The sequence below is a fragment of the Paramisgurnus dabryanus genome, chromosome 6 (genome assembly GCF_030506205.2).
Source record: "Paramisgurnus dabryanus chromosome 6, PD_genome_1.1, whole genome shotgun sequence".
Taxonomy (NCBI): Eukaryota; Metazoa; Chordata; class Actinopteri; order Cypriniformes; family Cobitidae; genus Paramisgurnus; species Paramisgurnus dabryanus.
Window position 1 is genome coordinate 19868474 of NC_133342.1, and position 249845 is coordinate 20118318.

At 38.1% G+C, this 249845-nt stretch overlaps 18 protein-coding genes, 2 long non-coding RNA genes and 1 other non-coding gene across 41 annotated transcripts in view; 10 read left to right on the plus strand and 11 right to left on the minus strand.

Moving 5' to 3' along the window:
• The window catches only part of dlg1b (discs large MAGUK scaffold protein 1b), a 90340-nt gene extending 80498 nt beyond the window's left edge, over positions 1-9842 (minus strand). For 6 of the 14 annotated variants that reach the window (XM_065275874.2, XM_065275870.2, XM_065275869.2 and 3 more), the window contains exons 1-2: positions 9191-9838; positions 8739-8870 (exon numbers count right to left, since the gene is read on the minus strand). In XM_065275874.2, the coding sequence (XP_065131946.1) occupies positions 8739-8870; positions 9191-9209 (151 nt within the window). In that variant the 5' untranslated portion in view covers positions 9210-9838. Of the gene's footprint in view, positions 1-3063; positions 3236-8738; positions 8871-9190 lie in introns of those variants that run through there. The other 8 variants (XM_073814952.1, XM_073814951.1, XM_073814950.1 and 5 more) reach the window with 4 other exon arrangements.
• An 18644-nt stretch (positions 9843-28486) lies between these two features.
• Positions 28487-30900, plus strand: LOC135765906 (uncharacterized). The gene is made up of 2 exons (XR_010541162.2): positions 28487-28780; positions 29623-30900. It is a non-coding gene; the product is annotated as an uncharacterized lncRNA (long non-coding RNA).
• Positions 30587-33811, minus strand: ptmab (prothymosin alpha b). Its single transcript, XM_065275880.2, has 5 exons — positions 33653-33811; positions 31659-31721; positions 31483-31564; positions 31311-31399; positions 30587-31208 (listed from the first exon to the last, which is right to left on the minus strand). Exons 1-5 carry the CDS (start codon positions 33695-33697, stop codon positions 31164-31166), a joined length of 324 nt encoding a protein of 107 aa, XP_065131952.1. The 5' UTR covers positions 33698-33811; the 3' UTR covers positions 30587-31163.
• A 16318-nt stretch (positions 33812-50129) lies between these two features.
• On the minus strand, positions 50130-59243 carry phb2a (prohibitin 2a). Its single transcript, XM_065275882.1, has 10 exons — positions 59100-59243; positions 58266-58401; positions 58030-58114; positions 57874-57953; positions 57593-57777; positions 55809-55938; positions 52341-52444; positions 51663-51740; positions 51045-51121; positions 50130-50605 (listed from the first exon to the last, which is right to left on the minus strand). Exons 1-10 carry the CDS (start codon positions 59118-59120, stop codon positions 50584-50586), a joined length of 918 nt encoding a protein of 305 aa, XP_065131954.1. The 5' UTR covers positions 59121-59243; the 3' UTR covers positions 50130-50583.
• A 6231-nt stretch (positions 59244-65474) lies between these two features.
• On the plus strand, positions 65475-107877 carry pex5lb (peroxisomal biogenesis factor 5-like b). Of its 2 annotated transcripts, XM_065275884.2 has the most exons (14): positions 65475-65747; positions 76263-76355; positions 80288-80399; positions 80773-80985; positions 83012-83141; positions 84707-84797; positions 86129-86215; positions 91257-91376; positions 93689-93832; positions 98172-98242; positions 98555-98773; positions 101936-102101; positions 104947-105104; positions 105738-107877. In XM_065275884.2, exons 1-14 carry the CDS (start codon positions 65727-65729, stop codon positions 105925-105927), a joined length of 1815 nt encoding a protein of 604 aa, XP_065131956.1. In that variant the 5' UTR covers positions 65475-65726; the 3' UTR covers positions 105928-107877. The 2 variants fall into 2 exon arrangements, with proteins under 2 accessions (XP_065131956.1, XP_065131957.1); XM_065275885.2 differs by lacking the exon at positions 76263-76355.
• Positions 107878-111458: 3581 nt separating this feature from the next.
• gnb4a (guanine nucleotide binding protein (G protein), beta polypeptide 4a) lies at positions 111459-125168 on the plus strand. 3 transcript variants are annotated; one of them, XM_065275887.2, is made up of 10 exons: positions 111459-111595; positions 114228-114333; positions 114788-114826; positions 115223-115329; positions 115816-115879; positions 116355-116517; positions 120339-120405; positions 120717-120918; positions 121196-121412; positions 121496-125168. In XM_065275887.2, the coding sequence occupies exons 2-10, from the start codon at positions 114277-114279 to the stop codon at positions 121600-121602; spliced, it is 1023 nt and encodes a 340-aa protein (XP_065131959.1). In that variant the 5' UTR covers positions 111459-111595; positions 114228-114276; the 3' UTR covers positions 121603-125168. The 3 variants fall into 3 exon arrangements, with proteins under 3 accessions (XP_065131959.1, XP_065131958.1, XP_065131960.1); XM_065275886.2 differs by lacking the exon at positions 111459-111595 and adding an exon at positions 112650-112831; XM_065275888.2 differs by lacking the exon at positions 111459-111595 and adding an exon at positions 113521-113568.
• Positions 125169-125867: 699 nt separating this feature from the next.
• On the minus strand, positions 125868-139908 carry mfn1a (mitofusin 1a). Its single transcript, XM_065275890.2, has 17 exons — positions 138953-139908; positions 138436-138571; positions 137789-137951; positions 134526-134650; positions 134032-134140; positions 133839-133946; positions 132301-132454; positions 131921-131988; positions 131215-131336; positions 130933-131059; positions 130682-130786; positions 128824-128926; positions 128475-128695; positions 127477-127596; positions 127198-127394; positions 126404-126538; positions 125868-126176 (listed from the first exon to the last, which is right to left on the minus strand). The coding sequence occupies exons 1-17, from the start codon at positions 139065-139067 to the stop codon at positions 126107-126109; spliced, it is 2178 nt and encodes a 725-aa protein (XP_065131962.1). The 5' UTR covers positions 139068-139908; the 3' UTR covers positions 125868-126106.
• A 1637-nt stretch (positions 139909-141545) lies between these two features.
• LOC135765995 (erythroferrone) lies at positions 141546-151166 on the plus strand. Its single transcript, XM_065275889.2, has 8 exons — positions 141546-142875; positions 143086-143202; positions 145636-145750; positions 146777-146904; positions 147259-147370; positions 150217-150307; positions 150423-150501; positions 150691-151166. Exons 1-8 carry the CDS (start codon positions 142738-142740, stop codon positions 150787-150789), a joined length of 879 nt encoding a protein of 292 aa, XP_065131961.1. The 5' UTR covers positions 141546-142737; the 3' UTR covers positions 150790-151166.
• A 1576-nt stretch (positions 151167-152742) lies between these two features.
• LOC135763986 (dual specificity protein phosphatase 18) lies at positions 152743-155673 on the minus strand. The gene is made up of 2 exons (XM_065275369.1): positions 155529-155673; positions 152743-154975 (listed from the first exon to the last, which is right to left on the minus strand). Exon 2 carries the CDS (start codon positions 154969-154971, stop codon positions 154390-154392), a length of 582 nt encoding a protein of 193 aa, XP_065131441.1. The 5' UTR covers positions 154972-154975; positions 155529-155673; the 3' UTR covers positions 152743-154389.
• A 994-nt stretch (positions 155674-156667) lies between these two features.
• On the plus strand, positions 156668-158370 carry sft2d3 (SFT2 domain containing 3). Its single transcript, XM_065275897.2, has one exon. It carries the CDS (start codon positions 156777-156779, stop codon positions 157446-157448), a length of 672 nt encoding a protein of 223 aa, XP_065131969.1. The 5' UTR covers positions 156668-156776; the 3' UTR covers positions 157449-158370.
• On the minus strand, positions 158086-172539 carry wdr33 (WD repeat domain 33). Of its 2 annotated transcripts, XM_065275891.1 has the most exons (23): positions 172353-172539; positions 168328-168550; positions 168169-168237; positions 167977-168081; positions 167714-167809; positions 167464-167615; positions 165927-166024; positions 163596-163722; positions 163188-163342; positions 163029-163107; positions 162813-162923; positions 162605-162699; positions 162430-162516; positions 162211-162350; positions 161914-162066; positions 161056-161805; positions 160923-160980; positions 160583-160808; positions 160419-160493; positions 160051-160196; positions 159854-159955; positions 159234-159431; positions 158086-159147 (listed from the first exon to the last, which is right to left on the minus strand). In XM_065275891.1, exons 2-23 carry the CDS (start codon positions 168529-168531, stop codon positions 159017-159019), a joined length of 3357 nt encoding a protein of 1118 aa, XP_065131963.1. In that variant the 5' UTR covers positions 168532-168550; positions 172353-172539; the 3' UTR covers positions 158086-159016. The 2 variants fall into 2 exon arrangements, with proteins under 2 accessions (XP_065131963.1, XP_065131966.1); XM_065275894.2 differs by lacking the exon at positions 159854-159955 and having other exon boundaries at positions 172353-172538.
• A 69-nt stretch (positions 172540-172608) lies between these two features.
• dusp28 (dual specificity phosphatase 28) lies at positions 172609-178222 on the plus strand. The gene is made up of 4 exons (XM_065275901.2): positions 172609-173050; positions 173418-174017; positions 174127-174215; positions 177967-178222. Exons 2-4 carry the CDS (start codon positions 173673-173675, stop codon positions 178061-178063), a joined length of 531 nt encoding a protein of 176 aa, XP_065131973.1. The 5' UTR covers positions 172609-173050; positions 173418-173672; the 3' UTR covers positions 178064-178222.
• Positions 178223-178363: 141 nt separating this feature from the next.
• Positions 178364-185872, minus strand: proca (protein C (inactivator of coagulation factors Va and VIIIa), a). The gene is made up of 10 exons (XM_065275896.2): positions 185789-185872; positions 185437-185499; positions 183289-183372; positions 183008-183165; positions 182907-182931; positions 182717-182827; positions 182236-182376; positions 181966-182087; positions 181751-181868; positions 178364-179280 (listed from the first exon to the last, which is right to left on the minus strand). The coding sequence occupies exons 3-10, from the start codon at positions 183359-183361 to the stop codon at positions 178676-178678; spliced, it is 1353 nt and encodes a 450-aa protein (XP_065131968.1). The 5' UTR covers positions 183362-183372; positions 185437-185499; positions 185789-185872; the 3' UTR covers positions 178364-178675.
• Positions 185873-194653: 8781 nt separating this feature from the next.
• Positions 194654-201633, minus strand: saga (S-antigen; retina and pineal gland (arrestin) a). Of its 3 annotated transcripts, XM_065275903.2 has the most exons (15): positions 201575-201633; positions 201360-201420; positions 201216-201260; positions 199633-199832; positions 199252-199311; positions 198819-198886; positions 198464-198599; positions 198205-198289; positions 196820-196892; positions 196593-196730; positions 196357-196434; positions 196213-196227; positions 195753-195805; positions 195632-195641; positions 194654-195302 (listed from the first exon to the last, which is right to left on the minus strand). In XM_065275903.2, exons 1-15 carry the CDS (start codon positions 201620-201622, stop codon positions 195200-195202), a joined length of 1173 nt encoding a protein of 390 aa, XP_065131975.1. In that variant the 5' UTR covers positions 201623-201633; the 3' UTR covers positions 194654-195199. The 3 variants fall into 3 exon arrangements, with proteins under 3 accessions (XP_065131975.1, XP_065131974.1, XP_073671056.1); XM_065275902.2 differs by having other exon boundaries at positions 195195-195641; XM_073814955.1 differs by having other exon boundaries at positions 195195-195641; positions 201216-201420.
• On the plus strand, positions 199558-204272 carry LOC135766146 (uncharacterized). The gene is made up of 3 exons (XR_010541385.2): positions 199558-199647; positions 199723-199855; positions 202398-204272. It is a non-coding gene; the product is annotated as an uncharacterized lncRNA (long non-coding RNA).
• Positions 204273-204447: 175 nt separating this feature from the next.
• Positions 204448-206424, minus strand: cldn15la (claudin 15-like a). Its single transcript, XM_065275370.2, has 5 exons — positions 206017-206424; positions 205424-205588; positions 205155-205236; positions 204944-205057; positions 204448-204852 (listed from the first exon to the last, which is right to left on the minus strand). The coding sequence occupies exons 1-5, from the start codon at positions 206231-206233 to the stop codon at positions 204774-204776; spliced, it is 657 nt and encodes a 218-aa protein (XP_065131442.1). The 5' UTR covers positions 206234-206424; the 3' UTR covers positions 204448-204773.
• A 6527-nt stretch (positions 206425-212951) lies between these two features.
• Positions 212952-229689, minus strand: parla (presenilin associated, rhomboid-like a). Its single transcript, XM_065275914.2, has 4 exons — positions 228485-229689; positions 228307-228404; positions 228005-228114; positions 212952-213223 (listed from the first exon to the last, which is right to left on the minus strand). The coding sequence occupies exons 1-3, from the start codon at positions 228572-228574 to the stop codon at positions 228006-228008; spliced, it is 297 nt and encodes a 98-aa protein (XP_065131986.1). The 5' UTR covers positions 228575-229689; the 3' UTR covers positions 212952-213223; position 228005.
• On the plus strand, positions 216753-221367 carry crfb16 (cytokine receptor family member B16). The gene is made up of 7 exons (XM_065275905.2): positions 216753-217024; positions 217599-217716; positions 218183-218370; positions 218461-218585; positions 218851-218995; positions 220558-220706; positions 220798-221367. The coding sequence occupies exons 1-7, from the start codon at positions 216976-216978 to the stop codon at positions 220882-220884; spliced, it is 861 nt and encodes a 286-aa protein (XP_065131977.1). The 5' UTR covers positions 216753-216975; the 3' UTR covers positions 220885-221367.
• A 557-nt stretch (positions 229690-230246) lies between the features above and the next one.
• Positions 230247-231897, minus strand: LOC135766189 (uncharacterized). Of its 2 annotated transcripts, none has more exons than XR_012336833.1 (3): positions 231587-231897; positions 231019-231385; positions 230247-230950 (listed from the first exon to the last, which is right to left on the minus strand). It is a non-coding gene; the product is annotated as an uncharacterized protein (transcript). The 2 variants fall into 2 exon arrangements; XR_012336834.1 differs by having other exon boundaries at positions 230247-230690; positions 230821-231385.
• Positions 231898-232111: 214 nt separating this feature from the next.
• On the plus strand, positions 232112-234644 carry LOC135766173 (uncharacterized). The gene is made up of 4 exons (XM_065275906.2): positions 232112-232307; positions 232494-232606; positions 233134-233298; positions 233392-234644. The coding sequence occupies exons 1-4, from the start codon at positions 232192-232194 to the stop codon at positions 234435-234437; spliced, it is 1440 nt and encodes a 479-aa protein (XP_065131978.1). The 5' UTR covers positions 232112-232191; the 3' UTR covers positions 234438-234644.
• A 519-nt stretch (positions 234645-235163) lies between these two features.
• mb21d2 (Mab-21 domain containing 2) lies at positions 235164-248309 on the plus strand. The gene is made up of 2 exons (XM_065275371.1): positions 235164-235615; positions 246126-248309. The coding sequence occupies exons 1-2, from the start codon at positions 235360-235362 to the stop codon at positions 247394-247396; spliced, it is 1527 nt and encodes a 508-aa protein (XP_065131443.1). The 5' UTR covers positions 235164-235359; the 3' UTR covers positions 247397-248309.
• Positions 248310-249845: the final 1536 nt, after the last annotated feature.

The window sequence follows — 249845 nt, forward strand, 5'->3', positions numbered from 1 at the left end:
TTGTAAGATGAATACAACCTACTCAAAAAAAATTTAAAAATAGCTTTTGAAACTAACTTGGGACATGTATTGATGATTTTTGAAACTCTGAATCATCATGACTCACACAAATTAAAAACGCATTATGTAAGAGTGGTCATTTAATACATTTTCGTATTAACCACACTAGCTGAGTTAAATTTAATATTCAGGTATGTTTCAAAACTTCATTTGTAAATCTAAAAGCAGTATAAGCAGACAGAGTATTTGCCAGCAAATCATTTATGTAATGTTAAAGGAAAACACCACCATTTTCAATATTTTACTATATTCTTACATCAACTTATTAAAATTAATACATAACTTTTTTTTAATGCGTGAACTTAATCTTTGTACAGCTGGTCGTGAATGTGTTAGCATTTATCCTAGCCCCATTTATTCCTTACGCCGCATTTCCACCGACTGCGGAGCGGCTGCAGATCTGCTCCGCTGCGTTACGGCTCCGCACTCGGCCGTCCGTCAATACCCACCAGTTCCGTATAGGTTGCAGAGCGGCTGCGTGCTGAAGTGACGAGGACCCATGAGGTCTCGCAAATTCACGTGATGATCGCGCGATACCTAGTTCTGTCTCCGCCAATTATGACTTGAATTATGACGTTTTAACAAACCAGCCCAGATCACAACACGAGATCTCGCGTAGACAGAGCAGTACATCAAATCCATCCAAATTCAAAAATTAAGAAAGCTGCTAAAACCATTTATTTATGCTCTATCTTTAATGTATTTATTATACCATATACTTTATCATTTAACTACCCCTAGCTCTGTTCTTGTCTATTATTTGTTTTTTCTATATTAATGACTTTGTAATGTTTGTATTGCAAAGATTTAACAACGGACAAAAACACCAGATCTCGCGAATTCAGGTATGATCACGCGATAAAGTCATGGCTCCGCCCTGTGGAGCTGTCCGGCATCCGTCAAAAATAGAAGCTCTGCGTATTTGTGCCGGAGGGCTGCGGATGGCCGGAGCTGTGACGGATTCGGAGCGCAGTCAGTGGAAATACACACATTGACTTGAATGGAAACCGATTGACTCCGCCGCCGTTCCGCAACGGATCCGCAGCCGTTCCGCAGTCGGTGGAAATCCGGGGTTAGGATCCAAACAGGGATGAATTTAGAAGCCACCAAACACTTCCATGTTTTCCCTATTTAAAGACTATTACATGAGTAGTTACATAAGTAAGTATGGTGGCACAAAATAAAACGTGACGATTTAAAAAAAAATATTACTGATTCAGTAATACTGATGGAAGTTTGAGCGATAGGGGGAGTAGTCAGGAGTGATGATGTTACTGCTCACCGAGGTTTTGCTTTAAGCTGAACAAGTTTTATAATAAAACAAAGCTTATTGATCAAATTGAGTTTGTGAAATATTTAACAATGTAACATTGTGCACTGTCTTAATTAGTATAAAACCAAGTCCTCTGAAGAAGCAGGACAGGACTTTTGATGCAAAAGCAAAAATTTGAACAAGAACATAAATGTAAAAAGTAAAGTATCAATCAACATGCATTTTTCCATGTTAATTTAATACATTGGCCAGACAGAAGTTTTTTTTTACATCAGCAAACTTATTTCTAGAAGATTTGAACAGCATGGCATGCAGCATGGCTGCTCTTAAGCTTTTGGTCAGTCAGGGAAAAAATGCATGTGATGAAGGACAATAATAATAAGCAATACATCTTTGTGATTTCAATTTTTAATCCAATCTCTGAAGCAAATCAGAATGACATTAGAGGTTATAATTTAAACTAATAAAAATAAACACACGTAAAGTTGTGGCCTCTGAGTGGATAGAGAGCATTTTAATCATTATTTGAGAATCATTTTTAAGAGGTTAATACTCATTCAATTCGTTTGGCTCTAGTATAATATCAATGTCATTATGAAGCTTTCTATTTATTTAAATCTGTGGTCTGGGTTTCAGTACACAATGTGCATGATAAAAATGGAGCTCAAACACTTTTAATCTCTTGCTATTTTAGTAAGACCGCTGTTATAACAAATGGTCTTGCTGGCATCACCACACAAAAGTCTTTATATCAGACATAAGGTGTCCAATATACAGTCTAAATAGGTGCAGTATTTAAATGCATGAATGCAAGCTGCATCATATGCTGCTGACAATACGCAGAAACAAAATGGGGCAGTTTCCCGGACAGGGTTTAGATTAAACCAGGACTAGACCTTGGTTATATTAAGACATTTAAGTAGTTTTTACGAACATACTGTACCTTACAAAAAAAAAAAAAACAATACTGGTGTGCATCTTAAGACAAAACAATTGCACTGATATATATTAAGGTATGTCGGTGGTAGATGTTTTTCAATTAAGGCAGCTCAAACATGCATTTCATGATATAGTCACGTATTTTTTATATTCTTTTTTTAGTGATATTATCACGAATTCCGTGTTTTCCGTGATCGTATAAAAAATTCCTCTTTTCGTGTGATTATCACGTATTGGTTACTCAACTGATTTTTTCCAATTTTTAAACCATTGTCGTTTCGGTTTAGGGTTAGATTAGGTGCTTACATTAGAATGTCATTTTATATCCGATTCAGATTCAGATTCATTCTTTATTGTCCTCGTTAGAGGAAATTTGTTTCCACAGCTTGTACCCATCACATTCAACACATAATACACACATATTACACCGTTCATTTAACTATGTACAAACTGTTGCCAGTAAATAAGATGAATGTAAAATCTGCAGTAAGTTACTGGCAACCAGCTGCCAGTAACACTTTAATTTCTACAGAAATTTGGTACACTGTATGTGTACTTGACAGGTTAAAAAAAATTTAATAAGATGCAAACCCAATGATTACAATGAAAATTAAGCAATAAAATAAAGACAAATAATCCTTTTAATAGGTTTAATAAATCAATTATTAACTAATGTTCTTACAAAAAACATCTTGCACACTGAGTACATAAAGATAACATTTCCCAACATCAAATGGATATACATAAAATGAAAGTGAATTTAAAAAAATTAAAAGGTAATATTTAAAGACCTGCAACTGGACTTAATCTCCATAAATCTGATATTCCACAGCACCAGAGACAAACCCTCCCCACTGAGCCAGTCAAAACAGAGCTGTAACTATCAGCCGATTCCCAGGTTTCTCAGAGTCCCATTCCCTCTTCTCCCTTAGGAATGAGGTCTGTGGTGAAGCAGTCTTTAAACAGAGTGCTGTATTGATGTCTGATTAACAGACCTCTATAGCCACAGGATTAAATTTCCACACTTCACAATGCCTGCCAGTTCTTTTCACCTTAAAAAACATGTATTCACTATCCGATGGCTCACTTACAGACTTTGGAATGCTAATGCTTTTTTGTAAACAACCAATATGTGATCACTGATCATCAACTTGAGAGATTTCATTCATTTACATGACCACAATCAGCCAAATGAGGAAGATATCATTTAAAAAAGATTACAGCTCGTTTTAACTTTTTGTTCGGCCGGCCTGCCCCTCACCCAGGCTGGGTGAGTGACTACAGTGAGATTTAGGGGAAGCTTCGTATCTACTTGGAGAAGTGGTTTCTATCCATTACATATTCTGTTCCAAGAAGAACTGCAGAAAAATGATTAGGAAAAGATACTGGCCTGCCTGTGTGATATCAAATTCACCACTCCACTCTTCGTGAAGCACTAAGAGCTTTTTAAGGGTCTTTACGTGTGTGAACAGAGACCTTGTTATTATCTACTTTCGATAATGTGATTTTAACTTAACCCTGCTCAGGGTCTTATTTCCACCTAGAAACCCATGAAGCTGAGGGTCTGTCAAGAGGTCTATCTTATGAGCCACATTTTACATGCAGAAGACTTACCCTGCTCTGGGAGGAATCTTAAGGCTCTAATCATTGAGAGACACGCAGCGGGTCCTGCAGTTACTGCTCTCTGAGAGTAACCACTGTAAATCATCAGCCAACAGATTAGAACTGGAGTAATCATGTCAACAGACAGATTACATTTTGTTTGTCCTTTAGAATACATATCTGAGGAAAAGTCAAATTGGAAGCTGTCATTGCAATGCATTTTTTTCATTAGCAGCACTCCAAAGAAGAACATGTGTCCGTGCATAACCCATGAGTAGAAGGATTTCTATGCGCATGTGTGTGTGCAGGTGAAGGGCTGCACCCATGAGGGACTCTAATGCCCCTTTTCCACCAAAGCAGTTTGAGTGCCAGTTCACAACCAGAACCTAATTTCAAATCACTTCTTTTCGGACACCAAAGCACCAGCTCTGAACCAGGAAAAGTGGTTCTTAACTAGCACCAAACCCAATTGCGTCTGGGACAGGGGTTACTGTGACACGATACTAGGAGTGTTGCTGCATGCTAAGGCTAACATTGTTCTGTGTAAATGATAAAATATGTTATGTACTTACTGTTGCCACCTCTGTTTATATAAATTACGTCAAGCTGCACGTACACATTGGATTCGGCATGTTTGGGTTTTAATGTAGGTACGCAAAACACTGAAAATGTATAATAATGCAACATTTGACAATGTTGACGATGTGTTTGGCGCTGCTGCGCTAACATTGCTGGGAAAGATGAGACATATAACGTGATGTAAGAACTGGCTTTGTTGTGGCTCTCTAGCGCATGGAAAGCCAATTACTAATATAAAAAACTAATGTATGCAATTTTTGCATAGCTTCTCTGTGAACTACGGCTAGTAAATGTAGTAAATGCCGCTGATGGTGATTTACTACTAATCAAGGAACCGGCTTTACTGATAAAACACCAGGGCTGTGTCGATTAATCGTGCAAATGCGCGTTTTCTCAATGAATGAATTTGAATGAATTACTGTGAAATGCCACCACATTCAAAAGCCAGAGGGCGCTCTCGTGTAGAAACGGCATTTGTGCCACAGAAGAAGTATCATAACAAACGCTATTCCAGGAAATGTCTTGGAGATATTTATATCGCTATTCTTCAGATTGTTTCAGGTATTTTCATGATAATAAAGAATGTTTTGAATGATTGTGTTTGACGAGTGTTGCTTTTTTAAATCCACATTATAAACAACTCAAACTCATAGTGATTTTAGATGATAAGGACTTCCTACTGATCACAGAGCTGTAGTACATGCACAAGCTGTGCATGAAACAGAATCGAAGCCTTGCGATTCAGAATCAATTTCAGGCAGGTCTTTTAATGGGGAACGCAATGTATCGTCACAGCCCTATGAAACACGCATGAGAATTGCAGGCGATTTTTTTTTGCACAGCCCTACTTCACACACAGAAATGTTTAGGACACCAATTCATCACAGTAGCTTAGAGTAAGATGGCTTTCTGAGATATAGAACAGTAAGAACAAACTGCTGAGACAGATGCTAATACTCTAGCTTCAGCCTGGACAACAACACCAAATACAGCTTGTGGTCTTGTGATGACTATTAAAAATGTTTGTAATGTTTTTCCCTGACAGGCAAGAATTAGCAAAAAGGATTAGCAAAGGGCGTCATAAGTGTCTGGGGCGTAACTTTAAAGACTTGTAGTTTAAGAGTTTTAAGACTATGTTCACACACTGTTAGTTAAAATCAGATTTTTGTACATATCCAATTTGAATGACTGACTGTCCACACTGTGTATAACAACTGTTAAGGTCCGATTTTGTCTGTCCTGTTACATTTTTTTAATTTCCAGGATATCTGCATCGATTTCTATTAGGGCTGGACCAGAATATTCGAATATTCGTTCCGTATGTTGACATTCGATTTTCAGTTTTGAAATTCGAATATATATATATATATATATATATTTTTTTTTTTTTTTACAGCGTTAATGCAGAACTTTTGCCAAGAAGGAAGTGCGCTTCACGCTCCCGCTCTATAGGTGGCGCAGAGAGACCAACATCCATAGCCAACAGCCACCAAACGCCACCAGTAGAAGAGATCGCCTCGAACGTAAAGCGCGCTTCCTGCTTTGGCATTCACGCTAATAGTGTTGTAAATAACCTTCAGTTTCTTGCAAAAACTGATTGATTTGCTTCACAAGCTCAAAAAATGGTATTCGGAACATCCCTAATTTCTATAGCAATACGTTGCATGGACGTGTGCTTAAGATCACGCGGCGCTGTGCGTACGGATTGGTGTGAAAGCAAAATACTGCGAGAGTGAATCACTCTCACGGTACTTTGATGTCATATGACTCTCTGTCTGCACAGTACCACATTTATTCGAACACTTAAATGTTGCCCTATTCGGACGGGACTCGTTTTACGGGGGAAGATGGCGTAATGTAATTTTACCTCAGGACGTCTGTAAAATTGATGGTCAGTTCGCACGGGATTAGAAATCTCAGTAAAACATTCAGAAGTGGGAGGGGTAACTCGATTGGACAGCGCGTCACCTCCCACGTCGTCACGTGCACAATACCTTGCTTCCTGATATCACATGTGCAAACATGACACAGACGAGAAAACTCGAAACACTGTTTAATTTCAGTCTGTGGAGAATGTCAGTTTCAGAAACAGTTCCGTGCCTTTGAGAAGTGATTTTGAAATTTTTTTTTTTAAGTCTGTGTCATGGTACTCAGGAACTGACTTGCCACTGACTTGTTTTTCCACCTACAACGAAAGTAAAAGCGCTTTTATATTTAAAAGAAACCCACAAAATAACAAGAAATGACCAAATGTACATGTATGTTTACATCTGGTCTTTTCGCACTGGATTAGTATTACCTTTGGTAATTTCTCCAGACCTTTTTACAGAAGGTAAAAGTTGGCGTAATCTTTACTGACATTGTCCATAATGATTACTGACATGGAGCATTCGGACGAGACTAAAATCACTGAGAAGCTCTGATAAAAATGGCTTTACCTTACCCCACCTCCCTATGTAAAACTAATCCCGTCCGAATAGTACTTTACAATATGACAATGTGTAGTCGCGGTTTTGGACTACTGCGTCTAATGAAACTGCGGAAAAACATAGGAAGCTGACATACATGGTTTTATTCCTTTCTGCCGTCTCCACTCGCACATTGAAAATAACACAACAAACATGCTTCTGATTAGGGCTGGGCAAAAAATCTATTTTGCGATTAATCGTTTTTTAAAACGTGGTCGATTAAAAATCGATTCTCAAAGAGCAGAATCGATTTTTTTTTCATATTTATTTCCACAAACATTGAACGGAGGAATGGAAGCATTTTAGATTTCGCAAGCAAGACGTGTTGTGGCTTTTAATTTCTTTTTATTAATTACCCACTTGTAAACTGCTGTTCACTGTTCTTTTTTATTAATATAGTATTTGTATTAAATCTATATTCATTGAGTTGAATCGAGAATCGAGTATAAAAACCTACCTGAGAACCGGAATCAAAAATTTAATCGAGAATCGGAATCGAATCGATTTGATAGCTTGTGAATCGAAATTGAATCGATCTGGAACATCTGAATCAATACCCAGCCCTACTTCTGATGCAACAATGTCTGACATGCTTACATTTTACGTGGCGCGAGAATGTCTAATAATTAAAAAGCTATGCCAAATCCGATCAGAACTAAAACGAATTTCCAGAAATGCAATCTGAATAGAGTTTTAAAGCACAGATGAACGTTGCTGGAAATGGAAAAATCATATTTTATTTGGTTTTTTGCAATTCACACGTGCTAAATATGATTGGATTACAATCGGATTGTAGAAAAATCAGATTTGGACTGACATTGAAGGTCTGAGTGATGCAAGACAAATAACCATCTCGCTGCAGAATCTGCAAACTGTTTTACATTTACATGGGGGGAATATGTAGAAGTTTACATTAAGTTTACATTTAACTTACAAGGGCGTGTTGAATTTTACATAAAGATTTAGTGTGAGTATGCTAATGAATGAAACACCTTCTCAAAAAAAAACTGTTTCTTTAACTTTAGTAAGTAAACGTAAACGTAGCCAAGAATGCCTCGATCAGTGCTGCCTCCCTGCCTGCCATTCAAGCATCAAGAGATATCTCACATGTTTTTTCTATACGAACGGGAAGTTAGGGATAAAGCTATTACAGGAAGCCTCTACACCTTGAGGGTCAAACACAAGGAGTCACTGGCACACAGCCAATCAAACCCCAGAGAAACTCAAACAGGCTGTTCAACATTCCTTCTGGTTTCCTAGTTTGTTAATGACATGCCTAAAAAAAACAAGAAACATTGCAAATCCCCACATTAATCTGCTAGTGTGTACATTGACAGTATGAATCTAAATGTACGAGAAACAAAGTTAAATGCCATGGTGGATGGTCTGTCAGTAAGGTCTCACTCCTCTGTAAACTGTGCCAGTGCTCATTAAATGACAGGAAGGTTTAAGTAACACATGGCTCCGATTGGATTTTACTACTCAACACCTCAGTGCTGTGCAATGATGTGCTAACAACATACTTTTGGAGGGAAAATGCTGTTTTTTAATTAAATGCAAGTCCTATATGGATGTGAAAGCATCAATAGTTCCTACAGGGCTCACAACAAAGTTTAGATGTTTGATTCAACTAATCACAATGGTATCATAATAAGAAACAACTTGATCAGTGAGATAAACCATCAATAATGCAAACACAAAGTCAGAAAGAGATAGATAGGTACAGCAAAGTAAAGAGTCGTGTTGATCACATACTGTAACCCTTACAGCATAACACAAAACTTTAATTTAGTAGTGGAAGACATTGGATTTTGTACCTATGAGCGCCTGGAAGAGGTTACTCTGGAAGATGTCAATGACTCTCTGGATGGAGCATCTCAGTTGTCTGTCTTCAGTGTTACTGAGTTTGGACCGGTACTCCTCCAGCAGTAACAGAGCCCGCTGTGCGTCTATACACAACACATATCAAAGCTCAAATTAATTACATAATTATAGCACATTGAAACAGCAAGCATAGCGTAAAATAGTTCAAAACTAGTTCAAAATGTATGACAGCACACATATCCATCAGGTTTAAATCCAGTCACTTTGTAAAGCAGGAAGGTGAATAACAAATATGAGTTTCACTCTTGTTTTCCGATCTGGAAAGCTCAAAGAAGTGTCTCGAAAACAAGAATGTCAGAGTATATAAACTATATCCACATTTAAAACAAGTATAGTTTTAAATATACTATAATAGAGTTGTGCAGAGCTACTCGGAAAATCTTACCTTTTCTCCTGACTGGCATGTTTCGGTTGGGCTCGTGCACGATCCACCGCAGCTCGCGTTAAAATTCCCAACACACGCGATAATAGAGCACTCCTTTCCCCTCACGACTCCGTCCAAAGTGTGAAAAAGGGGGAACCGCAGTTGGCATGAAACTCCACTATTTATCCGGTAAACATAATGACGGTTCAGTGCGATACGATAAAAAGCCGTTGAATTTTTGAGTCGAGCGCGAGCTGGTGCTGCACTCCTTCAAGCTGACAGTCGCGCGACACAACAGTATTGAGCTGTACTCCACTGACAGCACTGCACTTCCATTCAACAACACACAGACGCTGAGATTCAGCCTCCGCCGCCAATCTGCTCCGCGGCTGCGGGACAGAAACTGGGCATATGTCGCCGCCAGTTGCAAGAGGGCTTCCAAAAAAAACTCCCCAAACTGCAAATATACACCTCGCTTGCAATCGCGTGCTGGGGTTCCTCGTGAACACGATTCAAATCCACGCGTCCGCAGTTGAGTTCATTTTTCTTCCCCTTCGGAGCAATAGTGATTGTTTTCCTGAACGTCAAACTTCTTTCGTTATCTCCTCCTCTTTTTTTCTTCCTATGTGTCAGACATTCCAAACTTTCCTCCAAAATGGCGTCCCTGGGTTGGAAGAATGTCACGTGATTCTAGACCCTACCCTTGACCGCCCAATCATGGGACCGAGCTACCTTTCAGCTCAGGGTTGGGAAGGTGAGACTTGACACTTTCTTAAAGGAGACTCACTTCAAGTCGACATATGTGGCGAAAACAAGTGCATTTGTTGTTTTGGGACAATGTAAATGAAACCAAAGGTATTGCTACATTCCAGAGGCTTATAAGTAAGCTTAGACTGTATTTTCAGTCTGAATGAAAGATTTACAGGTCTGTGGCATAGGCCTACCCCAGCTCTGATTACCAATCCTCTGCCAAAAAGTTGTAGGCCTAGCTTTCCACCTATAAGCTGAGCTGAGGGGGCATTATGTAAAGCCAAACAGAAACTGATTTTGAGTTGCTGGACAAAGTTATATGTGTTAATCCAGAGGTTTAATGCTTGACCTTGTAGGTTATTTCTATTTTAGATCTTACAGTCTCGTGGTATTGCAGTACAGATTGTTGATCCTGTGTCCTTTATGCTAGTGGTGTGTTGGGCGTGCATTCATTCAAATGATGTTTGTTTTTGATTGCTGGACCAAATGCACATGCAAAGAGAAAAAAAATGGTATGAATGCTATAAATTATGTAAGTAAAAATTGACAACAGGCCGTTGAATTATTAAAAATATTGCACACCCAAGGTGGTAATGTTGACACAAAGCTGAGTGTGCATTATTTTCATATAATTCAATAGACCGCAGTCAATTATTCCACTTATACCACAGCTACCGCAAAGATTGCTCTATTGGTTATTTTAGGACATTTGAAAGGTAAGGTTTAACAAAAAATAATCAACACCTGTGGAACATTTCTTAACTAATCAGAATAAAGCATTCAACAGCCATGTGATATGAATTTTAATCATATTGTTAGAAAGAGATACTGTTAATTATGAACTTCTTGTGGCTTTTTCAAAATGTTGCTAAGCATTAAACAATTAGACTATAAAAATAATCTGAATCATTTAAAAGGCCATTACACCGAATCAGTGCCATTTGCATGTTGTAATTCATCAAAATTTAAGTTCATTTTTTACTCTGAATCTAGTAAGACACATTTTACTTTTCAAAATAATTAATGGTAAATCTCAGGTAAGTAGTTTATTTTTTACTTGGTTTCTTTATGGAGGATAGAGGCATTTTTGTAACAGGATTGAAAATAACAGGACTGAGTTTTTAGCATAAATGTAGCAAATATTTGAAATATAGCTGCACTGAATATCTAATAGCATGAAGACACGACATGAAGACATGAACCAATAACATCAATAATATAGGCTAGGTAACACGGCACAAGATTGTCATTCACAGTCATAGCATTAATATCATAAAATATATAGAATAGAAAATGAGAAAAGTAACTTCTGATCTTCCCATGGCCTTCAGAAGATCCAGATGATGTAACTTCCTGTTGACAGTGTGACTTGTGGAATATTCCTAGATTTTCAGAGGGGGAATGTGTTGGAGTAACAGGACTGAGTGAAATCCAGGGGAAATTACTAAAATGTGCATTTAATCTAAAATATTATGACTTTTTTAATGGTAGAAAATATTTAAAGAAAAGATGGGATATGGATTCACACAAAAATGCAAAAAAATAAAAGATATCTAAAGGTTAAATAGATTGTGAGTGGGGACAGATAACAAATGCTGTTTTTGTATTTTTTTATTTGTTTTAAATTATATAGTTCAAAGAGCAACTATGGTCCGGAAGTAAGTGATGACGTGAGTTATCGTTTCCACCTCTTTAAACCACGACTTGTAGGCAACAGTTGACTTCCTGGGATTGGTGATGTAGACAAGACCGACATTATCATAATTCTTCTCGCTTTAACTCACAGCCTGAATGTTAACTCTTTTCAGCATTGCATTGTGAGCGAATCTTTCAAACATGGTAAGGAGCGTCACATTTCCGGCTGATGTCAAAGGTATTCAGGCCAATCACAACATACAGATAAGCTGGCCAATCAGGGACACAGGGCTTTTCAAATCGATGAGTTTTGTACAAAATCAAAGCGTTTGAGGAAGACAGGGATTTCTGGAGCTACAGAAATATACAGTATATGTTAAAAATAATGTGTTTTTAACCATAAACCATGCAAACACATAGTATTTAACCAAATACACAAAATAACGTTTTTTTAGCAATGAAATGTGTGAACTTTAAACTTGGTGTTATAACATGCAGGAAACTTTGGGTAAAATAAAATGTATTTTAGTTGGTTTTCTTGCATCTTTATACATATAATGTCCTGGGGACCCAAATGGCACTGATTCGTTGAAATGGCCCTTAAAATAAAACATCCTATGTTTATTTGTCCATATTAAGGTCTTTTAGTCTCAGAAAGTAGGTTGTCTAACACTAGAATTGGTCAATTAATTATTTGTATGCACAACAAATAAAAAAAAGAATCTTTGTGCCTTTCAAAGACAACATATTGACACAAACAACCGAAGTGGTGGGTCAGATTAGAAAGTAGTCATAGTAAAAGAGGATTTTATTTTTAGATGATCATGTTTTATAAATGACCCTCTCTGATCTTGAAGAGGCTTCCTCTTTGGCACAAGCAGTTAGGTTTGCATTGTGTCGTTAAATGGATGAGTCTGTATTTATGTTTTGATTTTAATCCTTTTTATTAATCTTGGTGAAGGACATAAACATTTTGCGGTTAGGGTTAGAAAGTTTAAAATGAGGCTTAAGTTTCTTTTTTTATATTTTCATCATACCTTTTGTGTTTAATATAAATAAACTGTAGATGTAATCAACATGTCTAAGCATTTATAACTGGGCACACTATCAATGACAGAATGTGGATCTGTAAGCAATATTACACTGGCTCTGCTCAGCACATGTCTATCCCGTCTGGCTCTGTCATACTGCACAGTGATTATAGCAGCTGTTTTTGCTTTCCTCTCTGGACAAATTGCTCACAATTAATCTTGTCATAAATCAGGATTTTGGCAGCAGTGTTGTGAGGACATGACATTTTGTCAACAACAAGGGGAATAAAATTAAAATGAGCAGTGGCACTGTTATTAGAAATAAAATTTTAGTGGGGAACAGCATTCATCTGTGCACACAAAGCATTGTTTTGTTGAGCTGTGTATGCTTTATAATAATGATAATTTTTGACATTGTATGTGAAATCCAGGTTAAAGTCTGATAATCTAGGAGCATCAAAGTTTGATTTCACATTGATTTTAATCTTATTCGGTCAAGATTAAAGATATCAAGGTTATATTTTCACAGAATGTTCTTTACATTACGTAGGATGATTTAAAAAATGACTTTAGCTAGGTTTTCACAGGCAGGGTCACATTTGAGGCTATTGCAGATGCTGTATGGAAATCATTATTGCCAATATTGCCCATGGTATTAGCATCAATCCTTTTTGCATTATAGTAATCATACAGCAGCGTGGCATGTAATTTGAGTTTATTCTCCTAATGTGATGATGGCCTATTAAACAAATCCCAGCCTGTGAACACAATAATTCTCTTGCATGAATTAAGTAACTTGTCAGGATGCCAGAACATGATCAATCCTGAGTAACAGCTTGTTTTCCATTCATGCAGCATCTCAATACATCAGAGGTCTCTCTAATTTGAGAAACTGTAGCTGTGTCTTGTTTCAGAAGGCTGTGTCCTTTGCCCTCCTCCAGAGGTTGCATCCTCTGAAGGATGCGGTATACGGAGGGTCCTGAACCTGGATGCAAACGACGTACTTCGTATGACATATTCTGTCTGAAAATGAACAGTGAGTATCATGTTCGCAACATTTACAGCATTGTGGCGCTCTCAAACCAGTTAAAATAAGGAAAATTGTTTAATTTGTGCAGTAAACACACTTGATTTACTTCATTAGTATTTGTTTTTCCTACTATGGGAGTCAATGGGTGCCGTCAGCCATGTGGTTACCAAGAAATACCTTATTTTGTGTTCATCAAAATAAAATAAAAAACTCATACATGTTTAGAATAACGCGAGGGTGAGTAAATGAGGATAGCATTTTCATTTTTGGGTGAACTAGCCCTTTAATACACAATGAACTAACCTAAATAATTGTATAATTGAAATAACTAATATTACCAAAATTAATCAATGCTGATAAACTATATTGATCATTGTTGATGCATTTATATTGTTAACAAATACAACCTTGTTATAGTTCATAATAAGTGTTACCTGGTTACCAAGAATTTTCAAGGCATGCCGTGCTATTTTCTGCTTTTATTTGGATAGCTATAGTTGGACTTCATGATGTGCAAAGAGAGATTTCCTTATAATCTATTCAAGCCCCTTGATCATGTTTATGATTAGATGATAGGGGAAGGGGCTTAGAGTGTTTGTGAATGGACAGATGGCACCCTGCAAATCCCACCTTACATCATAAAATAAGTCTGTTAATGTAATCTCTCACAGTAGTATTAATACACAAGACAGAAAATCTTATCTACATCCCAGCAGCCCCAATAGAGCACCAAGGAGACAGCAATGCACACTGTTCAATAATATGTGCCAAGTTAAAACACAATGGTCAAAGTAAAGGGATTGTTGTGCCAGGCAACACCATTCTGCACTGTGACCCTACAGTGCACAAGCAGTGGTAATGATTTACTGACTTGAAAACTGCTTTGAAAAGCCTGAAATAAGATTCATCTTATGTGCACAATGTTGAATATGAAGATTCCAAGGAAAATCCCAGGATTATATTCTCAGTTCTGAATTTTACAGATAATGTCAAGTGCAAAGAGATAAAATATAATGTGGAAAAGCATAAGCACATATAAAAACAATATTAAGGCTTGACTTAAAGGGATATATCATGACTTAAAGGGAAAATCTGACTTTTTCCATGTTTAAGTGCTATGATTGGGTCCCAAGTGCTTCTATCAATCTAGAAAATGTGAAAATGAACAACCAAGCAACTTAGTTTTGATAAACCATTCTCTGCAAGCTTGTAAAATATAGGTAATTGAAATTTTGCTCCTCTTGTGATGTCAGAAGGGGATAATCTGCACTATCCAACCATGACACTGCCATTTGGTGCAGAGATCAGCTCATTTGCATTTAAAAGGACACACCCAAAAATGACAATTTTTTCGCACACCTACAAAGTGGCAATTTTTACATGCTATAGTAAATGATCTATATGGTATTTTGAGCTAGAACTTCACACGTACTTTGGGGACACCAAAGATTTATTTGAAATCTTAAAACAGTCTTGTGAAATGTCAAGCAAGAGGAGGCATATTAAAAATATTTGGTCAAAAGAGAGCATCCAAAAATGTCCAACACATAATTTTCTTGTCAAAATTTTCAACCAATTTCCAAATGTAAACCAATATCCTTGAAACCATAAATCACTTGTAACAGATAATTTGACAATATCTGTTGTGTGGCATAATAAAACATTGATCACATGACACAGACGTCTCAAAATAAATTGTCATGTTTGTTACACAAGCTTTCATTGCACAGCAAAGGCCCATCAGATGTCACACACTGCATGGCATGATACAAAAAAATGGTAAGTTGCTATTGAAAAGCATATATTTTTAAATAAAATGATTGTACATTACTGTACTGGTTTGAATCTATGACCTTTTGCGCTGCTAACGCTATGCTTCACCACTGAGCTATACAGGACCGCAGGAGCTATATAGTTCAACTAAAGGGTGTGACTCAAACCAATGAACAGACACAGTCATCCATTTATTGCTGATTGTTTGGTTATGAAATTGTCCTATGTTTGTCCAAACGGAAAATCATTTATTATTGAGGGACAGATCTGCCTATATTCTGGTATTGTATGGCACGCTTAATTCCACTCTTGATTTGGACAAATCCCAGCAGCGGTCAGATAATGGTTTGAATTAGCTTCTTTGACCGCAGAGATTAGTCCCAGAATTACAGAGGACACATCAACAGGAAGGATATGTGTGTGAAAAATGAAGATAACTAATGCCATAAAACAGATTACAAATTGTTGGATTAAATATTTATTGAGCTCTACAGACGTGTTACCATGAAAGTGTCCACCAAGCACACGTTTTTTTGATTATTAGCAATCGTCTTGCAACTGAGACTGCTCTAGCCAAATAAACGACAAGAGTTTATTACACAGAGGGACTACATTAAAAAGCCATTGTAAAAGATTAGATCTATTCCTAGCACATTAAATCTCTCTCTGTCTCTTTCTGTCTCTCTCTATGTTTCTCATTTTATTTTTTCGAACTCAACCTTCGATGCCTTTTGAGTGCAGGGTGCAATCAAAATGGGATATTTCCCCCTCAGAAGGGCACTTCAGAAAGGGACATCAAATAAACAGTCGCTCCATATAAAGACAAAATTATGTTGTTTATCTCACGGAAAGTCTTGTTATAGTCACAAAAAATTTGATTAATTTATTTGTGTCCATGGCCCGAAATTCAGCTTTTTGTGCTTTTTTTGTCGCACAAATTTCTATTAATAGTTTTTCGTGTCCGTGGCACGACTTTCTTGTCATTTTATGAATTGTTTTCTCATAGTTTTTTTCTTATTTTCTTACCATTGTCGCTTGGGTTGGGGTTACAATCACTTTGTTACATTTTTAGACATCCTAACCCAAACACTGAAAAAAAATGATTCATTTAATTTACTTAATTTTTTAAGGTAAGTGATTGCCATCAATTTATTTAAGCTACATTTGTTGCACAAATTTCTATTAATATAGTAGTCAACATTTGAAGTGGATCAAAAACATTCATCAAACTTGTCCTAAGACAAGAACGGGTACTGGGTATTGGTTTTAAGACAACTTTTAGGAAAGGTTTTGATCCACTTCAAATGTTGACTAGTGTAGTTTTTCATGTCCTTGCCACGACTTTCTTTTTCGTGTCATTTTATGTATTGTTTTCTCATAGTTTTTACCTATTTTCTTACCATTGTCGCTTGGGGTTGGGGTAAGAATCACTTTGTGTTACATTTTTAGACATCCTAACACAAACACTGAAAAGAAATGATTCATTTAATTTACTACATTTTTTAAGGAAAGTGGTCACAATTAAATTATTTAAGCTAAATTTGAACACATTATCTTACGAAAATTCATGTTATGGGCACAAAAACTGTGATTAAATCATTTGTGTCCATGGCTCGAAATTCAGCTTTTTTGTGCTTTTTTTGTCACACAAATTTCTATTAACAGTTTTTGTGTCCATGGCACGACTTTTTTTCATGTCATTTTATGTATTGTTTTCTCATAGTTTTTTTCCTATTTTCTTACCATTGTCGCTTGGGGTTGGGGTTAGAATCACATTCTGTTACATTTTTAGACATCCAAACACTAAAAAAAAATATTAATTAAATTTACTCAATTTTTTAAGATAAGTGGTCGCAATCAATTTATTTAAGATACATTTAAACAAACTATCTCATGAAAATTCATGTTAGTCACAAAAAAGGTGAATAATTTATTTGTGTCTATGGCTCGAAATTCAGCTTGTTTGTGCCTTTTTTTGTTGCACAAATTTCTATTAATAGTTTTTCGTGTTCGTGGTACGACTTTCTTTTTTGTGTCATTTTATGAATTGTTTTCTCATTTTTTCCTATTTTCTTACCATTGTCGCTTGGGGTTGGGGTTAGAATAACTTTCTGTTAAATTTTCAGACATCCTAACCCAAACACTGAAAAAAAGATTCATTTAATTTACTTAATTTTTTAAGGTAAGTGGTCGCAATCAATTTATTTAAGCTACATTTTATTTATTAGAAATACAAAACAAAAAAAAATTGCTTAAATGTTGCTTAAATAAATTGATTGCGACCACTTACCTTAAAAAAAATGTAGTTAAGTAAATTAATCTTTTTTTCAGTGAACCCCAACTCTAACCCAAATTCCAAGTGAGAATAGTTTTAAAATAACTGTAGAAACCAATACATAAATGTACATAACACCAAGCGTCGATTTAAAAATACATGAATAAATGTATCAAATTTTCAACACAAAGGGTCACGTCATCACCAGATTTTTATTACAAGCATGGCCTCCATATTCTTATGACCTTTATGTTCAGATGTCTGTTTGGTACATATGTCACTGGCCCACACACTTGCATTTATGCATTTGACAGACACACATTCTATCATTTTGTGAGTTCCCTGGGAATCCAAAAACAAGATATCCTGTAAAATTATAGTGTCTGGACTGTAACACTCAAAATAAAGACATTATTGATTTAAATGTAAATTGTTGGATAGGATAGAGTATGCCACATTCATGTGGTAAGTCTGCACTGACTTTCCACTTCAATATATAGCAGTCTAGCCACAACTCACTAATCCAACCAAAAAAGCAGAGCAAATCCTAGCATGAGCCTCCGTTCCTCAGATTTGCTTGTACGTGTGGTGTAAGTGTGTGTGTTTTGGGCGTTGACCAAGCCTGTGCTTCTATGACCACATCCCACATAAGGAAAATAGGGCCTTTTTTCCAATCATTGCAATGAATGAGCTCCGGTCACAAGGCGGTTTCTCCTAATGGAGGACACAAAGGGCCCTGGTTGCTGTTGAAAAAGAGTGAATGAAAGAGCAAAAGAAAAGAGAGCGAAACTGTGAAACCTCCTTGGCAGTCTGAGCTCGGTCAGCACGTACCAGGCTGTACAAAAGCTTCTTCTGTTCAGTAGAATGAGCTGAGAGGGACGTGCCCATTGTATGAATGTCAGTGTGCGTTATAGTGCCAGAGGTTGTGTTGTACTGCACACATATTTGTTTAAGCATGCGCACTGACACCCAAACACAATACGTACCAACACACCCTTTAGTGGCTTATAAATCCCTATAGCTCACCTGTTAAGTACGTTTTTAGAGTACAAACAAATTATAAATCAGCCTATATCTTGCATACACCAATTACAATTCAACTTAGAAATAAAAAAGTCCTTCAGTTCAATATATGTTGCAACCAGGCACCAATGTTAAGATAGCAAATAGTAAAACCCTCATTTTGCTCTCATCTGCCCTGCATGTTTGAGTTAAACCAGCTGTTTGATGTAGCATTTGGTTATGCTAATCACAAATTGCCTGCTTTTCTTCTGCAGTGGAAATGAGCCATTCATTGTATGTTCTCTACAAGCACTTCTGCTTCATCCTATTGAAGTGTGCTTTTGAAGTCCTCCAACTGATGATGGCAAAGTAATCCAGAACAGAAACATAATCCACTTCGCATTGATTTCCTCTTTAAGAAGAGCACACCAAACGTGTGTTGTTTCCAATGATTCATCATTTTTAACCTTTCAAATCCATTCTATAAAGTTTTTCATAGTGAACGGAGATGATGACATAACGAATCAGCAAGGTTTATGCTGGAGAAATAAATAAAGCTACTGTATATACAGGATATATAGAATGTATAATAGCTTTATATTGTACAAATATATTCATCTTGTTCTGCTTTCCCCAGCTGAAAAAGTACACACTCATAATGTTTTAAAGTGCTCTAATCTTGCACACTAATTTAATATACGAAAAAGTCTTCTTTAGTACTTCTTCTTTAGTAAGATAATCTTAAGAACATCTAATAAAGTGTACTTATCTGTGCTTTGAGGCATCATGATTATGAACTAAAATTTGCTTTTAACATCTGTATTAAAAAAATGTATTTACCTGTAGTACACTTGAACCCATCTTTTGTATAGATGGTTTTAAATGGTACCTAAAAAATTTTTTAGCACATTTAAATAATGTTTATAGCGTCTCAAAATAGCACAGAAAAGTACACTTAGATGGTCTTAAGATTATCTTAAGAAGTACTAAAGAAGAATTTTAAGTTATGTTATGTTATATAAAAATTTTATATTATGGAAGTGTACTTTTTTACCTGGGGTTCACATCAGTGGGGGCCGGTGACATTTTTTTCATGGGCCCTCGATGCGTAATTCGTCACAACATGTACAGTCTTGTTCAAAATAATAGCAGTACAATGTGACTAACCAGAATAATCAAGGTTTTTAGTATATTTTTTATTACTACGTGGCAAACAAGTTACCAGTAGGTTCAGTAGATTCTCAGAAAACAAACAAGACCCAGCATTCATGATATGCACGCTCTTAAGGCTGTGCAATTGGGCAATTAGTTGAAAGGGGTGTGTTCAAAATAATAGCAGTGTCTACCTTTGACTGTACAAACTCAAAACTATTTTGTACAAACATTTTTTTTTCTGGGATTTAGCAATCCTGTGAATCACTAAACTAATATTTAGTTGTATGACCACAGTTTTTTGAAACTGCTTGACATCTGTGTGGCATGGAGTCAACCAACTTGTGGCACCTCTCAGCTGTTATTCCACTCCATGATTCTTTAACAACATTCCACAATTCATTCACATTTCTTGGTTTTGCTTCAGAAACAGCATTTTTGATATCACCCCACAAGTTCTCAATTGGATTAAGGTCTGGAGATTGGGCTGGCCACTCCATAACATTAATTTTGTTGGTTTGGAACCAAGACTTTGCCCGTTTACTAGTGTGTTTTGGGTCATTGTCTTGTTGAAACAACCATTTCAAGGGCATGTCCTCTTCAGCATAGGGCAACATGACCTCTTCAAGTATTTTAACATATGCAAACTGATCCATGATCCCTGGTATGCGATAAATAGGCCCAACACCATAGTAGGAGAAACATGCCCATATCATGATGCTTGCACCTCCATGCTTCACTGTCTTCACTGTGTACTGTGGCTTGAATTCAGAGTTTGGGGGTCGTCTCACAAACTGCCTGTGGCCCTTGGACCCAAAAAGAACAATTTTACTCTCATCAGTCCACAAAATGTTCATTCATTTCTCTTTAGGCCAGTTGATGTGTTCTTTGGCAAATTGTAACCTCTTCTGCACATGCCTTTTTTTTAACAGAGGGACTTTGCGGGGGATTCTTGAAAATAGATTAGCTTCACACAGACGTCTTCTAACTGTCACAGTACTTACAGGTAACTCCAGACTGTCTTTGATCATCCTGGAGGTGATCATTGGCTGAGCCTTTGCCATTCTGGTTATTCTTCTATCCATTTTGATGGTTGTCTTCCGTTTTCTTCCACGTCTCTCTGGTTTTGCTCTCCATTTTAAGGCATTGGAGATCATTTTAGCTGAACAGCCTATCATTTTTTGCACCTCTTTATAGGTTTTCCCCTCTCCAATCAACTTTTTAATCAAAGTACGCTGTTCTTCTGAACAATGTCTTGAACGACCCATTTTCCTCAGCTTTCAAATGCATGTTCAACAAGTGTTGGCTTCATCCTTAAATAGGGGCCACCTGATTCACACCTGTTTCTTCACAAAATTGATGACCTCAGTGATTGAATGCCACACTGCTATTTTTTTGAACACACCCCTTTCAACTAATTCAACTAATTGCCCAATTGCACAGCCTTAAGAGCGTGCATATCATGAATGCTGGGTCTCATTTGTTTTCTGAGAATCTACTGAACCTACTGGTAACTTGTTTGCCACGTAGCAATAAAAAATATACTAAAAACCTTGATTATTCTGGTTAGTCACATTGTACTGCTATTATTTTGAACAAGACTGTATGTAACCCGTCATGTGTGTGGTTCGTAATTTCAAAATATGTGTTCAGCGCGTCGAGAGATCCTATGTGCATCACGTGTCTTGTCAAAATAAGTGCTTGCTGCAGATGCGTTTAAAGGGTTTATGATAAAAGAGACGCTCGTGTTTGCCAGACACTCACATAATCTAATGCTTAATCACAGTTTACTGTTAAGGGAGTGTCTTGCGTGTATTTTGTGAACGTGAGCATTTCTTTTATCATAAACAGTTTTGCACGTGTGCAGGAGGCACTTATTTTGACAAAACATGTGATGCACATGGTTCACATGACGCAACAAACACATACTTTAAAAACACAAGCAACACACGACACTCCGAACACTTATTTTTAATTTGCGCCCCTCGGATGAGCAGTCACGAGCCGCCACTGGTTCCCATTCAAGTGTACCCTAGCAACCACAGAGGGGTGTAGTAACTAAATGACTTTTTAGTGTCATCCCACAGATTTTCAAAAAGCTGTGAGTTACTATACCATGGTACTTACTTTTACATTAAGCAAACACTTTTATCCAAAGTGACTTACAAAGATAAGGAAACAATCACAAAAAGATTTGTCATAGGAATGCAATAATTCGAGAAGTGCTTATACCAAGTAACAGGTTTTCACATTTCCGGCTCAGAAAGAAAGGGAAAGTAAAAAAAAACTCTAAGAAAGTATTTTTTATCTTTAGAAGATATGAAGAAAATATAGAAAATATGAGTTTTTAGTTGTTTTTTGAATGTAGCAAAGGATGTGGCTGATCGAACTCCTAGTCATTCCACCAGCAGGGAGTAGTGAAGGAAAATGAGCGGGAACGTGATTTAGTGCCCTTATGTGAAGGTAAGATAAGGTCCCGCTCCTTTACTGAATGTAAGGTTCTGGATGGGGTGTAGGAAGGAATGCAGGAAAGTGTGAAAGTATGACGGTGCAGTGCCAGTAAAAGTTCTGTAAGTGATCAGTAGTGACTGATACCTGACACGCGCTTCAATTGGTAGCCAGTGGACAGAGATTAAGAGCGGCGTTACATGAGCCCTTTTGGGCTCTTGGAAGATGAGCCGAATTGCTGTGTTCTGAACCAGTTGGAGTGATCTGTGCAAGGAGAGCATTGAAGTAGTCCAGCCTAGATATTACCAGGGCCTGGATCAGGAGTTGTGCAGCATGCTCCATAAGGAATAGGCGTGTCTTCCTGATCTTGTGCAAATCGACATGATCGCGCTGACTTTGCAATGTAATCAGTGAAGGACAGTTGGTTATCAAAGATTACGCCAGTTTTGGAAGTTATATACTGCCATGTTCCATGACAAGGCATTATTCTTTGAATGGCTGAGTAGATTGTAACATATAGGGGAAGTTTCCCAGACAGGGCTTAGGGCGCACTCACATTATCCAAACCAAACCAAACCAAGCCCCAGCGCGATTGTCACCCCTCCCTACTCCCCCAGATGCACGCACTCACACTGTACTTGTATCGATCCGAGTCCGGGCGCGCTTTCGTCCGGGCGCGCCCTTATTCTAGTCCCAGACTAAAATGCATGTTTGAGCTGCCTTAATTGAAAAACATCTTCCGCCAACATATCTTAAGATATATCAGTGCAATTGTTTTGTCTCAAGATGCACACCAGTATTTGTTTTTGTAAGGTATGTTTGTAAAAATGACTTAAATGTCCTAACATGATAAAAGGCCTAGTCCTGGAATAATCTAAACCCTGTCCAGGAAATTGCCCCATAATACTTTGAACCAAGAACCAATATTATGTCATGGCCCAAATCAGGAGGGAACTTGACAAAATACCAGACCCAAAACATTACTATGGTTTTATTTTTACTATTACTGTATATACGCTTTTACTGTTTGTACACAATGATGACGTGGCAACATCTGTGCGCGCAGTTTGGCAAAGGAAGTATGGCAAGAATCAGCAGTGAAGCAACACAAAGTTATTTTAAAAAGTTGACTTATCAACTTTTTCAACATAGCTACCAGATCCGTATATATAGTGGAGTGGATAGAAGACGTTAGCAGATGACTGAATATAAAGTGGCAAGATACATATATACGTATATTAGTATATTATATTAGTGTGACCAAATGCAATAACCAGACATGTTGATGCTGGGAAACGTTTTAATAAACTTTCTGAGTTGCTTACACGTTAAAACCAATGTGGAATAACAGCACTTCCGTTGCTGAAATGGGCGCAGGCTATTTGATCACGTGGGCTGTAAAAGGGTCTATAAAGCATGACAACATTGTCTGTACACCCTGCACAGCTGAACTACTAAAACTACTGAATATAATACTAATGTGAGATACTAATGATGGTCTGACACTGCAAAGATGATTCCTAAACTACTTTGGTTCAGTACATTTCAGGTGGTCTTCTGTCTCTGGGACCGAAGAGGCAAAGCTGCTTAGGTTGCCAAAGACTATCACTAGGCTTAAGATAAGCTGTTTTCACTCGATATTAGACTCAATGGATAAGAAAATTGCATTTGTGTTGATTTGTGTTCTACAGGAGCCTTGATGAGATTTAAAGGAACACTGAAAGGTGTTACTTTCCCTTATGCTGTTCTAATCCTTTATGTTGTTTGTATGGAAGGGAGCTGTGTCAAGTGCAGTCAAAATTATTATCTTCAGTATCATGTAAAACATGATTATCAAATAAATAAATAAACTCAGGCTGGACATTCCCTTTTAAGAAACACACCACACCTGTTTAGCCACCTTACACTCTCATGAAATGGTACATGGAGGTACAAAAGTTGTCACTGAGGTGATACATTTTCAAAAAGTACACTTTTGTACCTAAAAGGTACATATTGGTACCTCTAAGGTACGTGTTTGAACTTCAGGGGTACATACTGGTACCTCAAAGGTACATATCTGTACCTTAATGGTACATATTAGGACCATTTTAAAAGGTACTGTCCCAGTGACAAAAAGTTACAACTTTTGTACCTTTTTCTGAGAGTGTTGAAAAATTATTAGTCGTATAAAGTTGATAGCTAAAATATTGTGGGCTTGGTTGGAATGACTTATAAAAAATATAACTCAGCCTTTAACTAGAAGGCATTACTGAAAAGCATCTTAATTAGAGAGCTTTGTAAAACCCAGTCTTTAAGTCTAAGCACACAGTAGTAAAAGTATTATTAAAGCATATACCACACAACCACATTTTACCCATTACGCAGCTTTCAGTTCTCACTGGCTGTCTTTCTGAATGGGTGTGGCAACCACACTTCTACAATGACATGACATATAAGATCAATGGCATGCATGCCTGAGGGTGCAATGAGTTCTGCTGACCCCCTGCCCTAATTTGAATAAAGCTAATATCAGTAGGGTTAGTATTATGCCATAGTATATGTGATAGATAGATAGATAGATAGATAGATAGATAGATAGATAGATAGATAGATAGATAGATAGATAGATAGATAGATAGATAGATAGATAGATAGATAGATAGATAGATAGATAGATAGATAGATAGATAGATAGATAGATAGATAGGCTTGGTAAAGTGCCTGTGGAGATTCAGATGGCACACACTGCTGAAAACTCTGCCTACTCAACTGGAACTTGGCTTTTCTATCATACACACACAGCATGCTGGATCAACAATATCCTCACACTACAGGTACTGCCCTTGAAAACATTACACATATCTTACACACTATCCGACACAGCATGAGATACACGCAGCATAAAATACATCATTTAATGTTACTAAAAAACTGGCGCGATTCATTTACTATTGACTTAACCTTGGCATTGTATTTAGAGAGTCACTTCATCTGATCTATTCATTTCAGTAATTGACTCAGATTGGGATCTGATCTTTAATCTCAGATCATCATATGTGTGGAGGAATCTGATAACTCAGTTTAAGTGAGCAGCGATGAGTCTCCTTTCGGGAATGACTGGGGAAATATCTGTCTGCCCTTCACAAAGTGAATCATTGAATTTCCCAGGCTGTTTTATTGACCTGCATTAAGGAGATAAAGGACATTTGTTAGCGAACACTGAATTTCAGTCGAGTTCACATCAGGAACCTTTTTTTTATATATATAAAATATTGTTATCCTGTTAAAGGGTTAGTTCACCTAAAAAATGAAAATTCTGTCATAATTTACTCGCTCTTGTGTTGTTACAAACCTGTATAATTTTTTTTCCCATTCACTTCTGTAGTATTCTTTTTTCCTACTATGGAAGGGAATGGGGCTCACAAACAGTTTGGTTACAAACATTCCTCAAAATATTTTACTTCGTGTTCATCAGAACAAAGAAATTTACTGGGTTTGTAACAACATGAGAATGAATAAATGATAAAAGAATTTTCATTTTTGGGTGAACTATTCCTTTACATCTTTTGACTTGCAAGCTTTTACATTTACCCTGTTTTTTGTTGTGCTTTCCACTATTTTTCTTCATGCTTTATTTTTCGTAACTTGTTCCCTACTGTTTATACTTTTAACATGACTTACAAGTGCAACTACTCTGACCACTCTATATATGTATAAATGTGTGTGGTAATATACATGGTCCTCCTTATGATATGATATTTAAAAGCCTGCTGAATAAGTGGCATAGTCTTGATTGTTACTCTCTTTCACTAACAATGTCCCAGTTCATACGATTCGTATAGCATTTTTAATAATTTATGCATGATAACAGCTTCTATGACAGAGAATGGTCCTGGGTAAAGGTTAGTTTCTTCCTGCAGTAGATTATTCAGCCTGATCTGTGATCTGACAGTGAGATATGACAAAAGCAGGAGGGAGAGAAAGACTGACACAAGTATTCAGTAAGCCGATTAACAGCCAAGCTAGGAATAGGATCAGACGGCACAGACACTGCTCTCTCACACACATAGGCTCACACACTCTGGAATCCTAACAAAATCTAATTTTAGAATGCAAGAGTCTCCCCCTTTGGTCGAGAGGTAGGGGAATGACGTCATCCCCTAGGATACTCCTGTCGTTGACGTACGCGCAAGTCTAATAAATGAGCAGCTGAATTGTGGAGCGTCCCTAGAATTTTTAATTTAACTTCTTCTTTGGGGGTTTACGGTAGCTGGCATCCAATTTGTTGAATTACTGCCACCTTCTGTTCCAAATTTGATCTTTGATGTTACATTCGTTGTGCTCGACCATAGACTGTTAAAAAAAAGAGCTCGACTTGAGCGATTCGCTCTCGCGGTACCTCACGTCATACGCGGATCAGTCTGCGCAGCGCTGCATGACGTCGATCAAGCCTGTGGCGCTGCGTCAACCGATTGCTGTGCAAGTCTGCCACGCAGTGGACAACGGTATAAAGTGACGGGGCACAATCGCCATAAAAACCCTAACGACGATTTTAGGAGCATAAAAGACATGCAGGTCACTTGACTTACATTATTATATACTTTGTAATAAACTCATACTTATTTTAAGTTGATCACATAAAAACCCTTAAACTTGGAATCAGATAAAAGTAGAAAAACTTGATACTACACCTGCTTTGCAACAATGCAAAATTGTGAAAAGCGCCATAGAAATCAATTTGAATTGATCCTAATAAATTCAAATTTAAATGAAACTGAACTTTCACAACCGCACACAGTACAATATGTAGTAAAATGCTTGATATGAATATATGCGTACAGTACAACAAAATTATAGGAATAAAGATAATAAACAAACTAAAGATTTAACATTGAGATTTATAAAATTACATATCCTAAATCTGAATATTTACAACACAACAATAGAATAATATAACATATTTCACCTTAAAGTTAATATAGGGTGAACTTTCACATCTCACATTTATTTCAAACCTATTGTGTTTCGCAAGGATACTTAACAGTTAATCCCATTGGATTGGACAAGCAGGCACAGCTTTGCCTTTATGGGCAATTAACAGCATCCCCTGCTATTTGCTCTCAGTGCCACTTGCCATAACCACTACTTGTTGTCCCTTGCCTATTTGTTACTAAGCAAAGGGCTGTTTTGGTTTAAAAAAAAAAAAGAAAAAGGTAGGTTAACAAAAGGCGAGTTGATGTGCCTGTTTGATGGGGGTGGAGGCAACATAGGAGACGGTGGGGGAGGAATGGTTCAACTACCCCCCACCCCCAAAGTTTTTTCTCCCTTGAGCTTCTTTTTAGGCAAGCAAAACAGTTGAATGCCCCAGTGGGTACAGCTGGTCATGTCTGTGTTTTTAAAAGGCAACTGGCCACCTGCATTTGTATGGGGCTGAGACAAAGGCTTTGGAACTGACTGTGAATGTAAAGTTTAACTTTGATATAAAGTAATTGGTTTGAGGAAGTTGAAGAAGGGGGATACTGTAACACTAGTGTTATTGGCATGCACCATTGTAATAGTTTTATATTCTTTAAAGTAGATTATAGTATTATTTATTTTATAATTATGCAGTTGAATAATCCATTGAAAATGACCATGGCATCATACTATCATTTCCTTTTCGTGAGATAAGTGATGCATGGGCTTTTTGGGGAAAATGACATGGACTGCATATAGCTTAACAATCGTATTTGGTTTTAAAAGTGAAGTGACTAAAACACTGAGATCCAATTTAAATATTGTTTTCAAACTTTTTTTAAATGATTGTTTATTTAAAAGGCTGGTATTCCTCTAGATAATTATTCTTAACACATTTTAATTTCTGTTTACTTTGTAAGTGTGTGTTTTAGAAACAGGTTCCTCCCAAAGAAATAGTTCAACTCTACAGTATCATACAGACCAGTGCATCTCAACCTTTTTGATCTCAGTCCTCCTCCTTTGTACCCCCCACTCACAATTTCTACCCAATAAAATAATGATTGGAGTAACTAGTAAGATGTAGGCTATAATTGTTTTTAATGGTCTTTTTGTCATATTGCAAATCATTTTAAGCCATCTTGAGGCTTCCCTTAAGAACTTTGTATGCTTGAGAAACACTATCTGTGGCGTATGTGATGTGCAATACCTGTGGCCACCAGTAGGAGGAGGAAAAGGACGAGAGAAAGTCAAATGAGTCAAACCTCATTGCGTTTGTCCACTAACCGTCCAAATCCTCCGTGAATCTATTTGAATAGGTTGAGCTTCACATTCTGCTGTCAGATTTACTGAGAATTCATGCAGACTGCGCTAGAAATGTTACGAAACAGACCTGTTACTATTGTACATGAACCTCGACGTAAGGTGGACCGTGTTTGACCAGTGATTTTTTTGGGAACATTTAAACGAAATACATATCTGCATAGTTTATATTTTTTACAACTGTACAATTATTAGTTAAAGGGAGAGATTTTTAAAGGGGGATATCCATCGATTCGGAGTGTTTTTCTTCGTCTTTGGTAAGATGAAATATTATTTATCTTACATGTTATTTCATCATTAAGATTAAGACAAATTATCTTTCTAACTTTAAGTTTGCTGGAGAGAAATTATAAATACATTTCCTTTCACTAAATATACCAATTAACTCTAAACTTGCAGATGTTATTTAATGCATGTTTGTAAAAATACTTTCTTCCTCATTTTCACTTCCTCCTTAAATGAACTGAAGCTACTGACAAGACTCGTGTAGTTGGCTAGTAGTATTATACAATTTTGCATGCCTAAGATACCTGACTGTTAAGGCAGTTTGTCAAATCAGGCATATCAAGTCACTATCAGGAGGCAAAATGATGACATGCATTAACATGTTTGATAGATTAGCGTCATTCTCTTGTCACATACCAATAAGTCTCGCACACTCAAGCTGGTGCTTGCGTATTGAGATACACACTTGAAGCTGGTCGACAGCTGCCATCTGTCTAGACTGAACAGTTTTACCAAAGCACAAGCTTACACACTAAAAACTGCGAAATGTGTGTGTAAGAGAGACATTTTTAGGAAAAGTGTAATGAGGCACTTGATGTCAGATGATGTTTGTGTTAAAATGAAATATGATGTTCGACATGGTTCATGAGGAATATTTGCTAGTTTCTGTTAGAGTGTAATTAATACTGTACACACCTTCAATGTGAATTTCTTCCCATACTTACATTTTACACACACACAAAAAAAACTTACCTTGTACACTAAGATCTACTAAAGTCATTCTACTCACCTTAATAGCACGCCTGGTAAAACCACTCTATTATAAAGTAATGCGGCTGCTTAGTTTACTGACCTTCTCACTTTCACTTTACAGTAGACCACGACATAAGGGCCTCCACTACAAGCCTGACCCTGACATATAAGCCTGAACTAGACGTCTACTTAGACATGACATCTGTCACTAATTCATTCAGACAGCACATATTACGGTAATGTGAGGATGTAAACTGTGTGTCTATATACTGAAAGTTCCCAGTGAGGACTGAGTCTGACTATCAGTCTAACCATTTGGATTTAGCACACCTGATGGGAAAACCACCTTGTTTAAGACCTTAGGCATCTGTTGGCAGACATACAGAGATGGCTCTTTAATCAAATTTTTTAATATGTTTTAATAAGATTTTTTTCATTGCCCAGAAAGCAGCTAATAAATCACTCTTTTGCCATAATATTATTTTTATAACGCAAACCTGGGCTGCTCAAGGGTTTACAAAGTTGCTTACACTAACACAGCAAGCAATGGTTGTCATGTCACGGTCTAGACCCAAAATAGTCTGGCTAAGAGTAACCCACTTCTAGCCAAAATAAACTTGAATTTGGTTACATGTCGTTTTTGCCAAAATAACTTTGGAGATGTATGAGATCCTATTATGCAAGGAAGGCCATGTGTGGTGTTAGATTTCATAAAATTTATTTTTGGGCTATGGTAAAACATCCATTTAAATTTCCATGACAGACCAAATTTTGCCTTGTTTTAGCCTAGACGACTGGATGGTGTTTGTATTTCCATTAGATGCATTTTAAATGCAATATTGCTTGCTGGGAAGCCACAACTATTAGAAATTCTTTAATGGTTTAGGAAAGAACACTGGAGGATGAAGGCTTATCAATGCATCATATAAAGGAAGATGAATGTAGTTTTTATGAACTGACTTAATGGATGCAACTCATCAGATGTTGATCGGGTCTATGAATTATACAATAGTTTAAATAAATAATCACTTAAACAAGGATTTACTATCTAACAAATGGAATTCTGAAACAAAAACTGGGATCACTCACAAAATAAAAGTTAAGTTTATTGTTGAACAACAAACTTCACACATACAACAAACAGGCCAGGGTAAAACAAATAATGTAGACAAAATAACAAGAAACCAAAACTCCTTTTCTTTGGCCTAGCCCACCCATACAAAAACTAGTTTATGGTACAACTAAAGTTCATACATAAAATTTACTGGAATGCTCAAGAGTTCAATGGCTGTTGATTTTATACATGTTGTCTTATGTTGAAATATCGAGACATGGTCAAACAAGTAAAATTTCATATAGAAGCACCGTTTTGGTCACAGGAGATCATGATAAAGTGACTGATCTCTTCACAATATGTACAAAAATATAAAATGTAAATAAAAATACAAACAAATCCTTGTCTTGTGTATTTCATTGCAAATGTTGGAAATCTGGGTTGCGGTCGGTCCTCTAGAAAATTTTGAATTGGGGTCAGATGCTGGACATGAGTGACAAACTTGAAAATGACCATGTTTTATGTATTTGAGTCCTTTTTGCCACTGGCTTAACCAGTTGTGTTAAAGCAGAGGCATCTACACCTGCTCAGCAGTACGAAACACTCCCTTAATCATCATCATCCGTTTTCTGCTTCTTGGGGTCGACGTCATCCTAAACAGAACAAGTGTGTCATTTAATATAGGCTAGTGCTATTTAAAATACCTTGCTTAAATAAGAATGCGATTTAGCTTTACTGTCTATTCTTTATCATACCTCATCATCTTCATCATCATCATCAGCAGCTCGTTTTGTTCCTCCACCCAGCTCATCATCATCTTCATCCTCATCTTCATCCTCATCACCTGCACAGACAGATCATTAGTCATGAAAGTCAAATGATTTCCCAAAACCATCTGCATTTTTGTTTATGTGAATTTGTACAAACCCTCTCCTTCCTCTTCTTCTTCCTCATCTACTTCATCTTCTTCCTCATCATCAATTTCTGGTTCTCCATTCTCTTCATTCTCCTGATCACACGTTTTTGTAAAAAAAAAAAAGGGGGTCAATATAATGGCATGAATGAGTTTAGTATTTAAAAACATTTGGCAGGCATTTACTTACCTTTCCATTAGTTGTCTCTTTTCCGTTTTCCTTCTCCTCGATAAGCTTCTTCTCCTTCAGGTCCTATAAAATATAAATATCTTGCTTAACAAACAATAATTGATAAACAGGATGAAACGTTTCACTTTGTCAGATTGGAGCCATCTGCGGCCAATAGGCAGAGTCAGTGCAGATTACGATTGACGTGAGCAAAACGCCCCCTATGCGCACAAATTTAAATTGCACCCCTAATGACGCCCTATGACATTGACACCTCATTGGCTGTATGCAAAGCTCTTTGCTGTCCATCAACGAATCCTGTTCCCGCCTCTATCAGAGTAGCCTCGTTTGTAATCTGACACTTTAGTGCTATTGCTATACAGATCATGTGGGTATTGAAGATTGTTAATTCTATAAACCACTACTCTTCGATATTTACGCATTATTATTAAATTGTAGCTCCTGGATAGGTTTATGATATCAAACAAGTAACTAAAACTACGAAATTATTGGTCAGTGAACTGAAGCCGAACTCTGATAAAGGACAAAGGACGCGCACGCATGGTTTTCACCACTCGTCCATCTCAATCCAATAAACGACCGAGTTCGGTGCGCTCGCCGTCACAGCCGTCAAGTTAACCTGGATTTAGGTCGCGCAGTCGCAGAAGACAAGAAACTGAAGACCAAAAAACTATCCGACCCGTGATAAATGCCAGACTATCATGTACTCGATGCTATTGTATTACGCCTTCAATTTCTTTTAAAGCTTCACACGGTAAGTGAATCTTACCGTTTAAAATATTTTCATTCATTCGTTTACATAATCTTTAGCCTTTAAGCCGTTTATCAACCACATCAAAAAGGACCGCCCCCATATATTTTCACCGACGTCTGTCTTCAAACTAGTAAACCAACAACCCCACGTTACATTCATACAGAAAATTCAAGTCGTCGAAAACAAACTGCGCTGACATAACGTGACTGATTATTGTTATGGTTGTATGCCTGCTAACTGCCCTGACTAGTTTAAAGAGCATTTGAGTACAGTACGGCACCACTACAATTATGTCTATACATCGTAGGTCAAAATTTATTTCACCATTGGCTGGTCAAAATTATCCCGCAACCAAAAAAATTACCAATTGGACTCGAAATCTGATGCACTGCGGCGACATTGTAAGTTCCGCGTATCGGCTGCATCAGAATTACCCATAACCTGACATGGATGTAATTAAACAGACAAATATTTACTTAAAATTATCCTTTAGCTACTTGATATGGTTCGTACATTCCCTCAGAAGTGCATTCAGGTATTTTTCTAAATCGATTACATGACTATCAGTAGACTACGAGATACGGAGAGAACCCAGCAAACTTTCAGTCCCGAAACCATCGAACGATGAACGGATTCACAATCCCGCGGAAATTATGGTTAGCAACACTAAACGGCAATGAATGAACGGACTTACGATGAACAGGAACCCGAAGCATTTTGTGAAGTTATAGAAAACGTTGCAAGGAAATGATAATCATAAATAACGAGTAAAATTGTTTATCCGTTAATGTGCGGAAGACCCGTTAAACGTAACGCAAAATAATTATACGCTTAACCAACCTGGAGGATTTATTACAGTGAAGCAGTTACCGTCTCCGGCTCATATCGCCGCTGTTCAAAGGGGAACCGACAAGCTTGTATAAACAAAGAACCCGCGCGCGTAGACTGTTACATTCCGGACAATGAGAAACTGCGCTTGAATTCCGTACGCGCTATTTTAAGTCGTTACAATGTATCAACTAAATCCCTCGCTACAGTGTACACATTTAAATCGCGTATTTGTTGAACAGTTATCGCTATACACGCTCCGTACTCGTCGTAGTTCAGAAGCGATTCTTTCCGGCAAAACTACAGCCATAATTAGCCCACGCGTTCGCATTAAATCTGAACTAGGAGACAAATGAAACGAAAAATAAAATGTTTTCAATAAGATTCGTTTATCTAAAGACATCCTTCTTACCTTTGCGGAGATCTCTGTCGCGGAATCAACCTTCGTATCTGCCATAGTTTATGTTGTGTGGCAATAAAATCAAGAACGGAGAAAACGCAAAAATAATCCGCCTGTATCCTCCGACAATCACTATTGTAATGAATCTTTCTTATGCCGACGGCATGTGATGATGGAGGCTTTAATATAGATTTGTGGGCGGAGTTTAGGAGGCGGTCATCTCTATTTCATTGGTTAGCAGACTCATAGGAGGCGTGGCTGTAGGCATTAGAGTGGAACAATGGAAAGTATTTCTAAACGTAAAAGGACACACCCCCAGCCGGTATTTCAACAGAGCCGACAGAGAAGACACACCTCCAACCTCCGCTTTTCTCGCAATGGACATATCTGTACAACGTTTGTCCACATTTCCTCAACAAATGCGACATGCCAGCTTTTTCATTTGATGTCGTGCCACTGTTTGAAGTCCGTGAAAAAATTGGTTAGCAGAAAGCATAACACATTTCATCTGTCAATGATCTGCTTAGACTTATCGATCCCCAAGTTGCCCTTCAACACTAAGCACATTTCTGATTAGGAGTCTACACGTCAAAGAGTGCAAGACACTGACACACAAACGATTTTAAAAGCACATATACGGGGATAGGGCGGTATTTGGGAAACAGTGTTTTCATGCCAGATGCAGCCCCTCCCCTTTCCGTGAATTTCGCGCTAAACTTAGCACTGCGAGTAAACGCAAAAACAGCTCTTTTCATCGATTTTTTTTCTTTCCTCTGACAAACGAAATTGAAAAACATACTCAAACCAAAATGACTCATTTAGGCATTTTGCTTTAAATTGCGTAAACACTTTCAGTATAATAATTAGCTGTTAGCCTCATTTTATTATATAAAACTAACCACACGTTGCAAGCAAAGAGATCACAGCCGTTTCAAATCAAATATGATTTCCACTTACTAAGTTGGGCTCTGTAAAAACATATTTAGAAGTTATATTTTACAATCGTTTACAACACATCTGCGTCTCTTAATTATTTGGGATGAGCAGAATTTAAACAAAGCAGAAGCCATAACCTCGCCAGAGAACATAGAGGGGAGGGGAATTTCGGATACTTCATCATAACCTACATTCAAATTCTACTTTGATGACGAGGCTTCTTGCGGTTGAGCGCATCTGATTGGCTGCTCAAACGGTCACAACCCACCTTTGACGCTATGCGCTACACGATTGAATGCAAGAGACGTCAATCAACCGAATGACCCACGGTTTGTGACAAAGCACGGAAAACGGAATTGAGAAGATCTTGGAATGGATGGTGTTGTATGAGCAGATTATATCATGTGGATATTATAACTTGGTTAAGTATTTAAGTAAAACTGAAATAACAAAGAATACGTATATATATTTATATTACCCAACACTGGATGTTTAAGTTTAATTCTAAGTTTTGTTGTGCTGCTGTGATGTTTAAGAATCTGAACACCTGTAATACTACACCTTAATTGTCTCACTCCTATCTACAGCACCCTTGCATGGCAGAGCAGCCCAGTTCACGTGTGCATTAGGCCACATTTCCTGCTGCTCCTGCAAATCTCCCCTAAGGCAAAGTATATATTATTGTGCAGAGTAGGAGACACAGAGAAACACTTCCTCATGAGTAGGCAGTGAAAAGAGTGCATGTGTGGACCTGTCAGGGAGATGTGGAAGAGGGAAGCACCGTTGTGAAAGAAGCAACTCAAATAAACGCTTCTCACTCTCTTTAAGGTGGTGTAGTCTTCTGGAAAGGGCAAATAATTGCTTGTGCAAGACATACAGACAAGAATGTAAGCATGTGTCTTAGATCCAGTTTTGTCTGATCTTAGAAACACAACACTATCAATGTGGATTCCAAAGCCATACGTTTTTTCATAATCCTCATCAATTATGATTATTTTCTACCATCTTTGTATTATTTTATCCCTACCTCATATATAAAAGTATCTTACGCGGATACTTGCTCCCTCTAGTGGGAACTACATACTATAGCCGCTATTGATATCTCATTTTCTTACAGAAAGAGGTAGCTGTGGAGATGACATATTTGAAAGCAGTTTTATATTTGTTTTTCTGCAAGAGGAGAGACTGGCTGATCAGTATTAAACTTCCTCTGCAGGAATGTTTCTCAACAGAAATGGTATTTCCGCAAGGAGAAAATGCTCATTTGAAAGCAATAACACTGGCCTGGTGTATTTTAAGATTAATATGAGCAAGAGAGGAAGCACAATCTGGTAATCCCTAGCAGACAATTACATATACAGTAATCGTTTTCTTAGAGGCTCACAATACTTCCTAAAAGAGGATATAAAAAACTATTCTAGACACAGTAATGTACTAATATGATACATATTTAAAGTCACAAATGTTTTGAATGTTAAGGTAAAAAGCCTTTACAAATAAAGATTTTTTAAAGAAAACTTGTGGGATTTGGATTTACAGGTTTGATTATACCTTTGTGACTGCACAAGTGATCACTGTCTAAGTTGTCTGAACTGGCACATGCATCATTAGATGAATAAAAACAAATGTACCTATCAAAATTGTACACATCCAAAGAGATTTTAGAATTGAATGCCTCACACTGAACAAGGTGAAACTCAATTCTTCCCGTCCTCCCCACATGAGTGTGAAGTCATAAATAAGGCATGATGCCCTTGGTAAAATGATCGATATCAAAATGAGAGTAAGAGGAGAGATGGGAGAGCTCTACAGAACATGGCAGTTTTATATAAAATAATGTAGGTTAATTGATGTGTCTTTACTGTCAACAGGCCATGAAAATACTAAGATCTCACAACAACATCACTCTTTACTAATAACATTGAGTTCAACTGGCAAATGGAAGTGAGCCACATATTACCTCACCTCAAAATGTTTAAATGACTGTTAGTGTTCACTGTCCTTATGTACTTAATGCAAACTTTGTATGATTCTTCAATTTTAATTAATTGTTTGATAAGAGGAAGGGTTATTATCACATTAATACAATACGCTTGCAATTCATGGAGCTGTTTGTAATTACAAGCATTAATTATAACCGTAATTTAAACATTCAAGAAAGCAGGCCCATAGACCTTGGAGTTACTAAAAAACACAAAATGTATATCTTGAATGCACTGTGAGTCACTTTGGATAAAAGCATCTGACAAACGCATACATGTAAATGACCAAGATTTGACTATTACAGTCATTATGCTCCAAAGATTTCTCATGACGGTTTCAGTTTTTAGTCAGGGAAACAAGGAAGTAAGAATTCACACACAATAGTTCCTAAAAAACACTTGAAAAATTAACTTGAAAGTGCTTTTATGGAAATGATGTAATAGCCCTGATATTAATATGTCTCAAATTTAGAGCTTTAGGCAAACCTTTTTGTACTGTAAAGGCAATTCAATGCATTTGAGCCCCACATTGTTTCATATGTATTCGTGTGACACATCTACATTTTTCACTGTTATAATTCTCTATTCTTTCCAAGTATCATATAAGTGATCATGTATGTGAAATCCCATCTAAAGTCATCCTATATAATGTATAAAGAAAATTCAGTGAACAATATAACCTTGGTATCTTTAATATTGATTTATATTAAATGTCAAGAATGAAAATAAAAGTCAAAAAACTTTAATGCTCCAAATTTCATGATTAGATTACGAGACTTTAGCCTGGATTTCACATAGGACCACATATAAGGCCCACGTCTACTGAAATAAGATCCAAATGCATTGTATATATTAACCATACGTGCTTTAACTTGTGAAACATCACACCTATTAAAAGGTGGTGAACGTATCAGTAAGCTAAAATTGTGAAGAATGTAAATGTATGTCTATGATTTAGAAAAATTACTAAGTAAAAATGTCTGCTTCCATTATGTAGCAGTCCTACTTGTAAGTGGTTAAGCTCAAATCACTATGTCATAAGTACTTATGGGGCGGTTTCCCGGACAGGGATTAGATTAGTCCTAGACTAAAATAAATGTAAGAGCTGTCCAAACTGAAAACAACTTGCACTGACATATCTTTGAATACATCAGTGACCTTTGTTTTGCCTCAAAATGCACACAAGGGGTGGTTTCTCGGACAGGGATTAGCTTAAGCCAGGACTAGACCTTAGTTTAATTAGGAAATATAACTAGTTTTAACAAACATGCCTTATTAAACACATTACTTGTGTGCATTTTGATGCAAAGCAAAGGGCACTGATGTATTTTAAGATATGTCAGTGCAAGTTGTTTTCAATTTGGACAGCTCGTACATTTATTTTAGCCTAGGACTAGTCTAATGTAATGTTTTAGGCATGTTTGTTTAAACTAGTTATATTTCATAATTAAACTGAGCCCTAGTCCTGGTTTAAGCTAAATCTCTGTCTGGGAAACCACCCCAATATGTTTTAAAGCATAGACCAGTAAAGAGTACTTTATCATAAGAGCACCCTTAGGCCTGAATATAAATATTAGAGTACGCAGCAGAAAGTGCCTGAAGCTATAAGAAGTTTTTACATAGCTTCAGTGCAGAACCTGTCTATATTGTATATGAATTATGATAGAGATAGCACAACATTTTTATTAACAACATTTTCTAGAATCAAAGTAAATGGATCAAATTTTAGTGCATGGTAAATTGACCTAATCAATATTGAACAGTTGCTGAAATCAGAGGTATCTTATTTCTCTTCACCTAAATAGCTGACTATGAAATAAGGTTTATTATAAAAAGCATGAACTTTTGAATGACCCTGACTTTTCCTATATGGTAACTGTGGCCCATTTATTCAAACATTTGCTAAACAATTAACTATCTCTCGGATCCCCTGCAGACAACAACTTACTTTTCCCCCTAAATTGATTTGTACCAACCCCCTAATTTACCTACAGCACTTGTAAATACTTTTCTCATTTGTTCACCCCTTACATTTTCCCTGATAAAGTCAAATTAAAAACAGAACAATAAAGACCTTAAATGGTTAGGCTGAATTAATCTAAGCTGTGAATAGCATCTAACCAATACACAACAAACAGTATCTAATATAAAACATTTCCCTCTGATGGACAAGTTTCATTGACATGATCCTAAAAAAGGCCTGTCCTCAGCTGCAACACACATTGTGCAATAATCTATAGGAATGTCTCAGGCATAATGGCTGCATTGTGAATTTTTTATCAACTGTTATAAGAAGCATTCACAGTCACACAAAAAAACAAAAAATAATAGTAAGAAACAGTGATGAAGAGAAGAACTGGGCCTATTGTATACAGGTCTTAAGAGTAGAGAGTACCATTGTGGCCCCATATCTTGGAGTTTGTCTACAAAACACAGAGAGGAAACTAAAGTGTCACTAAAGCTAAACCAGCTAAGTCAAAAACTGTTTCTGCCCTTTTTAACTTATTAGAAGCCTAATCGTGGATTAGTATTATTATTATGAATATTAAGGTGCGAAGGAAAACTCAGTTTTACTAAAAAAGTATAAGAGCATTTTAGTAGAATATTAAATGCATGGGATCAAAGGTATTTCTTGAGTTAATATTATTCTAACATGCACACGGACACAATTTTCATCCACAAAATAACTGAGGAATAGAAACAGAGATCTTTTCCACGTACTTTCAGATTAAAAATTAATAATATCTCAGCTTGGGTAGAAATGTCGTGTTTTTCTCTAAAGACAAATTAAAAACTAAACTTTTTAAAGAAATGTGGCCTACAGCTACTTGTCAGGTCTTATTTTTGCATGCTTTGTAAAGACTAATCCACAATGATCCAACAAACACAGACAAATGCATTCATTCTAAATTACACTGTTTATTGGTGTTTGTCAGATCAGTGTGAATTAGCTTTAACATATTTAAAAAACAGATCAAACTGGAGCCATCAGACCATGTATGAAAGTGAGCAGGAGCTGGACTTTGATCTCAGTAGTTTATTCACAGTCTTTATATGAACACTAGGTCACCACTTTAGCCTGAAAGTTAGTACATCTTTTTTCGGGAATACTCAATTAATTCTTTAAAATAAAGTTTTGGATTTATTCACATTTGTACAGAGAAAAAAATTAGCAATGGGTAGAAAATTGTAAAAAAATTCCTCTCTAATCTCACACACTTAAATTGAGCAGCATAAAACAAGCTGCCACAGGAAAAGTTACCACATTTAAAAAAAAACTGTGCCTATGATCTTTATACTCTAGCCTCCTCTTGTGGATAAAAGCAGTAACACATACAAGAGTAACCCAAACGTCTCCCTTGTACTCTGAACTTAAACTGACAGTGATAGAACCACATAAAAAAACAAATAACATGACTTGATAAACCAGGGGGGGGGGGGGGGGGGGGGGTTACTCCAGAATGTCTTTTTAACTTTGGCTTATAAAGATATAGGTAATATGTCAAGGGGCCTACATTTAATATTTATTAATAGCTATTCCTTATTGTTACTTAATATTTTTCATAAATGACACTATTATGCAATGTTAGACTATACTGTAAAAATTCCTTGTTGCACTTAGATTTATAAGTTTAATCAACTTGAATTTACAATTTATTTCAACTTTCTTGAGTAGTGACAAGTTGCTATAAATTATAGAAATAAAGTTGAAAAGTTATTTCAACTTTTTTTATAAATTATAGCAACTTGTCACTACTTGAGAAAGTTTAAATAAATTGTAAATTAAAGTTGATTAAACTTATAAATCTAAGTGCAACAAGGAATTTTTATATGTGCTATTGATATGATTGTTTAATCTTTCAAAGAATTTCAAGGTAAGCACAGCCAAATAATATATTTTCAGAATAAGTCAATGCCAAAGTTAATTCCTGAATAACAAGTACGAATAGTTCCAAGAGATAATATAACAATTTATATCTAATGGTCAAATCATTTGCATTTTTTATAGTAAATATGAAACGCTGGAATTAGTGAACATATAGCTGTCTCTTGAGCACAAAATAAAATACATCCATACCAGCGAGTCCTCTGTAGCCTAAAAGTGTTTTTTACTAATTTACTACCATCTAGCGTAATTCATGTGACATTACACGAAAAAAAACATTAAATATTCCAGTCTATTCATTTTTCATGACAGATGCAATAAACTGATGTAAGAATGAATAAATAAGTAAAGCTGGGAGTAGGATCACTTGCACATAAAGCATTCTAACAGCATGCATATTATCGATTAATGAGTATATATCTACATATCACAAACCAAATTGAAATATTATAAAGAAAATAAAACATTCAAACGAGCCAATAAATAAAGACTTTATAATGACTAATGAATAATAATCTGTGGATAAGGAGAAGAACAGAAGAATCACAAATTTTGTGCAAAAATGCTCAGAAGTTTTCTGAATGTTCATTGTAATCTCTGAACTTTTCACAAAAGCCAAGACCACTAAAGCAATTACCTCAGAATGTGGTCTGTCTGTATAGCATCCATTTAAATACAGCTATGTGTAATGCTAAATACAAGTAGGCTATAAAGACGAGCCGTTCCTTGCTATTGTAATGTATTAGGGTTAGGTCCTGAAGGCACAATACAAGCTTTAACAACTTGAATAAATGATTGCTGCCCCCCCCAATGCCAATGAAAATGTTCCTGAAATAAAGAACTTTAATAACGAAAAAGATCCGTTTAAACGTAGCCTATATTTAGGCTATTAAATGAGTCCAATATAGGCCTAATACAAAAAAAAGTATTTAAATGTTAAAATATTCATATTTACACACCTTAAAATATTTATTCAGTAACTGTGAAAGAGTAAATAAAAACAATTAAAGCTCTCAGTAAATAACCTGTTTTTTTGTTGTTGTTGTTTTTATTTTTTGATAGTGCTTACTAATTGAATAAATAAATAAATAAATTGAGTAAATCACTGCGTTATAAAATAAATTTTGCGCAGTCCGTGTCCCGCAGGCCTACTGTAGGCGTATTATCCTTAAACAGAATGATCCATTTGTAAAACTTATATTTCTAACATTTATATTTATTTGTGTGCGGCGTGTATCGTGTTGGTGTTTTTCTTTGTGTTCATCATTTCGCGGGACACCTTTCTTGAATGTTTTCCACGCGTCACAGCTGCACTGAAACAAAGACGCTTTATTGTTCTTCCATGACGCGACTTGCGATGAGCCCAGCAGAACAGCGCGAAATGGCGGACAGCATCGAGCTCGAGGACACTGAAATCCCACCTAACAATCGCAGGCAAGCGCGAAAACACGGTAAGGCGATCCACGTGGATCTGGATCCGCTAAATCTCTATGCAGTAGAGTTCAATATTGCATTACTATATTTGGCAGACGTGTTTTTTATCCCTGAGCGACTTTAGCTTCGCAAAGGTCATAGGTTCCGTTCCCAAGGAACACACACAGGCTACTGACAAGATTGAATACTTGTCTGCAAAGCCACAGAAAAAGGAGCAGTGAATGTAGGCTATCAGCTAGTCATCTTTACATCATTTGCATATTATACAATATATTTAAAAAGTTTATACATTGACTTTATTCGGAATCATTTTTTAGATGTATCAATGTCTGACACTTTAAAATAACAATTAAATGAGCTTTACACCGCCCATTGAAATCATCAGTTCACCTGTGGAGTGAAAGGAATGTTACAGGTGCAGTTGTCATGTTGTTACATGCTTCTTCTTGTAAAACCCTATGCAGTTTAACTGTTACAATACATAGGCTACATATTTCTGTCCTGTGTGTTTGAATGACTGTTTCTTTTTTGACAAAGGTAATATTCTTCATCTAGTCTCTTCCCCTGTTGCTTAGACCTCGTACTGGATGAGTTTCAAACTCCAAGGATGTTTGCTAATTCGATTTTTACACATATAAATGCATCAGGAAGTAACTTTATCATTCTCATCATAAATCATCTCAAAATGTATAAATATTCATCTTTTATTGCCAAGAAAACTCATCAGAAAGCACATTTTATTTTATGCAAGTAGCAGAGGTGGAAGTAACGAATTACAACTACTCACGTTACTGTAATTAAGTAGTTTTTTCGTGTACTTGTACTTTTATGAGTACATTTTTAAGTCTGTAATTTCCCTTGTACTTAAGTACAAATTAAGGTCAGTAATGTACTTCGCTACTTTGAAAATCACATTCGTTACTAAGTACTTGTAGAATTTGAATCAAATTAATATTCAAATCTTTGACAGCATTTGGATATCCAATAGAAATAATTGATCGTGGGCGGGCCAATAAAAACCCTTGTATTTGAACCGGAAAAAAGCCCGGTCTCTGGAGAGCTATTCAATCGATCCTCGTGCGTCCTTCACTGTGACGTTGTATTTAGTGTTTTAATGTCAAAGAACTTTGGCGTTATGGACGCTGAATTAATTAAAAATTCAGAAGAAATACCGGATGATGAGTGCCCATGGCCGCACCTGGGAGTTGTTTACAAACAGAGGAAGGAAAGGAGACAGCGTGTAAATGTAATGCAAACTTTGTTTGCCATCTGCAGTGATTTCGGCTTACAATACTTCAGCCTCTAATCTCAAAAAGCACATTATGGTAAGAAGACTTATAACCATATTTATTTGATCGTTTTCATTTTTAATGTTGGGTAGACCTCACGATAATTTGCCTGAAAACATCACTTGAAACATGTAGGTATGTGACAAAATGACGTAATACGCACGAGCGCTTTGTTCCCACGGCTGTGTTCCTAGCAGGTATTCAGCGCCAGACGCGTTGTTGACTTAGGAAATCTGTCATATCTTTGCTTTGTGAATACCTCTAAAGCCCATATACTAGTGACATAAATTACTTCCTCACGTTGATTCTCACGTTCGAATTTCCAAGATTGCTGTTGTAAGAAGAAAGTTATAAGCGAAGCAAAATTTCTCTCGTGTTTGGCATTGAAATCCTCTATGAAGGCGAGTATTTTTTTGTTTCAAACCAAATTCTTTTGATAGAATATACATTTAACTTGAATTAGGTGAAGTTTGGGATTGATTGTAACATTCGCATGTGCTTTTTTAAGATCCGCAAGTGACGTTGTTGTCAAAAGCAGAATCGCCCATTCAATCATTTTGGCTTCCAAAAATTCTCCGTTTTCATCAATCCGTGCATTATTTTTTAAAGTAATCATACAGAACGAAGGATTAGAATCTCTAGATTACATTATTGGCATAATTTTGTCAAACATATAAATAAATACATGCATGCAACATGCATGCATTTATTGATTATTATTAATGATAAATAACATAATCATCAATTAATGTATTAATAATATCTGACCATTTAAATTGCTCGCCAGCATTATTATTCAATTAAGAAATATTAAAGAAACAATGAAATGTTTCTTTAATATATAAAAATACAGCTTTTATTTGAGAGGGCTTTGATTTCATATGGAAAGATATGCGTGGATTGATGCTCTCGGTTTCATTAATTAGTGGTTAATCAAAAATAATAACATTTATATATATATCTTTTAAAAAGATGTCATCTTAATCTTGGGCTTTTAATTACATACAATGTGGTGTTTGAATTATGCAAATAGACCAAGAAATGAGAAAGTTATGATATTTTAAAGTGTTTGGTCAAGCGGAAGTTTTTCATAGTTTTATAGTTTTAATTGGGTACAAAAATGCCCCCTAATTTTCGAGTTAAAAAATTCCATATCTTTCTTAATAATTATCCGATTTTAATAATTTAAAAACCATTTTAAAGTTCTTTTTATTATCTATCATATGGTTATAATTATATATGTATTTATATTTTTTGTCACATACCTAAAACATGAGCTTCAGTTACCTAGGTGACGAGCACGTAGACCGTAAAAAAAGATTTAACATTGTAAAATGGCGCTCAAAGTTAAATTTCATGTCATTGTCAACATTGTATTATTCATATTGAATCAGTGTTTTAAGCTTATAATAATAAACAGTCTAATAAGGACTCTTTTATCAAATTAGTCTGTTGCCGCGTCCCACTGGCGTAGCAGTGTAACTGCACTGACAGCCTGTCTAAATTACACATATGTCACTGCTAAATCATAAATGCTGATAACTTTTGAAATATTGTAGTGTACTTTTGGAAAGCTTTCTTGTCCAATAATATTTTTAACTCTTTTCCCCGCCATTGACGAGTTATCTTGTCAATTAAGAAAAAAAACATTTGCATAAAACGTGTTTCTGAAGAATTTATGTTAATGTGCAATACCGCGATTGTCCACTAGATAGCGGACTTACCCAATTTATGGATAAACTGAAGCCAAAACGTTATTTACTAATTTTATGTTTTATATTCGTTCTGAATCTGATCTCTAACTAAATTCCTTCACAAAAATGCAATTGTTTCAGCTTTTTGCTAAAAAAAAATGTGTATTTGTAAAGAATAACACCAATATTTAAGAGTTTATAAGCAGGGAAAAAAATAGGATGGAACGGTTTTTCACTTTTTTTAATGTTTGTTTGAAAGTAGAGGGTCTGTTCTTTCATTTGATATATATATTTTTAGAAAAAATTTTCCTGGAAGGCATTTTGTAAAACTTTTGTGAAAATCATAAAAAATGCTGGCGGGCAACTTTTCGAAAAATGGCTGGCGGGGAATGAGTTAATGTAAAAAAATCTGTTTTTAAATAAAATAACCCAACAAGCTTATTTATATTGTATCATAATTCATTAATAATAATAACATTAGACCATTTTTATAACTTGATAAAAATTATATGAAGAAACAATATGAAATAATATAGCTGCTGTTAAAATCATTTAACATTCTTTAAACAGACAAAATTCCTGTACTATGTGTTTATTCGTATAAAACACAGATTGCCTGTTTTTAATCCATTCATATCTCTGATTTCATTCAATGGATTTAATATTTATTCAATAAATATCACCGGCTAAAAAGTAATTTGTACTTGAGTAGTTTTTAAGAGGGGTACTTTGTACTTTTACTTAAGTACATTTTTAACACCAGTACTTTTACTTGTAATTGAGTATTTTTTTAGCAACTACTTGTACTTGTACTTGAGTACAAATTTTCAGTACTCTTTCCACCTCTGGCAAGTAGTAAAAAGTGGTATGATCCTTCACAAATATGTCAGAATATAAAAAATGAGGTAAACAATGAAGCAAACTAGAAAAAAGGAGGGAAAACTTGCTTAAAAATGTCCACCTTTTTTATACGGCCCCTCCCCACTCCTTGTTGTAACTGGAAACCCTTGGGGGCCAGCAACAGAAGCATGGGAGTGTCCTGCTGATCTGCACATTAAATATTCATCTTTATTGAAAGTTAAGGTGAATTTCACCTTCATTATCACAGCACGGCTAAAATAATGATGATATCTGAATAATGTGTTGCGTTAATAACCGTCATCAAGTTTATGTAGCAACCGAGAGCTGATTTTTGAGACTAAATGTCGCTTAGACAAATATAATTTTATGAACATTCATCTCTAGGTGAGATCTCTATATCTGCATTACAAAAATTTCAAGATTGGTGTACTTTGGTTAACCCGATCAGTACAATGGGTTAGTACAATGACAACCCGGTTTAATTTTAAATTAAGTTGTCATAAGGCAAAGTCCTCCATATTGGCTTTAGGCCATGTAATCTCACAGGGGAAGAGCCCAGAGAGACCCAGTTAATCTATCCAGAGTGTGTCAAAGCCTGGAGACCCTCAGTGCTCACCATCTGTGCCAGACACAAAGTCATTAGGGGGAGTGAACCTGAGTAAACACACAGGGGTATATTTAACCCACAACATAAGGGAGGTAAGATGCCAGAGACCCCAGCAGATCTTATGACATGCAATTGTGTCCTTTACCATCCTACTAAAAGGCAGATAAAACTGACATCTTTTCAAATTCAAAAGCAGAAAAGTATAGAAAGTCAGCACACAAAGCTCCAAAAAATACAAATAACAAATTAGTTTAAATAAACATACTGAAAGCGCAGACTCTTTAACAGATAAAATATGATATTAAAATGTAATGTTAAAAACAGTTCTCGAAAACCGTCTCTTTTAAATAGACAGAAGCTGTAGTTCTTTGGAAATTATGACTGGAAGCAGCTACCCAAAGGCATTGCCAATATGGCTGTTGAGTTAACCTACTCGATCTAATTGGAAGTTTTTATTTGACACGTTTTAGATGGAAAATAAGACTCAGACTAGCACAAATAGCATTTGGTGTCAAGACTTAAACCTAACCTACAAAAAATGATTATGCCAACCACAGTTAAAACTGAATAGCAGCTTCAATCAGTCTTCGACACAGAGGCCAGTCATGTGAGACTGATGTGCAGACGCTGCACCTGTGGGAACTGACATGAAGGGACCAAGTTTCCTGACACACAATGAAAGAGGAAGCTGCTGCAACTGCTTTGGATGAAGACGATAAAACCCACAAGCTCTTTTTGCAAAATACAGGTTGAACAGACTAGGAGACAATTCAACTGAACATGAAATATTACAGAAATCCTTATTAATGCTATTCAGTAGTTGAGCCCATGGATAGCTGTTGTCCAAATCAGTCCAAAATGGATTAAGTTACTTTAATTTTTCTATATGCTATTAATGTGCATGAACTGCATAGCCATACGCCATTGCATAACACCTCTATGTAGTGAGAAAATAATAGCTGTGCATACAAAGAGCTCCAGTTCAAATTTCGTACCTACTTGTGAACCAAAAGCTAACACACTTTCAGTATTCCTTAGCGTTCTTGTAGCGAGAAACAGAGACATACGTGTTTCCCAGGTAGCAGGTGGAAAAAAACAAAATGCATTTTTTGATAAAAACACAATCCCTCCTTGGAGAACAAAGTTTTTGTGTTTTTATGTCCTATATAATAAGGATAATTCACCCTCAAAAATGACAAATATGCCATCACTCGCCCTACTACACAACCGGAGACGGTATCATACATGACATACAGATTTGGAACATCATATATAATGACGAAATTTAAACGATGGGCTGTTTATAGAAATGGTGTCCAAAGAACCGAGTGTAAAAAACCAATGCCAGGCTAAATTTCTGTATAAGTGAGTCTACAGTGTAACTTGAACTATGGTAATCTGAGGCAAAAATTAAGATGTATAAAGAGCAATATTAACCAAACTAGGCCAAGCTTTCCAAATCCCTTTTGACATCATAATGAGGGTGCCATATAAAAAACGGGTTAATTAAATCCATGCAGTAAATTACTGTAGAGGCCTATGCTCAATACAGACGGCACAAATTTATCAATTCATCTCCAGGGGAGCAAATTCAACCTGAAAACAAGGGACCGTTATCTCTCCTTTATAACAAAGTAATGCTTTGCATTACCTCACAATCCTAATTTACATTATAGGATTAACTCTGTTCGACTCTGGTAGTTATAGATTATAAAGAGGATATCTTGTTTATAGACGAAAGTCGGAAACAATGCAATTTTGTTATTTTGTTTTGCACGGCTACTTTGATCTTATCTTTGACATCCTACTATACAGAATTTGATTTTAATTGTATGAGATGTTCATGGATGCATGCTGCAGGCCGAGACATGCAGCAGTATTGGCTTTCATTGTATGACATACGCGTATTATGAATCATAAGAATTATAACACAAAATGTAATGTTCACAGCGCAAATGACTAAGCAAACTTTAATGTGCATTTTTGAAAATCTGTGGAGAGACAAGAACACCACAGACATGCGCTAACTGCATAGCATCATGACTTTGAAGTGGGATGTAGGTCACACATCTAGCGTGAACGCAGTTAGCAAGTGCTAAAACGGTTTGTGAGCAGCCGTAGCTCTGGTGGTGGCAAATGCTTAACAGATATCTGCAGTGCCTTGTGCAATGGTGGGGAAAACGGCACACCGTGAGGATGTTGTGCTATTGACCTCCAGAAATAGCTGCAAAGCTGCTATTAAGTGCATTGTGCTAAAGGTAAGGGAGATCAAGTCTACTGTCCTGACGAATCGCCATGGTGACTGGCCCAGATCTCTCGTCCCAGCATGAGGTCAGCGTTTCCATGGAGACGGACCAGCTGAGTGGTAATCTGCTCTTGTTTATGCATTGCCTTGGAGGGGAGGGGCAAGAGAGTATAGAGGAAAGGGGAGGGGTGGGACGTGACGGTCTTCTCGTCTGCGTACATTTGCATATTAAAGCCCAGCACACTGGGCAGATCAAACATGAACCAGTTTAGGATTACCCCTGCATCTTAAATGAGGTCAGAGGCACTAGATAGTTATAAAAAGCTATACAATAATACAGACATTATAGTGAACTTATAAGACCACATTTACATTTGTTGATTTAGCATTGACTTAAGGAACATGCATTATAAGCTGCAACCCACATCATTACATTCAAAAAAGTCACTCAACGTTATTGGCCCTTGAGGTAAAGAAAGGGGAGTGACCTTGTGGATCACTCCACTGGCCCTGCCTCTTTTCAACCTCCTCCATATCATGAATATTACTATTGTGAAACGTTTTGGTTCCTTTCATACCCAGCCCCTCCCAAAGCGAAGTGTCCCAGGAGACCCAGTTTCAAAAGATCGTGTGGAAACATGCCCTTGAGACTTCAGCAAATCTGTGGGTCGGAGCTCCGTACAACGATGACAAATGAACTAACATAAAAGTCCTCTAGCACTCCCTTACCAATATAAATGTTTATTTTTACTACAAATAAAACCATTAAACATGGTTAATACACTTGTACGATAGTAAAACAATTGTTAATTTTCGTAAGGGCCGCTGGGACTCTAGACTTACCATCAGCTGAATGAAGAATGCTCCTGAATGAGGACTATGACATCGAAGTACCGCGAGAGTGTAGCTTTCGACTCGTTATCGCGTTACTTTGATGTCACATGCCGATAGCTCTGCACAGGAAATTAGCCGTCTCTCAATCCGAAGGCTGCAGTCTCCGGAGATCGCATATCTAGTCTGCATACGTCATAGGGTCATCAACACGGTCTTATATCAAAATATAAAAAATTATAAAGTTGACTATTATTCTTATTTAATCGTAAAGTGTTGTTATATGCTTATGACTTTCGAATGTAATGCTAACTTAACTAAATAAACCAGGCTTGATGACGTATGCATCCTGCATATGCGACCTCCGCAGGCTGCAGTCTTTGATTGACATGGAAAACTGGCGTTGTTTTGGCGCCATCTACTGACCAAACATCCTCTTTTAAGCTGGTGTTTGTTCCTCAACACTACATTAATTAATAATTATCTCGACTCGAGCGTATTAAACACTAATAATTACGAAAATGACAAAAGACCAAGCTAAATTTAATGTGTTAATCATAAAATAGCATTTGAAAAGGTTATAAAATAAAAACAGAAATATTAGAATATTGCCCATATTACCTCATTTACACAAAGGGCCAGATTTCCTTGCTTTCAATGAAAAAACAAAACATGTTATGGACAATTATGCATACATACATACAAAATTAAACACAAACGTCAATTAATCAATCAAGTTTCTACTTTAATGTACTTCAATGTTTGTTACAAATTATATAGACTGGAAACAAATGTTGGGAGGTAAAACTAAAAAAAGAGCATGTTCTGTAAACAACAACCAGCAACTATTTACTTTAAAGTTATTGTACTTGGGCGTCTTCACATATGGTTTCAAATGTTACAAAAACTTGTGTTTCACTGCACCAATTGATAATACAGTGTCAATTCTTAAGCATCATCACACAAAAGACCTGCCAAACCACAAAACACTGTGTACAATGGGTATTCACTCACATACACGTAAGTGTGTAATGTTGTCTAACCCAAATCTGAGTAAAAAATGTAATCAGCGACATCTCTTTGGGGACACAGTGTTGTTTCTATTAAAAGGAATAAATACTGTGGTTCAGCAAAGTGCTAACATATAGAATGAATGTGTTGTCCATGATTGATGCTTCTCACTTCGCAAATGACGGCAAGCTGCAACAGAAGAAGACAAATGTACACATTACCATCGAGGCAACCATGTAAACATACAAGTATTAATAAAAAAACAAAGTTATACTTTTACACAGTATATACTATACATATTTAACTTATATTTTATGTATTTTTGGGCCAACTGGCACATATTTTTAGTTTGTTCAGTAATCAACGCTAATTGAAAAAAATAATGCATGTGAGACTAGTAATGGATAAGTGGCAGAGAATCAAAGCAGCTAGAATAAGCAAAACCAGCAGATTGGGGCAAGTTGCCCTGCATTTTTCTCAGAACAGTGAATGACACACGTTATGACTGAGGTCATTTGCTGTGTGCAAAGAAGCAAGGACTGGGATCCAATTATTTCTGAAAATGATGGCTGATTGGAGTAGAAAAAGCAGCATGAGGTAGAAAAGCAGCTTGTGGTTGGGATCTTACTTGTTAAAGGAATCATTCTGGAGGTTCAAGACCAAGTTGTCTGCACTCAGGTACACCTTATTCTGAGATGTTGACACCTGGTGACAAGTATATACATTATAGTAGTTAATATCACAGTCTATGAAACAGGCTATGTTTGAAACAGCAAACTAGCATACTATTTATAGTACGACGGTAAATAGTGTTTTGTATTTGTGTTTCTGAATAATTACATCTGACTAAATGTGCATTAAACAAAACGCAGCACAGTATCTATACTATAATATCTTTTGTAACCCACAACGCCATGAACTTACTTTTCGATAATTTGCCATAATACCATGAATTCTGTATTCTATAATATAGTGGATTTTTTATGTTTTTTATTAATTGTTTGTTGGTTCCATGAACAGCTGCTTTGCAACAATGGAAAACTGTGAAAACCGTTATAGAAATAAACTTAAATTGGGTGCATATATGTGATAACAGTTTCACGCAGGCAGTATGCAGCCACAGTACACAGTAGCCAGTATTCTAGTAAGTCATTTGTACTATTAAACTTTAATTCTATAAAGCTAACACTATAATTTCAAATCAATGGAAAACACTATAAAATAAAAAATAAAAAATACGTCATACCGTTTTGGCAATATTCTGTGCCGCTCTGATGCGTCTGAGTTTTAGATAACCAGGGTTCTTCATCACAGCCTGACCTAACTGGAAAGCACAAACACACATTTAAAACAAAGCAAATGACCCTTGCTTAAGACTTTGTTCACCGTCAGCAGACAGCCAATGGCCTGCGACTCATTTTACAAACACAGTTGCATCATATCAGCAGAAAAAAGCCCATCTGCAAAGTCATTTCTGAAGACAAAGGGTGTGGAAACCTTAAACAAAACAAACAAACAACTTCAAGCTTCTGGAAAGTAGAACAATTAGGAGTAGTGCCCTTAATGGACCAAGAGTGAAGAAAACAAATGCATTTAAATGTGATGTGTTTGTTGACAGGCAATTGAGACTGAGGAGGCAACACTTGAAAATAGCAGATATATGACTCCAACAATTTACTGTGGTGTTCATTAATTATATCTGATAATTGCACTCATCTGCCACTCACAGACAACATGTGAGTAATAACCATGACTAACAGTTCTATGAAATGAGGTGCTTCTACATGCAAATTGTACGATCAGGGCATTTGAGAGTAAGCACAAAAAAACCTTATGTTTCTGTCAATTAAGCACACTGTTTGTCATTGAGACATTTTAATGCTTTGAGGTTTGCATTTAAATGGAAAGGAGTGAAACAGCAAACCATTTTAGCGGCTTCGGCTTCCCCCTCAGCCTGGATAATCTTGTGTCTCTGGTCCTGTTTGGCTTTCTCCACGTAGAACTGAGCCCTCTGGGCCTCTTGCTGGGCTGCACATCAACAACAGACAGGTTATTTAAAGAGAAAAATAATACAGCACAACCACAGACATTCTACTATTCAATGCCGAACTGCGTATTACGATGTTCATTTTAAGTGATGTAAATAAAACATGACATTTCAGTGCTTTCACACAGAATACAATTTTGAGAGAAGCAAGAGAACAAAATCATGAAATGACTTGAGCGCCTCCTAGTGGATATTATTAGGATAAGCAAACAATATTTAATATTAAAGGTCACGTTTTTACTGCGTTTTTTACACACAAAACATAAACACCTTATATTGGGCACCGTAAACACAAGCAAGGCTTCGAAAACACAGGGAAACGGGACCTATAAATAGTTTAAATACCATATATTGAAAATTATAAAAAATTTGGCTCTGCTAATAATTTTTATTATGGAATAGAGCTGGGGAATATATTAAATCATCAAGATATTTATGTTGTCACCCAAATAATACATTACTGTATTCAAAGTGTACCTTATAAAGAAAATGCTGTCATTTGAAAATACATAAGTCAAAGGGGACCAGTTTACTTCCTCACATTCTTTAACTTTTCATGAGACATACAGTACCATACATTGACTGCAGTCCATCTGAATTTAATAACAATTAGCCTAGGCTGCCCAGCTGACAAAATCACATGGCATTTTTTATATATAAAAATTAACAGTAGAAGTAGTGATAGACAATATATTGCAAAGGCTGATATACTGGCTGATATTTGGATTGTATTCAATTAAATATAAATCTTTTCAATTAGCCAGTAAATGTCTCTATTATTTAAATTTGTTGTTTGTAATGAAAAGACAAAGTCTGCCAGACAATAAATTATTATTCACTTTTTAACATGACGTTTTGTTGTGTCACCCACAACAACACAGCGGTTCAACACACTTATTCAAACAGTACCGTGAGATGTCACATACACAGTAATTATGTTTTATTATGTAAATAATTAATTATGTAAATGTGCTTCAAGTACTTTAAAAGGTTATATTTATAAATCTTTTTCTGTTTATCTCTTAGGGGCTGTTTACACTTGGTATTAAGATGTGTTTTCATTGATCGGATCGCAAGTGGACGAGAGTGACACATTACGTCTACACCTGGTTTTAAATCCGTCTCTTTTGTCCACTTTCGAACGCTTCTGTCCTGAATACTGTGAGGGGATGGTCCGTGAGACGGTGGGCGAGTCTCTCTGCTGTCATTAAAACGCGAGCGGGTGTAATTTGGAGTTTATATGGACGCAAACTAATAATATGTCGGAGTCCGCTGCTTGTTTAGCAAGTATACATGCTGCACAGTGTTTTTTACGTTTATATGTTGGAGCTTTCTCTGAATTTTCAGCGCAATTGATGAAATAGGATCGCGCAACTTTCACAAGCTTTCAAAACGAAACTACGGAGATCAGCCACTTTAGTTGTATTAATGAAAGGCTTAAAATAGCGCTGTTCACCGTATGTTCACGCCAGAAGTAAAAAAAGACGTAAAACTTGTGTTTAATACCTCAGGTTAGATAAATGGGCGAGAGAAGGCGGTCGCGTGTGGCTGTTAGAACACATTCAACCACATTTGCGTTCCTCAACTCCAAAGCGATTCGATTGAAAGTGGTTTCGACTACCTCTGGATGTGGTTGAAAGTGGTCGAAAGTGGACGCGTTCAAAACGTTTTGAACACCGTTTACACCTGGCATTAATGTCATCCACTTGTGATCCGATCGACGAAAACGCATGTTAACGCAAACACTTGGCATTAACATGCGTTTTCGTCGATCGGATCACAAGTGGACGACGTTAATGCCAGGTGGCACTTTCGACCACTTTCAACCACATCCAGAGGTAGTCGAAACCACTTTCGGTCGGATCGCTTTGGAGTTGCGGAACGCATATGTGTTTGAATGTGTTCGAACAGCCACACGTGACCGCCTTCTCTCCGCCCATTTATCTAATCTGAGGTATTAAACACAAGTTTTACGTCTTTTTTTGACTTCTGGCGTGAACATACGGTAAACAGCGCTACTTTTAGCCTTTCATTGATAAACTCAAGCAGCTGATCTCCGTAGTTTCGTTTTGCAAGCGTGTGAAAGTTGCGCTATCTTATTTTATCAATTGCGCTGAGAAATCTCTAACATACACACGTACAAAACTCTGTGCAGCATGTTTACTTGCTAAACAAGCAGTGGACTCCGACATAATATTAGTTTGCGTCCATATAAACTCATAATTACTCCCGCCCAGGTTTGAATGACAGCACAGAGACTCGCCCACCGTCTCAAAGACCACCCCCTCACAGTATTCAGGACAGAAGTGTTCGAAAGTGGACAAAAGAGACGGATTTAAATACCAGGTGTGAACGTAATGTGTCTCTCTCGTCCACTTGTGATCCGATCGATGAAAACACATTTTAATACCAAGTGTAAACAGCCCCTTATTTACTGTAATAACATTTGTGTTATAGCAGCCATACTGCTTTCTTATTATCGGTATCGGCCATAAAAAAACATATCGGTCGACCACTAAGTAGAAATCTGCCTTACTGTAAACGACTATAGTTGATCAGGTTGCTTTAGTCCAGATGAACTTGTTTACGTGTATTTGCCACCACCTATCGCATTTTTGTATGATAGACATGTAATGGTCTAAAGCAAGAAGACGACATTGTTGAGAGGCATTTCATGAGAACAAAAAGTAATCTTATATTCGGGACAATAAGGAACTACATTTACAATTTTTTTTGTCATATTAGACATTTAAAGTCCTCGAACTTAAGCCCCCCAGTTCCCTCTGAGCATTACACTACATCTAAAAACAACTTGACCAAAAATATTAGTTTATAGAAGGTTTTATCGGGCGGGCACACACACATTGTCGCGGTTACGTGTCTGGATGGAACTTTAACTTCCGGTTTCTGTTTGTTTAGTGGTCTGGCTAGTGGCTAAACTGAACTCTGGGACAAATACCATTGAAAATTACAAATGTTTTGGTTTCCTAAAGATGAGAGGAGACCTGGATCATGAATCACCGCTATGTGAAGAGACATTTGGTAGGCGATCTGTAGTAAACATTGTATTCATTAATTTCTGAAACTGTCTATAGGCTGACTGGTTTACCCAATGTCCAAATAGTTTAAAACCCATTAGAAAAAATATGAAAGAGCAATGTCATGATTTGTGGGAAACATTTGTGAAATTAGACAGGTTGATAAAAGGCTATTGTGTCAAACTTACTTTCAGTTATAAATAGGCTCTTGGATGTAAAGCTGCGTTTTGTTTGAATAGAGAATGTAAATATATACAACAATAATTCACAAGTTTAGAGTGTTAATGGTTAAATTGGCACTACTTACCGACTTGTTTAGACTCCACAGCAGCCGTGTATTCTTTGCTAAAGCTGAGCTCTGTGATGGACACGTCGTCCAGGATGATGTTGAAGTCTTTAGCTCTTTCAATCAGCTCTCTCCTTATGAGCAATGAAACCTGAAAACACAACAATTAAAAACACTTTAATAACTGCTTAGCATTTCACTGAATGAGTGATTTGATTAACTTCTTTTTTTACCAGCAGCAAGCATGCTAAAAAGATACAATGAGGTACAAAAAGTACAAGACTAGTAAAAGTAGTTATGTTTTGCAGTTTTCGGATTTAATACAAAGTTTTCCATAACAATAATATTTTTTGGATGCTGTTTTTCTATCTGGCTATCACTTTAGGTATTAAAAAAACAGAGATGTCCTGACCAACAATTCTAAAACTTATGTATAGACAATCATTAAATAATAAATCCAAAGATTTAAATTTTGTCTTTATTTAGGTATCCACATGTCATTCAAAGCTTGTTTGATAATGATAAGGGTTGAGCAAATAATTATTTGAATTTTTTGTGTTATTTTGGATGAATTATAGGGGTGGGCAAAAAAATCGATTCTTAGATGAATCGCGATTCGGACGTGGGCCGATTCTGAATCGATTCACAAATGTCAAGAATCGATTCTTAAATGTTAGTTTACAAAATAACGCCACGTTATCAGAACCAAAAGGCGGAACTCAAAGCGGTGATGCACACGGACAACTTAAGAGAGCGCGCCCTGCAAGAGCGCATAGCGGAGCTTACAAGAGCAGAAGAGAAAGAACACTTTAAATGCTTGTAGGACTATACTGCATATATCTCTACATTGAATTTAGGGCTGTCACCATTACTCTATTCTTTTTGAGGAGTTTTAAAAAAAAATCCTTGAGTACACGTCGAGTACTCCTTAAAATAGCGGAGATGCGGTTTAGTGAAACAAACAGAAGCATACAAATCAGCGCTACGCTGCCTCTCTCTCTCCCTCTCGTTTGCTCGCTCACACACACCGTGCGTGTGAATCAGCAAGTGTGTGAGGCAAGAATGCGCATCCATGTGAATTTTGGAAGTTAAAGACGACTGAGCTGCAGTGGCATGGCAAAACACATTTGAGAAGAAAGGCGCAGCAACTCAAAAAGACCTGCATGTTTCACAATTACTCCAAAAGACCATAATGACAATTTTGCGCGTGGAGCAGCAGTTGTGCGATCTACCGGCATTGCCTTTGCGATCGACGTATTGGACACCCCTGCCCTAAACCATCCGCAGACTGTTTAGATATAACATGAATATACTTCTGAAAAAATATGCACATAGTTTGTTATTCAGTCGCTGGGTGCGCTGCATTATATAAATACAGTAATACTGCCAATCACTGTGTATAATGATGATGATTAGACGCTTAACGTTCGTGGAAGTTAATGCGGGTAATATAAAGAATTAATATGTCACTCTAATTTAATATTTTTACTGGTTTTAATGTCTTACAACAGAAACAGGACATGTATGTATATAAGAATGACATTATTTATCCCTAGTTGCATTAAAGTACAGTATATGACAGTTCAGAGACTAGCAAAAGCGCAAACATTAACCTGGCTTTGAAAGCAAATGCGACGTAATGACGTCACATATATGCAAATTAGTACGTCAAGAATCGATTCTGAATCGAATCGGGACCCTAAGAATCGATTCTGAATCGATTCATGAGGGTCCAAGCGATTCCCACCCCTAATGAATTATCCCCTAAAGATCTCTCTCATGTGTCCTTGGCCTTCAAGCCATACCTGTGCTCGCTGTGTGATCAGTTGGGACGCATTAAATTTGGCCACCACGCTCTTGAGCACCTCATTGACAATGGAAGGCAGCACACGCTCATCATAGTCCGTTCCCAGTTGCTGGTACATAGTCGGCAAGTTAGCAGCAAAGGGCCGGGACAGCACACGAAGACCTATGCTGACCATCTGGAGATCTATGATGAACAGTCACAGGATTTAGTAAATGTTGCAATCCTGCAACATTTAAGTCATCTTTTAAACTTAAGATAAAACATCTGTTGCAGGGTCACCTTTGCTTCCAGTGAGGGATGAAATCTTCCTGGGTTTGGCTCGGATATCATAGATGATAGGATACTGGAACCATGGTATCCTAGATTTAGGAATAGATCTGTGAATCACTGCCTAATGAATTAAAAACATGGTTGTATTTTGCTGTAAAAATGTACCTGAAGTGCAATCCTTCTGAAAGCACAGTGTCCATCTGCATTCCCCCAATTCTGTTAAAGATGACAGCTCTCTGCCCACCCTCCACTGCACACACAAAACAAATCTTAGTCAATGTACACAAAACTGGTCAAAACTTTGTCTGTGCATGTGGACAAAGCTAATCAAAATTACTGTATGTGTAAGTGCATGTACAATAAAGACCAAACAAAAGCTAAATATTCATCACATTATCTACCTGTGTATGTGGCTTCTTTGACACCGTAAGCAAGGGCTCCGGCTCCAACGATTAGTTTTACACCCAGTCCGACTCCTCGAGGGCCAGGCCCGGACCCCATTCTACCAGCGATCTGCCTAAGCAGCTGCAAAAAGCCCTGAGACAAATGCACATTTGGATTAGATTATTAAAAAATTGGGTTAAATTTGCATTAAAAATTTATTTTTTTGCTGCCGTTTTATTAATTTCTCAATAATAGGATGATAATGTGATCCGTTGTTCGTCAGCATGTGCAAAGTATGCACAAACATTAGGTTTAAGCATTAAACGTGGGGTCATGATACAGGAGGGGGAACTGTGCACAATGTGTTTCTAGAATACAGAGTTAACTTTGTATAAAATATTGAGCATTACATTTTAAGCATTTTGAATAAATAAACACATAAAAAGTGACTTTTGAACAGCAGAATCTTGAGCGCTATTTTCTGTGAAAGGTAACTTTGACCTTGTCCTTAGGACAGACGACATGCAACAAAGATGCTGTTGCGCAGTTACAAAAAAATAACTTACACATAATTATTTATTCACCACATCACTGACACAAATAGTGAGTGTAGAGTGATTTACACCGTATTAACATTTCAACTAAGTTCACATTCATAGATTTCATACAGTTACATGCAGAGTTGTACAGTTTCATCACACACTACATAACTGACCCCTGAATGAAGCTAGCAGACTAACGTTACTTGCGTAGCTTTCTTTAATACAAACTTCAAAATATTACGCAACCATTATAAACAAAATGTCTGGATATTTCCGTTTCGGTAGACTTTACAACATAAAATAACTTACCCCGGGATCATTACTCGCCATGCTGTAATGCTCTGCTCTCGCTTGTACGTCACGGTGATCTTCTAAAACGTGATATTCCACTTCCTGTGTTGCACTGTTAGTTTACCGTACTGCAGCGCACCTGCGCATGCAACCTAAATAAACTGCTAAGATATTTTTAAATTATCCGCTTATTATTTTACATATTTATAAATCAGCTTATATTATTATTAGAGCTTTTTGGATTAAGCTGATATATTTTACGACTGGGTTTGTTTGTGACGAGAGTTCTTGGTTTTGTCAGAAGGTGGCAGTATAAAACGCTTGTTTACAAATGGACATTATGGCATGACTTTAAAAGCATTAATAGACGTAGATATAATCTTTTCAGATTTTTCAACAGTAAGTTTTTGTTAGTTCTCAAGTAACAGTTGTACAGCTGTAATATTAATGCTGTACAAATAGTTACATTTATTTATGTGAAAAATTGTGGTATTAAAATCACATTATGCACTGCAAAAAATGACTTTCTTACTTTGTATTTTTTACTAGTTTTCGGTAAAAATATTTAAAAATTCGTAAATTAATATGCTTTATCTTGATGAGCAAAACGACCTAAGAAAATAAGTAAAGTTTATAAACTATAAATATACAATTTAAGTGAATTTGTGCTTAAAACAAGCAAAAATATCTTCCAATGGGGTGAGAAAATAAATATTAAAATAAGTTATTTTCTATAAACACTTAATTCAAGCTAAGTTTCTCACCCCATTGGAGATATTTTTGCTTGTTTTAAGCACAAATGTACTTAAATTGTATATTTTTAGTTTTTAAAGACTAGACTTATTTTCTTAGGTCATTTTCCTCATCAAGAACAAACACCATGATTTTAGTATAAAATACTAAGTGAGAATGTCATTTTTTGCAGTGTGATTACACAGAAAAGACATTTAGCTCAAATCACTGTTTTGCATGAATTAGTTTATTTATATTTTTCAATTCTGTTGAACAAACTATGGGTTTGATAGCTGAAAGAGACTGTAGGTGGTTGTCTGCTTCCAAACCTCTTTATTATTTTTTGTTTTTGGGCAAATGGTATTGTTCTTATGTTGCTCTTTAAAGCTCAGACTTATTGAGGATCTTAGTTATTCAGTTCATGCATTGACACAGATACTTAATAAAAAATGAAAGCATACTATACAATACCAAATTTTAGTAAAGCTAGCTTAGTAAAAAATAAATGTATCTATGATAAGTAAAATAATTTTGTTCATTTTTGGTTTGAGCTCATAGAAATTTGTGATTTTGATCAGTCAAAGCAGTTTATAACAGGGTTGAGATCACTTCTAAAACTCTAAAGTAGATGTGAGTTTTGTGAGGCCTTTTTACAGGGTATTTTGCAAAGTATAAGATAAACGTTTCAGTTTTCTCTCCATTGTCTTGGACAAACTATCAAAATATTAACCAGACTCCTTTTTAATTTTGCCAGAGAAGAGATGCTAAGACAATCAGGTATTGGATGTTACAGCAAACCACTCAAAAATACTTTGAAAATGTCTCTTTAACTTGATCTTATGTATACAAATAAGTAATCCTGACTAAATTTGGATACCTGTGTCTGACATACACAGTGATTTTCTTTCTTTTTGTCAGAGATACCTGACATGATTGACTGTGCAACTCCAAAACCTTGAGCTGAACCTGTCACTGAATAAATTGTTTTTACTCCTCTCAGTGGCAGATGGCAGATGTGTGAATTTAGCACTGTGACAATGACATTCTCAACACCCATGTGATGCTCACTGAGCTGTCATTGTGTGACCTTTGACTAGTTTGACATCAGCCCATCTGGCACCTCCTTTGCTAAAGCATTTTATCATTGGCATGCACTTCAGTGCATCTTGGGTGTAGTTCACCAATGTTTGTCTGAGCTCTCACAGGTCAAATAGGTCAGCACTAAACAGACAGTTAATAAAGTGACAGGTTTTCTCTATTCTCCATTTAAAATAGTTAATCTAAACGGCAAACACAAATATGACTTTCCTATATTTAATAAAGTGGTAGTAATGCCAAGGTCATAAGTTTGAGATCCAAGTAAACTTGAATGTGCTGTAACCCACTTTGGATAAAAGCATATGCCAAATGCATAACAAAGGAAAAATAAATGTCATGTGGCAACATATAAAAAATTAATCAAGCTGATTAAGAAGTTTTTTTAAAGTTTAAAATGAACTGTGCAAATGAACTGATATTTATTATAATTTTAAATTCTATTAGTGGTATTATAAGTTATATTATATAACACTTTATTTTGACATTTACTCTCATTCAGTCTTATGCAAATGATGGGACCTGTAAATCTTGCAATGTTACTGTAGATCAACATAAATCATTCATAACCCCCTTACTTGATAGATGTAGAAGTAGTTAATTTTTAATCATGATTTATTCTCATTATCTTATATTTTAAGTTGTGATATATTGACCAATGCTATAATAAAGCTATTTTAACCAAACTCTTTTAAGTAAATTGACAAAATAGATTTTTTTAAAAATTAAAGTTAAGAAATTTCTTACACATATAAGTTGTTTCATTTTTTTCAGTGTTGACATTATGCACACAAAAGAACACTGAGACATATGTTCCAAAAGGGAACTGAGAGATAAAACTGACTTTAGAGAGTATATATGACCTATGAAATAAGTGGATACTATGAGAATATAATATAGCTTAAGAAGTATCATGAAAGGAATTAAAATGAGGCTCATGAATTAAACAGTAAGTCACATGTTCAAACAAGGCTCTGAATAACGCCAGAAATGTATTAAGGAAAATGATTATCTTCGGGATATTGTCACATACTGTATTACATCTCTTTTCATGCCGTATAAAAAATCCATTAAATAAAACAAATAAGCACATACAAAATGTTTACTATATTTACAGCATACAAATATTTGTGTGACCTTTACAATCCACGACTCTAGATGAGGTCAAATCAATAGTCAACCAAAATTGAGAAGGAATAACCTAAATCAATCAGTCAGTGAATTGGGGCCAGTGCGAATGAATATTGCATAATGACACTGAATTAATGTTATAAAAAGATTATTTTGTCATGCAGAAGCAATTTTGTGCCTGGATAGACATGTGCTCTTAATGCAAGACCAGAATGAGTGTATTAAAAATGAGAAATCTGTGCTCACTCATGAATGTTCCCTCACAAAAAAAGAGTTGTTTGGTTTGTAATCCCAAAATGAGTTTCTATGAGATTTTAAGGTCTGTTTAACATTAGTTTAAGAGGCTTTACTTTTTAGGTTTTGTTATACAACATAAATTACACAGTCTGTGTCCATTAAAACCTGTAAGACACTTGAAGCATTGAAGCATACCAACGTTTTAAAATATATATGTAAGGGTAAGACTGTGCTTGGTTTATTTTGTAGAACAAAATAGGAATGTTTTATATTGATAGTGATAAGTTATACTGAACACATCTTCATACATAATGTAAGTGTTTAACCTATTGTTCACTTGTCATCAAGGTTATTGAATGTATATGCTAAATGATTTGATTTTACTGTGATCTTATCTTACAAAACAGCAATACTTAGTAGCCAAATTTAGGTTTATTTATGGTTGAACTGTTCATAATTATTAAATGATAATATGTAAGAATTAGATTTTTGTTGCTAATCTCTATGATTGATAACATCTGTGTTTGCCATAACAAACATTTACTGACTGTAAAATGTAAAAGACCAAAGGTTAGTACCGTAGATAAGAAAGATTATTGCAGTGTTGACAGAGCAGAGAAAGGAAAAAATAGATAGGTAATACAGAAGATAAAGAACTACTTTGATTAATATGGCTATTGTTATGTTAGTCATTTCAAATGTGAGGCAGTGATTTCAAATAGATCTATTCTGGTAATAAATTATTACTCTTTATAGAGTAAGGTAATAAATAATCTAAATTGTATGTGTGCTTAAATGTAAAGGGGAGTGTGGACATTCTGCCTGTGTTGCCTATAGGTTTCTTCCATGTATTCTGGTCTCCCCCTCAGGCCACTGACATGCCAATCATATTTATTATTAGAGACTTTATATTACCCATAGGTGTGAATGTTTTAGTCTGTGATGGACTTCCTGGTGCTTCCCTTCATGCATCTGGTTAGGCACCTGCATATTCTGTGATTCTGCATAGGCAGTATAGAGAATAGTGTCATAGGGATGATGTATCTTTTAAGGCAAAACCCGGAAGCGAGTTAGCATTATAGCACTTCTGGTTCAATTGTCCCAAAGTCAATGTTTTTTTTAATGGGGTTATTGTTAAGCTCCTTAAATAAGATCTTAGGTTAACATAAACCCAATATATTATCAAGTTTTTTTTTTCTACGACATAAAACACACCAGTAAATTAATACCCCTATAATCATGACTTTTTAAAGCTTTAAAGTGTCTTTAAAAGGGCAGTTGTTAACAAGTTGCTAAATGAGATTAACGACTTTATAAGGGACTTAGTCTGTAAAGGAAAACAACACAACATGTGCACAATTCCCAACAAAGATATGAGTATTTCAGGAGTAAGTGTCATAAACTTTTGTTAAAACAGAGCTTATTTTTTTGTGATAATCCAAAAGTCTATGGGAAAAATAAATTGATCCTGCTTTTAGACAGACTAGACAGTCCAGAGGTATTACAGTGAAAAAATACTTTTGAATATAAACATTCATTATTATTTTGTAAACTGGTTTTGTTTGGCTCCTTTTGTCACATGCTTACTAAAAATCTGTTTTCTTTCATAATAATAAAAAAATGACAGACTGGAAATGTGCCATTTTTGGGGATTTCTATGGATCGACCTAATTAGCTTTTCAGGCCTCAAGGAGGAGGAGAAATATTTTTAATTACATGTCAGCTCATTAATTTGAAGCTGACATACAACTCAGAGTGGATTGTGAATAGGCCATTAAGCTTGGACTGCTACACTGAACAGCAGACAATCAATCATAATAAATGCTTCCAGTGAGTCTGGGGAACAAGCTACTGCAAACACGGTCTATTTAATATGTCCAAACTAAATCTAAAAAAATAACCAAACTCTGAGTAGAAATGGGAACACAGCACACGCTCTGCAATACATCAAAGCAGTGGTCCATTATAATGAATAATTGTGAATTCTTAACAAAAAAAACTTGAACTGTGCAGTTTCAGGACAGGGTAGGGTGGATTGTCATGTTTCATATGTGGCAATATTACTAAATATGATATAATCTACTAATTACAATATTAATACAATGTATACAATAGCCAATTTTTTATATTTGTGCTCAGTAATTACTGTTTTGTTAGTCTTTTGTTTATGTTTGTTGCCTGATTACTGGTACTTTTTATGTTATATGCTTGTATCTCTGTACTTTTTGTGTTGTAAAGTGTCCTTGGTATAAATTAAACATATGTGACCCTGTCTGTGAAATCCAGGCTGAAGTCTCATAATCTAATTATGAGATTAGGAGCATCAAAGTTTAATTTCAATCTTTGATTTCATGTTGACCTCACCCAGTCAAATATACACTCTAAAAAAACAAACGGTGCTATATAGCACCAAAACAATTGCTTTGGATCGTAACGATAGAAGAACCATTTTAGTGCCATATAGCACCGGTGAAGAACCAGTGAAGCACCAGTGAAGCACCAGTGAAGCACCAGTGAAGCACCAGTGTAGAACCATATAGGGGCCATATAGCACCACATATGGTTCTACATAGCACTATATGGTTCTACACAGGTGCTTCACTGGTGCTTCACTGGTGCTTCACTGGTTCTTCACCGGTGCTATATGGCACTAAAAATGGTTCTTCTATCGTTACGATCCAAAGCAACTGTTTTGGTGCTATATAGCACCGTTTGTTTTTTAGAGTGTATATTAAGGTTATACGTTCACACAATTTTTTACATTATCACAAAAAAATGACTTTAGCTTGGTTTTCAGAGACTGCCTTACATACTATTTATATTATTTCTGCACCTGTAGCAATGCATATTGTCACATAAAGTCAGTGTGTACTTGTATGTTAGATTATATTCCCTTAATCATCCAGGCAAAAATGTGACCCATTTACTATTACAACTAGTTACATTTAAATATAAGTGTGGTTGCTGTACTCTAAAGGCTTCCTTATCACTATTCACTATAACTTACATGTCCACTAAGAAATTCATAACACATTATAAAGTAAATAGGCTATATACAAACAAAGTCTACAGCAGTTGTGTACTACTGTATGACGCCCTCCAGCAGTAGCAGCAGCAACAGCAGCGCATCTTGATGTTATTCATGGGAGGTGGCATACCGATCAATGAGGCGTTTCCGCCACGAAGTGGGCTGGGACACGATCAATTGCAGAGTGAAATAACCCAAAGAAAAAAGAGGAGCGCCACACTGCTCTGTCTCAAAGCCCACAGCGTGATGTGAACGTAAGAAACTCGGATGCGCGGTCTCGTGAAAGGTCCTGTATGAGGAATCCTCACGTGCGCGCAGCTGGAGCATGAAAACATTTCAGTTGCAGAGACTCAGGGATCGCTTTGGTGTTTTAACATCCTCGTTCACTATTTACAGTTGTGTCTTCAGCATTTGGACGAAATATGTATCAGGGACATTCACAGGTAAGCTCGCGTGTCTTTATGTATTATTTTTTTCCACAGCGCGTGAAGCATCTCTTTCACCGGTCTCGCCGGGCACGTGTGTATGTGGAAACTACATTATTCCCAGATTGAGGAGCTCAAGTTGTTTTTGTGTAAATCGATAAATTATATTGCATGTGACCAAGTCGTACGATTTTCTTTAAAGGTATAAGCAATAACGCCAAAAAGAGGATGCTTGCCAAGCATATTTGTATGATATTTTTGTCTGTCTGAAGACTTTCCAGTTTTTTGACGATTTTGTTTTGGTTTTGCTTTTTATTTGTCGATTAATTCCATCAGTCATATAAAAAACCTGACCACAGAGAGGCATGGAAAATGATTAGGCTATTGATCTGAAAATACAGTAAGTTTTATTGAATAGTAATTTTGCTATTTTGGTAAACATAAGCTATGGGACTCATCAGTGTAGTGTGATAAAATATACTTTTTTTAAATATACTCAATATCTAACAATAATTTTCAGTGCATGAATACCAGCTGTGTATGAAAAACTGCACAATTATGAAATCAGCAGTCACATTTGCATTCACTAATAAACAGCATGCATATGTCATCCAGGCCTAATATTGTTGTGATTTTTGTAACAATAAAATAGCAAATACAGATTTGCTAATATGAAAAGAACATTACTGAACTGAACACAAATATATGACTGCAGGCTTCACATCTGCTTTATGCACTTGGAAGCAATTTGACCTTCATAGAGTCCCGTGAACTTCGATGTTGTCTGCCGCTGTTCACATGACTGATGATGCTGTGCTTGCACTTTAGGGAACTGCCATCAAGTGTGGTTTGCTTCTAAGTCCTCAAGATAAATACGGCTTGTGTCTCACCAAGATGTAAACCTGAGAAGTCTGATAATCATTCACAGTTCTGTCTTACATCTTGCAGCATTGGACAAAGAGTGTGTGTGAATAGAGGCCTTTCAAGTAAAACACTGTCCTCCTTTTAAGTCTTTGCTAGCAATGTACTGCATACCGTTTCCCTACTTTTTCTTTCATGTCTGATAGACCTATTCTTTATGCACAGCAGAAGCCACAGTGATGTTGAAAAACATGTTTTAAGTGTAAAATTGTGTTTAGAGGCTTGAATGTTGGTGGTTTATGGATGTTACAGAAGCTCCCTGCTGTTTACTGCTATTTATTGCACTGGATGCATTGAATCTGCAGATATGCTTGTGAATGAGATCAATGCTTAGCTGATTCTGTGCTTTTTAGCCTCATTATCCATATACTGTAGATTGACATAAAGAATAACTTTTTCTAGCTTCGTAAATTCTCGGATAAGAGAAAAGGTTTGTAAGGTTGCCTTTATGCCCACTTAAATACCCTTGATGATGGCTTTGCACATATTAGCTGAAGCTTCACTTTCTTGAGGGTACATTATTTTAGCATTGCGTGGGATTGTTGGAAACTGAAAAGACAAGTATAAAACCCCTTTGATGTTTGCTTCCCTTTTCTCAAAGCAAACCCACCTCCACTAAATCATCATGTTGGGAATATTGCATTTGCAATACTGGCTTTGTCTTATTTGTGTCAGAAGACTGGGGTGTGTGAAGAAGTCCTTTTGTTGTATTAAACAGTTTAGAGCATTTAAACAAGCATTGAGAAGGAAAGAAATTAAATAAGACACAATGAATCAAATTCACTAATGGTTTTTGCTTTCTCCACAAATTTGATCTCAGACATTTTAGCCACTGGAGACGTCAGGCCACTCAGATATACTGAAGTATTCTTGAAATACAATTATGTTTAGCTTATTGACAATTACTGTGAAAATGATTGATTTTAAACATTTGCCGTGTTGAACATCACAGGAAATTCAGAACTGTACGAACCTGTTCAAGGATTGATAGGTGCCGTGGTAAACGAAAGAACATAGGCTATTATATTTTTCATTCATTTGAGTCATTATACTTTAATATTATTCTTTGTAGATATCTAACAATGTGTGGCATTCAGACCGGGTAGTGTGTGTGATGGAAAAATTCAATTTCTTCAATTCAAACGCTAGAAATAACTTTTTGACTAAGCAATTTACAATAACAATGGCTGAACAAGCTCTGTACAAATTCAAGGATAAAAGGAAGACAATTTAGTTAAAAAAAAGCTTTTGCAGACGCTTTATTCCTTAAATGCTTTGTCTCTCCGTGGTTCTATCAAAAAAAAAAAAAAAAAAAAAAAAAAATGCTGTTTGTAAGTACGTCTTTGACCAGATACTGTAACATTTTCTCAACCAATAGAATGAGTTAAAGAGCCCCTATGATGTTGCTTAAAAACATGTTTGTTTTTTATTTGGTGTAATGGAATGTGTAGTGTAGTTCTGCAACGGATTAAGGTTGATCCGTGATCCGCATGGATCACGACCCACGGTTCGGCTCGCATGTGATTCGCGGATAAATACGCAAAATAAAATAGGTAAAGTTTATCATTTGAACGTGTTTCAAAGGTTTGATAAAGTTAACATTCAAGTGATTTTTAACAGTTTAACTGCAAAAAGGCACTAAAGTGAGCAGTTTACGTTACGCACAAACGCACGCGCGGTTCAATGTGTCCGGTGTAGCAGCCGATCCTGTTCCCCTCGGAATGTCTGTTCCACTTGTCTCTTTTTGTACACCCAGCTGTTTTTTCTTAAAGCTCTACTGTGTACTTTATTGAGTTAATTCTTAGCAAAAACCCATGTTTTCTTTCAAAAGTATGTGCTCATTCATGTGTAATTACTTCCCACCCACTAATCAAAGTATTCTCGTAAGTGTAGAATCTGCTATTTAAAATGCATACCGTCGAAGCGCTCTCTGGCTGAATCCATGTTGTGCCTCCATCTTTGAAATACATTCGCCGACGAGGGACATCCCTGAAATTCAAGCTCCGCCTTTCGCGCTTTCTCTCTACACTCACGCTAGCCGATAGCTGAAGCCTCCGGAGGTTGCATGTGTAGGCGGTATATGTCATCAAGACAGTCTTATTTCAGAATATTAACAATTATAAAGCTGACAATTATTCTTAGTTAATTGTAAATTGATGTAATATGCGTATGACTTGCGAATGTAATGCTCAGTTGATTTAAATAAACCAGGCTTGATGACGTATCCAGCCTGTGACCTGCGTAGCTGAATCCTTCGGCCGCGACAGCTGCAAACCGTGATGAACCTGCGATCTAATGCTTTGATTTGAAAGCCTGTTGAAGACATATTCTCGAGGACATTAAAACAAATCGCCAAGGAAGCGAAACAGGGATTTTAAACGACAACGTGACAGGAAAAACATCAAGACCAAAGTCACTATTGGAGTTAGTTTTCCAAGATGGGGCTCAAGGGACACTGAAGTTGCACTTTATATCTTCTCCACAGGTAATTCAGCATATTCGTTTACATCGATACAGTCCATGTTGTAAACTTGAAGTTTTATAGTTCCTTGGCTAACTTTAGCATGATTATGCATAACACTTGTTAGTGTAAACATGCATGTGGTTTAATGTGTTCGAACAGACACACGCCGTCTCTCCGCCCATTTATGTAATCTGAGGTACTGAGAAAAATGTTTTTCATCTTTTCTGACCTCTAGCACAAACACACGGTGACAGCCATATTTTTAGCCTTTCATTGATAAAAGCGTCTGATCTGCGCGTCTTTCGTTTCATTTTACAAGGGTGTGAAAGTTGCGCGATCTTTTTTCACCATTATGAGAGAAAGCTCTTACATATACACGGACATGTAACATGTTTACTTAAAACATAAGCATTGTACTCTGACATAATGTCTGACATAATACTCTGATAAAAGCGTGTGATCTGCGCGTCTTTCGTATCATTTTACAAGCGTGTGAAAGTTGCGCGATCTTTTTTCACCAATATGAGAGAAAGCTCTTACATATACACGGACATGTAACGTTTACTTAAAACATAAGCATTGTACTTTGACATAATATTAGTTCGCGTCCATTTAAACCCGTCATGGTTGCTTTTTGTATGTGATTTTAAGCGGACATATCATGACAATCAGACTTTTTTCATGTTAAACATAAATCTGTGTGCTTTGATGGATCACAGGCAAAGGACATTGCAAATTGTTCATTTTTTTCTCATTGCTTTTGCTTTGTAGCTACTGGAAGCCATGTTAACCTTGGCATGACACGGGCGGGCCACTGTACGAGTTAAAGCGCGTTCCGAATGGGGGGGGGGGCTAGAAAGTTATATTCAGTTGCTTGTCATATAGACTTTCACCGCTAGATGGGAGTAGATCCTACACAGTGGAGCTTTAATATTTATTTTATAGTTTTAATTGTTGTAAGCTGTATTAGTTTGTACAAACTTTGTAAATATGCAATACCATACAAAAAAATCAAATAAATAAAAAAACGCAAATATTCTTAGGCACCTGCACTGTCGGCAGAAATGCTTTGTCGACTGGAGGGGGAACAGAATTTCCGAGGGGAACAGGATCGGCTGCTACACCAGTCCAGCTCGAGTCAGACTTAATCATCCTTTAAAGATCAGAACCCTTGATGTGTAAACTTTAGAGAGTTGCGCTACTCTCGCTCTCATACTGTAGTGTTTTTAAAATACATTTGGCTAATGGAGCAATGAAAAACAACGTAACGTTTTTATGTGGGACGACTGTTTATGCTGCGCCGTTTATAATTCGCCTTCTTTCTGTGTGTGTGGGCGTGTTTAAAGGCACTCGGTAGTGCACACATGAAGAGATGCGTATCTAAAAGCAATCAAACATAAAATCTTTCTGTTCTTGACAGAGCACATATAAACAATTATCTCCACATTCTTTTTCTAATAAAAACATTTGTTTATGTCTAAAGTCTGAATGTATAGATTACAGTCAGAAACCAGTCCGTGCTTATTTGGTCTTAAAGAGACAGTAAACCTCAATTAACCTACTTAAGTCTGTGTCATTAATGTTAATCAAACCACCCAATACAAAGGAAAAATGCGCAAATGTGACGCTCCTTACCATATTTGGAAGATCAGCTCCCAAAGCAAAACTTACAGGTGATAATATCAAGTCGAATCTGATCCAGAAAAGTCAGATCAAGCTGATCAATCAACTTTGCCAGAGTGGCTTAAGCAGAACATAACAGATTGTTAAGGTAAGGATACTAAAACATAAAACCATGTCTGCATTTGTGATCGTAGAAACAACAAGCGCTACTCTACACTGCTCAAAACTTGCGTTTGAATCATGGTTTAGTCAGTAGTAAATTCTTTAAATATGAAAACATACTTACAGGCTTTTAGTCAGATTTGGGCAAAATTGTGATAACGTGCATCGAGTCAACGTCAGTATGCTGCGGATGTAAACTGTTGCCTATAATCCTTGCTTTCATTATAGTCCAAGAAAAGAGATTTATGTTGAATACGATTACTTGCATCATTGTAGATTTTGCAATTTGTAACTTTGCAGATCGTGAACATTTACTAATACACATTTACACACCAAAATAGGGGCACCAAAATAGGATGGGACTGTCTGTTTATTTAACTGATAAAAGAAAAATTGTTTAGAGAAATTACGATTCCTGTTTTTTGCATTTCTGATAGTGGTGCAGAACTTGTACAGCCTTATCTGGATTAGTATGGTCTACATTGGATAGCTGCTTTTGAAAGTCAATTAAAGTTGAACTGTAACATAAAGCACTTTTCAGTAGACAATGCTAAAAATGTTATCGAAATGGCGTGCCGTCCAGACGGACGCAACATTTTGGGAGCATAAATCAGCATAAATCCACTATTTTTTTTAAACCTGATCCCAGAGTGGATAAATCTGAAACGACACCCTTGCGTCTTTGTGTATACAGCCAATCCATATATTTTAGCCCTTTTCTCAGACAGATTACAGAAAATACACAGAAAAATGTGTATGTATGCTTATCATAAGCTATTTCTCCCAAAGGCTGAAAAATAACCTCACACGGCCTTAGTCCCTCAAACTGTGCTGAACTTGCCAGTTTCATTGTAAGTTAATAGGTTGGTCCCATTCATGAATTTAACACTGAATATTTAAATGTCATTAAGTCCTTGGATGGTTAAAGGCAGGGCTTAAGCCGAAAGTATACTCGGGACGTCCGCGTATGCGCGCCGTCCGCATGACGTCATTTTCGTCATCAGGAGGGTCCGCGGCCGGCCGCGCGGACCGTCCGCGTGCAGCCCAAAATTTGAGACCGCGCGGACAGTGCGCGTACAGTCCGCGTACGACAGCGCATGCGCATGAAAATATTTAGACAGGACACTCCACTATAAACAATTATACAAAGGAAATAGACAGCATTTGCACACACACTATCGTTTTTCTTCTTTAACTTTTACTTCTTCCAAGAACAGAAAGCTCTGGAGCATGTTTGTTTGATTCCTGTTCTTTGTTGTCTTCTTGTTTGTTCTAAACTGTGTTTGCAATGGTGGATCAGTTACTTTTCTTCACCTATCCTAATGTTATAATGTACTGTAAATGTCTCCAAATCAGTGCTGCCCTGACAGCCTGTTAGACTAATAATTTGAATAAGAAATCATATGTATTGCGTATAGTGTCGAACGCGGCCATCCGCGTGTAGCCGCGAGGACTATACCCGGAAAGCTGCGCGGACGCGTGCGCGCGCGAGCCGGACGCGGACGCGGAAAAAAAGTATACCCGGGCCTTTATACAGTCTGCCTGGAGATCATTCTCAACAAGACTTCAGAAAGTGGGTCAGATGCAAACCATGAGCCAGGTTGCTGTTGGTTGCAGCTTAAACTGCTAATCACTTAAAACATCTGGATTTTTCTAATGACAGCTCGGGCCACAGTCCCTGAACCGGATCACGGTCCACAGACCACAGACTGCCATCTGACACAACAGACACGGTGGATGGCACAGATATTCCCTGGTGAAAATAGGTGCAGAGCGCAGAGGATTATTGTAAATTGAAAAAAGCATGGTGCAAATAGCACAGGCTTTTTCTGTCTGAAGCGTAGTGCAGTGGCTTTCTATATTGAAACAACCGTCACATCCTGCCAGACTAACAAATAATGTTGTGTCATGGTTTGTGCAACAATGCGCTAGCTAGACAAACACGTTTAAACGTCTGACAGAATTATTGCATGGATATATATATATATATATATATATATATATATAAACATGGGGCATTTTAAATAACTTTGAATAAGTTGCTGATGGTAAGATTAATGTTAATAAGCCCCAGGTGGGTCTCGGCAGAGCCCACACTGACCTCCGATATGAGCAAAGATTGATGAAGCTGTAGAATTCCTTCTTCTCCAAGGTATTGCTTGGCAGGTGTTCAAGGTAACAGAATGTTTTTGTTCTTACCCGACGCTGCTCTTTGATCCTTGCTTGATATGTGCAAACTAGAATAATAGAAATGTTGAATTATCTTTTGCTTCTATTTGCAGATGAAGTAGTATGTAACATGTCTATTACATGTTTCATTGCATTTACATTTGCGGATATGATGGATGCTTTAACTAAAGCAACTTGAATTGCAATTCCAGCTATATGTTTTCATTAGTTTGTTCCAATTATTTCATTTCCCATTATTTCAAAATAATGTTTTTTAGCCATAAACCATGCAAACGCTTTGTATTAGACCAAATACACACAATAACGTTGTTTTTAGCTACGTAAAAGGTGCTCTTTAAAGGTGCAACCATTATCTTTTGAATAAAAAAAAACCTTTAGTAAATATAATTGTTAAATAGAAATTTGATGTAAATATATCATACCCATTCACAGTATGCAGCATTATTTTCCTCTATTTACCTCACTCAGCTATATCATTTCATAGTGTCAGTTGCGAGTCTTAGACGTAATACAATGTAGATAAATTAGTCATCTGTGCTAGTATCCAGCAGCTTTTGAGACTACATATCTTTCCTGTAGATGTTTAAATCATTTAGCGCTTGTGTTGGCATTCTCCACAATTCCTCTGCTTGCAGATCCTTTCTTTGGAGCATCCATTTTCACCCAGTCAACACATCCTGAGTCACCACCACGTGTGGAAATGTATCAAACTGATGGAGCTAGTTGTTTTTATGATGCCCCCATCTACAGAAATGTTTTTTAGTGTTGCAAATAAAATTACTAAATAAAAACAGACCTTACTAAACTTACTTTCTCAAAATGTCCTTGAAGTCATCAGGGTGAATTTTTTATTTAATTTTTTAAATTTTTAATAAGGCTCACTGTATTGTATAACAGTTCTGGGCACATACATGTCTGGCAGTCATAGTGTGATAACCTTCCATATTGTAATTCTGTACTCCATAATCCCTTTAATGGAGAACACTATAGGGAAAAAGCTGAAACCTGTAATTTCCTGTTTTATTAATAATTTAGTCCTTCGTGCTTGTTTCAAAGCAATCAAACCAACAGCAGCAGCACATGAGTAAATAATAACAGATACTTCACCACTGAGACCTTACTGTCATTGGGTGACCCCAAAAAAAACATTTACATAATCTTTGCCTGTTACGCTGTGCAAGTGTGCATAAACTGAATCATTTATCACACAAAATTTGGAGTCAGTGCTGCTAAATGTTGTATGGCTGCACCATTGTGGTCAGTTTACTGGAGTGGCACCTCTGGTCAGCCTGGGGGAGTTGGACTGAAATGTCACTTATTGTGCTGTTTGTGAAGTATTTTAAGGGGCATAGGGATGATCACACATCTGATAAAAACCACAAACCCAACACAGAGTACATAAATGTGACAGTTTTTCCCTAAATGAATAGTGTTTGTGCTTACATCACCTTCAAACAATTATTTAGATATTTGTCCTATCTATAGATATTTACAATAAAAAAACATGTTTTATAGACTTTACAGATTTCTGAATATATTAGAAGCAGAAGGTACATAAAAAAGATGCACACAGGTGCAGTGATGAGGGAGGGCATATATAGCTGCTGATGGACTTTGTTATGGTTTCTCAGAGACTATTACAGGGATTTTTTAAAGTTTGTTTCTGACTGAATGCTTTTCTTTGCTTCTTCACCTTTCTGTAACACATAGATATGATCAGATGTTATAAGTGGTGCCTGCCTATTAACCCCTAACAACTAGGGGTGTAACGGTTCTAATTACTTGCGGTTCGGTGCGTATAATGGACTTTTATGGTCACGGTTTCGGTACACTTTGATCACAACAGGGTTCTTTACCAAAATAAAAACCTAAGCTGTTTTTAACCTCTGCCATAATCAATATTTTATTATTATACTATATGTACAAACTTAACTGTGCACTTCACGGTGTTACTTTTTATATTTAATGCAAAGTTTTTTTGGAAGAAGATCAGTTTGTTTACATTTAAACACAGAAGGCAATGTGTGCTGTTTCTGTCTCATCACGTCCACGGCACACACACCAACATGTGAGAAGGAACTGTGACAGATTTGCATACTACGAGTTGATTGGACAGGTTCTCACTTATTTAGCTTATTCAGAACCAAACATTAGCATTTTTATGTGTTGTTTTTCAACAAACTGTATTAGAAATGCATGGTCGAATCAAACACGGTGCACCGGGGTGCACGTGCATCCCAAACAGTCAGAGGATAACAGGACGCTTCGATTCTTTACCAAGAACCTTTACACCCCTACTAACAACCCTAATATTTTACAGGTCACACACCATTCGTCCAGTTTTTTAAGAAGAAGAGTGCTCTTTTTCCAAGCAAGCATAAGATGTTTTTGCTCTAGCAAAAAAGTGATAAAAAATTCGATGATACACAAAAAAATATCTGTAGACCAGAATATCACAGATAATATGGGTTGGCTTTTTAGTTGTGCTGGGTTATAATGAAGTAAAACATAAAATTTCTTAAAATAAGCATTTGAATTTTTGTTACCTTACTCGCATTTCAGAAATATTTTTTATGGATCCAACAGTGTTGAATTGGCTCCTCACATCATTGATCTGTATATAAAACAACACAGCGATTATCTTGAATTTGTCAAACAGTATAATTATTGAACCCATCAAACTAGGGTGTAAATGTCAGTCTGCAGTGTTAAACATTGCCAGTAAATGGCTTTCATGTCCCAGTAGTGGCTTAAGTGCTTTGATCTGTCTGTCTGACTTGTATGCCTTGTGTTTTTGGACGGTCTGTAGTATCCATATCCCTGACCTGTAGTCCATCTGGTTTACTGCTTTAGCATGTCTTGAAGATGAGCTCTGCAAGTTGTTTTTGTTGTGGTGTGGTTTTGGCTATATGATCATTTTTCCTCTCATATCAAATAGATCTTATGTTGTGCCTGTTGTTAGATGGCAGCATGTCACTTATGCACATTGTTTTGTGTCAGTTGGATGAATTGCAGATTTTTCCCAACAAACAAAAATGTCTTCAAGAGTTGGTGTCTGTAAATCAATTTGAAATCATTTGAATTGGTAATGTGTTTTTTCTCAAAAACCACACAATCCCTGCAAGAATGGGAGCACAAACTGACACAATTCACTGTTGATTTCACTGTTATAGGGAAAAGACTCTAGGGCGGTTGCTATGGTGCTGATGGAGCTACCAAGTAAGGCATCCTCAGATGGAAAACCCCTGCTCACCGTCACAACCAAGGTGGGCTGAGCACATACACCCACCAACAGGGAGCACCAAGCATCTTATTAGTGAGAATTTGAAACAGTGATGTAGAGCTTGGTGCACCCTGTTTGAAGTACCCATTAATGAGCCATGTGTGTGTGTGGAAGTGCTGAGTTTTTTAAAAGCAAGCTGCTCTATGGGGTTCACACAGGAACCATGTCAATGGAAAGGTCTATCGGGACCACTGCACACTCGTAATATTACATGACAAAGCAGATTTGTGGCATTTGCTTTATGTGAGTGCTACTCTTTGTTTATCTTCACTCCCCATAAGCAGCTGTCGATGGTCCTGCTGTTTTCATTTTATTTCTGTTTTGCATTTATTGTGATGGCATGTATGTGGCCTGTTTTAAGCCAGACCTGCATGTTGATGTTACTTGCTGGCTGCTTGTTAGGAAATAATTTGACCGTAGGAGGAGGCAAATTAAAATGTGGATTTTGTGTATTTCTGCTGCAATGTGGGGTGCCGAATCTGCCGATGTGTTTCATGTTTATTGTTGTACCAGCCCTTTTGTGTTCTAAACGAAGATTGGACGCAATCTTCGGCTGACTGTGAATAGGTTTAGGCTGTTTGAGGATTATGTAATTTTTAAAGGCTTGTTTCTATTCCATTGGGAAACAGCAAAGAGCCATGGATTTCTCAGTACATAGTGATGAGCTGCTCAAAAGGGAATTTTACTGCCAGTTACTACCGAAAATGAGCTAATTAAGACTACATAGCTGTTCCTAAACAAAAAAGCAAGTGAAATTCTATAGTAATTGGTGAGATTGCAAAAAGAATTGTGGTCTTTAAAGTCTTTAAAGCTACAATGAGCATCTTTGAGTTTTAGGTAAAAGACAGTTGAGTAAAGTTAAAGGGGACAGAGAATGATAAACCATTTTTACCTTGTCTTTGTTGAATAATGGTAGTCTACTCACATTCACAAACATACAAAAAGTGCTAGACATACTAAACATCTCAGTCTCATAGAAATTCCTCTTTTAGAAATGTCAGCCAGAAAACGGCCCAATCTGAAAAACTGATGCTTATGACATCACAGGCATCTCTCTGCCCCTCCACTTTAAAATATTTGGCTACATTTTTTGAGTGGCAGCAAAGTCAGCCAATCAGTAATGAGATTGCAAGTTAAGCCAGTAGGGGGAGCCAAATAGGTGCAAACCCACTTGTTTAAAATCCCCCACCCTATTAGAGCAAACTGAGAGAGGTTTTTAGGAAGCTTCTAAGGCATTACAGACCCAAACAAAAAAATGTTTGTCTACATGTCACACCACAGAACAAGGATAAATACCCTGTTCAATCATTCTATGTCACCTTTAAGAAATTTTTATTTATACACAAAATGTAAAAACAAAATTGTACATGTATCATGGGTTCTGTATTCATAAAAAACAAGGCTTATACATGGATCTGTCCATGACTTGTATTTTACCATTGCATTATTTCTTATTGCCAGATCCAAAGAAATTTGCTTCATATCCAGCCACACCACAGAATATTTACATACATCTTGTCAATATAATATCTACAACAAGAGACCTTTCAATAGTCAAATTGTTGCCGCATTGTTTCACTTTTACCAAAAGATGCATTACAACTGGCAGTAAGCATGTGGTTTTTAAAGGGGACATTTCAAAATACTTTTTAAAAATGTAAAATAAATCTTTGGTGTCTCCAGAGTACATATGTGAAGTTCTAGTTAAAAAAACCTCATTGATAATTTATCATAGCATGTTAAAATGTCCGCTTTGTAGGTGTGAGCAAAAATCTGCCTTTTTGGGTGTGTCCTTTAAAATGCAAATGAGCTGATCTCTGCACTACATGCCATGGCAGTGCCGTGGTTGGATTGTGCCGATTAAGGGGCTTCTGACATCACAAGGAGAGCCAAATTTCAATTACCTATTTTTTACATTACCTATTTTTTACATGCAGAGAATGGTTTACCAAAACTAAGTTACTGGGTTGATCTTTTTCACATTTTCTAGGTTGATAGAAGAACAGGGGACCCAATTATAGCACTTAAACAAAGAAAAAGTCAGATTTTCATGATATGTCCCCTTTAAATTTGAATTTATCACAACTGTTTGACTTTCTGCACATTTATACAATGATGATTTTGTGTATCTTTCAGTAAATTAATATTGACCCTCTCAAAGCCTAAATCCATTTTAATAGAAACATCCACCAGTAATAGGACAACTTCTCACGTATTGTGTTGTTTACGATTGACATATAATCTAAAGTAGCTGTTTGGTTCTTACACCATATAATATAATTATGTATCATTTGTGAAAGTAATAAGTATAATTTTTTTATTGCATGCTGTAACCAAAAATCATGTCTAAACACGAGACATAGGCAAGGTCTTCGTCAATAAAAGTGATTTAAATAAATCCAAATCGCAAACAATAGTCCATGGCATGACTTGAACAAGGACATAAACATGTCAGCATGCAACACAATAACAATCAAGAAAATAGACCAATGAGAACATGACACATGAAGGAATGGAAGCATGTGATGCACACAATGTATTTAAAGTTGAACTCTGTCATTTTGCACCATCAAATATAATTAGTTTTTTAATAAATCGCTCTCCAGGATATTTTTCGTTCACCGTTCCTTGCTGGTGAAATGATCTCCTCGCATTCATCCAGCTGAAAACTCATCTCTTTTCGAGAGCACTTAATCTTATCTTAAAAAAGAAATGCTTTCTCTGCCTTTAATCCTTCCCTATTCTAACTTATGCTACTCTTAAGCAAGGTCGGAAACTTGTACACTCAAAAAAATAAAAAGTTGGATTTACTTAAAAAACCTTCGTCAAGTGGGTTCCACATAGCTTTGTTAAGTAATGGCAACAAATAAAATGTAAGTTGTATTTACTAAAAAAGTTTGTGTAAAATTGACAATTTAAATGTTACATGGACTAAAGAAATCCTAGTAAAGTCACTATTATGAAACATTTAATTGATGAAAAAAAATAATGATTTAATAACTCCATAACAACAAATCAGTCAATCAGAGTGCAGCTCAATACAACCTTTATTTAATTACAGTTTATCAAACATATCACAAACATATTTGAAATGCAATGTAACATTTCAAACCGTTTGTTGGTTTGTTTTGTTCTAAAATATATCAGAACAAGTTAATTAACTAATACTTGGCCACTTAAAGGCGGAGTCCACGATGTTTGAAAAACGGTTTGGAAAAGGAGACGGGCCGACTACCAAAACACACTTATAGCCAATCAAATCAAATCAAATGCCGGGTTGCGTATGTGTGGGGCGGGTCTATCAACAGACGGTCCAGATTCTATTGGGGTAGGGGCGTGTTTGTTTAGGTGATTTCAAATATCAACATTGGCTTTCAAACATCATGGACTCCGCCTTTAATACTCAGGTACCTATCTAATCGTGCTACACTTTTGCAAAAGGGTACAACAATTCTGCCAGAACAACAATTTACCCATAATACACTGCAGCATCATCAGCCAATGAGATGCAAGTCTGTATTGGTTTTATTAATCTGTTACTTTTACGCAACAATGTTTTATTGGCTGAACAAATAATTTTGAAGTAAAGCTGACAAGACACAGTCTTTTGTTGAAATTACTAAGTTAAATTAATCATATGCCGTTACTTGTGTTTGTTAAGTAAAGTGAACAAGAAATTATTTAGTAAAACTGACTCCAACCAAGTTCATTTTTTTGAGTGTATTGTGAACTTCTTGTGTCTATTATTTGCTTCTTCATGATGACTCGCTTATTGTATTCCTCACTTGTAAATCGCTTTGAACAAAATGAAAAAAATGTAAATGTAATAGGTTTTACAAAAGCTCCACAAACGTTACAATTAATATGGTGTGGGAAGAATAAAATAATTGTGTTTTTTGTTGTGTTGTCTCGCAGTTGTGTAGTGAGCAGCAGGAGAGCCGGCCGTTGCTGAGTCCCTCCATCGATGACTTCCAGACTGTAAGCAAGAGTGATGGAGCCACACGACCAATCACCTCCAACACAGCAGGTTCCTCTATAATTACTGCACTGTCATCTGTTCCTCCTGTTTGTCCCATTCATTTGTTCTGCTCTTTCTCTGTCCTATAGCTTTATTAAGGCATTGCATAGTTCAGCAGCCAATATTTCTGCCTCAGAATGCTGTGTTGCCTCATTTACATAATATAGTAAGCAGCCATCTAACAGCCACCGAAAATACCCTACAAACCCCAGCCTAGAATAACAACATGCAACAAACTACTTTGAATACCTTAGTTACTGCATAGCAACCCTGCCAGTCACCCAAAGCAGGACTTTGCATTGTGGCAGTAAGATTTGCATGGGTTTGGATCTTCAGAACATGTGCAGATGTGGTTTCTGATGCATTCCTCCATGTTTTTTAGTCTTGTCCACAGCATTAGATCTGGTGGACTTAAGTGAACCGTGTGAGAGGCGCTGGAGTTGGGACAGACGCAGTCCTCGCGGGTCTCGTAAGAACGGCTTCTCCAAAAGCAGCCTCCGCAGGAAGAAGACGGAAGAGACAGAGCTGATCCAGGTGGAGACTGAACCTTCATCTCCCAGTCCTTCCAACGCTGAAAGAGCCTCTTTAGATTCAGGTATATCTCTATAAAGATACTTTAATTCTATTTATTAAGTTTTTAATAATAGTATGTTGTAAAAGGTTGCCAGGGCTTCTCCCCCCACATATTTTTAATGGCAGAAACAAGAAATTCGTGAAGTAGATGCAAGTAGAAGAGCTTTAGAGGTGATGTGTGTAATTTTTCGAATGTTTACATTAACTTTGAAAAAGTGTTTAGTTCACACAACATTACTTGTTATTAATACACGGCATTACTTGGCAAAATGCTTGATTCTGATTGGCCAATTGTGACATTCCGAAGTATGATATTCCAAGATTAAAACCGCCTGAAACTAATAACACACAGCTGCAAATCCTTTTTAAAGGTACAGTGTAATATTACACAAAAAATAAATATAAATATGTCTTTTAATAACATATATGACATTATATTTACAAAATAGTGTGTTTGTGACATTTGAACATCTTGTCTTATTTTAAAACCGAAAGTTTTTCTCGCAGAAGGTCTGCATTCATAAAAAATTAGCTAATAAAATCAATATTTAATGTTCCTTACTTTACTAATTAAGTAAATAGCGGGATAATTTACATGCAGCCGGTTGTTATCACGAAATATTATAAGAAATAATAAGTTACAGCAGGGAAAATAAGTTTTTGACACATCAGCATGTTTATCCATAAGGGGATTTCTCAGTGGGCTATTGACACACAATTTCCACCAGATAGCCATCAAGCCAAATATTGAATTCATTCAAAGAAATCAGAACATTTATGTATACAGGTTGAGTCATAATTAATGAAGAGAAATGACACTTACTGATAAAAATGCTTATACTGATACTTATTTTCCCCGCTGTATTTCTGCTATAACAACCAGCTGCCTATACATTATCCCTTACATAAAGTACTGTGTGGTCCTAGTCTTCTAGTACTATCTGATGCTTTTTTTGGCAACAACGTCTTAGTATGTACAACAGTGGTCTCCAACATGGTGCCCTCGGGCACCAGGTTGCCCACATGGAGTCTTTGAGTTTCACGCCAAACACATTCTATTAATAGTCTCAACTGTAATATTTATTTATTTATTTATTACATATTTTTATATTAGCTTAGCTTCTTTAGTGTATTTTAACATTTCAAATAATGATCCAACATATTACCAAGTAAAACAAAAAATTTTGTGTAGCCCTCCAGATTTTATTAATTGTGGTAGCCCTTGTTCACAAAAAGGTTGGAGACCCCTGATGTACAAACTGGCACAAAGCAAAATCCTACAGGATTGGGCATTATATTTTACCACGGTTACCCTGACCTGGATTCACTACATAACTGCTGGATCTTCCCACCATGAACAAAACTGTTAATTAATGGAACGCATTAGAAAAGTTGTCCCTTATAATCTGCGAAAGAACAGAAATTTAATAGATTTCTTTTAATCAGTTTAAGATATGCTTATGATTGAACTTACAGTTGATTTAATCCAGGCTCTCAATGTAATTAGATTTTTGCTAGGTTTTTCCCTCTTCATCAGAAAACAGTTCATTTGGCATCAAACCCTTGGTTTAGCATATGATTAAATTTAATGTAGCAGAACTGAAGCGGTGGAAATTATGGAAAGTAGAAATGTATTCATTTTTATTTTTAACCATGTCGTTTGTCTGCAACTTACACTAGATGTGGTTTTAAATTAAACACTACACTGGTTTATCTTAATCCTCTGGAAAGCATTAAACAACTTGCAGTGTAAAGTTCATTTCCAGTAGATTACGCCTTAAGCTACTGTAAGCCAAGCATTGGCGTGTTTTTCCTGTTGTAATAAATTTATCATCCAGCAGGCCAACTGCTTTTATTCAATTGCGAGCCGCAGGCAACAATCTGGTTAAGAACGGCAAGCCTTGACCTATCAGATATATTCCTTACCTGGTGCTGGATAAGGCTAGCTTTGCGCTGATATATTGTTTCATTAAATAGCACGAAATTTATGACACCCTGTAATTTATGATTTCCTGTCTCACTGCACGCTAACTGTCCTTTCTCTTCAGTGAGCAGCTCGCCCCTGGAGAAATGGGAAGAGGTGAACCTTCACCCAGACAGTGCCTTGAATGGAGGAAGGAAGTGGAGGTATGAGAGGAAGAGATGCACATCCAACCATTCTTCCAGTGAGCTTCTATGGTATGGTCAGCTCTCATTACGTCTGTTTACACTAAATATGGGCTCTTTTATGGGTAAGGATGTGTGAGATCAGTTTGAAGGTCAGTTTGAAATCAAGGGGGAATGCAGCAAATTGGATTTCTGAAAGCATGAATGTTGCTACGAAAGTTGCATGATGGCCACACAGCCTCAGACAGTCAAAAGAAGCTAAACAGTTTAAACCGACCACTAGGGTGCCTGGTGCATATAAGGAGTCCAGATGCAAAACCCTCAAAGTGAAATTTTTTTCAGCCTCTTATGTTTTGGTTCAGCAAAAATCATGAAAATCTGACTTTTTCCATGTTTAAGTGCTACAATTGGTTCCCCAGTGCTTATATCAACCTAGAAAATGTGAAAAAGATCAACCCAGTAACTTAGTTTTGGTAAACCATTCTCTGCAAGCATGGGAAATTTGGCTCCCGTTGTGATGTCAGAAGGGGATAATACATCCCCTTAATCTGCACTATCCAACCACTACACTGCCATTTAGTGCAGAGATCAGCTCATTTGCATTTAAAAGGACACACCCAAAAACAGCACATATTTGCTCTCACCTACAAAGTGGCAGTTTTAACATGTTATAATAAATTATCTATATGGTATTTTGAGTTTGAACTTCACATATGTACTCTGGGGATACCAAAGATTTATTTCACATCTTAACAAAGTCTTGTGAAATGTCCCCTTTAATGGCAAATAGAAGGTTATTAGTCAGTAATTGAAATGGCTTATTTTGATGAATGCCACTTCAGTTATTTAATTGGTATTTAACCAATCTTTTGCTGCAAAACCCTCTAAGTGCATGCAAAGTTTTGTTTGGCAAAAACCTTTACTTATAAAAAAAATAATAGTAAACAGATTCAAAATCTCTAAGATGCAATTATAAAACATTGCACATTAGTGGGCGGTCTGATCCATGTGGTGGCCACATTCGGTTTGTATTCAGGTCAAAGTACTCACAAGGGACATAGTCTCACAAAGCCAGAGGTCTGGAAACCATGGCCACTTTGAATTGCCAAGGATCTGCTAGTTTTTTTCAGAAAAGTGTTTTGTATGTATCAGACTTTGAGTCAACGGTCCGTGACGTCTGAGGCTTACACTGCAAGGGACCCAAGGTTAAAAGTCGTTTCGCATGCTGTCATACATCAAATTCGTTTTCTGTGCAATTTGGATTCTGGCAACAAACCAGTATTTCTGAATGGCCTGAGGTGGGAATTTGATGAACTTGTAATACGTGCCGAGAGCATTCATGCAATATCATTATTTAATTCATGTAGTGGCTTTATAAAGGGATTACTGGGGTGCCCAGATACAATTTTATGTCATTTAATGTTAGCCTATCAGAAGTAAACATAGGGGCAGCAGGAGGTGAGGGCTTCTCCATTCACTTGTTATAAAAGACAAATCAGTACAGTAAATTTTTAAGAGCATCATCATTCATAATGGCTGCCAGATTTGGACAGTTAATACAGTTGTCTCTGTGCAGTATAGTCATTATTGCCAAAAAATAAGAACATTAATGATTTGTGGCATTTCTTTCTCTTCAGGTCTGCCGATTTCAAAACAGATTTCTCTAACAGACACAGCGCCCTGGAGCTCAGCATTAGCACCGAATCAGACCCTGGACCGGCACCTGAGGTATCATACTGTACGCACTAATGATAGTTTGATCTCATGAATCACAATGTAAAAGACTGCAGCAGTGTTTAGTATTGATCATCTTTCCATACGTTCTCAGAGAAAGGTTTTTCTGTCTGTCTAAAGTGAAACAAACCCTCCCTGCGGCCTTTGGGGGAACAAAATTGTTTTATTAGATAAAGAACCAAATACTTGTGGGGATTATACTCGAAATAGTAAGGTGAGGTAATGCTAGAGAAGCACAATTTATATACCCATACATCTTTGCACCTGACAGATACAGAATGTTACTATAAAAGGCCTTCCATGTTTTATAGCTCACTTGATGGAAGGGGACAAATTTGTTTGCTCAAGTGCAGAATGTACAGAACTGTGCACTTTTTCTGAGCATGAACCAAAAACAAGTTTTTCATCTGACAGATTTTATATATGTCAGAATGAATGATTATATTTTTTTTGAGACATACAGTAAGCTAAAAATAGTTATCGTCTTGAATGTTATTTACTATTAGACAAATATATATATAAAAATGAAGAGAGACCCCAAAAAGTATTTTAGTTTTTAAATTATTCTGTTATGAAATCTAGTCTAAAATCTCATAAGATTATAAACATTAAAGTTTGATTTCAGTCATTGATTTCAATTTTTGACAATTCTTGTTGTGTTTTTCTTCTAAAAATTTTGACAAATCTTTTTGTGTTTTTCTTCTAAAAATATATAAACATACAAATATATCAAATGAATAGACCCTCAGCTTTCAAACAAACAATATACAAACAAACAAAACGGGGAAAAAAAACGTTTTGTCCTATATATTTCTTTCTCTCCTTATAAACTCGTTATGGATTTTTTCTTTAAAAATATTTTAAAAAAATTAGTTTTTGTGAAGGAATTTAGTTACAAATCAGATTCAGAACGTTTATCAATACATACATAGAGTTTAAAAATTGTAAATAAAGTTTTAGCTTCAGTTTTTGCATAAATTGGGTAATCTAGTGGATATTTGCGGTATTGCAGATTAACATAAAAATTCTTCAGAATTTTTTTTATGCAAATGTTTTCTCTTAATTCACGAGATAGCTCGTCAATGGCTGGGAAATAGTTAAAAGTATCAAGGTTATATTTCCACAGAATGTTCTTTAAACTATATATTATCAAATGTTGTGAAGATTTTTAATTCTTATTATTTAGGGCCACTGTATACTAAAATGAACATTACCCTACCCATAACTTTAAAGTTTCCTATATAGCATGATCTGAATACAGTATTACTAAGCGACTGCTGTCTGACCTTGTCTGCATGTATGTCTATGGCCATCTGCGTTCACAGCGGCCGAAGCCCCAGCTGGGCAGAGCTTTACTGGGGAGACAACACTCATTAGAGGAGGAGTTTGTCCGAGCCAAGGCTGCTGTGGAGGTGAGACCCTACAACAAACACATACACTCACAAAAAAAGTTCTTTATTTATGAAAGTTTGGATAAAGTCTTCTTTGTTGACAGACAAATGTTACCTAAGGACTTGTTCACATTGTATCTAGTCAACTGGGAATTGCAGTTTCTTGCTTTTTTGTAAGGTCATTCTCACCCTGTGAGTTAAGACTGCATAATTGGTGTATTTTTAGCTCAAGAGTGCAACATCAACACAAACGACATCTCAGAGAGGCTGGTTTATGATGATGTCAGCTCTTACTTTTCTAGTCTCGCATACAGAGGTGCTTATTGGGCAGTAATATTCATGAGACATTTATTGTAAAATGATGCGGTTAATAAAGACAAATGACAAAAGCCAGAGCAGCTGTGTAGCTATATTTAACACTGACACTGAGATACAATCAATATCCTGATGGAGTCTTTTAAAGAGCACCAATGGTCTGATTCACGTTTTTACATTTGCTTTGGTGTGTAAGTGTGTATTAGTACATGTTAAGGATATGCAAACGGTACAAACCCCAAAGTAAAGATGACGCGAGTTATCGTCTCCAACGTAAATCTCTTTTCTTGGACTACAACAAACACATGAATTGTAGGCAACAGTTTACTTCCTGGGATTGGTGATGTAGTAAAGACCAACATTATCATAATTCCTCCCGCTTCGGACTCACAGCCTGTAAGTTAACTCCTGTTAGCATTGCATCATGCGCGAATCATTCAAACATGATAAGTAGCATCACATTTCCGCTGACGTCAGAGGAATTCAGGCCAATCACAACATACAGATTAACGGGCCAATCAGGGACACAGTGCTTTTTAAATAAGTGCTTTTCAGAAAGATCGAAAAATCTGAAGCTACAAAAATGTATGGTATGTGGAAAATAATGTGTGTTTTTTTTTAACCATAAACCATGCGAACACATTGTATTATACCAAATATAATACATATAATATTTATACAAAATAACATTGTTTTTAGCAATGAAATAGGTGCTCTTTAAGGTTCTTGTATAGGCCTACTTTCCCTACTGATTAAACCAGCGTAAACTGGTAAAATGTTATTAGCTGGTCTTCCAGCTTGGTATAACCTGGTTTTGCTGGTGTAGCAAGCTGGTCTAGTTGTGATTTGGTCACTTTTTAAAGGAACAGTATATAGGATTGTGGCCAAAACTAGTATTGCAATCACAAAACTTGTGGCTAAAACTGGTACTGCAATCACACAACTGGTGGCCAATACACAAAATGACAACATAAACAACATTTGAGGGCTCCAACTCCAATTTTTAAATGACAATATCCTGGTCAGACCACTGTTGTCAGTGATATAAGTATTTGAAATGAAAATTATTTCTTAATGTCTAGTGTATCAGGGCCATTTTATGATTAATTTATACAAATTTCTTACATACTGTTCCTTTAAGATAGTCTTGGTGGACTTAGCTTGTCAGGCTGGAAGACCAGCTGACCCCCCAGCTTTTCCAGGCTGGATGGACCAGCTTAAACCAGCTACTGCCACATTAAACCAGCTAAAACCATCCTACCAGCTTATGCTGGTCTTAGCTGGATTTTTCAGTAGGGTTTCCATAGAAAGCGTGACTCTGCCTGTTGTAACTTTTGTAGCACGTCATCTAATGCATCTGTTTCTCAAAAATAGCTAAGTTCAATATAAAATAATTTGTCCAGGTTTGATGGGAATGATGATGCAAGAAGAAGAATGAGTCAGGAGTTATATTCCTGGTATTCAAATAATGGTACTGTCATATATTATGATCTAATACTGACAGGAATATTACAATTAAAATACATTATTCTAAACCAATTAATTTGCATTAATAAGTATTAGTAAGCTGTTTAAACCACTTTTGTCTTTGTGGTGCTATCAAAACATTGTCTTTTTTTCTCATCCTACCAAAGCTATGCTGGCACAACTAATTGTTTGTGTTATTTTTGGAGTCACCTGTTCACAGAGCAATGGCGAACAGGGGAGTGTTCATTAAACTTGTTTGAAGACAGTATTTCAGTATATATAACGAATACTAAATGTAAATACTAAAGCTTTAATACTAAAAGCTTATACATGGTGCTTGTAAGAGGAACTCAAACATATTTAAAACAGTAAACAGTGGTTGAAACTGTGAAGCAGGTGTGCCTGTGCCAGCGGGCGATTATTTGGGCATAGATGAATGACTCTGAAGATCCCGCACGGTGTTGCATCTGCACAGCGCCTCTTCATCATGGCGACAAAAGTGCTTGAAGGAAATGCAATCTAGGACAAGATTGATCATCCGAATTCCATTGGAGTGACTATTTATTTAGATTTAATCTAGCCCAGCATATCAGTCATGCAAATGGAAAAGGATAAGTGTGTGTGACTGTCTGTACTAGTGAGTGTTTTTTGTGTGTGTAGTGGATTTTGTGTGATGAATTGGCTCATCTCGTGTGTGCCTTCATCACAGACACAGCACTCTTCCTCATTTCCTCTTAATGCAAATACTAAATAGAGAATCAACGGGGGGAGGATCGTTGAAGCTTAAGCGATTGTTTTTGTGTCACAAGATTAATTTCAGCTGTCAGGAAAATAAAAACACTCAAGATATTTTTGATGAGTCTGCTCTTAAGGGAGCCAGAAACAAAACAAAGAATGAATGGTAGATGAATGAATGAATGAATGACAGGTCTTTTGGATCATGTCACTGGAGTGAATGGGGTTCACAGGGTCAGCTGCTGTGTGAGCCTGATAAAAACGTGGCAGGTGGGAGATTTAAATGAAGAAGGCTGATTGCACCCGTTCATTGAAATGATGATGATTTTCAGCCTCGGATGTTCAGAGGAAATGTAGATGACAGTGAATATGTTTACACGCACAAGAATATTTTCATATTAATTATAGTGTAATTCAATTATGTGGATAGCAATGGATACAGGAATATTTAAACAGATTTGAAGCATGTAATCCTCCAGCTGTTAAGAGTGTACAGTATTTACATGCAGATGCTAAATGTAAGCACCAAATAATAGCATATACTATACTGTATGTACACAATTGTCACATTTTATGAATATTTTCATACCTTAATTTGTTAATGACAAAATAAAGTGATACTGAAATACACTCACCTAAAGGATTATTGGGAACACGTGTTTAATTTCTCATTAATGCAATTATCCAATCAACCAATCACATGGCAGTTGCTTTGATGTGTTTAGGGGTGTGGTCCTGGTCAAGACAATCTCCTGAACTCCAAACTGAATGTCAGATGGGAAAGAAAGGTGATTAAAGCAACTTTGAGCATGGCATGGTTGTTGGTGCCAGACGGGCTGGTCTGAGTATTTCACAATCTGCACAGTTACTGGGATTTTCACGCACAACCATTTCTAGGGTTTACAAAGAATGGTGTGAAAAGGGAAAAACATCCAGTATGCGGCAGTCATGTGGGCGAAAATGCCTTGTTGATGATAGAGGTCACAGGAGAATGGGCTGACTGATTCAAGCTGATAGAAAAGCAACTTTGACTGAAATAACCACTCGTTACAACCGAGGTATGCAGCAAAGCATTTATGAAGCCACAACACGCACAACCTTGAGGCGAATGGTCTACAACAGCAGAAGACCCCACCAGGTACCACTCATCTCCACTACAAATAGGAAAAAGAGGCTACAATTTGCACAAGCTCACCAAAATTGGACAGTTGAAGACTGGAAAAATGTTGCCTGGTCTGATGAGTCTCGATTTCAGATGGTAGAGTCCTAATTTGGCCTAAACAGAATGAGAACATGGATCTATCATGCCTTGTTACCACTGTGCAGCCAACATTTCTAAAGAATGCTTTCAAAACCTTGTTGAATCAATGCCACGCAGAATTAAGGCAGTTCTAAAGGCAAATGGGCGTCAAACACAGTATTAGTATGGTGTTCCTAATAATCCTTTAGGTGAGTATATGTGACTCTGTCTGTAAAACCTAGCTGAATTCATTTTTAATGATTTATAAAATCATCCTACATAATATAAAGAACATTATGTAAAAAATAACCTATTAATATTGACTGAGTAAGGTGTCAAAGATTAAAATCAATGAGTGAAATCAAACTTGATGCTCCCAATCTCAGGATTAGATTATAAGAATTTAGCCTGGATTTCACAGACAGGGTCACGTACATTTAAGAAACATACTTTTTCAGTTCAGTTTACTTAAATTGTTAAGCATATACATTTTGTCTGCAATAAAAAGTATTGTATTTTACAATAAGCACACATACAGACACATAAATGCACATGCCCACTTTCCCTTGAGGTTTAAAGTCAATGATGCACTTTAACTGGAATCTGCTCTATAAAAAGATCTGATCTGACATTATAAAGCTCAGTGAATAAATACTGTACGCACACGCATTGTAAACTACTTTTGCTGATCTCTCAGATTGATATAAACTAGATACTGTATGAAATCAGAGAGGTTTGTAATCCAGTTATTAATGTTCTTCCTGCAGATGATGGCAGATCTATAAAGATGAATATGGATCTTTTCTTTTGACCTTGCGGTTTCAAATAACAATTTATCAACATGTCACCCTCGTCTTTATGTTTATCATTAGAATATGTCCCAGCTGTGTGTCATTAAGCCTCCCATTATAAAAAACATCATTCTAGGAAATTAGAAACTGATCTCAAATCTACTTTTTATATGAAAAAGGTGGTATCACAGCTTGGAGAGAAATGGTATTTGTAAGGATTTTGACCATAGCGTACAAATCATAATACTGGAAATGCTCTCATCAGAGCTACAAATAAATAAAAAACAATTTGTCCTTATAAAACCAAAGCACACTTGTGTTGTGTTCCAATAAGAATCAGTAAGAATCAGAAAGCACACAGACTGGACAGTAAAATGGTGTAAAATATATATTAGTGTATGTAAGTAGCTACATTTTGACATCTCTCTGCATGGTCTCATGTGGCTGATCTTATTTTTGTGCGATATTCCGTTATTGACTGTCTTGTAAATATATCTGTATCTGTCTCCTGCAGTCAGACACTGAGTTCTGGGATAAAATGCAGGCTGAATGGGAGGAGCTGGCACGCAGGAACTGGCTGGAGGATGCTGACAGTGAAGGCCTGCTTCCACTCAACTTCTCACCCACTGAAAAGGTATCTCAGCCAATCAGAATGCTTTGCACTGTGATGTGGCCAATCTTAAGACTTATTTACTCTCATCAGCCGAACAGTTGACCCTGTTAAATAAACACACAAAAATCTGAAAGGTTATCATCAATAAACAAAAAGAAAGTGGTTTTATGCAACATTATTAAGTATTAAAGCACCTGGCAACCAAATGAACTATACCTTGCTGTCCAAAAGGATCGATTCATAATGATGCTTTCAGACATTATGAGCTCTATCTTACACCTGGCACGATGCAGCGCAATGAGCGACGCAAGAGTCTTTTGCAAGTTTTTCACCGTGCGCAATTATCATTTTCATGTTTAGCGCCACATTGTTTAAATAGAAAATGCATTTGCGCCCCCTTTTGCACCCATGGGCGTTCTGGTCTGAAAACGAGGTGTGGTCAGGCGCATTGCTATTTTGAGGCAACTAAAATAGACTACGCCATTGACCAACAAAAACCTGGTCTAAAGTCAATGAGACAATATGTTTTTTTGTTATTTAAATAAATGCTTTGCTTTAAACAAATGCATCTGTTTTTTAAAAAAAAAATTAATGCTACCTCACGGATTTATTGTATATGATGACTCTGTACCTGTGGATATGGTGGGATGAGAAACATTTTTAAGTAATGCTTAAAAAAATCTGACACTGTCCCAGTGTTGAAACGATGTGCGCAGAGACGTTTGTAAATTCTTTATCTCCTGTTTGTTACAAATAAAGTATTTTTAGACTACAAACCTCTTCTTACATACTTGTAAATAATTTTTTGATGATATTGGATAGCCATACAATTACAGCAATTAAAAGCCTGCTATTTTTACTTCCATGACTAAAAGACAACGGGTTTTAAAGGTTTTAATAAAAAAAATCAATTTCAATACAAGTGAAAAACAACACAATTATTTAACATTAATCTTAAACTGGGGATCTTCTTCCTTCCGCTTAGTTTTTCAGTTTACAATGTCCGTCATCTAAATAGGGATTAGACATAGTGCCAGCGCAACTGGCTTTTAAAGGGGTGAGAGCTGAGACTCTCATTGGTTTATTGCACGTTACGCCCAAAATACTCCCATTACTCATTAAAAAAAGGACCAACCCTTTTCAACCATGCGCTGGGCGCACAAACCATTTTTCCCGTTGTTAAATTAGCAAAAGTGGATTCGGACACGCCCATTTAGACGTTGCACTGTGCGCTTTAGACAAAGTGCTTAGATCATTCAAATAGGGCCCTAAGTGTATCACTTCAAAGATTACAGACTCCAGATGTCAGATAATTCTCGCTTTCATCTAAAATTCTCTCTCATGTTTTATCATTGTGTTTTCGAACAGCAAAAAATGTTAAGATTAAAACTATCATAGAGCCAATTATGCAGGCATATGAGATAAAAGGAGCAAGAAATCTTTATCACTTAGCACTGACTTTGAATTTTACTGTTTCAGTTTGCAATTTCAATTATATGATTTGAACTAAACTGAAGGACACTGAACATAAATGATGATGATCGAGAGGAGATTGGCTGTTTGTTAGTTTTCTAGGCTGTCCAGTCCAATGAAACAGTATGGTTGCTTGTTCTGGGTGGTTGCTAGGTAGTTGCTTACCTGCCAGGTTAAAAGTGACCAAGTCTGAGTTGTTCAGATCTTTCCCACATCTTGGCATCTGGATATCATTATGACTTTTGCTTTGTTGTCTGGCAAAGGAAAGTCATTTACAAAAGTAAATCCACATCTTTTCTTATCAATTCATATTTAGGGGCAGTTTCTCGGACAGGGTTTTCCTTGGTCCCAGACTAAAATGCATATTTGATCTGCCTTAATTTTAAAACCCCTTTCACTGACATGTCTTGACATATATTACTGACATTTTTTGTCTCAAGATGCACACCAGTTAAGTTTTGTGTGTAAAAACTACTTAAATGTCCTTATATAACCAATGCCTAGTCCTGGATTAATCCAAACCCTGTCCGGGAAACCGCCCCATGGTGTCCTGGATAGAGATATTAAATGTAGTATGAATGCATGTGTCTTTGATATAGATCATGTCATGTGTAGTTTGAGCTGATGTGGCATTTTTTTTCTCCGCACGCCTCTGATGAGGCCAGCTTCACGTTTCTATGCAATATTAAAGACATGAGCATGTTCCAATCCAATCAGTACTCCACCAGTTAACTCTCTACATACCACATCGTTCTCTCGAGTGCTCTCTTAAAATATACATGATTTTTACTCATGGTTATGTTTGTTTTCTCTAAGATGGGCTCACATCTATGCTTGCTCTCTGGTTCTTCTGCTCTCAGGGTTACTTCTTCCATACTAATAACCCATTCAAAGACTACGGCAATGCCTTTGTGCAGGGGCTGCAGAAGTGGAAAGAGGGCGATCTAAACAGCGCTGTACTGCTACTGGAAGCTGCTATCTTACAGGACCATCAGGACTCTGAGGTAAAATACTTAACCTGTAAAATTGCTTCTAATGTCTTGCCAGACTTTGTATTGAGCGTGCACCTGTCTTACACATCGGCACAGTGTCTAAAACTGAGGAGCTGCAGACCTAGACAGCATTTGAAGGCACAACATTGCTAAGGTTGTTTAAAAACAGGCTGTTGGTTTTTGCTTTCGGTCTGAATCAAAATCATTATCGCATGTAACCTTTAAGGATAAAACATTTCCAGAATGCATTGTGCAGAGGTCAACAAAATAGTTCAACGGTGACGCAAAGGAATTGTAGACTGTAAATGTATCAGTATTTCATTCAAAGTTAAAGTAGTGTAAACGGAAAGTCCTGTTTTGATTTTATGCTTTGCTGTGTTTCATTAGCAGTGAGGTGGGCGGGAATTTCCAGGACAGGGTTTAGATTAATCCAGGACTAGGTATTGGTTATATTAAGTCATTTAAAGGGGACATATCAAGAAAATCTGACTTTGTCCATGTTTAAGTGCTATAATTGGGTCCCCAGTGCTTCTATCAACCTAGAAAACATGAAAAAGATCAACCCAGTAACTTAGTTTTAGTAAAGCATTATCTACAACCATGTGAAAAAATAGGTCACTGAAATTTGGCTCCCCTGTGATGTCAGAAAGGGATAGAGACAGAGCGCCGATATGCAAATTTGAAAACCACGCCCACCGGGGGGGAAACAATCCAACCGTCTCCATTGACTTTGTATTGCGAGAGGCTGCCTCCTTGTCATTTCTGGCTTATAACAAAAAACAGAATAATGCCTAAAAGCTGCTGTGTGACAATATGTACAGCTAACAAGCCAAAGAACCCAGAAATAAGTTTTTATAAGCTGTCGAGCCGTAAAACCCAGCTTTTAAGGAGAATAAAGTGGATCGCCGACTACGTTTCCCCCTAGTGGACGCAGTTCTACTAATATGAGTACTATGAAAAGTTGCCTGTTTCCATTTTTGTGTTTTTAAACGCTCGTTTTTGGGGTCGACAGCTTATAAAAACTTATTTACAGATTAAAATTAAAAACAGAATAATACATAAAAGCTGCTGTGTGACAAGGTGTACAGCTAAAAAGCCAAAAAACCCAGAAATAAGTTTTTTTTAAGCTGTCGACCTCATAAAACGAGCGTTTAAAGAAACAAAAGTGGAAACAGGCAACTTTTCATAGTACTTCTATTAGTAGAACTGCGTCCACTAGGGGGAAACGTAGTCGGCGATCCACTTTATTCTCCTTAAAAGCTGGGTTTTACGGCTCGACAGCTTATAAAAACTTATTTCTGGGTTCTTTGGCTTGTTAGCTGTACATATTGTCACACAGCAGCTTTTAGGCATTATTCTGTTTTTTGTTATAAGCCAGAAATGACAAGGAGGCAGCCTCTCGCAATACAAAGTCAATGGAGACCGTTGGATTGTTTCCCCCCCGGTGGGCGTGGTTTTCAGGTTATGACGCGCGGCGCTCTGTCTCTATAATATCGCCCCTTAATTTGCACTATTCAACCATGGCACTGCCATTTAGGGCAGAGATCAACTAATTTGCATGTTAAATGACACACCCAAACGGCACATTTTTGCTTACAGCAACAAAGTGGCACTTTTAGCATGCTATAATAAAGTATCTATATGGTATTTTAAACTAGAACTCCACATATGTACTCTGGGGACACCAAAGATTTATTTCACATCTTAAATAATGTCCCCTTTAAGCAGTTTTTACAAACAAACCTTAATGGTGTGCATCTTGAGACAAAACAATGGCACTGATATATGTTAAGATATGTCAATGCAAGTTGTTTTTTAAATTAAGGCAGCTCAAACATACATTTTAATCTGGGACTAGGACAAACCCTGTCCGGAAACTCCCCCCAATGTATAAGATTAGGGACCAAATGCAAAAGTTAAGAGTATGTCATGGATCTGAATCCTGGGGAAATGCGTCCCTCTTAATAGTGCCGCAGGGATGAGGTATTTTTGTAGGCTAACCCCGGAAGTTAGCAAAACACATGGTTCCCCATAGATCAGTGTTTCTCAAACCTTTTCAGTCCAAGGACCACTTTATCTTCCAATTTTTTTCTGAGGACCACCTAAAAGAATCCCACTCTAACACCCCCCCAAAAAACAACAAAATGGGGGATAAGCTAAATTTAAGTTTAATATGCAACTGTTTCAAGTCAAAAACTAATTTTTTAAACACAAATGCAATGCTATGTTCAGAAATTATTATATTAATTTTATTTCATTTGAAAAAGTAAATGTTAAATGAGTTGCGACATAATATGAACAACAAACTGCACATGTGAAAAAAACTGCAATTAAACATACTATAACAGCCTAGGTCCCACTTAATGTCCTTCCAAAGAGCCATTAGATTAAAACTGAGGTGTTGGGTATATGAAGTCTATGGTTGTAACTATGGTAAATATTCCTCTTAATGTCCAAAATCACTGAAATTACAGGGATTTTACACATGAAACAAAAACTAGAACATTACAAAACTAATAGATCTGTGGATTTTAGCTGCTTTCAGTTGACGCTTGATCTTTTCTTTTGACCTTTGGTTTAGCCACCGATCCATTTTTACGTTATTAAAACAGAATGGCAAGAACTGATATCACAGTTTCACAAGTGCATTAAAAATCTACTTAAATGAGTGATAATTTTGTATAAACACTTGCTTAGCTTAGGTCATCTTTTGGCGGACCACTTGGGGGGGTTTGTCCGCGGACCACACTTTAAAAATTACTGCCATAGATATATACACTAGATGTCACCTTGGGGTTCTAAGCCTGCGTCAAAACCGCCATCCATCTTGGAACAGGGGTCTTGTCATAGGAAGTAGCTAGGTCATGTTGCTATCTGCGCCTGTTCTTCGAATTCATGGACAATGCTGGACTTTTGTGCTGCGTATGGATGTTAGGCTTACTAGCACTATGCGTTATGTTTTGAAAAAGTAGATTATCTTAATATCAAAACTTAAAATTTTCTCTGGACTCAATGATAAATACATGTCTGACCATTGGAACAAACAAAAAAACCCCCTAGAAAATCACATTCATGACGATTTTATTTCCGTTAGACCTTTGCCTACATTGACGCTGATGCATTAAAGAGGAGGGGCTCCCCTGTTCCAAGGTGGCGGCTCCATTGACGCATTCGTTCCAATTAACTGCCGAAGCCAAGGCAACATCTAGTGTATAAATCTATGGTGGTTCCTATAACGCCCATTTATTTTCCCCATAGACTTCTGGATTATCACAGAAAATAATCCCTTATATAATCACTTACATGTTTTGTCCAACAAGATAATCTTCACAAATAAACACAACGTTGATTAATTTTGAAGTCTACGTTTTTTATTTCTAATAAACGCATTTAGACTTCAAAAATCGTACAAATTGTATTTATGTGTGAAGATTAACTTGTTGGGCAAAATGTGTAAGTGTCATAAACTTTTGTTAAACACAAAGCTTATTTGTTGCGATAATCCAAAAGTATATGGAAAAAATGTGTTCGCTTTTTGGCGAGAGAACCAGTGTCCCACTAACTTCCAGGTTGGTCTACAAAAATACGGCATTCCTGTGGCAATCTAAATCTGTAGTGATTACAGCCATGGTTATAAGAGACACTTATTTAGTTTGTGAAATTTAGGGTAAAGTCTCATAATCTGATCATGAGATTAGGAGAATTAAAGTTTAATTTCAATCATTGAATTTAGTCTTTGACATGGATTACTCTGTCAGTATAAACATTTTTAATGTTATATTATATTATATATTTTGAAGGAGGATTTAATATAGAAACAGTATTTTACAAAAAAAATGTAGCTGTCTACTTTAGATATGCAAGTTTTGTAATAGGCCATCATGTCCTGTTCAAATCCTTTTACTCAGTTACTTATAAAAGGCGGATGATTACATAAGTGCTCGACTTATTGTTGTTATTGCCCAGAGCAAGCATATGTGATAGCCAATGGAAATTCATTTCCGTCCCTCCCTCATTATTGCCCAGTCAGCACTGTTGAGCATTTAATGAAATTTTCCATGTTTTATGAGCCAAGACGATGGCGGACAGATGGTGTAAACCTCTGGGAAGGCTTATAAATACAATCCTGTTTAATTCTAGTCAAAAACGTATTAAACTCCACTGTCAGCATCCTCTGAGTGACATCCCATTAAATGCTTTGGACAAGCGTATAACGCAGGGGTAGAATAGTGTTTTATAAAACTGGCAGCCCTGGTAATTGAACATTGTTTTTATGGTTCCCTTTGAGCTATTTATGTTCAATCTATTTATTTTTTTGCCATAATTATGTTTGTTTCAATGTTCCGCAAAGGCTTGGCAGGTTTTGGGGAACATACAGGCAGAGAATGAGAGCGAGCAGGCGGCTATTGTTTGCCTGCAGAGGTGAGTGAATATTCACTGGTGTATTGCAATTAATGCCTGACTTTGATGTTGCAGGAGGGGCATTAATACTAAGGGTGAATAATGTTATAAATCGCATTTTAATGGGGGATTACACACTTCCCAGACACTACAGATATATTTGAATCATCTTAAAGAAAGCAATGTGTTCAGGATTTTGTCCTTAATCCAGTAATCACTAAAACAACTGCTGGGTCAAAGTCTGCACCACTCGCTGTGTTTTATCAAAGCACATTCTATTAAAAGGGATATATATTGCATAAACCAATTGATTTTTGTGTCCTGGTTTAACAGATGTTTGGAGCTTCACCCAAATAACCTAAAGGCCCTAATGGCCCTCGCTGTGAGCCTGACCAACACAGGACAGCAGGAGGAAGCATGTGAGGCTCTCCACCGCTGGATCAGATACAGCCCCAGATACAGACATCTGCTACAGGATCGAAGCCCTCTGGATGGCTCACCACTGCCTCATCGAAGAGGATCATCCATCTCCTCCATCTCTGCTCTCGGATGGTATGGTGACAGTCTACTCTGTTTACATCAGTGTCTATAAAATGCTGCAACCTAAATAGTGTGCATGTAATATACATAAACATATAAATGTAGAGTCATATGTACAGAGTCATATTGAACATCTGTTTGTTTGGAAAGGAAAGCTGACCTAATGGTACCTTAAAGATTTTATTTCATTGCTAATAAAGTTTTGGCAACTTTTGTTTAAGATTTTAAATACAGCTTCAGATCATAGTTCACACATGCTAGAACATAAATCTATGTAAATCTACTTATTTTTCGAGGGCGCACAATGTGAAACCTGTCACACCATGTATGAAGCCTGTCATATGTGTGGCTCATCATTTCAAAATATGTGTTCGGCGTGTCATGTAAACTGATGTGCATCACGTGTGATGTCAAAGTAAGAGCCAAAAAAAAGAGGCGTTTGCCAGATACTCGCTGAATTTTATGTGTAAGTTTAGTTAATGTCTGCGACTATTTTGTGAACATGAGCGTCTCTTTTATCATGATTCCTTTTGACGTGTGTGCTGCAGGCTCGTATTTTGACAAGAGACATGATGCACATGGTTCACATGACGTAACAAACACATATTTTGAAATGACGAGCAACACACATGACACTCCGATCACATATTTTGAATTCGCAACCCTCGGAAGAGAAGTCACCGGCCGCCACTGCCTGCTTGTCTACTAAAGATTTTGCCAGTTAAGGGGATAATCCAGCCAAATATCAAAATTACCCCATGATTTACTCACCTTCAAGCAATCCAAGATACACATGTCCATCATCTTTCAAATGAGCACATTTGGAGTAAATGTACTTGCTCTTCCAAGCTTATAATGAGAGACAACAGGGATCAGGAAACAACTTCTGACTTTAAACCCCCCAAAAACGTGCATTCATCCTTTACAGAGGTAATCCACATGGCTCCAATTGTTTAATAAAGGTCTTCTGCTTATGTATAATTATAAACACATTCATATTTCAAACTTTATAAATTGTAATAAATAACTTCCGGTAACGGTGCCCTCTTGGACTCTTGATTCATGGAAGTTTTAGCCTAGTGAGCATTGGTTGCTGTAGATACATTGTGCAGTGACTCTCATAATTCAAGGGAGTAATAGATGGCGTTATTACCGGAAGCTAATTATTATAGTTTATATGGTTTAAAATCCGGATATTTTTCTTACAATATCGTATCAATTAGCCATGAAAAATCTTTATTAACCCCTTGGAGCTGCGTGGATTACATCTGTTGGGATGGATGCACTTTTGTGGGCTTCAAAGTCAGAAGTTGTTCCCTGATCCCTGATTTCTCTAATTATAAGGTTGGAAAAGCAAGGACATATACTAAAATAACATTCACTTCATCATCACTTCAGATGATTGAAATATGTATCCCGAACTGTTTGAGGGCATAGACTGTAAAAAAGATGGACGACGTCTGTTCGCTCTCTTCCATTGGTGAAAAGTGAAGCCGCCAGTGTCCCGAAATGGCGCTGACATCTTGGGTCTTGAGTCTGCGCAGTAGCGTTTTCGGGACCAGTCATGCGCAGTAGTGAGCAGGAAGTGAAGCCGCGAAATCAAGACCCCGCCCTCGCTCTCGCAGAATGCGCATATCACACGATATCACAGCTGTCAATCATGACGTGACACCACCATTTTTATATCATTAAATAACAAACTAAACACAAACCTATTTTAAAAACAAACATTTGAATGTACATCAGCGTGATAAAAACTACAGTAAATGACAGAAACCAACATTGGAAAAAAGATAATTGAAGTGTAATAAAAAATTTTTGGTGGTCTCAAGTCCCATTGAATAACATGGGGAGGCGGGGTTTATGACCTATACTGGGACCAGTCACTGGGGGGCGATCGAGACGTTTTGGCTTCACTTTTCAGAGCTTGTGCAGCACGCTTGGTTGAGGGTGAGTAAATCATGTAATTTTGACAGTGGCGGACACTACTTAAAGATGCAATTTGAATAATCCGCACCGCTAGAGGGCGCCAGATCAAATCAATAACAATGACGTAGATTAATGATGCTCTGAAGCAGCGTAGACTGATGGGATTTGTTGTCTTTAACTCAAACACTGATGGCCATCAATCAGACGGGAACGAGAAATCGTGTTACACATGAGGTAAAGAAAATCAAGTTTTATAAATGTTGTGTTTGATGACATCGTTTTTTTTCATTATGTAAGGTTTTATGTAATGTTCAAAACGCAATTGTTAGTCATAGATGTTACAATATTAGTCCAATACGATGGTTTGTTAACACAGCACAGAATTAAGTGTTCAGATGAACAAACTTACCATAAAAAAGCGATTGGCCCGACAGACGCTATTACTTCCGCATTTGTCCACGACACTGTTGTCATGTGGTTTTTACATCAGTAAAGGCGGTAACAAAGGGTAACGGAGATATTAACGTCATTTACAGGCGACTGCACTGCCCCGTGTCACTTTTTAGGGTGGCAATTTTCTCATAATTTACAAGTAGTTGAAAACATTATAGATATTGTTAGTAATCAGCTGGACAAAATATATAACACCGGACTAGTGGTTTTTGGATATTTTACTGCAAATATCTTACAAATTGTACCTTTAAGTATTTTTACTTTCTACATAAAAGTACATTTATAAGTATTCGTATTTTATCAGTGTTTTTCTTTGGAAAACATACCTTCCAAAGCATATTATCATAATTTTACTCCACTACATTTCATAATTTCAAGTTTTTGGGTTATATTTAATATTTAAGTACATTAAACATCTAGTTTTTTTTACTTAAGTAAAAATAACTTTTGTACTTTTACTCAAGAAAAGTAAAAGTACACAATTTTTATGTAAATAGGTATTAAATCAATTTGAATATGCAATATAAAAGAAATACACAGTATGATTCTATGCTTTAGAATGTGAAAATGTTTTAATAAAGTACATTTTTCCCAAGACAAACACTCTGATAAAGCACAGATGCTTGAAAAATTTACTTAATACTCAAGTAGTGTTCGCTTCTGAAATTTGATATTTGACTGAAGTATCGCTTTAAGCTAGTTCTAATATTTGGTTGGGACACCAGCCCACCAACATCCAAAATATATTTTGGTGGACAGGGTAAGGTTTACTTTCCTTGTGTGTGTATTTAGCTCTCAGCTGGTGGAAGTGTTGGAGCTCTATCAGGAAGCAGAGCAGCAAAATGCAGAGGGAGTGGACCCTGATCTTCAGACAGGTCTGGGTGTGCTCTTTAACCTCAGCTCAGAGTTTGACAAAGCTGTCGATGCCTTCAACGCTGCACTGTCTGTGCGACCCGAGGTAAGCTAAGCAGTCACATTCATTAAACATCTTTCGAATGCTGCAGATTGTGTAATCACCTATCCATAATGTGCATTAATGTCCTACCTCAAGAATTCAACACATCAAATACAATATATCATAAGAGCAAAAATACAAACTATCCTCAAAGCAGAAATGACATAAAGAGCCATTTAAGAATGTAAAAAATTTCAGTTGTGCCTTATACCATTTTTAAAAACAAGGGACATTTTCCAAACAGCATTTATGCACCCTTGAAGGGCCTTTGCGAAGTATAGGTTTCTAGTATGCCTAGTAAGACCTTAATTGGCTGCTTCAGGTGTGTTTAATTATGGTTGGAACTAACTCTGTAGTAATTGTAAAACCCAATATTGATCTGAGGTTAAAAGTAAAAGTGACATGCTTGTCAAGTACTCGAAATGTGACCTCTGCATTTAATCCATCCCAGTGAGTAGTGAACACACACACTGCAAGTCATAAACACAAACACACCTGGAGCAGTGAACAGCTATCCCAGCACCCTTGGAGCAATTAGGTTTAAAGGGATAGTTCACCTAAAATGAAAATTATGTCATCATTTACTCATCCATCTAAACCTGTAAGAATTTCTTTTTTCTGAAGAACACAAAAGAATATATTTTGAGAAATATGGTAAACAAACAGCAGATAGTGACCATTGACTTCCATAGTAGGAAAAAATATTTTGGAAGAATTGTGATAAATGATAAAGAAAATATTTTGATAAATGATGGTAAGCACGCAGTTACTTACTTACTTATTCATTTAGCTGACGCTTTTATCCATAGCGACTTACAATTGCTGTATATGTCAGAGGTCGCACACCTCTGGAGCAACTATGGGTTAAGTGTTTCGCTCAGGGACACAATGGTGTGTCACAGTGGATTCGAACCCGGGTCTCTCACACCAAAGGCGTGTGTCTTATCCACTGCACCATCACCACCCCTTACAATTGACTGCACCCATTAAATTCCATCATATTTTTTATAGAATAAAGTTAATTAGAATAAAGAAATTCATACAGGTTAAGACCAACATGAGGATGAGTAAATTATGACATCATTTTCATTTTAAGGTGAGGTGAACTATTCCTTTATTGTGCTCAAGGGCACCACAGTCGCAACCTGCCGGCTGTGAGACGCAAACCGGCAACTCTCAGGTTACAAGCACGACTCTAGACTACGACTTCCCCCAAAAGATGGTAAAGGCTAGTTTAGATTAGATTGTAGGAAAGTGTTTAATAGTAGCTGCTGTGTTTATTAACACGCTGTATCTACTTTAAACACCAAGCAGAGCGAAACAAATCAATTTGAAATAAGACAAAAATAAACAACATTTGACAAGAAATATTCAACAGAATAGTATGCAAATCCTCGCAAGTGCAACGTTGTCACTGTAACATTGGTCTATCAGTCACCTCGCCAAGAGATATCCAAAAGCATAAATGAGATCATAAATCCCCTACACCCTTAACAAGCTCACGTCAAGGGCTCTGCCCTTTGAAGTGAGTAAAAATATCCAATTTAAAAATGCAGAGTAATATCAACATATCAGCAAGACACAGTCATCTGATGCTGTTTTACCATTTTAAAAATCTCCCAAGGCAGAGCCAGCGCCAGACCATAACTAACAGGGGGGCACGCGACTTCCAACGGGGGGCACGCAATCAGCAACAATAAGTTGCAAAAACAAGGCATAAAAACAACAACTACAGTGAAAGCACACTTATTCATTGTCAGCGCATTTCCCGTATAGTGTCCAGAAGATCACAAACTAATCAGTATTACCATAATCACGTCACAATGCTGTTAACGGTCTATAGTCACACTTCACATTAAGCTTACGTAAATTAAAACAACGCATAACTTTACTTTAAAAAGCTGAAGGCGACATATGCGAACATTAAACTTCCTTAAACAGTGTCCTGTCCTATAGATTTGAAAATTCCGCCTCAACCTCTAATCTCCAAGTTTGAGCCAACCGGTGTTTGCATGAAGTCAGATGGAGCAGGCGGTGCTGGTTCGTTCGAAATGTTCTAATATCCATATTTTATACGATTCATAAAATGCAGCGAAAAAACACGTTGCTAGTATCAAGTCACATTAATATGCTAAAGACGTAATGACGCATGAGATGCTGCAATGCAAACAATCAGAGAAATGGGTCTATTTTAATTATATATATATATATATATATATATATATATATATATATATATATATATATATATATATATATATATATATATATAAACTGTGTAGGGGGCACAACAACCTCTTTGGGGGGGCACGGCCCACGAATGAATTAAATCTAAACATTACATTGTAAACATATATGTATACTATTTATAGTGTATATATATAAGAACAACATGTTTTTAATAATAAATGTGGTTTGTTTTTCATTGTACTTAACCCAAAACAAATTGTCACAATATATTTTGGCAAATATTTCCTTATTTAAGTTGTGTGTATTTTTCTTTAAAATCTGAGTTTATTACACCTTATAATCATTTAAAGAACCAATTTTAAAGTAATCAAAATGTATTGTTGCAAGAAAGCTGATTTTTCCATAATGAAGACTACCCAGCACCCCCTTGTGGCCTATGGTGGTCCTTGTACCCAAATTTGTAAACCGTTGCCCTGGTTGTGGCTAGAATGTATACAGCTACTGCCAAAATCTCTTGGAATCCACCTTATGAGCGCTGATTTCAACCTAATCCTAACCCTAAACCCAACATCTCGTGAGTTTTGGCCGTAGCTGTATCCCCTCTAGCCAGAACCCATTGCCCTGGACTGCTTTTGACTCATATTTATGTGTTTCACAGGACTATCTGCTGTGGAATCGTCTCGGAGCCACGCTAGCTAATGGAGACCGCAGTGAGGAGGCAGTGGAGGCCTACACCAGAGCTCTGGAGCTCCAGCCAGGCTTCATACGCTCCAGATACAACCTTGGCATTAGCTGCATAAACCTAGGGGCACATCGGTAATAAACCAAACTGCTAAACAGTGCTTGATTGATGGAAAAGGACTTCACTCTTAAAAATAAAAGTGCTACAAAAAGGTTCTTCACAGCGATGCTATAGAAGAACCATTGTTTCATCTGTGGTGTCATGTAGCCCCTACTCTTATTTTTTAAGAGTGTATATATCATGTTTCCTTTGTGTAAACGATAGTAAAGCAGAAGGTTGCCGTGAATAAAGCACATGCATGACCTGTCAACTAATGACATACCACATTAAAGGTGCTATATTTTAATTTCCGCTTCCTTGACCTAAATTAACCCCCATCTTCCTGCGCCCATAAGGGTAGAATCATAATTGTACCTCAGAAATTTAGTGTGTACTTGCGAAGGGGCGTGTCCCAAACAAGCAGGTAAACTGAGATGAATTGAGTTTTCTCCTGGAATAAAAGTGCCTACTTGTCCTTGGCATAGAGGTGCATAATGTTCTCTGGAAGTTTTATAGCAGGCCAATACCTCAGGGGGTTACACCAGAAACACCTTTTCAGGTGATCCATCATTTATGTGTCGTATTAAAAACTCACTTGCAGCACCTTTATGGCATACGTTCTCTCCTAAACCTAAATGCTTATGTATGTGGTTTCTTTTCTCCTACAGGGAGGCAGTAAGTAACTTTCTGACTGCTCTGCACCAGCAGCGGAAGAGCAGGAGTCATCAGGTGATGTCCGGCAACATTTGGGCTGCTTTGCGAATCGCCCTTTCCCTCATGGACCAGCCAGAGCTTTTCCAGGCAGCCAGCGTGGGAGATCTGGACCTTCTAATGAGGGCCTTTGACATGGATGTGTGATTAATATAGGACCTGTGAAATCTTTCATTCACTTTAAAAGTAGGCACAAAGATAGGCTGAGTAAGAACGTCAATATAACATGCCGAATGTGCACAGCTATTTTTGATGTATTTATGCGCTTTAAGAGGCAGCCTTGACCTTTGGGCTTCCACTGAGGAGGGCATTTATTCTATAGAGCACAAAATGAAGGGTTTCAAAACTAGAGGAATATATTAAATGAATATGAAATATATATACACAGCGAGGGAGAGAGACAGCAAAAGCACTTTTTCTTGATGTTAAATAATATTTTATTGTAATATTTTTAAGCTTATCTAAAAACTTTGTATACTTGAGAAAGTCAAACTTCATTGGGAATGTAGGAAGTATTTTGTTCAGTTTATGGATTAATTAATCGTATAAAATAATCTATTTATAATGTACATTTCGTTAGCATGCACCTCCTGTGACATACTACAATGTCTATTCCTTAACACTAAGTGGCGCTGTTGACCCACTGAAAAAGCACATCCATGATTTCAGTCCATCTTCTACCAAACCAAGTGACACTGTGTGCAGCATGATGAATGACATTATGAATGAATTTCACTTTAGGACACAACACCCTCTCAGGGCGATTTATGCCCAGGTGTGCGGGCAGGGTGTGTTCCCCAGGCCATCTGTCTTCCAGCAAACCTCTTTTATTGCTGTGTGCCGTGGGGCATTCTGGATCAGGCCTCGGTGGGAAGCAACTTCAAAGACTCTGCATGAAAGGTCACAGCAAAAGCAGTATCATGTTGAAAGTGGGCGAGCTGATGTAGAAGCATTAGCCCAAACGTTTGAAAGGAACTGAATACATTCACAAATATATTAGCTACTATATATATACATGTGTGCATAAGCTGCAGAAACATCTTGTTGTAGTTCAATAGTTGGGCCTGGTAAGTTTAAAGTGCATTTCCTGTGACTGAATACCCTTTATTCTTTAAAGATATAAATGAAGCCATTTGTAGACGAAAACTAGAACGGTTTATTTATTTAATCCCCTTTTTATAGGTTAAAGCCAAATATTTTGTTTAGACATAACTATGCAAACTGGAATTGCTAAATTTACCAAATATTTTAGTAGGGGTTTATAATCAAATTTGTCTTTGTAATTCACCACTATGCATTTTGGGTGAAGTCTTTATAACAGGTGAAATACAGCGGAGATTATTGAAAAGGCACTGAGTATTTACTGAAAAGTTAAAGATAGAAATCATTAGCAATTACAAATAAATAGCATTCAAACAACCAATGCATTGTTCTGTGTGAGAGACAGGACCTTAGATGCACCTGTTGCTTAAATATTAGATTAATTTATACATGTATAGAAATTTGGAAAAGTCATAAATGATTATTGCATGTGACAAAAACTTTGTTTTCCACATTATTGAATGTAACTACTATTAATGTGCATTTTTACAAACCGACATTGCAATATAATAAAATTAAACCACCAAAAATTATATATAAAAATATTTATTTGCATGTCTGGGCACATTATAGGGGCATTAATCACACTACGTTCTAAAAAATGCTCGGTTATTTTCAACCCAGCGTCGGGTCAAAAAGGCATGAGCCCAGCCCATTAAGTTGGGTTGTTTTAACCCATTGATGGGTCGATTATAAACATTATCTGCATTAATTTAATCCAACTGCTGAACTCGCCCCTTTTTGACCCAATGCTGGACTGAAAATAACCCAGCATTTTTAGAGTGTAGTTTTGCTATGATCAGAGCTGTTCCTATAATTATAATTAGAAATAACTGATTTAATATATTTTACTTTCTGATAATGTGGAATAGATTTATTTATGGAATGGACTTAAAAAATGTATGCATGTCTAGCTGTCAACTATCATGTTTCCATCCGACCTATGTTTAAAGGTTATCAACTCAAAATGTATTTATAATCTATTTATTAAAACTGTATTTTAGAAGAACTTACTGAAATTAAATACTGTCTCTTCTTTGTTTTTTCTTAAGATGAGAATGCATTTTGGTCCCTGACTGTCATGACTTATGCATTGCTACAACTGTACTACTTTTAAATGGAATTGTATATATATATATATAGCAGTGTTTCTCAAACTTTTTCTGCCATTCCCCACTTTGGAGGTAGGGAAGGGTTCCAATCCCCACCTTTCCCCAATCGCCCCAACAAAATGGTAATCAAGTAGGTTTTAAAGGAAAACACCACCGTTTTCAATGTTTTACTATGTTCTTACCTCAACTTCGACAAATTAATACATCCCTATCTTGTTTCAATGCATGCACTTAATCTTTGTACAGCACATCGTGAATGTGTTAGCATTTGGCCTAGCCCCATTCATTCCTTAGAACAGTGGTTTTCAAACTGGGGGCCACGAGATGGTGCCAGGGGGGCCCTAGTTTTATGACATTTTATGAAATACATTAATTTATCATGAATTCTGTGTAATTAAACCTAAAAAAATAAGGCTACTAACCAAAAGCACTACTTTTTGTATAATTTATTTATTTAATTTTTTTTAAATAAAATGTTGAGTTTTAGAACAGTTTTTTGTCACAAATTTTCTTTGGGGGGCCGCAAAGGAATGCACCGTACACAAGGGGGGGGGGCACACGCTGAAAAAGTTTGGGGACCACTGCCTTAGAATTTAAACAGGGATGAATTTAGAAACCACCAAACACTTCCATGTTTTCCCTATTTAAAGACTATTACATGAATAGTTACACAAGTAAGTCTGGTAGCACAAAATAAAACGCAGCAATTTTTTAAGGGGATAAAAAATGAGAACTATATTGCATACCTTGGCGCGTAGTAACATCATCACTCCTGACTACTCCGCCTCTTGCTCAAACTTCTGTCAATATTACTTCCCCCGAGGTTGAAGTTAAGAAAAATAATGCAGCTGTGTTTGCATTTTATCTCTGACAAAAGTCATCATACTTTCTTTTTGGCTGGCTTTTTGGTTGATTAGGTCCACTGTCTGTCTTGGTTTTCTCTGCTGGTGCCCAATCTCCAGTTTTCTTTCTATTCCATGTCACAAACTTATCCATTGTTAATTTTATACCCGCTACTGCTACTGCTATATCCCCTCTTCACATGAAAGTTTTTGTTCCGCTTCAATTAACATTCCGACGTTAATTTGTTGTAGGCTATGGTTCTGTCTGTGTGACATTTTCTTCACGGTCTGATGTTGTTTTAAGTAAGGCTTATATTTAAATGTGTCATTTTAAATATATGGTCAATAAATAAAGGAATTAATAGAGATGACAAAAATTATCAAATTTCCTTACGTTTATCACGCCTCACTTGTAATGTATACCTATTCCCCACCAGTGGGGCACACCCCACTTTGAGAAACACTGATATATAGTGCCCTTTTATAAGTATTTGGAAAATAAAGACAAAATTGCTCTGTTTGCTGTGAAGTGAAGAAATATCAAAATATTAAGGGGGAGTTTCCCAGACAGGGTTCAGATTAATTCAGGTCAGGCCCTAGTTATATTATAGGACATTTAAGTAGTTTTTACTGGTGTGCATCTTGGGACAAAACAATGGCACTGATATACTGTATAAGATGTCACAGCAACTTTTAATTTTTCTGTCGGTCTTAGTACACGTTGTAACTACAGAAGAGTTAAGTATTAAATAGGAAAAATATCAAAACTCTTTGGTTATTTTTTAGCGCAATGCTAATGGTCTAATCAGATTCAATGAATTGTGCTAAGCTAAGCTAAAAGTGTTAGAACCAGACCCGGAGATCGGCTGAATGGATTCCAAAACGGTAAAAATCAAATGTTTAACTCTATGGGGAGCTGGAAAATGAGCATATTTTAAAAAAGTGGTATTTCCCTAAATTAAAGAGCAACTATGGTCCGATTCACGATTTTACATTTCCTTTGGTATGTAAGTGTTTATTAGTAGGCCCAACATGTTAATGATATGCAAGAGGTACATACACCAAAGTAAACGCTGACGCGAACTATCATTTCCAACTTAAATCTCTAGTAGGCAACAGTTTACTTCCTGGGCCTGTTGATGTCTACAAGGCCATACCAAATATACAAAATAATTTAATTAGCAATGAAAAAGGTGCACTTTAAGGCAGCTTAAACATGAAATTTAGTTTGGGACTTGGAAGACCTGTCTGGGAAACTGTGCCAAAAAATATGAATATGAGATGAAAGTACAGAATGTCACATTTTATTTTTCACCTGTTCAATTTAGTTATATTTCATGTTATTAATAGAGTTTTTTAGAATTGTTAAAAAGTTCCAAAGCAGCTTTACATTAATAAAAGCCAGAGAAAACATAGAAAAATAAAAGTACAGTGGCTAAGTTTAAACCATATAAGTGAAGTAATGTAAGAAGAAGGTTCTAAGTTAAGCTAATGTCAGCTGACACCCTAGGGGTTAAAAAAACATACCAACTCAACGGAGCAACATGTTTGTATTTTAATTCTTCTATCTAAAGGCATTATATGAAGACAAATGTCTGACATGTGTTAGGTGATGAACTATGTTTTCTGATTCATTAATTGTTCGAAAAAGTGTAGTGTTACGTATTTGATCCATTGCGTCTGCAGTACAGATATAGGTCAGGATAAATGTATGTGTTGAAACATAATCAAATGTTAATAAAATGTAACATTCTGTACTTTTGCGTCATATTCATCTTACAAATATCTTGTCTCCACAGTAAACAGGGCAGTTTTGTCTTTACTGTCCCAATACTATGGATGGCACTGTAGATAAATATATAGCTAACCTCTTTCACAGCTTGAAATTTTAGACAGTGTCATCAACAAAGCTCTAAAAATAAAGCCGTGTGGTTGAGAAGGACAATGGCTTAAATTAGTTTATGGATTTCTTCAGGATTTTAGGGACCATTGAGGATGTGAGGTAGATGTCTCAGCAGGGTCCTGTTTCATGACTTATCGTATCATCCTCGTGACTCAAAATGCTTCCTTTGTAATAGGAATCTCTAGTGATGTCAGTATCTTTGGGCGGACATATGCAAGGAAAATCAAAGGCCTCAATTTGACTTTAAGTTGCTCTTGTGATATTTTAACTTGAAGTCCAATTTAAATGTGATCTTCATGAAGTGGGTGGCATGTTTTGATCAGCAAATTTAGCACATATTTGTCTGTGAATATGAACAATTAACAGCAAGCAAGTCCAATGAATCACTTAAAATAAAAGTGTTGACAGTGCATTACATGAAAAAGCTTTCCATTTTAATAAATTATTGACAGCCATTCGTTACGTGGTGATCTAACAATCAGAAACCGTTCATGCATTTTGTTCAAACATACAGATAATCTAAACAAAGGGTTAATTATTAAAGGCACAGAACAAAACTCATTTTTCTTAACATTTACTCGGTAGTGACATTGACAAATTGAACAGATGGTGACATCAATACTGTCTCTTTAAGACCTCATCTTTCCACTTTCAATACACAGCCTCCCCCATCCAACCCCACCTTGTCACCACTATGAGCAGCTCTCAGTGTAGATGCACTGGTGGTTTACTAAAGTGCCCACTGCTTATCCAAGTGACAGCACTCAGATCAGCACAAACCCGCACACTACAGAGGGAGCCGTGTGCTTCCACCGACCAGCCTTGCACTGAGATTGGTGACTTAACCTACACAATAGGTAAGCCTTGATGTCACTGAATAATGGTTTTGTTACTTTTTTATTTAAGTACTTTGAAATCAGCTTATAGATAAACAAGATAAATTTATTTCATCTAAACAACAAAAAAAAAATAATAAGTGTAGTAAGCATGGTTTTTATAGGTATATTGAATGGTTTTGATACACATATATGGTTACTGTTGCAAAATCATGGTTAATCTGTTGCTACCATGGTTAAACTATGGTAACCATTACTTTTTGATTTATTTGTAGTAAAACCATGGTTACATTTCATAAGGGGTGGAGTTTCTTAACCCATGGCGTGCCACATATTTAATTCTAATCATTAAAGTCTGAATATTCTTGCTTCTCTTTAAACATAATAATAAAAAAATTATTTTAACAGTAAATGTAAAATAACTTAAACAATCAAACTATTCATTTTTAACTAGTATTGACAAATTGCTACTGAAATTGACAGTTTATCTGACACATGGCAAATATGCACTTATATCATGTGGCTTTACATAGGTTACATAGGCTAAACTGTGAACTTATCATGTGAGAGGGTTCACTTCAAAATTAAATTAGTAAATGAAGCTTTGCTGAACAACTCACAGTGCAAGACCCCTTTAAACATTACGCAATTATGGACAATACTAGTAAATTGTAAACATATCTGGTTTATAATACAGTTTTTCTTTTAAAAGCGGTGGAGAACTCATATTCATTTTCCTCTTTATGCTCATGTAAAGTCATATATGCACTAATATATGTTACAAATCAAAGGCCTTTGACACTACACCCAAACGTATCAAACTACTTAAGTCATTTTGATAATTGAGGAAGCTGATAGCCAGAACCATTTTAAGCGCGGGGGTGACACTTTTGGATTGCCACCATTAATATCGCGCTCTGTAGTAGAAAAGGCAAATTATGTCATTATAATATATAATATCAAGCATTAAAACATTAATTTAAATAACTTTTTATCTATCTACATTAAATTACATTGGTTAAACACTACTTAAAGCTTTCGTTCTCCCCTTTACCCAAATGTTGCCATGCTCTCAATATCAGTATGGGTGTGGTAATCGTACTGTGAATTGCCTTGAATCTCGTAAATTTGGCGCCCGAGGCCCTGTTTTGGATGTAAATAAGACGAAATGAGCAAGTTAATATTTTGAAACGATTACTTAGCGCATAAGGACATCGTTACGTACGGCAGGAGGAATTAGTAGTGTTGTTACAGCAGGTAATGTGTCAGTGTTTGTGTTGTGCTCTGTAGTAACTGACATGATACATTCACAGCTCGCTAGCCTCTTTGCTAACCAAACCATATCATAACGTACCTCTCTAATTCGCTCAACCGATTACAAATATGCAGGATAAGGTCATTTTACACCGCTTGTCGTGCAAATGGTGTAGTAGATAGATGTTTCTGTGTAGTGCAACATGTGGTTTTAAATCTGTTATAGTTGACTAGCTTTGAAATGTAGCAATACTCTCGGCATTGAAACGATAATAGTATCATCAAAACAGCTGAATATTAAAATAATGAAAGCATTACTAAGTAAATAGTCGCTACCGTGTAAACGTTTTGTTTTATGTCGTGGCAGTATTTAAGTGGCATAAGCTTGAAGAAAGGAAATAAAAGATTAAGAAGTGTTTATCAGATATTATTAGTTGTATTTTATGTAGTCGGAGCAATATATGCTCGAATGGTTGACATTTTTATTATTTACTTAAATGGCGTGACTACTGAAATCGTTTAAAACCCACACATACAGCAGAAAAATCAAGTGAATCTTATGTTGTAAGGTTATTTGTTGTAAAATGACATTGGTCATTGCCTGCTTTTCCTGTATTTTGTCTTGGTAGGGTTGGGACCAGCGGTCTTCCTGTTTTTAGCAACGTTGCTTGTAGTCATGCCACTGTTGTTCCCTAAAAACCTTCATGCCGAAATGTACAAATTTCACATGCTTCGCAAAGGTCAGAGTTGTTTTTAGGGGTATTCCCATATTGTGTCAAGCCACAAATGACAAGTTTGTTAATTAATGTATTGCCTTGTGTGAGTATTGTAGTGTATTTAGTACTGTAATAACACCAGGAGCACAATAGCAGCTAGTTGTCATGCTGGAATAACTGTTGGAGTAACTATTTGCATATGGCCTTTGAATGCACCTCATCTTTTGCATCCTTGCTTTGGGAAGTCACCCACTGTGTGACGCTCAACAGTAAAGCTTTGAGTGTTGTAATAATCTGTTGATGGTTTATTTAAGTTGGTGTTGACTATATTTTTAGGGAAGTCGACCTTTAGGCAGTGCCAAGCAGTGCTGCCCCTCATTAAACAAAGGAGCACACCGTGCCCGGCTCTTCAGTTGGCACTGCTATAGCTGGAGTGTTTGGTTTCTTCACAGCCTAGTGCAAACACTTACAACACTTTCTGTGTATTCCCCACAAACTGTAACCAGAAGGACTTGTCTGAGTTTAATCTATTGGACATCTGATCTAAAGTGTCTTAATGTACGAAAATTGATCGTTTAATGTATCTGTACAGTATTAGTGTGATGAGTGGCTTTAATTTGTGGTCCACCACTAGTGCTTCTTGATACAAGACTTTTATGTGACGTTATGCTCATTTGTTGCAGGTCTTTGTCAGTGTTATTAAGCAGAAGGGAGTGAATTGCTCAGAAGATCATGAGTGAGCTGGAGCAGTTGCGGCAGGAGGCGGAGCAGCTGCGCAATCAGATCAGAGTAAGACCTTTTTTGCTCCACCACGCCATTTTTACGCATGTACATCTAACTAGAACTAGATTTATTGGCATGTATGCATCAGGACAGTTGTCCAACCCAATCTGAATAACTGGCAGATCTGTCTGCATTTTGAGATCAGTGCTGCGCCTGTCTGCGTGATCAGTCGAAGGGCAAGTTCTCCCTAGAAAATATTTGTGACCCTGTCTGTGAAATCCAGGCTGAAGAATATCAAAATTACATTTTATTCACAATAATTTCAATTTTTCACATGGTCTTACTCAGTCAATATTAAAGATATCAGATTTTTTCCAAGGAATGTTCTTTACATTATGTAGGATGACTTTGTGTTGTTTTCATTTTGGCTTAATGTTCTCATACACTTGCCATGCGTTACTTTCCTTGGCCGTAATCTGTAGAATGGCATACCCTTGACATGCTGCTGTTCCCATTGCAGGATGCCAGGAAAGCATGCAGCGACTCCAGCCTGTCCCAGGTAAGCAGCTGTGCCACCATCCCTGCTGTGTCCCATCTCTGGACTGGGAGGTTCCCACTTCTGTTTTCTGAGCTCATCACAGACATGCAAATCGGCCACTGACGTATACATGCTGAACACGCACTTAAGTGCACTAAAATATTAAACGCACTCCTACATGCCTAGGCCTCCATCAAAATTTAAACATCAGCCCACGCCCTGCTGATTGTGTGACTTGTTTAACTTGTTCGTTTTAGTATTTCAGTCATTTGCCTAAATTCTACATGGTCAATATCATTCCCAAACCTTTAAATCGGCTAGTAGAACATTAGAGCGAGCAACAGCATGACTTGTATTTATGAACCACGTCCCGCTTGCTTTATAATGTCATTCTAAGATACGACTTTTGTGTGTTAGATTACGGCTGGTCTGGATTCAGTGGGAAGGATCCAAATGAGAACGAGGCGGACACTTCGAGGCCATTTAGCGAAAATCTACGCCATGCACTGGGCTACTGATTCCAGGTCAGTTGATGGAGAAAGAAAGCAGGTGGGAGCTGGAGGATGGGTTCTCTCAGAGAAACCCTGCAGCTCTGTCAGTGTACACTCAATGAATAATACAGCAGGCCTCTCACAACTCAGGGGTGTTCTGGGATTATGCAGGCTGCCTCCTGCTCCAGTCTCTCTTTTCCTCCCTTCTTTTCTCCCTCTATCATTCACTCTTTTTCCATCTGTGCATCCCTTTTAGTGCTTAAGGGAGGAGACACGATTGTTAGATGGAGCAGGCTTATGCCCATAGCTCCTAGCAGTGTGCTTGTGTGAAGCTTTAGAAGCATTCTTACAATAATGTATATTAAACATTAAATTTCATAAAAAAATTGTTTGAGGTCGGAACAGAGACCATCATTTCACTCACTAGAAACTTACTGATGGTGGTTAAAGGAAAGCATTAAAGTGTTTGAATTGGGAACACTGTTTTACTCTAACCCGTTTTTGTTTTTAAACATCAAGGTTACTAGTTAGTGCCTCTCAAGATGGCAAACTCATCATTTGGGACAGCTACACCACAAACAAGGTACGTTCGCTCCAGCAAATGACTTTTTTTCAAGTTATGTGTGGGCCTCAAAAGCTGTTTGTTTATGTTGATGCCGCTAAAACATTACTTTTTGCATAATTTATGTGTGTGCACGGTGTGAATTATTTTTTTATATATATAAAAACACAAATTTTTACATTTCAACATAAACATGTACATTTATATATATTTTGATATATTTTATATTATAAATCAAAATATACCTAAATGACATTTTTCTTAAATTCATACATGTATGTGTGTATTTTGTATGTGATTTATCGCGATTAATCTTTTAAACAGCCCTACTTTTTTTTTTTAAAGAGAGGATGTACAATAAATGCATAAACATTACTATATTAGGGTTTTTAGACCTATACAGTCTGCAAAGTGAGCTCCCCCTCTGGCCACTTAAACATCTCATTGTACAGTCTATAAATTTACCTGAAGGAATTGTTTTTGCCGTTTATTTCAGATGCATGCCATTCCCTTACGATCATCATGGGTGATGACTTGTGCATACGCTCCTTCAGGGAACTACGTAGCCTGTGGAGGCCTGGACAACATCTGCTCCATCTACAGCCTTAAAACCCGTGAGGGCAACGTCAGAGTTACCAGAGAACTGCCCGGACATACAGGTAAACATACCACAGAAGGACTAGTCAGGTTTTACCCTGGATCCTTAATCTGTACAGGTTTTATGTAATGAGTCTAAAGCCCGGAATACTGTGGACCATTTTTGCCCGTCCCAGACGAAAGCTTGCCATCGTGAAACAATCGTCGTGATTTCTGTGATTGTGGCTCTTCATCTGTGGTCCTGTGTTGCACAGTGAGAGATGTTCAAAGACCGCTGTTTTCCCAGTCTTGCGTCCAAAGATCACCTATGACAGTTTTCTGACAGTGAGGAATTTAGCATGATCCCGCACATTGTGTTTGCTGCTACGACCTGCATACTGGCATTTGTTTACCACTAGTAGGGCTGGGTGGTATACCGGATTTAGGGGATATATCGATATGGGTTCCCGATGCGATGCGGAATTAGCCAATACCGTTCATGTAGATATGGTTTAATGCAACTCAAGCGCGCATGCACGCGCTCTGCGCGAGCCCGCCCGTCACAGTAAGTACGCGACATGGAGAAGCACGCAGAAACTCTGTGACGCTTGGATGCGCCTCATGAATGTGGACATTCAAAAACTGCGGCTGCATGCACTCGGAGGATTGTAATTATTGAGTTCAAGACTAAAATAAAATGTCTCCTCAGTCTGCTTTTACAGAGAGATCATTGGAATTAAGTTACGGCTGCATATGTGTGCTTTCATCCCAACAACATGTCTGACGTTCCATCACAACACCTATTTATCTAATACGCTATTGCAGTTATTTCTCATCACTACTATTTATCGTAAATAAAACAGAAATTCCGAAGGAGTTTTATTTTGTGGTGAACTTTTTCCTCAGATTCAAAGCATAACAGCCACAAACAAGTCTACGTTATTTAATTTTAAAACGTCATTTTAGAATTAGTAACAAATGATTGTGCTGCTTCAGTGAAGCTATTAGTGTGAATTAATGAGATTATTATTAAGAAATAATAAGGGAGGATGTGTGTGAATGAAACAAAGACACTTTAATTGTGCTGAATGTGTGCGCGTTATAGTTTCAGTTTGCACATAGCCAATCAGATTCCAGAATCACATCTGTTCTATAAACTTAATTATTTTGGATCATAATTATGTTTTTAAGTCTTGTCCAATTTTGTAACTGGAATACACTGTAAGGACAAAAGGACTGTGACACCCCCTTCTAATGAAGAGGTTTGACTACTTTAGTAAATTCTGTGAACGCAAATCTTAATGCTACAGACAGTTCAGTATATTAATGAGAATTGTGTGTTTCTAATTTTATGGATAATAATTTCAATAGTATGGGCAGGACACTTTTCTATAATTATAGATTAAAGATCATATTACATGATAATAATGCCCATGTGCACAAAACAAAGTAAAAAAAGAAATGATTAAGAACTTCACTGGTTTGTATATAAAGTTAACTAAACCCAGCTAAACAACTTTGGTATGACAAACATTTACCACCCATCAAGGACATGAGCATACAGTCATTTCGGGTAGGATAAATGCTCTAACAAAGATGATTTTTTTTATATGGTACTGCATGGTATATAATTTTTGTTTTGATTTGAAGTGGAATAGATAGTTTATTAGGGAGTGTTTACAACTTTATGGTACAACAACTTCAGCCACAAAGATTATAAAGGCTTTGACTTTCAAGTAACATTTTTATCCTTTTTGTAAGAAATACCGGATATATTTCGGATACCGGCATTCCTTAAAAAAAACCTGGGATATGAATTTTTGCTCAGCCCTAACCACTAGCACATACTGGTGATGTTGTGCTAACATGTGATGCAGCTGTTAGGGCTGTGAAAATTAATTGTGCAAATGCGCATTTTCTCAATGAATGAATTGTAATGAATTACGGTGAAATGCCGCCACATCCAAAAGCCAGAGGGCGCTCTCTTGCAGAAACGCCATTTGTGCCACAGAAGAAGTATCATTACAAACGCTATTCCAGGAAATATCTAGAGGGATATTTATATCTCTGTTCTTCAAATTGTTTCAGGTATTTTCGTAAGGGATAATGTAGAGGCAGCCGGTAGTTATTGGGAAATAAGCCCCGACAGTGTGATCAGGACCCGACGCGAAGCGGAGGGTCTTGTATCACACTGAAGGGGCTTATTTCCCAATAACTACCGGCTGCCTCTACATTATCCCGCTTATTACACGGCTACTTGCCACAGAAGAAAAAAACTGGACATGAATATGAATTTGAAACATTTTATTGGCATATTTGTTTTAAATTAACATTTTTATCCTTCCGCGAAACTTTGCACAGATGCATACAATGTAATACCTTATTAAGATCCTCTGCTTCATACTTGTCTGTCTCCATTTTTTTCTCTTTAACCAGTCGAAGTTTTAATGCCCATTCTGTATTTTTTTGTGTGTAGGCTTCGTAGCTGTCATGCTCTATTTCAGGGGTTCCCAAACTTTTTTTCCTGCGCACCCCCTTCTACGTCCCAACCGGGTTGGCGCACCCCCAATCCCCATTTTTAAAAAAATCCAAAAAAGCTTTATTTTCTCACCATAAATACTCATGTTTAATCATGCGCAAATAACCAAGGGCCGGTTGCACTAGCCGGACGTTAAGAAGTTGGGTGTAATAGTCCTACGTCGGGCTTAGCTACGTCCAACATTGTGAAAAATATTTACGCCTATTGCACCATCTGAAACTACGCTCAGCGTAGATGATGCGCGCCCCCGTGTATGCGTTTAACCACTGTGATATTTAGACGCCATTCGAGTTTACTATGGTAAAAAACGTACACTTACTGCCGTCAGCTAATAGATGACATATGAGAGGTTTCCTCATGTTTACCAGTGCGTCACGTTAAGCATATTTATAATATATATGGAATGAATGAAACGAGTTGGCACGCATATAGCGGCTGCAGTGCATAACAGAAGAGCAGTGCGTAGAAAAAGACAGCAGCTGTCTTCTACGTTTCTATCAAAAACTAATAAATTATAGTTTTTTATTTAAAATAAAAGCGATTACAAAGGAAATGTTTACTGTTCATTTTTTTATTTATTTATTGTATGGAAAAATCCCACTTAAAGAAACAGACCGCCATTACATTTTTCCTCTCGCGCACCCCCTGGTGGCAGCTCGCGTACCCCTGGGGGTGCGCGTACCACACTTTGGGAATCCCTGCTCTATTTTGTCAAGTTCAGTCTCAGTAAGCTCTCTGTGTCTTGTCGTGGTTGTCGAGTGTTTGTCACAAGATGGCGCCAAACAGACAGTAATCTTTATTGGCGCGGAGCGATTTTACTCGTGCAAGTAGTTCCGGCTATGCGTTATTATTTTGGAGCGGTTATTATTTGAAAAGAACGAACCTGCAAATGTCTCAACTGACCAATCAGAATCAAGCATTCCAGAGAGCCGTGTAATAAATGATAATAAAGAATATTTTGAATGATTGTGTTTGACAAGTGTTGCTGTTTTAAATGCACGTTATAAACGACTCAAACTCATAGTGATTTTATTTGATAAGGAGTTCATACTGATCACAGAGCCGTTGTACACGCACAAACTGTGCATGAAATGCAGAATTGGAGCATTGCGATTCAGACAGGTATTTTTAATAGAGAACGCGTTGCATTGATGCACAGCCCTGGCAGACATCGAAGGTTCTGTGTTATTATCGTACAGTGTACATGCAGCTTGTCGTTCCTAAGTTTAAACAATCCATGTCGCACAGTGTGATAAGGTAATTATCTAATAGAAGTGCAAAAATCCTGCAGTGTTTTCCGGGCTTAAGTGGAAAAAACAATAAAGTGCAGCTAACTTGGCCTCTGTTGTATTTGTTTCTTACCAGGTTATTTGTCCTGTTGCCGCTTTTTGGATGACAGCCAGATAGTTACCAGCTCTGGAGATACCACATGGTGAGGCATCTCATTTTACTGCAGTATTTAAGTACATTTACTTGCATATTACACGACTATATGATAAAAAGACCCCAAAGTCAATTTGAGTGAAAAACCAAGAATAGAAAAGTAGTTTAGTTGGAAATTAGTAGTTAAAGTAAAAAATAGTAGAAGCCACTGCCAATTGGTTGCATCAGAGGTCGAACATGTAGTCAGGAGACAGTAATTCAAATGTGATCTGTAGCCACTTATTGCTTTTTAGCAAACTACCAGACACACGTTATATAAGAGTGTTGTACTAAGTATGACCTGACTGTCCTCCTCTGCAGTGCGCTGTGGGACATTGAGACCGGTCAGCAGACTACCACGTTCACAGGGCACAGCGGAGATGTGATGAGCCTGTCCCTCAGCCCAGACTCCAAGACCTTTGTGTCGGGCGCCTGTGACGCGTCCTCTAAACTGTGGGACATACGAGACGGAATGTGCAGACAGTCTTTCACCGGACACGTGTCTGATATCAATGCAGTCTGTGTGAGTGTCAAAATAAAAAGTTATAATCCGTTTCTGATGTTGAATGGATTGGTAATGGAACTGTTTTACTTTATTACATGTTTTGGTAATGCATATAGGTTGAACTACGCACATAGGTTGAATGTTCATTTGTGAGTCACTATAGATTCTTGGTTAATGATAACAAACAAACCAGTACTTTTACAGCATTTTACAATGTATATACATTAAAATTAGTATGTGCAACATTAACATAAACCAGTGATTAAAGTGCTAAGGGGTTTTCTGGTTTTATCAGTTCTTCCCAAATGGTAATGCGTTCACCACGGGCTCTGATGACGCCACATGTCGGCTGTTTGACCTTCGTGCGGACCAGGAACTGATGATGTACTCTCATGACAACATCATCTGTGGCATCACCTCTGTGGCCTTCTCCAAGAGCGGCCGCCTGCTGTTGGCTGGCTACGATGACTTTAATTGCAATGTGTGGGACACGTTAAAGGGAGAGCGTGCAGGTCAGTACTTTGTACTAACAGTAACACGTGGGTGACCATATCAGCATTGAAACCATGTTTTCATGTAACTCTTCCATTTGTAGGCGTACTGGCTGGGCACGACAACAGGGTGAGCTGTTTGGGTGTGACCAGTGATGGCATGGCTGTGGCTACCGGTTCTTGGGACAGCTTCCTCAGGATATGGAACTGACCTCACTGGGCGGGACTCCGGGGAGACACTCTTTCCAATCACAGTCACTGTAGTGTACCGCTGCCACACAGGACCGCCCCCTTTACTTCTTCCTCCTACAGATGGCCTGGTTTTCTTCATCTTCTCTTTCTTAGACCACACTATCCTTCCATTCTGCAGTCAGTCAAAGAGATGAGGACCAGTACAGAAGACCCTCCATTGGTTTCCTCTCTCTGTGTGTCTCTAGGGCTTCATGTCAGACTCGAGAGGTGGGGTGGACAGCCTGTATTGTATATATCCGCTATTCTTTGTGCTTGTATGTATAACATATGCACTTCTGACAGTGTTTGGATGTTCTGGTGTGTGGATATTGGTTGTGGGTGTCTTGACTGTCCCCGTTTTCTTTTCCTGCTTAAAGATTTTCTCCCATTTTACCTTTTTGCCCCATTTGATCAGTTATATTTACCACGCATTAGTCAAATGTCATGAACAGAAGGACTAGTTGTGTAGTGACGAACATGAGGCTGACAAAGCATTGTGGGTCATTGGGTCATAGATTTTGCATCAGTGTTGACGTCTAAAGGGATAGTTCGCTCCAAAATGAAAATTGTTTACTCTGCCTCGTGTTGTTCCGAACACACTTGATTTTTTTTGTTTTTATAAACAAGTAAATTGTGTCGATCACCAACAACCTGCCTAACTTTTGTGTTCCACTGAAAAGATTTTTAGTTTTGGGTGAACTAGTTTGTGTCGGCATGACGTGTCTGCTGGTCTGTTCCACCGTCCATAAATGGTTGGTAGTGTGTAGTTATGAGAGAATGTGATATAACTAAGCTCATATTTGCCATCCTTTAAACCTGACACAAAGGTTTGGCTTGTTTCATGTACTAGATTATTACTGACTGTTGAAGAGAAATTAGCATCAACCCATATTTCTTCTCCTATGTCTATATTGTCACTAAGGCGCAAATGTGCTTCTTTCCACTGGATAGACACAATACCGAATTATGTTTAAGGATAGAAGTGAATGGTTTTGTTGTAAGCATGGCCTTGATGCTTTTGACACCTCTTTCCACTAAGAGTCAGCAGGCTGAAGGTGCAGCCTAATGCTTAACAAGAGACCTTGGCTAATGTCAGTCTGACTTTCAGCATTGTCGTCTGCCTTCCCATACACTATTTTTAACACCTGCCCGTTTCTAGCTAGGACTGTATGCTTTCGCAATTGAAGATTTAACACGTTAGACACCGATCCTGAATATTTTAAATGAATTAGTGCTTTGGCTTTTTGGCAAGTAGGCTGAAAACACATGGTTTTAGGACCCAAAGCTACACCGTGCGTATTTTTCACAAATGTGAGTACTGAAGATTTAGTGCCCTCTGCCTGTGCCAGAAAAAATGTTAATGAATGAGATGGCAAGCAAGCCTTAATGTCTTTCACTTGAACATTAAGTTATGTTAATTTTGTGCCAATATAGAGGAACTCAGTCAAGAAGGACTGGTTTTGTGAGTGTATTATAAACTGTTTTGATTATGCCGTTTTGCTTTTAATTCTACACACTGCATTTTGGGCATTTTCCAAATGAATTTCTGATGTATAAAGAATCCTTGCTTTGATTATCCATATAGGATTGCATTCACTGTGAATGGATTTATCCTGTTTCATGTCTTCATCTCCTGACATTACTGTTCATCAGATAAACTTTTGTTAAGCAGCCATTTTAATGTTTTATTAATCACACAGTCACAGTTGTGCCATGAAAGGACATCCAAACAAATAGTGATGTTCCTCAGGTGTTTACAATATTTAGATGCTTAAAAATGGTACATGAAGTTGAATTGGCATAATGTGAAGGTATAACGTTTTAAACTGAAATGATTCGACAACATTATGGTAACCAATTGGACCTAAAGAAATGTTCTGGGTTCAATACAGATAACAGACTTTATGATGGTTCCTAAGTGATTTCTGTTACAGTATTGTCATGCTAACAAGAAATTATATTTTTAATTGTACTAATTTCATGTGTTTGTGAAGGTATAAACATGTTGCCCATACAATCAGAATAACAGCTTTTGCTGAGATGTCCTTAAAGGGTATATCATAATGTTATTGAGAGTACCTGTTTTCTGTGGTAATGAACATAATGCCACCAAATGTATTGAACCTTGAACATCTTTTTAAAAGTTCAACCAGAAAAGTCCAAAACTGCAGTGAACATAGCCATAAGGAGCAAGCTCCAGACTATCCTATGGATATTTCAGCTAGCTAACTGAGCCTTATCCTATGGATAAGATCAAACACTGTGCTAGCGAGGCCACAGTGACTCTGAAGAAGAAATCAGCTTGCTGCCTTAATACTGTTTACAAAAACGGTTTCTCACTGCATATTGAAGTATGAAAAATCCGAATATTGCCCTTTATGAAGTAGTAAAAACGAACCTAAAACAAGGTTTCGACTGTGAAAATATTTTAAAATCTGAGGTGTTTGAACTATCATATTACAATGATGTGGCTTCTGTAATATCCAAAATTTTTTCAATCAGCATTTTTTATTTACAGTAGACACTCAGCAAGTAACCCGTGATGAACCCTGAATATTTATATTTGACTTCTTCAACATTTATTTTCCAGTGTTGGCCTCACTATTAGAGGAAGTGAGCGCCGCGAGAGCTTTAGTTTTCTCAATCGGAACTAGGCCGTGGTTGTTTTTGCTGAGGTGTTTGTGCTGTCAAACCTATCGAAATTACTGCATTGTTACCCAGAGGAAGATTTCCTCATCGCAGCAGTTCACATCAATCATGTGATCACAGTACTAAAAAGAGGTGCTCTGCCATAAGCTTTAAAAATGAAAGTATACCCGAGGTATCGCAGCCTACGTTTGTTGCGGCATGATCACAGATTCAGGGGTGTTTACGTTTCCTTGCACTTGGTGCAAAGTAGCACCTCAAACAGCAAAGTATTTGTTGTGTTAGTGTGTTTTCACTTGTTACATTTTGGGCACAGCCGGAATATTGGGGTTTATAAACACAGATGAACAGCACACAGAAAACCGAAGTGCATTCTTCCAACACCAACCAACCATCAACACCTGTGGAATTGTGGCTTACCAAAAAAGAAAGTTTGTGTAATTCATAGTGGTTTTGATGTATTTTATAGATTACAGCGATAGATATAGTCAAAATGTGGAAATTCAGTTTAATGTGCCTGTAAATTACAAAATTAATGATCCTTGCTGGCTTAATGGTGGGCAAACAGTATCCTACATATGCTGTAACTATGATTAAAGACCAAATAATTTTGTTTTTCCATTAACTTCTGCGGTTCTGTCCCACAAACGTATACTTATATCAGGGACAATAGCATAACTGCCTCTTGACTCTTAACACACATTCCTTTTAATTTAACTGCTTTGTTATTGAAAACAGATTTGTATTATGGCATTATGTTGGTTCAGAAAACAATGATCACTTGCTATGGGATCTTTTAAGTCTTTTTTAACACCCGGAAATTTATTTGTACTTGTAAAGTGGCAGTGACACCTGTTACTATTTGTTCTCATAACCAATAAAGGCTTTTCATCAAGGAGACTGTTTGTAATGGTACTCATTATTGAACATGATGCGGCTAGTGACATTATCTACATTGAATACTGAATTTAAATATTTAATGATGCTCATTTTTGTATATTTGGCATTTCACTTACCATAGAGACAGAGCGCAACGCGTCATAACCTGAAAGCACGCCCACCGGGGGAGGGAAACAATCCATCCGTCTCCATTGACTTTGTATTGCGAGAGGCAGCCTCCTTGTCATTTCTGGCTTATAACAAAAAAAGAGTAATGCCTGAAAGCTGCTGTGTGACAGATATGTTTTTATAAGCTGTTGACCCCAAAAAACGAACGTTTAAAGACAAAAAAGTGGAAACAGACAACTTTTCATAGTACTACTATTAGTAGAACTGCACCTAATAAGGGGAAACTTAGTCGCCGATCCACTTTTGATTTGATTTGATTACTTTATTAATCCCAAAGGGAAATTTAGAATGTCACAGCAGCAAGTCTCACACAACAGTAAAAATACATTAAAAAATAAAACATAATAATACATCATAGAAATAGCATTTTTTCTCCTTAAAGGCTGGGTTTTACAGCTCCACAGCTTATAAAAACTTATTTCTGTTTTTTTTTTGGCTTATTAGCTGTACACCTTGTCACACAGCGGCTTTTAGGCATTATCCTGTTTTTTGTTATAAGCCAGAAATGACAAGGAGGTGGCCTCTCGCAATAAAAAGTCAATGGAGAAGGTTGGATTGTTTCCCCCCGGTGGGCGTGGTTTTAAAATTAGCATAACTGCGCTCTGTCTCTATAAAATTGTATAATTACTTAGAGAAAGCTTGTATGACAACTAGCCTTGACTTTGCAATGCTGTTACAGAAAGATGTTGTTGCATCTCTCAACACTAGAGGACAATCTATTTCCAGCTCACCAGTGTGCTTTCAACAAACAGTCTCACTTTGATGTGTTGTTAATGTTGAATCTGTAGATACTCATCAGAGAAAAGCTCCAGTTGTGCTTCCAGATCAGTAGCTTTATGCCTGTGAAAAACAAGATCAATGTTATACATTTAAATTAAAAATTGAGTGGATTTCCAAAATTAAAACCCAACGTCAATTCAAAGATGGTATATGGTGCCCCACCTTCCCTTTACTTTTCTTAGAAACCAGACTTAACTATGGATTTGCTTTCAATTATGAGTAATTACCTCCAGTGTGTGCTGTCATTCATTAGCATTTCTCTCTCACGCATATCGTGACTATCATACCTGAGCGTTTTGGAGTGTCTCTGGACCCTCTCCAGACGCTGGATCCTGGCAGTGAGTCTGCGAATCTCCGATTCAAGCTCCATCTCGCTCTTGTCAACCTGTTGGCACATGCGGGCGAAGACGGCCACCATCTCCCTGCAAGAATTCACAAACGCATACCCTTCACAAATCGCCCGCTCGCCCTCATGCTCTGAGCATGTAAACCAATATTTCAAGTGTCTGAATATGTTCATCGGCTCTATGTTTGCTTGGAGATGAATCAAGTTCACTGTTGTCTTTGCTCTTCACTTGTCAACAGCTTATGGGTAAAGTATTCACTTTTGTGTATAGTGGATCTATAGTGTGATTATTAAATGTTTCACATTATTAACTGCCTTATAATTTACCATAACATGCTTTGACCTTTAGGTATCCAAGTGCAGAAACTTAATTACGAGTAGATGTCTGTAATTAGGTTAATTTAATTCAGAACACTTATTCACCTCTAAACCTGCTCAATTAAACTCAAACTCTTTTTATTTATAGAAACTGTTAAATATATAGACTCTTAAAAAGAAAGGGCTACAAAAGGTAGCCATAGAAGAACCATTTTGGTTCCTTAACCATTCATCATCCTAAAGGAACCATTTCGTTCTTACCTTTTGATAGTCTAAAGAACCTTTATACATAACCTTTTGTGAAATTTTTTCAAATGTCCACAAAATGGCCCAAAATGGTTCTTCTGTGGCATTATGTAGCACCTATATATTTTAGAAGTGTACCTGCACTGACTTTTTTTTACTTTTCACACTCACTGTTGCACCTGCTGTCCACAGTTGCTACTGATGATATGAATGATAGCCTGTAGTCTTTGAGTGACATAGTCCACGAACTGTTGCTTGAGGGCTCTCTCTTTCGAGCTGTTGGTCCAGGTCAGTCTTTCATACAGGTAGAGCAAACTGTAGAGACTCACAGAAAGAGCAACAAACCTCCACCCTGCAGAACGCCACACCTGTGCAAAAACCAAATGTATGTAGGTATACTCTTTTTGTGAACTTAACACATTTAGTAGAAAGAGTTTTTAATTTTCTTACCACTCCAGCAATGACCAACATGCTCACTGATGCTCTTGAAGTGAGAGAGCGCAGCCCCGTTGCCATGGAGACGGCCAGCTCCTCATGGGCCTGGGTTCCCATGAGAGCAGAGGAAGAGGCCTGTGCACAAATACACATCATGTCACTTTATTTAAGAGTTAAATTACTGCTGTTAACTCACAGCATTTGCCTTTATTAATATTCTAAACTTAATGGCAAACTTGGTCTCATAATCTTTTTTTTATTATTACACGGCGCTCTAAAATGCTTGATTCTGATTGGCCAGTCGCGTCATGACAAACAATAGGCTTGTTCGACTTCAAGCGGCGCCGCAAGAACCGACAGGCTAGATGACGTGAAAGTACCGCGAAAGCGAGACGAAAATAAACTCAGTATGATTTCTCTAATTGTTCTCGCGGTACTTTGACGTCATCCGGCTTTCGGTTCTTGCGGCGCCGCATGAAGTCGAACAATAATGTTTTGTTATTCCCGCCTGAAACGAATAACACACATGGTAACATGGAAGCTGCCAATCATTTTGACAGGTAAGTTACAGTTTAATATTACACAAACATTAAATATTTAACTATGTATTTTAATAACATATATGACATTAAATGATTAAACCAAATAGTGTGTTCGTGAACGGCTTGATTTATCTTTAAACCAAAAGTAAACAGGTTTTCCTCACGGAAGGTGTGAATTCGTTAAAAATGACCAAATACAATATTTCAGATCAATATTTAACGTTTCTTACTTTACTTATGAGGTAAATAGCCGTGTAATAAAGCGAAATAATGTACAGGCAGGAGGTTGTTGTCGGGAAATAAGCCCCTTCCGTGTGATACCCTCCACTTTGCGTTGGTGATCACATTGTCTGGGCTTATTTCTGCGATAACACCTGCTGCCCATACATTATCCCTTACTTAACAGTATCAAATGTAATTTAGCTACAAAAAAAAGCAATATTTTAACAATAAACAAAAGATTATAGGTACTTTTGCATTTTGGTCCAACAGGCTCAAAGCTTGTTTTGCTTTAGCAGGGCCCAGGAAACGGTTTACCAAAGATGTTATGCCGAGCGAGAACTGAAACTCGATGTCTTCCTCGAAATCTGCACATAGGCTGGCAAAATTCAGGCCGTAGGTCATATTTAGCTTTCTGTTAGGGAGGTGTAGTTGACCTCGGGCAGCAGGGGGCAGCAGAGGACGTATTGTGTCTGTGCATGAGAATTAAAATACGGCAGTCAATGCTTCAAATACCCTCAGCAATAATCTGGCCACAGTAAAGTTTGCTTATTTATCTCTTGCATGAGACGTGTGATTTTTGTGTGTAGTGGACATGTACCCATAATATCTCTCTGAGATGCCATAACACAGCCATTAATACAACTAGAACAACGGAGGTCCAAATTCTTTGCCATTCTCTCTTCTACATATGCCAGAAGTTTCTGCAAAATGGACAATTATTTCCAAAACATAACTAATACAATTGGGAATCACATCACTCTCACTGATATTTGCCAAGTAGGATATGTCTGGGTCTTTGTTAGTCATTGAACTACATTCCTATCAGCCCATCAGATTTTAGGATTAGGGCTGGAGCCAGCATTGGGATATGTCTTGAATAACATTCTTATCGACTATGATCAGCAATCATTAGCCTCTAATTTTAGGGGTAGTTAACGGTTAAAGATGGGGCCAGGATATGGTTGTTGGACAGGAATGTTTTTTGAGACCAGCCAAAGACATTGATAAAGGAATACAGCCTGTTTGGCAGTATTCTGGTCACCATAAAGTTGTTTTGTGTCCGTGGTTTAGAATATTAGTGTCACTACAATTCTTAAAGAAGGCTTTTAAACTAATAATAACATAAATTATTAATTTAAATATAAGAACGTGTGTCTGTAGGTTTCTTTGGTATATGGTAGGCTATACTAGAAAAATTTTTTATAACACTTTACTTGAAGGGGTGTTCATAAGACTGACACCTTTATAATCATGACATGACACGTGTCATGAACATGAAGTATATTGTATGCATGTTTATGCCATGGCAACTGTCATTAAGTGTCATTTGTTCAATTATGTCATTTTTAATGCAAAGATGACATTGACTGAGATGTCCTTGTTATGACATCTTGACATAAACCAATAAATCATAACTTGTCATAAATCTGTCATAAACATGACATAGCAGAATAAATAGCAAACCTAAGAAATGACCTAGCTTTATAACATTACATTAACTGTCATTAAGTGTTAATACTCTGTCAAATAGTTTTATATCCGCATCATGAATATTTTTCTTGACCTCAACTACAGTGGTACAAATCGAACTTGTCATTAAAATGTCAACACAGTCAGTGTTAATACTACGTCAAATACTTTGTACGTCAACCACTGTAGTTGAGGTCAAGAAAAATATCCATGATGCTGTTGTAAAACTTTTTGACGGAGTATTAACACTTAATGACATTTTCATGACAAATTAAATTTGTATCACTGGTAAAAAGTGGTCAGTTATGTTGTCTTGGTAATGTCAAGTTGTCGTGACAGGGCTCCAGACTAACTTTTTTTCACTAGGAGCACAGTGGCCCCCAACTGAAAATTTTAGGGGCGCAACCAGAAAATTTAGGGGCACACACTGTAAATCAACATGCTATCCAAATTCACATTTCTACTAATTTCCACTGTATTACTGATAAATATTTTAAGGATAGATTCAGAAAGTACAATGTGCTGTTTTCAAATTCAGTGTCACATCACAAAAAAAGGTCAAATTTACTGGTCGCACATGTGCAACTGGATGTAAAATTCAGTGGCACACTCTCAAATTTTGGTGGCAAAATGCCCCCATTTGGTGGCAGTCTGGAGCCCTGCGTGACAAGTTATAATGCATTGGTTAATGTCAAGTTGTCATAACAAAGACATCTCAAACAATGTCATCTTTGCATTAAAAATGACATAATTGAACAAATGCAACCTAATGACAGTTGTCATAAATGTACATAAAATCTCCTTCTTGTTCATGAAACATGTCATGTCATGATTATGACGGTGTCATGTCAGTCTAATAAACACCCCTTTGGGTAAAGTGTTACCAAATATTTTTGGATGTTTCTTACAATCTCATCTTTAAATAAACAAACATGTAATTTATTGTTATTATTTGATATTTGATAAGGGGCATTATCAAAACTCACAGTTTTGTACAGGGCTAAGGCAATAGGAGCAGGACTAAAATCAATGCAGAATTCATCTACCAAAGCAGACAGGCCACCAATCTCCTCTGCCAGTGCATTGGCCACCTAAAAAAGCAATGTTGAGAATGTTACTTCATCTGCAGAGAGAGACTATATTAGATTTGTAAAAAATACATTATATTATATTTAGTCAAAATGGATGGTTACCATAATAACAAAAAGGTAAGGATTAACGATGCAGGACAGGTTACCTTGACAGCCATTTCATCATTTACGGCCTTTATCTTGTCTTTGACATCCTCATTTAGAAAATTCAGCTGATTTCGTACAAACTCCAACCAGTCGATGAAAGCCTCACGCTCTTCCAATGAGAAGACTCTACAGATGAAAAGCACAGCTTTTATATACAATAAATGTTTTCATTTATAAAATGGTGGGTCAAACTAATGGTTTTGACGTTCTGTGATGTTTTATCTTAATAGTGTGACCAAAAAATTCCTTTGGAATATTGGAAAATATATTCTGCAACTCACTTCTTCACTGCTGAAGAAATATTTATGGCATCCATGATAGCCTTGACTGAGTCAGTAATCTGCCAGGCTCTGATTGTGTGCTGCTCAAACTTGGTCTTCACCGCAGACTGAGATATAAATTCCTGTGAAATTTATGAAGCATGTTCTTCAGCCATTATTGTGCAGTTATTAGGGATCATGCTGTGATAAAAAGCTAAATTAATCAAAAGAAGATTCCAGTGGTAAGATTTTATCTACACTCATCAACCTGAATGACATGTTTTGCTGCTCTCCGCTTTACCATAGTTGTTGAATGTTTTCTAGGTTGAACAGAGCGACCTATTATGCCATCATAGATACTGTGAATTTTCATCCCAGGATTCAAAGAATGTGAGGTACGCTCACCTACTCACAACCACTAACTTGGCTCAGAAAGGTGCCACTATGGCAACGTCTGTCTGGAATCTATGAAGAGGGCAAAGCATGCCGCATATCTAGGATCCAGACGCAGATGGCCTGGACTGACACAATGCAGCATTGCTTAAGGGGACAGTCATCACGTCACGTTTCTGGGTAATGCCATCATAAACTCATTTTTCTAAATAGTCTAAACAGCACATAGGACTAAGACTCTGGTGCATTTCCAAACACTCCTTGTTTTCAACCTCATCATTGTCAGGCAATGAAAATCTCAGAGCTTGCGATCGCAGTCTAAGTGTATCCTCACCTCAAATGTTCTCTCAAAACTCTGGAACTCTCTCAGTCGCTCCTGGAAACCTTCAGCCAAGGCGCCGCCTGTGAATATTAAAAGCACACGAGCCATTTTGCCCCCATGATACCAGCCAACAGCTTATAAAATATAGCAGTGAGGCATGTGCAATTGAGCATTATTTTTGTGTATTTTTCCACGCTTTATGGTAACATGTTAAGCATCATCGTATCGACTCAATGGGCAACTTTGATTTATTAACATCTGCCTCGGAGAGTTTTATGGCTGTTTTAGACTCATTTTTAACTTGGCTAGGCCTAGTTTTTCCTGGTCTCCCTCCAGAACAGTGTCAAAAACAGAAGGCTCGGCGCTGTGGGACACAAAGCAGTGGAGTCTACCAGTCTCTGGCATCCCCTGGGCACGGTGGATCCTGGCACTCAGGGCCTCCTTGGCAGAGACAAAGAAGACACGGTCAGGTGCTTTATTAAGGTCTACAACCTTCAACTCATCCACCAAGAAACTGATGCACCGATCCATGTGCTGCTTTTGTACCTGAAGGACAATAAAGGAAAAACAAACAAACCACTCGTGACACTCGCAAGAATAGTTTCTCGTTTTCGTGTCTTTTTAAGTAATGTTTTCTGGTTTTTCCCCCCATTTTTAAATCATTTGGCTTGGGGTTAGATTTGGGGTTTGGGTAAGGATGTACTTTTATGTATTGGTTTCTACATGTTTTTTTCTTCCGCTTTTAAAACTCCAACTCCATGCGACAAAGGTAAGAAAATAAGAAAAAAACAATGAGAAAACAATACATAAAATAAAACAAAAAAGAAAGTCGTGCAACGCACAAAAAACAACTATTTATAGAAATTTGTGCGAGTGTCACGAAAAGGACATTTGTGCTCAAGAGACGAACAAAAGCTGAATTTCGTGGCATGGACACAAGTAAATTAATCAAATTTTGCGTGACTATAACACGACTTTCCGTGAGATCAGTTTGCATAAACATATTTCAGTACTTGCCTTGCCTACAGGATAATAAAATGCAGAGTGTATGTTCAATTATGAGACATTTGGAAGATGTTTAAAGCAACTTACAGTGTATAAGAGTTATATTATTATGTTTTATACTACGGGCCTGTTTAATGCTTTTTTCTAATTGGCAAATTTTTTTTTCATGGGTGTTGATTATTTTATTATTTTCTTTTTCTGTAAACTCCGCTTCGCGTCGTGCCGCACTACGACCTTGGGTGTGCATTTTTTCTCATAATTCAATGGCCCGTCGTCAATTATTCCTTACGTATGTGCCCTTGCATGCAACCCATGACCTTTGAATTGCCAGCAGTTAAAAAACTCCAATGGACATTTATATTTTATATAAATATGCATTAAATCTCTTAAAGGCGGGGTGCATAATCTCTGAAAGCCAATGTTGACATTTGAAATCACCAAAACAAATATGCCCCTACCCCAATAGAATCTGGACCTTCTTTTAATAGACCCACCCCACACATACACAACCCAGGCAACGATGTCGGTTAGTAGACATGCCCCTTGCTGCTGATTAGCTACAAGGGTGTTTTGGTACTTGGCCCGACTCCCTTTTCCAAAGTGTTTTTCAAAAATCATGCACCCCACCTTTAAGCATTATAGAATTGAAGCTCAATTGGTAGAATGATGCATTAGCAGTGCAAAAGTTTGTAGGTTCGATTTATAGGGTACACACATACTGATAAAAATGTATACCTTGAATGCCCTATAAAGTCTTTTAAATGTGTAAATGTAAGTGTAAGCAAATTTGAATCCTTGAAGTTGAATCTATAAATATGAAATGAGGAAAAATGTGAATCATATACAAAGCTCACTTCGTGGAGTGGTTAATTATTACTGACTAATAAATACAGCATGAGACATCATAAAATGCCATAAAACTTACATCTTCCAGATACTCTGGCTCCAAGACAGATGCGTCCCAGCGATTGTTTAGGATAAAAATATTGGGCTTCGAAATGCGCTCATTCACTTTGTGGAAAAAGTGCTTTTCCTTTGAAGGGAAACACACACATGAACCAGAGCAGCATATATCATAAAAAATGGAATATAAGTCTGGTTTTGTTTTGTCTGCTTACAGTGTTCATGATGGTTGATTCAGAGTTGGCCACAAGAACAAAGACATCAGCATCTAAACAGAACTTGTCAATCCAGCTGTCCAGCTCTGATGTGACATCAATGCCCGGGCTGAGAGGTAAGAGGAGTATGGGTCATTCATTACTGTTTCTATAAACTACAAATCAAATTTATCAATAATCTGAGGTCAGGCGATTGTCAGGTGTCTGTTTGACTGTCAGGACACAGCAAATAGAAGTTAAAGATTGAGTTTAATAACATCAAGAATGCTTCTACCACTTATGATACATTTAGGCCGATAATGCCAAAATCCATCAGTGCTTTCACTTGCCCCCCCTTTTAAAACACGTCAAACCTTGTACAGCTCATAGTCCACATATCTGCCAAGGATGTTCTGAGTATGCCAGTGATTGTCTGTTGCTTGTGTGCCAATTCACCCTGCAGAACCTTAATCCAAACCTGACAACCCGAGCTCAGCGTCTAATGATGCTCTTACCTGTCCATCAGGACCAAATCATCTCTCAACAGGGCACACTTAGTTTTGGGCCAAAATACTCTGACTAGACAGCCTGAGTCAAGATTCTTGTCCATGTGAAAACCGTGGGCCAGCTGATTGACTGTCTGTAAAGAAAAAATAAACTTTGAACTTCAACAAGATAGAGAATGACACAAAGTATTCAAATCATTCCACTCTATTGGAAGACCTTTACACATATGTTATTTATCTTTATTTAGCATTAAGGGTTTTCATGTGAAGATTGCCTAACTCGGCATTATGCAAGTGATAATGAACAGCCACGAATCCCGACCAACACAAATCGATCTTGTATTACCCTAAAGGGATTAATTGTGATAACATTGGTTGGCTGTACATTATCGAGCTTATTGCAAGGCTACTTGCCACGAGAGTAAATTTATGTAAACAAAATTGTAATTTATATATGTTTATGAGCTTATCTCTTATAAGCAAATGCAAACCTTCCCCGAGGAAAAACTTTTCCTACCGGAAGCCAAGACATGTTCACACAAGGCAAGCATGCTCTTTGTTTACTCATTTGTAAATTAAATCTCATATTTGTTGTTTGAAAGTATAAACATTTCTTTGGAAGTATTAAACTTCACATGTCAGGATAAATTGCAGTACCGGGACGTCATATGGTGTCGCAAGAACCGGCAGGTGGATGACATCAAAGTACTGCAAGAGCAATTCCAGAAATCATACAGAGGAGCCTGCTTTCGCATCATTCTCACGGTACTGTGATGTCATCTGCCTCTCATTTGTTTCGGCACCGTATGAAGTCGATCAAGCCTAGAGTGCCGCAGGGATGATGTATTTTTGTAGGCAAAACCTGGAAGCAAGTTAGCATTTTAGTAGTCTCGCGTAGACAGACTACTGAAAGTTGGGGACCATGGCCACTTTGAATGGCCAAGGATCGCCCAAGAGGCCACATATAAAGCAACCAATCACATTTTGCTTTGTACCGCGTCATGTTTAGGGGTGAGGAAACGTCTTAACAACAGATCTGTGTGCAACCAGTAAATCATTCATTAACAAACATCTTTGAAGTTTATAACATCAATGGCAACAGTTAAAATATCTCTTTTTAGATTCTTTCAAGAAAAACCTTTGGACTTCATGCCGTGAATCTTGCATACTTTTCGGCTTTGTGTTGTTTTCAGGCGGACCCTTAAAAAACGCAACACACACGTCTCCCAAAAATTCTGTATAATTCAACCAATCAGATGATGACTTTCGAAGCTGCTGAAGTGTTTCCAATCAAATAAGTTTGTGTTAAAGAAATATTCAATTTTCTTAAAAGAAAAATCCAGATAATTTACTCACCACCATGTCATCCAAAATGTTGATGTCTTTCTTTGTTCAGTCGAGAAGAAATTATGTTTTTTGAGGAAAACATTGCAGGATTTTTCTCATTTTAATGGACTTTAATAGAGCCCAACATTTAATACTTAACTCAACACTTAACAGTTTTTTTCAACGGAGTTTCAAAGGTCTATAAACGATCCCAAACGAGGCATAAGGGTCTTATCTAGCGAAACGATTGTCATTTTTGATAAGAAAAATAAAAAATATCCACTACGTCATGATGTCAAGAGGTCACAGAAGACGAAGGCGAAACTCCGCCCCAGTGTTTACAAATGTGTTGAAAGAGGACCGTTCCTACGTTGTTGTATGTCAACTGATACTAATTAATGTCTTTGTGTCAGTTTATTGTTTACAATGGTCCACAAATTTGCGTTTTATATATGTAACACGTGACCTCCCTACGTCACTACGCATTTACGTTAGGTTGCGCTGGATCAGACCTAGACGAAAAGTTGTGGTTTAAAGGAGCATATTTTTTATTTTTCTTGTCAAAAATGACAATCGTGTCGCTAGATAAGACCCTAATGCCTCATTTGGGATCGTTTATAGACTTTTGAAACTCCGTTGAAAAAAACTGTTAAGTGTTGAGTTAAGTATTAAATGTTGGGCTCTATTAAAGTCCATTAAAATGAGAAAAATCCTGCAATGTTTTCCTCAAAAAACATAATTTCTTCTCGACTGAACAAAAAAAGACATCAACATTTTGGATGACATGGTGGTGAGTAAATTTTTACCTGGATTAGCCCAAGATATTTTCACATTTTATTCTACGACATAAAACACACCAGTAATACCCCCACTCATGATTTTTAAAGCTTTAATGTGTGTTTAAAAGGGTGGTTGCTAATAAGTTGCTACATGGGACTAGAGACTTTGTCTTGGACTTTAAACGTCATCACCCATGAAGATCTCTAAAACAATGCAACATGGGCATAATTTCCAACATGTTTTTGACTGTGTTTAATAAAGTTTGAAAGAGCTTTCTAAAGCATGGTGGTGATGACGTTGAGAGACATAAACCATAATCCAAGTCATCCCTGCGGCACTTATCTTGGAATGTCGCCACTGAACAGAATCGAGCATTCCAGAGCACCGTGTAAAAGATAACGCTGGTTATTAATATTATTAGATATATTATAAATAATGCTCTCAATTAAACGCCACTGTAGTTTATAAGCAGGGGTTAAATCGGGATTTGTTATTTGGCGGGTGGTTCGAGGGCTAACATGCTTAATACTGATGACAGCAAAGCGTCTGGTGTATTTCAGTGACATGATGGACCTCTGATACGATTTGATAATTTTGAGCTTTGAAGCTGTGCCAGAGGCTGACACAAAATATTTTAAAAAGAGAGTCTGAATTTTCTGACACCCTATATGCCGCACAAGTCATCAGGCACAATTGATCAAACTTTCAGAAAAGGAAGTTATTACAATCATATAACCTTATTGACCAATTATAGGCACAAGACTCAAGATACAAGAAAGTGTTTCTTGTTGAGAAAAGGTACAAGATATCAGCAACATATCTGGAGATTGCCTATGTTGATCTATATATATATATATATATATATATAAATGTTATTTATATATCAGTGTTATTCAGTTATTCATCTCTACAATGTATGATCCAATGCGTGAGATGCAGTAAGTTGTGTTTGACTAAGCGGATGGTGACAAAAAAGATTGACACGTCATGCAAATGGTTGTTGCGGTGGCCTTGCGCTCATGAGCGTGAAGCCTACCATGATCCATATGAATAAAATAAAACAAGTTATTGGCTTTGCACACTGGTGGGGAACAAAGTGAGACCCCGGCCCAATTTAAACCCTGCCTATAAGGTCTAGAGGGTACTGCATAATGTTTTCATCATACTTCGATGCTTCTTTTGTCTTCAGAGTCGTCGGTTGTAAGGTAGGCATGATCTCCATCTGTGCCCTCCACACTCAGGAAACAGTTGGTGGTGTGGCCCATTCCACTGGGCAGAACTCGCTCCCGGAGCATGCCATTTATTACTGTACTCTTTCCATTACTGGTCCTGAACAAAAACATAAAGGATCCAGAAACGTGTTATTCAGTTTCACTTAAGGGTAGCTAAGACAGAGAGTACTGTTTAGGTGCTAGAACACTATGAGCGTCCCTGTATGACGACACACATCTTTTACCTTGTATGTTACGTGGCGTTTATTGGATTTTGGGTAAAAAACCAGTATTGCTGAATGGCCCGAGGGCAGGATAAAGTGGATTTAATGCGAATATATTTGATGAAAGTATAATACGTCCCAACAGCATTAAGTCAATATCATCAAATTTTTTAGGTGGCGTTCAGCAGCTTTTGCATCTGAGCTTCTTACTATACAATATGCATAAAGTATATGTTATATTCTGCATGAACAATAATGTATACACGGTTTAATCTGGCTGAACTAAAAACATTAATGATCCATCTTATTCTATTTGCCCGTTGTCTTCATTTGGTTTACATACCAGTAGGCTTAGATCAGTCATCACTGTGGTTTTACCTGCCAAAGAAAGCCACCTTCATATGTCTGCGGGCTAACACATCTTTAATGACGGTAAGTTTCCTGGAGCAGGCCTGGATCTGCAGGGACTGCTCCTCTTCAGCTACATGCTCGAGATCCTCGCTCCTCCACGTCTCTGGGTACCACATATACACATAGCTGACGTTATATACCACCACAAAGTTGTTCTCCAAAGACTTAATGAAATAATAGCAACCTTTAAAAAAATTACTGTTGCATGGTACAACAAAACATTTCTCTGTTACTGTAGCTTCTCATCCAGTCTCATTGCAAAACTGTCTGAACCAATTACACAAGTTTGGGGCAGGACTGTTTGTTGTGTGACCAATGGCAGGCAGATAACTATTCTGAGATCAATATAGTTCTTTAAAATCCCATTTGGTGAAGCTATAGGGCAGAAATAATACCATTACACAAAAATAGTATATTGTACGTCTTACATTTGGTAATTCCATGGTACCTCTTTGTAATTTAAATAGAATAAGATCCATCTTACCTTCAACAAATTCTGATCCCTCTCTAACAAACTCCAGCAGCTGATCAAACACAGCACCGATTGTCCTTTTTGCCACCACAAAGTGTTGGAGTGGTGAAATATTGTCCTGCTCCATGCTGGGAAACTTAAAGCACAGTATGACTAAGTCTTTAGTACTCACTTTCTGCCAACAGAATTAAAGCAGCAAAAGATCAATGGTGCCATCAAAGATCTTCAATATAAGAACATTAATCATTTTCCAAAACATCTGTTCTGAGCCTGTTGGTGTATTTAAAAGTCTTGTAATCATTAGGGAGGTCTGTCCATGTACAGTATATTAAGACTGAGCACATTTGCCAATACTGAGCAAGTCCATGCAGAACAGCCCTAGTAATCTCAAATCCTCTTAACCAGGACTTAATTAAGCAGACTGCCTACTATCAACTTTATCTAACCACAAACTGTTATTTACAACATCAGTTAGACAGCTTCAGGATTGGCAGTCAGAAGTGAATTTCTTAATTACAACTGGGTGTATAATTCTACTTAAGTGAATGCAAGCAATGGGTTTGCAGACTTGGGTACTTTGAAAATGTATGATTTTGATTTGACCTTTATTAAAATGAAATACAACAAATTGGATTTCACGTGCACTTGGATTTTTCTTTTGAGAAAAGTCTCTCTTTCCTTATAAAGGGGGAATCTTTTCACACACATCATTCGCTGTTTTGTAGGTGAATCAATACGATAATGTACACAATAATAAAAAAATGATGGATGAATAAAAAAATAAATGATAATGCTGAAATTGAATTATAATTCATTATTGACAGTGGCGGCCGGTTACATCTTTTTTCGAGGGCGCTTGATGCGAAGTTCATCACAGCATGTATGTAGTAGCCTGTCGTGTGTGTGGTTCGTAATTTCAAAATATGTGTACGGTGCGTCGAGTTATCCTATGTGCATCACGTGTCTTGTCAAAATAAGTGCCTGCTGCAGACGCGTCTAGGGTTTATGATAAAAGAGACGCTCACGTTTGCCAGATACTTATGGCGCTTTTCCATTGCATAAAACCCCACAGTTTGGTTTAGTTTGGGTCGGGTCAGCTTACTTTTGGGAGCTTTTCCATTGGGTGCAGTACGTAGTACCCGATACTTTTTTCGTACCACCTCGGTTGGGGTTCCAAGCGACCCCGAGCTAATACCAAACGTGACGTGAAAACACAGTAGATCACTGATTGGTCAATCGTCACGCGTCATCGCTATAATGTAAAGATTAGCTTTACCTTTAGTGCTAGCTTGCGCTGTCTCGAGGAAAAATGTTGTCATCTGTGCTCTGCTATAAGTTCCCAAACTCCCTTTTAGCGATGAAAAACATTGAGAATCAGGGACACCATAACAGTTTTTTCAAACTTGCAGTTTGTGGCGGAACATTCGCAACGAGCACGTCAGAATTATATGCTTAAATACAACTTCAATAAGGCTCAGCGGAGTGCATCAACTACTGACGCCACGGGTGTTTAAACCAAAACTGTCAAGAGAGATAGAGGTAATCTTAGTAATAAACGTGATGTGCAAACATCTATTTGTGGTGGACAATTTTAATTTTGTGGTGGACTGATAAATAATAAATGTATGGGAATGTACAAGGACGCTCTCACTTTTATGATGCCACAGCAGTATGCAGCGCAAATATAACGACACGCCTATAATCCCTCCCACTGCGAAGTGATACCAAATTTGATGGAAAAGCTAACCACGCCAAAGTGAGGTGAGCTGACCCGACCCAAACTAAACTTAACCGTGGGGTACTATGTAATGGAAAAGCGCCACTATATAATCTCATGTGTAATCAGAGTTTACTGTTAAGGGAGTGTCTTGCGTGTATTTTGTAAACGTGAGGGTCTCTTTTATCATAAACGATTTTGAAGTGTGTGCAGCAGGCACTTATTTTGACAAAACATGTGATGCACATGGTTCACATGACGCAACAAACACCTATTTTGAATTTGCACCTCTCGGATAAGCAGTCACAAGCCGCCACTGATTATTGATCTGCTTTAATGTCAATGAAGAGGTACTTCACTGATGGAGACTGAGGTCATTTCTGGAAGACAAACAGTTGGGAAACACTGATTCAGTCTATTGTACTCTAATGTGTTTATTCGGGCTGAAACTAATATTGTTTTCCCATAGCATTTGCAGCTTGTCTGGCAACCGTTTCTCAGTTTTATTATTTTGATTGTTTCAGAAGAATGCTGCCAAGAGATTGCGCCAATGTTCTATTATATGAAGTTTGTAAACATCGACACTCGCCACATTTTGTCCAACATTTAAAAAGCTTCAGTAGCACAATAGAGATGAAGTGTAAAGACCACCACAGATGCAATTTTGTCAGCCAGGAAAAGCAAGAGCCAAAGACTGATAAAGAGAGAGGTGTGGTGGTTTACTACATGGAAGTGTGCAACTTTCCTCTCAACTGTCATCATTTTCATCAGTACAATTCAGCCTATCTGAAAGGCACATTTCTGCCCCACCCAAATGCTGCTTACTGCTATATTTTGGATATAGTCTGAGGCTACAAGCACTGGAACAGATCAAGTTTTAGGGCTGGAATGGGTTTTAAGGAATATAACCAAATCTAAAATGGTTTAAAAATAACCTTTTCTGGCATTAGTCCTTAAATATGTTCGAACTCACCTGGAAGGAACATCTATGAGCATGGTAAACCCCTGCAATTACACTAAATCCACCAGTGATCCTAAAAATAGGCACTAGGACCCTGGAGCTGATGATGACGGTGAGAGTAAGGGTTGGCAGAAACAGATGAATGAGCCAAACACAAGACAAATGAGAAAATGGGACTACATGAGAGAGAGGGAGAAAGAAGGTCTGATAAAAGAGAGAATGCTGAAGAGAGACACACAGTGACAGGTCAAGATTGAGCGAAAGATATCAAGAGGAGTGGACAAACTAAAGGGGGAGGAGGAGTCTGGTCTGGGAAGAAGCTAAAAGGAGTGCAGTGAGAGAAGTTGCCTTCAAAACAGTGAGACCCACTGAAACTGAAGGTGAGACACAGGGGTGTGGATAAGGAATAAACTACGGCCTGGCAAGAACTCAACTGCCAAAATGAATTATCATCACTGAAGGAATTACAGAAAACATAAACAGAGCGAACTGTGCGAAGGCACCGGGGGGATCAGAAAACAATTCAATGTAACAAGGTGAGATACCACCCACAGAGAGAGATTGTGTATACCACACACAGGGTTTATCACAGCCAAACGCATAACGACTGACAATAAATAAACATATTAAAAACCACACACAGAGTATTTATGGAATACACACCTTTACACATTGTGTGACTGCAACACATCAGGCTAGACATCCACAACTCAAGCTTAGAGAGTTTAGACTATAGTCAGGAAGCATTAAGAGGATTGGATGTCACAAAAGCTGACTGAACGGCAAGGCCTTGCGGACAACCCTCACATGACGGATGTGAACTGATTTAAACCAAATACGGATTCTCTTTCCCCCTTCCAAAAAAACTAAAACCTTGGATATCACTGAGGAAAATTTTCAAACTATAGACTCATCATCTTCAAGTCAGAAGCCTAGGAAGTATTGTCAGCAGGTCTGCCTAAATTCCTCACCTGTACTTCTGACCTCCACCCTTGGATCTTCTTCATCCTGTAAACCCAGAGGACGTCCGGTCACATTTTTCTAGTGGGATGGAAGCTGTGCATTGAGCTACCGAGCAGGGGTCAAGTGCGTTGGACATTCAGATACTGACACTGCAGCATGAAGCTCAGACATGGGGCAAAAGGGGCACTTATGGCCTTGCTGCTGAGTTTACTGATGACTACCTGCACCACACAGGACAGCGATGAGAATCTGGAGCTGCCGGAGGAGAATAATACAGTCAGTACAGAGAGCCCTGTAAGTACACACACCTGCTGTTCACCTGTCAGGGCCTAAAGGGAGTAACTGTGGGACACCTTGTAAATCAGAGTGAAATGTATTGCGATAATTCTTTGAATCTATTATTAGACATTTGTCTGCATATATTTGCTGTTGTGATAGCTTGATGACCCAGTTTTAAGAATGTGCTGTTATGTCAAGCCCTGAAATCCTTAGTAATTTTTACAGGAGACTGTTTCCTCTGATGAAACCTACGGGACCCCTTACAGGACTTGGTTAGCCTTTAGGGACAACTCCAACAAGGGTGGAAATAAGAAACCAAGAGTAAATAGAAGACCCTCCAAGGTAATCTAATAACACTGCTGAACATCAAAGAATGATACATAGAATGAGAACATTGAATTTTTATTGAAGGTTTATAACTCTTTCCCTGCTATTGATGATTTATCTCATCAATTAAGAGAAAACACATACGAGTTTTTATGGCAATCCATATTTCCGCTATTATCCACTAGGTGGCGCTCTTACCCAACTTATAAAACACTAACTTTTCTATAAATCATAAAAAAGCTGCCGCTGGCTGGTTGGTTGGTTTTTCAAAAATGCTGGCGGGAAAAGAGTTAAATTGTCATAACATATATTAGCATTAAAGGTCCAGTGTGGGTTTTTTAGCGCCATCCAATGGTGAGATTGGTAATTGCAATTGAGATTGGACAAATATGTCATCGTCTGTCACAACATAGGGATGAAACGTGCTCTGTAGACAGGGCCGTCAGACTGGAGGTAATACCAGTACTGATTACCAGGGCCCCAAAGGAAGAGAGTGCCCTTGAAAAGTCTGGAATATATTATGGGGGTGGGGCATGGGGGCCCCTCAGGACTGCCTATGCATAGGGCCAGAGATCTTGTGCAACTGCTCATTCAAAGACAATAAAAACAATACAGTTCATTATGTAAGGTCTATAAACAACATTGATAATCTAGTTATGTATATTATATTGCATTTCTGTTAAGAGATCCATCAAAAATTCCCAGATTGCACCTTTAATATTTACGACAAAACACACAGAGGAACCAAATGAGACCTAAACAACAACATATCAACTCCTAGCAGAAGTAATCAGTCCGTCGCCTTACTCTTTGCTTATTAATGTTATATTCATGAGCAAGGGCTATGCTCATTTATTGTATAGAATGTAGGATGAATTAGGGGAGTACGATAAAGGTATGGGATGTTAGGCAGCTTGGTCCGGGGTTCGATGTAGGAATCCAGATGAGACTGGAGTTGGGGCATCGTCTCGATTAAATGAAGGAGCCCCACAATGCAACCTGGAAGGAAGGAGAGTAGGGGGTTTGATCTGGTCTGGATGTACGGATGGGGGTTAAAGTTCAATTTATAGTCGTGCGTATGGTCTACGCCGTAGGTTATTCGTAGCCTCTGCGTAGCCTGACGTGCACATCGCCAAATTTTTAACAGCGCATCAGTTCTACGCGGACTGCAAGTGCTGCGATTTTGGTCCACTAGAACCCCTCCCGTCAAGTAAAAACTGTGTCATAGGTATTTCCGTTTGCGACTGTAAGAACAAAGATGGAACAAGTTGAGGAGTGCAACATTAGTCGCTGTTTATTTACTTCTATCACTGCTGGTCATCTCAAAACATACACAACAAGTTGCTGTTTCTTCTTCGCTTGTGGGTTAAACTTGCCAAGCTGCATCTTAATTGGCGGTCGCATTGCTACTGTGGTAACACGCGTGAATACTGCCTACCAGCGGACAACAACGCAAATGTATAAATGAAAACTGATGCGTAACCACTGATCTATATAAATGACTGGATTGCGCATGACGTCACACTTGTGAAGCCACCGCGCCGCCGTGTTGGTATACCCAAATGTTCTATTAAATCAATGGACGTTATCAGATTTTAATGATAAAACATCACTTTACTCGTCTTCGTTTTTATATGTGAAGTTACCCTGTACATTATTACAACACAAACGTCCAAAGCATGTAAATAGTTATTTACTGAAAGTTGTACATTTTGCGTTTTAATCAGTTATTATACATTCATCTTTATTACAGTATAAGATCAGCAGACAGATCGCAGCATATTTAGTATTAATGACAATAAACGTGCTCATTCTGAAATCTAAATAAATAATCATGCTTTGTACCGTATGTGCATGCAATAATTTGCTAGTTTTGTAATTATGTTATCTAAAACTTACAAGTTACCTAAACTTATTTAGAGAAATAACGCTGACCGTCACAGTGTAGCTGAATGTCAAACAAACTTTATTTATACCCGTGTCATTAACAAATGCAACAGACAAACTCACCTTAAAATTTTTTTATAAATCCATTATCCTGCCCGATTAAAAGATAAACATTGCAAATAACACCAGAATTAACAAATAATTAACGTACACATATCCTAAAAATTAACCTTGTGTAACTGATACGCTGTAAAGGGGGTAAATTTTCATCATGATTTTGAATGGAAGTCAATGACGCTCTCTGCCGGTTGGGTATACCAAGATGGCGGCTCGAACTCTGCGCTGGCTTCACCTCACGCAGTTACGTCAAGCGTTCTATACGCAATCCAGTCATTTATATAGATCAGTGTGGGTAACCTACGCCGTAGGACCTACGCACAACTATAACAAGCCCTTAAGAAGGGCAAAAGGATCAGCCTCCGGTGGGGGCTGAAAGTGATGAAAGAAAGTGGGGGGGGGCAAGTTAACTCCATGTCACTTGAAAACTTTTTATATTTCCAGCATGGCCTACCGGGTCCACCAGGCCCTCCGGGCCCCCAGGGGCCTCCAGGTCCTCCTGGCCCCCTTCTGCCTCATCATGCAGAACTGATACAGGACTTCCAGGTCAGATTGAAAGGTATGATGAGATTTATCAATTCACACACGTTACCAATCATACCCGACAGAAAAAGCAAACCACATGTCATGATACACTGCTTGTATGAATCTCAAGGATTTAACATTTACATATTGAGACCATTAAGCCATTTACAGTATAGTCTTAATGGCAAAGCCGAGACAGCTGTCACAATACCATTTGACTTACATCATGCCTGATCTAAACATTCAGAATACATGTGATAAGGCAACAATATTGTTATCAAAGTGATTGGTGGAGACAATCCACACACACACACAATAGATTCACATACAGTTTGATTAGTTTAATCGTATAGTATGCATTAAATGTTTAAAAATATTTAAATGTATGTATCTTAATGGTCTGACCACTGTGTGGTTCTGCGGTTGTATGTTTTTATTTTGGCTAGTTCACTTTCAGGGATTTGTGTTGTCATGCTCATTTGTTGGGGAGGCAGCTATTCTGGTTGTGGGCCGGGCTGATCTCTTAATAGGTGTAATTTTCCAGGACGTGGATTTGACTTGGCCTAGCCAAAGAATTCCATGGATTCCAGATTTTGTATGCGTGTGTATGTGTGTGTGGAATGAGTGTTGGAGCTTTGCCAGGAAAGCAGACACAGGTCTGTTTGTGCTCTGGTGCCGTGAGCTGCAGGCTGTTCTGACAGCAATATAAAACATAAAGGCTCTTATTCACGGAAAAGCGCAGTGGCGCCGTTCGCTCGTACGCTCTAGCGTTCTCATTGCCTCACGCTTCCATCCACTCCGTCTGCTCATACACATTCACACACTCCAAATATTTACATCTCCTATTCACTGTGAGATTGTTTAATGACTTTATATGCAGCCAAGTGTCAGTCAAAGACAATCCCAAACATTTTCCACTGGCTGTGTTTCAGAGTCTGAACGTCGGCGGCGATCTGCCCTCTCACATTTCAGCCAACGGAGTCACATGTATCTGGGTTGATAGATAGAAGAATTGAAAAATTCAACATTTACAATTAACTCATATCTTCTTTCTACTCAGAGATGGTAGGAACTCATTGTCTGCTATGTGATCAACCACCTCGTGTGGCCACGGCCTTCCGTTGCCGACTGCAGCACAACCTGATCATACCCCGTCGTAGCCTTCAGGAGCTCCAGCCCTTCAGCACTGTAAGTGGAGAAATAACAATCCCATCCAAACTAGAAACAGTCATTTAAAGTCATTAACCTGTAAACAAACAGTGAAATTAAATATTTCTGTTGCTCAGTCGTTGACACACAGCATTAGCTTGGCAAAAGTCATGGGTTCAAATCCCGGGGAACAAAGATGCTGATAAATCAATGTATAGCTTGTGTTGCTTTTGATAAAAGTGTCTGACAAATGCATGAGTTTAAGTTTAACCTTGAATGCTTTATCTGGATCTATTAAGTATATTGGTTTAGTAGCGAGGTTAGCTTTGGCTGATGCAGGAACAGCTGGCATGGGATTGGCATATTGAATAATTCAATGTGTGTTTTCCACAGCCTTCAAACACAGAGCAATTCCATCAGAGAGGACAGGCTTTTAACACCAGCAGTGGCCGATATACAGCTCCAGTATCTGGCTTCTACCAACTCACTGCTAGTCTCCTACTGGGTATGTGGTTCAGAAATGATTAGATACAGGGCTGTAAAGTTTTGATAGGGATGCATTCTTAACCTCCAATATTCAGATCTGTTCAGACTGTAAAGTTTCATTTTCTTATCAAAGTTTAATTTCAATCATTAATTTCACTTTAATCTCAAACTTTGACATGGCCTTGCTCAATAGTCAATATTAACTCTTTCTCGCAATTGACGAGTTATCTTGTCAATTAAGAGAAAACATTTGCATGAAAAAAGTGATTCTGGTGAGTTTTTATGGTAATGTGTAATACCGCGATTATCCACTAGATGGCTTACCTAATTTAAAAAAAAAAAACGAAGCAAAAAAATGTACATTCCGTGTATGTTTTGATAATTGGTCTGAATCTGATCTCTAACAAAATTCCTTCACTAAAATGCAATTATTTCAGCTTTTTGCTAAAAAAAAAATTATTTTTGAAGAAAAATACCCATATTTAAGAGTTTTTAAAAAAAGATGGGATGAAACGTTTTCCCCGTATTATTTGGTTGTTTGAAAGCAAAGGGTCTGTTCGTTCATTTGATATATTTGTTCATATATTTTTAGAAGAAAAATTTCCTGGAAGGCATTTTGTGAAACTTTTGAGAAAATCACAAAAAAAGCTGCAACTTTTCAAAAAAAGGCTGGCGGGGAATGAGTTAAAGGGGACATTTCACAAACTTTTGTTAAGATGTAAAATAAATCCTTGGTTTCCCCAGAGTATATATGTGAAGTTTTAGCTCAAAATACCACACAGATAATTTATTATAGCATGTTAAAATCAAGCGTGCCGCACAAGCCCTGAAAAGTGAAGCCAAAACGTCTCGATCGCCCCCCAGTGACTGGTCCCAGTATAGGTCATAAACCCCGCCTCCCCATGTTGTTCAATGGGACTTGAGACCAACAAAAAAAATTCATTACACTTCAATTTTCTTTTTTCCGAAGCTGGTTTCTGTCATTTACTGTAGTTTTTATCACGCTGATGTAAATTCAAATGTTTGTTTTTTAAAATAGGTTTGTGTTTAGTTAGTTATTTAATGATATAAAAACGGTGGTGTCACGTCATGATTGACAGCTGTGATATCGTGTGATATGCGCATTCTACGAGAGCGAGGGCGGGGTTTTGACTTCGCGGCTTCCTTTCCTGCTCACTACTGCGCATGACTGGTCCCGAAATCGCTATTGCGCAGACTCAAGACCCAAGATGTCAGCGCCATGTCGGGACACTGGCGGCTTCACTTTTCACCAATGGAAGAGAGTGAACAGGCGTCGTCCATATTTTTTACAGTCTATGGTTAAAATGGCCACTTTGTTGGTGTCCTTTTAAATGCAAATTAGCTGATAAAATGCAAACACTGATCACTATGATAGTGATTTGTTGAAATTGTGCTATCAATTATCTCTCTCTCTCTGTGCACTAAATGGCAGTGCTGTGGTTGGATATTTACTCTTTCCCTGCCAGCGTTTTCAAAGAATTTGCAGGCCATTTTTATGATTTTATGCCTTTCAGAACATTTTTGTCTTTAAATATAAAAAAACATTTAACATATCAAATAAAAGAACAGACCCTCTGCTTTAAAAAACTCCTGCTTTCATTTCTTCTCTTTTTATCACCTCTCAAATATGGGTAGGTTTCTTCAAAAATAAAAAATTTTGAGCAAAAGGCTGAGATAATTGCATTTTTGTGAAGGACTTTTGATAGAGATCAGATGTTTTGAGCGATGATCAAAACATACACAGAGTTTTGAATGTTTGACCTAAGGGGTTGCTCGTAGTGGATAATAATGAAATTATGCATTGTCGTAAAACCTCGTCATTGGCAGGGAAAAGGTTTCCTTTAATTGACGAGTTAACTCGTCAAAGGCGGGAAAAGAGTTAAGGGGTGGATATTATTATAATAAGATCCAATTTTAACATTACAAGTGGAGCCACATTTTAATGACCTATTTTTTCACATGGTTGCAGTGGAGACTTTTGGAGAATGGTTTATCAAAACTAAGTTATTGGATTGTTCTTTTTCACATTTTCTAGGTTGATGGAACGATATCAAGGTTTTATTTTCACAGAATTTTCATGTAAAAACGAGTAAATCACAAAAAAATACTTTGTGATCTTATGAATTTATGAAAAATGACTTAATTGATTCACAAACGTGTGGGATATGTTGTTAAGAACTGCATGTCTACACTATGTGGGATGTTTTAACCCATGGTTGCGTTAAATACAGACAAACTTAACTATTGGTTTACATTGCCCTAGAAAATGCATATAACTGACCCAACCATGGTTTGAAACAACCCAACATAAGTTAAAGTAAACCAAGGTTTGTTTTCCTACAACCCACCATGTTTAAAGTGCACTTTCTTTGTGATAAAACAGAAATAAGGATTCCCTATAAACTTATAGGTTTTGATTCGTCAGAGGAACATGTTCAATAATTTTGATGGGAAAATAAAGGAAAATTGCCTTACTGGCACGACTACTGCAGATTAGAGCACTTCCTAAAACAATATCTGTAGGCTCTAATGTCAACCAAAGTGATACAATTAATTTGCACTGACAGGAAATTCAGCTGATCTGTTAGACCACCATTTGAAACATGAGAGAAACGCAAGCTTTATTGCATCATGCTGCAAGCTGAAGCACATGCAATGCCCTATTCCTGATTGCATCATGTCGTTTTCTCAGAGTGTGTTTGTCAAAATTGACCTATCCAGCAGTCTGCCCTTCAGATAAAGCTCAGCAGAACTGGGGTGGGGTCCTTGCGCTAGATTCGGTCTCTGCCTGTCACTAAATCCTTGTAACTTTGCATTGTGTTTCTGCGTTGTGTGTTTCCCCAGACTCAAATGAGTCTCAGAAGAGACCTCAGGCCAGGCAGAGGGACAGCGTCAAAGCCTCCATATGCATAGAGTCTCTTTGCCAGAGTAATGTGTGGGTATTAATGATCCATCCCAGTAAAGTCTTAACTGTCTGTTATGATAAAACCACACAGTGAAGTCAAGTAGACAAGTCCAAAATCGTGATTAATGTGTTTATAATGACACAGGTCTTTGGAGACAGTGACTGGTGTGAGCGCTACAGGAGGACTATTCAGCATTCTGCTCACAGGAACGCTTTACCTACAGGTATGACGACCATAACACAAACACATAACAAACATTAATGCCAATCACGCTGACAGGAGTTGGGATAAACTTTATAATGGGGACCCTAGGGGCCTTTTCTGTGGGAATGAATGTGATTGCTCAACTTGCCTAATCCACATACAGATGTAAAAACCCTTCACAAATAGACATGGTTTTTATTTTGTCCAGGCTGGAGAGTACGTGTCTATTCTCATCGACAATGGTACAGGCTCAGCCCTCACAATTCTCAGAGACAGTTTGTTTTCTGGCATCCTCATCGGAGTATGAAGCGACGCAGACGTAAATCAGCAACAAACAAATTCCAGCGTCACTGCGCCCCCCAAAATACACATCTTTGTTTATGTAAAGCATTCGGGACACAGCAGAATCATTGCAGCGGGACGCTTTTAAAGCATCTGAAAGAGACTCTAAGCCGCTTCAGTAATTATCCTTAATGCTGTTGCTGGGGAAGCAGGATAGCACTGCTGTTTATTTCCAAAATAATGGCAACAACTAAACGCTGTGCATAGAGGTGTATGTAATTTTTCATGTGATATGTTTATATATTCCATTCTAGCAGGGTTGAAGTTTATTTATTTGCTTTTTGTAATGATTGCTGATATTTCTCGTACGTTTGTAATAAAACACTTCTATAGCTGCTGAAACATGCTCTGGGAAGAAATGTACAATGATTTATATAAACCCAAGAGTTGTTAACACCTCAGGACAGTGTTTCAACATGCATTTAAAGCTTCAGCCTACAGCTCCTGCTGTATGAGACGCTGTCATGTTTGGGTTTTTTTATGCACGTATAGGTGGAATGCAATTAAAAGTATAGGTACATTTGCTGTATATCTACCATTTTGCAGGGTCAACGGGGTGGACCTACATGAAAAGATTTGCAAGAATAAACAGCATCAGCATATGTTCTGTTTTTACAGCAGGGATCAAGCCAAATTTGAAAGTGCACTAGTTTGGGGCGATATAATGCAGCTACAGTCCTTCATTACACAATTAATAACAGTAAAATGTTAATGTTGGCTAGCGGTGCTGGTGAATTTTAATGTGCATAGATGAAGAGACAGAGTCTGTGAAATTATGATGAATTTGGACAATATGTTCGAGTGGATTGGGATGAGGTCATCACGCTGGAAGAGTGGCGCCTGGTGTTTGGCACCGTGCCACCCCAGCCCTCTCTCTTTCTTTCTTTCTTTCTTTCTCACACACATAAACCATCTAAATCAATGCTCTGCTATACCTTCCAGGGAACATCGAAACATAGCATTTGTGGTTGTTCTGCATAACCTTACAAGGATGGTTTAAATAATGTGGAGAAAGATAAATGAGTGCATGGTAATGACATGGTTATTTATCCCATGATGGACTTACTGAAAGCTGTCTCTCATTAAACACACAAACACGATACACACGTACACTTTACTTTATCCCCAGACGTAGTTCACAAACTTGTTTCATTAACTGCGCTAGATGGCATGCCTCTGGCCAAAAATAAATTCTATTTATTTTTCAGGATAAATAAGTGCTTTTCCATCCAAAACAGTTCGGCTCTCTTAACTGTCTCTGAGCTTTCAGCACATTCCCTCGCCCCATTGAGAGAAGCATGTCTAAAACCTTTCTCCGCTCACTCAGCACCAACAAAATATTGCCAAAAGCACTAAACACACATTACTAAAGAGCAATTGGGAGGAATCAAACTGTATTAGAAAGGTGAGGAGAGATAATCCCAGATTTTATTTACTTAGTGAAATGCTCACCTTGTGTCAATGAGCCAAAACTAATAGAGATCTTGTCACGCTTTTTATTTAAAAAATAAAGCAAATAATCAAACAAAAAATAAGTGAACAGATCAGGCAATTGTCAACAGATTAAAAGTTTTAGGGTGCTAATATACCCAGGAAGGACTCTGGCCCAATACAGTACAATACACACTGTCAGAATAAAAGGTACCTTTTCTGTCACTGTGGTGGTACCTTTTGTTGTACCTTTTGGGGTACATTACTGTACCTTAAGGATCTATCATGTTACTTTAAAGATAAAGTTAATTATTTTGTACCCCTAAATTTAACTGGGACAAAATTGTTCCTTAAAGGGACATTCCACTTTTTTTGAAAATCTGCTCATTTTCCAGCTCCCCTAGAGTTAAACATTATTTTACAGTTTTGGAATCCATTCAGTTGATCTCCGGGTCTGGCGCTAGCACTTTTAGCATAGCTTAGCATAATCCATTGAATCTGATTAGACCATTAGCATCGCGCTAACATGGCTGCACCAGGCGTAGTGATATTACGCACTGCCCGAAAATAGTCCTCTGCTATTGAAAGTTACTAAGGGGACTATTTTTGGACAGTGCATAATATCACTACGCCTGCTGCAGCCATGTTACGGCAGCAAAGTCATTGATTATTACGCCAGAATGAGAGTATAGTTCCTAGCCATATCTGCCTAGAAAATCGCAGCTTTTAATTTTTCCGTTGGTCTTAGTACACGATGTAACTACAGAAGAGTCAAGTTTTAAAGGGACTATAGGTAGGATTTTAAGTGTTTTATTAATCAATGTCTTTATTCATAAATATGTCATCCTTGGTGTCAAATGACCTCTGCCAGTGATCTGACTTTTCTTTGAACGGGTAAGTCCAAGGAGGCTTCCATGTCATTCCGCCGTATTGATAAACTATAATAGCAGAGAGGGACAAAAAGCACTAGCCTACCAACGCATTTCCACAACGCGTTTTCATTCAGAACACGTGAACCAGCTGAAACGGACAAGGAGATCAGTGATTACATAACGGCTACCGTAGTTGCAACACGCATTTGGAAAGGCGAGGCGCTAGAGAGCACTATTCATTTGAATGCAAAATACAATTTCACCACTAGATGGGGGTAAATCCTACTTATTGTCCCTTTATTTAGGAAAAATATTGATAATCTTTAGCGTGATGCTAATGGTCTAATCAAATTCAATGGATTGTGCTAAGCTATGCTAAAAGTGCTAGTGCCAGACCTGGAGATCAGCTGAATGGATTCCAAATCGGTAAGAATCAAATGTTAAAAAAGTGGAATTTCCCTTTAAAGGGGTAGTTAATCCAAAAATGAAAAATCTGTCATAATTTGCTCATCCTCATGTTGTTCTAAACCTGTACGAGTTTCTTTATTCTGTTGAACAAAAAATAAGATTTTTTGATAAATGATGGTAACGCCTATTGACTTCCATAGTGCTTTTCCTGCTATGAAAGTCAATACAATCTACTGTGTGTTACCATCATATATCAAAATATCTTCCATTTTTGGGTGACTTAAAAAGGCACACCATAGGTCCTTAGGGTATAATATTGTGCCACAAAAGATACAACATTTCAATGTGTTGTATACCCATAGTGGGAAAAATTAACCATTGAGGATGCCACCCCAGCGACAGAAAAGGTTCAGTTTGTATCTAACAGCATGCGGTACAAATTCAAGCAAATTTAGCCTTACATTGATCAATAAAAAATGCAAAGTTTCCATTATTAACTCAGTTTTCAGTACATGTCTGAGTCCTTTGTTTTATACATGATGTGAGGTTGATGGTCCAACAGTGTCCTCTGTTGGTTAAATACTAGGTGTACATACTAGGTTTCACATACTTATTTTTTTATTATAACCTGGAATTCCAGCCAGGCCACATGAAAAAACAACTTTTGAATAAACATGCATAGCATTTTGTTTTAAATTAGAACTAGGAGTAAACGGATAAAAAGTGACAAAACAATGGTGATAAAAACAGTTGGACCTGTTGATGTCTGGTTCTTTTCATAGTTTCTCTCTTTCTTGTGCCAAAGTGATGACGATGTAAACATTTTCAGTTCATTATTGACAAAAAGTACTTCCTCATTTTAAAAGCGCACTGAAGCTGTGTCTTCTAAGCTGGCCTAGCCGGCCAAGCCTTGGAGATGGAGGACTTTGTTTTATGTTATACCTGGAAGGTAGTTTTGGTGTTTTGGGCAGTGGAAGTGAATCCAGTGGTTCGGCCACCTTCACAGTATTCTTACCATAGAGTTTCTTCTCATATTCTAGAAGCTGGGCCCAGAACCCCGTATTTAGGCGGATGTAGGGTCGACTCTCTTTAACCCAGTTATGCGCCTGCCGCAGGGTCACTCCTTTGTACTTCATGAGGTAGGCCATAATCAGAGCGGGTGAGCGACTCATGCCCGCTGCACAGTGCACTAGGGTTCCACCAGCCCTGTTGTTGTGGATTCGAGCTGCTATGTGGTCAAAATGATCACGTAGACGGGCGTTCGGGAGATCGGAAACAGCAACACGTATGCACTCCACACCCGGGTAGAAAGGGTAGGGGTGGGACACGGTAACATTGACAATGAGCGTAATACCTTTCCGGATCACAAGTGCTTGATTCATTGGAGCATCAGCCCCGCTGAGAAATAGGGTTGGTGTTATCTGTGATAAAGACATTGGTCTGTATGGAAAGAGATTTGAAAAGTTTTGTGAGTTTTGAGTGAAGCTATGCTTACAGTATTTATTTGGGTCAATATATACTTTCAAATTATGTAAGAATTTACAAAAATTTGCTGTTCCCCTTGATGCAATCATATATGAAAAGTAATAATCCATGTACACAGGCCTGTTACAAAATGATGCAACCTTATAATACACATAAACAGCATAAGGGTTAAAGCCGACAAATAGGTCAAATGTTAACAATGATTAACATAATATTGTAAATAACGGATAAATTATACAGGATGGCAACAAAAACATTTGCCAGATGCACTACAACGGGAACATGCGAAAAGCTAAATAAAGACTACAGTTTTAAATTTCATATGAACTTTCCACTACATTGTGGTATGTTGCCCATTGTGTACAGTATATCACATGCAAGAAAGTTATAAATACACAATCAATACACTTTTGTAGTTTTCAATTTCAGTTTCTATTGTTTTTATACTATACAAGTATATCTACAATTTAACTAATCTTTGTTTTAAGGCATATTTTCTACAACTGACCTGGTCCCTTGGTGTGGTCTGTCTTATATTTGGGCTCTTCTTCACAGTGCAGTAGAGACCCCTGTTGGCATGTTCAAACCCTAAAAAGGCTTTGAAAACAACTGGCCAATGGAAAGAGAGATTTATTTTAAACTCACTCAGCAGCGCTGGAGAAGCCTGTAGGCCCCATAGCCTCTTCATGACAAATTAATGAACACAAATCTGGATGGTTTAATCCTTTATCTGTTGATGTATAAAAGGGACATTTCACAAGACATTTTAAGATGTCAAATAAATCTTTGGTGTCCCCAGAGTACATATGTGACGTTTTAGCTCAAAATACCATATAGATAATTTATTACAGCATAATATGTGAGCAAAAAATCAAATGTGCCACTTTGGGTGTGTCTTTTAAAATGCAAACTAGCTGATCTCTGAACTAAATGGCAGTGCCGTGGTTGGATAGTGCAGATTGAGGGGCGGGATTATCCCCTTCTGACATCACAAGGGGAGCCAAATTTTATTACTTATTTTTTTCACATGCTTGCAGAGAATGGTTTACCAAAACTAAATAACTGGGTTGAACTTTTCACATTTTAGAGGTTGATAAAAGCACTAGTGACACAGTTATATCATAAACATGGAAAAGGACAGATTTTCATGATGTCCCTATAATATAATTCATGTTCACAATTATTTATTTATCTAAATGCTAAATGTCCAGCCAGAGATGAGAATTATTACAAAATGTTTCAAATGATCCATGATACATGTACGTGAACATAAACTATTTAAATATGTTGCATGATATAACATAACATATAATATTTATAGATAGAAATACTATAGTATAAATAATACCGAGATGGAGCACTAGGCCCAGCTCTTATTTGATTTGCTAAGAGTTGGGAAAATAGAGGAGAAAGTTACACACTCGAGTTATATTTTGATGTCAGATGAGGTTCAGTGAAGACAGATTTAAAAAATAATCATTATAAACTTACCTATGGGAATCAGGGTACGATGAGACCATTTAATGTCATTTTTATCTACTCAGTGTATATATAGGGGAAACAGCATCTGAACTCCTCAAATAAAATGTAACAAATTTTAACAAATAAATCTATAAGAAATAAAACAGATCTAACAGTATTCTGTTAAAACACAAATGCACTTATATTCCTATCACTACTTCTATTTTGTACCGCAACGTCATTGTGGTGCGTCATCACACTTCCTGTTTGCGTTCCACATACACTCGCGAAAAAGATGGCTGAGTTAAACAGACAACTACAAGAATATTTGTCTCAGTCTAAAAGCGGCGCAAAGACAATATCACAGTCCAGCTCCAGCACTACTATAGACATCGAAGAGTCCGCTTCGCCAGCAGGCAGCTGGTTCGGTAGGTGGTCCAGTCCGTTCTCGAGCAGCAGTCGGGGAACTTCATCAGGCCAGGGATCGAGCAGCGGCTTCTCGTGGCCATGGTCATCAGAACCGGACCCGTGTTTGCCGGGTATGAGCCGATCCCAGCGACTGATCGCGTTCGGGACGTGTATTTTCTTCTCGGCTCTGTGCTTCGGACTGTCGGCGCTTTACGCTCCGTTGTTGTTGCTAAAGGCGCGTAAGTTCGCCCTGCTGTGGTCTCTCGGCTCCGTGTTCGCGCTCCTCGGTGCTGCCATTCTCCGCGGACCAAGCAAACTCATCGCGACTCCCACCCCAGGAGGCGCGGTGTATTTGTGCTCTTTGGTGGGCACCTTGTACGCGGCCCTGAGCCTTCACAGCACCCTGCTCACCGCTCTTGGAGCTTGCCTTCAAATCGGTGCTATCGTGGGATATATCGTGGCGTTGCTGCCCGGTGGGAGCGCTGGGATGAGGTTTGTGGGTGGCATGGCCGCGTCGGCTATTAAAAGAACAGTGACTGGTAAAACAATGCCGATATGAGCATTTTTAAGGACTACACAACACTACAACTGTTGAAGTTCTGTGAAAAACATTTACACTCTTTTTGAAGTGATGGTACTTCCAAGTTGGATTGGGATAACTGGATATTTATACAGGAAGGGTGTAAGAAGAAGTCGTATGGATGTGGATCAAAACTGTGTAATTTTAACTGTGACGGGTACCACACACTGAACTTATTGACTAATACATCAAACGCAACGTTAAACATTGCATTTTTTATTAACTTTATCTTGTAAATAAACAACATGAAGACCAGTGGACTCATCCTGATAAAATTCAGTTATGCATTTAAGATTTTGTGGGACCAAATGTAAAAGTTAAAGGGTGTCCGAGGTGATTGTAATGTGCCTGTAATGACAAGTCACATTTATTATATTTTGTACTTTGCTAACTACCTTGCAGTCACAGGCGATTTCTTGGACTGGTTTAATGACATGCCTTCTGTTTTTGGATCAATAAAGTTATTTTTGATTAATTTTAACATAACTGGATCTGAAAACCCAATGTACAGTAACGTTTTTAAATAATACCATTACAGAGCTAGTACGACTCTTCCTGATCATCTCAAATAAATGCATTAAACCAAAGAAATGACAAGAGCACACAACAATTTACATAAATTTTGCACAGATTCTATTTTGGTTTCATACAAAAAGGACAAAACAATACATTTATTGTGACAAACTGTACACATAGAAACAAAGTCTGCAGCCTCGTCGCGTAGAGTAGCCTGGTAATGTTACAGAAAGATCTCCATTATCTTACATATAAAATGAAATTAAATATATGGCGCTGAGCCACTCCGGAACAAAACATTCAAGAGTCCAGTTCTCTCCCATAACAGACTTAGTTGTCAAACATGATGCCAGTTTGCATTGGCCCTTACTTAAATTGACTTCCAGCTGTTGGATGACAAGATTTGACTCTTGATAATAGACAAGTTACTTGTGTTTTCTTTACATCAGAGTCATGGAAAAGACAAAAGGGTGTCAGATGCTGGTACAAATTCACTGAAGGTTGCCATTGTTCAAGTAAATCATAAAGCGGTTCAGTTGCTTAGTGCCGATGTGATATTTGGGAAGGGATGTTTCTTATAGTTCCTACATCGAGTTGTACCATGCATCACAAATAAGTTTCCTGGACCACATCACACCATGATGAGCCCCCTCTTGACATCAGTCTTTATCCTTATCACTAACTGTGTCCGTGGATTTGAGGTGAAAACAAGTTTCATGTACCTTAAATACATGAAAGTCCAAAATCAGATCAGCAGGTAGCAAGGGGCATTATGCACCGAAGGACATTGTTTTGTTCACCAGCGATGAAACCACCACCTTCTGTCCAACAAGTCAAAGTGAAAAACCAATGCCAACAATTATAGTTGGCATAAATGGTTAGCAAAGAGATCCACTTGTTGATGTGCCTGTGTCCAAGCCTGCATAAATGAGTACGCCTTCGAAGAAGCTGATATTATGGCCATGTGTGGTTCTTTTCGTCCTTGTGGTCATAGCAGTTGCTTTATTGTCCCATTGTGCGTGTGACCACTCCTACCGCCCGCGACCTCCCCTCATAACACCACGTGGAGGCCTGTTAGGGGGTCCACCACGGCCCCAACCACCTCGTCCTCCACGGGATGGGGGTGGCCCATATCCACCTTCCTCTCTTGGTGATGGTCGACCTAAGAGCAGTTAAATGATATTGGATGAAGGTAATTGTACCACATACTTTGTAGAAAATCATTTGCGAACTCTACTCTCGCATTACCTGCTCCTCTGTCCTCGGGTCCTGGGCCAGGAGATTCCATGTCACCTGTGCCTGGGCCATCATGCCACGGCCGTTTGCGTGGTGGTAGTGAAGCCATATCCATACCCTGTAGAGAAGAGGAACGCTCCCTACTGGCTGGGGAGGGACTGTCATGCATATTGTGATCTGGCCGCTGACCATCCCGATAGCCATCGTGACCTAAACACAAACGCAAGAATTCATTTTGTTACATGTGTAACATTACACTTTATCTGTTGGTGCAAAGACCAGCGTTTATGCCAAGTGTACATAAGACATTTGACATGATCGTGCCGTACTACTACTTTCAAGATGATCCACCTTTTTCATTTTGCGTCATATCAGTCATATTAACAAACCACGTGGTTTCCTCTCAGCCTAGCTTTCGTCATTACTAGTCACTTATGTAATTGTCATAACACTGCTGACACTGCAGGATCTACTCCTAGGATCTCAAAAATCTGCCTGTGACAGGACACTCTGGATTAAACTCATGGATTGTGGACTTTAACTTTTGTTAAATCCTTAACACCTGCTCAAGCATGTCTAACTGCACTGCAACTACAGGAACATTTCTATAAATCCCCTACATGTGCTTCTACCTGAATCTCGCCCTCCCTCCCAGCCCTCCTGGTTTCTTCCTCCTTCATAGTGAGAGGGATAATCATCAGGAGTTGGGAGAAGCCCCGTTCTTCCTACACCACCTAAGAAAGATGTCATGTTCAAACCTGACATCTCAGATTATATGGATGGAAGGTGTGTTGATGGACTGGTTTGTGAAACCAGCTGATGGTTTTACCTCCTCTTGGTGGCCCGCCACGTGGTCTCCCTCTTCCTCTCCAACCTTGGCCCATTTCTTCTTGGGAATCAAAGCTTTCATCTCCACCATATTCTTCTTGGAAGCCCCCCATTCCACCACGCCCGCTCATGCCACCCCTTCTGAATCTGCTCACATTCAGAAGCAGACAATACGCTATGTAATTTGACAGTTGATATTTTGCATACGAGACCAGTTTTTATGATCCAGTTCCTTATAATAAATCTAGTTTTAGATCAGTAAAAAATGCATTATACACTTTTAAACTAGAGTAATTTAGTGCCCTGGTTTCCCATTTCTTTTTGTTACTAAATAGCCAAGATGATTGCAGACTAATGCTCAACACTTACGTCTCATCTCCATGTGGGGGTGGCCGTCTCTGCCTTTGGTCAAATTCCTCACCAGAGTCTTCATACCCATCATACCTGAAAATTAAAAACAATTCAGCCACCCATGTTATTGAGATTTTACTTTCTAATCCATGACATGCTGACCATTAAAAAGTTCAATGTACCCTTCGTACTCTTCATCGTCCTGTTCCTCCCATTGGTTTCCAGGGCCTCCTCTGTGGCTCCTGGGGTCTCCTTGGTATTCCTGTCCAGGACCTCTTCTCCATCCTTCTTGGTAACCTCCCTCTTCACCCCAGTACTGACCCCCATCTGAGCCCTGACCTGGTCCTCCTGGGCCTTGTCGCTCTGGTGGGGGGCCCATATGATGGTTAGGTGGACCTCGAGGTCCATCTTCTCACACAAAAAGAAACGCAACATAACAGTGAGGACGCTATTTATTTGCACAATGAAAACTCACATACTTGAAAGTATTAACTGAAGTGTTTTAACAAGTGTTACATTTACCATTGGGGCCTTGCTGTCCCATTCCATGCATCATCGACTGAGGTCCAGAATTTTGCCCCTAGAAGACAAGTAGAACATGTAATATGTACTCAGTTTGATCTAAAACCAGGGTATTACAGATTTGATTCATTACCTGATTGAACTGTCCTCTGTTTCCTTCACCCATGTGTGGCGGTTTGCCTTGCATGTACGGTGGAGGGCCCTGCATATTGCCTTGCATGTTTCCTGGGGGACCTTGCATGTTGTTTGGTGGTCCATGCATGCCCACTGGAGGAGGCCCCATCCCATGCATATTTCCCATGCCCTGCATATTGCCATGAGTCCTGGGTGGAGGTCCCATCATACCACCTGGCATTGGACCCTGAGGGCCCTTCATGTGTCCATGAGGCCCAGGCCCCCTTATATCCTGATGCATCATACCTCCCTGTGGTGGCCCCTGTCCTCGTGGTGGTGGGCCCATCATGCCACCTGGGGGTCCACCAGAACCTGGAGGCATTCCCCCCGGAGGAGGACCCTGCATTCCTCTCGGGCCTGGTGGCATGCCAGGAGGACCTTGTGGTCCCATGTTCCTGTGAGGGCCAGGATGACGTGGAGGTCCATGCATGTCTGGGGGTCCCATCATGCCTTGTGGTGGGGGGCCCTGGTGCATAGGGGGTCCTGGTGGACCCATTTGGCCTGGAGGTATAAATGGACCAGGCATTCCACCTGGGCCTGCTGGAGGCATGTTGTGGGGCATTTGTTGGGGTGGCATCGACTGAGGGAAGCCCTGTGGAGGAGGGGGCATTGGACCACCCTGCCCCGGAAAGGGAGGCATCGGCCCTGACTGTCCAGGAGGAGGCATTCCCTGCTCCTGTAACTGTGCCATTCTTTCAATCTTTAGTTGCTATGAACCAAAATACAATTTCAAAAAAAATTAACTAGCATTCACATTCTGATTTTACTTGAAATACACAAGAGATGCAGAACTGCATGTGTCCGCATGTTTACTAACCTCCAGCAGCATAGGGTTTGTATACTGAAGGGCAGCCATTTCTTGCTCAATCTCTGCTTGAGTCTTTTTCTTGCCATCCAATTTTTTCTCATCCTTCCTCTCCTTTGGAACCTCTCCGGGAGCCATAGCTGGAACTTTATTTTCTGCCCAGGCCTAATAAATAATTAAAAAATGTGCAGTGGAATAGATCAGTTAAATGAGTATCAACAAAAATCAAGCAAAATTATACCTTATCCACAATATCAAAACCACTGTGTCTGACAGTGCTACCATATGATGCTATATGTTATGACTGACCTGCTGAAACTGAGCTGGAATAGGTTTTGCATAAGGAACTTTCTTGGTTGGGGCCTTTTTTAGGTCCTTCTGCATGACTTCGTCCATTCCCCAGTCCAGTCCTGGGATGCTCATTTCAGCTTCTGTTGCCATCTCTTTACCTTTGCACATTACATTTTTTTCAGGCTTTTTGTTTCTTGACATTTATTAACAGCTATAAATCACTGTATATTTGCTTACCCGTTTGTTCTTGTTCCATGGCAGCCTTCAGTTGTTCTGGGATTCCCATGCCAGGAATGGCTGCAATACTATTGGGCTCCAAGTCATCTAGAATTTACAAATAAAAAATTATTTAATATGCTTACTCTCTTTAAATCTCATGAATTGTAAGGTCATTGTAAAAGGTAATACTAACCATACTCCATCCCATCCTCTGACATCCCTGGCAACAAGTTCAGATTGTATCTATCACGCATCTTGTCACCCGGCCGATTCCTGGTCCAAAATTTGCTGAAGAACGAGTGACAAATGTGAAGATGTTATAGTAATGAGCTTAACTTTAAACTAAAGAATTTAAGTTTAAAGGGTCATAATTCAATTTGGCCTACTACATGCACACTCACCTAGTGTGGTCATTAGACCCCGAACACAAAATGTGGCCAAGTGGATGCCAGGCCAGACTCCAGATCATTCCTTCATGAGCCATCTCCATTCCTCCCACCTCTTTCTCGACACTACCAAAATAATTCGCCACATTACATTATTGTCTATGGTTACAGTTAATGACAATAGGTATATATGTGGTTATATACTACTAAGAAAATGTGACCAGTGCCTACCCTGTATGCCAGAATAGCAGTGATCCATCAGAGCCTCCACTGGCAAACAGACCTTCATGAACCGGGTGCCAGGCCACAGCTGCAACCAACAGTAGTGCACATCAGTATATAAACTACTTATAAAAACACAGTTTATCGTTTTTAAAACTAGGATTATACCTGTGGCTTCTTTCTTGTGTCCTCTAAAAACCTGCAGCTCCTCTTTGAGGTTGCGTATGTCAAACAGTTTGCATAAATGGTCACGTGATGCAGTCAACAACCAGTTGCCATTAAGGTTCCACTTTACCTCCATGACTGTGTTTTTGTGTGCGTGTCTAAAGGCAAAATTGAAATAAATTAATCTAGTACCCAGATTTTCCACTCTACTTAAAGTCTTTCATGCTTTGTCCCAATGAACTTTTACAAATGAATGACCGTAAGATAACATAAAAGTAACAGCTAATATTGTAACAAGATTCACAATGGGACAATAGTCACATCTGTTGTTTCACAGCGTGTCCATCTTTAAGCCATACAAAGAACAAAGAAACTTGCATCTTTTTTTATCAGAGCAATCTGTTAACTCACAGTGTTGCCAAACTCTGTCCTGTCTTAGGGTCCCAGAATTTTATGGGTTGTTGGCTGTCTTTGCTCCCAGACACCACTAAGCCCTTAGTGGGGTGCCAGTCAACACACTTGACATCTGCTCCATGACCTGAACACCAACACAAGCAGGTTTTCAATGTATGACATACAGAAAGGCATTTTCATCTATGTATTTGTATTTTTGCAGTCAAGTCTTATATTTCAAAGCAACATAATCTTATCCTTGTATATTATTTAATTTTACGATTACTTATAGTAATTTCATATCAAATTCCTTTACTAATTTTGAATAATTTGCTTTCATTTTGTCTGAGTTACAGACATTCTTGATAACCGTTTAGTTAAATAAAACGAACACCTGTGTGTGTACACAAATACAAAAAGGTAAAATATGAATGTGTTATGAAACAAATCAATTAGACTAATATTCAATTACCAGAGTAAAATATGATTAATTGGATTTAATTTAATGTTACAAATATGTGGGACAACTAAACACTAAATCTGGAAAATAATGTGTTTGAATTGTTGATGCCCACTCCACATTACTGTAACCATGACAATGCCATGGCTTAAGTTTAGAGGCATTCAAAAATAATCTAAGTGAAGGAAGAATTAACACAGAATTTAATTAGGAAAATGTTAATTTAGCAATTAGGAAACCTTCTTTAACTGTTCTGTTTAATTTCTTTAATTTAACATTAACAATTGTTTTTTTTGTAGCAAAGTTTAAAAAATGACAGTAGTATGCCATTCAAAACTGGAGTTTATTATTTGGCAAAATTTAACAGTAAATTCACCTACTCGTAAATGTTTCTAAGAGCTTGAAATAGCCTAAAATATGCACCCTGAGAGCTAAATATATAAGATATAGGTTCAGTATCAAAGACAAGGCTTAGCTACAGCCAGGATTAGGCCTCATTTAAATTAACAAGTTTAAGAATGTTTTATAAACATGCCTTGGAAAAACGTTACTGGTGTGTATCTTAACAAAAATCAATGGCACTGGCATATTTTAAGATCTGTACATGAAAGTTATTAACATGTGTTTTAGTCTAGGACTAGCCTTAAGCTTTATCTGTGAAACCAGGGGTAAGTATATTAATTAAGTATTAGGTTTAAGATTAAGTATATCAATCCTACAGTTTAACAAAGATTAAGAGAGTAACCACAAAACACAACATCAGCAATGTTTGTGTTAACAAAGTTTCTTATCAAAGTGCTCAAAATACCTACAAAATAACAAAAAACTAATTTTTAAGTGATTTATGTTACCACAAATCTGTTTGCAAATTCAGCCATTGTACATTTTTAAATTCTCTCTCTCTCTCACACACACACACACACAAACAACAAAGATTAGAAATAACTTAAAAAACTAATATCAAGTTGAATATTAAAATCACTTTTTCTCAATCTTATTAACTGCTCATGATTATTTTTTTAAGTTCTTGCACGTTTTCCCGTTTAAAACGTAATGTAAATATGAAAAGCTTATTTTAAGTAAGAGTAAATGTTTGTTTATGTTGATATTATTAACTAACTGAAGGAGTTGAAGACTTTAACCGCACTACATGGTAAGAATTTTAAATAATCACAGAAGATTTTAAACTAAAAAGAAACTAATCTGAGTGATAGTACATGTCACTGTGTGCTCCTGCATCAGTAACTAAAAAAAATAACTAGTTTGGGTGGATAGTTAAACTCAGAACAGTTATTTACACAAGCAAGAAACCTGAAATGATTATCTTCCAATTCATAAAAACAATTTTAATTAATGTGGTGCCTGAGGAAAAATTATTATTTTTTACCTTTGTAATGCTAAGTAAATTTCAAAACTATTTTACACAAAACATTATTATTTGGTGACCAGTATATATAGTGCAGGAAATTTATGATAGTGCAAAAACATTACGCAAAAAATACTCAAACGCAGGAAGCCAAATGATCTTTTTCTGAATTCATGTGGATATAAAATTACTTTCTTTTAATTATTATACAGAAAGACACAAAACACTCTTAACAAAGTAAACTATAACGTCTTTAGCATTAATGGTTATCATACAAAAAAAGTGCTTGGACCACTTGGACAGTCAATTACTAATAACATTCTCAAAACAAAACCAAGGAAGATTTATTTAATCAAATAACAGACCCCTGAAAACTGCCAGAGACAAAAATAGAAAACTTATATAGAAGCCCATGACAAAAAGTGCAGGTTTGTGTGAAAGTGAGTGTGAACCCAGATGACAGTGTGCTTTCAATGTTTAAAGGAATGCATTTTTGAAAATCTCCATATCTGACATAACTTACCTCTCAGAATTCTTTCCTCGTGACAGCGCAGAAAATCCCAGATGCGTACAGTTCCATCATCAGAGCAAGTGGCAAATTTATTATCCGTAGGAGAAAAACTGAAGACATAGCAGGAAGAAAATCAACAATGAAGGATGACATAGCAGCTCGGTGATGGATGGACACCTTACATACTGTGGGAGCCTTTTGAATTTATCTAGCAAGGACCCAACCATCTCCTTCACCAACTTTTAAACAGCTTTATCTACAGAGCACTATCATACAACTATCATATCCTATCATACAACATGCTTAATGCAAATCTAATTTTAATTGCATGTGACGCATGCTAAGACTCAAATATGGACTTGCACCAAAACAGCTCTTCTTTCCTTACAAGCAAGAAGTATAAAAATGTAAAATTGACCGCAACGTCCTCTCTGTATTCTAGGCACTGACGTGAAGAATTCGAAAATTAAAAGATGGTTCCATCTAACAGAAATATGAAATGCACTTAGTTTCAAGTACGATTTTGACTTATTACTCTTATTTCTCAGAGAACACATAAGGTGGTTAAGCATTTACCAAAACTGAGCCTGCCTCAGTTTACTATAAAATCATTACGCACAATCCTTAACTACAGTGCTCAGAGATGATCTTAAGCTACCGGTATGCTAATTTTTAAAATGGCATGTTAAAAAGAACCATATACATGAGCATGTGCATCTTAAATATACAATAATGCTGGTTTAAAATGTGCACTCCCTATTATGTTTTGGGGTTTTAAAGGTTCCTTTTATTGCTTCAGAAGGGACTTTTAGGTGCTCTGCATCGTGCTTTGGTACACAAAATGAATGAGAGTAAAGAAAAAAGATGTCACTGTGTATTTTGACTTAAAATTGTGATGCATCTGTACCCATGTGAGAGTTGTCTTGAGGTAAAAAGTTGTCTTTATTGCTTAAATCTTTATTTAACCGCAAAAAAGTTTTTATTAGAAGCTAGGGAAAAGTCATCTTGTGGGACTGACTGAAAGCATGGCACACACTCTGATGGCCAGCAGGGGCAGCACAGCTCTTGCCCCATTGTTATACCAATGTGAAATGAGACCTGGAGTAGTGTTGGTTTACTAAATAGTACACAATTGCATGGACAAGTGTCCACCCCTCCAAAACAGAGGATCCATAATACTTTCCAACAAACACTTTGAGGGGCTTTTTAACGGCCACTTTCATGTTTCTAGGCTGGACGTGTCATAGAATATAGATAATTGGGAATGCTTTATTTAAAAGTGTGAAAATACACCTTGTCTGTACAAGTAGAATAGTTACGTATATAAAAGATTAGGATACATATTTCATAAGCCATAGGTAACAAATATATGCAGTCTTGCAACAACGCACACATATCAATAATGCAGCACATAAACACTGAGCAACACAGAAAAGAGTATATCATAACTGACAGCACTGAGGAGAGCCCCCTACAGGCAGAGCCCTGCCATTGCAGGGGCGGTAACAGGCTTGGGTTAACTACAGAAAATGGTAGATTGTGTATAGACCTGGCCTCTCTAATCGCCTCCTTGTGAGCCTGGAACATCTTGACGTTATTCATGTTGGACTGCCAGTACTTCACGTAACCTCCATGGTCAGCAGTCAACATCCACATGTCATTGTGAGACCAGGTCATTGCCCTAACAGGGCTATCATGCGCCTGTGAGAGGGGAAAAGGCAAGATAAATAAATCACCCATTTAAATAAGGTGACAGATCACATATCCTCACAACAAGTATAAAGATGGACTATAGTTACCTGCAGAATTGTCTCAAAGTTAAAGGTGAGCCCATTCCACAAAGTAAACTCCCCACTGGAGGCACCCGTTACAAGTCGCCTGCCTTCAGGAGTCCACTGCAAAAAGGAGAGAAGGGTAGGGAAAAAATTAGAACAACCAGGAAAATGTGCAGATGACAAAGTACAGCACATTCATCTACATTTGGGTTAAACAATACAAGAAAATCACAGAATACACACATGGATTTTAGATACTTCACTCAAAACAAAAGCCTTAAACTTACCCGCACAACAAACACGGGGCACTTGACTTTGTTGGTGGAGGTTCTGACAAACTTTGTCGTAACGGCATTCATAGGGTTACTAACCATACCAATTGGAGGTACAAGCTGCAAGATAGTCAGTCATGTTATAAGTAATATATGAACTGAAAGACGACTAGTAAAACGAGCAGTACACCATTAAATTACACTTACATCATTGTAGCAGCCTGCATCTGGCTGAATAGCACGGAAATCTCTGTGATCTCGCTGCCACAATCGACTCTGAAATGAAGAAATGTACAAAATATTAGGATCACTGGGAGGGAGCGGGGGGGCACTCTCTTTCCGTTACATTTTTTGTTAGCCCTTTACCTCCAAATGTCTGATGACAGAAGGATTATAATCGATGGTCTTGCGGTTAACAGCTTTTCTCATGCGCTTGCCATCGAAAGTTAACTGCTGCATGGCCTGCTGCTGCGCAAAGTCTGGCCTCTTGTAGAAGAGCTGCCGAGGTGCCTGGTGTTGAAACCGAGGCATATGGAAGAACCGGGGAGGAGAGCCGATATCCGTTGCCATGGTGACAGTTTTTCAACACCTGAGGATGTGATAGGAAGGCCATTTACTAAAAGTTTGACAACACATGGCAAAGATAATAAACACATCAATGCCAAGCACACTTAATACAACGTCAAAAGACTTAAATATGATATTGGCACATTTATACATTAAATAAGACAGGAATTCATTTTTTAACCTTTTGTAGTTCAATAATAACTGATTCCCCACTGTTAACTTACAGGTGCAACAATGCTATTTTCTTAAAATCATTGTCCATACCTCTCAGATTAAAAGGCACAGATTTTAACATTGAGAAATAACATCTCAGAAAAACAGAATGAACACTTTGATTATTAAGGCTATCAGTATAAACATTTAAAACACCAAAATTAGACATTAACAGCTAAGAAAATGTGTGAAATGTGTGTGAAAATGCCATTTTGAAACAAACTGCAAATGCCTCCTATTTTATTCATTGGGAAGCAACAGCTATTGTACATGCTGAGCGATATAAAGAGTCACGTAAACGGCATAACTTCCCTCAAGTAGCAAATCCATATGATACTGTGATTAATAAAAGCCCTATAGGCTGGAAGAAGAGTATGAACAAAAAAGTAGTTAAGGTGTGAAAATGTATAACAGACTACAAAACAGGGTAAAATGAACAACAAACCTTTTTTTTTACGAAAAACCATCTTTAAAGTTAATTTCTATGTACTACATTTAACAGCTTTCACCCAGATTAATAAATCTCATTAAATGATCCAAATAAATCCTAAACATTTTTTGTTTATTGATATTTTGACACATCAAGCAATAACTCCTGTGCTTCTGTATAGCTCAGTGGTAGAGCATTGCGTAAGTACCGCAAGAGATCTTGGGTTTGAACCCAAGAAACACACTGACAGATAAAACATGTAAGCATTGTAATGTACTTTCAGATGCTTTGTCTGCCTAATGTGTAAATGTAACTAATGTTTGAAAATTGCCCCTTATTCTAAGGTGCCATTGAAACGTTTACTGTTACATTGCGTCAAAGGTTGACATAGAAAAATATTTTTAAATAGGCATTATGACTTATTTTAAAATAAGAAAATTTTGGCAAAAGACAAAAACAATTTCCAACAAACATTTCTCGTTTTGGATATGTGTTTGAATGAGGAAAAAAACTATCCCAGAGGTATTTATCTTAGAAAATCTAGATTAAAATAAAAAGATGCAAATATTGAGTATTAATAATATTATTAATTTAACCATGATTGACTCACTCAACTTTAGTTTTATGTTTTAAGTCACACTTCATGCAACACCGTTACAAATGTTTCTTAAGGTGGCAAACAAACACAGTTGTAGGTGATCTTACAATTAGTACAAAGGTCAGCATTTTTTTAACTTTTTAATATGTGCGACCTCTAGAGCAGTGGCTTTCAACATGGCTATGGGTTGCTGCCAAAAGACATTCTTTTTAATATTAATTTCATATTATTTATTAGCTTAGTTTTTTATGCATGTTAACAATTTAAACGATGATAAAACACATCAACAAAAATAAAAGAATTTAACAAGTAAAAAGAAAAAGTAGCGCTGCAGATTGTTTTATCAATTATGGTAGCCCTTGCTTACAAAAAAGTTGCTCTAGAGACTCTCTTCTTAAAGCATTTAAAAAAGTAGGTACAAACAAGTGGTCTGAATAGTAGCACTGCCATCCAAAAACTGCAGTCAACAGTGCACAACATCAAAACACTAACCACTCAGTCTCAATATAATATATTCGTCAGCATCATGATTTAAAAGGTACCAATAGCACCTGTAAAATGTCACAGAGAGAGAGAGAGAGTGAGAGTGAGAAAGAAAGAGAACGCTGAGTGAAAACGAATTGACTCAAAATTAAAAGATTAAGCCAAGCCTGATGCATTTAACTGTAATTGGCAAATGCAAACACTGTTTGTAAAGGTTTCAGTTGTAATTAATTTGTAACGCATAAAACAAGCATTGTAAAATATTGACGTAAAATAACTCAAATCATTACATCAACATATGCAATCATATATGTACAACATATGCCAGTTTTTCTAGATGCAACTTTTTTTATTAAAAAATCTTGGCAATTGATTTGATCTGTTGTTACAAATGCTATACCTGCCTAATGCTAAAAGGGTTCCCACACCTTAGTTTACTTCAAATTCAAGGACCTTTCAAGGACTTTCCAGGTCTAAAACCCTCAATATGTGGAGACACATTTCAAGTGAGAGCAAGGTTACACTTTGTTACCTTTAAAGATACATTGTTACAGTCCCTTTCGAGGGGAACTCGCTCTGCGTCACTGCGGTGACACTTTAGGGATGCCTCCAAGTGTAAGTGCTTCTGAATGTGTATATCAAATTCAACCAATAGTAAGGCTTAATAAAAAACAGGGTGACATGGGAGCCAGAAAGTATATTGCTATCTGAAAAATTGCCAAAGACGGCGTTGCAGGGATGCAGAAAGCATGGCAAATGAGACGCAGCGCCTCGTTCCCTTCTCAGGGAAAAACAGTTACATACGTAACCCGAGACGTTTTCATTTGTCAAACACAACTATGCAAAAAGCATTTTGGTATGAATCAACATTCGCATACAAAAGATAGAAGCATTTTAAGCGAACAGTTTAGCACGTGTGCTTAAAAAGTCTAGAATTTTTATGATATTATCCTACACTACACAGGGAATAATATGGATTTTTTTCCCCCCGAAAACTTTTAATGACCTATATCTATGTATGTATATTTTCAAAAATGTCCCAGGGCCTTGAATTTTTTCCCCCAGATTTACAAACTTTCAAGGACCCGTGGGAACCCTGTGCTAATGAAATAAAAGAGATACTAGAGTAATTAACACTGGAAATTTAACTAAAACAGAAAATGTATCAATATGAGTACAATGTTTGTCATGTGTCACACATAATATCAAAACTGTACCATGAGCAGCCCTTAGGGAAAAGTGTATTAGCCTAACCATCTCAAAGCTTTTTGTATTTTATTTACACACCACAATGTGCTGAAATCCTCAATGAAACATGTTCAGCAAAATAATTCACACACCATATAGATCTGCATAATAAACAAATGCAAACAAACAGATTGATTCTTCTGCACTCAAGTAAGTAGCCCAATCACATGTACTCTATTATCCTAGGGTGAAGGAATTTTAGTGTCTGATAAGTGGTTTTTAAAAAGAAATGATATTGGGGAAAATAACAGATACATCGTCCATACAATGCAGTTGGGCAAATAAATGAACGGTCTCTAGTTTAAAGCGATGGAGAAATAATCTAGGTACTTATAATCTAGGTAGGTTACATTGACGGGTTTGTGAAAGCCAAGGCAAAATTAAAAATGCGCTTGTTCCATGAGGTTTCTTTAGATGGCGAGTTGCATAGCATACTACAATAATACAAAGCAAAATAAAATAAAAAACAACCGTGGCTTAAATATTAAAGACGATTCTACATTTAAATTTACGCACTAAAGCAAAATTGGCGGCTGATGTATAATTTACTCTTGTAGTAAGTCTCCTAAATATCTGGTGTTCAGTTTGAGGTCTGTTAGCCGCTAGCCGGCTAACGTTAACACAATAACTGACGCTATCGCAGGCCCTTAGAAACAAGCCACATACACACCGTCTGAAGTAATGAAAAACAAAATATTCCCCATCAGTAAAAAATTAAAGTGTATTTAGTTTATTTGAAAACAGAATATGTCCACTGAAGGCTTTAAATGTGTGTTGTGAGAGTGGTTGATCATTCCCTGTCTACCGCACAGCGTGTTTAAATGGCGCCCGGTCAATACTTGAGAAACTCACCCAAAATATCCGGTGCTGACTGTCTATATATCTAAATTTAATACACGACTCTTCGTTGTGGAGACTGTTGTATTCTCTTTCTGAAAATGAAATGTCAACTGTCTCCAAATGATCTGAAAACTTGTTATTTTGCGTTAAATTACCCCCCTGCCTCCATCTCGAGGCTTCCTCTCATCTCGTTGCGTTGAACACCGGAAACGACGTCATAACGCCAGCGTAACGGCGGGAGAGCGGAGGACCTACTTGTGTTTTTTTAATACTACGACGTATTATTTTTTATTATTATTTATGAACTTATTATTATGCATTGCTCAGTGTTATATTGTAGATAAAAAGCATAGATCTATCTCCAAAACAGAGTGGCGCTATGCTTAGATTGTGAATTGCCACAAACATTATATTCTTATTATTATATTCTCCCACCACTATAGCGAACAGCAGCATGTCCTGTCCTGTTAAGACCCAGCAGATCATGCATAAAATCTAGACTTTGTCAGCTTGATGCCAATTTTAGGTTTCAAGTTACGGCTATTTACAGTCACAGAAGGGAAAAGACAGCAATGATTGACGGGTGTGTAGGCGTGGTCAGTCAGCTGCATGTGTCCACTTCACGTTTTCTTGCATCCCTTTCCGACTGCTCGTGCTGGGACGGTAGTGGCGAGGATGAAGAAACCCCGAGGATAATCTCAGCCAAAACTGTAGGTCATTATTTCTTTATTAATGTTTATGCTGTTTTGTGTATATATAGTAAAGACAGGAATAGATGGCATGTCATGTTAATAAAATGAAAGACTGCTAAAACCATCCTAAAGTTTTGGCTGGTTTTAGATGTTCTTCCCAGCGTGGCAAAGCGGGTCTTTTAGCCTAGCGAAGCTGGTGGCCAAATTGGTTTTACCTGGTCGGTCAGCCTGACTATCTAAAAAGTTTTCAAGACCCCTCTGTCAAGACTAGCCAACCAGTTTAGCATGCTTTGACCTTTTTCAACAGGGTAGGGTGAGGGTCTAAGGTTGTTTTACATGAATAATACATATACATGAATATAATGTTTTCTCTTTTCTAATTTAGATTATCCTTATGAGTAAGTGAGTGGCAAGATTACAGCTGACAAACATGTGGGCTTTGGGACCAGAGTAAAATCTTAAACCATTCTTCCAGCTCATGCTGGAGTGAGTGAATACTACCCTTAGTATCTGACCTACAGTATGTGTATCATGTGAATTAAATACATCATTAGTTAATATGTGATTATAATGGACGGTATTATCTTGAAGTTCCTTCAAGACACACTTCCAAGGATATAGGCACACATACAAGTGCAAAATGCTGCAGTTGTGCACAGTTACAGACGGTCTGTTGATCAGTAATGCACGGTCAGCCTGTAATGATGAATTAATCCAGAAGGAGGCGGTCACTCTCTGTATTAACGTGTCTAAGCAGCAACCCTTTCCCTCCATACGGGTCAGCACTTTGCGTGTACCGGTCTATGATGACCCTAATGAAGACCTGTATAAATATTTTGACCGCTGTGCTGATGCCATAGCAAGTGAGGCAGGGCGGGGTGGCCGGACCATTGTGTACTGCAAGAATGGACGCAGTCGTTCTGCTACTGTCTGTGTTGCATACTTAATGAAGCACCAGGGACTTACTCTAACGGATGCCTTTCAGGTATAAGTGCTTACTTAAAACATTCTGCTTACTTAGCATCTAGTTATCCTTTTTAGTTTATCTTGTGAAGTCATCTTGTGGGGTTTTTAATTCTCTTTTTTCTCTTCAGATTGTGAAAAGTGCCCGGCCAGTAGTGGAACCTAACCCGGGATTTTGGACTCAGCTGGAACAATATGAACAGGAGCTGAAGATCAGGAGGTCAGCCAGCTGAAGATCCAACTCGCTTTAAATTTGTATTAATACTAATGTTATTATTACTAATGTCCTCAAAATTATTATTCTATTCTAGTCAAAAATTTGAGGCCTTAAGGCAAAAGTATAGTCACATTGTTAAGCGTGCGTGAGGGTCCGTGTACAGTGCACAGTCGGATATGTACATTGTATGAATATTGGATATGCGCCTACAAAAGAATGTAGTATGTAGCCCTGGAGATATATTGCATTTTGTCGCAATGTGCATGCGTCAAATGTCTATGTACACGTACGAGTCATATAAACCATTGCAAGGCTGTGCATTCGTTCTGTGCACATACGTTTACTTACATGTAAAAACGGACTATACTCTGGGCTATAGACACTTCACTGTTTAAGCTTGCTGGAACTCATGTATCCCTTTAAATAAGCATGTGTGCCTTAAATTGTTATCGTCATAGAATAGAAAAGTAGCAAATACTGCTGTATGGATGACTGCCCTTATGGCCAACGGACTGATTCTGAAGAAATGATAGCTTTTAACAGTATGCTGTTAGTAAAGCTATGAACTCTCAACTTTAACTGTTGGACTAAATGCAATATTTTTTCTGACTTTGCTGCCATTAGACAGCTCACTTAATTTAAAAAAAAAAAATAGGCTAATTTTCCAGCTCCCCTAAAGTTAAACATTTGATTTTTACCATTTTGGAATCCATTCAGCTAATCTCCAGATCTAGCGGTAGCACTTTTAGCATAGCTTAGCCTTATCCATTGAATCTGATTAGACCATTAGCATCCCGCTCAAAAATAACCAAAGAGTTTCGATATTTTTCCTATTTAAAACTTGACTCTTCTGTAGTTACATAGTGTATTAAGACTGACGAAAAATTAAAAGTTGCGATTTTCTAGGCCGATATGGCTAGGAACTATACTTTCATTCTGGCGTAATAATCAAGGACTTTGCTGTCATAACATGGCTGCAGCAGGCGCAGTGATATTACGGAGCACCTGAAAATAGTCCCCTTGGTAACTTTCAATAGCAGGGGACTATTTTCGGGCACTGCGTAATATCATACATGGTACGGCAGCAAAGTACTTGATTATTACGCCATATGAGAGTATTGTTCCTAGCCATATCTGCCTAAAAAATTGCAACTTTTCTTTTTCCGTCGGTCTTAGTACACGATGCAATTACAGAAGAGGCCAGTCTTTACCCCTTAGGTGGTGCAAATACCTTTAGAGTGGGGGGTGAAATTGTGATATACATCTTCAAATTAATATAACTCTGGCATTTTTTGTCTAGAAGCCTAATCTTGGTCTTGTTTTAAAGAAGACACTTTGGGGGTTTTCACAGAGGTGAAAGCAGGTAAACATATTAAATAATTAAATTGTTATAGCAGTTTACATTTGTTTTAATAAATAAAAATAATTCCAAAACATATTATTTTTATAAATAAAATTATAAAAATGTAAATGTTTCACAAAAGTAATAATGCAAACATGAAGCCATAAGTCTCAAGTAGTTCTGATCCAAATTTCAAGTTAAAATCACAAAAAATGAGGTGTGTGTCACACTCAGTGTTGGGGCTAGTTACTCAAAAAAGTAATATATTACGTATTACATATTACTCTCAAAAATAGTAATGCCTTACTTTACTTTATTACTCCCTGGAGAAAGTAACTAGTTATATTACTAGTTATATTACTAGTTACATTTTTTTTCTGGACAAGAATGTTTATTTGGGCAAGCCACGGCCAAGAAAATGCTGGCTTCCTTACCCACTACCGGACGTGGGGCACAGCGTTCGGAGAAACATTAAAGAGTGTGCACTTCACCGTCAAGTTATTTTCCTTCCGTTGAACATAATAAAATATGACTGAATCTCCACCCGTCGAAACTAGCTTTCTGTTGCTGGGAACCTTCCTCTGAAAAAGAGCTTGCCCTTGTTGACGCTTCCATTTTCCCGATCTGTCTTTGAGTGTGCCGCTGCCGCTCTGTGCTGCTGGCTGCCGGGTGTCGACCAATCGGTGATGGTAAATGATACCTCGTGCCAAACTTAGACCAATCAGTGTTCCATTCACGCCCACCTCCCCTTCCCTTTTGTTCTCTGTGTTTTGTGCCTTGTGTGTTGAAGGTGCTACTGGCGAATGTAACTCAAGTAACTAGCTCAGGAAAACTGTAATAATATTACCATTTTCAGACGGGTAATGCCTTACACTACTAGTTACTGAAAAAAGTAATATTATTACAGTAACTAGTTACTTTGTAACTAGTTACACCCAACACTGGTCACACTTTTAGTGGTTTTGCCAACAACGGCCACTAGGTGTCAACAGTTTGCAGCATACACTTGTCACAAATTATTCAATTACTATCGCTGCATTATTATTACTGCAAAAATGTTTTGAAATATGAAAACTACATTCTTAGAGCTTTCCAACAATATATAGTTTGTCAAAATTATTGAAGATTTATAATAAGATATTAGAATTATGAATATATAAAATTAATATGCATTCCTAAGGGGGGTGGGGTCATGTAACTAAAAACTGTCACTACATTATTTCTATCATCAAATGACCTTGAAATAGGAAAACTACATTCTGAGAGCTTTCCAGTGATATATAGTTTGTCATGATTTTTTAGGTTTAGAGTAGGGTTTTAGTCTTATAAATACGTAAAAACAAATTAGGCCTACCTGTGGCCCCTTGACATTTTAGAAACTGACCCTCATTATGTCATAATTCTCCCAAAATGGCAATGAAATATGAAAACTACACACCTAGAGCTTTCCAACAATATATAGTTTGTCAAGATTGTTTAGGTTTAGAACAGGGTATTAGTGCTATACATATGCAAAAACAAATGGAGTCCAACTGTGGCAGTGTGACATTTTAGAAACTGACTCTCACTACATCATTATTTTCCAAAAATGGTGATGCAATATGAAAACTACACTCTTAGAGCTTTCCAGTGATATATAGTTTGTCATGATTGTTTAGGTTTGGAACGGGTATTAGTGTTACAAATATATAACAACAATGTGGGCCCACCTGTATATCCGTGGCATTTTAGAAAATAGCTCTCACTATGTCACTCCTTTACCAATATAGTGATAAAAAATGAAATCTACACTCTTAGAGCTTTATATATGATATATAGTTTGTCATGATTGGATAAGAATTAACATGCAAAACACTGAAGTAAATGTTGGTGTCCCGCTGGCGGAACAGTGACATTTATCAGGATATAAATGTTTTGGGGCGCACTCTCTTTAAAATTGAATCAATTACTCTCCCTACATAATTTATTTTATAAAACACTGTTGAAATATGTATTCTAGAGGCTTAGACCTTTCCAACAATATATAGTTTATTGTGATATACATAATATTTATATGGAAAATATTGACGTAAACGTAGGTGTCCTGTGAGCGGGACAGCGCCACTTAAGGAGTTTTTAAGTATGAAAAATATCGAAAGACATTTTTGAGTGCGATGCTAATGGTCTAATCAGATTCAATGGATTGTGCTAAGCTATGCTAAAAGTGGTACTGCCAGACCCAGAGATCGGCTGAATAGATTCCAAAATGGTAAAACTCAATTGCTTAACTCCAGGGGAACTGGAAAATTCAAGTGGAGTGTCCTTTTAAGTCATTTTCGAAAAGCCACAGTTTTATGTAATCATGCTAACTGTTATTCAATGGTAGAACAGAGGAACAATTAAATATCTAATATAATTTTATGTGCTTTTCAGACCTACACGTCCAAAAAACAAAAGTTCTTCAACCTCTCCCTACAAGGGCTCTTTTCACAGAGAGGACATTCAACATAGTGTTAATCTAAATGAATAGACGATGATTTATTGAACAATTATGATTGTTTATTTTATTTTTTTACAGGGTTTTTATGCAATACAATAATATGGGTTTTGTTTTGCTGTCTGTAATTGCGCATCCTCAGGAATATGTTCAGATGCTGAAATCTGGTTAAAAGCTAAAGAACATTTTAGCAAATGATTTCCCCTATCGTACTGTAATTATTCGTTACTTTTTTCCTATGTAATGAAATAATCACATAGTAACATTATTCATGTTGCAATATGCAAAAATGTGATTATGCAAATGTATGTTAAACTTAATTAAAACACAGAATGTGTTTACTGACTGTCAGTCAAATTTCCTTTATCATACAGACAATGAAGTAGCAGGAACATTGTGCTTTACACGTAAATCATTTTACTAAGGGTGCACATTGACCTCTTTGACGCATTTAATTTTAATGACAGGTAGAACAAGAAACATGTCAGAGACCTAAACTTTAGACCTTAACCCAGGGGTAGGCAAGTTCGGTCCTAGAGAGCCGCAGTCCTGCATATTTTAGCCTAAGCACTGATAATCTAACCTGATGTCTAAATCCTAAAGACATTGATTAGCTTGTTCAGGTGTGTTTGATTAGGGTTGGAACTAAACTATGCAGGACTGCGGCTCTGTAGGACCGAACTTGCCTACACCCGCCTTAACCTGCCCTTGACGAACACTATCTATCCAATCCAAATAGCTGGACACTTTAGTGTAGATGCCCAGTTTGTCTCTGCGTCCACAGCCTTCTCCCCAGGACACCAGACCTAACAGGAACCATGTATCATGAAACAGGGTCATCATCGGACCCCCACTGTCTCCTCCACAAGCATCTTTGACCTTGCCCAGCTCACCAGCACATAACATGTTTTGCGTCAGATTGTTCATCATATGCTTGGAACACTCTTTGACATCTACAAGTGGAATTTTAATGAAGTTTAAAAATTGACTGTATCGACGAGCTGTCTCATTTTTTTTGCCCCAGCCAGTGACTATCGTCAGAGTGCCGTTGCGATGCAGCACCTGCTCTGCCAAGTCACGGCTAGGAAGGCATGCTGGAAGGATGAATCTGGAAAATTTTGCTGGTCTACATAATTGCAAAAGAGCTATGTCATTGTGCAGTGTGATAGGATTGTATTGTGGGTGTGGGAAGTGCTGTTCGACGAGAAGGGTATCTTCTGATCCTTCCAGCTTAAACCGGTCATAGTCACCTGGAGAAAAAGAACATGGTTAAAAGTTGCCATTTAGTTCATACTGCTGGTATGTTGGTTTGTGGTAGAAATAACTCTTTGGTTTATTGTTCTGTATTTCATAACCTTTAAAGCAGTTTAGGAACTGCTAAAGCTTTTGCCAACTTCACCCCTCAAACACATCACCATGTCAACAAATAAATACAGCGTCAGTGTAACAAATGTAAAATTATTACAATAAAATTACAATTATCCAATAGATTTAGAATTCGAAGAAAGTTACAATGCCTATAAAATCCCAAATTCAGTATCTCAGAAAATTAGAATTTTACTGAAGAACAATACAAATAAAGGATTTTAAGAAATCTGGGCAAAGTGAAAGTATGAACATGAAAAGTATGAGCATGTACAGGACTCAATACTTAGTTGGGGCTCCTTTTGTCTGAATTACTACAGCAATACAGTGTGGCATGGAGTCGATCAGTCTGTGGCACTGCTCAGGTGTTATGAGAGCCCAGGTTGCTCTGATAGTGGCCTTCAGCTCTTCTTCATTGTTGTGTCCGGCATATCGCATCTTCCTCTATACAATACCCCATAGATTTTCTATGGGGTTAAGGTCAGGCGTGTTTGCTGGCCAATTAAGAATTGGGATACCATGGTCCTTTAACCAGGTACTGATAGCTTTGGCACTGTGTGCAGGTGCCAAGTCCTGTTGGAAAATCCATAAAGTTGGTCTGCAGCAGGAAGCATGAAGTGCTTTAAAACGTCCTGGTGGACAGCAGCATTGACCTTGGACCTTTACAAAACACAGTGGACCAACACCAGCAGATTACATGGCACCCCAAACCATCACTGAGTGTGGAAACTTTTACACTGGACCTCAAGCAACGTGGATTGTGTGCCTCTCCTCTCTTCCTCCAGACTCTGGGATCCTGATTTCCAAAGGAAATGCAAAATTTACTTTCATCAAAGAACATAACTTTGGACCACTGAGCAGCAGTCCAGAAGTGAGACGCTTCTGACGCTATCTGTTGTTTAAGAGTAGGGCTGGGTATCGATTCAGATTTTCCAGATCGATTCGATTTCGATTCACAAGCTACCAAATCGATTCGATTTCGATTCTGGTTCTCGAACCGGTTTTTATACTCTATTCAACTCAATGAATATAGATTTAATACAAATACTATATTAATAAAAAGAACAGTGAACAGCAGGCTACAAGTAGGTAATTTAATAAAATCGATGAAGCACCTGAAACCGCCATTTAAAGCACTGAATGAATGAATGATAGGCTTGCCTCTTGCTCCTTGGTAACATGCGCTAGACAAAAAAGAGGGTGACATCTAGTGAAGAAGACTAGTAATTCATTAATGTTAATCTTTTGTTCAATATTTGCAGAAATAAATATGAAAGAAAAAAAATCGATTCTGCTCTTTGAGAATCGATTCTGAATCGACCACGTTTTAAAAAACGATTAATCGAAAGATCGATTTTTTGCCCAGCCCTATTTAAGAGTGGCTTGACACAAGGAATGCGACAGCTGAAACTCAGGTCTCGCATACAACTGTGTGTAGTAGTTCCAGGTGCAGTCCATTCTTTGTGAATCTCCCCCAAATTTTTGAATGGGTTTTGTTTCACAGTCCTCTCCAAGGTGCGGTTATCCCTATTGCTTGTACACTTTTTTTTACCACATCTTTTCCTTCCCTTCGCCTCTCTATTAATGTGCTTGGACACAGAACTCTGTGAACAGCCAGCCTCTTTTGCAATGACCTTTTATGTCTTGCCCTCCTTGTGCAAGGTGTCAATGGCCGTCTTTTGGACAAATGTTAAGTCAGCAGTTTTCCCCATAATTGTGTAGCCTACAAAACTAGACTGAGGGGCCATTTAAAGGCCTTTGCAGGTGTCTAAGTTAATTAGCTGATTAGAGTGTGGCACCAGGTGTCTTCAATATTGATCATTTTCACAATATTCAAATTTTCTGAGATACTGATTTTGAGATTTTCCTTAGTTGTCAGTTATAATCATCAAAAGTAAAATAAATAAACATTTGAAATATATCAGTCTCTGTGTAATGAATGAATAAATTATACAAGTTTCATTTTTTTGAATGGAATTAGTGAAATAAATCAACTTTTTGATTATATTCTAATTATATGACCATGCAGCACCAGTATATACACAACCAAAATGCTGGGCTATTTTCAACCCGGTATTTGGTCAAAAAGAGATAAACCCAGCCTGTTGAGTTGTAGTTTAAGCTAAGCTGGGTTGTTTTAACCCATTGTTGGGTCAAATACATTATTGACATTTAATGGGTTAATTTAACCCGCAGGTTAAATTTGTCCCTTTTTGACCCAACAAAAAATTACCCAGCATTTTTTAAAGTGAAAGCATGGCTTTGGCACTGTAAGCATCATAAGCTTAATGTGAACTTAAGAGAGGACATAGAGGATAATACTGTCAAAGGATAGTGTTTCACAAAGATAAGTACCCAGTCTGACACCGAAACGTGAGCTTGACTCTAGGCAGTGAGCAGCAGTGAGAACCCAGTTTTCATCAATCAGAACTCCACCACAGTGAAACTCGCCCGCGTGATTTAATATAAGGACCTGTGAAAATGCATTATAAATTGCACAATTATCAAAACTATGTCTAGGTGAGTTGATAACTGTTTAAACTATGTTTAAAGAAAATGTAAGTAAATACCTGCCAGGGACTCTCCCCCTTTTTACCAATTTCACCTCCTACAACCCAAGGCTGTAACCCTATCACTTGCTGTTTAGAATAGGATGATTTTGTAATCAGAATCTGCCCACATGAAGCCTCATCTGTAAATGAAATAAATTCACGAAGACCATAAAAAATCTTTTGCAAATAAATGTGCTTACCATGTGTATACTGTAGGCTATGTATTTTGTTAAACTGCATTACATAAATTGTGTGTATGTGTTGACCATTAAAATGCAAAAAACGTACTTTGGGGGGCACAATTTCTAGAATTGTCTTGGAGTTGGTATCCTTTAATACAACTGCAAATGCGACCGAGACCATCTTCAGTCTTACGACAATCATGATCACAGTCCCCATTGTTCACAGAGCAGTTAGTGGCTGTGCTACCTGAGGACAAATAAACATAAAGCTGTAGCGAGATTTATACACCCTGACCTTTACGTCCCAAATCAGGCACACCATATTAAAAAAAGGGTCAAAATGTAATGTTTCACCAGTAATTTGTGGTTGACTACACTACAACTCAAATTACCTATATAGATTACATAAAATAATGCTCTGTATAGTTTACATTTACACATTTTGCACACACGAGTATGCATTTGTTTATATGTGTTCCCTGAAAATCAAGGCCACAACCTTTGCACAGCAAATGCATTGCTTCACCAATTAAGCTACTTGTACATGGAGCTACATGAAAGTTAAATAAAGAAACCAAATAGCTCACGCAGGTCACAGCGTCTCCCTTCAAACCCAGGATTGCAGATGCACGAGTAATCCTTAAACAGGTCCACACACTTCCCATTAACACATGGATGCGAGTCACACTGGTTTCCATCTAAGAGCGCACAACACATGTAAATGAGTGTTGGTTATGATGACTTACAAAGATGTTTTACAAACCAGATGAGACTAACCTTCATACACTGTCCAGAATTCCATCTGCGGGTGAAAAAGATCAATTAGAGAAAAATTATTTCTAAATTAAACTTTACGTTTAAATGGTGAAATGACCAACCAGTGCCTCTCTGTTATTAAAGATTTCCCTCGCCTCTTCGAAATCACAGACTTCCTCTTTACACTCACGTTCCAGTGATGGCGTTTTAAGCTCCTCCATGAAAGTGTTTGCTCTTCTTGAACGCAAAAGCATGTGTGCTTTAGGGCTGCTAGAAAACACTGGCCAAAACAGACCCACAGGATACATCAGATTGTTTTGAGGATTGAAGCAATTGTTTGGATTCATTAACTTTTAAAACAATTCATAATCTAAATAAGCTTACTCTAGAGGTGTGACCTCACCTGACTTGCAGAGTGCCCTGTCCGACCAAAATATAACAAGTAATGAAATATAAAGGAATAGGTCCCTCATCATGGCGATAGATCCTGTAAATACAACAAGATTTAAAATCTCCCATTTTAGTATGAATGTGTGCTAGAATGGTCTTTATGATCAGGGTCCCAAAAACCCCATAGATTTATGGGTAAATAATTAGTTATTTTTAAGCTTGGTTCAAAATGTTATTGTGTTAATTTAAGCAAAACCCATAGGTAAATATTATTGAGGCTTTAACCTTCTGTTGTATCACAAAGTAGACTAGAATTTAGAAATGTGGTAAAAACCTGGTAGTAATATTGATTTTGTTTGTTGTCAATTTAATATTTTCAAAAATACATTGTAGTAACAACAATAAAACAATAAAATAATTATAAGTACACTGTAAAAAATTACTCTGGAGGGTGTTAAATTTAACCCATGAAAATTAGTTATAATTTAATTAAGTATATAAGCTAGCAAGTAAAATAAAAAATAATGGGTATATTCTACCTTCACTATCCAATTTTTAACAGTAATAACTGCAATACTAAAAAAATAAGTAACATATACCCCAAAATATTGGCCTTAGCACCGCAAAGTGCGCATGAATCAACATCCAGGCGGGACTCGAGTCACCATTTTTTCATATCATATCGGCGGGAGAACTAAGGTTTGTTGACAGGTAAGTTTTTATTTAACTTGTTGATATCATCATGAATGGAAATGTTAAGTTGGTTAACTGTAAAATCTACCAGAAGTTTAGTCATTTGCGTGCTTCTCTGTCTCTGTTGTTGACAGATTGATAGGTTAGAATATGTCAGTCAGGTTAGCTTTGAATGAAACATCGCCCAGTTCTTGCACCTGTGAATACGAATAAATATCCATATTTATGATTAAAATATTAACTTCCATTATTATTATTTACATGTCTGAATCTCGTGAACAGCGGAGCTGCTCAATATGAGTGGTTGAACTTGAGCAAGCCACGTGACGAGAGAGAGCAGCGGACGGTTGATGTACGATACAGACGGGAGGGCGTCGAGCAGACAAACAAACAACGGTAAAGCTGTCGATGCTAGATAATTACTGTAAAAGTTTTCTTGCATTTATCTGTTAATATATTGAGTTTTGTTTTAGAAGGGATCCATTTATGAAGCCATTTTATTATTATTATTATTATTATTATTATCATTTACGGATATATACTTAACGTTGCCTTTCGCTTTTTAATGTCTGTTCAAAAAAGTATTTCGGAGTTCATATGTTATATATGAGACTTGTATATGAAGTTGAATCACTTAAAATTGAATGTAAGTACTTCTTGTTAGTGTTCAATGTTTTATGCACGTGTACTGTGAGTTATAGCATAATATGAAGTTGTATTTTTGCACTTAATAAGTTTTAAATGAAGTTGAAATGTTTGTTTGTATCGATATAGCATGCTAGTCTACTGAGGTAAATGAGATCAGTTTTTCCTCTCATATTATTGTCTTCTTTAATTTTCTAATGATAACGTGAAGAACAGTATTTAGGAATCTTGCTTTTAATGGTTTTTTAACATCTCATGAAGCCTTGGTTTATTTTGTTTTATGAAATAATATGTTCAAGAAGCTTTATGTAAAACTATGATATGTTGTATTTCACTTGAAATGTATTGGGGTTATTATACGTCCAATAATTAGTTTTAAATGTTTACAGAATGTTATTTGGTCAATAAAGCAAGCAATTTATGCAATCTTGTGCATGACTATTTTCTTATTCAACCCTCTCTGAATAAGTAATATGTAATGTTTCTTAATGGCTTATCATTATTAATAATAATTTAATAGATCTGTGCCTTAATACCAATAGGGTTAATGTTATTCATTTTTTTATAAGTAATTAGTTATGAAAAAATAGGTAGACCTTACCTAATTTTTTTTACTTTATCATAGTAATTAAATTTAGGTACTTTTTAATCAAATATATAGGATATAATTTACTCAAACAAAGTGAGTGCAAATTGTTACAACAATTTTTTTGAGTAAATTCTATAGGTTGTTTTTTACAGTGTAGTAATAATTAAGTAAGACCAAAAACAGTTAATCATTTACATTTAAACTCATAAACTATAACACAAAAATAATTCTTACCGTGTTCCAAACTGTTTAACAGGGGCAGCTAGGGGTCGGATTTGTCCTCAAATAATAACTTTACTGGAAAACACATGAATACAAAGCATTTAAAGGATTTTAACTTTAATCTGCCTCTGCTTTGTCAATAATCCAACTGGCCAGCACAGCATGAAGAGTCTATAAAGCAAGTTAACTGAACTCCAACAAACATTGCACTGTACAAATAGAAGTTACGATCAATCCGATTTGGAATTTCATTTGGGATTGCATTAATATCATCCAGATGTTTAGCAGAATCCATCAGTCAATCAATACTTCATGACTGCATGACTTAACTAAACTTCAATTATTATTATTATTATTTACTTACATTCGGAAAAATAAGAAACCGAAATGGAGGATGTTATGTTTAAAGTATGTTAATGACTAACTATATCTGTTTACAAAGAGTCCACAGTCTGAATGCTGCATTCTCATGCTCTCTCTGCAAACATACACGTACCCATGACAAGCTTATAGTTTATTCTCTTGTTACCTCACAAAGACTTCAATTTCACTTTTTCTCTGTCAATAATCTGTAATGAATGTTTATTTGACCTTAAGTCAAAAGATCAAACACATTCTTAATCTGCTGAAACTTGTATGAGAGACCAGCTTGGTAGACCACCTTAGTCTGGTTTAAGTGTTTTTTTCTTTTTTCTAAATCTCTTCAATAATTTTCTAATCTCTTAATAGAATAACAAATTAGTGTGTACAAACTGTCCTACATTGATCTTTATAACTCTCATGTCAACAAATCTATCCATCTATCTGAATTCAGATCATGTGTCAGTTACGTAATGGGTAACGCATTCTTGTTCTCTTTCCTAAGAATACTGCATTCAATATATAATACAGCTTATTTACAAAATGATTTTGAAAGAAAAGCTGTCAGCACACACCTCTTACTGAAAACATAAACAGCTTAACAAACACTTGGTAAAAAAACTGAAATGCATACACTGGTCTTATAAATAATTGTACAGTGGAACTGTCTGAAATGTCTTCATTTTAATTAATCTGATAAACACAAATTAAAAAAGTGTTGACAGGTTTTTGAAGCATCATTTCTTTTGCAGTGCAATGTGCCAACACATATTTCTAACACTAACACATAAAATGTTAATCTCCAGTTCATTCTACTTGAAAAAAAATGGTAAAAAATGGTTCCTGGCTCTCCTTGGGGTGTACCCCTTCAAAAAATACACCTTTGAACCTAAAGATTTCATAAAAAGAGATACGCATTGGTACCAAAAAGTGCATATCAAATGTATACATATCTGTACCTAAATGGTACAGATTAACTTTTTAAAGGGTGCGGCCTTAGTGACTGGGTACCATTTTTAGACCATTGCCTTTCTAGAAAAGACTGTTTAGTGATTATGAATAATGAATTAATAATAATAAGCTCTTGTTGAGTAACATGGTCAAATAATGCCATCTTAGGGCTTTGCGCTTAACCCTGTGTTATCTTTATTCTAAAACACCCATTTAACCCTGGGTTTCACACTTGTAATTTAGAAGTTGTTGGTGATTACAACTTCTAGACCCCTCTTGTATGGAGACTCCTGGTTATTCTGTGGACTCCTCGGACAAGGATCTTACGTGGAGCACCTGATCGTGGCTGGTTTATGGTGAAGTAATGCTCTTTCCTGTCATGACTGCTGGGTGATCGATGGCTGTGTGATCTGTGTGTGTGTGTTGTTTACCTGTGGTGCCGGTTCCTCGTGTGTTCACTAACTCCGCCCCCTTGTTTCAGTTGATTGTTCACCGGTGGTGTCTCGTTTACCTTTCCTTTTATATTGCACGTAGTCCTGTCCTTTGTTGCGCGCTCATTGTTTTATCACAGTCCTGCTGCCCTGCCTTGTCTTGTCAGTCGTTCTCTGTCTTCTCCTGTATTACCCCAGGTTTGGTTTCGGCGTTCGGGGACGCGTCTTCACCCGGACCGCTCGCTTGTAGGAGCTTGGATTATACTGACTTTGTTTGTCTCTCGATACAGCTGGTTCGCTTCGTTTCTAGGCGGTATACCAGCTGTCTCCCTCTCTCCGGTTTGCATCTTCACCCGTGAGTGGAGTTCACCCATTTTACCTTGTGGATTATATTGATTTAACGACTGTTGTTTCTCGGAACCGCTGGTTCGCTTTGTTTTTAGGCGGTGACCAGTGGTTTCCGGGTGGTCCTTCTACATCTGGATTACACTGTGGATTACCCGTCTGAGAACTTGGACTTCCATCTCCGCCTGTCATCCACCTTCAGGGCGGCGTTGTTTTATCCCTCTGTTGCGTGTGGTGACAGTGCTGGCGTTCTCGACGGAGCGCGTGGGTGGCTCTCTCTTCCTTTGGATCTGTACTAAATTATTGTGTAGCGCCGACTCACTCTCCCCTACTGTGGGAGTGATCGCCGTGTGTGGATCTACCAGTGACTTGCTCTCCTGTTTTCTATATTTTTCTAAATAAACTATTTAACTTGCACTTGACTCTGAGTCCGTTTTCCTGACAGATGAGCGCGCCAAAAATGGAGTCAGCAAGTTTTGAAAGTCTGGAGGTGCAGACCGCCCTTCACCAGCAGGGGGCGGCCATCGACCAACATTCGTCGTTGTTATCTGCTGCTGCCAGAGGTTTCAGCACCCTGTCTGAGCAACTGAAAGAGCTCAGCAATCGCTTGGACCAAGTGACTCCTCACCATGAAGCCCCAACCTCATCCGGAGATGCCGCTTCATTTGAACGGGAGCCACACACGGCTACACCCCCCACCTACAATGGCGATCCCAACACCTGCAGATCCTTTTTACAGCAGTGCTCTCTCGTCTTCGCGCTCCAGCCCCGTCGATTTTCTTCATCCACTTCCAAGGTGGCCTATGTCCTGACTTTACTCACTGGAGGGGCGAGAGACTGGGGTATGGCAGCCTGGGGGGCTAAAGCTCCTTTTACTTTTTCATTTGAGGCTCTCGAGGAGGAGATGTTAAAATTGTTTGACCGCTCTCTTAAGGGAGACATGGCAGCGGCTGAGTTGGTGAGATTACGGCAACGTAATGACTCTGTGACGGATTTTGCCATACAATTTAAGACGCTCGCTATTTGCTGCAACTGGAATGACGCGGCATTAAGAACACAGTTCCTCGAGGGTCTCACGCCAGGTATTCAAGACGAGATTGCACTGAGGGAGCCACCCACATCCCTGGAAGCTGCCATCGATCTGGCTCTGAGGGTCGAGTCTCGCCATCGGCAGAGAGATCTGCGTCGCTCATTTCGCCAGCTGATGTCGGAACCAGGGGAGATCGCTTCAGAGACGCCCCCCGAGGAGCCTATGCAGCTGGGCAAGTTCCGGATTTCTGCTGGAGAGAGAGATCGTCGGCTCTCTAATGGCCTCTGTTTGTATTGTGGCAAGCCGGGGCATCTGGCGGCCACATGTTCCGGTAAAAGCTCACGCCCGCCGATGAACCTGGGAGTCTCGGTGGGCGCATCGTCATTTAAATCTCCCGTAAGCAGCACCACACTACCTGTCATTATTAACTCTTTCTCGTCACAGGCGTTGCTGGATTCCGGTGCGGAGGCGTGTCTTTTGGATGCTGGGTTGGCCAAGTCCTGGGGTATTCCATTCATCCCTCTCTCCTCTCCTTTGTCTGCCTGGACATTGAAGGGCCAGCATATGGCTGTGATCACGCACCGCACACCCCCTGTGAGTTTGTTTGTTTCTGGCAATCATCGTGAGGAGATTGAATTTTACATCTTAGAGGATTCACAATCGCCAGTCATTTTAGGTCATGACTGGCTATCCAAACATAATCCTCACGTTGATTGGCAGAACAATGTTGTGTTATCGTGGAAGTCTTCGTGTTATGTTTCTTGTCTTGGTCCTGCTCCCTCTCTTGTCTCTTGTTCTGTCTCGCAGGTCCCGGCTATCGATCTCTCAGGGGTCCCGGCGGAGTACTCGGATCTGTATCAGGTTTTCAGTAAGTCCCGGGCTACTTCTCTGCCCCCTCATCGGTCGTATGATTGCGAGATCAAACTCTTTCCCAACACTTCTCCGCCTAAGGGTCGTATATTTTCCCTAGCTAAGCCAGAAAGAGAGGCTATGGATAAATACATTAATGACGCTCTTAAAGCCGGTCTCATTCGCCGCTCCTCGTCTCCAGCTGGTGCTGGATTTTTCTTTGTAAAAAAGAAAGACGGGTCTCTTCGTCCGTGCATTGATTATCGAGGGCTGAATGACATTACTGTTAAGAATAAGTACCCCTTGCCTTTAATGTCATCAGCATTCGAGTTATTACAGGGAGCGCGCGTATTTACCAAGTTAGATCTGCGCAACGCTTATCACTTGGTACGTATTAGAGAGGGCGATGAGTGGAAGACAGCCTTTAATACACCTTCTGGACACTGGGAATATTCCGTTCTGCCGTTCGGTCTTTGTAACGCTCCAGCTGTCTTCCAGACCATGGTCAATGAAGTGCTGGGTGACATGATTAACAGATTTGTCTTTGTGTATCTCGATGACATTCTCATCTTTTCTCCCTCCATGCAGATACACACTCAGCACGTTCGCATGGTTTTACAACGGCTATTAGAGAATCAGCTATTCGTTAAGGCGGAGAAGTGCGAGTTCCACAAGAAGTCGGTTTCGTTTCTGGGTTTTGTCATTGCCGAGGGAGAAATTCGTCCCGATCCCGCTAAGGTTAAGACGGTTGCCGATTGGCCAGTACCCGACACTCGGAAGGAGCTTCAGCGATTTCTGGGGTTCGCCAATTTTTATCGGCGTTTCATCAGAAATTTTGGTCAGATCGCTAAGCCTCTCACCGCTCTCACTTCACCTAATGTGTGTTTCCGTTGGAGTAGAGAGGCTCAGGAGGCCTTTGATGTGTTAAAGTCCCGGTTCATCTCTGCGCCTGTCCTCTCTATTCCCGATCCGGCTAAACAATTTATAGTGGAAGTGGATGCATCTGATGTCGGGGTAGGCGCCGTTTTATCACAGCGATCGTCTATTGATGGGAAAGTACATCCGTGTGCTTTTTTCTCTCACCGGTTAAACCCAGCAGAACGTAATTACGACATAGGGAATCGGGAGCTGTTGGCGGTTAGACTCGCTTTGGGTGAATGGCGTCACTGGTTGGAGGGAACCTCGGAGCCCTTTCTGGTCTGGACGGATCATAAGAATCTTGAATATATCCGTTCGGCCAGAAGACTAACATCTAGGCAGGCTCGTTGGGCACTTTTCTTTGATCGTTTCAACTTCACCCTCTCGTACCGGCCTGGCTCGAAAAATACCAAACCTGATGCTCTCTCCCGTCTGTTCGAAAAGTCCGATTCGGAGAGGACGGAGACCATTCTCCCGGAGGGGAGGGTGGTCGGCGCCCTCGTATGGGGAATCGAACAGCGGGTGAGAGAGGCCGGCCGGGAGGGGGAAGTTCCGGAGGGGTGTCCAGCGGGTCGCCTATGGGTTCCTGAGCGGTTACGTTCCGATGTCATCCGGTGGGGTCACGAGTCCAAATTTGTCGGCCATCCAGGTATTCGGAGAACGTTGGCTGCCGTCCGTCAGCGTTTTTGGTGGCCTTCTATGTCCACTGACGTCAGACAGTTTGTATTAGCCTGTTCGGTTTGTGCTCGTAATAAAGCATCTAATTTACCACCCGCTGGTCTGCTTAAATCTTTGCCCGTGCCCTCCCGCCCCTGGTCTCATATAGCTCTTGATTTTGTCACCGGCTTACCGGCATCTAATGGTAACACTGTTGTTCTAACTGTGGTGGATCGTTTTTCGAAGGCGGTTCATTTCATTCCCCTGCCCAAGCTACCTTCTGCAAAAGAGATGGCTCAGGTTTTGATTAATCACGTTTTTCGGTTACATGGTATTCCGACTGACGTAGTGTCAGATAGGGGTCCTCAGTTCATCTCTCGTTTTTGGCAGGAGTTTTGTAGACAAATTGGCGCCACGGCCAGCTTGTCTTCTGGTTATCACCCGCAGACCAATGGGCAATGCGAACGGGCTAATCAGGATCTCGGTAGAACGCTCCGCTGTCTGTCGTCACAATATCCGAATTCCTGGTGTGATCAGCTCCCGTGGGTTGAGTATTCTCATAATTCTCTTCCCGTTACGTCTACCAATTTGTCCCCGTTTGAACTTTCCATCGGTTATCAACCTCCCCTGTTTCCATCACAGGAGCCCGAGGCAGCGGTTCCGTCTGCGTTAGCTTTCGTACGCAGGTGCAGACGCACCTGGAGGAGAGCTAAGACACTATTATTATCTAATTCCAGACGAACCAAAGCTGCAGCTGATCGTCATCGGCGACCTCCACCCCGTTACGTTTGTGGTCAAAAGGTATGGCTTTCTACCAAGGATCTGTCTCTCCGTGAGCCTTCTCGTAAGCTGGCTCCGAGATTCATTGGGCCATACAGTATTTCTAAGGTCATTAATCCGGTGACGATTAAGCTTAAGTTACCCCTTTCTCTTGGTCGGGTTCACCCTGTTTTTCATGTATCCAAGGTTAAACCTGTGATGTTTGCTCGCTATAACCCCCCTGTCTCTGCCCCCAATCCCCCCGCCCCTCGTCTAGTGGATGGTGCCCCTGTCTACACTGTTAAGAGGTTACTAGACTCCCGCCGCAGGGGCAGAGGATTTCAGTATTTAGTGGATTGGGAAGGATACGGTCCTGATGAGAGGAGCTGGGTTCCGGGTCGGGATTTGCTGGATCCTGGGCTGATCGAGGACCTCCGTCGGCGACAGGGTGAGTCCCCCGGTCCGTCTGGTGCCGGTCGTGGAGGGGGGGCTACTGTCATGACTGCTGGGTGATCGATGGCTGTGTGATCTGTGTGTGTGTGTTGTTTACCTGTGGTGCCGGTTCCTCGTGTGTTCACTAACTCCGCCCCCTTGTTTCAGTTGATTGTTCACCGGTGGTGTCTCGTTTACCTTTCCTTTTATATTGCACGTAGTCCTGTCCTTTGTTGCGCGCTCATTGTTTTATCACAGTCCTGCTGCCCTGCCTTGTCTTGTCAGTCGTTCTCTGTCTTCTCCTGTATTACCCCAGGTTTGGTTTCGGCGTTCGGGGACGCGTCTTCACCCGGACCGCTCGCTTGTAGGAGCTTGGATTATACTGACTTTGTTTGTCTCTCGATACAGCTGGTTCGCTTCGTTTCTAGGCGGTATACCAGCTGTCTCCCTCTCTCCGGTTTGCATCTTCACCCGTGAGTGGAGTTCACCCATTTTACCTTGTGGATTATATTGATTTAACGACTGTTGTTTCTCGGAACCGCTGGTTCGCTTTGTTTTTAGGCGGTGACCAGTGGTTTCCGGGTGGTCCTTCTACATCTGGATTACACTGTGGATTACCCGTCTGAGAACTTGGACTTCCATCTCCGCCTGTCATCCACCTTCAGGGCGGCGTTGTTTTATCCCTCTGTTGCGTGTGGTGACAGTGCTGGCGTTCTCGACGGAGCGCGTGGGTGGCTCTCTCTTCCTTTGGATCTGTACTAAATTATTGTGTAGCGCCGACTCACTCTCCCCTACTGTGGGAGTGATCGCCGTGTGTGGATCTACCAGTGACTTGCTCTCCTGTTTTCTATATTTTTCTAAATAAACTATTTAACTTGCACTTGACTCTGAGTCCGTTTTCCTGACACTTTCCATTTTCGGATAATGGCCCCCACAGTGCTCACAGGAACATTCAGCATTCTGGAAATGCACCTATAACCATTCCCATCAAAATGCTTTTCAACGATAAGATTACGAAGATCTTGAGAGAGTTCTTTGCTTTTAACCATCATTAAGTCTTTCCTTTGTGCCTCCTGGGTAATGAGAAGCCTTTATAGGCCATCAATTAGGACTAAAGCAGCTGATATCAATTAGTACTGATAGGAGGCAGGGGCTGTGTCCGAAACCGCATACTGTATAGTAGGTACTGAATTAGTTGAAGTACCTACTTACTTGGCGTTAAAACAGTAGGTACTGTATAGTATGAATCCTGGTAGTATGAATGAGATTCGGACGTACTACATCCGCCATGTTGCTACATCACGTGACATACGTCGTCATCACGTCATGTCATTTCAGCGCAAAAACAGCCACTTGCCTCTTCTTCTTCGTTGGATTACTCCTCTCCCGAGGCATCATGGGATAGTGAAGCGTCCATCGTATGCACACTGCAAAATCTAACCGGAAGTAGGTCATCCGGGTACTTTTTGCATACTGTTTTTCGAATACTATCTATTCGGACATACTACTCGCCTCGCCTACTGCTTTTCGCGTACTATATAGTATGAAGTAGACTGTTTCGGACGCAGCAAGGGTTTCTCTCTCCATACTGACAGATTTCAGGTGATCTCATGGATTTCTATGCCATTTTGCACCTTCATGTGTTCAATACTTATTCCCTGTGTCATTTCAATTTATTTATTAGGACTCAACTTGTATACTTAAATGTTCTGATTTCTTTGTATGAATTCAATATTTGGCTTGATGGCTACATCTGGTGAAAATTTTGTGTCAGTAGCCCACTTAGAAATCCCCTTACTGACAAAAATGCGGATGTGTCAAATACTTATTTTCCCCGCTGTATATTTTATCAGTATGTGTGTTCCCTGAGATGGAACCCATGACCTTTTGCGCTGCTAAAGCGATTCCAGTTGAGCTTTTTCAGGTGAGTCGAAGTACTCCCAAAAGTGCTATTACGCCATATAGTTCCTCTTTTAAATCCGCTTAGAAAAGCGCTACGTTTTATTTTGTACCACCAAACTTGCTCGTATAACTACTCGTCTTAAATAGGAAAAACGTTGATGTGTTTGGTCACTTCTAACTTTATCTCTGAGTGGTACCACTGAATGAATGGGGCTAAGCTAAATGCTATCGAAGTGTCGCAGCGCGCTCCAGGGCTTACGTGCACGCACTAAGATGATAGAGGGATGTATCAACTCTTCTTAGTTAAGGTAATAATATATTTTAATATTGAAAATAAATGAGTAGACTATTCCTTTAATGTTACCATATGAAGTATCTTGTGATTGTGTGTGTGTGTAAAACATAACTTTTATATGATAATATTTCTGTGCTTGTACTTTATTGAATCTGTATTGCTGCAATTCATGTGTATACACTGTGTATAATATTGAACAAATTTCAGAGATTTGTCATTGTGTTATTATTATTTTAATAAAATATTAAATTGAAATAGTAAACTAATACATTCCAAACGTTTGTAATCTTGTCACTGATTTTCTGTAAAATGAAATCTTGCTCCTTTATTCTTTAAATTCATATCCAGACAGTAACTTATACTTTAATTCAACTATAATACTGATTTGCCTTTTAGCCATAAATTACAAAAAAAGTGTGCATAGAAATACAGCTTGGACATCTTTTATATTTTAATAATAATTTCTTTAATAAATTTTTCTTTTGTGAAACAGAAAGGTTAATCAGATGTTAAAGAGTGCTTTAAAGAATCATTTTGACAAAAAGGTTCTTCTATGGCTTTGTGAAGCACCTTTATTTTTAAAAGTGTAGCCACTGAACGCCAGCACAGCAGTTTCTTTATTTTCATAGATATGACACTAAAGTAAGCACACATCTACAGATCTCCCACCATATACTTAAAAGCAGCAATCAACTCATTCTGTTATGTGATATGTCCATCATCCTGATGGAGATTAAGCAGCAGAGGAATGCTCATTTCTGGAAAACTTCTAAATTGTTTTATAAACAATTATCTAAAATCTAAAACCTTAATGGCACTACTGCAAAGTGATGTTACATGCGCTCCTCAATGCTCGCCAGGTGACACGTTCCCCTCATCCTCATCCTCAATCATGCCCTTCAAGTAGGCACGTTTAAACTCTTCAAACACCATTTCATCCCCGAGTTCACTATTAAAAGCCATAGATCACATAAGCATGATAATATAAAACTTGATCTAAACCATACACTGTTTTTTCCGTGGAACTATTTTTCAGGAATCGAATCACAGCTCTTGATTTAACGATTTAAAGGACTTTCAAGCTTCAAAAGAAGAAAAAAACTCCATAATAGTATTCCATATACTATGTATTCTTGTGGTCCACAGAAAATGTAACAGCATACAGGTTAGAAAACACTTGAGCAAAATAAGCAAAGGCTTTTCCTTGGTTCAATTAATTCTTTGAATTTAAGGTACATAGTATAACCATTATGACAAGATGGGAAACTTTCTACTGACCTTTCTTTCACTTCCAGAGGCAACAAAGAAAATGACATTTTTAAGCAATTGCATCATTTGTATATTTGTGCATTAGAAGATTTTTATGTTAAAGGGAAGAACGCATGCTCGTATATTATACCTGTATCAGGCTTCGGGTGCATAAGTTGGAAAGGAAGCTCCACCCCCACCTCACTAAAATATAAAAACAACAAAGCAGCTGAAAAAGAAAACTAAATATACAGTAGGGTCCAAAAGATCTCTATATGTTTTTATTTTGCATTTTTTTAAATTCACTTAAAAATCCTTAATTATATTATGAGCAAAACAATTTGTGTTAAAGAAATTAAATTAAGAACTTCCGCATTTCTTTTTTAGTATAGGCTACCCATTTACACTATAATGACAGTAAAAGATGGCATGGACTCCTCAAGTGTCAAAAATGAAAAAAATCCCAACATTTATGTTTATTTCCAAGTGTTAAACCCAGATTGAATGTGGTCTGATGAAGATGTTTGGATCCCATTGTATGTGCAAACACACACTTTGTGACTATATTTATATATTGTAAATCCAAAATTTAATGACATTATAACGCTTACCTGGATCCTATGATCCTATTAAAGAGAAGAACAGGTTGAAAAGATTAGGACTTGATGGACCACAACACACAACAATCACTTTTTCCCACCCCAGCGACGGTTTTATTTTGACAGTAAACAATAGTTTTGTCGCAGGATACTTACCCTCCAACAATAAGCTTCACAACAATTCTGTAAGACACCAGGATACCCAGAACCTCCTTCAGCACACCTTCTTTAATGCTGCAAAGCAGAGCAGACACATCTGTGCAACCATATATTTTAATAAATTATGCTTCTATATATCTGAACTCCTAAATACACAGTTATCAAAATTAAACAAAGTTATTAAAAATCTATTCTGTTTATAATGCCCAAATTATGCATGGTGAGTGACTCACATGCTTGAAGATGCTAGATTGGTGTCTTCATGCTTTAGTTTTCCATCAAGTGCAATTCCTCGCCTTTCTCGGTTGTTGGCCAGTAGGGGGAGCAAAGTGTAGACTTTCTTCAATTGGGCACCAGATTCAACTGAGTCTCTGAACCAAAGGACAATATTTAATCACATATAGTAAGACTTTTATTCATTTTTAGAATTTCCATCCAAATGTCTGAATTAAAATATTACCCAGAATCCTCAATAGCCACTGCCTTCAAGTAACTGTCACTGGAGTACAGAACCACATTTGCAATTTGTTCCACTAAAAAATATGATCAAAACACAAGTGCATTATTTTGTATTTGAGACAGTCTGCTTCAAGCATGTCTAACTGTTTGTATATAGGTTGATATGAAATGATTTGGGGAATCTGCAGTATACTCCCTCTTTTAAAGGTAGGGTAACAGATTTGATCCTGAAACATTTTGTGTTATGCTGGTTAAAAGTCTCCTCACATCCTGATAGCAATCACTGTGTTAAGTTGTTTAAATGTATTTGTAGAAATTTATGTCATCTGTGAAAGGCGTAGGACCAAAACATGTTCAACAAATCATAGATTTCGGTCCGAACGGATGTTTCCATTTTTGTCCCTCATACGTAAGCGTAATTTGAATGCCCACCACGCAGCGAGTCCACGCAGACACCATTCGTCATCGGCGCGTTCACGTGCGCTCTGTCTGTAAACAGTGAGAACAGCAAACTTTTCTGCTGAATTGACAACCTACACAGGAGGCACACAATGAAAGACATCTTTTATAACAACAACAGCAAAAGCTGCCTGGATCAGCAAGAGCAAAAACCCAAATGAACATCGGTAACTTTACTGCTTTACCACGAGATGAAACAGCTGCAGGAGGAAAAGGGTCTGAAAGGGTCGTTGCACTGTTTATTTTGGTAAAGTAGGTACGCGATATGTTTGTACTGAGATGGATTCAGATATTCTACTTTGATGAAACATTGTGTTGCTTATGAAATTTGTGTTCGTTTACGGATTAGCGTAACGATATAGTTACTAAGTCTACACAACCGAACGTGTGCTTAAACTAATTCTGATGTAAACCAGTTGTTTGTTTATTTTGGAAGTGTTATTTGACTTTGTACTGCAAAGTTTTCTCACTGCTGAATGAGACATGATGACCGTCTGATCTGTGCGTGTTCATGTGTTTGGAAAGAGGCGTGACTTTGGATGGTGATTTGACTTGAGGGTGGGATCGGGATTTCATTGCTAGGAGGCTACCGTTAGCATTTTTCAAAATGTGTTACCCTACCTTTAATTTTTCCCCTGGTTGTTTAATAATTATAACAATCCAGATTTCTACACTTTTTGTTAATTAAAAAACCATATACATACATTTGAATTGTAATTTATTTGGCAGTACAACAAGATTATTTGAAATTAACTAGTGATGATAAATTTGTGTTACATATTTTAAAAATGGTAAAAAAAATTCCCTTAAACATTCATATGAATTTTAAATAGAATCTTGATTATGATAAAGTTTCTGGACACATTATGCATTAACCAGCCATGTACAAATCTCTATATTTTTCATATAATTTAATATATTTCTCACCTGTTATAATGATGTTTCTCACATTTTTGTTGGAGTCATTATTGATTTTTACCAGTACATTAATAGGTTCCCCATGATAGTATGTCTACAATAAAGAAATTTACAATTATGTTTCTTCCAATACATTTGCTATATTACTATTCTTATAAAATAAACTTTTTAATCAAAACAAATCTATATGCAAAACACTGCTAACAACACCAGTAAACCACATTCTGATGAACTGATGATCCAGTGAGGTTAAATAAAAATGAGTTACCTGCTTCTCTAAGCTTGCCTCCATATGAAGTGGCTTGTCAGACATTAGAAAGTCACGTGTGGTCTTGACACAAGGTGCTGGTCCTGGTTGCTCTGGAGCATATTGGACTTTGCGAATCATCAAACGCACTGTGCTCCTGAGAAAGGATGCGAGAGGAACGGGATAGAGGCTATGTGTTATTTCTTTGATTTATATCTTTGCTCACTATTCTAAATTGTTCTGTTTCTTGATCCAAATGATAATATGTAAATAGTCATTATTCAAATATATGACTGAATGCTGTTACAGTATATTCACACTATTTCAACCTGTCTGGAGGATAAGAAAAACTAAATGAGAGGTAAATCAGACTAACCTTTTGCGAACTTTGGCATCCTGGCTCTCAGCACAAAAGGCTTTTATCTCAAATTCAACAGCACAGTGCTGTAAAAAATTATGTATGGGCTTAATGATGTATAACACTTAAATTCAACATGCATATAAGTTAAACTGTCACTGTAAAACAAATACTATTAGTTACATTGAAGATAACACCAGTGTGAATGTTAATTTCAGTGCGGAATGTTCAACTTTACTTATAACCTGGGCAAATATACACATATGATATGTTCATTAATAAAAATTAAGTGGGTAGGTACAGAAGCCTGATTTTAAATTGCCATGTCCCCTTAAAAAACAATTACCAATATGTGTAGAGACTATAAGTCTTGAAATCTATGTGATCTTTTTAAGATCTATGTTCTGTAAAGTTTACTAGAATGATTTTAAAATGACTGATATAGGCTTACCTTTCCAACATCAGTCGGAGCTGGCTGCATTCCTACAGAGCAAGGCAAATTATCTGGAAACTTAAAAACACAACAGCGAAAAAAAACATGTCATTTTAGTTTCTTCTTCTTTAGGAGTTTTGTGTTGGTTGGCAAACCAGCTTAATGGTGCATTTACCGCCACATCATTTTAGGATCATCAACACAATAGGTTATTTTTTGTTTAATAGGCTAGGTGCGCTGTGCAGACCATTCTGCGTATGACATCAAAGTATCGCTGCATCTTGTGACATCTCGCGATACTTCGATTTTCATATGCTGATCAGTTATCAGTTAGCGCCGCATGAAATCGAACACACTTATTTCACTGCATGGTCAATGTTGGTTTAAACACTTACTCACTTCAAAGAAAAACGGGTAGGCATTGTCACCCAGTTTGCGCACTAGTTTGTCCTGCACTTTGGTGAGAATGCGCTGATCTTTGTCTTGCAGTGGTGGGTAAATCTGTCTGGTGCACAGGTAGATCTCTCGCCTGAACGACATGCCCAACACGTCCATGTCATCGGGTCCATATCGAAAAGCGCATGATAAGGTAACGTACGCTTGGGGGCGACAGAAACATAAGGTAAGATTTTACTCTCACTTACACTGCGCACTGAATTAAAGGGCACCTATTATGGCCTTTTTACAAGATGTTATATAAGTCTCAGGTGTGCCCAGTGAAGTTTCCGCTTAATATACCCCACAGATCATTTATTATAGCATGTCCAAAATGCCCCTATTTGGGTGGAAGCAAAAACGTGCTGTTTTTATGGCTGTACCTATAAATGCAAATGAGCTACAGCTCCTCACTTCCTTACAAACAGACAGTGAGTGCTTAATAGATCTGTTTAATACAGTAGTATCTAGACCATAGTATCTGTTGGACAGAGTACAACTTGCTGAGGGCGGAACCTATGGTAAGCAGGAATGTAAGTGGGCGGGGCTTTATCAATGTGACCTCACACTGATAAGACAATCAAAACGGCTTGTCTAATGAGACTGCTTTGGTTTAATGGGGATTACAAAACAAGAAGCGGTGGATTTTTTTCATCATAGGGTGGTTGTGTTCACACACTGCCAACACACATTATGTGCAAACACCTTGTAAAAGTGGATTTTGCATAATAGGTGCCCATTAAATTAAATCCATACTTCTTGACCGTTAAACTACGGAGCCACTAAGGGGACATGAAACAAAAATGAAATAAAGTTTAGTTTCACCTGCGCACATAAAACTATCGCGTGCGCACGTGAAACTAAACTTAAAAACAAATTCTGCACATGAAGGTTTCGCGTGACCACATGAAACAAAAACTTTAGATTTTTTTTACTCCAATGTCACCTTAGGGGCTCGGTATTGAGCAGTACGTTTGTGGATACAGTTTGTAATACATTTCAGACAAACATCATTCTCCATATTCATTGTCATGTGACCCGTATGTTAGATATATGACAACAACCGCGAAAATAATAGTGTTGTTAAAGTCACAATGAAATTGAAATGAAAAACTACATTTTTTGGGAATATTGTGTGTTTTTTTTTTTACAAAAGACTTATCAAGCTTCATTATTTTAAAAATAATGCCCAGGAAATGATTGCAGCGATAAGCAAATAGCCATTTGACCAACGATCCAAACAATTCTCGATGGAAGAATTCAATTCCCGCCCTACATTTTTCTCATTTCAGAAGTTGTGTCACTCGGATATATGTCCGATATGGAAAAAAAATAAAACATTTGCTACTTCCATCATTGTGACTTTAAATAGGCAAAGTACAATTTAAAAGAATGTAATTCTCTGTACCTATATCACCTACAATTAAAAAAGCTGCCCACTTAATTGTTTTACCAAATGTTAAAATGTATTAAATAAAAAATATATCAAAAATATATTTGGAAATTAACTCCTTAATAAAAAAAAATGTAATTAAAAATTAAGAAACCTTTCTTTCCCTTCAGCTGTTCAGGGTCAATTAAAAGGACGCCATCTGATGATGAAAAAAGTGAAAATGCAATTATAGTAGCAAACAATATAAAGTTTAAAGAAAGTTTGTTTTCATACCATGGAAGTTTATTTTCCCACGTACCTACTGGTTCCACAGAGTCAACACGGTCAACAAAGTCCCTCTTACCCATGTACACACCCACCTGATTCAAAAACACAACTCAACTATTACTATCTACTAAAAGATTACTTTGAAGGCAATGTTTTCTATTAATATTTAAAATATTTTATTTTATTATTTCCACTTGGACAGATACATAGATTAAAAATATTTAGTTTACAAATATCTTAACCTACCGACTTGTCTTTGGATATTTTCTTGAAGATGACATGTTTTGGACTCATTATTGCTAAGAGACCTGAACAGAGTAAGACAGTGAATTAGATCTAATGGTAACACTTTACAATAGGTTCATTAGTTAACTACATTAGTTAACATTAACTAATAATGAACTGCACAGCATTTCAACAATTAATTTCAACAATTACTAAAACTTTATTAAAATTTTGTTAACATTAGTTAATGCACTAACTATGTTTTCCTCATGGTTTGTTCATGTTACTTAATACATTAACTAATGTAAACTAATGAACCTTATTGTAAAGTGTTACCAATTTAATAATTAGTGCTGAGATAAATATCCAGCTGTAATGTAAAACATCATAATACATGTCACACCATTGGCCAATGACATTCAATGGTATTAAACAAAATGCAAAAGGTATTTAAATTTGCACTTAACAATAACATTCTTTTTACATTATTTGGTCAATGTATTATCTTAATTTAATATCACAAACACTTCCGATTAAACTGTTCGATTATACATGCATAAGAATGGTTATTGCTGTAGCCACTCTAGAAATCGTTATAAACTCAAACTACATTATTGTGTTAACCCATCAAATAAGTCCCTCTGAAATCTATTATGAGCTTACCTGCTGGTTATGATCTCACAAAATTAGTGAGGTATGAGATTTGAGACAGAGAGCGAGCAATGGGACGTGGGGGAACTGGTATTTGTACCAAGGATGACAGGAGGTATTGCCCAACTAATCAGGTTAACCAAGTTTAACTACAATCCCCTTCACTTATTCTCCATCTTTCCCAAATATACAGACACATACCGATCCTTCCTGCAGGGGGTTGTATCTACCTGAGAGGATTGGGTTGGTTCCTCTTGGTCAGCACTGGAGGAGATTACCTAACACAGTCAGGGCTCAAGGAGGGATGGTTTGCTCACATGCAGAGAACTGTGGTGTCTGCAATGGGCTTTGTATGTAAACAGCTCACACTGGATGAGGATTTATATGAGATCAGTCTGCGATAGACCCGGTAGACAGAAATTTTAAAAACATAGGAAAAATTTGGGCATGTTTCAAATGAAAGTATAACAATTACAGACCAGACATGTAAAGGTTGGATACTGAGATTATGAATATAAATACTTTATAGGGCGGTAATGCATGATTAAGAATAAATGTAGAAAAGCTAAACGTATGTGGTGGAAAACAAAACTTAAAGTATATTATAGCATCTATAAGACAGTCTTCGTGCCTTCAATGTAGAACTACGCACAGCTAGACAGACCTTTTTCTCAAACATTATAAACAACAACATAAAATCAAGTTCCTAGTGAAATGCTCTCTGACAACAAATGCAATGACTTTGCAACCTTTTTCTCCGAGAAGATCAGTAATATCAGAATGCCGATCAATAAAAAAGTAAGATTTTTTGGTTCTGGTCAGAATTCTGGCAGCAGCGTTCTGTATGAGCTGTAGCTGTCTAATGGTCTTTTTGGGGATCCCAGTAAGGAGTCCATAGCAGTAATCCACCCTGCTGACGGTTCACACGGCAGTAATTGCGAAAGAGTCTGTGAAAAGTGTAAACTGCAAGGGAAATCCCCAAAGGGCTCAGTGTGATGTGCCACACAGCAGTAATAGCGAAAGAGTCTGGGAAAAAGCGTAGTGAGCATCTGACATGGTGGATATGAGAAGTTAAATTTCCTTTCCAAATAAGGGGTGTTTAAGTGTTTAGGAATTACATGATGTGGGAATATGTATCTTTGTTTTAATTGTGATTTTATTTCTTGTATTTGTATTTTTTTTTCTTTATAGCCTGTTGTTTTCTCATTTCTATGTAAAGCACTTCGAATGACCTTTGTATATGAAATGTGCATTACAAAGAAACTTGCCTTGCCTAATCCCAGATAGTCAGTGTCAGCAATGTAAGACTCTATAGGAAGCTGATATGGGATTACCTTCATGAGTGGCGTAATCTAACTCTGTATTTCAGACAGCTAGTGAATAGTAATTGTTTCCATAAGCCAACCACAGATACACACAATTACCCAAATACAGACTTGAACCTTAAATCTGTTGGAGTGGTTGTCTCAGATTACCCAGTGAGATTTAGTTGTATATTTTATATTCCATTTTTACAGCATGATGGAAACAAGCAATGCAAATTATAAGCTCTATGTTAGACTCTATATATGAGGAGCCCACTATAGCCAAAATAAACTTGAATTTGTTGACATGTTTTTGCCAAAATAACTTGTGATATTCCATCATGAAAGCAAAGTTATTTAAATTGCATTTATTTATTTATTTTCTTTCAATAATTTAAACGTCGATTAAATTTTAATTGACAGCCCAAATTTCGCCTTGTTTTAGCCTAGATCACTGGTTTTCAAACTGGGGTCGCGAGATGGTGCCAGGGGGGCCCCAGTTTTATGACATTTTATGAAATACATTAAATTATAATGAATTCTGTTTAATTAAACCTAAAAAAATAAGGCTACTAACCAACAGCACTACTTTTTGTATAATTTATTGTATAAAAACATTGTATAATGTTTTTTTTTAATAAAATGTTGAGTTTTAGAACAGTTTTTTGTCACAAAGTTTCTTTGGGGGGCCGCGAAGGAATGCACCATACACAAGGGGGGTCACACGCTGAAAAAGTTTGGGAACCACTGGCCTAGATGGCTATTAGGCGACTTTTAAAATGTTTATAAAATGGCAATATTTTTAATAAATAAATTGATTTATAATGAAAATTATATTACTTTCAGTACATATGTTGTGTTGTAAAACAAAAAGTTTTTTTGTGTTGTTGAAAATGGTTATTCAAAAATAAGAACCTCTGGAAGTGTTTTAGTTATACATTTTATTCAAACTTTATTGACAAGCATCTTTACAAAATAGAAACATTATCTAGTTAATTGAATATTAAACGGTCTCTTCAGCACCTTCATACATTATAAAGCATACATTCAAAGTAGCTACATAACTAAATTATCAAAAAAATTAAGATTATATTAATGACAGAAGTTTTGATTCCAAAGTTTGACATTGATGATAATTGCATTTAAATGATTTTCACATTCATCATTTACACAATGTACCTCTAAAACAAAGATAAGAAGCAAAAACGTAAAGGAGTTATACAAACACAACGTAACAACAGTTCAGCCTTGCTAATGCGAGTGACTCAAACGAAGGCTTTTGCATGCTGTACTTCAGATGGAGCTGCTGTGTAGATTGTCTTTGGTTTAGCTGAATAATATGCACTGTTAAAAGATACAAGATACAAAACATCAGAGGCAGATACTGAGTTAAAAAAATTAAGACAAGAATAGCAAAATAGTTTACAAAGTTTACCCTTTGGGTTTTGCGTCACAGATTTTTTTAAAGGCAAAGCACAGGAATGATCCACCCAAAACAGACAGAGCTGCACCCGCCCAACCAATATAGAGACCAGCACCCAGCTCAAACCTGCAAACACAGTGAGTCAATTATGGGGGTCACAAACAAACATACACTTTTGTTACACGTGTTAACACTTGAAAAGTATGAAAGTGATTCTTCTCACTTGATGCCACCAGAGAGTGGGTTGTAAAAGTCAGAAATGACTCGTGAAGCATACCAAGATGTAGCCACTATAATGCAAAGACCTGAGGAGAATAAAACATATTTTATTTAATAAATTCAATATTCAATTTATACAATCATTATATCATTATTACGCAGGCACGCACGCACGCACGCACGCACGCACGCACGCACACACACACACACACACACACACACACACAGTATACAGTATACATATGTATACATACATACATACATAGTGCTTACCTGCAATAATGAAGATAATGCCACCACTGACTGCAATCTTGGCTTTAGATTCCTCATCTCTTTTCCCAATGTTAATGCACTTCAGTCCCATGGTTGATACAATGATAGAGATCAAACCCAAGATAAGGGCGATGATCATTAATGCGCGGCATGCCTGAATATGAACTGAAAATGAGACATAAAATCATAAAGATTGTGTTTACCTGCATACAATGACAGAAATTCTATTGCTATTTTGGGATGGACAGGTTTACATATAAAATAGCTTTTTTGTAAAAGGTTTTCTTACGAGTGCCACCTATTATATAAATGATTATGATTTTTATATAAGGATTTATCTTTGTTAATAAAGAACCAGTTTATTAAAATCAACAAAGGGAATCAAGAAAAAAAAATGGCGGCTGTAGATGTTCTCCATATTCTTATCTGACAGTTACAACACAAAATGGCTGCCAGAGATTGAGGTCATACGGAAAAAATTATATCAATCTTTTCAGAAATTTCAGATCCACAATTTATTTATACTAGATATAAATTAATAACTCAAACTGAATGAGATTCTACCGGTTAAGACTTAATAAGTTGTCGCCTACCTGGCAAGGCCAGTATAGATTGAAAGTCCCGGCACTCCGCTATCCCAGAGCTGTCCTCGGCACAGGTATGCCACAGATTCTCATACTGTCGGGTGGAAATGATCACACTACCAGAAACACTTGATATCTTCCAGTAGTCATTAGCCAGAGATACGCCAGTGACCAGCCAGCTGGCCACACACATGAAGAATCCAGTCACTTCTAATGCTGTCGACATTTTCACGCCTTAATTCCCACAAAAAGTGAGTGACAATCGCAACGTAAAGTACTCAAAAAGTACTCAATCTCTAAGGATGTTACACTAGAATACAAACCCAAAGAGTACGACAATGAAGCAACTGGTGCCGTTACTGCTCCTGTAACCCGAGTTTGAATCGTCTTTCGGTTAGGCAGCTGGACTTCAATCTTTTGCAGAGGGTCATAAAGCCATCGCCACACCTAAGAAACCATTCATCTTGTGATGACGATACCATGATGATGGGTGTGATAGCTTTTTAGATAGCTCACTATTTTTCCTGTTCTCATTATGGGGAAATTTTCAACACTTCCTATTTGAAGCAATAGGCCTATGCAGAAAGCCCTTTCGCATAGATCGCCATCCAAGGGAAACTTTCCATGTGTCATTTCATGAACTTTTTTCAGGTGTTTTTTCTTGTACATCATCATCTGCGGTCACTCGAAACGAGTATGACTGTCCTCTTCATTTTTGTCATCTATTTGTGGGAGGTTCATCATGTACACAACTTACATAATAATATTCTACTCTTTGGATTACCATTATACTAATGTTCAATACAAGTGACATCAGTTTTATCTGTATCTGTTCCTATATTTAGGAATTTCAATAGTTTACCTACAAAACAGTGTTAAATTGGTTCTGAATGTTCTTATTTATTTCAGTGTATAATTATTCTACTATTATTTTATTTTAAATGTCATTTTCACAATCACAACAAAGACTGTGTCATACTGTACTGTATGCACAGAACATCTACGCTAAACTGTGTAAAACAAAGATTTAGGATAACAAAGACATTTTCTTAAAACATTTATTGTTAGTTGACATTAATAAAAGTAATACATCTGCCCTGGATAGATAACAGTTTCACTGTAACCTGGTTTCGAGAGGCAGGACTGTGTTTTCAAAAGTTTATGGCTTTATGGCTTGCCAGTTAGTGGATGATTATCATCAGAGCTCAAAGTCCACAGTTTCTAAATAAGCAGAACCCTTTCTCTGTTTTCTCTCTCTCTCTCTCTCAATTGTAAACATAATGCCATTTTGTCCTAGTATATGAATGATGTCATTAAATAGCTTTTTTGTCTGTAGTACAACACATGTAAACACATGTAACCCATGTAAGCACACCGGTAATTTCCAGACACTTTCTGTTTATTGTGCTGATGTCTCCTTTATAAGACTACTTTATAAGTTGCTTTTAGGAGAATGTTTTAGCATTAAATACTCAAACTTGAGCTATTCACGCACAGCATCAATTTCTAGAAGACCAATCCCATTCAGCAGAAATCCAAATCGATAGTTTTACTCCTTACTGCATTATTATTTGGAGTATATTGATAAAATTATTGACTAAAGAGAAACTAAAACATTTATGTGCCAATGACTCATGACTCAGCGAGAGAACTTTATAGATTAGATAGCTGAGCTCATATTCTTCTTTTCCACGTTACTAAAAGACTAGTAATAATAAAAAAGGCTATGCTCACTCTATATTCTGCTGGGTTATTTTTATACCAATGCTGTGTAAATATTGGACATAGCACATTTTGGGTTAAAAATAATCAACCTGGCATTGCATTGAAACAACCCAGCATAGGTTTATTTACAGAGCTGGGTAGTAATGGATTACATGTAATCTGGATCACGTAATCAGATTCCAAAAATCAAGTACTTGTAAATGTATTGAACTACATTTTAAAATACTCTTAATCAGACTACTGTTACTTTTTTATGGATTACATGATTATATATTATTCACACTATGGCAGTGTGATGTTCACTATTTTGTAAATCTCTTTTTTTACATTTTCCGTAATAAATTTACCTACCACTTACGTTAGACAAGATGCAAAATGGAGCACACTCAGCTTTGATCACTTGATGCAAAGGCGTTGATTTGGGTAGGGACGCTAGGGACATTTCCATACCAATATCCAGGGAACACTGAATTGTCCCTAGCAATAATTTCGACCAAACAATGAATCTATATGTACATATAACCACTGATGTCTGTCTGTTTTTTTTTACGTATTTAATTTAAAATACAGCAGATCTGGAGGAAATATTTTGGTTTAGTTTTTAACTTGCCATGCCAGAATTTTTACTTGCTTCACAAAAAAGTTAAAATTAACCAAAAATAATAAATAAAATAAAATTATTGTGTATTTGTTGTTTTTGATTATGATAACAAAAATACTATTTTAACTATTGTTCAAGTAAACAGCAATAAACCTTTGTGACAATGCGGCTCTGAAGACAATGTTATTTATTCCCCCACCAATGTCAAAATCAAACTTACTGGATGTATAGACACCATTTCATTTTTAACGAAACTCGTGGTTTAAAGAAACACTTCAGTTTTATTTGTGAGGTGAAATTTGCAGTGAGCACTATTTGGGGTTTGGGTCAAAAAGGGATGAGCCAGCCGTTAAATGAACCCAGAAAATGTTTATATTTGACCCCATTAAAACCCAGCATTTTGGGGGGGAACAACCCAGCCCCAAAACATTTAAAAATGCAACAAAAGCTAAATTTGCCTTCAAACAACACAACTTGCTCACAAGTATATGAGCTCTTTCAGTCAATCATTACACAGTGGACAACAAAATACAGAACTCAGTGCGAAACAGTGCACAATTGCCTGTCCATGTAGCCTATTGCTAGTGCCATTTGTTGTCTTTCTATATAGGCTGTGTCAAATTTGCCATTTTGCAAAAAATGGATCCAAAATAAGAAATGCTTTGGTGCATTTTTTATAGATTCCATGACATATATTTTTGTCAAACCATATCTAAAAAAATTAAAAACTGTAAATATTACAGAGAATACATTTAATCCAAAACACAGTAAAATCTATTGGAGTATAAGACATAGCCATTGATACCCAGTCTCTTTTGTTTTGACGATGGGCCACAGGCCTCATCCAAATCACATTAAATAAAAATTATAATAATAATACATTTTATTTATAAAGCACTTTTCATAAAAGAATCTCAAAGTGCTACAGAGTACATATTAAGCTAAGTTAAAAAGAAAAACAGTAAAAACACATACATAAATCAAAACAAGTCCTAAGGACAATTTAAAAAAGCCTTTTTTTTTATAATGCCTGCAGACTGATTGCTATTCGAAGATTTAATAATAATAATAATAATAATAACTTTAATTTATATAGTGCCTTTCAAAAACCCAAGGACGCTTAACAAAACATGGGGAGGGTAAAAAGGGGGAGGGGGCGCTACAGGCCATAGGCCTCAGTGAAGAGATGAGTTTTTAGCTGCTTTTTGAAGGTTGTTAGAGAGGAGGCAGAGCGAATGGCATAAGGAAGCTTGTTCCAGAGTGATGGAGCACCCACACAGAAAGCTCTATCTCCAAACGTCTTTAGCCTGGTCTTAGGGACAGCGAGCAGGTCCTTGTCAGAGGACCGCAGGGATGGTGCTTGATTGTATGGTTGTAGTAGATCACTGAGGTACTGAGGTGCAAGTCCATGGAGAGATTTGTACGTCAGAAGAAGGATTTTATAAGTGATCCGGGACTTAACTGGCAACCAGTGAAGCTTCTTCAGCATTGGAGTAATATGAAGTCCAAGTTTTGTGTGTGTAAGCATCCTAGCTGCAGAGTTCTGTACATACTGGAGTCTGTCAGTAGCCTTACTAGGCAGACCTAAAAGGATGCCATTACAATAATCAAGTCGTGAGGTGATGAAAGAATGAATGAGGGTCTCAGCGACAGAGTTGGAGAGATACTGTCGGAGTCTTGAGATGTTCCTTAGATGGTAAAAGGCAATTTTGGTAATGTTTTTGATGTGTTGCTGAAAAGAGAGAGTAGAGTCCATAATGACGCCCAGGTTGCGTACTTGCGAAGATGCTGAGATTGAGCAGCCATCCACATCCAGTGTAAAGTCATCAACTTTTTTAAGAAGTGACGAGGGAGCAAACACCATGAGTTCTGTTTTGTCTTTATTGAGTTTGAGAAGGTTATTGACAAGCCAGTGCTTTATATCCTTCAAGCAATTGATAAGTGGCAAGGGTGGGAGAGAAGTGGAAGGCTTAGTACTGATGTAGAGCTGAGTATCATCAGCGTAGCAGTGAAAATGTAAGCCATGTTTCGGGATGATCATCCCTAGAGGTAACATGTAGATGTTGAATAATAATGGGCCAAGCATCGATCCCTGTGGCACGCCGTGTAAGACTGGCACTAGATCAGAGCAAATGCCTTTTAGGGTGGTGTATTGTTGCCTGTTGGTGAGATAGGATTCAAACCAGCAATACGCAGTACCAGTAAGGCCAATGAGTTCAGAGAGGCGAGTAAGAAGAATGGAATGAGAGACTGTATCAAAGGCAGCAGATAGGTCCAGAAGTATTAAAATGCTGACAAGCCCAGAGTCAGCTGCCATGAGAAGGTCATTTGTAATTTTGATTAAAGCAGTTTCAGTGCTATGCTGTATCCTGAAACCAGATTGAAATGGCTCATAGAGGTTGTGCTGTAGCATATGATGGTCAAGTTGGGAAGCTACAGCCCTTTCCAGTAACTTAGACAGGAAAGGTAGGTTGGAGATTGGGCGGTAGTGGTTTGGATCATCTTGGTTTAGGCCAGGTTTTTTAAGTGTTGGGATAACCGCAGCAGTTTTGAAGCTGGTGGGGACCACCCCAGAAGACAGGGAGGTGTTGATGATGTTGACCAGGGTGGGACCCAGAGTTGGAAGACATGCCTTAACCAAGGCAGTTGGCATAGGATCCTGTTTGCTGGTCGTAGACTTTGCCTTTGGTACTAGCTCACAAACTTGAGCTGTTTTGAGCAAGGAGAAAGAGGAGAGGCAGTCCTCCGGCATGAAGGCAGTTGGAGACTTTGTATCCAGCAGCGGTAGTGTGGTTGGGTGACAGGAGCTAGACAGCTGAAGTTGCTGGTGGATGGTTTCAACCTTTCTCTGGAAGAAATCCTGGAATCTGGAGCATAAGCCAGCAACGTCAGGAGGTTGAGAAGTGTCAAGTGGGCAGAGTAAGCGGTTGATAGTGGAAAAAAGCTGTTTAGGTTGATGTTGTTGGTTGCCAATAAGTTTGGAATAGTAGCTGTTTTTTGCCTTAAACAGAGCATCTTTGTAGCTTTTAACATGGTCAATGTAGGCCAGCTGATGGACAGTGAGGCCGGTTTTTTATAGTACCTCTCCAGCCTCCGCCCTGTGGCCTTCATGAGACGAAGTTCAGCAGTGAACCAGGGAGCAGGACAGGAGAAGGAAACACATCGTGTAATGAGGGGGGCAACAGAGTCCAGACTACATGACAAGGCTAGGTTATAGTGATTAACCAGGTCATCCACTGCACAGTTTTGGGGATAGCTGATAAGATGGTCAGTTAGAGTGTTTGATAATTTTTGTATGGAGACTTGTTTGATGTTTCGATATGCAATTATCCTTTTCTCACACTTCCTGTGTGAAGGAGTGTCAAACAGGTGCTTCAGTGATTTCATACTGATCAAGGTAGTTTTTAATAGTTAGGAATAGATGGTTTCTGTTTGTTTACCATAGCTAAAAAAATGGAGTTTGGACTGCTTGAATGACATCCGTGTTTACTGTTTTACAAAAGGGTGGGGAAAATGTGACAATCCAATGGGAAAGAGTTAACACATTTGCAAGAGGTGTCTTCTGCTTTGCTGAGATAGTAATGATGAAAATTGAGTGGATCCTAGTTTCTTTAACCAGGTCAAAGCAATAAAGAAAAAAACTGTAAATTACAACCAGCGGGGCTGGGCGTGTCACTTTTTTGCCCAATGTAGGATTGAAAATAGCCCAGCATTTTTTAGAGTATTAAATAAATTGGCTATTTGAGATTCCTTTAAAGGTGCCCTGATGTTGTTGGTAGTTTCCCTTAAGATTTAACAGCACAAATTACAGCCATTGAGTGTTTGTGCATCATTTCATTCTCATCAGTGTTTATTTTCTGCAAACAAATGTTCTGAAGAAACTCAATGCAAGACTCACTTCTGCCATCTTCAGGATAGACTTTCCATTACATGACAAACAATTGATATCATAGTCTAAAATAGTTCTAAAAGTATATTTCGTATGGTTTATAGTCTTGGATTTTATTAAATATTTAATACGTTCATGATATACAAATATCAGCTAATGTTGTATATACTTTGCTAATGTATTCTTTTAATGTACTCATTTAAATTTAGTGATTATCTTGATCATAACTCATATTCTTCTAAAATGTAAAGTGTGGACTTTGCATAACTAAACAAAAGTAACACAACATATCTCTATTTGAGTGCTAATAATTCCTAAATTTTTCAAGATGCAATTATTATTACAATGGATTTTATATATGTCATGTACTATATTTTGTTACAAGGTCAACCAAACAACATTTCAAATAATTCTCATTATATTATTACTAAAACGTTTATCCAGTTAAGAAAAGAGTCATTAACAAAATTAAAATTTTTGGTTGACTTATATGCAAGAGATCTGAAAACACAACTTTAAGTAAAATTAAATAATAAATTCTGGTCGATTGTGAGCAGTATGAGTAATTTATTTTCTGACATTATTTTTGTATTTCTATTCAGAGCAGATGCAACAGAGAAGATTATACATCTTTTACCCCTAGCACTGAAACATGCACATTTTATGCTCAGAAGACTTAATTCTTGCTTGTATAAAAAGGTAAATACATTCTTCTTCTTTTGTGTTTCAATGATGAGGATGAGGATGTTTTTCAGTGCTCAGAAGTACAGGTGAGCTGGTAGAGGAAGATGTTGATGATGGGATAGCTTTGGGTGTTGTGGGATTCAAGTTCATGCTCTTGTTCTCTTCCACTGGCTTATCTATGTCCATAGAAACTTGGTCATTAGGCGGGGACAGGTCCACCTCCATTAGTTCTTCTTTATCCCAGCCAGGTGTTTGTAAAGGAGCCAGGGAAAATGCACCAGTTTGTTGACTTGCGGCCTCATTTTTCTGCCTCATCTCTGCCATAGGAACAACACAGAGTTTTGTAAGGTTCAACGAAGCTCCTGTAAACTTACTTTTGAGCAGAAAAGCTATCAAGCTGACTGTTCGTATTGCAGCGATTACCGATTCCATAGAAGCAGCATTGTGATGTCATAAAGAACAGATTTTTGAAATCCTTTGGCTTGTTTTCTGTCACTAAAAACATTATTGAAAAAACTTAGAGTACATATTTTGTTAGTTTTTATAATTATATGTGAGGTAATGTAATGTGAGTGATAAAATGATTATCTCACTACTACTGAACTGAATGAGATGATATGATTAGTTTTACATGTGTATCAATATATTTCAAATTATTAGTAGTGACTTACAAACACATCCTCAAACACTAGACATATCTTAACATTTTAAAGCACAGGCTTTAATAGTATTATTATACAGTATTGTTCAAAATAATAGCAGTACAATGTGACTAACCAGAATAATCAAGGTTTTTAGTATATTTTTTATTGCTACGTGGCAAACAAGTTACCAGTAGGTTCAGTAGATTCTCAGAAAACAAACAAGACCCAGCATTCATGATATGCACGCTCTTAAGGCTGTGCAATTGGGCAATTAGTTGAAAGGGGTGTGTTCAAAAAAATAGCAGTGTCTACCTTTGACTGTACAAACTCAAAACTATTTTGTACAAAAAAATTTTTTTCTGGGATTTAGCAATCCTGTGAATCACTAAACTAATATTTAGTTGTATGACCACAGTTTTTTAAAACTGCTTGACATCTGTGTGGCATGGAGTCAACCAACTTGTGGCACCTCTCAGCTGTTATTCCACTCCATGGTTCTTTAACAACATTCCACAATTCATTCACATTTCTTGGTTTTGCTTCAGAAACAGCATTTTTGATATCACACAAGTTCTCAATTGGATTAAGGTCTGGAGATTGGGCTGGCCACTCCATAACATTAATTTTGTTGGTTTGGAACCAAGACTTTGCCCGTTTACTAGTGTGTTTTGGGTCATTCACTTGTTGAAACAACCATTTCAAGGGCATGTCCTCTTCAGCATAGGGCAACATGACCTCTTCAAGTATTTTAACATATGCAAACTGATCCATGATCCCTGGTATGCGATAAATAGGCCCAACACCATAGTAGGAGAAACATGCCCATATCATGATGCTTGCACCTCCATGCTTCACTGTGTACTGTGGCTTGAATTCAGAGTTTGGGGGTCGTCTCACAAACTGCCTGTGGCCCTTGGACCCAAAAAGAACAATTTTACTCTCATCAGTCCACAAAATGTTCCTCCATTTCTCTTTAGGCCAGTTGATGTTTTCTTTGGCAAATTGTAACCTCTTCTGCACATGCCTTTTTTTTAACAGAGGGACTTTGCGGGGGATTCTTGAAAATAGATTAGCTCCACACAGACGTCTTCTAACTGTCACAGTACTTACAGGTAACTCCAGACTGTCTTTGATCATCCTGGAGGTGATCATTGGCTGAGCCTTTGCCATTCTGGTTATTCTTCTATCCATTTTGATGGTTGTCTTCCGTTTTCTTCCACGTCTCTCTGGTTTTGCTCTCCATTTTAAGGCATTGGAGATCATTTTAGCTGAACAGCCTATCATTTTTTGCACCTCTTTATAGGTTTTCCCCTCTCCAATCAACTTTTTAATCAAAGTACGCTGTTCTTCTGAACAATGTCTTGAACAACCCATTTTCCTCAGCTTTCAAATGCATGTTCAACAAGTGTTGGCTTCATCCTTAAATAGGGGCCACCTGATTCACACCTGTTTCTTCACAAAATTGATGACCTCAGTGATTGAATGCCACACTGCTATTTTTTTGAACACACCCCTTTCAACTAATTGCCCAATTGCACAGCCTTAAGAGCGTGCATATCATGAATGCTGGGTCTCATTTGTTTTCTGAGAATCTACTGAACCTACTGGTAACTTGTTTGCCACGTAGCAATAAAAAAATATACTAAAAACCTTGATTATTCTGGTTAGTCACATTGTACTGCTATTATTTTGAACAAGACTGTATATGTAAACACTTGCAAACCTGGTTTATATGCAAATTAAACTTTAAACCTTTAAAAGCATTTTTGAAATAGTTCCCCCACTTATGTTGATCATCCTGGGCAGATTAACCGGTTCTTGTCCTAGCAATATATAGCCATAGATCGTGTTATACTGTAAATAAATAAATAGATATGATAAAATTAACTTTTTTAATTTTTTTTTTGAAAATGTCAAACTTTATTTATATTTATTGGTACATATATACATGATACAGTACACTTTAAAAAATGCTGGGTTATTTTCAACTCAACGTTGGTTCAAAAAGGGACGAGCCAATTGGGTTGTAATTTAACCTATGCTGGGTTGTTTCAACGCAAAATGCTGGGTTGTTTTAGCCCATTGTTTGGTCAAATGTAAATGTTCTGGATAAACTTAACCCAAACGGGCTGGGCTCTACCATTTCTGACCCAATGCTGGGTTGATAATAACCCAGCATTTTTAATGTAAACATATAAATTGATTAAACAAATCGCATAAGGATTTATTTCAACTTGTCTTAAAAAAACTTGTTGTATTGACACTTTGATGTTTGAATGGTTTTTTTTTATGTTTGAATAGTCTGGTGTGCACTAAAGTTCAATTTTGCTTAATATTGTTTGCTTTACTTTAAATCCAGTAACTATAGGTTGGTGCTAGACTTTTGTTGCATTCAGTGAGTAGTAATGCAAGCAGTGAATACAAAAACTCACATTGGGTAAAATCTCACCTCTGAATTTGGAGAAGTATTGGACTGAAGAATAGAGGATGTAAATGTCACATATTGACCTTTTGACTCTATAAAAATATACTGGCTTTACTGTTTTCTACATAGAAGAACATTCTGTGAAAATATAATCTTGATATATTTAACCTCCTAAGACCTGAATGTCAACATATGTGGACATCAATTTTTTTATGTTTGCACCATCATACTTAATTCTGTGTAACTGGAACCTGTTGTACACAAACATGGAAAATACACTGCTTCAAGTTCTTAGAAAAATATTTGGTTATTATACAGGTAAATTGGTTCTTCCTAACCCCAAAATAGCTGGTAGAAATCTGAAAAAAAAACATTCCCGGGTCTTAGGAGGTTAATACTTGCAAGGTCATGCCAATCGTTGTGAAATCAATAAGTCAAACTCTGATGCTCCTAATCTTAAATTAGATTATGCTACTTTAGCCTAGATTTCACAGACACGGTCACATATTTTCAGCATGATTAATTTACATTGATGACTCTAGATTACATTCCTAAATATACCACACCTCCATAACAAGTTATTGTACTTTTATAGAGAGTAGCAGTAGCTTGATTCTTATTAACACTAACAAAGAGTCACGCCTTCTAGTTGACGTTTAAAATTTCAATCATTTTACATTTCAAAACAGGTCTTGCAGCTTCAATTCTATTGGCGTGACGTATCTTGCCCGACGAGTCACTGTTCATCGCATCTCTTTCATTTCTTGGCCCCACGTTTAGTTTACAACATGTACAGGTACACATGAACTCAAGATACCTCATAACACAGACTGCTGGTATATCTCACACACTTTATCACATCAGCGTCGCTCCCGGAGATCTAATTACTCGACTGCAAAATGAAAACGGTAATGGTAAGCTCTTTAAGTTTGTGACCGATGGAAACTGGGCCAGGGTTTGACTAGGACTGGTCATTCCCAAAGAAAGAGGAAAAGAGGTTATGTTACAGAGCAGCAAGTTTCTTTTGCTCCTGATTTTCACCATTAACTGTGAGTAAGACCTGGTATTATTAACCACATTTATCAGTTTTCTAAAAGTAACATTCATGAATTCACACATTACCATAAAGAAATGTGATAGAAATAATCTCTTGATAGATATAAGGAGCAAGACCCAGTATACAAAACTGAGTATATTAATAAAATGTGTATTGTGCGATGTGTTAGCATATAAATATATTTTGTTATGTTTACTGTATATGCTTTAAAAAAAAAATGTGCTGATGCATTGTTGAGCCATTTTCGTGATACTTCATATGTTATTAAAGATAATAACATATTGTTAACTAAGTTAACAATGTATTTTTGTATAACAAATGTTTTTAATATAACAACACTTGCCTGTTGAAGAGCCCTGCACCGTGTACAGTAGTAAGAAAGAGATTATAGTTGATTTAAAGTAATTTGGTCCTAACGTATTAATTACTAAATAGTTTAAAGGTTTGTGATCATTTTAGGATTCAGGATCTCTAAGATGCAATTATATTTGTGTGCATGCTGTATTTCACAATGTTAACAGTTTGTATTTTTCTAATCTTTGCAAAATATTGGTCATTTATTTTAGATTCAAGTTCATTTTCCACACCCCTCAACATGTCAATGCACTCTGTAAATATGAAGCACATTTTGAAATGGACCCCTTTGTCCTGTTCCACTGTCAACTATACTATACAGTATCAAGGGTAAGCAGGTTTTAAAAATTAAGATTTGGGGGGCTGCTTCTAGAAGTACAGTTCATGTGCTAATGCAGTGCTCCCAGCTTTTAAAAATGTCTGCAATTTGTCAGTATATTTTTAGTTTTTTTATATTGTCCTGATACATTGCTTGTATTAAATGACAAACTGCAGTTTTTTTTAATAATATACTGAAAAAAGTTGTTTGAAGGTCATAAACATGCTTCATATAAAGTTACACTCACTCAGGTATTTCTAAGGCTTAAGGCATTTTCAACATTTGTACTTTGTTGACACCGCCTTATCTAGCAGAACAAGTTTTTTGACACGTTCAATCTCCACCAGTAACTAAAAACCAAAGTATTTTAAACCACTTATATAATTACAATTATTCCAAACACACTGTTTCCGCATCACATTTCAATTTTTCACAACTAAAAGTCGGTTTAAGATTAAACTTTGCTTTCCAATTCAGGGAGTTTGAGCTAATCAATCTAAACGGATCTTGGGTGAATGCACACGACTGTCAAGAGATCATTGAAAACAAATGTGACCTCACCTCTGACCTGGCCTTTAAATCTGACTACAGCATCCGCCTAATGACAAAATGTGACGGCGAGAAGTTTTGGACACAGCTACCAACTACCTTTAATAGAAGAGACAGTTGAGTATTGATGAAATAGTGATTTATAACGTTTTGTATTAATCAGAGACATGAGAAATGGCCTAAATGAATGCTTTTGTCTATAATAGCTATGCTGGTGGCTCCCAACATGACAGTGGCTATAGAGGGGGACATTATTCAGGTGGGATTTAGCCCAATCCTTCCTGATATGACCGTCCGACTTTTTGTCTCGATAAAAGGAGTCGAAAAAAATGTGAGACATCTTGACATATTTTACCATCCACCAATTTAACATTAATTGATATTAATGTTTAAAGGAGTTTATACCACGGGCTGTTGAATGCTTTATTCTAATTGGTTAAAAAAAATTCCACGAGTATGCACTTTTTTTCAAGCGTACAACTGACCATGTTGCAATTTCTTCAATGTTTATGGTAATCGTGGTATAAACAAAAATAATAATTACATGATGAATTTGCTGAGGAATGTTTATGTGACAATAATGGCTGTCTTCGCAGTACTCAACTCATGTTATCGGAATGTTTCCATATCATTTTTCGACTAACGTGACCCATGGAGGAGAAAAGATGTGCTTCAGGGCAGAAGTGTTCGTAGAGGACATAAATAAGAGCTGCTACATTGACACTCAGTGTGTCACAACTAGTAAGTTTTATTGTAGGGTGTGATCTTTTGATTAAAGAAATAGTTTCAGTATGCACCCATTCCATATGTGTCACAGCCTTTCTAATAATTCAATATGATTTCGGTATTGATTTCATTTTAATTTCTTTGACATGGCCTTATACTCAGTCAATATTAAAGATATCAAGGTCATATTTTCACACAATGTTCTTTACATTAGTGGTTCTCAAACTGGGGGCCATGAGATGGTGTCGGGGGGCCCTAGTTTTTTAAAGGGGAGTTTCAATGGTATTTCAAGCATTCTGATTTATTAACACAGTTCTAGAGTTGTTTCCTCATGCTAAACGTAGGCAAAGTGTCAAAAAAGCAGCTGGGCCTGTTACAGAGTATTTCTGTGCCGAATGCACTTCGCCAGGGTTCGTACAAGTTTTGGAAAGTTTTTTTCGATTACAGGTCCAGCTGACGTTTCAGGGGTTTTCTATACGTATCACTTCTTTATATGGGCACTTCCCCCGGAAAACCCCGCCCACCTGTCAATCAGCAGGAGACGCTAGAACTTTCAAACATCATATCACGCGAGATAGCTTTGTTTAATTTCAAAACTCGACATGGCACGAAAGAAGAAGTGTGTTTTTGGACGTAAGGAGAACAAAGTCAGCCTTATGGAAACAATGGATATAGTTTATTATCCGGGGTAGCAGCGGAGTTTTGCGTGTGTGTTTGATGAGCTGGATTTCCCCAACCGGGTCATGAGTTGCACGCGGTAAGTAAGACTTCTGTCTTATGTTGGAAATGGGCGCGTGCATATTATATAAATGACACGAACATGTAGTGAATCATAAATTATAAGTGTTGCATGACTCGTACTCGCTTCTCCCGCTGTATAACTCCTCCTTCTTCATTTTTTCGTACGTTATCGGAAAGATTCGGTAAAGCTAACCTTTCTTTTATAAATCTGATTAAACTAAAGACTCTTCGGAGATAAAACGGATGTAATACTACTCTATAGGTACTCCAGATTAACATCAGAAATGCAGAAACAGCGTGTGTTACGTGAGCTTTAACACATTTTATGAAAATATCATGAATTCTGTGTAATTAAACCTCAGAAAAACAAGGCTACAAACAAAGAAACAGCAGTACATTGTATGAATTAATATTTTTGTTTAATTAAAATGTTACGTTTTAGAATATTTTATAAAAAAAATTTTTTGGGGGGGCACGAAGGGATGCACAGTACACAAGGAAAAGCTGTACACAGCACACCAAAAAAGTTTGAGAACCACTGCTTAACATTATGTAGGATAATTTTATGTAAAAACAGTAAATTACTCATTAATGACTATAGATGGCTTTTTACAGGTATATATTTATAATAAGGCATTGGGAAGACAATTGTACTGATAAGCTATTAAGCAGGAATTATTTGTGTGAAGTTATTCAAAATTCTAAAATATAATATTTTGTTTCTCTTTCTGCATTGTATTTTGCTTGTTTTTATTTTTTAGCTTATTGAATTCTATTTGAATTGTTTGCTATTTTGCCTTCTGACAGATTTGTTCACATTGGCATTTTTTTTTTAGAGATCACACCTGAATTTGCAATACCAGTTATGGTGAGCATAGCTGTGGTGATAGTCATTGCCGTGGCCATTATTTTGGGATGTTCAGCAAAACGTTTTGGTCCGTACATCAAACAAAACTTTTGCCATAGAGAGCCACTTCCCAGTCCAGTGAGTGTTTTAACCTCATTACAACTACCTGTCCTGTCTTAAAAACCCTGTATTTCTCTTGTGTGCTACCATTTGCTGTTGTTTTTTCCAGCTCCTTGAATTGCCCCCCAACACTTTTGTCTCCTGTATGAATAATTCATCGGAGCAAACAGACCCACTTGTTGTGGCTCCGGCCTGAAGAGGGTCAGTGGACGGCTGTGGGTGAAATTGGCATGAATATGAAATTAAAGTTTAATATTCCATGCTTAGATGAACAGCTGTTACTGTTTCAGCACCTTTTTCAGAGCATTTCCGAATTTGGATGCACTGACTGGGACACATTGGGTTACGCTGCAAGAACTGCTACAGTAATTGTTCACTCACAGTATATAAGTATTATTTTGTTACTCTTTTCTCAGTTTTGAATGAACTTTGCATGTACTGTATATTTTATTGTATTTATATGTTATGGAGCCATAATGGATCAACTTTTTGTATTACATAGTTGTAAAATGTGCGGGTAGTTACTGCTCTCAGTACAAAAGTTTTCATTGGGAGGGTAAAAAAGGACTAATACGTATAACATTTTGGTAGAGATGTGTCGTTTCAGGCACCAGTATGTACCTCTAAAGTACTGAAGTTTATATTTGAAGTATCAATATGCAACTTTAAGGTACAAACATTTACTTTTTGAAAAGGTACCGCCCCAGTGACAGCTTTTGTACCTTCTTGTACCTTTTCTGAGAGTGTAATATTAGGGCTACAGAGAAGTGTAAGATTTTGTACATACAAATGTAAAGAGTGTAAAAAAGTTTTTAATAAAAAGTCTTTGACAACATCTTCTGAAAGCAAAACTATTTCATTGATTTCAATTCAAGAAAATTCTTATATTTAAAGAAAAAACCTCCTGAGGATAAATTAAGGATTGATCTTAAGAACATGTATGTACACTGTACAGTATTGTGCAAAAGTCTTACCAGTGTTACGGTGAAAAACACACAGAGAGAGATCCCAGAGCAGGTTAACAGAAGAGTTTATTTAAATGATAATAAGGGAAATGTCAGAAGCACGTCTGGGCGTAATGGCCACTCCGAGGCAGACGGCGAAACAGAAACCACACACTGGGCTTGAGAGGATGACCACACTCGTCCGGGCTACTGCCACACTCAGGCGAACGGTGGGAGAGAGAGAGGAACACACACGACACAGTGAGAGATGTCCACAGCTCACTAGGGCACAGAGCCAGCTCGGGAGGCGAGCGAGATGATCCTGAGGCGGGCAGAGAGAGAGAGAGCGTTAGTGGTGCTGAAATCTGACAGGGCAGGCTGGACAGCTCCCGAAGCGAGGGACCGCCCAATAGGAGAGCGGCAGAGCCGCGGCGAGAATCCTCAGCACGCTGATGAAAAAGCAGTCTTAATAGCAGCGTGAGAGAGCGGAGAACAGGAGATGAACTGGGCGAGTAGTCTCCAAAATCTACGGGTAGCAGAGAGCACAGACTGACGGGGGAAAATAAAACAGACTAGAGAAACAGGCAAAACTAGACAGGACAAGACTAGAATCTAGCAGCGCTAGAAACCGGCGAGCACATACAAAGACGGACTTGCAAAGAACACTAAAACACACAGGGATTAAATACAGAACCGAATGGCCATGAAATGAGCTGCAGGTGAGTGGCGCAGGTGAAACAAATAACACTAATTACACCAGTGACTGAGACGCGCACGTGTGAAACTATAAACACAAACACCAACACGGAGAACCCAAAATAAAGCAGTCAATAAACCAAAGTCATGACAGGACCCCCCCCCCCCCGACCGCCACCAGGCGGTCCAAGGGAGGGCTCACCTCGTCGCCGACGGAAGTCCACAATCAAATCAGGGTCCAGGATGTCCCGGGCCGGTACCCAACACCTCTCCTCCGGACCATAGCCCTCCCAATCCACTAAATACTGAAAACCCCTGCCCCGCCGATGCACATCTAAAAGGGTTTTAACAGTGAAAACTGGGGCACCATCCAAAAGCTGCGGGGTGGGAGGGGTGGGAACAGAAGGGACAGGGTCAACGTCTGCAACGTTGAACGAAGGCTAGCGCAGACGGGGCCGCCGCATCGGGTTCTTGAGCTGGGAAAAGAGGAGGCTGAAAACCCATGGAAGCCTCAAACGGGGACATTTTAAGGGATGAAACAGGAAGAGAGTTATGAGCATATTCTACCCAGGGTAACTGTTGGCACCAGGAGCTCGGATATTGAGATGTCAGACAGCGGAGCGCACGACCAAGATCCTGGTTAGCCCGTTCGCATTGCCCGTTGGTCTGTGGGTGATAACCTGAAGACAAGCTGGCTGTGGAGCCGATCTGTCTACAGAACTCTTGCCAAAAACGAGAAATAAACTGAGGACCCCTATCAGAAACCACGTCGGAAGGCAGACCATGTAAGCGAAAGACGTGTTCTATCATAATCTGAGCCGTTTCTTTGGCAGAGGGGAGTTTGGGCAGAGGGACAAAATGCGCTGCTTTAGAGAAGCGATCAACAATGGTCAAAATTACAGTGTTACCTCTAGAACTAGGTAAATTGGTAACAAAATCAATGGCTATGTGAGACCAAGGACGGGAAGGGACAGATAAGGGCTTAAGCAGACCAACTGGGGCTTGATGAGAAGCCTTATTGCGGGCACAAACCTGACAGGCTAACACAAACTGTCTGACATCGGAGCCCATAGAGGGCCACCAGAATCGCTGACGGACGGCAGCCAGCGATCTCCGAACTCCGGGATGACAAACTAACTTGGACTCGTGACCCCACCGGATGACCTCGGAACGGAGCGATTCCGGAACCCAAAGTCGACCCGCTGGGCACCCCTCTGGCACTTCCTCCTCCCGTCCGGCCTCCCTCACTCGCTGTTCGATGCCCCAGCGCAGAGCCCCCACCACCCGCCCCTCCGGGAGGATGGTTTCGTCTCTGTCAGAACTGGAAACCTCGAACAACCGAGAGAGGGCATCAGGTTTTGTGTTTTTAGAGCCAGGCCGGTACGAGAGGATGAAGTTAAATCTGTCAAAGAAGAGCGCCCAACGAGCCTGACGTGATGTTAACCTCCTGGCTGAACGGATATATTCTAAATTCTTGTGATCCGTCCAGACCAGGAAGGGTTCCGAGGTCCCCTCTAACCAGTGACGCCACTCACCCAAAGCCAATCTGACGGCCAGCAGCTCCCGATTCCCTATGTCGTAGTTTCGCTCTGCTGGGTTAAGCCGGTGTGAGAAGAAAGCGCAAGGATGCACCTTGCCATCCTTAGACGATCGCTGAGACAGAACGGCACCAACCCCGACATCCGAAGCATCCACCTCAACAATGAATTGGGAGGTAGGATCTGGAATAGAAAGAACAGGAGCAGTGATAAACCGGGACCTTAACTTATCAAAGGCCTCCTGAGCCTCCTTACCCCAGACAAACCTCTCCTTGGTGGAGGTGAGAGCCGTAAGGGGTTGAGCAATCTGACCAAAGTTTCTAATGAATCGCCGGTAAAAATTGGCGAACCCTAAGAAACGAAGTAATGCCTTACGGGAGTCGGGGACTGGCCATTCGGCCACCGTTCTGACCTTGGCTGGATCGGGACGTATCTCACCCTCGGCAATCACAAAACCCAGAAACGAAACCGACCTCTTGTGAAACTCGCACTTCTCCGCCTTCACATATAACTTGTTCTCAAGTAACCGACGTAAGACTCGGCGGACATGCTGAGTGTGTTCCTGCATGGAGGGAGAAAAGATGAGAATATCATCTATGTACACAAAGACAAACTTGTTAATCATGTCTCTCAGCACATCATTAACCAAAGTCTGGAAGACAGAGGGAGCGTTACAAAGCCCGAAAGGGAGAACGCAGTACTCAAAGTGTCCAGTAGGGGTGTTAAAAGCTGTCTTCCACTCATCGCCCTCTCTTATGCGTAGTAAATGATAGGCATTGCGCAAATCCAACTTGGTGAAGAACCGTGCTCCCTGCAAAAGCTCAAAAGCAGAAGACATTAAAGGAAGAGGGTACCTATTCTTAACAGTAATGTCATTCAAACCCCTATAATCAATACAGGGACGAAGGGAGCCGTCCTTCTTTTTAACAAAGAAAAACCCCGCCCCTGCGGGAGAGGTGGAGGGACGGATGAGACCGGCACGAAGGGCATCATTAATATAACGGTCCATAGCCTCTCTCTCAGGACCAGACAAAGAATAAAGTCTACCTTTGGGCGGAGAAGTGCCTGGGAGGATTTCGATAGAACAATCGTACAGCCGGTGAGGGGGAAGGGAGGTGGCCCAGGCTTTACTGAACACCTGACCGATATCGGCATATTCCGCCGGGACTCCAGTTAAATCAACCGCCGAAACCTGAGGGAGAGAAGAAACAGAACCCGAAGCAGCAGAACCAAGACAAGACACATGACAGGACTGAGACCAAGCTAAAATAACATCTTGTTGCCAATCAACATGGGGATTGTGTTGTGCCAACCATGCATGCCCTAAAATGATGGGAGATAGAGAGGCATGCAGAATGTACAACACAATCTCCTCACGATGATTGCCAGAAATAAAAAGACTTACAGGGGGCGTGCAATGAGTGATCTGTGCCATCTGCTGACCTCTGATGGACCATACATCCAGGGGAGCTTCGAGAGAGACAGCAGGGATGCCACAAGCACAATCCAGGTCCTCACTGATAAAATTGCCCTTGGCGCCTGAGTCGAGCAGAACCATAGTGGGATGATCGAAACCAGAGAAGGACAAGGTGACCGGAAGTCGGGTGCAGGACGATGGGGAGGATTTCTGTGACGTGGTGCCCACCAGGACCCCCTGATTCACCGGTGGGCAACCCCTTTTACCGGGCAGAGCTTGGCAAAATGTCCAGGTTTGCCACAATAGAGGCATAGAGAATTCTGAAGGCGACGCTCTCTCTCTCTCTGCGATAAACGCATCCTGCCCAGCTGCATGGGCTCACTCTCCACTGGCGACGAATTACCGGGCTGGCTGGACTGGGTGGGCTCGCTTAAAAAGACCCGGTGACGGAGAGTACGGCGCTGGTCGCGGAATAGCATCCGGGCTTCAACCCTAAGCGCAAGCTCGATGATGCCGTCAAGAGAGTGCGGCAGGTCGTGGGTCGCTATCTCATCTTGAATGTTGTCACTCAGACCCTCAAGGAACTGCGCCCGGAGGGCTGCCTCGTTCCAGCTGCATGCCGCTGCCAACGTCTTGAACTGGATGGAGTAATCCGTCACCGAGCCCGATCCCTGGGCGAGGCGAGCCAGCCGAGCCGCGGCGGCATCACCACGAACGGAGCGATCAAAGAGTTTTACAATCTCCTCCCGAAACTCCTCAAATGACCGGCAGCATGGATCCTGGGCGTCCCAAACGGCGGTGCCCCACTGGCGCGCTCTCCCTACCAGCAGGGTGATGACATAGGCGACTCGGGTGCGTTCAGTCGCGTAGCGGCGAGGCTGGAGAGCGAACACCAGCGAGCACTGGGACAGAAACGCCCGACAGGAGGAAGGATCGCCGTCGTAAGGCGGAGGGTTGGCAGCATGGGGCTCTGAATCGAGGGAATGACGAGTCCGGTCGAGGCGTGTGGTGAGCTCGTCAATGCGAGTGGTCAAATCCTCCACCTCCTGAGCTGTAGTGGAAAGCTGGGCAGAGTGTTGGCCCAGCCAAGCTCCCTGCTGCGCGAGCGCAGAACGGACAGAATCTGCATCTGCGGGATCCATGGTGGCAAGTCCGTTCAGTTACGGTGAAAAACACACAGAGAGAGATCCCAGAGCAGGTTAACAGAAGAGTTTATTTAAATGATAATAAGGGAAATGTCAGAAGCACGTCTGGGCGTAATGGCCACTCCGAGGCAGACGGCGAAACAGAAACCACACACTGGGCTTGAGAGGATGACCACACTCGTCCGGGCTACTGCCACACTCAGGCGAACGGTGGGAGAGAGAGAGGAACACACACGACACAGTGAGAGATGTCCACAGCTCACTAGGGCACAGAGCCAGCTCGGGAGGCGAGCGAGATGATCCTGAGGCGGGCAGAGAGAGAGAGAGCGTTAGTGGTGCTGAAATCTGACAGGGCAGGCTGGACAGCTCCCGAAGCGAGGGACCGCCCAATAGGAGAGCGGCAGAGCCGCGGCGAGAATCCTCAGCACGCTGATGAAAAAGCAGTCTTAATAGCAGCGTGAGAGAGCGGAGAACAGGAGATGAACTGGGCGAGTAGTCTCCAAAATCTACGGGTAGCAGAGAGCACAGACTGACGGGGGAAAATAAAACAGACTAGAGAAACAGGCAAAACTAGACAGGACAAGACTAGAATCTAGCAGCGCTAGAAACCGGCGAGCACATACAAAGACGGACTTGCAAAGAACACTAAAACACACAGGGATTAAATACAGAACCGAATGGCCATGAAATGAGCTGCAGGTGAGTGGCGCAGGTGAAACAAATAACACTAATTACACCAGTGACTGAGACGCGCACGTGTGAAACTATAAACACAAACACCAACACTGAGAACCCAAAATAAAGCAGTCAATAAACCAAAGTCATGACAACCAGCTTTGTTGTTTTAGAAAAGTTATAATGACAATTCATATGTATTTTTCACTCTCTTTATTAGGATACATATAGAATAGGGGACAGCGGGGCACAACCTAACGCTTTTTGGTTTTGGCTAAATCATTAAAAAAATATTTGAGAGTGATTAATTATATTTTTACACAAGCAACACACACATCTCTTCGACAAATGAACATTTGCAGTTTGTTTCTAGTACTTACCATTCTTGGACAATTACACCAAACGTGACCGAAGTGCAAATGTTACAACTTACCCCATAGGCGGGGTTAATTGTAACAGACAGGGGGTTAGTTGTAACACTTGCTAATTTATGAAATTAAGTTTGCAGGCAAATATTTCAATACTATTTTGTCTATATATTTGAAGTGGATATTGTTTATATATCTGTCTATAATAGACAGGTATCCACACTGTATTCATTCATCCAGCCCTTTTCTAACAATAGTTCAATTATAAATGGATACAAATGGCTAAATATGAGAAAAAGCAGACCAATTATGACAAAACATTTTTTATATATGTGACCCAGTCTGTAAAAACCATACAGCAGCTTCAGAAATCAAATTCTGAGTGTTATATGTAAGCAATGCACCACAGTTTTGATCATCTATTGAATCTATGTCAGTCATCACAGAGTATACTGAATGATGTTCCCATTTACTTTTCCAATCTGAGAGGGTTTGATCTAGAAGAAATAAACAATCCTAAACTTGACCCCCACCTCAACCCTGTCGGGATCTCCCAGGTGACCCATTCCTCAACTCATGCCAAAACTTCACCAGTGGCTCACGCCTCCTCCAGATCATATCATTACCATACAGGATGTACCACCTGAAAGAAATGATGAGAAAGGAGATGAGAAGAGAGGTGAGAGAGAAGCTAACAACATCTAAAATATTCATCCAATCCAGAGACCAGACAACATCTAAACAAAAATGTGAACATCGAAATTCTTCAGGGGTCACTGCTGTAACATGATAAAACTGGTAATATCTCTGGTGTGGAGAGCAATGAGGCACTCACACTCCAAATATAGCCCCCCCGAGATGGGCCACATGGTCAAACAACCTCCAGCCAAAAAGAAGACCAGCTGTATCCAAGGCAACAAGGGCTTTCAAAGCCTAAAGTACATCAAAAAGCATTATGATTATAGCCAAATATACAGAACAAGATACACACGAATACGCCTACCCACACTTAAATTTCCAGCACTTAAGCTGACCACAGGAAGTAAGATGATCCCCAGCTTAGCTTCTGGTATTTTTGTGCAGACAGCAGCCAATACAGTCATGACGGCACCTGACTGCAGGATAAAGATCAATACTCACATCTCAGCTTTAACTGTAAATTAAATTACACTTGTGCTTAAGAACATTGTCTTTAATATTCACTGTTATGACATCTTCATAATACTGTTTAAAACCTGCATCTGAGCTTTAAGTCAATAACTGAGGAAATTGATTTGAAAATAGATTTTTGTCAATAGGAAAAATTGTCAATTAGTATAAAATGGACTACACTTTTGCTTGCCCTCATATGCATGGCCTTTAAGCTTGATTTAAAACTTAAAAGGGATAGTTCATCCAAAAATTACAAATTTTGTCATCATTTTTTCACCCTCAAGTTGTTCAAAACTTATATACATTTCTTTGTTCTGCTGAACACAAATGAAGATATTTTGAAAAATGCTAATAAGCAAACACATCTGGGGCACTGTTTACCTCCATTTTATAACTTTTCCAGTGGTGCCCCAAGTCAAGTCTCAACACAAGGAGAGAAAAGGGCCCAAAATGCAGAGTGAAGGAGTCTTGTTTTACAAAGTCATTTTTGCGATAATTACACTGACTGTACACTCCTATTTGCAACACAACTATGTAAAAGCGCCGTTTTTATATTATTTATTTATTATTTTTATTTTATATTACAAAGCTCAAAGTTCAATGCCAAACGCCACAGGCCAATCACGGTTCAGAAACCGTAAATAGGCACGGGAGGTCTATCAAGCTTTCGAGCGAGGGAAACATGCCGAAGCGTTGTGCGTATGGATTGTTTAAATCTGATACCTGGTATCCTGAAAGTTTGAACGGGGTTGTGGAATTGTTTACCTTCCCGAAACCTAAAACCAATGGGGAGAAATGTTGGACATGGATCAAGCAGTGTGGAAGGCCTCATTCACAACTCAATGTCAACAGGATTAACAAAAACACATACGTTAATCTTAGCTAACTAGCTAACCCAGCACATCATTGCTTGGAAATAATGACAAATTTTTGTTTATAATACATATATTTCAATGTAAAATAAGATGATTAAAGGCAAAACGGAGGCTGACTGACATACTTTAAAAAATATTTTAGCATTTTGGTAATAGACGGCCTACCCTAAGTACCCCAATCCCATTGCGGCTCTCCCGAGTAGTTCTATACTGTAAGCAGGAGAATGTTATCATTGCAAAGTGGTTAGGCTAATGTCTAATGTTTATTCCACACGATCTATGCATAAGATGTTTGATTTATAATTATTAGATTATTTTCACAAATTTGATTTACCCTGCTAAGCATGAACAAAGCGGTTCCTCAATTTGTGTGTTTCACATTTATATGGTTAGTGTATGAGGTGGCTTTAGCTTTAATTTTGATTAAATTATTTTCTAATCGAATTGTTCCCCAAAAATGACTAATTATCTCCTTGGGAATGTCTGACACTGGTGCATACTGTAGTTAGTAGACTTGTCAGGAGCGAAAGCTTGACAGCCGTAGCAACAGTAACTAAAGAGGGCGGGGTTTAGCGAAGGGTTAAATACTGCGTTTTTTTTACACACAAAACATGAACATGTTATATTAGGCACTGTAAACACAATCAAAATTTTGAAAACGCAGAAAAAATGGGACCTTTTTATGTAAAAAGATCATGGAGTGACACAACAGACATTGGACAGATGATAGGACAGTGATCAATAGATATATACAGTTACACAATTATGATAACATTTTTAAAATCTATTAACAATTAATAGTACCTCCAGACAGATAAAGGGCCAGAAACGGCTCCTTCCCAAGCAGGGAGACAATGGTAGTGAAAAAAGACAATGGCACATACATGTTAACCATCACGTGAATGACAGAGTAGTGGCTGAAAGCAGACAGGACCATAGGAAAACACCTTGTCTCTATAACAAAAAGCAAAGAGGTGGAAGGAACTGATCCTACCCAAAATAATGGGGACATCCAAACCGAGTGGAATACACTCTTATCTTTTTGAACTGTAGACTATAGATATGTAACATATTTTGGTGTTTTACGCTCAATTACTGGAGGCAGGGTTACAGGTGAAGTACTTGACCATAAAGTGCTTCATTGATCGTATTCTCCAACAACACAATAACAAAGCGTTTAGAGCTATGATACCTTAAAAACAAGAGGACAATGGGATGTGACCTTAATTCAGACAAAACATCAGTTTTGACCTAGAAATAGTGGCTTATATTACAAGCCATGCTTTTTGTACTGTAAATCAATATGAGTGAGCACAACCAACCTGTGACTGTCTTCTGTCCTTCACTTAGCCCACTCCACAACTCATCAATGCCAGACATCAACATAATCACCTGCTTCTGGAAGTTTGACAGCTGATTCCACCATTTGTGCCAGCATGTTATGTCATGAACCTGCATAAAATGCAGATTACAGTACTCTTACTGTGTATTATTGACTTATTACTGTCTTAATTCGTTACCCCTTCAAGTTTTAGTTTTTTCTTATTGGCCTCCTCCATGGCCATCTGAACTCGTGACTTTGATTCATACTGCAAGATGGCAGCTGCACCAAACGAGCAGCCTGTAAACTAAAAAGGTGTTAGAGAAAAAGTTATCTTGTCTTCTCATCTCTGTAACAGGGTAGAACTACCACCACAGTGAAAACCAGGGGTCTGAAGAGTCGAGCTGGTTTCCTGAGTGGCAAAGGTGCATCTGGTTGGGGTGGCACGTGCATTCTTATGTCCTCCTGCCCAACCTGCATCTGCCTCCTTAGGAACACCCCTTTTTGTTTCGGATTGTTGCTGAGCATTCCAGAAGCCACATCTTTGCTGAGGATGGATGGTGTATCTATCAGGGAAAACATATCAAGGATTTGGTGTTATTTTGAGTATGTTGTACATTTTCCTATTCAGCTGGCTTATAGTTCATTATTGCAAATCACGTGTCCTACACATCCTTGTAAAAGTTTGCGATGTCTTTGCAGCACTCAATGTGGATGAACAGGTGTTAATGTCAATGCAATACCCAACAATACCCATCTGAACTTACGTGATATCTGGTGTTATTTGAAAACAGGAATAATGTATTCATCGAGTCTGTTTTGGTTCATTTATAACAAAAACTCCTCCATGCCATGTCCTTGTATATTACTATCCGTTGGGTCGAAACAGTGTTTTGTGACGCGTGGGTCACTGTTGTTTTTGTTTTGGCGACGTCAGGAGGCACGTGGTAAGAAAAGGAACCTCAGTCAACCGATACTGTACAGGCGTGTTTGACTTTATGCGGCGCTGCGCAGACCGCTCGGCTTATGACATCAAAGTACCGCGAAAGCAATCGCTCTCGCGGTACTTTAATGTCAATCCGTTCAGTCTGCGCAGCGCGGCTTGAAGTCGGCCTCTGGACTTGACGTAGGCAGCACCGTATGATAAAATAATTTTATTACTTCATATCTAAAGTGGACAACCTAACGTAGATCGTGACCATTGCAATCGGTTCAGAAATGTAAACGTTATGTGTTTTTATGCAGAAAATCGCTTCTCTTTCGCTCACTTGGGGAGCCTTGCCCTCCCCAATATGGCGGTGCCGTTGTACGTGAACTCGGCGCTGGGAATTACGTCACACCCGAGTTACGCTTCACAAGTCGGAAACCCAAGATGGATACGTCCAAGCAAAAATTTGTTGTTCTTGCTGTTGAGGAATACCAACAATTAAAGGACCAATATGAAGTCCACCTAAAAACTGTAATGGAAGAAGAAAGGAGACGCAGGAGGTAATTTGTTTTCTGTGTATTTAATTATGTGTTAAGCATTCAGTGCGTTTTATTCACTCATCTTGTAACCATATACTTACTCATGTTATCATTTTAATCTGCAAAATCGAAAATGTATAGCGAATGTTGTATTAAATTGCTTAAGAATTAAATGGTTAAGATTTCAATTGTTTTTCTTTGACTTAGCATACTTATATCCTCAATGCTGCGTTCAACACAGCGACTTAAAACTGGAATAGAGGGAGAAACCGAAGCAACTCCGACTTCAGAATCCAAAATGGCTTCTGAAGCAACCAACAGTAAGTGAGAAAGTAGTAATGTTGCATTCACGTGCTATCGCAAATTTGATAATTCCCACGTCCGAAGTCGTGATTACAAGCTTGTTGTGTTCAGGTGCATTGTTGTCAAAAATAATGGAGGACGCCAGGTAATATGTGCTATTTTAACATCACAACAAGGCAATGAATCATTTGCAAATAAAAAGTAATAAAGCATGCCTGTCACAGCAGAAATCCCTCTCCCATCTGCCATTTTTTTTAAGTTTGAGGGCTGTCCATCTCAGCAATTTGGGTCTCAAAATTATTTCTATACTTCCCAGAGGTAAACACGATATTAGAGGGCATTTATTTGCAAATTTTACCAGGGAAACTCGTATTTACGATAGCATGTGACGGCAGCATGATATCATACCTGTACTTATTGTACATTATGTTATTGTTATATTTTTTGTTATATTATGTTATACTGTTACATTTTCTGCCAAAACTCAGCTTTTTGAAAATGTGTTTTGATCTATTGATATGATCTATTGTTTGCTTTTTTCTAGTATATTTGGACACCAACATGAACATGTTCATGGATGCCCAGAGGAGCACTCCATTTCCTGGTCCCTTGTATCAGAAGGAAGCAGACCCCACCACATTCTACTTGAATGAGGACCTGACTTTCCAGATCAACGTGATTGAAGCTGAAGACTTGCAAACCATAACAGGTGAGATAACAATAATATAAATGATAATAATAATAAACACATAGTAATAATGTTATTAATGTTGTTAACCTGTTTCTTTTATGTGTGTTTTAGAGGCCTGCCAGGAGAACATTGATGCTGCATCCAATGCGTTACCATCACCTGTGCCAATGCCAGCAAATGATGGCTTCAGCAAAGAGCATTCTTTATTTTTGATCAACTTTATGCGGGAGCACATTGAAAGTAAAGGTGAAGGACACCCCAAAACTCTGAATGAGCTAAATGCACGGCTTAAATCTTCCAAGTGCAGTAAAAAACAGCTATGGAGAGATGCGGCAGAAAAGTTGACTGGCCATTTCATGCAGTCGTTCTGCCCTGACAAAGTGGCCAGGAAGTGGAGTACACTTGCAGAAGCCTACAAAAAAATTAATGATAACAAGAAAATTCAGAGAAAGAAGAAAATCCGCTTTCAGTTTTATTCAGAAATGGATGACCTTTTTAAAGGCCAGCATGATGTGGTCTTTCCTGCTGTTAGTACATCACACTCACCTGTGCCAATGCCAGCAAATGTTGCCTTCAACACAGACCAGACTTTGTTTTTGATCAACCTTTTGCGGCAACACATCGCAAGTAAAGGCGAAGGACTCCCCAAAACTCTGAACGAGTTGTTCGTTCGGCTAAAATCTCCTAAGGGCAGTAAAAAAGTGTTTTGGAAAGATGTTGCAGATAAGTTGTCCACCCATTTTAAGGAGTCTTTTAGCCTTGACAAAGTGACCAGGAAGTGGTATACACTTGTAGATGCCTATAAAAAAATTAAAGATAGCAATAAAACACCAGGGAAGGATAAAATCCGCTTTCAGTTTTATTCAGAAATGGAAGACCTTCTGGGAGGGCGGCATGATATGGTCTTCCCCGTTGTTGGTCGTGGCAGACCTCAAGCATTAGAAAGTTGCGACTGTGTGACTGCACCACCCCAAACTACACCACCAACGTCCACACCACCTCCTTGTAAGCGTCAAAAAATGGATAGTGAATTGATGCAATATTTGCTGGACTCGGAAGAAGCCAGTCAACGGCGTCATGAAGAGACTCTAGCGCAGCTAAAGTCTGCTCAGCAGGGTTTTGAAGCTCTCATGACAAAGTTGCTTGACAAACTGTAGCTGTTTGTCATTTGATGTTTGGTAATGTGCTTAAGGAATGTAAAAATGTTTTTTTTTTATTTGAGGATATTAAGACTTGTGTACTAAATGTATATTTTGATTTTGTTAAATGTACTATTTGGCAGATATTGTCTGTTTAGGTGTCAGAAGAGTCTTGCAGGTTTCATACGTTTGGCACACAAATAAAAAAGCATTTTTCAGCTTCTTTCTCTTGTCATGTCTATTATGTATGTCAATGGGTAATGGCTAACTGTGAGTTGTATTAACTCGTTTTTGCATTTGAATGAGTGCACCGGATGGTTTCGTACAATGAAATGGTTAAAATGGTCAAATAGTGTACAGCTTATACCTACCACCTCTACCTCCTACCCCTTTAAATAGCCTAGTTGTATTACCTCCAAATGAGTACATCAAGGTGTATACATAATATTTTATTTATTGAACAGTTGTATTATAAATAGCAGTTTTTATGTGCAGATTTTTTATTTATAATTTTTATTACATTTATTCATTAATAGATTGGTGACAGAAATATTAGCAGTGTTATTATTTATTGGTTATTTAATTAAATACTTTATAGGCTATTAAAAAATCTAAAAGTATTTGTCAGATTGATCAACCAATTGCATAAAAAAGTATGAATTTAAATAAGAATCGTTTGTTGCAGTTTTTCCAAGTAAAGGAAAGGCTTTCCTATTTTTCTCCCTAGCTCACAGCCTCACTCCATATTTTCACGTGGAAGACACGCGACAGCTTGATTTACAACTACATGGGCTATACAGTATTTGTTATTTTGTTGTTGTAAACTGCATATGGATTGCATGACATCACAAGCCCATTAAAAGACCACCTGATGTTTAAAGGAGGGGAACCCAGGACAGACAAAACGTTACATCCCCCAAGATTTCTCTAGTGTGTGAAGATGGCGGTCCCAGCTCAATCCAGCCGGACCGGGTCCGTTAGCAGTCTGGGAAACAGTCCAACGGCAACACCGGGCGGCTTAAACAACAACAACCACAAACCGTGGCGCTGTCATGAGCTTGATTTCAGGTCCGGAGTGAAGATTGAGGAGCTGAACCATCTTATACACGAATTCAGTAAACAAGACCAACGCGAGTACGATGACCAGAGGGCATTGGAAATACACACAGCCAAGGATTTCATCTTTTCCATGCTCGGTAACAGCATCTCCCATTTCAAACTGTTATTGATTTGATAAAGCACACGTTGTAATTGTACATAATACAAATCATTGTCGTTTTAGTCATTTATAAATTGATACAATATATTAACAGTATACAGAAATGAAATATGATGTATGCATGTACTAATAATGTCCATTCGCATATGTTATTTATTGCATGCGTAGTTTTATATATTTACGGTGTTGTAGTCCGATATTAAAATCTTTATACTGAATCCACGGTCTGTTAGTTACGCGGATTCACGTTTGACCCCCTTGCGAAAAATTAATACCACATACACAGCTTTAGTCGAGTGAATACCTAATCCGCCGTTCGACGGGATCAGATTATGTCCACATGTTGAATCTGTTGAAAGCTATTATGGAAAACTCAAGGAGGCAGACAAATCGCTTTACCTTGATAATGGTCAGTACCATGGACAGAGCAGACCACATATGTGCATAAATTGTTGAATATCATAGCCCTAGTTATATTAATGTTCATTTAAAACCTAAATTAAAATAGTTTCATAGTTATCTTTATGCCATTGGCACCACACCTAGACACAGTGGGAACTCCAGTAAGATGCATAAAATCCTCTTTTATTTAATGACACGCACTAAACACGCTTGCATGGCACCATGTGGTCTGAGACAGATTTAGTATTGTGGATATTTATGTGGATAGTATTGCCTGTCAAGTAGCCTACTGGGTTTTCATTACAAACTAGGCGGCAATGGGGGTAAACCAGCATTCCAACGATTGTGGGAACCTCATATGCACTGAGGCAGAAGTAATATACAGCCCTCTGTCTCATTCTGTTTTCACAGTTTTAGTCTCTTCCATTCATTCAGGCTCAATTCAGATAGCAGGAGGCTGATTGGCCAGCAGTGTCTGTGTATGCAAATGAGACAGATGGAACAAAAGTGACACTGGATGTCTGTGAGAGTTGGAATCACTGTGAGAAAAAATTTAAAGAAGGATAGGAAGGGGCGGAGGAGTGGGAAATAGTTCACAATAGTTCTTGTTAAACATAGAGGTGGGGTCATGTTAGAAGATTTGATAGGAAAATTAAAATGCTTACTGGCCTCCGTAATGTTATTGAATGGGGAGACATATGATCCCATAGACATATGATCTGTCACATGTATTATAAATTAGTTTTGTTTATTAACAGATGTTATAATTTTATCACCAAAACTTAATGAATGAAATGCAGTGCCATCTACAATTGATAATCCAGATTTACATGAATGGAGAGCTCCATTTGATCTCTTTACACTACTGTACTGCTGTATTACAGTGAACTTATCTCAATTTTTTTTTTATGGTAAATGGACTGCATTTATATAGCGCTTTCAACAGACCCATGGCCATCCAAAGCGCTTTACACCCATTCACTCACTCATTTATACACCGACAGCGGTGTCAGCCAGTCATCCAGCTCGTCTGGACACCTCGACACTTGGTCAGGTGGAGCCAGGATTGAACCACCAACCTTCCGGTTGAGCCATTGCCGCCCCATTTTAACCCACTTTGGGCCTTTTGAATGGAAGCAAATGCTGTGTATTCTAATATCTATAATTTAAATGTTATGTGTGTGTGTGTGTTCCTTATTAAAGAAACCAGATAAAACCATTTGATACCAGCCAACGTGAAGTTGTAGTTACAGTATCAACCACTAGAGGCAAACAGCCTCATGCAGCCTCATGCACTAGCCAAACCTTGACCTTTTGATTAATATTCTGACATTTATAGTTGTAAGGGATCCCAAAGAAAATGGATCCAAACTTTTCCATCCTGAGTTCATCTTGTTGCGGGACTCCCTGTTTAAGAAGGATTAGATATGCTTGAGAACATCAAACTGCTACCTGCATTCATAACTAGCGACAACTATGTGTGTATGCCTAAACATCTGCCTTTATACTCTTAAAGCCAGTACACACACTATAGGATGCAAATAACAACCATAAAGGACGTTGCATTCTCTATTGATCTGATGCTTTTTCCTAGTGCTGGTGTTGGCTTTCAGGTCTTCATATTGATCAACTGAAAATAGATGCCCGAGGAAAGTGCTCTGCCATCTGCAGAGAAGTAAAAGAGCTGTGGTCATGTGACAGGAAGTGTGCACTATCAAATTAGTTTGGTTGTACAGGAATGTGAATATATAATTTTATATACTTCTTATTTTGTTACAAAATAACATTAGGAAAATATAAAATACATCCAGTAAAGAGTTTTGCTTCAGTTTTTAGCACACAGTATCCACCTTATTTTCGAATGCAAAAGTAAGTGATGTGACGTATTTACCTTTATTGTACAAGACTTCCACAGAGGCATACCAGTACCTGTACAGTGGGAAAGTGTTTGTACATGAAATAGACCAAGAATTTGTGTTTTTCATGCATATATTTAAAATGTGAAAACTGTGGGTGAGGTTTTATAAATGGCAATTTTTCATCGACTTGTTTTTATGGCGTTCATGTAGCGCTTCCTCCTGACAGTAAGCAGCAGTGTCTTTGGGGGCGGCAGTGGCTAAGTGGTTCATGTAGGTTGTCTACAAACCGGAAGGTTGGTGGTTTAATCACTGGCTCCACCTGACCAAGACACCTAACCCCAGCTGCTCCCAGTGAGCTGGATGGCGCCTTGCATGGCTGACACCGCCGTCGGTGTATGAATGAGTGAGTGAGTGAATGGGTAAATGTTAGGCAACTTGTAAAGCGCTTTGGATGTCATAAGTGCTATATAAATGCAGTCCATTTACCATTTCTTATTCAACTTATTGTAAGTTATTTGAACAAACAATAATAAACATACTAAACAATAACATTTATTCAGTATTGTTTTTTGTTTTATGAAAATTATTATTTCATCGCTTCTTACGCACTAGAGGGATGAGTTTAGGAAATAGTTTTCTTATTTTAAAATACTTTCTTTTTTTACATAGCAACAGTATGCGCAAGCACATTAGGAACTATTATAAACAGTTTATGTCGTATATTAAGCAGTTGTATGTCTTATATATTCTGTAATGTAATCGCATTTTTGTAATAATATGTAGTAGCAGAATAAATAAACCAGCTATGTGAATACAGATCATGGGTCATGTCAAAATGTAACCTTGATAGCTTTAATATTGACTGAATAAGATCATGTCAAAATAGGAAATCATTGAATAAAATCAAACTTTGGTGCTCACAATTAAAGGGACACTCCACTTTTTAAAAATATGCTCATTTTCCAGCTCCCCTGGAATTAAACATTTGATTTTTACCGTTTTGGAAATCACTGAGCCGATCTCCGGATCTGGCGATACCACTTTTAGCATAGCATAGCTGTTAGGTAGGATTTAGACTTATAGGCTCTGGCTTGAAATTTATACAGTAAACACTCCTGTGTGTCGGTCAGAACACTTTAATGATGAGGAGACGGGAGCTTCTTTTTCAAAGTGTATTGAATCATAGTTTATGAGTCGTGTACTAACACTTGAACACCAAATCACCAACTATAAACCAGAAGGACAGGCAGGAGAAACTTAAAGTTAAACCGCTGACGTTCTCTCAGTATTCAACTATATCACAGCAGGTAGTGAACAAGAACGCTACCGCCGCCTCCTGGAAAGTTCACGAATTTCACTTATCAAAATCAAAGTCCCACAGTAAAAGTCTCTTTCCTTTACAGCCTTTTATACAGCCGCCCCCAAAGGTGCTAAGCAACTTTGTTCCTACTAAAAGGCTACCCAACTGGACTGAAGTTGGTTTGTCAGTTTCCATTATTTGGGAGAGCTGGTAAAATTACTAGTCTTGCTACTGGTCGAGTGTAGACCTGCCCCTTTATGTCTACATCCGCAGATCTAACATGTCCATCAGCACTGCGGTGGATCTTGATGACATGTCCAACAGGCCAAAGGGCCCGAGGAAGTTGGGGATCAACTACCATGACAACCATTTTTTCTGTCAAGTCAGGAGAGGAGGAGTGCCACTTTTGCCTTGTTTGCAAAGTAGGAAGATAGTTACGTATAAACCGGGACCAGAAGTTATCGGCTAAGACTTGTGAATGTTTCCAGCGTCGGTGGCTTAACAAGTCAGATTTTGGGTAGATCACTTGTGGCAAAGAGCCATCTGGCCGCCCCATAAGCAAACTGTTTGGTGTTACTGGATCACTATCTGCAATATCCGATGACACATACCCTAAAGGTTTAGTGTTCAGAATTGCCTCCACCTCTAGAAGGACGGTCATGAGGACTTCTTCTGGAAGGGATTGAGTTCCTAGGGTAGTGTAGAGTGCTGACTTTACTGAGCGCACCTCCCTCTCCCATACCCCTCCGAAATGTGGAGCTGCTGGGGGGTTAAAATTAAACTGAATTTTTTGACTAGCAAGCCGAGTTTGCAACTCAGGGGCCATTACTGCAAAGGCTTCTCTCAGTTCTCTCTCTCCCCCTCGAAAATTAGTTCCTTGGTCAGACCACAGTTCTGCTGGTGTTCCACGTCTTGCAATAAACCGCCTAAGGGCCATTAAGAAGGAATCTGAACTCATGGTGCTGAGGAGGTCCAGGTGCACTGCCCTTGTTGTTAAGCATTTAAAGATTATTCCCCAGCGTTTCTCTGTGCGTCTCCCAATTTTAATCACCATTGGTCCAAAGCAATCTACTCCACATGAGTAAAAGGCAGGTTTATGTAAACGGAGACGGGCAGGAGGTAAGTCCGCCATTTTAGGAATGACTGGTTGTGCCCTCCAGCGCTGACATTCGGGACACCGATGCTGATACCGGCGAATGGCTTCACGGCCACGGAGAATCCAATAACAACGTCGCATTTCTGCGAACACCCTCTCTGGTCCTGAATGACGCAGCTTACAATCATAATGCTTAATCAGTAGTTGGGTAACTGGATGGTAAGCATCCAAGACAATGGGGTGTATGGTCGATTCTTCGATCATTTGTGCTCTTCTCAGACGCCCGCCAACTCTGATCAAACCACTAGATTTGTCTATTTCAGGGGCCAAGGTAAGGAGACGACTATCTAAGGACACTGATTTCCCATTTACTAGGCGTTGAAAGTCCTTAGGAAACGCTTCCTGTTGAGCTTGTTTTAGGACTAGGATTTCTGCTTGCCGATAGTCGGTCGCGTCAGGTAAGGCACCTGGAGTAGGGTTAATTTGGATTTCCTTGGCAGTGGCATCCAGGAGTTCCTGCCAGGTATTATAGTTCCAATCAATTGGCCTGCTGAATAAAGGGGGAGCGGCAGTGGAGCCACAGAAGGCAGATTTACGTAATTCAGTGTTATCATCTGATAGGTTGGAGTTTGGCATCACTGGCCAGGTGGTTGGTTCTTGCAATAAGAAGGGAGGCCCATGAGACCATCGGTTCAACTCAGTAAGAGCACTCAGAGGTTTGCCTCTAGTGAGGTCATCGGCAGGGTTGTTGGTTGAATTCACATAGCGCCAGGAACACTTTTCTGTTAGCTCCTGAATTTCGGCTACTCTGTTACCAACAAAGACCTTGTAATGGCAGGATTCTGAGTGGAGCCAGGTAAGAACCGTGGAGGAGTCCGTCCACAACACAGTATTTTGTATTGGTAGAGTTAGTTCCCTTTCGAGCAATCTGGCCAACTGAGCTGCCACAAGAGCTCCACACAGCTCTAAGCGAGGAATGGAATGTGAACGCTTGGGGGCCAAGCGGGAACGTGCAATGATAAAGGACAGGAACGTTTGGCCTTTCTTGTCAGTGGTCCTTAAGTAGGCCACAGCTCCATATGCCTGCTCTGATGCATCTGAGAATATGTGTACCTCATGTGTGGTACCATCCCGGTCGACCTCAGGAGGGACATATGTTCTAGGAATGGTCATGTTTGGTAAGTACTGCAACTCATTTTCCCAGACACCCCACGCCTGTAGAATCTCAGGAGGTAAGTTTGGGTCATCCCAACCACGTTGCTTATTCCATAGCTGCCTGATAATAACCTTCGCTCGAGTGGTGTAAGGCAAAAGTAAACCGAGCGGGTCATATTGGGTGGCCAGGACCTTGTAGACATTTCTTAGGGTGGGGGTCTTATACACCACAGGTCTGTGCTTGTAAGTCAGAGTATCCGTCTGCCAGTTCCAACTTAAGCCCAGGGTTGACTCGGGCAGGTCAGATTTATCTTGAGTTAACCACAGTTCCAAGCTCTCTGCTCGTGCCTCCGTAGGTAAATGACTCAGAACCTCGGGAACATTGCTAGCCCACTGCCTGATTTCGAATCCAGCTTGAGAAAGTATTGCTCTTAAGTTGTCGACTAACTGTCTTGCGGCCTCAGGTGTACACAAGCTCTGGAGGCAGTTATCAACATAAAAGCATCTTTCTATTGAAAATCTGATGTTCTCATCCGTCATACTGTGGTCTGTAACATGCCGTTGCAGGGCATAAGTGGCACAGCATGGGCTGCATGTGGTACCAAAAGGTAATACTTGCCATTGGAAGACCTTTGGGGGCTTATCCACGCTCAGATCACGCCAGAGAAACTGCAATAAGGGACGGTCTTCAGGAAGCAGGCAGACCTGATGGAACATGGCCTTTATATCACCACTTACAGCAACTGGATGCTCCCTAAATCTGATGAGTACGCCTAGTAATGATGCTCCCAGAGTAGGGCCTGGTAACAGAAACTGGTTCAGACTCTGTCCATGGTATTCGTGAGAACAGTTGAAAACAACCCGAGATTTCCCATTATGACTAACAAGATGGTGGGGTATATACCAACACTCGTTAGATTCTGCTGCATCTGTGGATACTTCCCGGACAGTTCCCGTCTGCACAAGTTTCTCTATCTCCTTCCTGTATATGTCTGCTTTCACTGGATCCTTCATCAAACGTCTCTCTGTACTACGTAGATTGGGCATAACTGACTCTTTAGGGGCACACAACCTAGGCATATCCTTTTGACGCAATAGTGGCGTGGCTAAGCGTAGAACTCCATTCATATCTGTGCGAACAGACTTGGTTTCCAGTAACTTCAAAGCCTCCTGATCTTGTTTGGACCGAGTCACCTCTCTCTCATCTCTGTGAGGAACTACTTCAACCTGCCAGAGTCTTTGGACGTTCTTGAAAAGTTCATCTTGAGTTGATTGGACCGAGGTCAGCAAGCATTGTGAGGAAGACACAGGCCGCCCCATGAACGTGATAGGGCCTTGGAGGGTCCACCCTAGACGGGTGTGCACAGCAGCTGGACCACCTGGTGATCCTAATCTGATAGGTTCAGTGGGTGTAATGAGATGTGGCTGATCTGACCCAATCAAAAGCAGAGGCTGAGCATCTTTCATTGGCGTGATGGGCAGACCTCGTAAGTGTTTATACTTTCTTTGCAATTGATCCACAGGATACGACTGTTGTGATAAATTGAGGTTATCAGCTGTGAAGGCATGTTCAATCTTATACCTGAGTTGAGGCTTATGAGTCGGTGCTACTTCAAAGGTGATAGATGCCCCATGAAGAACTTCAATGTCCTGACGCACAGTCCGCAAAGGGAGATCTTCAGGTATGCCTTGTATACCAAGGGCTTTTGCAGCAATTGGGAGCAGGATGGTTCTCTCCGAACCGTCATCCAGCAGAGCAAAGGTATCTAAAGTACGTCCTTCATAATGAATATGTACAGGGACTATCTTTAGCATGACACGGTTCCCAACAACAGGTTTGTCAAGGTAGAATTTATCTGTCGAGGAATTGGTAAGACAACTTTTCTCTGTCCTCAAGGTATCCTCTTGCGTGGGTCTGACATTTACCTCGTGAAGAGGACGGAGGTGTTTACCTTGGCATAGGTTGCAGGGCTTTTTTAAATCACACTGGGCTGCGTGATGACTTCTGGCACAACGCCAACAGCGATTATTGCTTCGGATCCAATCTTTGACTTCATCGGTGGTGAGTTTTTCAAAGGTATTGCATTGACTTAAATAGTGCTCTGTACTATCACAGAAGGAACAGAATCGTTTACCTTTGACTAACTTAGCCTGTTGAGTGGTCTTCTGAGGAGACAGGAAAGTCACAGTTTGAGAATCTTCAACCCCATGAAGAATTGCTATGGGTTTCTTACTCTGTACTGACCTCGAGTTAGTTCTGTCCTGAACTCCACGTGTGGCTGTCTCAACATCAAAGTCATGACACCAAGCTTCATAACGAAGCCAGTTTGAGAGGTCATGTAAAGTAGGGGTAGTTCCAGGTTGCCGGAACATATGGCGTCGGAACTCTGCTCGTTGGTCTGATGGTAGCTTGCTTAACAGACGAGCAACGTGTGACCCACACTGCAGTTCAATATCACCTTCAGGGCCTAAAGTTTTCAGCAAACCCACCAGAGACTGTACCTGAAGTGAGAACTTTTGGAAGGCAATTATATCTCCTCGTTTTACATCTGGCATTTCCAGAACAACTGCAATTTTCCTTAAAGCCAGCTGATGGGGCTGACCATACTTCTCATGTAGGGCTTTCATGGTATCAGTGAAGGGAAAGGGTGAATTCAAATAAGCATCTGCTATTAATTTAGCTTCATCCAATTTTAAATGATCTACAAGTATTTGATACTTAAAGAGTTCAGTTCCATTGGGAGGAAGCAAATTCTCCAAAGCAATACGGAGTCTGGCAAATTCACTTGGATCGGGACGAGTGAACTTTGGAATAGTAGGGGTAGGTCCTCTATACACATAATCTGACACTGAAGGGTGGGCTAGATGTGTTGTGTCTGAATTTAATCTAACCTCAGGTGCTGCGTGGTTAGATTGAGCAGGTGTGGAACTATATGTGGGGGGGGCAACTGGAATTCTGAGTTGTGAGGGTTTTAAGTATGAGCGCGGCACAGATGTGGAAAATAGCTCTCCGAGTTCATCAGGGGTTGGAGGAGGGGGAATATCTCAGTATTTGGGGCAGAATATGGAGGATAACAGTACGCAGGTGAAGGATGCGCTTGGGAGGCCTGTGAATAATTAGGTACCTCTGATTGGAAGGCAGCTTTTTGAGGTTTTGTTAACTGCAAAGTCTCAATACCCCTTTGAAGTCCAGGCTCAGGATCTGGCCAAGGTGGAAGTTCAGGCCATTGTTCACCATATGCAGAATTGTCTAGCTCAGGTTGGTCTACGTTGCAGGAAGGACTGAAAAACATCAAAGAGTCTTGACGGGCTGAAGGACTGCCACAGCTTTTTGCTGCACTAAGTTCTGCTTTAAGGGCTTTAGCAACTGTGACCAGTTCTTTGACCTCAGTACGGACTGCTTTTAACTCCATCAGATCAGCATGAAAAGCCTGACGTGACTGAATAAGCTGGGCATTTTCTTTGTGAATGGCTTGGAGTTCTCGGTGACGTTCATACTCAGGGTAGCCTTCATTCTGGGTTGATGGGAACCGATGAGATAGGGCTTCACTGCGTTCAGCATAATTTAAACCAGCGGCACCTAGTTTAAAGCTGCTGTGTGGAGTAGGATCATCATGGAAGGAGTCAGGCTTGTCATAAAATGACTGAAAGGGGGTCGTGCGGGAAGGTAAGTCCCAAGGAGATGAGAGAACAGGTTCAGGTACTGGTCTGCCCCCTACATACTGTACTTCAAAATCTTGGAGTCGGACTGGTGGACGTGTATGGCGCTTTGGTTTGGTTGCTCTAATGTTCTCCTCATCAAACTCCATTATGCCAGGAATGAGCACTGTATCCGGCTCGAAGGACCATTTGTTAGGTAGGATTTAGACTTATAGGCTCTGGCTTGAAATTTATACAGTAAACACTCCTGTGTGTTGGTCAGAACACTTTAATGATGAGGAGACGGGAGCTTCTTTTTCAAAGTGTATTGAATCATAGTTTATTAGTCGTGTACTAACACTTGAACACCAAATCACCAACTATAAACCAGAAGGACAGGCAGGAGAAACTTAAAGTTAAACCGCTGACGTTCTCTCAGTATTCAACTATATCACAGCAGGTAGTGAACAAGAACGCTACCGCCGCCTCCTGGAAAGTTCACGAATTTCACTTATCAAAATCAAAGTCCCACAGTAAAAGTCTCTTTCCTTTACAGCCTTTTATACAATAGCACAAAACATTAGCATTGCGGTAAAAATAACCAAGGAGTTTTGATATTTTTCCTATTTAAAACTTGACTCTTCTGTAGTTAAATCCTGTATTAAAAGTTGCGATTTTCTAGGCAGATATGTCTAGGAACTATACTCTCATTCTGGCGTAATAATCAAGGACTTGCTGCTGTAACATGGCTGCAGGAGGCGATATTACGCAGTAGCCAAAAATAGTCCCCTTAGTAACTTTCAATCGCATGGGTTCACAAAAGTTATGAAGCATTTAAAAAAAAAATCAGTAAATGCATTATCTTTGTCAATCATTTAATATTAAAACTAAAATATTACATAAATATACTAAAATGAAACATAACACTGAAAAACAGAACAAGAACAAACTTTTTATTAAAACAATATTATACACTCATTTAATAAATCACCTAATATTAACCTTGCATTTATCCTCTGTTTTCTATCTGTTTCAGGCATGGTGCAAAAGCTGGACCAAAAGTTGCCGGTCGCAAACGAGTATCTATTATTGTCCGGTGGTGTGCGAGAAGGTGTGGTGGACATGGATCTTGATGAGCTTGGTATCTACAATCGTGGCTCTGACTATGACATGGCCTTCACCCTGCTGGTTCCCGCGCTAAAGCTACACGACCGAAACCAACCTGTCACACTGGATATGCGACATTCAACGCTGGGTCACTCGTGGCTAAGTTTGCGGCTTTTTGACGAGGGTACCATCAGCCGCTGGAGGGACTGCTGCACGCTGACTGACCATCTGAATGGCACCACAAACTACTTCTTCTCGCCCACACTGGTAGCTGAGTGGTTTCAAGAAGCAGTTGGATTGGTACTGGCAGAGTTACAGCGCAAGCCGCAAAGGGGCACGCCGAGGGTGGAACGAGTTGAACGTCACAGCACACTGCTGTCCATGGTTTTAGGTGTGGGCAGCAGCCGCATGCTTTATGACATTATTCCTGTGGTGTCTTTCAAAGGCTGGCCCGCAGTTGCCCAGAGCTGGTTGATGGAGAACCATTTCTGGGACGGGAAGATCACAGAGGAAGAGGTTATCAGTGGCTTCTATCTGCTGCCTGCCTCCTCAGTCTCTGGTTGCCGGGACAACGAGTGGCGCCTCTCCTTTGCCCGCAGTGAGGTGCAGCTAAAAAAATGCATCTCACCGGGACTTATGCAAGCTTACCAAGCATGCAAGGCAATTATTATCAAGCTGCTTGCCCAACCTACAGCTGTTAGTCCATATTTCTTACGCAGCATTATGTTGTGGGCCTGTGACCGTCTACCCTCAACCTATTTGTCACAGGAAGACTATGCTTCACACTTCATGCTCGGTCTCATCGACGACCTGCAGCACTGCTTGGTTAACAAAAACTGCCCTAACTATTTCATTCCCCAGTGCAACATGTTAGAGCACCTATGTGACGATACAGCCATGTTTCACGCTCGGAAGCTGGCGCTGGTACGGTCCGATCCAGCTGAGCACCTGCGCTCCATCATTGAGCAGGCCAAGGCTGCCAATAGACTTACACAGGAGATGCAGCGTCGTGGAAGCTCCTCAGGTCTGCCTTCCCCACTGGCAGATCCCTCGTCTGCAGATCAACAACAGCCAGATGACCGGTTGGCCAAGAAGTTACAACAGTTGGTGACAGAAAATCCAGGCAAGTCTATCTCTGTGTTCATCAACCCTGATGATGTCACGCGACCTCACTTCCGTATTGATGACAAGTTCTTCTAAGAAACGACGCCTATTTTCACTTCTCTTCTGCTCTGCTTGACCATGACTGAACCTGGGGACGTGCATGACACTGTCCTTAAACAGGAGCTGTGTCCTTGTGATTGCACACATTAGAAGTGATTAAAGAGGTTCATATGTGATACGGTATAAAGAAACAAAAAAAATTTCGTCTGACCTAACTAAATGGAGAATGACATCTAGCTGTTTGGATAGCTGCATGTGAACCTGCAGATTTTCTATATTAAGTGATTTTAATATGAAGACTCAGTACAAAGGAGAGAAGCTTACAGTAGGTCTGACACAATCCAAGAAGTGAATTGCAGATAAAGCATTTGAAAATATAAGATATGTCCTGTAGATGAAATTGTACTTTATTCTCAAGAAAACAGATGTAAGAATTTAGAATCATTCATTTTCTGGTGTTTATCTGTGTTAAACCTACATTTGTTTCTTTGTATCAGCTTTTAGTGTGTCTGTTATTTATTAACAGGAAACAAGGACAGAATATGTCAGAAGAAGCCAAACTTATTTCTCTCTATAAGGGGTTAAAATCATATTCCTCAAGTGCAATTAATAGAAAATAAATGTATTCCCAAGTAGACATGTTCAACCATAAGAATGCTGAATTCTTTAAAGGGTTTTTATATGATGTGAAAAGAACGGAAACAACTTTTAGCCCTGAAACATTTGCTGCTATTAGAAAGCATATCCTTTTGATATTTTGGTTTTTGAAAAGCTATTTACAGTAACAAGCACCGGTCTTGATGTATCTTAAACTGACACACCTACTATAAACACTGATGGTTGTACTAACATAAAATACAGTATTGGACATTAGTCATGTAAGTTGTACTGTATTTCACATACGTTTTAGCTTGACTGTGTTGTTCTACCAGTAAAGAATTATACATTATTTTTGGAAGTTGTTTTGTGTTTGAAACACTGCTTAGATTGTTTGAATAAGTTCTTTACGTTTGTTTTTTTTCTTTTCAGTGCAAAATACAAAAAGTGCTTTTTACTGTTAAAATTATGAGAAGAATTAAATTAAACAGTAAGGAGACTATTTACATTTAAGCATTTAGCAGATGTTTTTTCCCAAAGTGACTTGCAGAAAACAGTGCTGCATTGTTAGGCGCATCATGCAGAAAGGGTTTAGTTTATTGTTAGGTGCATCATGCAGATACAGTTTATTTTATTGTTTGGTGCATCATGCTGATACAGTTTATTTTATATTTTGCATGCAGTATTCAAAAGTAAATCAAAATACACAAAAGGGTCTGAACTTACTATAACCATTATTTTCAGAGGATTTAAAAAATATTTGAAGAGTTTTGTTGCAAAACGAGATAACTCCGTTTTTTTAATTTTTTAGAAATCTTGTTTTTTGGTTGTGCATTCCAATTAATATCAATTCAACTGCAGTTGGTTTGTTTTGATTTAAACCTTCATTACTTAAAAAATACAGCTAAGTAGCACCGTAAAACAAAATAATAACATGATAACATAATAATAAACATGTTTTGACAAAAATGTTAAAAATGGAGTTATCTCGTTTTGCAACGAAACTCTTTATTTCTCATGGAATTATTACATTTTTTTAGATTATCATTATTAAAAAATGATCATTACCGCAACATGATATTACATTAAATATATGCATTTACAAACTCATGTTTCGGTAATGACTAATGAGAACAAAAAATTGTCTATGACAAACAAAATGTATCTTTCATCTGGAGAGAAAAAATAAGAACTGCTTACCTGGTAGCCATCTTGAGTGTCATTCAATTATGTCCCTTCCAACTATATATATATATTTTTTGATAATGTTAGTTCCTTGAGGGCTAAAACAATGATTGAAAATTGTTGCAGAGGATGAGAAAATTGGTCTGGGACACATTTATATTCCTTATTATTGTCTCTACATTTACCAATGATCACCAAATACCACATGTTTCTTTACTGTAAATGTTTATAGTATAACATGCACTGAAGCTTTTTATTTTTTGATTTTTTTTATGAAAACTATTTCCATGTCAAAAACCCAAATCCAGTCATGGACATGTTGCGGTAATGAAAATGTTCCCCTTAAATGTGGAAAAAACAACAAAATTGGTTTGTATGATGTCATTTGAAATCATGTGCAAAATAGTACATGAAGAGATGTTTGCAACTGTATGCTTCTTATTTTGATTCTCTTAATTTGCATTTACTTTTTTAACCAAAATGTTTTAAGTCTAATTTCGTGAGAATCACCTGAATATGTATTTGGTAGAATATTTTCAATTCAATGTCCATTAAGCCACGATATTTCAGTAATAAGTTCATTTTGGCGTCAGTACTTATGTACTTTCATTGAACTTGGCACTAAAATCCACATCAGACAAATTCAGGATGTAAATCCTGTAGGTTTCAAATTAAGCAAGTTTTGGCTGAATAGGAAATGAAT

What these genes read in the sequence shown, in the direction of transcription:
- proca (XM_065275896.2), bottom strand. Translation starts at nt 183,361, where the DNA reads ATGATGAGGGACCTATTCCTTTATATTTCATTACTTGTTATATTTTGG. An exon ending in AGGGAGACGCTGTGACCTGC is followed by an intron (nt 182,377 to 182,716) that starts GTGAGCTATTTG and finishes ATTTGTCCTCAG; the next exon opens with GTAGCACAGCCACTAACTGC. An exon ending in TAGAAATTGTGCCCCCCAAA is followed by an intron (nt 182,088 to 182,235) that starts GTACGTTTTTTG and finishes TTTCATTTACAG; the next exon opens with ATGAGGCTTCATGTGGGCAG.
- gnb4a (XM_065275887.2), top strand. Translation starts at nt 114,277, where the DNA reads ATGAGTGAGCTGGAGCAGTTGCGGCAGGAGGCGGAGCAGCTGCGCAAT. An exon ending in AGCTGCGCAATCAGATCAGA is followed by an intron (nt 114,334 to 114,787) that starts GTAAGACCTTTT and finishes TTCCCATTGCAG; the next exon opens with GATGCCAGGAAAGCATGCAG. An exon ending in GTTAAAGGGAGAGCGTGCAG is followed by an intron (nt 121,413 to 121,495) that starts GTCAGTACTTTG and finishes TTCCATTTGTAG; the next exon opens with GCGTACTGGCTGGGCACGAC.
- sft2d3 (XM_065275897.2), top strand. Translation starts at nt 156,777, where the DNA reads ATGGCTGAGTTAAACAGACAACTACAAGAATATTTGTCTCAGTCTAAA.
- LOC135763986 (XM_065275369.1), bottom strand. Translation starts at nt 154,971, where the DNA reads ATGTCTTTATCACAGATAACACCAACCCTATTTCTCAGCGGGGCTGAT.
- wdr33 (XM_065275891.1), bottom strand. Translation starts at nt 168,531, where the DNA reads ATGGCAACGGATATCGGCTCTCCTCCCCGGTTCTTCCATATGCCTCGG. An exon ending in GGACAGAGTTTGGCAACACT is followed by an intron (nt 163,343 to 163,595) that starts GTGAGTTAACAG and finishes TTTTGCCTTTAG; the next exon opens with ACACGCACACAAAAACACAG. An exon ending in ACAGAGGACAGTTCAATCAG is followed by an intron (nt 160,981 to 161,055) that starts GTAATGAATCAA and finishes CTTGTCTTCTAG; the next exon opens with GGGCAAAATTCTGGACCTCA.
- parla (XM_065275914.2), bottom strand. Translation starts at nt 228,574, where the DNA reads ATGACTGTATTGGCTGCTGTCTGCACAAAAATACCAGAAGCTAAGCTG. An exon ending in TCAGCTTAAGTGCTGGAAAT is followed by an intron (nt 228,405 to 228,484) that starts TTAAGTGTGGGT and finishes GATGTACTTTAG; the next exon opens with GCTTTGAAAGCCCTTGTTGC. An exon ending in GGGGGGGCTATATTTGGAGT is followed by an intron (nt 228,115 to 228,306) that starts GTGAGTGCCTCA and finishes CATTTCTTTCAG; the next exon opens with GTGGTACATCCTGTATGGTA.
- crfb16 (XM_065275905.2), top strand. Translation starts at nt 216,976, where the DNA reads ATGTTACAGAGCAGCAAGTTTCTTTTGCTCCTGATTTTCACCATTAAC. An exon ending in TAAAAGGAGTCGAAAAAAAT is followed by an intron (nt 218,586 to 218,850) that starts GTGAGACATCTT and finishes CTGTCTTCGCAG; the next exon opens with TACTCAACTCATGTTATCGG. An exon ending in GAGAGCCACTTCCCAGTCCA is followed by an intron (nt 220,707 to 220,797) that starts GTGAGTGTTTTA and finishes TGTTTTTTCCAG; the next exon opens with CTCCTTGAATTGCCCCCCAA.
- ptmab (XM_065275880.2), bottom strand. Translation starts at nt 33,697, where the DNA reads ATGGCAGATACGAAGGTTGATTCCGCGACAGAGATCTCCGCAAAG. An exon ending in AAGAGACAACTAATGGAAAG is followed by an intron (nt 31,565 to 31,658) that starts GTAAGTAAATGC and finishes ACGTGTGATCAG; the next exon opens with GAGAATGAAGAGAATGGAGA. An exon ending in ATGATGATGAAGATGATGAG is followed by an intron (nt 31,209 to 31,310) that starts GTATGATAAAGA and finishes TGTTCTGTTTAG; the next exon opens with GATGACGTCGACCCCAAGAA.
- cldn15la (XM_065275370.2), bottom strand. Translation starts at nt 206,233, where the DNA reads ATGTCGACAGCATTAGAAGTGACTGGATTCTTCATGTGTGTGGCCAGC. An exon ending in CCACTCTCTGGTGGCATCAA is followed by an intron (nt 205,058 to 205,154) that starts GTGAGAAGAATC and finishes CTGTGTTTGCAG; the next exon opens with GTTTGAGCTGGGTGCTGGTC. An exon ending in TGTGACGCAAAACCCAAAGG is followed by an intron (nt 204,853 to 204,943) that starts GTAAACTTTGTA and finishes ATCTTTTAACAG; the next exon opens with TGCATATTATTCAGCTAAAC.
- LOC135765995 (XM_065275889.2), top strand. Translation starts at nt 142,738, where the DNA reads ATGAAGCTCAGACATGGGGCAAAAGGGGCACTTATGGCCTTGCTGCTG. An exon ending in CACTGCTAGTCTCCTACTGG is followed by an intron (nt 147,371 to 150,216) that starts GTATGTGGTTCA and finishes GTGTTTCCCCAG; the next exon opens with ACTCAAATGAGTCTCAGAAG. An exon ending in TCTCTTTGCCAGAGTAATGT is followed by an intron (nt 150,308 to 150,422) that starts GTGGGTATTAAT and finishes ATAATGACACAG; the next exon opens with GTCTTTGGAGACAGTGACTG.
- mb21d2 (XM_065275371.1), top strand. Translation starts at nt 235,360, where the DNA reads ATGGCGGTCCCAGCTCAATCCAGCCGGACCGGGTCCGTTAGCAGTCTG. An exon ending in TTTCATCTTTTCCATGCTCG is followed by an intron (nt 235,616 to 246,125) that starts GTAACAGCATCT and finishes TATCTGTTTCAG; the next exon opens with GCATGGTGCAAAAGCTGGAC.
- pex5lb (XM_065275884.2), top strand. Translation starts at nt 65,727, where the DNA reads ATGTATCAGGGACATTCACAG. An exon ending in TGCTCACCGTCACAACCAAG is followed by an intron (nt 76,356 to 80,287) that starts GTGGGCTGAGCA and finishes GTTGTCTCGCAG; the next exon opens with TTGTGTAGTGAGCAGCAGGA. An exon ending in TCTTCCAGTGAGCTTCTATG is followed by an intron (nt 83,142 to 84,706) that starts GTATGGTCAGCT and finishes CTTTCTCTTCAG; the next exon opens with GTCTGCCGATTTCAAAACAG.
- LOC135766173 (XM_065275906.2), top strand. Translation starts at nt 232,192, where the DNA reads ATGGATACGTCCAAGCAAAAATTTGTTGTTCTTGCTGTTGAGGAATAC. An exon ending in GAAGAAAGGAGACGCAGGAG is followed by an intron (nt 232,308 to 232,493) that starts GTAATTTGTTTT and finishes TCTTTGACTTAG; the next exon opens with CATACTTATATCCTCAATGC. An exon ending in GGCTTCTGAAGCAACCAACA is followed by an intron (nt 232,607 to 233,133) that starts GTAAGTGAGAAA and finishes GCTTTTTTCTAG; the next exon opens with TATATTTGGACACCAACATG.
- mfn1a (XM_065275890.2), bottom strand. Translation starts at nt 139,067, where the DNA reads ATGGAGCAGGACAATATTTCACCACTCCAACACTTTGTGGTGGCAAAA. An exon ending in GGGATCAGAATTTGTTGAAG is followed by an intron (nt 138,572 to 138,952) that starts GTAAGATGGATC and finishes TGTGGTACCCAG; the next exon opens with AGACGTGGAGGAGCGAGGAT. An exon ending in AGCCAGAGTATCTGGAAGAT is followed by an intron (nt 132,455 to 133,838) that starts GTAAGTTTTATG and finishes ATTGTCCTTCAG; the next exon opens with GTACAAAAGCAGCACATGGA.
- phb2a (XM_065275882.1), bottom strand. Translation starts at nt 59,120, where the DNA reads ATGGCGAGTAATGATCCCGGG. An exon ending in ATCCCTCACTGGAAGCAAAG is followed by an intron (nt 57,778 to 57,873) that starts GTGACCCTGCAA and finishes TGTTCATCATAG; the next exon opens with ATCTCCAGATGGTCAGCATA. An exon ending in AAGCCGAAGCCGCTAAAATG is followed by an intron (nt 51,741 to 52,340) that starts GTTTGCTGTTTC and finishes TGTGCTTTCCAG; the next exon opens with TTAGGTCAGGCTGTGATGAA.
- saga (XM_073814955.1), bottom strand. Translation starts at nt 201,622, where the DNA reads ATGAGTCCAAAACATGTCATCTTCAAGAAAATATCCAAAGACAAGTCG. An exon ending in AATCTAGCATCTTCAAGCAT is followed by an intron (nt 196,435 to 196,592) that starts GTGAGTCACTCA and finishes TCTGCTTTGCAG; the next exon opens with CATTAAAGAAGGTGTGCTGA. An exon ending in GCACCCGAAGCCTGATACAG is followed by an intron (nt 195,642 to 195,752) that starts GTATAATATACG and finishes TGCCTCTGGAAG; the next exon opens with TGAAAGAAAGGTCAGTAGAA.
- dusp28 (XM_065275901.2), top strand. Translation starts at nt 173,673, where the DNA reads ATGCTGCAGTTGTGCACAGTTACAGACGGTCTGTTGATCAGTAATGCA. An exon ending in CTCTAACGGATGCCTTTCAG is followed by an intron (nt 174,018 to 174,126) that starts GTATAAGTGCTT and finishes TTTTCTCTTCAG; the next exon opens with ATTGTGAAAAGTGCCCGGCC. An exon ending in CAGGAGCTGAAGATCAGGAG is followed by an intron (nt 174,216 to 177,966) that starts GTCAGCCAGCTG and finishes TGTGCTTTTCAG; the next exon opens with ACCTACACGTCCAAAAAACA.